At 44.4% G+C, this 288358-nt stretch overlaps 2 protein-coding genes across 18 annotated transcripts; one reads left to right on the top strand and one right to left on the bottom strand.

Moving 5' to 3' along the window:
• Nucleotides 1-50799: 50799 nt before the first annotated feature.
• prss35 (serine protease 35) lies at nt 50800-75053 on the top strand. 3 transcript variants are annotated; one of them, XM_073055769.1, is made up of 2 exons: nt 50800-50894; nt 69661-75053. In XM_073055769.1, exon 2 carries the CDS (start codon nt 69680-69682, stop codon nt 70823-70825), a length of 1146 nt encoding a protein of 381 aa, XP_072911870.1. In that variant the 5' UTR covers nt 50800-50894; nt 69661-69679; the 3' UTR covers nt 70826-75053. The 3 variants fall into 3 exon arrangements, with proteins under 3 accessions (XP_072911870.1, XP_072911869.1, XP_072911871.1); XM_073055768.1 differs by lacking the exon at nt 50800-50894 and adding an exon at nt 51979-52193; XM_073055770.1 differs by lacking the exon at nt 50800-50894 and adding an exon at nt 60495-60962.
• Nucleotides 75054-104588: 29535 nt separating this feature from the next.
• Nucleotides 104589-285131, bottom strand: LOC140733005 (clathrin coat assembly protein AP180-like). Of its 15 annotated transcripts, none has more exons than XM_073055753.1 (29): nt 285008-285131; nt 284052-284299; nt 249910-250052; nt 242590-242665; nt 229570-229672; nt 220093-220186; nt 214572-214683; nt 213656-213762; nt 205900-205941; nt 199553-199629; nt 185783-185813; nt 184807-184919; nt 171226-171326; nt 169502-169516; nt 169180-169338; nt 162531-162647; nt 152754-153035; nt 152449-152532; nt 152201-152272; nt 145749-145829; nt 145158-145241; nt 144575-144700; nt 134366-134515; nt 132418-132448; nt 125739-125853; nt 121456-121515; nt 121200-121292; nt 114667-114765; nt 104589-105991 (listed from the first exon to the last, which is right to left on the bottom strand). In XM_073055753.1, the coding sequence occupies exons 2-28, from the start codon at nt 284179-284181 to the stop codon at nt 114673-114675; spliced, it is 2691 nt and encodes an 896-aa protein (XP_072911854.1). In that variant the 5' UTR covers nt 284182-284299; nt 285008-285131; the 3' UTR covers nt 104589-105991; nt 114667-114672. The 15 variants fall into 15 exon arrangements, with proteins under 15 accessions (XP_072911854.1, XP_072911855.1, XP_072911853.1 ...); XM_073055754.1 differs by lacking the exon at nt 285008-285131 and adding an exon at nt 284805-284879; XM_073055752.1 differs by lacking the exon at nt 285008-285131 and adding an exon at nt 284630-284850.
• Between the last annotated feature and the right edge of the window lie 3227 nt (nt 285132-288358).

Here is a 288358-nt window from a genome sequence, read left to right as displayed (position 1 = left end):
TCACTCTCGGGGTCTCTGCACACTCACTCTCGGGGTCTCTGCACACTCACTCTCCCGCTCTCTGCGGACACGTCCTCGGGGTCTCGGCACAATCACTCTCGGGGTCTCTGCAGACTCCCTCTCGGGGTCTCTGCACACTCACTCTCGGGGTCTCTGCAGACTCTCTCTCGGGGTCTCTGCAGACTCTCTCTCGGGGTGTCTGCGCACTCACTCTCGGCGTCTCTGCACACTCACTCTCATGGTCTGTTAACACTCACTCTCGGTTTCTCCGCATACTCACTCCCGGTGTCTCCGCACAGTCACTCTCGGGGTCTTTGGAGACTCACTCTCGTTGTCTCTGCACACTCACTCTCGCGGTCTCTTCACACTCACTCTCGGGTTCTCTGCATACTCACTCTCGCGGACTCTGCACACACACTCTCGGGGACTCTGCAGACTCACTCTCGGGGTCTCTGCACACTCACTCTCGGGCCTCTGCACACACACTCTCGGGGTCTCTGCAGACTCACTCTCGAGGTCTCTGCACACGCACTCTCGGGGACTCTGTAGACTCATTCTAGGGGTCTCAGCCCACTCACTCTCGGGGTCTCTGCACACACACTCTCGGGGTCACTGCAGACCCACTCTCGGGGCCTCTGCTCACACACTCTCGGGGTCTCTGCAGACTCACTCTCGGGGTCTCTGCAAACTCACTCTCAGGGTATCTGCACACACACTCTCGTGATCTCTGCACACTCACTCTCGCTGTCTCCGCAGACTCACTCTCGGTGTCTCCGCACAGTCACTCTCGGGGTCTTTGCAGACTCACTCTCGGGGTCTCTGCACACTCACACTCGCGGTCTCTTCACACTCAGTCTTGGGGCCTCCGCACATTCACTATCGGGGTCTCTGCAGACTCTCTCGCGGTCACTGCACACACACTCTCGGGGTCTCTGCACACGCACTCTCGGGGTCTCTGCACACTCACTCTCGGGGACTCTGCAGACTCTCTCTCTCGGGGTCTTTGCACACTCAGCCTCGTGGTCTATGTAGACTTTCTCTCGGTGTCTCTGCACCCTCACTCTCGGGGTCTCTGCACACTCACTCTCGGAGTCTCTGCACACTCACTCTCGGGGCCTCTGCACACACACTCTCGGGGTCTCTGCAGACTCACTCTCGCGGTCTCTGCACACACACTCTCGGGGACTCTGCACACTCACTCTCGGGGTCTCTGCACACTCTCTCTCGGGGTCTCTGCACACTCACTCTCGGGGTCTCTGCAGACTCTCTCTCGGGGTCTCTGCAGACTCTCGGGGTCTCTGCACACTCACTCTCGGGGTCTCTGCACACTCACTCTCGGGGTCTCTGCTGACTCTCTCTCTCTCGGGGTCTCTGCACACTCAGTCACGGGGTCTTTGCATACTCCCTCACGGGGTCTCTGCACACTCACTCTCGTAGTCTCTGCACACTCACTCTCGAGGTATATGCAGACTCACTCTCGGGGTCTCTGATAACTCTCTGTCGGGTTCAATGCACACTCACTCTCTGTTTCTCTGCAGACTCACCCTCGGGGTCTCTTGGGACACTCTCGGGGCCTCTGCAACACACTCTCGGGGACTCTGCACACTCACTCTCGGGGTCTCTGCAGACTCACACGGGGTCTCTGCAGACTCTCTCTCGGGGTCTCTGCACACTCACTCTCGGGGTTTATGCTGACTCACTCTCGGGGTCTCTGCACACTCACTCTCGGGGTCTCTGCACACTCACTCTCGAGGTCTGTGCAGACTCACTCTCGGGGTCTCTGCACACTCACTCTCGGGGTCTCTGCACACTCACTCTCAGTTTCTCTGCACACTCACTCTCGAGGTCTGTGCAGACTCACTCTCGGGGTCTCTGCACACTCACTCTCGGGGTCTCTGCACACTCACTCTCGAGGTCTGTGCAGACTCACTCTCGGGGTCTCTGCACACTCACTCTCGGGGTCTCTGCACACTCACTCTCGAGGTCTGTACTGACTCACTCTCGGGATCTCTGCACACTCACTCTCGGGGTCTCTGCACACTCACTCTCGAGGTCTGTGCAGACTCACTCTCGGGGTCTCTGCACACTCACTCTCGGGGTCTCTGCACACTCACTCTCAGTTTCTCTGCACACTCACTCTCAGGGTCTCTGCGTACTCACCCTCGGGGTCTCTTGGGGCACTCTCGGGGCCTCTGCAACACACTCTCTGGGACTCTGCACACTCACTCTCGGGGCCTCTGCACACACACTCTCGGCGTCTCTGCAGACTCACTCTCGGGGTCTCTGCAGACTCACACTCGGGGTCTCTTCACACTCACTCCCGGTGTCTCCGCACAGTCACTCTCGGGGTCTTTGGAGACTCACTCTCGCTGTCTCTGCACACTCACTCCCGGTGTCTCTGCACACTCACTCTCGGGGTCTCTGCAGACTCACTCTCGGGGTCTCTGCACACTCACTCTCGGGATCTCTGCACACTCACACTCGAGGTCTCTGCACACTCATTCTCGGGGCCTCAGCACACTCGCTCTCGGGGTCTCTGCACTTTCAATCTCTGGGTCTCTGCACACTCACACTCGGGGTCTCTGCACACTCTCTCTCGTGGTCTCTGCACATTCGCTCTCGGGGTCTCTGCACTCTCACACTCGGGGTCTCTGCACACTCACTCTCGGGGCCTCTGCACACACATTCTCGGGGTCTCTGCAGACTCACTCTCGCGGTCTCTGCACACGCACTCTCGGGGACTCTGTAGACTCACTCTCGGGGTCTCAGCCCACTCACTCTCGGGGTCTCTGCACACACACACTCGGGGTCTCTGCAGACCCTCTCTCGGGCCTCTGCACACACACTCTCGGGGTCTCTGCAGACTCACTCTCGGGGTCTCTTCAGACTCACTCTCAGGGTATCTGCACACACACACTCGTGATCTCTGCACACTCACTCTCGGTGTCTCCGCAGACTCACTCTCTGTGTCTCCGCACAGTCACTCTCGGGGTCTTTGCAGACTCACTCTCGGGGTCGCTGCACACTCACACTCGCTGTCTCTTCACACACAGTCTTGGGGCCTCCGCACATTCACTATCGGGGTCTCTGCAGACTCTCTCTCGCGGTTACTGCACACACACACTCGGGGTCTCTGCAGACTCACTCTCGGGGTCTCTGCACACTCACTCTCGGGGTCTTTTCACACTCACTCTCGGGGACTCTGCACACTCAGCCTCTTGGTCTATGTAGACTTTCTCTCGGTGTCTCTGCACCCTCACTCTCGGTGTCTCTGCACACTCACTCTCGGGGTCTCTGCAGACTCTCTCTCTCGGGGTTTCTGCACACTCAGTCACGGGGTCTTTGCATACTCCCTCACGGGGTCTCTGCGCACTCACTCTCCCGCTCTCTGCGGACACGTCCTCGGGGTCTCTGCACAATCACTCTCGGGGTCTCTGCACACTCACTCTCGAGGTCTATGCAGACTCACTCTCGGGGCCTCTGCAACACACTCTCGGGGACTCTGCACACTCACTCTCGGGGTCTCTGCAGACTCTCTCTCGGGGTCTCTGCACACTCACACTCGGGGTCTCTGCAGACTTTCTCTCGGGGTCTCTGCACACTCACTCTCGTGATCTCTGCAGACTCTCTCTCTCGGGGTCTCTGCACAGTCAGTCACGGGGTCTTTGCATACTCCCTCACGGGGTCTCTGCGCACTCACTCTCCCTCTCTCTGCGGACACGTCCTCGGGGTCTCTGCACACTGACTCTCGGGGTTTATGCTGACTCTCTCTCGGGGTCTCTGCACACTCACTCTCGGGGTCTCTGCACACTCACTCTCGAGGTCTGTGCAGACTCACTCTCGGGGTCTCTGCTGACTCTCTCTCTCGGGGTCTCTGCACACTCAGTCACGGGGTCTTTGCATACTCCCTCACGGGGTCTCTGCACACTCATTCTCGGGGCCTCAGCACACTCGCTCTCGGGGTCTCTGCACATTCAATCTCGGGGTCTCTGCACACTCACACTCGGGGTCTCTGCACACTCTCTCTCGGGGTCTCTGCACATTCGCTCTCGGGGTCTCTGCACTCTCACACTCGGGGTCTCTGCACACTCACTCTCGGGGCCTCTGCACACACATTCTCGGGGTCTCTGCAGACTCACTCTCGCGGTCTCTGCACACGCACTCTCGGGGACTCTGTAGACTCACTCTCGGGGTCTCAGCCCACTCACTCTCGGGGTCTCTGCACACACACACTCGGGGTCTCTGCAGACCCTCTCTCGGGGCCTCTGCACACACACTCTCGGGGTCTCTGCAGACTCACTCTCGGGGTCTCTTCAGACTCACTCTCAGGGTATCTGCACACACACACTCGTGATCTCTGCACACTCACTCTCGCTGTCTCCGCAGACTCACTCTGTGTCTCCGCACAGTCACTCTCGGGGTCTTTGCAGACTCACTCTCGGGGTCGCTGCACACTCACACTCGCTGTCTCTTCACACTCAGTCTTGGGGCCTCCGCACATTCACTATCGGGGTCTCTGCAGACTCTCTCTCGCGGTTACTGCACACACACACTCGGGGTCTCTGCAGACTCACTCTCGGGGTCTCTGCACACTCACTCTCGGGGTCTTTTCACACTCACTCTCGGGGACTCTGCACACTCAGCCTCTTGGTCTATGTAGACTTTCTCTCGGTGTCTCTGCACCCTCACTCTCGGGGTCTCTGCACACTCACTCTCGGGGTCTCTGCAGACTCTCTCTCTCGGGGTTTCTGCACACTCAGTCACGGGGTCTTTGCATACTCCTTTACGGGGTCTCTGCACACTCACTCTCGGGGTCTCTGCACACTCACTCTCGAGGTCTATGCAGACTCACTCTCGGGGTCTCTGATAACTCTCTGTCGGGTTCAATGCACACTCACTCTCAGTTTCTCTGCAGAATCACTCTCAGTTTCTCTGCAGACTCACTCTCGGGGCCTCTGCAACACACTCTCGGGGACTCTGCACACTCACTCTCGGGGTCTCTGCAGACTCTCTCTCGGGGTCTCTGCACACTCACTCTCGTGATCTCTGCAGACTCTCTCTCTCGGGGTCTCTGCACACTCAGTCACGGGGTCTTTGCATACTCCCTCACGGGGTCTCTGCGCACTCACTCTCCCTCTCTCTGCGGACACGTCCTCGGGGTCTCTGCACACTGACTCTCGGGGTTTATGCTGACTCTCTCTCGGGGCCTCTGCACACTCACTCTCGGGGTCTCTGCACACTCACTCTCGAGGTCTGTGCAGACTCACTCTCGGGGTCTCTGCACACTCACTCTCGGGGTCTCTGCTGACTCTCTCTCTCGGGGTCTCTGCACACTCAGTCACGGGGTCTTTGCATACTCCCTCACGGGGTCTCTGCACACTCACTCTCAGTTTCTCTGCACACTCACTCTCGGGGTCTCTGCACACTCACTCTCGAGGTATATGCAGACTCACTCTCGGGGTCTCTGATAACTCTCTGTCGGGTTCAATTCACACTCACTCTCTGTTTCTCTGCAGACTCACCCTCGGGGTCTCTTGGGACACTCTCGGGGCCTCTGCACACTCACTCTCGGGGTCTCTGCAGACTCTCTCTCTCGGGGTTTCTGCACACTCAGTCACGGGGTCTTTGCATACTCCCTCACGGGGTCTCTGCACACTCACTCTCGGGGTCTCTGCACACTCACTCTCGAGGTCTATGCAGACTCACTCTCGGGGTCTCTGATAACTCTCTGTCGGGTTCAATGCACACTCACTCTCAGTTTCTCTGCAGAATCTCTCTCGGGGTCTCTGCAGACTCACTCTCGGGGCCTCTGCAACACACTCTCGGGGACTCTGCACACTCACTCTCGGGGTCTCTGCAGACTCTCTCTCGGGGTCTCTGCACACTCACACTCGGGGTCTCTGCAGACTCTCTCTCGGGGTCTCTGCACACTCACTCTCGTGATCTCTGCAGACTCTCTCTCTCTCGGGGCCTCCGCACATTCACTATCGGGGTCTCTGCAAACTCTCTCTCGCGGTTACTGCACACACACACTCGGGGTCTCTGCAGACTCACTCTCGGGGTCTCTGCACACTCACTCTCGCTGTCTCCGCAGACTCACTCTCTGTGTCTCCGCACAGTCACTCTCGGGGTCTTTGCAGACTCACTCTCGGGGACGCTGCACACTCACACTCGCGGTCTCTTCACACTCACTCTCGGGGACTGCACACTCAGCCTCTTGGTCTATGTAGACTTTCTCTCGGTGTCTCTGCACCCTCACTCTCGGGGTCTCTGCACACTCACTCTCGGAGTCTCTGCACACTCACTCTCGGGGCCTCTGCACACACACACTCGGGGTCTCTGCAGACCCTCTCTCGGGGCCTCTGCACACACACTCTCGGGGTCTCTGCAGACTCACTCTCGGGGTCTCTTCAGACTCACTCTCAGGGTATCTGCACACACACACTCGTGATCTCTGCACACTCACTCTCGCTGTCTCCGCAGACTCACTCTCTGTGTCTCCGCACAGTCACTCTCGGGGTCTTTGCAGACTCACTCTCGGGGTCGCTGCACACTCACACTCGCTGTCTCTTCACACTCAGTCTTGGGGCCTCCGCACATTCACTATCGGGGTCTCTGCAGACTCTCTCTCGCGGTTACTGCACACACACACTCGGGGTCTCTGCAGACTCACTCTCGGGGTCTCTGCACACTCACTCTCGGGGTCTTTTCACACTCACTCTCGGGGACTCTGCACACTCAGCCTCTTGGTCTATGTAGACTTTCTCTCGGTGTCTCTCCACCCTCACTCTCGGGGTCTCTGCACACTCACTCTCGGGGTCTCTGCAGACTCTCTCTCTCGGGGTTTCTGCACACTCAGTCACGGGGTCTTTGCATACTCCCTTACGGGGTCTCTGCACACTCACTCTCGGGGTCTCTGCACACTCACTCTCGAGGTCTATGCAGACTCACTCTCGGGGTCTCTGATAACTCTCTGTCGGGTTCAATGCACACTCACTCTCAGTTTCTCTGCAGATTCACTCTCGGGGTCTCTGCAGACTCACCCTCGGGGCCTCTGCAACACACTCTCGGGGACTCTGCACACTCACTCTCGGGGTCTCTGCAGACTCTCTCTCGGGGTCTCTGCACACTCACACTCGGGGTCTCTGCAGACTTTCTCTCGGGGTCTCTGCACACTCACTCTCGTGATCTCTGCAGACTCTCTCTCTCGGGGTCTCTGCACAGTCAGTCACGGGGTCTTTGCATACTCCCTCACGGGGTCTCTGCGCACTCACTCTCCATCTCTCTGCGGACACGTCCTCGGGGTCTCTGCACACTGACTCTCGGGGTTTATGCTGACTCTCTCTCGGGGTCTCTGCACACTCACTCTCGGGGTCTCTGCACACTCACTCTCGAGGTCTGTGCAGACTCACTCTCGGGGTCTCTGCACACTCACTCTCGGGGTCTCTGCTGACTCTCTCTCTCGGGGTCTCTGCACACTCAGTCACGGGGTCTTTGCATACTCCCTCACGGGGTCTCTGCACACTCACTCTCAGTTTCTCTGCACACTCACTCTCGGGGTCTCTGCACACTCACTCTCGAGGTATATGCAGACTCACTCTCGGGGTCTCTGATAACTCTCTGTCGGGTTCAATTCACACTCACTCTCTGTTTCTCTGCAGACTCACCCTCGGGGTCTCTTGGGACACTCTCGGGGCCTCTGCACACTCACTCTCGGGGTCTCTGCAGACTCTCTCTCTCGGGGTTTCTGCACACTCAGTCACGGGGTCTTTGCATACTCCCTCACGGGGTCTCTGCACACTCACTCTCGGGGTCTCTGCACACTCACTCTCGAGGTCTATGCAGACTCACTCTCGGGGTCTCTGATAACTCTCTGTCGGGTTCAATGCACACTCACTCTCAGTTTCTCTGCAGAATCTCTCTCGGGGTCTCTGCAGACTCACTCTCGGGGCCTCTGCAACACACTCTCGGGGACTCTGCACACTCACTCTCGGGGTCTCTGCAGACTCTCTCTCGGGGTCTCTGCACACTCACACTCGGGGTCTCTGCAGACTCTCTCTCGGGGTCTCTGCACACTCACTCTCGCTGTCTCCGCAGACTCACTCTCGGGGACTGCACACTCAGCCTCTTGGTCTATGTAGACTTTCTCTCGGTGTCTCTGCACCCTCACTCTCGGGGTCTCTGCACGCTCACTCTCGGAGTCTCTGCACACTCACTCTCGGGGCCTCTGCACACACACTCTCGGGGTCTCTGTAGACTCTCTCTCGGGGTCTCTTCACACTCACTCTCGGGGACTGCACACTCAGCCTCTTGGTCTATGTAGACTTTCTCTCGGTGTCTCTGCACCCTCACTCTCGGGGTCTCTGCACGCTCACTCTCGGAGTCTCTGCACACTCACTCTCGGGGCCTCTGCACACACACTCTCGGGGTCTCTGTAGACTCTCTCTCGGGGTCTCTGCAGACTCTCTCTCGGGGTCTCTGCACACTCACTCTCGGGATCTCTGCAGACTCTCTCTCTCGGGGTCTCTGCACAGTCAGTCACGGGGTCTTTGCATACTCCCTCACGGGGTCTCTGCGCACTCACTGTCCCTCTCTCTGCGGACACGTCCTCGGGGTCTCTGCACACTGACTCTCGGGGTTTATGCTGACTCACTCTCGGGGTTTCTGCACACTCACTCTCGGGGTCTCTGCACACTCACTCTCGAGGTCTGTGCACACTCACTCTCGGGGTCTCTGCACACTCACTCTCGGGGTCTCTGCTGACTCTCTCTCTCGGGGTCTCTGCACACTCAGTCACGGGGTCTTTGCATACTCCCTCACGGGGTCTCTGCACACTCACTCTCAGTTTCTCTGCACACTCACTCTCGAGGTATATGCAGACTCACTCTCGGGGTCTCTGATAACTCTCTGTCGGGTTCAATTCACACTCACTCTCTGTTTCTCTGCAGACTCACCCTCGGGGTCTCTTGGGACACTCTCGGGGCCTCTGCACACTCACTCTCGGGGTCTCTGCAGACTCTCTCTCTCGGGGTTTCTGCACACTCAGTCACGGGGTCTTTGCATACTCCCTCACGGGGTCTCTGCACACTCACTCTCGGGGTCTCTGCACACTCACTCTCGAGGTCTATGCAGACTCACTCTCGGGGTCTCTGATAACTCTCTGTCGGGTTCAATGCACACTCACTCTCAGTTTCTCTGCAGAATCTCTCTCGGGGTCTCTGCAGACTCACTCTCGGGGCCTCTGCAACACACTCTCGGGGACTCTGCACACTCACTCTCGGGGTCTCTGCAGACTCTCTCTCGGGGTCTCTGCACACTCACACTCGGGGTCTCTGCAGACTCTCTCTCGGGGTCTCTGCACACTCACTCTCGCTGTCTCCGCAGACTCACTCTCTGTGTCTCCGCACAGTCACTCTCGGGGTCTTTGCAGACTCACTCTCGGGGACGCTGCACACTCACACTCGCGGTCTCTTCACACTCACTCTCGGGGACTGCACACTCAGCCTCTTGGTCTATGTAGACTTTCTCTCGGTGTCTCTGCACCCTCACTCTCGGGGTCTCTGCACACTCACTCTCGGAGTCTCTGCACACTCACTCTCGGGGCCTCTGCACACACACTCTCGGGGTCTCTGCAGACTCTCTCTCGGGGTCTCTGCAGACTCTCTCTCGGGGTCTCTGCACACTCACTCTCGGGATCTCTGCAGACTCTCTCTCTCGGGGTCTCTGCACAGTCAGTCACGGGGTCTTTGCATACTCCCTCACGGGGTCTCTGCGCACTCACTGTCCCTCTCTCTGCGGACACGTCCTCGGGGTCTCTGCACACTGACTCTCGGGGTTTATGCTGACTCACTCTCGGGGTTTCTGCACACTCACTCTCGGGGTCTCTGCACACTCACTCTCGAGGTCTGTGCACACTCACTCTCGGGGTCTCTGCACACTCACTCTCGAGGTCTATGCAGACTCACTCTCGGGGTCTCTGATAACTCTCTGTCGGGTTCAATGCACACTCACTCTCAGTTTCTCTGCAGAATCACTCTCGGGGTCTCTGCAGACTCACTCTCGGGGCCTCTGCAACACACTCTCGGGGACTCTGCACACTCACTCTCGGGGTCTCTGCAGACTCTCTCTCGGGGTCTCTGCACACTCACTCTCGTGATCTCTGCAGACTCTCTCTCTCGGAGTCTCTGCACACTCAGTCACGGGGTCTTTGCATACTCCCTCACGGGGTCTCTGCGCACTCACTCTCCCTCTCTCTGCGGACACGTCCTCGGGGTCTCTGCACACTGACTCTCGGGGTTTATGCTGACTCTCTCTCGGGGTCTCTGCACACTCACTCTCGGGGTCTCTGCACACTCACTCTCGAGGTCTGTGCAGACTCACTCTCGGGGTCTCTGCACACTCACTCTCGGGGTCTCTGCTGACTCTCTCTCTCGGGGTCTCTGCACACTCAGTCACGGGGTCTTTGCATACTCCCTCACGGGGTCTCTGCACACTCACTCTCAGTTTCTCTGCACACTCACTCTCGGGGTCTCTGCACACTCACTCTCGAGGTATATGCAGACTCACTCTCGGGGTCTCTGATAACTCTCTGTCGGGTTCAATTCACACTCACTCTCTGTTTCTCTGCAGACTCACCCTCGGGGTCTCTTGGGACACTCTCGGGGCCTCTGCACACTCACTCTCGGGGTCTCTGCAGACTCTCTCTCTCGGGGTTTCTGCACACTCAGTCACGGGGTCTTTGCATACTCCCTCACGGGGTCTCTGCACACTCACTCTCGGGGTCTCTGCACACTCACTCTCGAGGTCTATGCAGACTCACTCTCGGGGTCTCTGATAACTCTCTGTCGGGTTCAATGCACACTCACTCTCAGTTTCTCTGCAGAATCTCTCTCGGGGTCTCTGCAGACTCACTCTCGGGGCCTCTGCAACACACTCTCGGGGACTCTGCACACTCACTCTCGGGGTCTCTGCAGACTCTCTCTCGGGGTCTCTGCACACTCACACTCGGGGTCTCTGCAGACTCACTCTCGGGGTCTCTGCACACTCACTCTCGTGATCTCTGCAGACTCTCTCTCTCTCGGGGCCTCCGCACATTCACTATCGGGGTCTCTGCAAACTCTCTCTCGCGGTTACTGCACACACACACTCGGGGTCTCTGCAGACTCACTCTCGGGGACGCTGCACACTCACACTCGCGGTCTCTTCACACTCACTCTCGGGGACTGCACACTCAGCCTCTTGGTCTATGTAGACTTTCTCTCGGTGTCTCTGCACCCTCACTCTCGGGGTCTCTGCACACTCACTCTCGGAGTCTCTGCACACTCACTCTCGGGGCCTCTGCACACACACTCTCGGGGTCTCTGCAGACTCTCTCTCGGGGTCTCTGCAGACTCTCTCTCGGGGTCTCTGCAGACTCACCCTCGGGGTCTCTGCAGACTTTCTCTCGGGGTCTCTGCACACTCACTCTCGTGATCTCTGCAGACTCTCTCTCTCGGGGTCTCTGCACAGTCAGTCACGGGGTCTTTGCATACTCCCTCACGGGGTCTCTGCGCACTCACTCTCCCTCTCTCTGCGGACACGTCCTCGGGGTCTCTGCACACTGACTCTCGGGGTTTATGCTGACTCTCTCTCGGGGTCTCTGCACACTCACTCTCGGGGTCTCTGCACACTCACTCTCGAGGTCTGTGCAGACTCACTCTCGGGGTCTCTGCTGACTCTCTCTCTCGGGGTCTCTGCACACTCAGTCACGGGGTCTTTGCATACTCCCTCACGGGGTCTCTGCACACTCATTCTCGGGGCCTCAGCACACTCGCTCTCGGGGTCTCTGCACATTCAATCTCGGGGTCTCTGCACACTCACACTCGGGGTCTCTGCACACTCTCTCTCGGGGTCTCTGCACATTCGCTCTCGGGGTCTCTGCACTCTCACACTCGGGGTCTCTGCACACTCACTCTCGGGGCCTCTGCACACACATTCTCGGGGTCTCTGCAGACTCACTCTCGCGGTCTCTGCACACGCACTCTCGGGGACTCTGTAGACTCACTCTCGGGGTCTCAGCCCACTCACTCTCGGGGTCTCTGCACACACACACTCGGGGTCTCTGCAGACCCTCTCTCGGGGCCTCTGCACACACACTCTCGGGGTCTCTGCAGACTCACTCTCGGGGTCTCTTCAGACTCACTCTCAGGGTATCTGCACACACACACTCGTGATCTCTGCACACTCACTCTCGCTGTCTCCGCAGACTCACTCTGTGTCTCCGCACAGTCACTCTCGGGGTCTTTGCAGACTCACTCTCGGGGTCGCTGCACACTCACACTCGCTGTCTCTTCACACTCAGTCTTGGGGCCTCCGCACATTCACTATCGGGGTCTCTGCAGACTCTCTCTCGCGGTTACTGCACACACACACTCGGGGTCTCTGCAGACTCACTCTCGGGGTCTCTGCACACTCACTCTCGGGGTCTTTTCACACTCACTCTCGGGGACTCTGCACACTCAGCCTCTTGGTCTATGTAGACTTTCTCTCGGTGTCTCTGCACCCTCACTCTCGGGGTCTCTGCACACTCACTCTCGGGGTCTCTGCAGACTCTCTCTCTCGGGGTTTCTGCACACTCAGTCACGGGGTCTTTGCATACTCCCTTACGGGGTCTCTGCACACTCACTCTCGGGGTCTCTGCACACTCACTCTCGAGGTCTATGCAGACTCACTCTCGGGGTCTCTGATAACTCTCTGTCGGGTTCAATGCACACTCACTCTCAGTTTCTCTGCAGAATCACTCTCGGGGTCTCTGCAGACTCACTCTCGGGGCCTCTGCAACACACTCTCGGGGACTCTGCACACTCACTCTCGGGGTCTCTGCAGACTCTCTCTCGGGGTCTCTGCACACTCACTCTCGTGATCTCTGCAGACTCTCTCTCTCGGGGTCTCTGCACACTCAGTCACGGGGTCTTTGCATACTCCCTCACGGGGTCTCTGCGCACTCACTCTCCCTCTCTCTGCGGACACGTCCTCGGGGTCTCTGCACACTGACTCTCGGGGTTTATGCTGACTCTCTCTCGGGGCCTCTGCACACTCACTCTCGGGGTCTCTGCACACTCACTCTCGAGGTCTGTGCAGACTCACTCTCGGGGTCTCTGCACACTCACTCTCGGGGTCTCTGCTGACTCTCTCTCTCGGGGTCTCTGCACACTCAGTCACGGGGTCTTTGCATACTCCCTCACGGGGTCTCTGCACACTCACTCTCAGTTTCTCTGCACACTCACTCTCGGGGTCTCTGCACACTCACTCTCGAGGTATATGCAGACTCACTCTCGGGGTCTCTGATAACTCTCTGTCGGGTTCAATTCACACTCACTCTCTGTTTCTCTGCAGACTCACCCTCGGGGTCTCTTGGGACACTCTCGGGGCCTCTGCACACTCACTCTCGGGGTCTCTGCAGACTCTCTCTCTCGGGGTTTCTGCACACTCAGTCACGGGGTCTTTGCATACTCCCTCACGGGGTCTCTGCACACTCACTCTCGGGGTCTCTGCACACTCACTCTCGAGGTCTATGCAGACTCACTCTCGGGGTCTCTGATAACTCTCTGTCGGGTTCAATGCACACTCACTCTCAGTTTCTCTGCAGAATCTCTCTCGGGGTCTCTGCAGACTCACTCTCGGGGCCTCTGCAACACACTCTCGGGGACTCTGCACACTCACTCTCGGGGTCTCTGCAGACTCTCTCTCGGGGTCTCTGCACACTCACACTCGGGGTCTCTGCAGACTCTCTCTCGGGGTCTCTGCACACTCACTCTCGTGATCTCTGCAGACTCTCTCTCTCTCGGGGCCTCCGCACATTCACTATCGGGGTCTCTGCAAACTCTCTCTCGCGGTTACTGCACACACACACTCGGGGTCTCTGCAGACTCACTCTCGGGGTCTCTGCACACTCACTCTCGCTGTCTCCGCAGACTCACTCTCTGTGTCTCCGCACAGTCACTCTCGGGGTCTTTGCAGACTCACTCTCGGGGACGCTGCACACTCACACTCGCGGTCTCTTCACACTCACTCTCGGGGACTGCACACTCAGCCTCTTGGTCTATGTAGACTTTCTCTCGGTGTCTCTGCACCCTCACTCTCGGGGTCTCTGCACACTCACTCTCGGAGTCTCTGCACACTCACTCTCGGGGCCTCTGCACACACACACTCGGGGTCTCTGCAGACCCTCTCTCGGGGCCTCTGCACACACACTCTCGGGGTCTCTGCAGACTCACTCTCGGGGTCTCTTCAGACTCACTCTCAGGGTATCTGCACACACACACTCGTGATCTCTGCACACTCACTCTCGCTGTCTCCGCAGACTCACTCTCTGTGTCTCCGCACAGTCACTCTCGGGGTCTTTGCAGACTCACTCTCGGGGTCGCTGCACACTCACACTCGCTGTCTCTTCACACTCAGTCTTGGGGCCTCCGCACATTCACTATCGGGGTCTCTGCAGACTCTCTCTCGCGGTTACTGCACACACACACTCGGGGTCTCTGCAGACTCACTCTCGGGGTCTCTGCACACTCACTCTCGGGGTCTTTTGACACTCACTCTCGGGGACTCTGCACACTCAGCCTCTTGGTCTATGTAGACTTTCTCTCGGTGTCTCTCCACCCTCACTCTCGGGGTCTCTGCACACTCACTCTCGGGGTCTCTGCAGACTCTCTCTCTCGGGGTTTCTGCACACTCAGTCACGGGGTCTTTGCATACTCCCTTACGGGGTCTCTGCACACTCACTCTCGGGGTCTCTGCACACTCACTCTCGAGGTCTATGCAGACTCACTCTCGGGGTCTCTGATAACTCTCTGTCGGGTTCAATGCACACTCACTCTCAGTTTCTCTGCAGATTCACTCTCGGGGTCTCTGCAGACTCACCCTCGGGGCCTCTGCAACACACTCTCGGGGACTCTGCACACTCACTCTCGGGGTCTCTGCAGACTCTCTCTCGGGGTCTCTGCACACTCACACTCGGGGTCTCTGCAGACTTTCTCTCGGGGTCTCTGCACACTCACTCTCGTGATCTCTGCAGACTCTCTCTCTCGGGGTCTCTGCACAGTCAGTCACGGGGTCTTTGCATACTCCCTCACGGGGTCTCTGCGCACTCACTCTCCATCTCTCTGCGGACACGTCCTCGGGGTCTCTGCACACTGACTCTCGGGGTTTATGCTGACTCTCTCTCGGGGTCTCTGCACACTCACTCTCGGGGTCTCTGCACACTCACTCTCGAGGTCTGTGCAGACTCACTCTCGGGGTCTCTGCACACTCACTCTCGGGGTCTCTGCTGACTCTCTCTCTCGGGGTCTCTGCACACTCAGTCACGGGGTCTTTGCATACTCCCTCACGGGGTCTCTGCACACTCACTCTCAGTTTCTCTGCACACTCACTCTCGGGGTCTCTGCACACTCACTCTCGAGGTATATGCAGACTCACTCTCGGGGTCTCTGATAACTCTCTGTCGGGTTCAATTCACACTCACTCTCTGTTTCTCTGCAGACTCACCCTCGGGGTCTCTTGGGACACTCTCGGGGCCTCTGCACACTCACTCTCGGGGTCTCTGCAGACTCTCTCTCTCGGGGTTTCTGCACACTCAGTCACGGGGTCTTTGCATACTCCCTCACGGGGTCTCTGCACACTCACTCTCGGGGTCTCTGCACACTCACTCTCGAGGTCTATGCAGACTCACTCTCGGGGTCTCTGATAACTCTCTGTCGGGTTCAATGCACACTCACTCTCAGTTTCTCTGCAGAATCTCTCTCGGGGTCTCTGCAGACTCACTCTCGGGGCCTCTGCAACACACTCTCGGGGACTCTGCACACTCACTCTCGGGGTCTCTGCAGACTCTCTCTCGGGGTCTCTGCACACTCACACTCGGGGTCTCTGCAGACTCTCTCTCGGGGTCTCTGCACACTCACTCTCGCTGTCTCCGCAGACTCACTCTCGGGGACTGCACACTCAGCCTCTTGGTCTATGTAGACTTTCTCTCGGTGTCTCTGCACCCTCACTCTCGGGGTCTCTGCACGCTCACTCTCGGAGTCTCTGCACACTCACTCTCGGGGCCTCTGCACACACACTCTCGGGGTCTCTGTAGACTCTCTCTCGGGGTCTCTTCACACTCACTCTCGGGGACTGCACACTCAGCCTCTTGGTCTATGTAGACTTTCTCTCGGTGTCTCTGCACCCTCACTCTCGGGGTCTCTGCACGCTCACTCTCGGAGTCTCTGCACACTCACTCTCGGGGCCTCTGCACACACACTCTCGGGGTCTCTGTAGACTCTCTCTCGGGGTCTCTGCAGACTCTCTCTCGGGGTCTCTGCACACTCACTCTCGGGATCTCTGCAGACTCTCTCTCTCGGGGTCTCTGCACAGTCAGTCACGGGGTCTTTGCATACTCCCTCACGGGGTCTCTGCGCACTCACTGTCCCTCTCTCTGCGGACACGTCCTCGGGGTCTCTGCACACTGACTCTCGGGGTTTATGCTGACTCACTCTCGGGGTTTCTGCACACTCACTCTCGGGGTCTCTGCACACTCACTCTCGAGGTCTGTGCACACTCACTCTCGGGGTCTCTGCACACTCACTCTCGGGGTCTCTGCTGACTCTCTCTCTCGGGGTCTCTGCACACTCAGTCACGGGGTCTTTGCATACTCCCTCACGGGGTCTCTGCACACTCACTCTCAGTTTCTCTGCACACTCACTCTCGAGGTATATGCAGACTCACTCTCGGGGTCTCTGATAACTCTCTGTCGGGTTCAATTCACACTCACTCTCTGTTTCTCTGCAGACTCACCCTCGGGGTCTCTTGGGACACTCTCGGGGCCTCTGCACACTCACTCTCGGGGTCTCTGCAGACTCTCTCTCTCGGGGTTTCTGCACACTCAGTCACGGGGTCTTTGCATACTCCCTCACGGGGTCTCTGCACACTCACTCTCCGGGTCTCTGCACACTCACTCTCGAGGTCTATGCAGACTCACTCTCGGGGTCTCTGATAACTCTCTGTCGGGTTCAATGCACACTCACTCTCAGTTTCTCTGCAGAATCTCTCTCGGGGTCTCTGCAGACTCACTCTCGGGGCCTCTGCAACACACTCTCGGGGACTCTGCACACTCACTCTCGGGGTCTCTGCAGACTCTCTCTCGGGGTCTCTGCACACTCACACTCGGGGTCTCTGCAGACTCTCTCTCGGGGTCTCTGCACACTCACTCTCGCTGTCTCCGCAGACTCACTCTCTGTGTCTCCGCACAGTCACTCTCGGGGTCTTTGCAGACTCACTCTCGGGGACGCTGCACACTCACACTCGCGGTCTCTTCACACTCACTCTCGGGGACTGCACACTCAGCCTCTTGGTCTATGTAGACTTTCTCTCGGTGTCTCTGCACCCTCACTCTCGGGGTCTCTGCACACTCACTCTCGGAGTCTCTGCACACTCACTCTCGGGGCCTCTGCACACACACTCTCGGGGTCTCTGCAGACTCTCTCTCGGGGTCTCTGCAGACTCTCTCTCGGGGTCTCTGCACACTCACTCTCGGGATCTCTGCAGACTCTCTCTCTCGGGGTCTCTGCACAGTCAGTCACGGGGTCTTTGCATACTCCCTCACGGGGTCTCTGCGCACTCACTGTCCCTCTCTCTGCGGACACGTCCTCGGGGTCTCTGCACACTGACTCTCGGGGTTTATGCTGACTCACTCTCGGGGTTTCTGCACACTCACTCTCGGGGTCTCTGCACACTCACTCTCGAGGTCTGTGCACACTCACTCTCGGGGTCTCTGCACACTCACTCTCGAGGTCTATGCAGACTCACTCTCGGGGTCTCTGATAACTCTCTGTCGGGTTCAATGCACACTCACTCTCAGTTTCTCTGCAGAATCACTCTCGGGGTCTCTGCAGACTCACTCTCGGGGCCTCTGCAACACACTCTCGGGGACTCTGCACACTCACTCTCGGGGTCTCTGCAGACTCTCTCTCGGGGTCTCTGCACACTCACTCTCGTGATCTCTGCAGACTCTCTCTCTCGGAGTCTCTGCACACTCAGTCACGGGGTCTTTGCATACTCCCTCACGGGGTCTCTGCGCACTCACTCTCCCTCTCTCTGCGGACACGTCCTCGGGGTCTCTGCACACTGACTCTCGGGGTTTATGCTGACTCTCTCTCGGGGTCTCTGCACACTCACTCTCGGGGTCTCTGCACACTCACTCTCGAGGTCTGTGCAGACTCACTCTCGGGGTCTCTGCACACTCACTCTCGGGGTCTCTGCTGACTCTCTCTCTCGGGGTCTCTGCACACTCAGTCACGGGGTCTTTGCATACTCCCTCACGGGGTCTCTGCACACTCACTCTCAGTTTCTCTGCACACTCACTCTCGGGGTCTCTGCACACTCACTCTCGAGGTATATGCAGACTCACTCTCGGGGTCTCTGATAACTCTCTGTCGGGTTCAATTCACACTCACTCTCTGTTTCTCTGCAGACTCACCCTCGGGGTCTCTTGGGACACTCTCGGGGCCTCTGCACACTCACTCTCGGGGTCTCTGCAGACTCTCTCTCTCGGGGTTTCTGCACACTCAGTCACGGGGTCTTTGCATACTCCCTCACGGGGTCTCTGCACACTCACTCTCGGGGTCTCTGCACACTCACTCTCGAGGTCTATGCAGACTCACTCTCGGGGTCTCTGATAACTCTCTGTCGGGTTCAATGCACACTCACTCTCAGTTTCTCTGCAGAATCTCTCTCGGGGTCTCTGCAGACTCACTCTCGGGGCCTCTGCAACACACTCTCGGGGACTCTGCACACTCACTCTCGGGGTCTCTGCAGACTCTCTCTCGGGGTCTCTGCACACTCACACTCGGGGTCTCTGCAGACTCTCTCTCGGGGTCTCTGCACACTCACTCTCGTGATCTCTGCAGACTCTCTCTCTCTCGGGGCCTCCGCACATTCACTATCGGGGTCTCTGCAAACTCTCTCTCGCGGTTACTGCACACACACACTCGGGGTCTCTGCAGACTCACTCTCGGGGACGCTGCACACTCACACTCGCGGTCTCTTCACACTCACTCTCGGGGACTGCACACTCAGCCTCTTGGTCTATGTAGACTTTCTCTCGGTGTCTCTGCACCCTCACTCTCGGGGTCTCTGCACACTCACTCTCGGAGTCTCTGCACACTCACTCTCGGGGCCTCTGCACACACACTCTCGGGGTCTCTGCAGACTCTCTCTCGGGGTCTCTGCAGACTCTCTCTCGGGGTCTCTGCAGACTCACCCTCGGGGTCTCTTGGGACACTCTCGGGGCCTCTGCACACTCACTCTCGGGGTCTCTGCAGACTCTCTCTCTCGGGGTTTCTGCACACTCAGTCACGGGGTCTTTGCATACTCCCTCACGGGGTCTCTGCACACTCACTCTCGGGGTCTCTGCACACTCACTCTCGAGGTCTATGCAGACTCACTCTCGGGGTCTCTGATAACTCTCTGTCGGGTTCAATGCACACTCACTCTCAGTTTCTCTGCAGAATCTCTCTCGGGGTCTCTGCAGACTCACTCTCGGGGCCTCTGCAACACACTCTCGGGGACTCTGCACACTCACTCTCGGGGTCTCTGCAGACTCTCTCTCGGGGTCTCTGCACACTCACACTCGGGGTCTCTGCAGACTCTCTCTCGGGGTCTCTGCACACTCACTCTCGCTGTCTCCGCAGACTCCCTCTCTGTGTCTCCGCACAGTCACTCTCGGGGTCTTTGCAGACTGACTCTCGGGTACGCTGCACACTCACACTCGCGGTCTCTTCACACTCACTCTCGGGGACTGCACACTCAGCCTCTTGGTCTATGTAGACTTTCTCTCGGTGTCTCTGCACCCTCACTCTCGGGGTCTCTGCACGCTCACTCTCGGAGTCTCTGCACACTCACTCTCGGGGCCTCTGCACACACACTCTCGGGGTCTCTGTAGACTCTCTCTCGGGGTCTCTGCAGACTCTCTCTCGGGGTCTCTGCACACTCACTCTCGGGATCTCTGCAGACTCACTCTCGGGGTCTCTGCACACTCACTCTCGAGGTCTGTGCACACTCACTCTCGGGGTCTCTGCACACTCACTCTCGAGGTCTATGCAGACTCACTCTCGGGGTCTCTGATAACTCTCTGTCGGGTTCAATGCACACTCACTCTCAGTTTCTCTGCAGAATCACTCTCGGGGTCTCTGCAGACTCACTCTCGGGGCCTCTGCAACACACTCTCGGGGACTCTGCACACTCACTCTCGGGGTCTCTGCAGACTCTCTCTCGGGGTCTCTGCACACTCACTCTCGTGATCTCTGCAGACTCTCTCTCTCGGAGTCTCTGCACACTCAGTCACGGGGTCTTTGCATACTCCCTCACGGGGTCTCTGCGCACTCACTCTCCCTCTCTCTGCGGACACGTCCTCGGGGTCTCTGCACACTGACTCTCGGGGTTTATGCTGACTCTCTCTCGGGGTCTCTGCACACTCACTCTCGGGGTCTCTGCACACTCACTCTCGAGGTCTGTGCAGACTCACTCTCGGGGTCTCTGCACACTCACTCTCGGGGTCTCTGCTGACTCTCTCTCTCGGGGTCTCTGCACACTCAGTCACGGGGTCTTTGCATACTCCCTCACGGGGTCTCTGCACACTCACTCTCAGTTTCTCTGCACACTCACTCTCGGGGTCTCTGCACACTCACTCTCGAGGTATATGCAGACTCACTCTCGGGGTCTCTGATAACTCTCTGTCGGGTTCAATTCACACTCACTCTCTGTTTCTCTGCAGACTCACCCTCGGGGTCTCTTGGGACACTCTCGGGGCCTCTGCACACTCACTCTCGGGGTCTCTGCAGACTCTCTCTCTCGGGGTTTCTGCACACTCAGTCACGGGGTCTTTGCATACTCCCTCACGGGGTCTCTGCACACTCACTCTCGGGGTCTCTGCACACTCACTCTCGAGGTCTATGCAGACTCACTCTCGGGGTCTCTGATAACTTTCTGTCGGGTTCAATGCACACTCACTCTCAGTTTCTCTGCAGAATCTCTCTCGGGGTCTCTGCAGACTCACTCTCGGGGCCTCTGCAACACACTCTCGGGGACTCTGCTCACTCACTCTCGGGGTCTCTGCAGACTCTCTCTCGGGGTCTCTGCACACTCACACTCGGGGTCTCTGCAGACTCTCTCTCGGGGTCTCTGCACACTCACTCTCGTGATCTCTGCAGACTCTCTCTCTCTCGGGGCCTCCGCACATTCACTATCGGGGTCTCTGCAAACTCTTTCTCGCGGTTACTGCACACACACACTCGGGGTCTCTGCAGACTCACTCTCGGGGACGCTGCACACTCACACTCGCGGTCTCTTCACACTCACTCTCGGGGACTGCACACTCAGCCTCTTGGTCTATGTAGACTTTCTCTCGGTGTCTCTGCACCCTCACTCTCGGGGTCTCTGCACACTCACTCTCGGAGTCTCTGCACACTCACTCTCGGGGCCTCTGCACACACACTCTCGGGGTCTCTGCAGACTCTCTCTCGGGGTCTCTGCAGACTCTCTCTCGGGGTCTCTGCAGACTCACCCTCGGGGTCTCTTGGGACACTCTCGGGGCCTCTGCACACTCACTCTCGGGGTCTCTGCAGACTCTCTCTCTCGGGGTTTCTGCACACTCAGTCACGGGGTCTTTGCATACTCCCTCACGGGGTCTCTGCACACTCACTCTCGGGGTCTCTGCACACTCACTCTCGAGGTCTATGCAGACTCACTCTCGGGGTCTCTGATAACTCTCTGTCGGGTTCAATGCACACTCACTCTCAGTTTCTCTGCAGAATCTCTCTCGGGGTCTCTGCAGACTCACTCTCGGGGCCTCTGCAACACACTCTCGGGGACTCTGCACACTCACTCTCGGGGTCTCTGCAGACTCTCTCTCGGGGTCTCTGCACACTCACACTCGGGGTCTCTGCAGACTCTCTCTCGGGGTCTCTGCACACTCACTCTCGCTGTCTCCGCAGACTCCCTCTCTGTGTCTCCGCACAGTCACTCTCGGGGTCTTTGCAGACTGACTCTCGGGTACGCTGCACACTCACACTCGCGGTCTCTTCACACTCACTCTCGGGGACTGCACACTCAGCCTCTTGGTCTATGTAGACTTTCTCTCGGTGTCTCTGCACCCTCACTCTCGGGGTCTCTGCACGCTCACTCTCGGAGTCTCTGCACACTCACTCTCGGGGCCTCTGCACACACACTCTCGGGGTCTCTGTAGACTCTCTCTCGGGGTCTCTGCAGACTCTCTCTCGGGGTCTCTGCACACTCACTCTCGGGATCTCTGCAGACTCTCTCTCTCGGGGTCTCTGCACAGTCAGTCACGGGGTCTTTGCATACTCCCTCACGGGGTCTCTGCGCACTCACTGTCCCTCTCTCTGCGGACACGTCCTCGGGGTCTCTGCACACTGACTCTCGGGGTTTATGCTGACTCACTCTCGGGGTTTCTGCACACTCACTCTCGGGGTCTCTGCACACTCACTCTCGAGGTCTGTGCACACTCACTCTCGGGGTCTCTGCACACTCACTCTCGGGGTCTCTGCTGACTCTCTCTCTCGGGGTCTCTGCACACTCAGTCACGGGGTCTTTGCATACTCCCTCACGGGGTCTCTGCACACTCACTTTCAGTTTCTCTGCACACTCACTCTCGGGGTCTCTGCACACTCACTCTCGAGGTATATGCAGACTCACTCTCGGGGTCTCTGATAACTCTCTGTCGGGTTCAATTCACACTCACTCTCTGTTTCTCTGCAGACTCACCCTCGGGGTCTCTTGGGACACTCTCGGGGCCTCTGCACACTCACTCTCGGGGTCTCTGCAGACTCTCTCTCTCGGGGTTTCTGCACACTCAGTCACGGGGTCTTTGCATACTCCCTCACGGGGTCTCTGCACACTCACTCTCGGGGTCTCTGCACACTCACTCTCGAGGTCTATGCAGACTCACTCTCGGGGTCTCTGATAACTCTCTGTCGGGTTCAATGCACACTCACTCTCAGTTTCTCTGCAGAATCTCTCTCGGGGTCTCTGCAGACTCACTCTCGGCGCCTCTGCAACACACTCTCGGGGACTCTGCACACTCACTCTCGGGGTCTCTGCAGACTCTCTCTCGGGGTCTCTGCACACTCACACTCGGGGTCTCTGCAGACTCTCTCTCGGGGTCTCTGCACACTCACTCTCGCTGTCTCCGCAGACTCACTCTCTGTGTCTCCGCACAGTCACTCTCGGGGTCTTTGCAGACTCACTCTCGGGGACGCTGCACACTCACACTCGCGGTCTCTTCACACTCACTCTCGGGGACTGCACACTCAGCCTCTTGGTCTATGTAGACTTTCTCTCGGTGTCTCTGCACCCTCACTCTCGGGGTCTCTGCACACTCACTCTCGGAGTCTCTGCACACTCACTCTCGGGGCCTCTGCACACACACTCTCGGGGTCTCTGCAGACTCTCTCTCGGGGTCTCTGCAGACTCTCTCTCGGGGTCTCTGCACACTCACTCTCGGGATCTCTGCAGACTCTCTCTCTCGGGGTCTCTGCACAGTCAGTCACGGGGTCTTTGCATACTCCCTCACGGGGTCTCTGCGCACTCACTGTCCCTCTCTCTGCGGACACGTCCTCGGGGTCTCTGCACACTGACTCTCGGGGTTTATGCTGACTCACTCTCGGGGTTTCTGCACACTCACTCTCGGGGTCTCTGCACACTCACTCTCGAGGTCTGTGCACACTCACTCTCGGGGTCTCTGCACACTCACTCTCGAGGTCTATGCAGACTCACTCTCGGGGTCTCTGATAACTCTCTGTCGGGTTCAATGCACACTCACTCTCAGTTTCTCTGCAGAATCACTCTCGGGGTCTCTGCAGACTCACTCTCGGGGCCTCTGCAACACACTCTCGGGGACTCTGCACACTCACTCTCGGGGTCTCTGCAGACTCTCTCTCGGGGTCTCTGCACACTCACTCTCGTGATCTCTGCAGACTCTCTCTCTCGGAGTCTCTGCACACTCAGTCACGGGGTCTTTGCATACTCCCTCACGGGGTCTCTGCGCACTCACTCTCCCTCTCTCTGCGGACACGTCCTCGGGGTCTCTGCACACTGACTCTCGGGGTTTATGCTGACTCTCTCTCGGGGTCTCTGCACACTCACTCTCGGGGTCTCTGCACACTCACTCTCGAGGTCTGTGCAGACTCACTCTCGGGGTCTCTGCACACTCACTCTCGGGGTCTCTGCTGACTCTCTCTCTCGGGGTCTCTGCACACTCAGTCACGGGGTCTTTGCATACTCCCTCACGGGGTCTCTGCACACTCACTCTCAGTTTCTCTGCACACTCACTCTCGGGGTCTCTGCACACTCACTCTCGAGGTATATGCAGACTCACTCTCGGGGTCTCTGATAACTCTCTGTCGGGTTCAATTCACACTCACTCTCTGTTTCTCTGCAGACTCACCCTCGGGGTCTCTTGGGACACTCTCGGGGCCTCTGCACACTCACTCTCGGGGTCTCTGCAGACTCTCTCTCTCGGGGTTTCTGCACACTCAGTCACGGGGTCTTTGCATACTCCCTCACGGGGTCTCTGCACACTCACTCTCGGGGTCTCTGCACACTCACTCTCGAGGTCTATGCAGACTCACTCTCGGGGTCTCTGATAACTCTCTGTCGGGTTCAATGCACACTCACTCTCAGTTTCTCTGCAGAATCTCTCTCGGGGTCTCTGCAGACTCACTCTCGGGGCCTCTGCAACACACTCTCGGGGACTCTGCACACTCACTCTCGGGGTCTCTGCAGACTCTCTCTCGGGGTCTCTGCACACTCACACTCGGGGTCTCTGCAGACTCTCTCTCGGGGTCTCTGCACACTCACTCTCGTGATCTCTGCAGACTCTCTCTCTCTCGGGGCCTCCGCACATTCACTATCGGGGTCTCTGCAAACTCTCTCTCGCGGTTACTGCACACACACACTCGGGGTCTCTGCAGACTCACTCTCGGGGACGCTGCACACTCACACTCGCGGTCTCTTCACACTCACTCTCGGGGACTGCACACTCAGCCTCTTGGTCTATGTAGACTTTCTCTCGGTGTCTCTGCACCCTCACTCTCGGGGTCTCTGCACACTCACTCTCGGAGTCTCTGCACACTCACTCTCGGGGCCTCTGCACACACACTCTCGGGGTCTCTGCAGACTCTCTCTCGGGGTCTCTGCAGACTCTCTCTCGGGGTCTCTGCACACTCACTCTCGGGATCTCTGCAGACTCTCTCTCTCGGGGTCTCTGCACAGTCAGTCACGGGGTCTTTGCATACTCCCTCACGGGGTCTCTGCGCACTCACTGTCCCTCTCTCTGCGGACACGTCCTCGGGGTCTCTGCACACTGACTCTCGGGGTTTATGCTGACTCACTCTCGGGGTTTCTGCACACTCACTCTCGGGGTCTCTGCACACTCACTCTCGAGGTCTGTGCACACTCACTCTCGGGGTCTCTGCACACTCACTCTCGAGGTCTATGCAGACTCACTCTCGGGGTCTCTGATAACTCTCTGTCGGGTTCAATGCACACTCACTCTCAGTTTCTCTGCAGAATCACTCTCGGGGTCTCTGCAGACTCACTCTCGGGGCCTCTGCAACACACTCTCGGGGACTCTGCACACTCACTCTCGGGGTCTCTGCAGACTCTCTCTCGGGGTCTCTGCACACTCACTCTCGTGATCTCTGCAGACTCTCTCTCTCGGAGTCTCTGCACACTCAGTCACGGGGTCTTTGCATACTCCCTCACGGGGTCTCTGCGCACTCACTCTCCCTCTCTCTGCGGACACGTCCTCGGGGTCTCTGCACACTGACTCTCGGGGTTTATGCTGACTCTCTCTCGGGGTCTCTGCACACTCACTCTCGGGGTCTCTGCACACTCACTCTCGAGGTCTGTGCAGACTCACTCTCGGGGTCTCTGCACACTCACTCTCGGGGTCTCTGCTGACTCTCTCTCTCGGGGTCTCTGCACACTCAGTCACGGGGTCTTTGCATACTCCCTCACGGGGTCTCTGCACACTCACTCTCAGTTTCTCTGCACACTCACTCTCGGGGTCTCTGCACACTCACTCTCGAGGTATATGCAGACTCACTCTCGGGGTCTCTGATAACTCTCTGTCGGGTTCAATTCACACTCACTCTCTGTTTCTCTGCAGACTCACCCTCGGGGTCTCTTGGGACACTCTCGGGGCCTCTGCACACTCACTCTCGGGGTCTCTGCAGACTCTCTCTCTCGGGGTTTCTGCACACTCAGTCACGGGGTCTTTGCATACTCCCTCACGGGGTCTCTGCACACTCACTCTCGGGGTCTCTGCACACTCACTCTCGAGGTCTATGCAGACTCACTCTCGGGGTCTCTGATAACTCTCTGTCGGGTTCAATGCACACTCACTCTCAGTTTCTCTGCAGAATCTCTCTCGGGGTCTCTGCAGACTCACTCTCGGGGCCTCTGCAACACACTCTCGGGGACTCTGCACACTCACTCTCGGGGTCTCTGCAGACTCTCTCTCGGGGTCTCTGCACACTCACACTCGGGGTCTCTGCAGACTCTCTCTCGGGGTCTCTGCACACTCACTCTCGTGATCTCTGCAGACTCTCTCTCTCTCGGGGCCTCCGCACATTCACTATCGGGGTCTCTGCAAACTCTCTCTCGCGGTTACTGCACACACACACTCGGGGTCTCTGCAGACTCACTCTCGGGGTCTCTGCACACTCACTCTCGCTGTCTCCGCAGACTCACTCTCTGTGTCTCCGCACAGTCACTCTCGGGGTCTTTGCAGACTCACTCTCGGGGACGCTGCACACTCACACTCGCGGTCTCTTCACACTCACTCTCGGGGACTGCACACTCAGCCTCTTGGTCTATGTAGACTTTCTCTCGGTGTCTCTGCACCCTCACTCTCGGGGTCTCTGCACACTCACTCTCGGAGTCTCTGCACACTCACTCTCGGGGCCTCTGCACACACACACTCGGGGTCTCTGCAGACCCTCTCTCGGGGCCTCTGCACACACACTCTCGGGGTCTCTGCAGACTCACTCTCGGGGTCTCTTCAGACTCACTCTCAGGGTATCTGCACACACACACTCGTGATCTCTGCACACTCACTCTCGCTGTCTCCGCAGACTCACTCTCTGTGTCTCCGCACAGTCACTCTCGGGGTCTTTGCAGACTCACTCTCGGGGTCGCTGCACACTCACACTCGCTGTCTCTTCACACTCAGTCTTGGGGCCTCCGCACATTCACTATCGGGGTCTCTGCAGACTCTCTCTCGCGGTTACTGCACACACACACTCGGGGTCTCTGCAGACTCACTCTCGGGGTCTCTGCACACTCACTCTCGGGGTCTTTTCACACTCACTCTCGGGGACTCTGCACACTCAGCCTCTTGGTCTATGTAGACTTTCTCTCGGTGTCTCTGCACCCTCACTCTCGGGGTCTCTGCACACTCACTCTCGGGGTCTCTGCAGACTCTCTCTCTCGGGGTTTCTGCACACTCAGTCACGGGGTCTTTGCATACTCCCTTACGGGGTCTCTGCACACTCACTCTCGGGGTCTCTGCACACTCACTCTCGAGGTCTATGCAGACTCACTCTCGGGGTCTCTGATAACTCTCTGTCGGGTTCAATGCACACTCACTCTCAGTTTCTCTGCAGAATCACTCTCGGGGTCTCTGCAGACTCACCCTCGGGGCCTCTGCAACACACTCTCGGGGACTCTGCACACTCACTCTCGGGGTCTCTGCAGACTCTCTCTCGGGGTCTCTGCACACTCACACTCGGGGTCTCTGCAGACTTTCTCTCGGGGTCTCTGCACACTCACTCTCGTGATCTCTGCAGACTCTCTCTCTCGGGGTCTCTGCACAGTCAGTCACGGGGTCTTTGCATACTCCCTCACGGGGTCTCTGCGCACTCACTCTCCCTCTCTCTGCGGACACGTCCTCGGGGTCTCTGCACACTGACTCTCGGGGTTTATGCTGACTCTCTCTCGGGGTCTCTGCACACTCACTCTCGGGGTCTCTGCACACTCACTCTCGAGGTCTGTGCAGACTCACTCTCGGGGTCTCTGCACACTCACTCTCGGGGTCTCTGCTGACTCTCTCTCTCGGGGTCTCTGCACACTCAGTCACGGGGTCTTTGCATACTCCCTCACGGGGTCTCTGCACACTCACTCTCAGTTTCTCTGCACACTCACTCTCGGGGTCTCTGCACACTCACTCTCGAGGTATATGCAGACTCACTCTCGGGGTCTCTGATAACTCTCTGTCGGGTTCAATTCACACTCACTCTCTGTTTCTCTGCAGACTCACCCTCGGGGTCTCTTGGGACACTCTCGGGGCCTCTGCACACTCACTCTCGGGGTCTCTGCAGACTCTCTCTCTCGGGGTTTCTGCACACTCAGTCACGGGGTCTTTGCATACTCCCTCACGGGGTCTCTGCACACTCACTCTCGGGGTCTCTGCACACTCACTCTCGAGGTCTATGCAGACTCACTCTCGGGGTCTCTGATAACTCTCTGTCGGGTTCAATGCACACTCACTCTCAGTTTCTCTGCAGAATCTCTCTCGGGGTCTCTGCAGACTCACTCTCGGGGCCTCTGCAACACACTCTCGGGGACTCTGCACACTCACTCTCGGGGTCTCTGCAGACTCTCTCTCGGGGTCTCTGCACACTCACACTCGGGGTCTCTGCAGACTCTCTCTCGGGGTCTCTGCACACTCACTCTCGTGATCTCTGCAGACTCTCTCTCTCTCGGGGCCTCCGCACATTCACTATCGGTGTCTCTGCAGACTCTCTCTCGCGGTTACTGCACACACACACTCGGGGTCTCTGCAGACTCACTCTCGGGGTCTCTGCACACTCACTCTCGCTGTCTCCGCAGACTCACTCTCTGTGTCTCCGCACAGTCACTCTCGGGGTCTTTGCAGACTCACTCTCGGGGACGCTGCACACTCACACTCGCTGTCTCTTCACACTCACTCTCGGGGACTGCACACTCAGCCTCTTGGTCTATGTAGACTTTCTCTCGGTGTCTCTGCACCCTCACTCTCGGGGTCTCTGCACACTCACTCTCGGAGTCTCTGCACACTCACTCTCGGGGCCTCTGCACACACACTCTCGGGGTCTCTGCAGACTCTCTCTCGGGGTCTCTGCAGACTCTCTCTCGGGGTCTCTGCACACTCACTCTCGGGATCTCTGCCGACTCTCTCTCTCGGGGTCTCTGCACAGTCAGTCACGGGGTCTTTGCATACTCCCTCACGGGGTCTCTGCGCACTCACTGTCCCTCTCTCTGCGGACACGTCCTCGGGGTCTCTGCACACTGACTCTCGGGGTTTATGCTGACTCTCTCTCGGGGTCTCTGCACACTCACTCTCGGGGTCTCTGCACACTCACTCTCGAGGTCTGTGCAGACTCACTCTCGGGGTCTCTGCACACTCACTCTCGGGGTCTCTGCTGACTCTCTCTCTCGGGGTCTCTGCACACTCAGTCACGGGGTCTTTGCATACTCCCTCACGGGGTCTCTGCACACTCACTCTCAGTTTCTCTGCACACTCACTCTCGGGGTCTCTGCACACTCACTCTCGAGGTATATGCAGACTCACTCTCGGGGTCTCTGATAACTCTCTGTCGGGTTCAATTCACACTCACTCTCTGTTTCTCTGCAGACTCACCCTCGGGGTCTCTTGGGACACTCTCGGGGCCTCTGCACACTCACTCTCGGGGTCTCTGCAGACTCTCTCTCTCGGGGTTTCTGCACACTCAGTCACGGGGTCTTTGCATACTCCCTCACGGGGTCTCTGCACACTCACTCTCGGGGTCTCTGCACACTCACTCTCGAGGTCTATGCAGACTCACTCTCGGGGTCTCTGATAACTCTCTGTCGGGTTCAATGCACACTCACTCTCAGTTTCTCTGCAGAATCTCTCTCGGGGTCTCTGCAGACTCACTCTCGGGGCCTCTGCAACACACTCTCGGGGACTCTGCACACTCACTCTCGGGGTCTCTGCAGACTCTCTCTCGGGGTCTCTGCACACTCACACTCGGGGTCTCTGCAGACTCTCTCTCGGGGTCTCTGCACACTCACTCTCGTGATCTCTGCAGACTCTCTCTCTCTCGGGGCCTCCGCACATTCACTATCGGGGTCTCTGCAAACTCTCTCTCGCGGTTACTGCACACACACACTCGGGGTCTCTGCAGACTCACTCTCGGGGTCTCTGCACACTCACTCTCGCTGTCTCCGCAGACTCACTCTCTGTGTCTCCGCACAGTCACTCTCGGGGTCTTTGCAGACTCACTCTCGGGGACGCTGCACACTCACACTCGCGGTCTCTTCACACTCACTCTCGGGGACTGCACACTCAGCCTCTTGGTCTATGTAGACTTTCTCTCGGTGTCTCTGCACCCTCACTCTCGGGGTCTCTGCACACTCACTCTCGGAGTCTCTGCACACTCACTCTCGGGGCCTCTGCACACACACACTCGGGGTCTCTGCAGACCCTCTCTCGGGGCCTCTGCACACACACTCTCGGGGTCTCTGCAGACTCACTCTCGGGGTCTCTTCAGACTCACTCTCAGGGTATCTGCACACACACACTCGTGATCTCTGCACACTCACTCTCGCTGTCTCCGCAGACTCACTCTCTGTGTCTCCGCACAGTCACTCTCGGGGTCTTTGCAGACTCACTCTCGGGGTCGCTGCACACTCACACTCGCTGTCTCTTCACACTCAGTCTTGGGGCCTCCGCACATTCACTATCGGGGTCTCTGCAGACTCTCTCTCGCGGTTACTGCACACACACACTCGGGGTCTCTGCAGACTCACTCTCGGGGTCTCTGCACACTCACTCTCGGGGTCTTTTCACACTCACTCTCGGGGACTCTGCACACTCAGCCTCTTGGTCTATGTAGACTTTCTCTCGGTGTCTCTGCACCCTCACTCTCGGGGTCTCTGCACACTCACTCTCGGGGTCTCTGCAGACTCTCTCTCTCGGGGTTTCTGCACACTCAGTCACGGGGTCTTTGCATACTCCCTTACGGGGTCTCTGCACACTCACTCTCGGGGTCTCTGCACACTCACTCTCGAGGTCTATGCAGACTCACTCTCGGGGTCTCTGATAACTCTCTGTCGGGTTCAATGCACACTCACTCTCAGTTTCTCTGCAGAATCACTCTCGGGGTCTCTGCAGACTCACCCTCGGGGCCTCTGCAACACACTCTCGGGGACTCTGCACACTCACTCTCGGGGTCTCTGCAGACTCTCTCTCGGGGTCTCTGCACACTCACACTCGGGGTCTCTGCAGACTTTCTCTCGGGGTCTCTGCACACTCACTCTCGTGATCTCTGCAGACTCTCTCTCTCGGGGTCTCTGCACAGTCAGTCACGGGGTCTTTGCATACTCCCTCACGGGGTCTCTGCGCACTCACTCTCCCTCTCTCTGCGGACACGTCCTCGGGGTCTCTGCACACTGACTCTCGGGGTTTATGCTGACTCTCTCTCGGGGTCTCTGCACACTCACTCTCGGGGTCTCTGCACACTCACTCTCGAGGTCTGTGCAGACTCACTCTCGGGGTCTCTGCACACTCACTCTCGGGGTCTCTGCTGACTCTCTCTCTCGGGGTCTCTGCACACTCAGTCACGGGGTCTTTGCATACTCCCTCACGGGGTCTCTGCACACTCACTCTCAGTTTCTCTGCACACTCACTCTCGGGGTCTCTGCACACTCACTCTCGAGGTATATGCAGACTCACTCTCGGGGTCTCTGATAACTCTCTGTCGGGTTCAATTCACACTCACTCTCTGTTTCTCTGCAGACTCACCCTCGGGGTCTCTTGGGACACTCTCGGGGCCTCTGCACACTCACTCTCGGGGTCTCTGCAGACTCTCTCTCTCGGGGTTTCTGCACACTCAGTCACGGGGTCTTTGCATACTCCCTCACGGGGTCTCTGCACACTCACTCTCGGGGTCTCTGCACACTCACTCTCGAGGTCTATGCAGACTCACTCTCGGGGTCTCTGATAACTCTCTGTCGGGTTCAATGCACACTCACTCTCAGTTTCTCTGCAGAATCTCTCTCGGGGTCTCTGCAGACTCACTCTCGGGGCCTCTGCAACACACTCTCGGGGACTCTGCACACTCACTCTCGGGGTCTCTGCAGACTCTCTCTCGGGGTCTCTGCACACTCACACTCGGGGTCTCTGCAGACTCTCTCTCGGGGTCTCTGCACACTCACTCTCGTGATCTCTGCAGACTCTCTCTCTCTCGGGGCCTCCGCACATTCACTATCGGTGTCTCTGCAGACTCTCTCTCGCGGTTACTGCACACACACACTCGGGGTCTCTGCAGACTCACTCTCGGGGTCTCTGCACACTCACTCTCGCTGTCTCCGCAGACTCACTCTCTGTGTCTCCGCACAGTCACTCTCGGGGTCTTTGCAGACTCACTCTCGGGGACGCTGCACACTCACACTCGCTGTCTCTTCACACTCACTCTCGGGGACTGCACACTCAGCCTCTTGGTCTATGTAGACTTTCTCTCGGTGTCTCTGCACCCTCACTCTCGGGGTCTCTGCACACTCACTCTCGGAGTCTCTGCACACTCACTCTCGGGGCCTCTGCACACACACTCTCGGGGTCTCTGCAGACTCTCTCTCGGGGTCTCTGCAGACTCTCTCTCGGGGTCTCTGCACACTCACTCTCGGGATCTCTGCCGACTCTCTCTCTCGGGGTCTCTGCACAGTCAGTCACGGGGTCTTTGCATACTCCCTCACGGGGTCTCTGCGCACTCACTGTCCCTCTCTCTGCGGACACGTCCTCGGGGTCTCTGCACACTGACTCTCGGGGTTTATGCTGACTCACTCTCGGGGTTTCTGCACACTCACTCTCGGGGTCTCTGCACACTCACTCTCGAGGTCTGTGCAGACTCACTCTCGGGGTCTCTGATAACTCTCTGTCGGGGTCAATGCACATTCACTCTCAGTTTCTCTGCAGACTCACTCTAGGGGTCTCTGCGCACTCACCCTCGGGGTCTCTTGGGACACTCTCGGGGCCTCTGCAACACACTCTCGGGGACTCTGCACACTCACTCTCGGGGTCTTTTCACACTCACTCTCGGGGACTGCACACTCAGCCTCTTGGTCTATGTAGACTTTCTCTCGGTGTCTCTGCACACTCACTCTCGCTGTCTCCGCAGACTCACTCTCTGTGTCTCCGCACAGTCACTCTCGGGTTCTCTGCACACACACTCTCGGGGTCTCTGCAGACTCTCTCTCGGGGTCTCTGCAGACTCTCTCTCGGGGTCTCTGCACACTCACTCTCGGGATCTCTGCAGACTCTCTCTCTCTCGGGGTCTCTGCACAGTCAGTCACGGGGTCTTTGCATACTCCCTCACGGGGTCTCTGCGCACTCACTCTCCCACTCTCTGCGGACACGTCCTCGGGGTCTCTGCACACTGACTCTCGGGGTTTATGCTGACTCACTCTCGGGGTCTCTGCACACTCACTCTCGGGGTCTCTGCACACTCACTCTCGAGGTCTGTGCAGACTCACTCTCGGGGTCTCTGATAACTCTCTGTCGGGGTCAATGCACACTCACTCTCAGGGTCTCTGCACACTCACTCTCGGGGCCTCTGCAACACACTCTCGGGGACTCTGCACACTCACTCTCAGTGCCTCTGCACACACACTCTCGGCGTCTCTGCAGACTCACTCTCGGGGTCTCTGCAGACTCACACTCGGGGTCTCTTCACACTCACTCCCGGTGTCTCCGCACAGTCACTCTCGGGGTCTTTGGAGACTCACTCTCGTTGTCTCTGCACACTCACTCTCGCGGTCTCTTCACACTCACTCTCGGGGTCTCTGCATTCTGACTCTCGCGGTCTCTGCACACACACTCTCGGGGACTCTGCAGACTCACTCTCGGGGTCTCTGCACACTCACTCTCGGGGCCTCTGCACACACATTCTCGGGGTCTCTGCAGACTCACTCTTGGGGCCTCTGCACACACACTCTCGGGGTCTTCAGACTCACTCTCAGGGTCTCTGCACACACACACTCGTGATCTCTGCACACTCACTCTCGCTGTCTCCGCAGACTCACTCTCTGTGTCTCCGCACAGTCACTCTCGGGGTCTTTGCAGACTCACTCTCGGTGTCTCTGCACACTCACTCTCGCGGTCTCTTCACACTCAGTCTTGGGGCCTCCGCACATTCACTATCGGGGTCTCTGCAGACTCTCTCTCGCGGTCACTGCACACACACACTCGGGGTCTCTGCAGACTCACTCTCGGTGTCTCGGCACACTCACTCTCGGGGTCTCTTCACACTCACTCTCGGGGACTGCACACTCAGCCTCTTGGTCTATGTAGACTTTCTCTCGGGGTCTCTGCACACTCACTCTCGGGATCTCTGCAGACTCTCTCTCTCGGGGTCTCTGCACAGTCAGTCACGGGGTCTTTGCATACTCCCTCACGGGGTCTCTGCGCACTCACTCTCCCTCTCTCTGCGGACACGTCCTCGGGGTCTCTGCACACTGACTCTCGGGGTTTATGCTGACTCACTCTCGGGGTCTCTGCACACTCACTCTCGGGGTCTCTGCACACTCACTCTCGAGGTCTGTGCAGACTCACTCTCGGGGTCTCTGATAACTCTCTGTCGGGGTCAATGCACACTCACTCTCAGGGTCTCTGCACACTCACTCTCGGGGCCTCTGCAACACACTCTCGGGGACTCTGCACACTCACTCTCAGTGCCTCTGCACACACACTCTCGGCGTCTCTGCAGACTCACTCTCGGGGTCTCTGCAGACTCACACTCGGGGTCTCTTCACACTCACTCCCGGTGTCTCCGCACAGTCACTCTCGGGGTCTTTGGAGACTCACTCTCGTTGTCTCTGCACACTCACTCTCGCGGTCTCTTCACACTCACTCTCGGGGTCTCTGCATTCTCACTCTCGCGGTCTCTGCACACACACTCTCGGGGACTCTGCAGACTCACTCTCGAGGTCTCTGCACACTCACTCTCGCTGTCTCCGCAGACTCACTCTCTGTGTCTCCGCACAGTCACTCTCGGGGTCTTTGCAGACTCACTCTCGGTGTCTCTGCACATTCACTCTCGCGGTCTCTTCACGCTCAGTCTTGGGGCCTCCGCACATTCACTATCGGGGTCTCTGCAGACTCTCTCTCGCGGTCACTGCACACACACACTCGGGGTCTCTGCAGACTCACTCTCGGGGTCTCGGCACACTCACTCTCGGGGTCTCTTCACACTCACTCTCGGGGACTGCACACTCAGCCTCTTGGTCTATGTAGACTTTCACTCGGTGTCTCTGCACCCTCACTCTCGGGGTCTCTGCACACTCACTCTCGGAGTCTCTGCACACTCACTCTCGGGGCCTCTGCACACACACTCTCGGGGTCTCTGCAGACTCACTCTCGCTGTCTCCGCAGACTCACTCTCTGTGTCTCCGCACAGTCACTCTCGCGGTCTCGGCACACACACTCTCGGGGACTCTGCAGACTCACTCTCGGGGTCTCTGCACACTCACTCTCGCTGTCTCCGCAGACTCACTCTCTGTGTCTCCGCACAGTCACTCTCGGGGTCTTAGCAGACTCACTCTCGGTGTCTCTGCACACTCACTCTCGCGGTCTCTTCACACTCAGTCTTGGGGCCTCCGCACATTCACTATCGGGGTCTCTGCAGACTCTCTCTCGCGGTCACTGCACACACACACTCGGGGTCTCTGCAGACTCACTCTCGGGGTCTCGGCACACTCACTCTCGGGGTCTCTTCACACTCACTCTCGGGGACTGCACACTCAGCCTCTTGGTCTATGTAGACTTTCTCTCGGTGTCTCTGCACCCTCACTCTCGGGGTCTCTGCACACTCACTCTCGGAGTCTCTGCACACTCACTCTCGGGGCCTCTGCACACACACTCTCGGGGTCTCTGCAGACTCACTCTCGCGGTCTCTGCACACACACTCTCGGGGACTCTGCACACTCACTCTCGGGGTCTCTGCAGACTCTCTCTCGGGGTCTGCACACTCACTCTCGGGGTCTCTGCCGACTCTCTCTCGGGGTCTCTACAGACTCTCTCTCGGGGTCTCTGCACACTCCCTCTCGGGGTCTCTGCACACTCACTCTCGGGGTCTCTGCAGACTCTCTCTCTCGGGGTCTCTGCACACTCAGTCACGGGGCCTTTGCATACTCCCTCACGGGGTCTCTGCACACTCACTCTCATGGTCTGTAAACACTCACTCTCGGTTTCTCCGCATACTCACTCCCGGTGTCTCCGCACAGTCACTCTCGGGGTCTTTGGAGACTCACTCTCGTTGTCTCTGCACACTCACTCTCGCGGTCTCTTCACACTCACTCTCGGGTTCTCTGCATACTCACTCTCGCGGTCTCTGCACACACACTCTCGGGGACTCTGCAGACTCACTCTCGGGGTCTCTGCGCACTCACTCTCGGGGCCTCTGCACACACACTCTCGGGGTCTCTGCAGACTCACTCTCGAGGTCTCTGCACACGCACTCTCGGGGACTCTGTAGACTCACTCTCGGGGTCTCAGCCCACTCACTCTCGGGGACTCTGCACACACACTCTCGGGGTCTCTGCAGACCCACTCTCGGGGCCTCTGCTCACACACTCTCGGGGTCTCTGCAGACTCACTCTCGGGGTCTCTGCAAACTCACTCTCAGGGTCTCTGCACACACACTCTCGTGATCTCTGCACACTCACTCTCGCTGTCTCCGCAGACTCACTCTCGGTGTCTCCGCACAGTCACTCTCGGGGTCTTTGCAGACTCACTCTCGGGGTCTCTGCACACTCACACTCGCGGTCTCTTCACACTCAGTCTTGGGGCCTCCGCACATTCACTATCGGGGTCTCTGCAGACTCTCTCGCGGTCACTGCACACACACTCTCGGGGTCTCGGCACACTCACTCTCGGGGTCTCTGCACACTCACTCTCGGGTTCTCTTCACACTCACTCTCGGGGACTCTACACACTCAGCCTCGTGGTCTATGTAGACTTTCTCTCGGTGTCTCTGCACCCTCACTCTCGGGGTCTCTGCACACTCTCTCTCGGGGTCTCTGCACACTCACTCTCGGGGTCTCTGCACACTCACTCTCGGGGACTCTGCAGACTCTCTCTCTCGGGGTCTCTGCACACTCAGTCACGGGGTCTTTGCATATTCCCTCACGGGGTCTCTGCACACTCACACTCGGGGTCTCTGCACACTCACTCTCGAGGTCTATGCAGACTCACTCTCGGGGTCTCTGATAACTCTCTGTCGGGTTCAATGCACACTCACTCTCAGTTTCTCTGCAGACTCACCCTCGGGGTCTCTTGGGACACTCTCGGGGCCTCTGCAACACACTCTCGGGGTCTCTGCAGACTCTCTCTCGGGGTCTCTGCACACTCACACTCGGGGTCTCTGCAGACTCTCTCTCGGGGTCTCTGCAGACTCTCTCTCGGGGTCTCTGCACACTCACTCTCGGGATCTCTGCAGACTCTCTCTCTCGGGGTCTCTGCACAGTCAGTCACGGGGTCTTTGCATACTCCCTCACGGGGTCTCTGCGCACTCACTCTCCCTCTCTCTGCGGACACGTCCTCGGGGTCTCTGCACACTGACTCTCGGGGTTTATGCTGACTCACTCTCGGGGTCTCTGCACACTCACTCTCGGGGTCTCTGCACACTCACTCTCGAGGTCTGTGCAGACTCACTCTCGGGGTCTCTGATAACTCTCTGTCGGGGTCAATGCACACTCACTCTCATTTTCTCTGCAGACTCACTCTAGGGGTCTCTGCGCACTCACCCTCGCGGTCTCTTGGGACACTCTCGGCGTCTCTGCAGACTCACTCTCGGGGTCTCTGCAGACTCACACTCGGGGTCTCTTCACACTCACTCCCGGTGTCTCCGCACAGTCACTCTCGGGGTCTTTGGAGACTCACTCTCGCTGTCTCTGCACACACACTCTCGGGGACTCTGCAGACTCACTCTCGGGGTCTCTGCACACTCACTCTCGGGGCCTCTGCACACACACTCTCGGGGTCTCTGCAGACTCACTCTCGCGGTCTCTGCACACGCACTCTCGGGGACTCTGTAGACTCACTCTCGGGGTCTCAGCTCACTCACTCTCGGGGTCTCTGCACACACACACTCGGGGTCTCTGCAGACCCTCTCTCGGGGCCTCTGCACACACACTCTCGGGGTCTCTGCAGACTCACTCTCAGGGTCTCTGCACACACACAGTCGTGATCTCTGCACACTCACTCTCGCTGTCTCCGCAGACTCACTCTCTGTGTCTCCGCACAGTCACTCTCGGGGTCTTTGCAGACTCACTCTCGGGGTCTCTGCACACTCACACTCGCGGTCTCTTCACACTCAGTCTTGGGGCCTCCGCACATTCACTATCGGGGTCTCTGCAGACTCTCTCTCGCGGTCACTGCACACACACTCTCGGGGTCTCTGCAGACTCACTCTCGGGGTCTCTGCACACTCATTCTCGGGGTCTCTGCACACTCACACTCGCGGTCTCTTCACACTCAGTCTTGGGGCCTCCGCACATTCACTATCGGGGTCTCTGCAGACTCTCTCTCGCGGTCACTGCACACACACTCTCGGGGTCTCTGCAGACTCACTCTCGGGGTCTCTGCACACTCACTCCCGGGGTCTCTTCACACTCACTCTCGGGGACTCTGCACACTCACTCTCGGGGCCTCTGCACACACACTCTCGGCGTCTCTGCAGACTCACTCTCGGGGTCTCTGCAGACTCACACTCGGGGTCTCTTCACACTCACTCCCGGTGTCTCCGCACAGTCACTCTCGGGGTCTTTGGAGACTCACTCTCGCGGACTCTGCACACACACTCTCGGGGTCTCTGCAGACTCACTCTCGGGGTCTCTGCACACTCATTCTCGGGGTCTCTGCACACTCACTCTCGGAGTCTCTGCACACTCACTCTCGGGGCCTCTGCACACACACTCTCGGGGTCTCTGCAGACTCACTCTCGCGGTCTCTGCACACACACTCTCGGGGACTCTGCACACTCACTCTCGGGGTCTCTGCAGACTCTCTCTCGGGGTCTGCACACTCACTCTCGGGGTCTCTGCCGACTCTCTCTCGGGGTCTCTACAGACTCTCTCTCGGGGTCTCTGCACACTCACTCTCGGGATCTCTGCAGACTCTCTCTCTCGGGGTCTCTGCACAGTCAGTCACGGGGTCTTTGCATACTCCCTCACGGGGTCTCTGCGCACTCACTCTCCCTCTCTCTGCGGACACGTCCTCGGGGTCTCTGCACACTGACTCTCGGGGTTTATGCTGACTCACTCTCGGGGTCTCTGCACACTCACTCTCGGGGTCTCTGCACACTCACTCTCGAGGTCTGTGCAGACTCACTCTCGGGGTCTCTGATAACTCTCTGTCGGGATCAATGCACACTCACTCTCATTTTCTCTGCAGACTCACTCTAGGGGTCTCTGCGCACTCACCCTCGCGGTCTCTTGGGACACTCTCGGCGTCTCTGCAGACTCACTCTCGGGGTCTCTGCAGACTCACACTCGGGGTCTCTTCACACTCACTCCCGGTGTCTCCGCACAGTCACTCTCGGGGTCTTTGGAGACTCACTCTCGCTGTCTCTGCACACACACTCTCGGGGACTCTGCAGACTCACTCTCGGGGTCTCTGCACACTCACTCTCGGGGCCTCTGCACACACACTCTCGGGGTCTCTGCAGACTCACTCTCGCGGTCTCTGCACACGCACTCTCGGGGACTCTGTAGACTCACTCTCGGGGTCTCAGCTCACTCACTCTCGGGGTCTCTGCACACACACACTCGGGGTCTCTGCAGACCCTCTCTCGGGGCCTCTGCACACACACTCTCGGGGTCTCTGCAGACTCACTCTCAGGGTCTCTGCACACACACAGTCGTGATCTCTGCACACTCACTCTCGCTGTCTCCGCAGACTCACTCTCTGTGTCTCCGCACAGTCACTCTCGGGGTCTTTGCAGACTCACTCTCGGGGTCTCTGCACACTCACACTCGCGGTCTCTTCACACTCAGTCTTGGGGCCTCCGCACATTCACTATCGGGGTCTCTGCAGACTCTCTCTCGCGGTCACTGCACACACACTCTCGGGGTCTCTGCAGACTCACTCTCGGGGTCTCTGCACACTCATTCTCGGGGTCTCTGCACACTCACACTCGCGGTCTCTTCACACTCAGTCTTGGGGCCTCCGCACATTCACTATCGGGGTCTCTGCAGACTCTCTCTCGCGGTCACTGCACACACACTCTCGGGGTCTCTGCAGACTCACTCTCGGGGTCTCTGCACACTCACTCCCGGGGTCTCTTCACACTCACTCTCGGGGACTCTGCACACTCACTCTCGGGGCCTCTGCACACACACTCTCGGCGTCTCTGCAGACTCACTCTCGGGGTCTCTGCAGACTCACACTCGGGGTCTCTTCACACTCACTCCCGGTGTCTCCGCACAGTCACTCTCGGGGTCTTTGGAGACTCACTCTCGCGGACTCTGCACACACACTCTCGGGGTCTCTGCAGACTCACTCTCGGGGTCTCTGCACACTCATTCTCGGGGTCTCTGCACACTCACTCTCGGAGTCTCTGCACACTCACTCTCGGGGCCTCTGCACACACACTCTCGGGGTCTCTGCAGACTCACTCTCGCGGTCTCTGCACACACACTCTCGGGGACTCTGCACACTCACTCTCGGGGTCTCTGCAGACTCTCTCTCGGGGTCTGCACACTCACTCTCGGGGTCTCTGCCGACTCTCTCTCGGGGTCTCTACAGACTCTCTCTCGGGGTCTCTGCACACTCCCTCTCGGGGTCTCTGCACACTCACTCTCGGGGTCTCTGCAGACTCTCTCTCTCGGGGTCTCTGCACACTCAGTCACGGGGCCTTTGCATACTCCCTCACGGGGTCTCTGCACACTCACTCTCATGGTCTGTAAACACTCACTCTCGGTTTCTCCGCATACTCACTCCCGGTGTCTCCGCACAGTCACTCTCGGGGTCTTTGGAGACTCACTCTCGTTGTCTCTGCACACTCACTCTCGCGGTCTCTTCACACTCACTCTCGGGTTCTCTGCATACTCACTCTCGCGGTCTCTGCACACACACTCTCGGGGACTCTGCAGACTCACTCTCGGGGTCTCTGCGCACTCACTCTCGGGGCCTCTGCACACACACTCTCGGGGTCTCTGCAGACTCACTCTCGAGGTCTCTGCACACGCACTCTCGGGGACTCTGTAGACTCACTCTCGGGGTCTCAGCCCACTCACTCTCGGGGACTCTGCACACACACTCTCGGGGTCTCTGCAGACCCACTCTCGGGGCCTCTGCTCACACACTCTCGGGGTCTCTGCAGACTCACTCTCGGGGTCTCTGCAAACTCACTCTCAGGGTCTCTGCACACACACTCTCGTGATCTCTGCACACTCACTCTCGCTGTCTCCGCAGACTCACTCTCGGTGTCTCCGCACAGTCACTCTCGGGGTCTTTGCAGACTCACTCTCGGGGTCTCTGCACACTCACACTCGCGGTCTCTTCACACTCAGTCTTGGGGCCTCCGCACATTCACTATCGGGGTCTCTGCAGACTCTCTCGCGGTCACTGCACACACACTCTCGGGGTCTCGGCACACTCACTCTCGGGGTCTCTGCACACTCACTCTCGGGTTCTCTTCACACTCACTCTCGGGGACTCTACACACTCAGCCTCGTGGTCTATGTAGACTTTCTCTCGGTGTCTCTGCACCCTCACTCTCGGGGTCTCTGCACACTCTCTCTCGGGGTCTCTGCACACTCACTCTCGGGGTCTCTGCACACTCACTCTCGGGGACTCTGCAGACTCTCTCTCTCGGGGTCTCTGCACACTCAGTCACGGGGTCTTTGCATATTCCCTCACGGGGTCTCTGCACACTCACACTCGGGGTCTCTGCACACTCACTCTCGAGGTCTATGCAGACTCACTCTCGGGGTCTCTGATAACTCTCTGTCGGGTTCAATGCACACTCACTCTCAGTTTCTCTGCAGACTCACCCTCGGGGTCTCTTGGGACACTCTCGGGGCCTCTGCAACACACTCTCGGGGTCTCTGCAGACTCTCTCTCGGGGTCTCTGCACACTCACACTCGGGGTCTCTGCAGACTCTCTCTCGGGGTCTCTGCAGACTCTCTCTCGGGGTCTCTGCACACTCACTCTCGGGATCTCTGCAGACTCTCTCTCTCGGGGTCTCTGCACAGTCAGTCACGGGGTCTTTGCATACTCCCTCACGGGGTCTCTGCGCACTCACTCTCCCTCTCTCTGCGGACACGTCCTCGGGGTCTCTGCACACTGACTCTCGGGGTTTATGCTGACTCACTCTCGGGGTCTCTGCACACTCACTCTCGGGGTCTCTGCACACTCACTCTCGAGGTCTGTGCAGACTCACTCTCGGGGTCTCTGATAACTCTCTGTCGGGGTCAATGCACACTCACTCTCATTTTCTCTGCAGACTCACTCTAGGGGTCTCTGCGCACTCACCCTCGCGGTCTCTTGGGACACTCTCGGCGTCTCTGCAGACTCACTCTCGGGGTCTCTGCAGACTCACACTCGGGGTCTCTTCACACTCACTCCCGGTGTCTCCGCACAGTCACTCTCGGGGTCTTTGGAGACTCACTCTCGCTGTCTCTGCACACACACTCTCGGGGACTCTGCAGACTCACTCTCGGGGTCTCTGCACACTCACTCTCGGGGCCTCTGCACACACACTCTCGGGGTCTCTGCAGACTCACTCTCGCGGTCTCTGCACACGCACTCTCGGGGACTCTGTAGACTCACTCTCGGGGTCTCAGCTCACTCACTCTCGGGGTCTCTGCACACACACACTCGGGGTCTCTGCAGACCCTCTCTCGGGGCCTCTGCACACACACTCTCGGGGTCTCTGCAGACTCACTCTCAGGGTCTCTGCACACACACAGTCGTGATCTCTGCACACTCACTCTCGCTGTCTCCGCAGACTCACTCTCTGTGTCTCCGCACAGTCACTCTCGGGGTCTTTGCAGACTCACTCTCGGGGTCTCTGCACACTCACACTCGCGGTCTCTTCACACTCAGTCTTGGGGCCTCCGCACATTCACTATCGGGGTCTCTGCAGACTCTCTCTCGCGGTCACTGCACACACACTCTCGGGGTCTCTGCAGACTCACTCTCGGGGTCTCTGCACACTCACTCTCGGGGTCTCTTCACACTCACTCTCGGGGACTCTGCACACTCACTCTCGGGGCCTCTGCACACACACTCTCGGCGTCTCTGCAGACTCACTCTCGGGGTCTCTGCAGACTCACACTCGGGGTCTCTTCACACTCACTCCCGGTGTATCCGCACAGTCACTCTCGGGGTCTTTGGAGACTCACTCTCGCGGACTCTGCACACACACACTCGGGGACTCTGCACACTCACTCTCGGGGTCTCTGCAGACTCTCTCTCGGGGTCTCTGCACACTCACTCTCGGGGTCTCTGCAGACTCTCTCTCGGGGTCTCTGCAGACTCTCTCTCGGGGTCTCTGCACACTCACTCTCGGAGTCTCTGCAGACTCTCTCTCGGGGTCTCTGCACACTCACTCTCGGGGTCTCTGCAGACTCTCTCTCGGGGTCTCTACAGACTCTCTCTCGGGGTCTCTGCACACTCAGTCACGGGGTCTTTGCATACTCCCTCACGGGGTCTCTGCAGACTCTCTCTCGGGGTCTCTGCACACTCACTCTCCCTCTCTCTGCGGACACGTCCTCGGGGTCTCTGCACACTCACTCTCGGGGTTTCTGCTGACTCACTCTCGGGGTCTCTGCACACTCACTCTCGGGGTCTCTGCACACTCACTCTCGAGGTCTGTGCAGACTCACTCTCGGGGTCTCTGATAACTCTCTGTCGGGGTCAATGCACACTCACTCTCAGTTTCTCTGCAGACTCACTCTCAGGGTTTCTGCGCACTCACCCTCGGGGTCTCTGCAACACACTCTCGGGGACTCTGCACACTCACTCTCGGGGCCTCTGCACACACACACTCGGCGTCTCTGCAGACTCACTCTCGGGGTCTCTGCAGACTCACATTCGGGGTCTCTGCACACTCACTCTCGGGGTCTCTGCACCCTCACACTCGGGGTCTCTGCACACTCACTCTCGGGGTCTCTGCACACTCTCTATCGGGGTCAATGCACAATCACTCTCGGGGTCTCTGCACACTCACTCTCCCGGTCACTGCAGACTCTCTCTCGGGGTCAATGCACACTCACTCTCGGGGTCTCTGCACACTCACCCTCCCGGTCTCTGCAGACTCTCTCTCGGGGTCTCTGCACACTCACTTTCTGGGTCTCTGCACACTCACACTCGGGGTCTCTGCACACTCACTCTCGGAGTTTCAGCATACTCACTCTCGGGGTCTCTGCACACTCACACTCGGGGTCTCTGCACACTCACTCTCGGGGTCTCTGCACATTCACTCTCGGGGTCTCTGCACACTCACTCTCGGGGTCTCTGCACACTCACCCTCCCGGTCTCTGCAGACTCTCTCTCGGGGTCTCTGCACACTCACTTTCTGGGTCGCTGCACACTCACACTCGGGGTCTCTGCACACTCACTCTCGGGGTTTCAGCATACTCACTCTCGGGGTCTCTGCACACTCACACTCGGGGTCTCTGCACACTCACTCTCGGGGTCTCTGCACATTCACTCTCGGGGTCTCTGCACACTCACACTCGGGGTCTCTGCACACTCACTCTCGGGGTCTCTGCAGACTCACTCTCGGGGTCGCTGCACATTCACTCTCGGGGTCTCTGCACACTCACACTCGGGGTCTCTGCACACTCACTCTCGGGGCCTCTGCACACTCACTCTCGGGGTCTCTGCACACTCACTCTCGGGGTCTCTGCACACTCACACTCGGGGTCTCTGCACACTCACTCTCGGGGTCTCTGCAGACTCACTCTCCGGGTCTCTGCAGACTCTCTCTCGCGGTCAATGCACAATCACTCTCGGGGTCTCTGCACACTCACTCTCCCGGTCACTGCAGACTCTCTCTCGGGGTCAATGCACAATCACTCTCGGTGTCTCTGCGCACTCTCTCTCTCCCGCTCTCTGCAGACTCTCCCTGGGGATCTCTGCACACTCACTCTCGGGGTCTCTGCACACTCACTCTCCGGGTCTCTGCACATTCACTCTTGGGGTCTATGCACACTCACACTCGGGGTCTCTGCACACTCACTCTCGGGGTCTCTGCAGACTCACTCACGAGGTCTCTGCACACTCACTCTCGGGGTCTCTACACACTCACACTCGGGGACTCTGCACACTCACTCTCGGGGTCTCTGCACACTCTCTCTCTCGGGGTCTCTGCACATTCACTCTCGGGGTCTCTGCACACTCACACTCGGGGTCTCTGCAGACTCACTCTCGGGGTCTCTGCACACTCACACTCGGGGTCTCTGCACACTCACTCTCGGGGTCTCTGCACACTCACTCTCGGGGTCTCTGCAGACTCTCTCTCGGGGTCTCTACACACTCACTCTCGGGGTCTCTGCACACTCACTCTCGGGGTCTCTGCAGACTCTCTCTCGGGGTCTCTGCACAGTCAGTCACGGGGTCTTTGCATACTCCCTCACGGGGTCTCTGCGCACTCACTCTCCCCCTCTCTCTGCGGACACGTCCTCGGGGTCTCTGCACACACACTCTCGGGGTTTATGCTGACTCACTCTCGGGGTCTCTGCACACTCACTCTCGGGGTCTCTGCACATTCACTCACGGGGTCTCTGCACACTCACACTCGGGGTCTCTGCACACTCACTCTCGGGGTCTCTGCACACTCACTCACGGGGTCTCTGCACACACTCTCAGTGTCTCTGCACATTCACTCTCGGCGTCTCTGCACACTCACACTCGGGGTCTCTGCACACTCTCTCTCGGGGACTCTGCACACTCACTCTCGGGGTCTCTGCACACACACTCTCGGGGACTCTGCACATTCACTCTCGGCGTCTCTGCACACTCACACTCGGGGTCTCTGCACACTCTCTCTCGGGGCCTCTGCACACTCACCCTCGGGGTCTCTACACACTCACACTCGGGGTCTCTGCACACTCACTCTCGGGGTCTCTGCACACTCACACTCGGGGTCTCTGCACACTCTCTCTCGGGGCCTCTGCACACTCACCCTCGGGGTCTCTACACACTCACTCTCGGGGTCTCTGCACACTCACACTCGGGGACTCTGCACACTCACTCTCGGGGTCTCTGCACACTCTCTCTCTCGGGGTCTCTGCACTCTCACACTCGGGGTCTCTGCAGACTCACTCTCGGGGTCTCTGCAACACACTCTCGGGGACTCTGCAACACACTCTCGGGGTCTCTGCAGACTCTCTCTCGGGGTCTCTGCACACTCACTCTCGGGGTCTCTGCACACTCACTCTCGATGTCTGTGCAGACTCACTCTCGGGGTCTCTGATAACTCTCTGTCGGGGTCAATGCACACTCACCCTCGGGGTCTCTTGGGGCACTCTCGGGGCCTCTGCAACACACTCTCGGGGACTCTGCACACTCACTCTCGGGGCCTCTGCACACACACTCTCGGCGTCTCTGCAGACTCACTCTCGGGGTCTCTGCAGACTCACACTCGGGGTCTCTGCACCCTCACACTCGGGGTCTCTGCACACTCACTCTCGGGGTCTCTGCACACTCACTCTCCGGGTCTCTGCAGACTCTCTCTCGGGGTCAATGCACAATCACTCTCGGGGTCTCTGCACACTCACTCTCCCGGTCACTGCAGACTCTCTCTCGGGGTCAATGCACACTCACTCTCGGGGTCTCTGCACACTCACTCTCCGGGTCTCTGCAGACTCTCTCTCGGGGTCAATGCACAATCACTCTCGGGGACTCTGCACACTCACTCTCCCGGTCACTGCAGACTCTCTCTCGGGGCAATGCACAATCACTCTCGGGGTCTCTGCGCACTCTCTCTCTCCCGCTCTCTGCAGACTCTCCCTGGGGATCTCTGCACATTCACTCTCGGGGTCTCTGCACACTCACTCTCGGGGTCTCTGCAGACTCACTCACGGGGTCTCTGCACACTCACTCTCTGGGTCTCTGCACACTCACACTCGGGGTCTCTGCACACTCACTCTCGGGGTCTCTGCAGACTCTCTCTCATGGTCTGCACACTCACTCTCTGGGTCTCTGCACACTCACACTCGGGGTCTCTGCACACTCACTCTCGGGGTCTCTGCATACTCTCGGGGTCTCTGCACACACACTCGGGTTCTCTGCACACTCACTCTCGGGGTCTCTGCATATTCACTCTCGGGGTCTCTGCACACTCTCTCTCGGGGTCTCTGCACATTCACTCTCGGGGTCTCTGCACACTCACACTCGGGGTCTCTGCACACTCACTCTCGGGGTCTCTGCACACTCACACTCGGGGTCTCTGCAGACTCACTCTCGGGGTCTCTGCACACTCACACTCGGGGTCTCTGCACACTCACTCTCGGGGTCTCTGCACACTCACACTCGGGGTCTCTGCACACTCTCTCTCGGGGTCTCTGCACACTCACTCTCAGTGTCTCTGCACATTCACTCTCGGGGTCTCTGCACACTCACTCTCGGGGTCTCTGCACACTCACTCTCGGGGTCTCTGCAGCGTGTGCCCTCAATTTTATTTCTTTATTTTTTGATTATGAGCATGATGTTTCCTCTTTTGAAAATTGCATGTTTGTCGTTTTTTGTTATGTGTGGTTTCTTGTGTTTTGCATTTCCTTGTTTTCTTGTGGATTCTCACAAGAAAAGGAATCTCTGGGTTGATTATGGTATATGTACTTTGATAATTAATTTACTTTAACTTTGAAAGCTGGCCGATGAGAAGGTAGGACTACTGGGAGTGTTAAAACTGATTTGTGAATTTGATTCGAAGTCCTCTCTGTGTAACGTCAATGTGATCAAATGTGGGATTGTTAAGATCCCAGAGCTACCAGGACCAGTGACATCTCCTGTGGTTACATTGGTTCCAGAGACCCTGCTGAAGAGAGGAAAAACCACCACCCAATAGTGTCTCCCAAATGGACAGTCCGTCCCTATGATCAGTCTCCCATCTGGGGAGTATTTTCCAGATGACTTGTTCTGTGCTCTATTTTCACAGATCGGAACAGCCTCAATATTAAAAGTTCAGCGAAGCACTGTCCTGATAAAGCCAGTAATGAATCTCGCACTATTATAAAACTTCTAGTGTAAACATGAGAGAAAGGGCAATCAAGTAAAAGATAACTTGCAAAAACAAAACAAAGAACATTGTACATTACACCAAGTGCAGGCCCTTCGGCCTACAATGTTGTGCTGGCCCTTTAACCTATTCCACGATCAATCTAACCCTTCCCTCCCACACAGCCCCCCATTTGTCCCAGAGCCTTCCTGAGAGTCTCTTCAATATCCCCCCGAGATGCCCCGAGAGTGCATCTGCCTCTACCAGCATCCGAGGCTATGCATTCCATGCACCCACCGCTCTCTGGTGAAAAACATAGCTCTGAATTTTCCCCTATACTTTCCTCTGATCACCTTAATATTATGCCCCAGGAAAAAGTCTCTGGCTATCCACTCTGTCTGTGCCTTTTATAATCTTGTACCCCTTTATGAAATCACATCTCACCCTCCTGTGCTCCAAAGAGAAAAGCCCTAGCTTGCTCAGCTTTTCCTCAAAAGGCACACTCTCAAATCCAGGCAGCATCCTGGTAAATCTCCTCCGCACCCTCTCTAATCCAGGCAGCATCCTGGTAAATCTCCTCCGCACCCTCTCAAATCCAGGCAGCATCCTGGTAAATCTCCTCCGCACCCTCTCGAAAGCTTCCACTTCCTTCCTATCATGATGCAACCAGGACTGAATACAACAATCCAATTCATTCCAATTTGCTTCCGGTAGTCACAGCAGATGCCATCTCACTGGCTCTTCACTCGGCTCTGGAACATCTGGACAATGAAGATGCATGCATCAGGATGCTCTTTATTGACTACAGCTCACCATTCAACATGATAATCCCCTCAAAACTAATCACTAACCTCCAAGACCTAGTACTCAATACCTCCCTGCTATTGGATCCTTGATTTCCTCGCTTGCAGACCCAAGTCAGATTGGATTGGCAACATCATCTCCTCGGCAATCCCCATCAGCACAAGGTGCACCACAAGGCTGTGTGCTTGGCACCCCTGCTCTACTCAACTTTATATTTATGACCACAAGTACAGCTCCAATGCCATATCTACGCTTGCTGATCACATCACTGTTGTTGGCCGAATCAAAGGAGGCATATAGGAGGGAGCTTGAAAATCTGGCCGAGTGTCAGGCAATATCAGCAAAACTATCTTTGGTTTGTTGACTACAGGAGGAGGAAACTGGAGGTCCATGAAGCAGGGGAAGGTATGTAACTTCACTTGCTTGCCATAAGAGGATCTGTCCTCGGACCAGCACATAAGTGGCATGCCAGTGTCTCTACTTTCTTAGAAGTTTGCGCATATTTGACATGTCACCTAAAACTTTGAAAAAACTTTTACAGACGCACAGTGGAGATTATCTTAGCTGGTTGCATCACGGCCTGGTATGGAAACACCAACGCCCAGGAACAGAAAAGCCTACAGAGAGTAGTGAGTGCAGCCCAATCTATCACAGACAAAGCACTCCCCACCAGTGTGTACACCTACAAGCAGCTCTGCCACAAGAAAGTAGCACCCACGATCGAGACCCTCACCATCCAGGCTGTGCTCTCTTCTCATTGCTGCCATCAGGTAGGAGGTGCACACACCACCAGGTTCAGGAAGATTTATTCCCCTACAACCACCGGGCTCCTGAATCAGCATGGATAACTTTACTCACCTCAGCACTGAACTCCCCCACCACCGACAGACCCACTTTCAAGGACTCTCCAAGTCATGTTCTCGGTATTATCTCTTTCTTTATTTCCACAATTCATCTTCTTTTGCACATCAGTTGTTTATCAGTATTTGTGTGTGTACGGTTCTTCATAAATTCTATTGTATTTCTGTATTTGCCTGCAAGTAACCAAATCTCAAAGTGACATAGGTAGTTTGATAATATAGGTACTTTGTCTTCAAGATTGTTTAACATCATTTCCAGTACAAAGGAGTGTAAAGGAGAACAAAATAATTGCTATATAGGGTCTGAAACAGCAGAATAAACACATTAAGATAACAGACATAATAATAATTAAAAACGCAATAAATAGAAATACACAAGTTACCTTATGTACATAGACTGATTGTATGCTGGGCACAGGAGTGTCTGTACGTAAAGTGACTCTGACAGAAAATTGTCACAATATATGCTGGCAATAGCAGAACCCAAGTGCAGAGGAAGTACAGATTCTGATGTAAAGACGGCAATGGAAGTTTATTCATAATAATTACAAGAGAATTTTGATGGCTCGGCTGAACGACACTGCGAGAGGTAACAGTCTCCAAACTCGGACCCCGCAATTAGCGCTAATCAGTCGTCCTCTTAAATAATGCAAGTAACACGGAACCCCCTAAGCCTATCAAAATAAACTTAACGAGCTTAATCAGAAGTCACCAGGAGACTGCATTACAAAGAAAAAACACAAGCAACTCTAAATGATTAATTACTCTCATTACACATCAATTAACCAGTCCAGGTGCTTTAAAAACCTTGACGTCGCATGCTCTCTGGTGCCCCCTACGAACAAAGTGGAGGTATTGATCAGCCTGGGAAGAAACTGTTTCTGCATCTGCTGTAGATGCTACACAGCCTCCTCCCTGATCGGATTGGAGAAATAGTCCATGAGCAGGGTGAGCGGTGTTACTGGCACCTTTCTGTATACGCACGTCCTTGATGGCGGCCAGGTTGGAGCTGGTGATGCGATGTGCAAGTTTGCCTACCGGTTGTCGAGCCTTCCTGTCGGCCACAGCGCAGTGATGCGGTTTGTCAAGATGCTCTCTACAGCGTAGAATAACGTTAGCATGAATGCGCATAGCCCCGCTTTCTTCGGCCTCCTCGCGAAGTACAAGCGTTGGTGAGCTTTCCTGATTGTGTTCTGGGACCGTGAGAGGTTGTGTGTGATGCGCTTTCCTAGGAGTTTAGAACTGCTGGCGCTTTCCACTGCTGTGTTGCAGATGAAAAGACAGGGTAGACTGTGAGGTCCAGAGTCCATCTTGTAATTCCAGAGGTTGCTCAGCGTCTCCTAGCAGTGACGGAAGAAGCTGTTCTCGAATCTGTCCTGATTCAAAAATCACAGGCAGCGTCTATGGAGAGAAGTAAACAATAGACGCTTCGGGTCTTCATGGGCACTGGAAAGGAAGCGTCTCGGCCCGAAACGCCGACTGTTTATTCCTCTCTATAGACGCTGCCTGACCTGCTGAGTTCCTCCAGCACTTTGTGATTTTTACCATTAACTGGTGCGCAATAGTCGGTTACGATACTAACAGTGCTGACTAATGGATTTCCAGCATCTGCAGAATCCCTTGTGTGTATACGGTGGCAGTAATTCTATAGGCACTGATTAATACCTACAATTTAAAAAAAGAGTTTGCTTAGGTAAACTGCGATTGGATGTTTCGTTCGCTGAAGTTCAGCAAGGAAATTTGAACGCCCTTCCTACCATTACCATTTACCCTGCGCGCTCATTCATTGCAGGTGCGACGGTTCTTTAAAACTTCACGCTCGACTTCATCCTCACCTCGACGTGTCGGAACAGACTTCGTAAATTTTCAGCACTAACAAGCAGATAAGTTAGTGGGTGGGGTGGGAAGTCCTTGGTACTTCACAACGGGGGTTTTGTTTCCAGTCTGGTCTGACGAACAAAACCCCGCCGGAGATGCGTTTGTAAACAGTCCCTTGGAAACGAAACGGCAGAGAGGGAGGCGAGCGGGCTCTTATTGGACACTCCCCTGTCGACTTCCCCCCGGCGCTGGGAAGAAACGCCAAGACGTGGACTTTACTCGCAGGCATCAGGGACGCGGTGCAGACGGGGAGGTGCTCGGACGCGGGCACCGGGAGGACTCTGTGGGGAAGTGAGACACTTCATGAGCCGCAAAGGAGCCGGGGCCGGACCGTGGGGGAGAGGGTCGCGCAGCACAGCCTGCTAACAGGTAAGGAGAGGTCGGCGTCGTACACACCAAATGCTGGAGGAACCCAGCAGGTCAGACAACATCCATAGACAGGAATAAACAGCCGAGACCCTTCAGCGGGTTAGAGTCAGCCTGGGTTCAGGGAGGGAGGAGGACGAGCTCGGCGAGGAATTGCCCCTGCTCCGGCACAGAGCGGGGACGGCTTTGTTGGAAAAGCCACGCAAACGGCTGCCGGGTCGGGAGCACCGACCCGCCGGATCGCGAAGGGCAGTGCGCTCCCGTGACAAACGCGGTGGACTCGTTCACACCTTCCCCATAAAACACAGGAGCTCTTTCACCTTTGAAGTAGCATTCTGTCAAACACCGGCCGATTCCACTCACTTTTCAGAACTTCACTTACTGCTCTAGGACTTAACTCACGAATTCCACAAGTATACTGTTGCTATGTGATTTTTTTTTTGTATCGCCTTTCTGATTTTTTTTTAAAAAAGAACAATCTACTAAAAATGCTCCTTTTTCATTCGTAAATTTATTTGCCGGGAGTGTAAGCTATTCTAAATGACAGTGAATTAAGAAAAAGAACACACCTTTAAACTCCATGTTTACCCGCAAAGTTTTCCCCAAGAGTCCTCTTTTAGGACTCTCCAGCTCGTGTCCTCTTATCTATCTTTAAATTTTTTTGTATTTACAGTTTATTTTCTTTTGCACATTGGTTGTCTGTCTTTGTGTGTAATTTTCCCATCGTGTTTCTTTGTACCTACTGTGAACGTCTGCACGGAAACGAATCTCAGGGTAGTCTTTAGCGATATGAAGGCACTTTGATAATAAATTTACTTCGGACTTTTTTCCTGGAGGTGGCCCTCAAGATCAGCGGAATAAAACGACAAATGGTTGAAAGGTAGGGCTTTCAAAACGGTAAAGGTGACTGCGTCTGCTCTTTGTGGAGGTTCCTGCACGCAGGGGCGAGCCCCTGTGGGCGGGGGAACGGCGGGGAGGGAGCAGGGCGCTCTCCGTGCGCGGCCCGGGCTCCCCGGGGACGTGAGTGGGCCGGCGGAGTTGCCGGGCCATCTGCTGTTCATTTGTGCGAACCGCGGTCAGCCGGGACACGACCTATCAGACTAAAGCGATCCACGTCTCTCCCCGGGGGTGACCCAGCACCGCAAAGTCAAAATAAATTTCAAAGTACACGTACAACCCTGAGATTCACTTTCCCGCGGGCATTCACAAAGAAACAAAACATAATAAGAATAAATAAATATCGAGAACATGAGGCGAAGAGTCCTTGAAGAGAGCCCCCTGTGTTGAAGGAAGAGTTCAGTGATGGGGCGAGTGAAGTTGAGCGGATTGGCTTGCTTCCTTATAAAAGCCGCGGTGGGAGTCTAGGATTCACTCTGCGTTTTTCGATGCTGCCACTAACTCGGGGAGATTCCCCCTGTTTCTCCCAAGCTTCGCCTTAAGAGACGAAATTATATGTATGCGATTATTTACTTAGAGAATGGGCCCTTCCAGGCGCACCGCCCAGCATCCCCCCCGCCAACCCCGATTTAACCCTGGGCTAATCACCGGACAATTTACAATGGCCAATTAACCTGCCCAGTTCGTCTTTGGACCGTGGGAGGAAACCGACGGAGCCGGCGGAATCCCTGGCGTTCCGGGGGCCAGGACGTATGGAGACTCCTCACAGGGGACGCGGGGATTCGCCCCGAGCTGTAGTAGAGTACGCAACGAGGACGGGAGCTGGAGAGAATCCGTCTGAACATCGTGTCTAAATACCTCGAGTTATTAAGGATCTATAAAAATGTAAAGTTTCATGAGATGCCAGAAGAGCAGGAACGCGAAAAATGCATCGAATTAACAGGAGCTGCCTCACGGCGCCGAGATTCAGGATAGTTTAATGTCATTTCTAGTGCACAGGTGTGAGGGAGAATGAAATGATTGTTACTCCGGATCTGATGCAGCACAAAAAATCAAATTAGATAAAGAACACAGATAATAGTAATAAAAACAAAACGTGTATAAGGCAGCCTGTATTCATAGGTGGGTGGCGGGGCCTCTGCCAAAGGCACTGTTCCTCTCCGCCAGCGTGCAGGTTATCCCTGGGCAAGGGGTATCTCCTGCTTCGCTCTCCTCCACCCCCCCCCACCCCACCAATCGATCAGGGTAAGGCAAATCCAGGGGGGGGGGTGGTCGTATGAGTAGCTATCTCAAGTCCTGGTTATGCGACCAGTGGACAATCTCTGAAGTGTATCGATGATGATTGGGATCACCCGTCTTGTGACGACACTGCCCAGAAGAAGGCAATGGCAAACCACTTCTGTGGGGGGGGGGAGGGGGGAGGGGGTGATGGCCAAAAGTAATCATGGTCATGGATAGAAAATGATCATACCACACAGCAGATAATAATGATGATAGATTGTATGTCCATAAAGTGACAGGAGGCAGAAGGTGACTGACAGGAACTGATGAAGTAGTGGTGGGTGGGCGAGTGGGTGGAGGTGTTGATTGGCCTTGCTTTTTGGGGAAAGTGACTCGTTTTGATTCTGGTGGCCCGAGCATGGATGCCGCCAGACACGGGCTTAATGTTGACCTCAAGTGCTGTTGCTGTGGAGTCTGCACGCTCTGCCTGTGACAGCGCTGGCTTTCCTCTCCTGGGCTCCAGCTTCCCCCCACGTCACAAAGATGTGCAGACTGGTAGATCAGTAGTTGATCAGCCATGATCTCAAAATGGCGGTGCAGGCTCGAAGGGCCGAATGGTCTACTTCTGCACCTATTGTCTATTGTCTATAAACAGGGGATTCTGCAGATGCCGGAAATCCAGAATAACACACAAAGCTGGAGGAACTCGGCAGGTCAGGCAGCATCTGTGGAAAGGAATGAGTGTTTCGAGGCATCTGGCTTCTGCCCCCTTCCTTTCCAATCCTGAGGAAGGGTTTTGAGCCAAAATGTTGATTCTGTATACCTCTCCAAGGATCCTGCAGAGTTCCTCTGGGGGGGGGGGGGGGGGGGGGGTGGTGTGTGTGTGTGTGTGTGTGTGTGTGTGTGTGTGTGTGTGTGTGTGTGTGTGTGTGTGTGTGTGTGTGTGTGTGTGTGTGTGTGTGTGTGTGTGTGTGTGTGTGTGTGTGTGTGTGTGTGAGACGTTACTCTGGACTCTCAGCATCTGCAGAACCTCTTGTGTTTATCATGTAATGCTGAGACTTTATAAGGCTTTGGTCTGTCTACATTTGGAATATTGTGAGCAGTTTTGGGTTCCTTATCTAAGAAAGGATGTGCTGAGGGTCCAAAGGAGATTTACGAGAAGCATCCTGGCAATGAAGGAGTTAACGTATGAGGAGTGCTTCATCTCTCCGGGCCTGTTCTCACTGGAGTTTAGAAGAATGGGGGGGGGGGGGGGGGTCTCATTGAAAAGCCTAGACAGAGTGGATGTTTCCAATAGTGTGTGTGTCCACGACCAGGGGCACAGCCTCAGAATATAAGGATGTCTCTTTAGGACAGAGATGAGGAATTACTTTAGCCAACTGGTGGAAAATCTGTGGCATTCATTGCCACAGGCGGCTTTGGAGGCCATATCATCAGGTATATTTAAAGTGGAGTTTGATAGGTTCTTGATTCATAAAGGTGTCTGTGATTACGAGGAGAAGCCAGAAGAATAGGCAGACTCCATGGGCCAGATGACCTTAACCCTGCTCCTATGTCTTATGATCTTATGGCAACAAACCCTGTTCTGTTCTTCCTCCTGATAACCTGCCATGTTGGTTTGTCCAATCGGTAAGTGGATTCAAATCTCCCACGACAATTGCATCTCTCTTCAGAAATGCCATGGATATTTCCCCGTTCATTTTCAGCCTACTCTGGTAGCTCAAACCCCATTCCCGTCCACGTCGTCTTTCTCGACCTCGGCAGAAACTGGCACGACACAGTTGCATAGCGGTGAGTGTAACGCTACAGCGGCCCGGGTTCAATTCCCACCACTGCCTGTGAGGAGTTTGCACGTTCTCCCCGAGACTGCATAGGTTTCCTCCCACATTCCAAAGACGGATGGGTTAGTGGGCTGACTGGTCGCATGGGTGCAATCGGGCAGCGGTGACTTGTTGGGCCAGAAAGACCTGTTACTGTGCTGTATCTCTGTAAGTAATTAAAGGGTTAAACTGATTCTACACTGCCTCTGCATCACGACTCAACATTACGCAGGTAGTTTCCTTAGCTAACAAGACTATTTCACTTCCCTTCCCTTCCTAGCCTAAACACGGGCAGAAATGATGGCCTGGGGGAGAATCAGGATCAGTGTTTCAGGTCTCCGCATCCGAAGCGTCATTTTAACTTCTGCAGGCTGAACACAGCTCGAGCACTTTGCACTGGTGACCTAGCTACCCGTGACAGCAACCAGAAATTGTTGTCACTGTCTTGTATGTTGTGAAATCTCTTGTTCTGTGGCAGAGGTTCTGTGCAAAGACATAAAGTCACTATAACTTACAAAGTAAATGAGAAGTGCAAAGAAGAAGAATGTGGGAGTGTTCATGGACCATTCAGAGATTGGATGGTGGAGGGAAAGAAGCTGCTCCTGAGTCAGAGTGTGGGTTTGCAGGCTCCTGTACCACCTCCTCGGTGGTAGTAATGAGCAGAGGGCTTATTCCAGGTGGTAAGGTTCCCTAATGATGGATGCTGCTTTCTTGAAGCATAGTCTCTTGAAGATGTTCTTGATGGTGGGAGGGTTGTGCCGTGGTCGAGTCTATAGCCCTCTTGCATCTTGTGCATTGCAGCCAGTCGGAATGATCTCCACCTGTACATCTGCAGAAAATTTAAAGAGTCTTTGGCGACCTACCACATCTCCTCAAACTCCCAACGAGGTAGAGCTGCCAGAATGCCTCCCTCAGGATTGCATCGCTATGTTGGGCCCAGGATCGATCCTCTGAGGTGCTGACACTTGGGGACTTGGAAGCTGCTCACCCCTCAGTGAGGACTGTTGTGGGTTCTTCCAAATTCACCTCCCTCAAGAGCACAGTCAGTTCACCATTAGTTCACTAGAGAGGTACAGTAGCCTCTGTGACCTGGGTGTTGGCCTTGGTGAGGGTGGTGAGACATTCTCAGACCTAATGCCATGATGGAAAAGGAAACGGCCAGGGACAACTCTCTGCACACAGCTGGTGTCACATCAGACCAGATGGTATCAGATACTATTGGGCAGGACGCAAGCAGAAGAGATTCTGTCTTTTTGTCTGTCTGTCTCTCACACAGCAGGTCAGGCAGCATCTATGGAAGGAATAAAGAGTTGATGTTTTGGGCTGAGACCTTCAGCCAGATGCTGCCTGACCTGCTGAGTTCCTCCAGCAAGAGAAAATCTGCAGATGCTGGAAATCAAAGTAATACACACTAAATGCCGGAGGAACTCAACAGGCCCCAGGCAGAAACTATGGAAGTTGACATTTCAAGCCGAGACCCTTCATCAGGACTGGTTCCTCGCACATTTAGTGAGTGTAACTGACAGGACACTGGCTAGCCTTCCCCACTGTTACCTCTCACACATAGAAGTAGGTGTGATTAGTGTGCGGGTTCATTTAAAAAGCTTTGCAGAAATTAACACTTAAAAAGTTTCTCATTTCTACTGCTCTTGCGTAACTTCCAAAACCTGTGTTGCAAATAACATCATAAAATAATTAAAATGTGATCTAAAACTGGAATGTGGATGCCTCGTAGTGCCAAATTTCAGAGAAGTAGTTTGATGGGAAATGGAAACCTCACTAACAAACAGTTCAAACTGAAAATTAATGTCCAATGCAAGAACTTGTGGGAGTTCTCCTGCTTTCTTCTGCCACCTAGTGGTGAGTTAACAATAACACTGCAGTCACCTTAACTGGCAAGTTAAGTTCAATGTCGGAATTAAATTTATTATCAAAGTACCTACAGTAAATGTCACCATATACAAACCCTGGGATTCATTTTCTTCCAGGCATTCAAAATAAAATCAAAGGAACACAATAGAGTCAATGAAAAGCTACGCACAAAGACAAACAACCAATGTGAAAAAGATGACAAATTGTGCAAATACAAAAAGACAAAAATAATGATAATAGATAATATTGATTTGCAGAGTCCCTGGAAGTAAGTTATAAGGCTGTGGGGACCTCAGCGTTGGGGTGAGTGAAGTTATCCATGCTAGTTCAAGAGTCTGAAGATTGAGGGGTGATAACTGTGACCTCAGGGCCCCTGTACCTCCTTCTCAATTGCAACAGTGAGGAGAGAAGTCTTGTCCTAGAGCCTGATGGTCGCGGGGTAATAACTGTCGCTGAACCTGGTGGTGTGGGTCCTGAGGCTCCTGTACCACCTTCCTGATGGCGGCAGTGAGAAGACCCGGATTGGTGTCGGGGAAGACGGGTGGGTTCCTTGATGATAGATGCTGCTTTCCTACAACAGCACTCCTTGTAGATGTGCTCAAAGGTGGGGAGGGCTTCTCCTATGAAGGAGATTATAGATTAAAAATTAAGATTAGATTTATTTGTAACATGTACATTGAAACACAGAGTGAAATGTTTACCCTAATGCTCTGCTGTCTATTCTCTCCATACTAATCCTAACCTACCATCAAACCTGCAGATAAGGGGGGTGCTGTAGCTGTTTGGCAGACTGACTGCTACCTTGGTGAGGCCAGACCACACTCTTAGACACTTCCTCTTACTTACCCCTCAAACGGTACCCCACTAAGGAGCATCAGGCTATTGACTCCCGAACCATGACTAGGACCTTATTAACTCAGGATCTCCACCCACCACCACCAACCCCATAGTTTCCTCACCCCACTCCTCCCGTTTCTACCTCAAACTTGCCTGTCCTGGTAGGCCCGTTGTTACTGCTTGTTCCAGCCCCTCATAACGTACCTCGACTCAGCTTTACCCACACCCGCTCCGGTTCAGTCCCTTCCTACCTACGTCTGTGATGCTTCACATGCTCTGGAACTTTTCAATTACCTCAAGTTCCCTGGTCACAGTTGTCCAATTTTCACCATCGACGTCCAGTCCTTGTACACCTCCGTCTCCTAACAGGAGGGTCTTAAAGTTCTTCGTTTCTTTCTAGATAACTTACCCAACCATTTCCCCTCCCCCACCACTCTCCTCCATTTGGCAGAACTGATCCTCGCTCTCAATAATTTATCCTTGAGCTCCTCCACTTCAAAAGGTGTAGCCATTGGTCGCTCACACGGGTTCCAGTTATGCCTGCCTTTTTGTCAGCTACGTGGAACAGTCCATGTTCCAAGCCTATCACTACCCAACTTTTCCTACGCTACATTGACGTCTGCATTGGTGCTGCTTCCTGCACCCGTGCTGAGCTCGTCAACCTCATCCACGTCGCCTCCAACTTCTACTCAGCCCTCAAATTTACCCGGTCCATTTCTGACACTTCCCTCCCCTTTCTCAATCTCTGTCTTTGGAACCCCTGCCATTTCTCATGGGATCCCACCGCCAAGCACATCCCCCACCCTGCCCCCCCCCCCCAACTTTCTGCTTTATACAGGGATCCCATTCTATGCAACTCTCTTCTCCATTCATCCCTCCCCACTGATCTCCCTCCTGGTACTTACCCTTGCAAGCGGAACAAGTGCTACACCTGCCCCTACATCTCACTACCATTCAGGGCCCCAAACAGTCCTTCCAGGTGAGGTGACACTTCACCTGCGAGTCGGTTGGGGTCATCTACTGTATGCGGTGCCCCTGGTCTCTTGTATATCGGTGAGACCCGACGTAGATTGGGAGACTGCCTTGCCGAGCCCCTACCAGGAAAAAGCAGGATCTCCCGGTGGCCACCCATTTCAGTTCTACTTCCCATTCCCATTCCAACGTGTCAATCCATGGACTCCTCTACCGTTGTGATGAGGCCACACTCAGGTTGGAGGAACTAAACCTTATTTTCCATCCAGGTAGCCTCCAACCTGATGTCATGAACATCAATTCCTCGAACGTCTGGTAAATTCCCCCCCCCCCCACCACCATTCCTGTTTCCCTCACTCGCCTTTTATCTTCTTATGTGCCCATCACTTCCTTCTGGTGCTCCTCCCCCGTCCTTCATGATCTTCTACCCTCTCCTATCGGATTCCTCCTTCTCCAGCCCTGTATTTCTTTTATCTATCAGCTTGCCAGCCCTTTACTTCACCCCTCCCACTCCTGGTTTCACCTCTCACTTGCCACCTTGTACTTCCTCCTCCCCTCCCTCCACCTTGCTCTGACTTCTCATCTTTCTTCCAGTCCCGGCGAAAGGTCTCAGCGCGAAACGTCAACTGTTTGCTCTATCCCATCGATGCTGCCTGGCCTGCTGGGTTCCTCCAGGCATTTTGTGTCTGTTGAGGGAAATGCATCGTTTGCGTCAATAACTAATTCAGTCTGAGGAGGTGCTGGGGGCAGCCCGCGGGTATCACCGTGCTTCTGGCACCAACACAGCATGCTCTGACCGTAACTCTCATGTCTTTGGAAACCGGAGTACCTGGAGGGAGCTCTCACAGTCAAGGGCGAACGTACAAACTCTTTGCGGACAGCCGTGGGAATTGAACTCTGATCGCTGACACCGCACCGATAATGGGGAAATTCCTGCTTAATACAAAAGATCAGGAGACGGAAGGATAAATGGTACGTTTGCAAAGATCTCCCACACTGCAGCTGCATTTTACTTACCGTTATTGGAGCTGCAGCATCAACCCGAGCAAGATTATCTTGAAAAAAACTTTGAAAACCAAGCAAAAAAAGAAAAGCCTGCCTTCCTTTTGGTGGATCCCAGCACATGAAGACTGGAGCCCCCTGCACCCACAACGTAGGTTTGATATTTCAGTAATGGAAGGGCAAAGAACACCTGTAGAAGTGTGTCAACGTTTTAGATGACGTGCCCAGCCTACACAAACCTCTCAGGAGGTTGTTGGGCCTTGTTTGTGATGGTACTTATGTGCTGGTCCTGGGACAGATCCCCTGATATGATGACACCAAGGAATTTAAAGTTACCGACCCTCTCCACCTCCCATTTCCTAATGAGGACTGGCTCACTGGCCTCCGGCCTCCTCCGAAGACCAGAAGACATAGAGGCAGAATTGGCCTATCCATCGAGGCTGCTCCGTCATTTCATCATGGCTGATCCATTTTCCTCTCAGCCCAGTTCTCTGCCTTCTCCCTGTAATCTGTCACTCCCTAACTAATCAAGAACCTAGCAACCTCTGTCTCAAATATACCCTCTATAGCCATCCCTGGCAAAGAATTTCACAGATGCATTACCCTCTGGCCAAAGAAATTCCTTCTCATCTCTGTTCTCAGTGAGTGTCCCTCTATTCTGCGGCTGTGCCCTCTGGTCCTAGACTCACCCATAATACGAAACATCCTCTCCACATCCACTCTATCAAGGCCTTTCAGCATTTGATAGGTTTCAATGAGATCCCCCCCCCCCCCCTCATTCTTAAAAATTTAATGAGTACAGGCCCGTAACCATCAGTCACTCCTCATACAATAAGCCTTTCATTCCTGGAATCATTCTTGTGAAATTCTTCTGAACCCTTTCCAATGTCAGCACATCCTTTCTTAGGTAAGGGGCCCAAAACTGCTCACAATACTCCAAGTGAGGCCTCACCAGTGCTTTATAAAGTCTGAACATTACATCCTTGCTTTTATATTTGAGTCCTCTCAAAATTGCATTTGCCTTCCTCACCACCAACTCCACCTGCAAATTAACCTTTAGTGAATCCTGCGCAAGGACTCCCCAGTCCCTTTGCACCTCAGTTTTTTGAATTTTCTCTCCATTTAGAAAATGGTCAACCCTTCCATTTCTTCTACCAAAGTGCATGACCAAACACATCCTGACACTATATTCCATCTGCCACTTCTTTGCCCATTCTCCTAATCTGTCTAAGTCCTTCTCTATCCTCCCTTCCTCAATGCTACCTCTCCCCCCCACCGCCCCATTCACCTATCTTCATATTGTCTGCAAACTTGGCTACAAAGCCATCATTCTGTCATCCGACTCATTGACATATAATGTGAAAAGAATTGGTCCCAACACAGACACCTGGTCACTGGCACCCAACCAGAAAAGGCCCCCTTTATTCCCACTCTGCCTCCTACCAATCAGCCACTGCTGTATCCATGCTGGAATCTTCCCTGTCAGTCTTGTTGAGCAAAGGCCTTGCTCCTGTAGTCAGTCAGTTCTTTGGTTTTTGTGATGTTGAGTGGGAAGCTGATGTTGCAGCACCATTCAGCCAGATTTTTGATCTGGCGCATCAGATTTCCTGCCTTTCTTCAAAAGGCTAAAAGATGTTTCCATTTATTAAAGGACAGATTTAAGTACAGCTTTAGCTTGCACTTCAATAACCGATTAGGTATGTTAATTTTTTCCCCAAAAATGGATATGCAAAGAAATAACATGAATGTAGCCTTGTTCATTTGTACTGTTTATACATCAGCACAGGGGCGTGCTAGCGTATTAGCTGGTGTAATGCTCTATGGCACCACCGATCAGGGTTCATTTCCTGCCACTATCAGTAAGGAGTTTTCATCTTCTCCCTGTGAGCACGTGGGTTTCCTCCGGGTGCTCCGGTTTCCTCCCACATTCCAAAGATGTACAGGTTACGGTGAGTGAGTTGTGGGCACGCTACGTTGGCACTGGAAGCATGGCAGCACTTGAGGATTGCCCCAGAAAGGGTGTTGGCCATCGACACAAATGATGCATGTCTCGATTTCCGACGTGCCGTGTATGTGGCAAATGCGCGGCGGCAGCGTTCAGACCCGGCGTGGCGGCCGCTCCTCACGGAGGGGCTGCGTTTGTGTGGCCGCTCTCCATCGGTGCTGATGGGAGGATGGTTTTGAAACTCTGAGATTCGTGTGGTTATTGGACTGTGTGGTTTACGTTGGCCTCCTTCAGTTGTCGGTCTTCTCTCTCGTTGCTGGTTGGCGATGTGTTGGTTTGTGTACGAGGTAGGAGTTGGGATCTGGGGTCTGACCTTGGTGTTTTTCTATGTGGGCGATATGTGAGTTTTTTTTGTGATTGTGTGAGAGACAGGTTGGGAGTTTGATGTTTTCTGTGAGGAAGGGGTTTGGGGGGTTTGAAGTTGTTATCGCTGTTTCTTTCGTGATGGAGGGGTTTGGGGTTTTTGATATTCCACCTGTATAACGGAAACTGGGAATCTATTAGTTTTTTTTGCAAGGGGGGGCAATTTGGGGATTGCAGTTCTGTTTTCCGTGTGAGCCATCTGTTAGTTTCTGTGTGAAGGAGTGGGTGCGGCGGGGGGGGGGGGTTTGGGGTTTGTGAGTTTCCTTTTTTCTTTCATGCAGGTGGGGGTGGCGTTGACGTCTTTCAACGTTGTCCATGGTTTTTTATTTTGTGGCTATCTTGAGATACCAGAGTCGTATTGTACATGCATACTTCGACAATAAAATGCACCTTTAAAAAGTTTGAGCCTTTAAAGCTCTTCTTTAGCAGAAACATACCAGCCATTTTAAGAGGATAGAAACAATTATTTTTAACTCAGAGTAGTTAGTTAAAAGTAGTTGGATGTGTTTAAAAATACAGGGAACATTTCAAGTAAGAAACTGTTTACCTTTATGATAATTATGTATTTTCTTCTCAACTAATTTCACGTTGTAATTTTCCCTTAGATTTGTGACCTTTGTAATTCACCAAAGGAGACAACAACTTCAAAGGGTATACAACCACGAATTAAACACAGTCAGATCCATATGCAGACTATCGCAGCAAACAGGGTTCGGAAACCTGCTGAGGTTATAAACAAAGCAAAGAGGTTTCTGAGGCTGTGTCCGTCAGTCAGTCTATTGCAGTCATTCCCAATCCCATTGGGGGGGGGGGGGGGGCGGCTACGTAGCATCAACGCCAGGACCAGTAGACTCAAAAACAGTTACTTTCCCCAAGCAGTAAGACTGGTCAAGTTTATTTGGGTCGTCATGGGCAGGGTGGGGTAGAGGGGGTAGTGGGGATAAGCTCCTGTGACTTATTTAAATGCTCCTAGTAGCTTCTGACAACCAAGTCCAGCTCCTGGCCTTCACGTGTGGCTTTGTTGCTAAGCCCGGCAGAACTGTTTTTACTGACTGGAAAAGGGTCAAAGGCGGGCTACTGGTGCCTTAAAATCAGTTGCTTCAGTGTGATTGGCGTCTCCTCCAGGAGAAGGAAACCTCTGCTGTCACGGTGAAGGCTTCAGGAGTGAACCCTGAGGGAAAATCCAGAGCTGGAGGCCCTAAGGCAGCCCGATGTTGCGTTCACCGCTGACTGGCTATTCCTTGCTCTCCCCATCGTACTGCCCTGGCTTGTGTATCACGCAGACAGCTGGGATGCAAAGTCCATGGTCGACCCTGAGCAATGGAGGGCCTCAATTACTGATGAACACCTCCACCCTCTAACTCCACCACACCTTTGTGATTTCTTGTCAGTCACCTTATGTACCCGCTGGCATCACTTCATGGACATACAATCAACTAATCTTATGTCTTTTATTATTGTGTTCTTTATCTTTTGTGATTATCTTTGTGCTGCATTGGAGCTGGAGTAATAATTATTTCTTTCTCGTGACACTCGCCTACTGGAAATGGAATTAAACAATCTTGCATCTTGCAGTTGTATGTGATCCGATATCACAGGACTTCACTAATATCCCACTCAATCGCCTGCCTGCATTGGCCTCAACAACTGTTGCTCTGGCTCACCGCCAGCGGATGTAATGTGACTTGCTGTGCTTAGCACGTCACCCTGGTACAAAACTTATCGGCGTGGTCGGTCACTCCACAGGGCTTGTGGGGAATCTGGTCTGTGATTTTATGCAGATTCAGATTTGCTTATCTCATGTATTCCAAAACATACAGTGAAATGTGTCATTTGTGTTAGCACCTGGTGTCAACATAGCATGCCCACTGTATTTAGCAGAACCACACAATCAGCAACAACAGCAACAAAACAAGTCCCTTTCCCACACTCCCCACCCAGGCCTCTGAGCTCTAGTCCCAGGCCCAGATTCTCAGGCATCAGGGCTCCGGGCTCTCGGGCACCAGGGCTCCGCGCTCCAGTCCCAGGCCCGGGCTCTCGGGCACCAGGGCTCCGCGCTCCAGTCCCAGGCCCGAACTCTCGGGCATCAAGGCTCCGCACTCCAGTCCCAGGCCCGGGCTCTTGGGCATCAGGGCTCTGAGCTCTAGGCAAGCCGACTTTGGTCTTTGACCTTCAGGCAAGTGATTTCACTTAGATTTCAGCACTCCTTCAAGGCAAATGTTGGCTAAGTTTTATCCCTGAGGGTGGAGGAGGCCCTGACTGGAACTGAGAGACCTGATGAGAGTTCTGGCCAAGGACTGGAGGAGGCCTAGTTCTGTGAAACAAACACATTCAGTAAAAACTATATTTGGAAATATCACTTCTTGGCAATTCTAAGTAAAAATTGCTTGACTGGATGTCATAAATGTAGGCATGGATAGATAAGAAAGGGTTTTGCATTTATGAAGGATCTTGGCCTGAAATGTTTACTGTCTATTTTCCTCCATACACTGAGTACAGAGTTAAGGAGCACCACAGTGCAGAAGCAGACCCTTCAGCCCATCTAATCCTTGCCTAGTTCCATTGACCTGCACTCCGTCCATAGCCATCTATACCCCTCCCATCCATGTACCTATCCAAATTTCTCCGAAAATTTGATCTTTAATCCACACCCACCATTTCCACTGGCAGCTTGTTCCACACTTTCACCACCTCTGCTTTCCATTGAGTTGGAAAACTACATATTATTCTCTTCTCAAGAAAGAAAGCTAAAGTTAACTAGGAAGTTGGTGAAGACATAATTGTTGTGTGCAGTTCTGGTCACCTACCTTCAGGAAAGATAGCAATGAGATTGAAAGAGTGCAGAGAAACTTTACAAGGACGTTGCCAGGGCACTGAATTATAGGGAAAGGTTGAATAGGACTTTATTCCCTAGAATGTAGCAGAATGAGGAGAGATTTGATCGTGGTATACAAAATTATCAGGGGTATAGATAGGATAAATGCAAGCAGGCTTTTTCAACTGAGCTTGGATGAGACTAGAACTAGAGGTCATGGGTTAATAATAAAATGTTTATAGAGCACTTTTCATACAGATGGTGTAGTTCAAAGTGTTTTACAATGGGATAAAGGGCAAACATGAAAATAATAGACAAAAAGCTGTTGTTAAAAGCTAGGTTAAATAAATAGGTTTTGAGCTTGTGTTTAGAACAGTCTGCATGCCTTACAGTTTTTAAGCACACAGTCCGCAGGTTGGGAGCGTAGTTCAAAAAAGCTGAATGGCCAATTGTCTTTTGAGGGAGGTAGTTTAAATTTAAGAGGCTGGCAGAAGAAGACGCGAGAGCTCGAGCAGGGTTATAAACTGAAATGATGCTGTGTTGTACTCTGATCCCAGACTATGGAGTGCTTTATAAACAAATAAAAGAACTCTTAAAAATCAAATCTGAAAGACACAAGGAACTAGGTGGGAATGGTATGCTCTCTTATCCTTGTTTTAGTCAAAGGTCTAGCAGCTACATTCTGAACGAGTTAAAGTTTGTCAGTAGATTGCTTTGGAAGGCCAGTAAAAAATACATGGCAGTAAACTAATCTATTCAATATAAAGGCATGAATTAGTCTCTCAGCACCATTACGTGACAAACAAATGTGCCTTAGCAGTATTTCTTAAGTGTAGAAATGCTGTTCTGATTAATTTCCTTATGTGGGATTTAAAATTCAATACTGAATCAAGGATAGCATCCAGGCTTGTTCAAGGGGAGCCAAGTTCTCAAATTTATCAGGAAGTTTATCTCTTTTGGCTTTGGGACCAACCAAAATAATTTTAGTTTTATCTTTATTTAGTTTTAGGAAGTTATTGCTTAAACATTTGTTTATTGCAGCCATACCAGAAGTTGGAGAGAAGAGGCTGTTATCGTCATCGGGCTCACCCGAGATGTACAGTCGTGTGCCATCTACATAACCGTGGAAATCGAGTTTGTTCTCCATTGCTGACTCCTAAGGGGAGTAGGTTAAGGGTGAAAAGTGAAACCTTTACGGGGAACTTTTTCACTCGGAGGGCTGTGAGAGCATCAGAATGGTGGATGCGGGTTTGATTTCGACATTTAACAGAAATTTGGATTAGAAAATTTATTGGGTTTGTATGGTCTGAGTGCAGGTCGATGGGACTAGCGAGAATAATAGTTCAGCATGTCTAGATGGGCTGAACGGCCTGTTTCTATGCTGGGTTACTCTATAAACTATAGGCCAATTATAGTTATTATACCGACAGACATTCTTCCCCAGTTCCTCCCGCTCCTTTGTGTCTTGCTCCAGATTTCCAGGACCTGTAACCTCCTGGGTCCGTCTTGCATTTGTACTGCTTTCTTTGACCTGAGGTCAATGAAATATTTTTTGAAATATGATGACAAGTGTGACCCCCAGGTTTATAGTAAACAACACACCACGATTGCATTTCTCTGCTCAAAGGGTCTGGATTCAGTCCCAGATGCCATCACTGAAGACATGTGCCCCCTAGTGGCAGACACCAAATCACCAGCTGGAGCAGCGTACAGGATCACAGCAGCAACCTTGCACTCAAAGGCTGGAAGCTGATTAACCTTTCCCACTCTTGCATATTCAACAATACCAAAATATAATATCTCTACAATAGTAAGCAACTATGGAAGCCTTTTTGACATACCTATAAAGGGTGAGAAATATATCATTCTACATCTATCCAAGATCTGAGCAGAAATTACACATTTTGTTATTGTCTCACAGATCTTGGAAATTTATTTTTGTTGTTTTTATTATCTCCCTGTTTCCCCTACCCTTCAACCATTTCCTTTTGCCTCCCACTTTTCTTCCCCGTCCTCCTCCCTTCCTTGCAACCTTGTACTCAATGTCAGTAAGACCAAGAAATTGATTGTGGACTTGAAGAAAAGGGTGAACTCCTGAATTGGGTGACATGCACCAGTCCTCATCGAAGGGTCAGCCGTGGAAAGGGTGGGCAGTTTCAAGTTTCTGAGGATCTATCCAGGGCCCAACATACTGACGCAATTACAAAGAAGGCACGACAGCAGCTATACTTCATGAAGGAGCCTTGGGTCCAACACCACCAGGTTCAGGAACAGTTATCAGGCTCCTGAACCAGTGTGGGTAACTACACTCACCTCAGCTCTGAACTGATTCCACAACCTGGAGACTCTTTACAACTACTGCCTCAGTATTATTTTTTTTTTACACAGTTTGTCTTCTTTTGCACATTGATTATTTGTCAGTCCTTGTTTATGTATAGTTTTTCATAAATACTATTTTATTTCTTTTCTGTATTGCTTGTAAGAAATTAAATATCAAGGTAACACATGAACAAATATGTACTTTGATAGTAAATTTTGCTTTGACTTTGGTTCTGTCATGATACTACCTTCAGTTCATCACACAATGTTAGGCCTCTCTATTGGATGGGGTTGATCTTAGATGTTGCGTCCCAACTGTCTATATGATGCACAATCCAGGGCAGTAGGATATGGAGAGCTCTCCACGCAGCTGATGAATCCAAAGGAATGGAAAAGACCGATACAGTTTGGCACCTGAAAAGTTGCAGGAGGTGCCAGTCAGCATTGAACTCAATGTAAGACAGTCTTAGGGGGTCTAGCTCTGGACTTTTCCTTGGGGTTCACTCCCAAAGCCTTCCCCGTGAGTGGGTATAATCGCAAGGCAGCGGAGGTTTGAGATCAGAGTTTTCTTTCTCTTTGAAGAGCTGCTAACCATGGCTGACCAGCCCTATCTCTTTTGAAGACAACTGGTTTTAAGGTGTTTGTAGCCCACCTTTGCTCCTTCTCCTCTGGTAGAATTGGTTCTGCTGGGCTTGGTAGCCAAGCTGCATGTGAAGGCCATAGAGTAAGTATTGGTCCAAAATTATATTAGAGATTTATGTTTTATTATGTAAGGGAAGCAATTTAAAATTTCTGATATGAGTAGTTGACACACAGGTTCCTCCCAGTCTCCGCTCAAATAGCAGGAAGCTCCTGCCAGTCGCTTCCAACTCGTCACCGGCAGCCTACTGAAACCCAGCTCTCACCCACAATCCTTGTTCCCTTGTCGAACCAGCCAGCCTCAACCACTTGCTCCTAGCCTTCACTCTCCCTGCCTAAGGTTTATGTCGTTGCTTGTTGTGTTCAGTTTCTGCTCACGCTTGACTTGTGGCCCCTCCTGTCTTGTTATTAAAGTTATTGCTCACTGCTAAACCATCTCCGCTGGTCTACATTTGGGTCAATTCTTCACAAGTTTATTTAATTTAGAGATACAGTGCCTTCTGGCCCAATGAGCCGACCACCCAGCAGCCCTCGACAACCCAGCTTTAACCCTAACCTAATCTCGGGACAATTTACAATGACCAATCAAGCTACCCGGTGAATCTTTGGACTGTAGGAGGATCTGGAGGACCTGGTGAAAACCACACACAAGCAGTTGATCTGAAAGTATATCTTGTATTAAATTTTTTTCTCTGCTTTTCTTCACAGAGGAAAATCTGGTTTCACAATGGGAACTCTACCAATTATATTATTCCTTTCCACAAGTACATTGATACTTGCCTTTGAGATTGGCACTGAGAATGACTACACCTGGCATTTACAGAGGGCACCTCAAGTGTTGGACAAAAGAACCATGACCATTAAACCTCCAAGGTTTGCAGCTAAAACCAAATTGTTGCTTAACTCGACCTGTGGGATCGCTTGCCAAAAGAAACTACCATCACCAACTGTGTCTGACCTCCAGGATTACCTTTCATATGAGACGGTGTACAGTAATGGGACACGCACAGTGACTGAGGTAAACATCAGAGAATTTGATCTGAAACACGAACTTGAGTACACCAAGAGTAGCAGTTCCTCGAGGAGGCGGAGGAAGAGGCAGGTCTTCGGGTTGGATAGCAGGTTCAGCATCAGCCAGAAGCAGTTCGTTACTAATTATCCCTTCAACACGGCGGTGAAAATCTCCACAGGATGCACTGGCATTCTGGTATCCCGGAAACACGTGCTGACAGCGGCTCACTGCATCCACGACGGCAAAGACTACGTGAAAGGCGCCAAGAGGCTCCGAGTTGGATTCCTAAAGATGAGATCCAAGGGAGGCGGTCGAAGAAGAGGGTCCAAGCGGATTAAACGATCAACGAAGGATAAGCCTTCCTTCCAGTGGTCCAGGGTCGTACGCACTCAAGTACCAAAGGGCTGGTTCAAAGGCGTCGGTGAAGATATTGCAATTGATTATGACTACGCCATTCTGGAGCTGAAAAGGGCTCAGAAGCACAAGTACATGGATATCGGCATTAGTCCCCCCGTGCAGAACATGCCGAGCAGCCGGATTCACTTCTCGGGCTTCGATAACGACCGGCCGGGCAAGTTGGTTTATCGCTTTTGCACCGTGTCTGATGAGTCCAATGACCTGCTCTACCAGTACTGCGACGCCCAGCCCGGATCGAGCGGCTCGGGCGTCTACGTTCGGCTTCGGGAGCCCGAGCAGCGTGTCTGGAAACGGAAAATCATCGGAGTCTTTTCCGGTCACCAGTGGGTGAATATCAACGGCGGGCAACAGGATTACAATGTGGCCGTGCGCATCACGCCTCTTAAATACGCACAGATCTGCTTCTGGATACATGGAAACTATGCTGATTGCAGAGATGGTTGATGGGTTCTGCTACTCACTTTTGCGTCTGCGTACTTCTGTACAGACATTGGCTGAACTGGATGATAGTTTTCCTCTGAGAGTCATTGAAAAGACAAGTGCAATTTCATCTTGATTATAATAATCTGTTCAGGGTGCTCTAATTTATGAAAATGTAAACTTAACAGCAGCCTTTCAGAGCATATCAATAACTGGGGTGCATTGCTGTCAGATATTCGACTTACTTAGTTAATTATTAATCTGCACGATTGAGATATTCAAAGCCGGTACAAACCCAATAAGTATTTAGTTAATGGTGTTGAAAGTTCCATGTATTAAAATGTCTCCTTGTTCTCATTTCTAATGTTATTTTTAAAGTGTTGACGGATTCACTGCCACAGTTTCTAGATGGTTAGAATCAGAATCAGGTCTGTTATCACTGGCATACAGTATGTTGTGAAATTTGTTGTTTTGTGGCAACAGTACTTTGCAATACATAGTTATAAAACATAAATTACAATAAGAAATGAAAAATTGAATTAAATATGTAGTGCAAAAAGAGGGGAAAAAATTTAAAAACTAAAAATATTGAGGTTGTGTCCATGGGTCCATTGTCCATTCAGAAATCTGATGGTGGAGCAGAAGAAGCTGTTCCTGAAATGGTGAGTGTGTGTCTTCAGGCTCCTGTGCCTCCTTCCTGATGGTACTAATGAGAAGATGGCATGTCTTGGGTGATGGGGGTCCTAAATGATAGATTTTTTTTTGTGGCATCTCCTTTTGAAGATGTCCCCGAAAGCTAGGGAGGCCAGTGCCCATGATGGAGCTGGCTGAGTTTACAACTTGCTGCAGCTTTTTCTGATCAGACCAGATGGTGAAGCAACCAGTTAGAATGCTCTCCATGGTACATCTGTAGAAACTTGCAATTGTCTGGTGACGTACTAGTTCTCCTCAAAGCCCTAATGAAATATAGCCACTATTGTGCCTTCTTGTATTGTAAACGAAACACTATTCATTCAAATTTTAAGCCATTTCTTGTATAAAGCTACATCAACATGTCACTTGCATCGAATTTAAAATGCCTTGTAATCTAGGGGAAGTGATTCTTTCCCTTGTACTGACTCTGCATTACATCACTTGCTGTTGAAGATATATGGTAGCTGATCTTCATAGCTTTTTTTCTCCATGTAGGGAATACGTTATTGTCAATTTTTTAATGACTTTAGCACAAATATGCCACTTAGTAAATGAACTGCCAAAATGGAATGCATTCTACAAATAGATATAGTCCAGGTCCTCCTCATGTTCAAAGTACGTACGTGTTTTTAAAAAATTTTTATTTAGAGATACAGCACGGGTGGACCTGTTCAGCCCCTTGAGCCGCAGCAACCCCCGTTTTAACCCTAGCCTAATCACGGGGCAGTTTGCAGTGACCAATTAACCGACGTCGTTGGACTGTGGGAGGAAACTGGAGCACCCAGAAGAAACCCCGGCATTCCACAGCATGGACTCCTTGGAGAAGATGCCGAATTCCAAACTCCGAAGCCCCAAGCTGCAGTAGTGTGGCACTAACTGCTGCACCACTGTGAAGTATTTGTACATCTATACTACTCAGATTCATTTTCTTGCAGGCATCTGCAGTAGTACAATAGGGTCAATGGAAAACTACACACAGACTGATGTCTTCCACAGGGCTCCCTTGCTGCCATCTGGTGGTAGTCCAGACAATGTGCAAGTGGGAAAGGTGACCATGAACCAAATTCACACACAGCCCAGGATGTCAGTAACCCTGCTGCAAATTCACCTCGCCCATCTCCAAAGCACCTGTTTGTGGGTGCAGGCTGTACCTAAACCAGGCATTCATACACAAGGGAGGGCCTGAAGTTACAAAGCTTAGTAAAATCACAGTATAGAGAAAACTGCAGCTTGTAACTTGACAAAAGGAATTGAATTCACACAACAAATGTTCACACAGTCGAAGTGTAATTAAATGGATGCAGTGAATGAAAATGTAAATGGGATTTGTTAGTTAAATTTATTTAAATTTTAACCATCATTTCATTTTTTTCATGACCTCTGCTCTCCTCCGAACCCATAAAAAGTATTGAGGTAGTGATAGGTCAAAAGTACTAATAGAATCCAGTACATTTGTAGCCATCCACTAAGAATGCCTTATTCAAGGTTCAAGATTGTTTAACATCATTTCCAGTACATGGTGTAAATGCAAACAAAATAATTGTTATTCTGGATCCGATGCAGCACCAAAGTAAAGCAGTAAAATAAAGAACACAATAATTTTAAAAAACAATAAATATTGATACCTAAGATAGCTTATAAACATAATTGATTGTATGTCTGTAAAGTGATGCTGAGCACAGGAGCGTCTGTACATAAAGTGACTGACAGGAAATGATAAAGTGGTGGTTGTGAGTGCAGAAGGGTGGGTTAGTGGGTCAAGGTGTTGATCAGCCTATGGAGTTACAGGAGTGAATGATATTTCAATGGGATTTGTCATTCTGTATGGCAAATCAAATCAATCTCTCTAAAAATGTGTTGTCAGAAGCTTTTATTTTTCAATTGCATCTAGCTAACAGTGCAGATTAGAAACTAACGCTTCAGGTATCAAACTGATCATTTGATTGCTAACAGCACATCATTCTTATTTATACAGAGAACAATGGCAAAGATCTATCGGTTTGTATTCATGAAGAAGGTAGACAAAATGACAAATGTTTCAGAACTTGTAACTGGGCAGAGTGGTAAAGGTCTAAACATTTCCTGACAAATTCAGTGCTTTGAAATCAGATTCAGAATTCTGTCCTAAACAAAAACTCAAATAATATTAGCTTGCTCCTATTGCAGGAGGACAAGAATATTGAGAGAGGCAGAGAATACTGCGGGCGTATGGTCAGGTGCCATGGTGGCAGAGTGTTAGTGCAATGCTCGGGGTGTTGGAGTTCAATTCCAGCATCCACTGTAGGCAAGTTTATACGTCCCTTCACGTGCATCCCAGCCCCCCCCCCCCCCCCCCCCCATGCTCCGGGTTTCCTCTCACAGTCCAAAGACTTACTGGTTAGTGGATTAATTGGTCATTGTTAATTGTCCTGTGATAAGGCTAGGGTTAAATCAATGGGTTACTAGGTGCCATAGCCTGAAGGGCTGGAAGGGCCAGTTCCACACTGTATCTCTAAATAAATAAATAGATATACAAATAATAATGTCTGTGAAAAGTTTGAGGAAAGTTCTACCACTTTATAAGGGCTGGAGCCTCCCTGTCTGTTACATTCACTGTCATTGCATGTTAGGTGACAGTAAAGATTGAATAAGGGGAGAAAAAGGGATTTAGCTAAGAATTGTAAAATGGTGCACGCTGTTAACTAAAAATAAATACAGCTATACTCAAAGCACAACACCGTTGAGGGAATTCTGCACAACACTTCAAGGAAATATTTAAATAATGATGGTCATCAACAAATAGAACTTGAAGTCATTTATTTTGAATTAATAACAAGCACACAAAATTTTTTATTTATTTGTTAGAACTAGATTTTGATTAACTATATTCAAGAAAATCACTGATTTTTCTATTTGAAATCTATAATGAGAATATGTTCACCTAAGATAATTAGTAATTAAATTCATTCCTTTAGAAAAATAATCTAGCTGGGTAATAGCTGATGATGGCCATTAAATAAAATAAAGTTTAGCTTTATTTGTCACCAGTACATCGAAAAATTGAAACATTCTCTGAAATGTGTGTGTCAAATCATATCAGTGAGGATGTGCTGGGGGCAGCCACAAGCGTCACCAGGCTGCTGGTACCAACGTGACATGCCCGCAACTTACCAGCCCTTATCAGTAAGTCTTTGGAACGTGGGAGGAAACCAGAGCACGTGGCGGAAACCCTCATGGTCACAGGGAGAACGTACAAACTCCTTACAGACTGCAGCAGGAACTGAACCCTGATCTTCCAGCTGGCACTGTGAAGCGGTTGCTGCTCTACCGTGCCACTCTAAATTCATTAAGGGAAAAAAAAATAACTGAACCCAGGTAATTTTGTTTTTTTTTGCTTTGGGCAAAATATAAGTTGCTTTGCATATTTGCTCTTAAGTGTCATTTTAAAATAAAACTCTGAAATGCATGGTTAGACAGTGGCACTTTCGATAGATTCACTGTTTTGATGTACAGTATATTGTAAGACATGATCTATGAATCTCACTGTATGTTGAGCAGAAAAATACAGATTTTCACTGTTCTTGGTTATCTGTTGTGTTTATTTATTGTTGGAAATAGTTAGACATTTAATATACAAAATACTCTCTGTGGCCACTTTATTAGATTCAGGAATCGAACCCTTGAGGTCTGCTTCTGCTGTAGCCCATCCTCTTCATGGTTTGATGTGTTGTGCATTCAGGGGAGCTTTTCTCCACACCACTGTCATAACACATGGTTATCTGAGTAGGAACATGGAAGTCTACAGCACAGGAACAGGCCATTCAGCCCACAATGGTGCAGCCCATCCACTTTGAGGTTCAATGTGTCTTCAGAGATGTTCTTCTGCACACCCGCTATTTAACGCATGGTTACTTGAGTTACTGTTACCTTGAATCGGACTGGCCATTCTCCTCTTACCCCTCTCTTTGACAAAGAATTTTTGCCCAACAGGTGTTATTCTTTTGCTTTTGGCACCATTTTCTGTTAAGACTGCTGTGCATGAAAATCGCAGGAGATCAGAAGATTACGAGAAACCAAAACCACCCTGTCTGGCACCAACCATCATTCCACAAAGTCACTTAGATCATATCTTCCCTAATCTGATGGTTGGTCTGAACAACAACTGAACCTCTTGACCATGTCTACATGCATTGAGTTGCTGATTAGATATTTACATTAATGAGCAAGTGTAAAGTGGCTACTGAGTATCATTACACGTTTTATTATCTGAGTTCATTCATGCATTGAATTGTCTGTAAATCTAGGAACCAGTTAATTCAATTATTTATTAAATAGTCCTGCAAGGTCACTAAATATCACTACGATTCATTCACTCATTATGTGCTGTATCATATGACATGGGTGATTATGGTCTTTCCATGACCATGACTGTTCTTGGCAAATTTTTCTACAGAAGTGGTTTGCCATTGCCTTCTTCTTGACAATGTCTTTACAAGACGGGTGATGTTAGTCATGATCAATACCCTTCGGAGATTGTCTGCCTGGTGTCGGTGGTCACATAACCAGGACTTGTGATATGCACCGTCTGCTCATACGACCATCCACTTCCCGCTCCCATGGCTTCACGTGATCCTGATCGGGGGGCTAAGCAGGTGCTACACCTTACCCGAGGGGGTCCTGCAGGCTAGCAGAGGGAAGAAGCGCCTTACCCCTTCTTTTTGTAGAGACATATCCCCATTCTGCCACCCAAATAATGATAATGAAAGTAATTACTATGATTACATTGTTCAATTAAAACAGAAAATGCTTAGCAGGTTAGGCAGCATCTGTGAAGGCAGAAATATTTCAGAACAATAAGCCTTCATCAGAGCTGACCATTTTTGGCATAGGCTGGAAGGGCTGCATGTAAGAAATTGCTGAATTAGAGTCATAGAGAAGTACAGCACAGAAACAGCCCCTTTGGCCCATTGAGCCCATGGCAAAACCATTTAAACTGCCTACTCTCATCGACCTGCACCAGGACCACAGTCCTCCACACCCTTACCATCCATGTACCTATCCAAACTTGTCTTAAACATTGAAATTGAGCTCACATGCACCACTTGTGCTGGCAGCTCATTCCACACTCTCACGACCCTCTGCATGAAGAAGTTTCACCTCATGTTCCCCTTAAACTTCTCACCTTTCAACCTTAACCCATGACCTCTGGTTGTAGTCCCACCCAACCTCAGTGGAAAAAGCCTGCTTGCATTTACCCTATCTATACCCCTCATAACTTTGTATAGCTTTATCAAATCTCATCTCACTCTTCTATGTTCTAAAGAATACAGTCCTAACCTATTCAATATTTCCTTATAACTTAGGTCCTCCAGACACAGCAACATCCTTGTAAACTTTCTCTGCACTCTTTCAACCTTGTTTACATCTTTCCTGTAGATAGGTGACCAAAACTGCACACAATACTCCAAATTAGACCCCACCAACATCTTCTATAACTTCAATACAGAGTCTTTTTTTAAACAGTGGAAGAATATTGGCTATCACCCAATCCTCGAGTTCCTCCCCAGTCCCCAGTCCTTTTGCTCTTAACATATCTCTAGAATCCATAGCATTCTCCTTCACTTTGTCTTTACACCTTCTTTTAGCCTTCCTGATTTCTTTCTTAAGTGTTCTCCTGCATTTCTTGTACTCCATAAGCACCTCATTTGTTCCTAAAACCTGAGGACAAGTCTGGAGCTGGAGTCCCTAAGGCAGTCTGACGTTGCCTTCAATCTCATTCTGGCAAGTCTTGCGACGACACCGGTGCCAAGCTGTACCAGCCCTTGCCCTTCCCTTGGACAACATCGGTGGTGTGGAGAGGGGAGACTTGCAGCGTGGGCAACTGCCGGTCTTCCATACAACCCTGCCCAGGTCTGCACCCTGGAGAGGATGCTCCAAGACTTTCCAGGTGCAGATCCATGGTCTCGCGAGACTAATGGATGCCATACACCTGTTATGCACTTCCCTTTTATCTTAACCAAGACCTCAATATCTCTTGAAAACCAAGGTTCCCTGCGCTTGTTATCTTTAACTTTTATTCTGACAGGTACATACAAGATTTGTACTCTCAAAATTTCATCTTTGAAAGCCTCCCACTTACCAAGTACACCTTTGCCAGAAAACAGCCCGTCCCAAGCCACACATGCTAGATCATTTCTGGTTCCATCAAAATTGGCCTTTCTCCAATTTAGAATCTCAACCCACAGACCAGACCTGTATTTACATATTTACTTTGAAACTAATGCACTGTAGTCATTGGATGCAAAGTGTTCCCCTACACAAACTTCTGTCACCTGTCCTGTCTCATTCCCTAATAGCAGTTCCAGCATCGCACACTCTCGCATTGGGACTTCTGTGCACTGAAGGAAACTTCTCTGAACACATTTGATAAACTCTATCTCATCTAGTCCATATAGTATGGGATTCCCAGTCAATATGCAGAAAGTTAACATCACCTATTATAACAAACTCATGTTTCTTGAAACAGTCTGCGATCTCTTTACAAATTTGATCCTCTAAATCCCTCGGACTGTTGGGTGGTCTGTGATATAGCCCCATGTTAAATTCAGTATTAAATCCCAAGGCTTCTAATGTGACAGAAACTATTCCTTGAGTTTTCATTGGACTTCATGAGAACAGTGAAGTCAAACATGGAGAACTGAAGCAGAGTGCGATGGAAAATTAAAATGACAGCAAACGCTATGTACTCCGCAGATGCTGGGGTCAAAGCAATACGTACAACAAGCTAGAGGAACTCAGCAGGTCGGGCAGCATCCGTGGAAATGAGCAGTCAACTTTTCGGGCCGAGACCCTTCGTCAGGACTGAAGAGGGAGGGGGCAGGGGCCCTATAAAGAAGGTGGGGGGAGGGTGGGAAGGAGAAGGCTGAAAAACCAGTAAGGGAAAAGATCAAGGGGTGGGGGAGGGGAAGCAGGGAGGGGATAGGCAGGAGAGGTGAAGGAGGAATGTAAGGGGAAAACACTGTGTAGTAGAAGAAAGCAGAATCATGAGAGGGGAGGCAGAGTGAAACTGGGGTAGGGGAAGGGAGAGGGAGGGAATTACCAGAAATTGGAGAATTCAACGTTCATGCCAAGGGGCTGGAGGGTTGATCCTGAAAGTGGCATCACAGGTAGATAGGGTCTTAAAGAGATCTTTTGGCACATTGGCCTTCATAAATCAACGTACTGAGCACAGGAGTTATGATGCTGTGTTGAAGTTTTATAAGCCATTGCTGAGGTCTAATTTGGAGTATTGTGTCCCGTTCTGGTCACCTGCCTACAGGATAAGATTGAAAGCCAAGGTAGTGCAGCCGGTAGTGTGATGCTATTACAGCCCGGGGCTTTGGAGATTGGAGTTCAGTTCTGGCATCATCTGTAAAAAAGTTCATAGCTTCTTCCCATGTACATATGCATTTCCTCTGGCTGCACTCGTTTATCCCTCACAGGCCAAAGACATTCTGTTTAGTAAGTTATTGGTCATTGTAAATTATCTGTGGTTAGGCTAGGGTTAAATAGTTGGCTGCTGGGCAGCCTGTTCCATGTGGTATCTCATAAATAAACATAAATAAATAAATAAAGTACAGAGAAAGTTTACGAGGATGTTGCCGAGACTGAGTTATAGGGAAAGACTTACAGGTGAGAACTTTATTTCCTGGGAGAGGAAAGGAATCGGAGAAAATAATCTCTGCGGGAGAGGAGAGAATTTGGAGGGAATAATCTCTGCAGGAGAGGAGGGGAATTGGAGGGAATAATCTCTGCGGGAGAGGAGAGGAATCGGAGGGAATAATCTCTGCGGGAGAGGAGAGGAATCTGTGGGAATAATCTCTGTGGGAGAGGAGAGGAATTGGAAGAAATAATCTCTGCTGGAGGAAAGAGGAATTGGAGGAATAATCTCTGTGGGAGAGGAATTGGATGAATATTCTCAGCGGGAGAGGAATCAGAGGGAATAATCTCTGCCGGAGGAGAGGAATCGGAGGGAATAATCTCCGTGCGGGAGGAGAAGAATCAGAGGAATAATCTCCGCGGGAGGAGAGGAATCGGAGGGAATAATCTCCGCGGGAGGAGAGGAATCGGAGGGAATAATCTCCGTGGGAGGAGAGGAATCGGAGGGAATAATCTCCACGGGAGAGGAGAGGAATCGGAGGGAATAATCTCCGTGTGGGAGGAGAGGAATCGGAGGGAATAATCTCTGCCGGAGGAGAGGAATCGGAGGGAATAATCTCCGTGCAGGAGGAGAGGAATCGGAGGGAATAACCTCCGCGGGAGAGGAGAGGAATCGGGGGAATAATCTCCGTGGTAGGAGAGGAATCGGAGGAATAATCTCCGCGGGAGGAGAGGAATCGGAGGAATAATCTCCGCGGGAGGAGAGGAATCGGAGGGAATAATCTCTGCGGGAGAGGAGAGGAATCGGAGGGAATAATCTCTGTGGGAGAGGAATCAGAGGGAATAATCTCTGTGGGAGAGGAATCAGAGGGAATAATCTCTGTGGGAGGAAAGGAATCGGAGGGAATAATCTCTGCAGGAGAGGAGAGGAATCGGGGGAATAATCTCCGCGGGAGGAGAGGAATCGGAGGAATAATCTCCGCGGGAGGAGAGGAATCGGAGGGAATAATCTCTGCGGGAGAGGAGAGGAATCGGAGGGAATAATCTCTGTGGGAGAGGAATCAGAGGGAATAATCTCTGTGGGGGAGGAATCAGAGGGAATAATCTCTGTGGGAGGAAAGGAATCGGAGGGAATAATCTCTGCAGGAGAGGAGAGGAATCGGGGGAATAATCTCCGCGGGAGGAGAGGAATCGGAGGAATAATCTCCGCGGGAGGAGAGGAATCGGAGGGAATAATCTCTGCGGGAGAGGAGAGGAATCGGAGGGAATAATCTCTGTGGGAGAGGAGAGGAATCGGGGGAATAATCTCTGTGGGAGAGGAGAGGAATTGGAGGGAATAATCTCTGGGAGAGGAGAAGAATCAGAGGGAATAATCTCCATGGGAGAGGAATCAGAGGGAATAATCTCCATGGGAGAGGAGAGGAAGATACAGCTGCTTGTGCCATCATGTTGAGTGAAAAATTATCTACAGACCCTGCAGCAGACAAGCTGAAAGGAGATAAAACAAACACAAAACATAATTGCTATTCTACTGTTTTCTATAAATTTTACAATCTTTTAACAAGTAACCATGCAGCAACTGCAAATGATCTCAGATAAATCCACTGACCACCGAGAAATGGCAGATTGTTTCTCAACGGGGGGTACTGATTTAATATTGAAAGCTCTAGACAGAGTGTATGTGGAGAGGATGTTTCCTATAGTGGGGGAATCAGAGGACACAACAACAGCAGAGACGAGGAGGAATTTATTTCACCAGAGAGTGGTGAATCTATGGAGTTTATTGTCGGTGATGGCTCTGGAAATCAAGTCACAGAGTATATTTCAATCTGAGCCTTAAAGGGCATTATAGGCATTATGGGGAGAAGGCAGAATTGTGTTGGGAGGGATAATAAATAAGCCAAGATGGACTAGCAGAGCAGATTCTATAGGCCGAATGGCCTAATTCTTCTCCTGTGTCTTATGGTCTATGGTTAATTTTCTAAAGTATATCTGTTACACAATTGTTGCAAATAACAAGTAAGGTAATCATATCCTTTGGTATTACTGGAGCAAGTCTTCAACCTGTCACAAGCTAATTGATTCTTTTCCGTTTATTTATTCAGAAGCTTCCTATTTGCAATATTAATATTTGTTCAAAAACAGCTCCAGGATTTATACCTTTTCCGTTGCATTTGATATCCAAAAAGAAAAACAGTCAAAGCAGTTAGTTGTTCAATTTAAAAACAACACGAGATTCTGCAGATGCTGAAAATCCAGAGCAACACACACAAAATGCTGAGGAACTCAGCAGGTCAGGCAGCATCTGTGGAGGGGAATAAACCGTCAACAAATTGGACCAAGGCCCTGCAGATTGACTGTTCATGCCCCTCCACAGATGCTGCCTGACCTGCTGAGTTCCTCCAGCATTTTGTGCCTGTGATTTAAATAAGATATATAGTTTCGGGGCTGGTTGATTACACCCCTGGGCAGAGGCTAAATGTTCTAACATTTCTCTTCCATTTGATAGTTCTTTATGCCAAAACATTGTGAGTGCCCGATATTTAAAATAACAATTGCTTCTTAACTTTCTGAGACCTTTCCCGTCAACACTTCAGAACAAAGAAAATTAAATACACGTTTCAGCAAGAATATAGGAATTGAAACGACCACAAGGCACAAGAGCAGAATCGGGCCGCTCAGCTCATCGTGTCTGCTCGGCATTCTATTTCAGCTGAATTATTTTCCCTCCCAACCCTATTCTCCTGCCTTCCCTCTGTAATCTTTGACGCCCTTATTAATCAAAAACCTGTCAACCTCTGCTTTAAATATACTCAGTAACCTAGCATGTACAGGCATCTTTAGCAATGAGTTCCACACCCACTCCTCATCTCTGTTCCAAATGGACACCCCACAATTCTGAGGCTGTGCCCTCTGGCCCTGGACTCTCCAATTATTGAAAACATCCTCTCCATTCCCATTCTATCCAAGCCTTTCAGTATTTTTTAGATTTCACTTCTATTCCTCTAAACTCAAGTGAGTACACGCCCAGAATCATCAAACACAACGGTGGCGTTCAGTCATATAGAGATTTGGTTCCTAACGCTCAAATCCACATCAATTTCTTCTGGGTTAATCTTTGTTCGAAAACGAGCATGAAATTATTATAAAATAGCTCACTTGGGCGTGATGTAAAATGCAGGGATGAAAGAGGACGAAGAATTATTTCGAACCAGGATTGGCAGCTGCCAGTCGTGAAGATGTTGCTGATTCCAGTTCTATACACTGCTGGAGAGGAGCTTCTGTGGCGACCTTGGCCACCATTCATTTGAATAAAACCAGCAGAAGCATGGATTTAAAGAGGTGCGAGGTTTTCAGGAAACGGTTTGGCATTTCAGAAAGATGACTCACGTACTGTGCGAACAGATGGTCTCGCAGGCAGACTCTACAGTGTGATTATGTTGGAGCAAATTTTAACCCACATATCAGTCTGTGCTTCATTTACTCTGAAAACTTGTATCTGCCTTTTCCTTTCTTACGTGAAGTTTGTTATAAATAGAATCAATGAGCAAGAGTCATGAGCAATGGTGGGATGTGGGCAGGGTGTCACTTCATTAAACTGAACCAGCACGTAATTTTCTCACCTACACCCAGTGCAAATCAGAAATTCGGGCACATTTTGTAATTATTATTGTTAACCATTCCTTTTAATTTTCGTATTTGTTACCTTCAAACTCTGATGTAGCAGGAGACTTGCTCAACTCAGCTGACAGATTATTCAGTCTCTATTATTATTTCATTTTGCCCATAATAAAATAATAATTCATTCTTGCTTGAGTCATAGGACACCGCAGCACAGAAAGAGGCACTTTGGCCCATCTAGTCCATGCTGAACTGGTCCCATCGACCTGCACCAAAACCGTAACTCTCCATACCCTCCCATCCACATACAGCACCTATCCTAGTTTCTCTTAAGTGTGGAAAATGAACCTGCATTTCACCACTTCCGCTGGTAGCTCATTCCACACTCTGGATGAAGAAGTTCCCTCTTTAAACATTTCACTTTTCACCTCTAGTCTCACCCAACTTTCATTCATTTTGGTTGAACTACTGAGGTAGTGTCACTGCCAGAAAGGCATTATGGCAGACTAAACTGTTTCATTATGAACCTTTTGTGGGTGAACACAGTTTACGATTTGAATACAAAACTTACTTTCAGGTATCATTGCATATTTTATCTACAATTACGACAAAATTATATGCTATGGGTTGTCAAGATGCAGGAGTGCTTAATGTCATTTCCTGTACTTAAGTGCAATGGAGAACAAAATAATTATCACTCCGGACCTGATGCTACTCTTCTGCCTAGTCCCATCTACCTAATCTCATCCAGTTGTTACTCAGTTAAATTGCTCTTCAATAAGGGCTTGGGCTTCCCTGGTACTCTGCCCTTTATGGAAGTAGTACACCCTCTGTACTCACTGCATTAGGTTTTAAGGTGATAAAGTGCCCAGAGTCCACTTTACAGTGTAAAGCATTAGACAACTGAACACAGAAACTTCAAGCCAATTAAAACCAACCATGCATTGATTTGTAGCCTTTGGCCACCTACTATTCCAGTGATTTCAAGCAGTAGATAGAAATAAAGAAGGAAAATGGATGATTTTACTAAATGATCCTATATTCACTAAATGACAGGTGAACCACGGGGATGTGTGCTTAGCCCCCCGCTCTACTCACTTTACACTTATGACTGTGTGGCTAAGCACAGCTCCAATGCCACACTCAAGTTTGCTGATGACACACTGGCATTGGCTGAATCAAAGGAGGGAGATTGAAAGTCTGGCTGAGTGGTGCCATAGCAGCAACCCCTTAATGTCAGCAAGCACAAGGAGCTGATTATTGACTTCAGGAGGAGGAAACCAGAGGTCCATGAGCTGGTTCTCTGGAGGATCCGAGGTGGAGAGGGTCTGCAACTTCAAATTCCTAGGGTGTTATTATTTTGGAGCAAGTGACCTGGACCCAGGACGTACACCAAGTGCAATTATGAGGAAAGCGCAGCAGCGCCTCTAATTGTGAAGATTCGGCATGACCATCTAAAACTTTGACAAACTTCTATAGATGTGCAGTAGAGAATATATACAATGCTTTTGAATGGAAATCCCACAAAAGGTAGTGGATACAGCCCAGTCCATCACGGGGATAGCCCCCTCCCCACCACTGAACACACGTACATGAAACAGGAGAGCGATGGATGAAAGCAGCATCCATCATCAGAGGCCCCCACCACCCAGGCCAGGCGCTTGTCTTGCTGCTACGGTCAGGAAAAAGGAACAGGAGCCACAGGACTCACACCGCCAGGTTCAGGAAGTTATTGCCCCTCAACCATCAGGCTCTTGAACCAAAGGCAATAACTTCATTCAACTTTATTTGCTCCATCTTGAAATGTTCCCTCATCTCATGTTCTCAACATTATTACTTATTAATTATTATTTCCTTCTTTTGTATTTGCACAGCTGGTTGTCTTTTGCACACTCGAGTTGGTACAGACTTCCACTGATTCTATTATTCTATGGATGTATTGAGTACGCCCACAAGAAAATGGATCTCAAGGCTGTATATGGTAACATATACATACTTTGATAATAAATTTACTTTGAGTTGGTCTATTTGTGTTGTGTGTTCATTACCACACATGTCTTCTTTTCACTGCTACTGTAGGGTAATGTAATTTGTGGAAACCTACATAATTCACAACCGCTGACATTGAGTTTGGGTTCACTTTAGAGGCTGGTCTGATGTGATGACGTAATTACTGAAGGATTTTTAGAGCCCTCGTGTTCAGGTTTTGGAGTTCAATAAATGTGTTGTCATGGCTTCTCTTAAACTTAAAGCGCTTCAATGTCATTTTATTTGCAAAAACCTACATTGGTGACTCCATGCTCTAGGACAATTCCAGAGTTATTGGACATGCCTGCCAGCCCAGTCACTTTGCAACTGCCAGAGTTTTCCAAGCAAAATCCCGTTGCTTGGCTTGTGCAACCGGAGGCCCAACTTGCGCTGCAAGAAATCACTGCCGACAACACTAAGTTCTACTATGTGGTACTGTCACTAGGAATCTCCACAGCTGCAAGAGTGGTGAGTCTACTAGAACACACGCCTAAACAGAATAAATACTGATCGCTGAAAACTCATCTTTTACAGACTTCTGGACTAGCAGAGTCTGAGCGCGCCAAACAGTTGCTCTCCTTGCCAGCCTCAGTGATGCTAGGCCTTCGGAGCTAATGGACCGCATGCCATCTCTCCTGGGAAATCATCCTCATTTTATTTTTAAAACTCCTCATGCAGCAAATGCCTGATCAAGTTTGCAGAGTCCTCACTAATGCATCAGTGAAGGACTACAGGGAGCTGGCTAAAATGGCTGTAAGTCTACACTCAGCCAGGCAGGAGTGCATCATTCCTCCTCCTTTCTCTACCTCAATAAGCTCGGTCAGCAACACACCCAACGTAAGTACACCCATGGCTGCTAAACAGATGACACCGGGTCTGTGTTCTTTATCAAGTTTGCTTTGGTACGAATGCTAGGAAGACCCGATTGTTTTTGCAGCTTTGACACTGTCAGTGCATTGGGACGTCAGAGGTCTGTGAACACCGTGAGTTCTAGCTGCCAGTGACGTCCACTGTTCATTACGGACACCCTTTCAAGATGACGCTTCCTGTGAGTGTGCTGCCAGCATTGCCTATAGATGAGAAGGCAAAGAGTGATGAAGCCTTACTGGAGGTTGCCAGTGGCAGCAGGATGCAGACCTAAAGGACACGATGGGTGACGCTATTCTCCAGTGGGCGACGTTACACATGGGACTTCATCCTGGCTAAAGTGGTTAGACCTCTGCTCAGTGCAGATTTCCTGTGTGCCCAAAGGAATATCAGCTGATCTTAAGAACTGCCAGCTTGTGGATGTCAAGGACTCACCCACCGCCACACGTGAGTTTACTCGACTGCTGGGAGAACTCCCAAACCTCGCCAAGCCCACATTCTCCACTACAGTAACAAAACATTAGTTCGAGCACCACATTTCTATAATTTGTCTGCCAGTCCATGCCCACATGCATAGACTGGACCCAGAAAAGCTGGCAACTGTGAAGGCTGAGTTTGCCAATATGAAAGGACTTGGCATTGTACGCTGGTTTAATGGCCCCCGGGCTTCACCCCTCTGTATGGTCCCCTATGTGCTATGGTGGTTGCCGCCCACTTGGTGATTACCGACACCTCAACGAGGCCTCCAACCCCCAATTGTTACCCCGTCCCACACTTCAGCACGTTTAGCAGGGAAGTTAATTTTTTCCAATGTCACTCAAGTTAGGGGCATCTGTGCGCTCAGAAGAGATTCCCAGAATAGCTGCGATAACCGTGTTTGGCCTCTTTGAGATTCTGCACATGCTATTTGGGCTGAAAAATGCAGCACACACTTCCCAGCGGCTGATGGACTCTGGAGTAAAAGAGTGAGATTTTCTTTTTGTTTGCCTGGATGACATACTTGTTGCCAATGTATCCAAATCTGAACATGTATCGTATCTCTGCATTCTTTTGAAGTGGTTAAGCCAACCCAAGTTTATTACTAACCCTGCTAAGTGTCAGTATGGGTTGGCAGCCATTGATTTTCTCCGCCATCGCATCTCCACAGAAGGTGCGAAACCCCTCCCATCAAAAGTCGCCACTATTATGGATTTCCCACTGCCCTGCATTACTAAAAATTTACAGGAGTTTTTAGGAATGGTGAATTTCTGATTCATTCCATGAGCTGTTGAAAATATGCTCCCCCTGTATAGTGAGCTTAACAACAATACCCCTTATCAAGTGCTTGACAGGTCAGCGGACATAACCAGGGCATTTGATGATACCTAACAAGTACTTTCCAACACAACCCTGCTGGTGCACCTGCTCCCCAACACACCCATAACATTTACTACTGACACTTCAGACTGTGCTGTGGGTGCTGTGCTCGGAGGTGCGTAGCAGCCATTTGCCTTCTTCAGATGGCAACTTGTCCCCTCGGAGGGAAATGCAGCATGTTTGACCGTGAGCTTCTCGGTCTCTATCTGGCTGTCCACCATTTTCATTTTCTTCTAGAGGGTCACCATTTCACAGCGTTCATTCACCACGAACCTCCTGTGCACGCAATGGCCAAAATATCAGACCCTTGTTCTGCATGGCAGCGATACCACCTGGCCTGCATATCCGAGTTCACAACTGGTACAGAGCACGTCAAGGGGAAAATTAATGCTGTGGCTGATTGCCTCTCACAGCCAGCTGTTGAGGTCATACACATAAGGTTTGACGGTGCTGGCATGGCTGCCAACCAAGCTACTGACTCAGAGGTCCAGGCTTTCCAAACAGCAGTCACAGGCCTGCGGTCGGCTACATTAATTTTTGGGGAAGCTGGTATTTTTCTCCTGTGCGATGTATGAACCTGTCATCCCTGCCCCGTAATGCCCGCGAACTGGAGTCAGACTGTTTTTGACTCCATATGTGGCCTCTCACATCTGGGCTGGAAGACCTCAGAGAAAGCGGTTGCACTAAAGTTTGTTTGGCGCGGCTTTAGAAAGGACGTTTGTGAGTGAGATTTTCTTTTTGTTTACCTTGATGACATATTTTTGCCACTGCTTCATTCCGTGAGCTGCTGAACTTATGCTCCCCCTGTATAGGGTGCTTAAAGACAATATCCCAAACAAGTGCTTGACTGGTCAGTGGACATGACCAGGGCATTTGATAATACCAAACGTGTTCTTTCCAACACAACCCTACTGACGCACCCGCTCCCCAACACATCCACAGCCATTACTACTGATGCCTCAGACTATGCTGTGGGTGCTGTACACAGACAGCTGGTCGAAGGCATGTGGCGGCTGCTAGAAAGGAATTACAGCATGTTTGATTGTGAACTTCTTGGTCTCTATCTTACTGTCTGTCATTTTAGTTTTCTTCTAGAGGGTCGCCACTTCACAGTGTTCGTTGACCACAAACCCCTCTTGCACAGATTGGACAAAATATCGGACCCTCGATCTGCAAGGCAGCAACGCCCCCTGGCCTACATATCAGAGTTCACAACCGATACACAGCATATCACAGGGGAAAATTAATGCTGTGGCTGATCGCTTCTCACAGGCAGAAAAATGCACATAGAAGTTGACTGTGCCAGCATGGCAATGATCAAGCTACTTGACCCAGAGGTCCAGGCTTAGCGAACAGCAGTCACGGGCCTGTGGTTGGCTGACGTTAAGTTTAGGGAGGCTGGGTTTCTCTCCTGTGCGGACTGTTTTTAATTCTGTACACATCCTGGCCAGAAGGCCTCACAGAAACTGATTGCTCTAAAGTTTGTTCACCACAGCCTTAGACTGCAGCTTGTGGGGAGTGCCAAGGGGCAAAAATTCCTGACTGACGGTTTGACCCTGTCAATGTGGACTTCGTTGGCCCTCTTTCCCTTCCTGCAGTTTCACGTATCTCCTTACCGTGGTGGACCGTACCACCAGGTGGCCAGAGGTCTCCCTTCGAGCATCGATGACAGCCGTAGCCACAACTCGGATGCTCATGAGCAGCTGGGTTACTCGACTTGGCACCCCATCTGATATTTCCTCTGATCACGTTCCCCAGTTTATATTTGACCTGTGGGCTGTGATGGCCTAGGACCTCAGTGTTAGGCTACATCACACCATGGCATATTAATGGCCTATGTGAGCAGTTTCACCGCTCCTTGAAGGCTGCTCTGAGGGATTCCCTGACTGATGTGTGTTGGCATGATCGTCTCCCCGGGTCCCATTGGGGCTCAGAACAGCTCCAAAAGAGGGCCTGGAGTCATCCACGGTTGAGCTGGTATATGGGCAGCCGTTTGAATGTCAGGTTTTCTCAGCAGCGTTCTCTGCTAGGACCAACTGGGCGAAATGTTTCAGACTCTTAGTGGGCCAGTGGCAGTTTGACTCCCTGCCGGAGGAGAATGGAGCTTTTGATTGGAGCACCAGGCATCTCCTGTATCTGGGAGTCTACCCGAGTCCTCCTGAGGTCCTGGAGGTGAAAGTCATGGCCCAGCTGGGGCGCTGGTCAGGCCTGCTCAGAGTGCTTTCCTACTGAGGTAGGGTGGTGGGCTTAAATCAGCTGGTGGCCTCCATGTCATGGGTACTGGATGGTCACCTTGGCCCCACCTGCCCCCTTTGTCACCAGAATGCAGAGGGAGTTAGTGGACTTCTTCTGGGGTAACAGGAAACACTGGGTCTCCATGACAGTCTTGAGTCTCCCAACGGGAGAGCGCGGAATGTCGCTGCTTTGTGACCGTACGCTGCTGAGCCTCAGGACGCTGCAAAGATTCCTGAGCACCCTCCCAGGTGGCACGTGTCGATGACGTATTTTCTCCGGAGGGGCTGCTGTTCTCACGAAGAGATGCAGCTTCCACCATCGGGCGTGAGCCGTGCTGCTTTGTGGAATCTACTGAGCTACTGAGAGTCTGGAATATGAATGCCTCAGGCCAGGAATCCCTCATCTGGCAGAGGACGGAGTCCTGGCCAACCCCTGCCCTTACCTCAATGGACGTCAGTGTGGCTCAGACGTGTGGAACAACTCAAGCTGGGCTCCCCTCTGCACCACCAGAGCTGCTTGTCGGGCCCAGATAAGGTTGTCTGGATAAGATGCCAATCTTACCCAGAAGCCGAGCCCACGCTGCTTGAGCCGTCTCCCACAAACCCATTCAGGGATGCAAGTAGGAGGTACCAGTGAAGGTACCACCCTCCCTTGCATCCTGAAATGCCACGGTAGGCTATCTTACCACTTGAAGGTGAGGGGTGTCACCAACTGAAGTCCCTTTACGAGGGAGTTCTTCCCATTCACCCTGGGGATCTGAGGTGGAGGCTGCTGCATAGAGCGGTGCCTTGTAACAAGTCCCTTAGTTTGCACACAGACCGCCCAGCCACATGTCACTCCTGCGGGCTGGAGGAGACTGTGTACCATATGTACATGGAGTGTGCGAGGCAGCAGCCCCTCTTTGCGTATCTGCATGGGCTGCTCCTCACCTTCTAGTTACGTTTTAGCTCAACCCTTTTGATATACGGTCATCCAGTAAGGATGAGGGCACGGAGGGATGAGGATGTCCTGGAAACGGGTGGCGGAGGTATCTGCCCGGGCAGAATGCCTGGCAATGTTCTGGGGGTATGTCCACATCCGGATAACCACTGAGACGGAACACACACTGTCCACTGCGATCATTAGAGAAGTTCCAGGACCATTGGGCTCTGTGGGGGATTAGCGCCATCGTTGAAGGAGATGGAAGCATTTTAGTTTAATGTCGTTTGTCTAGTAATTGTGTAGTAATTATGTTAGTCCAGGAGTGCCATGTGATTACTCCTGATTCCAAGACCACCTGATCAGACCCTCAACAGCATTCCACCCTCCTCAGTGAATTCAATTCCTTTTCACCTACTCCTACCTACCATCGTGGGGTACAGCACCCTAGGGTCCCTGTAGACCTGCATTCCACCTCATTCATTTTCGTCCACCATCTCCTTAGGCCCCCATATGATGGCCCATTCTGCATTTGGGAATAGGAGAGAAAAAAACTTTTATTTATAGATAAAAGATAACCTGAATGTATTTTAGTAGATCGCCTTAAGCCAGCCCACCAAGACTCGAAGGATTCTGCTACCACGTCCCTGCTGTCATGACGTGACCATGAGTGTGTCAACCCACCTCTGGATATACAGAAGCACCTGCTTTCCCTCCATCCTTGGGACACAGGACCCGAGCCGGGTGGCTCGTCCAAGATCCGACAGGCTCACAATGCCGGTTTTTGTGAATTCTGGGGGGTGGCCAGTGTAGGGTAATGTATCAGTGGAAGTGTTCATAATTCACAACCACCAACATTAAGCTGGTGTTCACTTTAAGAGGCTGGTGGACATGATGATATCATTGCATACAGCATTTTTAGCGTGCTTTTGTGTTCAGGTTTTGGAGTTCAATAAATGTGTTGTTATTGTTTTCTTTAAAGTTAAAAAGCTTTAAAAAGCCTCAAAGCCGTTTTATTTGTGAAAACCTGCAATACCATCAAGGAGGTGGTGGTACAGGAATCTGAAGACCAACACTCAATGTTTTAGGAACATTGTCATCAGATTTCTGAATTTTCCATGACCGATGAACACTGACTTACTTTTTGCACTATTTATGTTTATTTTAAGAGGATTAGTCTGCACCAGAAACACACCTGCCAAGACTGAGATTAATCCTGGAGATGGTGTTCGAAGGTTTGCATTCTTTATACAGTAGTTGCTTTGTCTACTGACCATTCACAGATAACCTGCAGTTTCCATTTGCACCTCATCAGTTTCCTAACTCTGATACTGAGCAGGAAAGTCTCTTTCTACACATTAGTCCTGTCACGATCTTCTTGATAAACCATGGTATGCCATTTCAAAAATAGAGAGTATTCCTGTGCTTTTAATGGGTGATGATTCATGTTGACTCCCCACTGTCGAGGACAACTTCGAAAGCTAGCATCTATCATTAAGAACCTACACTACCCAGGACACGCTCTCATTATATGGATGAGAGGGGTTTGGAGGGATATGGCCCAGGTGTGGGTCAGTGGGACTAGGCAGAAAAATGGTTCCACACAGCCAAGAAGGGCCAATAGGCCTGTTTCTGTGCTGTAATGTTCTATGCTACCATCAGACAAGAGGTACAGGAGCCTGAAGACACACACTCAACATTATTAGGAATGGCTTCTTCCCTTCCCACCATCAGATTTCTGAACAGTCCATGAAACCATGAACATTACTTCACTTTTTGCTTTCTTTTTGCACTGTCAATTTATTTTTTGAAATATTTCTTATTGTAACTTACAGTAATGTATTACTCTGTACCCCGGCCACAAGACCATAAATTGCGCGACATGCGCCAGTGTTAGTAAATCTGATTCTGGGCTTTTTTTTACATAGTTGTCCTAGTCCCATAAGAAACCACAAGGTAAAACTACTAAATAACCTGCTTACACACTTATGTACAGTCAGAGATATTTTTTAAGTTCAGTAACTTAACTATCATGTCAAAATACAAAATACATAAAACACAGTATGTGAGTTACCTGTACTCTTCTGTTCTCGAGTTACACCAGTTGTTCACATCCTGTGAGGCCCTCTGTTGGTCAGAGTTGACCATGGATGTTGCGTCCTAGCTGCCTGCGTGATACATATGTCAGTACACCAGTCAGGGCAGTACGATACAGAGAGTAAGCTGTTGTCCACGTAGCAACCTCCCTCTCTCCACGCAGCTGATGAACCCAAAGGAACGGCAAGGACCGACACAGCCCGGCACCAGCGGCGTTGCAGGAGTTGCCAGTCAGCGTTCAGCTCAATGTAGGACTGCCACAGGGACTCCAGCTCCGGGTTTTTCCCCCCCGGGATTTACTCCTGACGCCTTCCCCGTGACTGGGTATATCCGCAAGGCAGCGGAGGTTTGAGATCAGAGCAGTCCTTCTGCTGAATGAGTTGGAACCACAGCTGACGAGTTCCATCTGCCCAAAGCGACTGGTTTTAGAGCACCAGTAAACCACCTCTGCCCCTTCTCCTGGCCGTAGAAATGATTCTGCTGGGCTTAGTAGCTAAGTCACACGTGAAGGCCCAGAGCTGGACTTGGTTGTCAGAGGCTACTTAAGATGCATACCATTGGGAGCATTTGATACACAGTGGGACTTTCTCCCTACTACCACCAACCCACCCACCACCCGGCTCTACCAAGCTTAAGGTACCTTGTATATCTATTGTAAACCCAGGATTTGGAAGGAACCTCTGTCCAGTGCAGGAAAGTATACCACCTGACCCTCCCTTGCACCTGCTGTCATTTTTGTCCTTGGCTAGTAGTACTGTTGAAGTGCTAGTAGTACTGTTGAGGAAGTTTTTAAATAATTATTGTGCTACTGGAGTATATGTCTGAATTGATGAATGAGGTGCGAACCAAGCCAGAGAGAATTACAGCATTAAAAAAAACTTCCTTGAAATTCAAAATCTCAAACGTATAGTTTAAGAAATTGCTCAAACCAAATATGGGAATCCCTCACTTTTTCTACGCATCCTGAGAGAAGAAATCCTGCTTTGAATATTTTGGACGGTGTGGCGTGACTGCATAGTGGTTAGTGTAACACTTAGTGTAATGCCATCACAGTACCAGAGACCCGGTTTCGGTTCCACCGCTGTCTGTAAGGAGTTTACACATTCCCCCCCCCCCCCCCGCCCCCCGTGACCGAGTGACCTGCCTCAGTTTCCTCCCACAGTCCAAAGATGTTAGTTGGTTAATTGGTCACAAAGGTGCAAATGGGGGACACAGGGTCTTTGAACCAGAAGGGCCTGCTACCGTGCTGTATCTCTAAAAAATTAAGAAAAAAAGCAATAGAAACTCCCTTCTCTACAGTAGCTCCTAAGCCTTTAGGACACTTCAAAATGTTTTACAGCAAATTAAGTATTTGACAATCTGGAGAGAGTTGTAATTCAGGAAGATATGTCAAATAATTCTGTACACAGGCAATAGAATACAATCGGATACTGTAATTTGAGCTTTCTTAGGAATAAATGTTTAAAGGGTGCCACAGTAGCGCAGCAGTTAGCATGTTGCTGTTACAGCTCAGGGTTGTCGGAATTCGGAGTTTAATGCTAGCGACCTCTGTGAGGAGTCTCTATGTTCTCCCCGTGACCGCGTGGGTTTCCTCCGGGTGCTCCCGTTTCTTCCCCCAATCAGATTCAGTTTACTGTCATTTAGAAACCACAAATGCAATGCAGTTAAAAAATGAGACAACGTTCCCCCAGAATGATATCACAAAAGCATATGACAAAACAGACTACACCAGAAAATCCACGTAACCTTTGGCAATCCCCAATCCAGAGTCCGGAGAGGCTGCTGCGTATTAATATCGCGCTACCATCTAGCGCGTTCCCCGGAAAGGAGCTCCAAATCCACCAGACAAAAACAAGACCAAAAACTAAAGCTACAAGACCTGCACAAAACCACATAATTATAACATATAGTTACAACAGTGCAAACAATAGCATAATTGATAAAAAAAAAAGACTATGGGCACAGTAAAAATAGTCCAAGATGTTAAAGGACTGTAAGTTCAAAAGAAATCACCACAGTTTCCACAAGTCCCCATGGTCGCAACAGACTCGCCATCCCACGCTGGCGGCAGAAGGGAAGACCCCTGCTATGGACTTCCAAGGCGCCGCCCGACTCAGCCTCGCAGACGCAGCACACAATGGAAACTCCATCGGACCCAGCCTCGCAGACGCAGCACACACTGAAAGCGACCCGAGTCCGTCGAAAGGACTCCAAGTCCATCGAACCTCCAAGCCGACGACCATCCCCTCCAGCACAGCTTCTCCGAGCACCATCCTCTGCCGAGCGTATTAAGACGGCCCCGCCAACAGTCATCGGCAACGCGGCCCCGAGGACTGGGGGCCTGTTCTTCCCAGCAGAGTCCCGGACCTCACAGCAGCAGCAGCAACAAAGAAGGTCTTCCTGGAATTTCCTGATGTTTCTCCGTGTTTCCACGTCCATTTTTAATCGATTATGATTGTGCACGGCACCCCTCTTCACAAATAACAGATAATCAGTTCCGGAGTGGCCGCTGCAAGCTGCATCGCGCCGCCATCTTGGATATTCTTGGATAGTCCAAAGACATACCGGTTAGTAGGTTAATTGGTCAATGTAAATTGTCCCGTGATTAAGCTAGGGTTAATCTGGGGTTATCAAGGATCGCTGGTGGCAAGGCTTGGAGGGCCTGTTCCACACTGTATCTCTAAATGGAATAAAATGAACTGAGATCAATGGATTGGGCCCTGTATGGTCCCACAAGATATTCTACAACATTTGAAAGGGCTGTCACAGTCAATTTCATTCAAGATACCATCACAGACAATAAACAACACAGACACTGAAGGCTCCAGTCTCTGGAACAACTGATGAGAACTGAACCACAGGAAGTTTCACAGAAAATCAAGGCTAAAACGTTAAATGTTGAAAAATGTCATAGGAAACTACCCACTTTTTATTCAAAAAAGAGGTGCAGGTTATATTCTCTTTCCATTGTATCTAAATCAGTGAACAGTGGGTCAGTAATTTTCCTTCTAGACCAGCTATCAATACCATCCAAAGGACCGAGCATTTATTATCATGAATGTATTTTCTCACTGGCTTTTTAACGGAACATAAGAGCCATTGCAATAAACCCTAAGCAGCAAGGCATTAGGTCACAAAATACCATACTGAATAAAAGCCTCAATGCCATTTGGCCACATTGTCATTATTAGACGCTTGTGGTGCCAACAGGGAACAGGGAACCTTTTGTAAGTGCTATTAGAGCCCGGGGTGTTCCGGAGTGCAGTCTTTAATTCCACCTCTGTCTGGAAGGGGTTTGCATGTTCTCCCTGCTAATGCATGGGTTTCCTGTGGGTGCCCTGGTTTTTTCCCACATTCCAAAGATTTACTGGTCAGTGGGCCAATTGGTCATAGAAACATAGAAAATAGGTGCAGGAGTAGGCCATTCAGCCCTTCAAGCCTGCACCGCCATTCAGTATGATCATCCAACTCAGAACCCTGTACCTGCTTTCTCTCCATACCCCCTAATCCCTTTAGCCACAAGAGCCATATCTAACTTCCTCTTAAATATAGCCAATGAACCGGCCTCAACTGTTTCCTGTGGCAGAGAATTCCACAGATTCACCACTCTCTGTGTGAAGAAGTTTTTCTTCATCTCGGTCCTAAAAGGCTTCCCCTTTATCCTTAAACTGTGACGCCTCATTCTGGACTTCCCCAACATCGGAAACAATCTTCCTGCATCTAGCCTGTCCAATCCCTTTAGAATTTTATACGTTTCAATAAGATCCCCCCCTCAATCTTCTAAATTATAGTGAGTATAAGCCTAGTCGATCCAGTCTTTAAATACTTCCCTGTGATTATGCCAGGGTTAAATAGATGGGTTTCTGCACAGCGCAGCTCGTTGGGCTCGCAGGGCCCGTTCCATGCTGTATCTCTAAATAAAAGTTACAAATAATCTATTACTATTTTTGAAAGGAAAATTCTTGCAACAATCTCACCAAACTGAAGTAGGACAACAGCCTATCAATCCCAATGATAAACATGCAGTTCAAAATGTTTTCTGCTGCCAATAAAATGTTTCTGTGAAGATGAAGACAATTTTGCATTCATACAGTGGCATGCAAAAGTTTGGGCACCCCTGATCAAAATTTCTATTACAATGAGTAGTTAAGTGAGTAGAAAATGAACTGATCTCCTAAAGTCATAAAGTTAAAGATGAAACATTCTTTTCAACATTTTAAGCAAGATTAGTTATTATTTTTGTTTTATACAATTCTAGAGTGAAACGAAAGGAAAGGAACACCATGCAAAAGTTTGGGCACCCCAAGAGATTTAAGCTCTCAGATAACTTTTACCAAGGTCTCAGATCTTAATTAGCTTGTTAGGGCTATGGCTTGTTCACAGTCATTGTTAGGAAAGGCCAGGTGATGCAAATTTCAAAGCTTTATAAATACCCTGACTCCTCAAACCTTGTCCCAACAATCAGCAGCCATGGGTTCCGCTAAGTAGCTGCCTAGCACTGTGAAAATTAAACTAAATGATGCCCACGAAGCAGGAGAAGGCTATAAGAAGATAGCAAAGCGTTTTCAGGTAGCCGTTTCCTCAGTTCGTAATGTAATTCAGAAATGGCCGTTAACAGGAACAGTGGAGGTCAAGTTGAAGTCTGGAAGCCCGAGAAAACTTTCCAAGAGAACTGCTCGTAGGATTGCTAGAAAGGCAAATCAAAACCCCCGTTTGACTGCGAAAGACCTTCAGGACGATTTAGCAGTCTCTGGAGTGGTGGTGCACTGTTCTACTGTGCAGCGACACCTGCACAAATACAACCTTCATGGAAGAGTCATCATAAGAAAACCTTTCATGTGACCTCACCACAAAATTCAGCATCAGAAATTTGCAAAGGAACATCTAAACAAGCCTGATGCATTCTGGAAACAAGTCCTGTGGACTGATGAAGATAAAATAAAATATTTTGGTCGCAATGAGCAAAGGTATGTTTGGAGAAAAAAGGGTGCAAAACTTCATGAAAAGAACACCTCTCCAACTGTTAAGCACGGGGGTGGATCGATCATGCTTTGGGCTTGTGTTACAGCCAGTGGCATGGGGAACATTTCACTGGTAGAGGGAAGAATGAATTCAATTAAATACCAGCAAGTTCTGGAAGCAAACATCACACCATCTGTAAAAAAGCTGAAGATGAAAAGAGGATGGCTTCTGCAACAGGATAATGATCCTAAACACACCTCAAAATCCACAATGGACTACCTCACAGTCCCCCAACCTAAATATCATCAAAAATCTGTGGATAGACCTCAAAAGAACAGTGCATGCAAGACGGCCCAAGAATCTCACAGAACTAGAAGCCTTTTGCAAGGAAGAATGGGCAAAAATCCCCCAAACAATAATTGAAAGCCTCTTAACCGGCTACAGAAAGCATTTACAAGCTGCGATACTTGCCAAAGGGGGTGTTTCTAAGTACTGACCATGCAGGGTGCCCAAACTTTTGCTTTGGGCCCTTATCCTTTTTTGTTATTTTGAAACTGTAAAAGATGGAACAAAAAAAGTAATCTTGCTTAAAATATTAAAGAAATGTGTCATCTTTAACTTTATGCCTTTTGGAAATCAGGTCATCTTTTACTCGCTTAGCTATTCACAGTAACAGAAATTTTGACCGGGGAGCCCAAACATTTGCATGTCACTCTGTGTGATTCAGATATTTTATTGACAGTACAAGCATAATTCTTTTTGCATTATCTCCACATGGAGCATTTTAAAGAGATGGAGAAATATTTTCCGCTGTATTGAAACTCAGTTAATTAGCAAGAAAGGAAAGCTTTCTTCAAGGGGAACCAAGCTGTGAAGCACTACATTGAAATGTCCAAATGGACAGCCCTGGGCCTAAAGGCGACTTTTAATTCCAGGTTTAATTAATAAACTAGAATTTAAGCCACCCAGCTGCCATGGTACATTTCAGTTCGTATCTCTGGTTCAACAGTCCTGGTACCAGCTACTAACAATATACTGTACACACAAACCCATATGGCAGCATTGTTTTATTTATTTAGAGATACAGTGCAGAACTGGCCCTTCCAACCTAATGAGTTGTACTGCCAACAACTATTTAACCCTAGCCTTATCACAGGACAACTTACAATGACTAATTAACGTATTAACCAGTACGTCTTTGGACCATGGGTGGAAACCGGAGCATCCAGAGGAAATCCAGGCATCCATGGGGTGGATGGACGGTCTCTTTATGGAGGTCACTGGAATTGATCTCTGAACTTCAACACCCCGAGCACTGCACTACCACAGCGCTCCATTGTGCTTCTGCCTCTGTTTTAGCATTGCACCCCAACCCTCCCCCATATTATTCACTTTTTATTTATTTAGAGGAACAGCACAGAACCCACCCTTCCAGCCTAACAAGCCACAGCACCCAGCAACCCACCTACTTAACCCCAGCCTTATCACAGTACAACTCCCCCATACACTGTCCCAAGCTGGGCTGCAAAAGGAGGAGGGTTGGGCATAGGGCTAGCAACCCCATCCCATTAAAAAACAGCTACAGAAACACCAACAGAATCTCTGTCTCTGGGATGAAGGCAAGAAGATGGACTAGACCAGGGACAACTTGAAAGCCTGGCCCAGGACAGAGGACTCTGTTGAACTGCTGTCTGCATCCTATGCCACAGTAGGGGTGGGAGCTTCAGTAAGTAAACACAGGACAGTTTGTTTTTTGGATGTGGGAGGGCACCAGAAGTTCTCATCCTTGAGTGTTCTTATCCATCTCCCTCTAGTTGCACTTCCTCTAGATAAGCTTAAGCTGCAGTCAACAAATCTGCATGGCCCGCTTGCAAACAGCAGCCTCACATCATCAAATCGCTCAGTTTCTCTTGAGCTCCACATCATCTTTGACATACTCTGTATTCTTCTTCCTTCCCCTTTCCACAACTTAAAAAAGATCCAGGGTCAGCTTTATTCACCATGCACACTGACATGTATTGGCGTATTAGTGTGACATGCACCAAGAGCAACATTCAACAATTATAAAGAATGTATCTGTAATGAACTGCTGGAAGAAGAGGTTGTGGCAGGCAAGTTAACATCTAAAAAGACACTTGGACCGCTGCTCTTTGTGATTTCTATAAACGGATGTGGAAGTAGAGGCGAGGATTGAGTTCAAAAGGTAATGTTGTGGCACTGTAAAACTCTAGCTAGTCCACACTTAGAGTGGTGTGTTCAGTTCTGGCTGCCTCATATGCTTTAGAAAGTGTGCAAGAGAGAGTTAGTAGGACGCTGCCAGGATCAGAGTGCATGTCTTATGAGGATAGGTTGAGCAAATTGGGGCTTTTCTCTTTAGAGCAGAGGAGAATGAGAGGTGACTTAACAGGGGTGTGCAAATTGATTGAGAGGACAGCCAGAGACTACATCAGATACATTAGATTGGAGCAGATGGATGAATTCCTCTCCAGCCCTTTACCCTCACTACCCACCTGGATTCACCTGTCACCTTCTAGCTATATGACCATAAGACATAGGAGCAGAATTAGGCCATTCAGCCCATCGTGTCCACTCCGCCATTCCATCATGGCTGATCCCGGATCCCACCCAACCCCATACATCTGCCTTCTCGCCATATCCTTTGATGCCCCATGACCAATCAAACGATCAACTTCCACCTTAAATATACCCATGGACTTGAAATCCACTGCAGTCTGTGGCAGAGCATTCCTTAGATTCACCATGGTCTGGCTAAAAAAATTCCTCCTTACCTCTGTTCTAAAAGGTCACCCCTCAATTTTGAGGCTGTGCCCTCTAGTTCTGGATAACCCCACCATAGGACACATCCTCTTCACACCCACCCTATATAGTCCTTTCAACATTTGGTAGGTTTCAAAGAGATCCTCGCATATTTTTCTAAGTTCCAGTGAGTACAGGCCCAAAACTGACCAACGCTTTTCGTATGTTAATCCCTTCATTCCTGGAATCATCCTTGCGAACCTCCTCAAGACTTTCTCCAAGGACAACACGTCCTTTCTGAGATATGGGGCCCAAAACTGTTGACAATACTCCAAGTGCAGCCTGACTAGTGTCTTATAAAGTCTCAGCACTATCTCCTCACTTTTATATCCTTGTCCCCTTGAAATAAATGCCAACATTGCATTTGCCTTCTTTACTACAGACTCAACCTGTAAAGTAATCTTCTAGGACTCTTGCACAATGATTCCTATGTCCCTCTGAACCTCTGATGTTTGAACTTTCTCCCCATTTAGATAATAGTCTGCACAATTGTTCCTTTTAATAAAATACGTTATCATACATTTCCCAACGCTGTATTCCATCTGCCACATTTTTGCCCATTCTTCCAATTTGGATAAGTCCTGTTGCAATCACGTTGCTTCCTGGCACCACCTACCCCTTCACCTATCTTCGGATCATCTGAAACTTTGCCACAAAGCCATCAATTCCATTATCTAAATCTAAATGTAAAAATTAGTGGTCGCAACACTGACCCGAGGAACACTAGTCACTGACAGCCAACTAGAAAAGGCCTCCTTTATTCCCACTTGCTGCATCCTGCCTGTCAGCCATTCCTCTATCCTCTACAGGTGTTATCTTTCCTGTAACACCATAGGATTTTATCTTGTTAAGCAACCTCATGTGTGGCACCTTATCAAAAGTCTCTGAAAATCTAAGTAAATGACATCCACTTCTTCTCCTTTGTTCACCCTGCTTGTTACTTCCTTGAAGAATTCTAACAGATTTGTCAGGCAAGATTTCCATTTACAGAAACCATGCTGACTTTGACTTACTTTGTCATTAGTCTCCAAGCACCACAAAACCTCATCCTTGATAATAGACTTCAACACTTTCCCAACCACTGAGGTTATGCTAACTGGCCTATAATTTCCTTTCTTTTTGCCTTCCTCCCTTCTTAAAGAGTGGAGTAACATTTGCAACCTTCCAGTCCTCCGGGACCCTGCAAGAATTAAGTGATTCTTGAAAGATCATGACCAATGCATCCATTATTTCTTCAACAACCTCTCTCAGGACTCTGGGATGTAGTCCATCTGGACCAGGTGACTTATCCACCTTAAGACCTTTGAATCTGCCTAGCATTTTATCCTTTGTAATAGCAATGGCCCTCACTCCTGCTCCCTGACACTCACTGACTTCTGGCACATTGTTAGTGACTTCCACAGTGAAGATAGATGCAAAGTACCCATTAAGTTCATCTGCCATTTCTTTGTCCCCCATTACTACCTCACCAGCATCAATTTCCAGTGGTCCAATATCAAATCTTACCTCCCTTTTACTCTTTATGTAACTGAAAAAACTTCTAGTATCCTGCTTTTTATTATTGGCTCTCTGATTTAGATTCCTTTTGTACAGGTCCCACCTGCCCCAGAAGAGTTCCTAATTATCCAGAAATCTGAATCCCTGCTCCCTGCTCCAATTCTTCAGCCACACATTTATTTGCCACCTCATTCTATTCCTATCCTGTCGCGTGGCACAGGCAGTAATTCCGATTACTACGCTTGAGGTCCTGCTTTTCAGCTTCCTTCCTAACTCCCTGTATTTTTTTTCCAGGATCTCCTCTCTTTTTCTACTCATGTCATTGGTACCAATACGTACTATGGCTACTGGCTGCTCACTCTCCCTTTCCAGGAGATTGTGGATGTATCCAGAAACACCACCAACCCTGGCACCTGGGAGGCATACTACCATCTGTGTTTCCTTTTTGCATCCAGAGTCGCCTATCTGTCCCCCTGACTATAGAGTCCCCTATCACTGCTGCCATTCTCTTCAGTTCCCTACCCTTCTGAGCCACAGCCGCTGTTGCTTCCCCCAGTGATGTTGTCCCCCTCCAACAGTACTAAAAATGGTGTACTTATTGTTGAGCAGGACAGCCACAGGGGGTGCTCTCTACTACCTAACGTTCTCCCTCACCTCTCCTGACAGTGACCGATTTGTATGTCTCCTGTAGCCTTGGGGTGACTACCTCCCTGTAACTCCTATCTATCACTGCTTCACTTTCCCTAACAAGGCAAAGATCATTGAGCTGTAGCTCCAGTTCCCTAACGTGGTTTCCTAAGAGCTGCATCTTGATGCACCTGGTGCCAATGTGGCCATCAGGAATCTGGGAGTCTCCTGGAAATCCCACATCTGACACTGAGAACAGAACACTGGCGCTGTAGACATAACCCCCTATTCTTTCTAGAGTTAATTCAGAATAAGAAATAAGGAATGAACTTACCTACTTATCCTCCTTCTCCACGCCCCACCTTTTTATTGTCTTCCTTCTCCATTCCTGTCCAGTCTGGATGAAGGGTCTTAATCCAAAACATCAACTGTTCAGTCATTTCCATAGATGCTGCATGACCTGCTGCGATCCTCCAGCATTTTGTGTGTGTTGCGTTATCAGAACTGGTTAGCTCAATTAAAAACAGTTAACTTGACTTTTGTCAAGATGTGCTTGGTGATGGGATCCCGTTGGAGGTGGCCCCTCCCTTCCCGTTCTCGATCTCACCGTCTCTATCTCTGGAGACAGCTTATCCACTGATGTCTATGACAAACCCACAGACTCTCACAGCTACCTGGACTATACCTCGTTCCACCTTACTTGTAAAAACACCATCCCCTTCTCCCAATTCCTCCGTCTCTGCCGCATCTGCTCTCAGGAGATGGTTTTTTCATTCTAGAACGAAGGAGATGTCATCCTTTTTCAAAGAAAGGGGCTTCCCCTCCTCCACCATCAATGCTGCCCTCAACCACATCTCTACCATTTTACGCACATCTGCTCTTACCCCATCCTCCCACTACTCTACCAGGGATAGGGGTCCTCTTGTCCACACCTACCACCCCACCTGCCTCCAATATCCAGCACATAATTCTCTGAAACTTCTGCCACCTTCAATGGGTTCCCACCACCAAGCACATCTTTCCCTACCACCCCCCACTTTCTGTGGGATCACTTCCTATGCGACTCCCTTGTCCATTCATCCCTCCCCACTAATCTCCCTCGTGGCACTTACCCATACAAGTGCTATACCTACCCCTACACCTCCTCTCTCACTACCATTCAGGGCCTCAAACAGTCCTTCTGGGTGTGGTGACACTTCACCTGTGAGTCTGTTGGGATCATTTACCGTGTTCAATGCTCCCGGTGTGGCCTCCTGTATATCAGTAAAACTTGACGTTGATTGGGAGACCATTTTGCTGAGCATCTACACTCTGTCAGTCAGAACAAGCGGGATCTCCTAGTGGCCACCCATTTTAATTCCACGTCCCATTCCAATATGTCCATCCTCCACTGTCAGGATAAGGCCACACTTAGATTGGAGGAACAACACCTTATATTCCGTTTGGGTAGCTTCCAATCTGATGGCATGAACATTGATTTCTCAGTCTACCGGTAATGGCCCCCACCCACCCCCTTCATTATTTCCCATCCCCTTTTCCCTCTCTCACCTAATCTCCTTGCCTGCCACTCGCCTCCCTCTGGTGCTCTTCCATGGCCTTCTGTCTCTTTCAATCAACTTCCCAGATCTTTACTTCATCCCTCTCACTCCAAGCCTCACCTATCACCTGGTGTCTCTTCCCCCTCCCCCACCTTTTAAATCTACTCCTCAGCTTTTTCTCTCCAGTCCTGCTGAAGGGTTTCAGCCCAAAACATCGACTGTACTTTTTTCCATAGATGCTGCCTGGCCTACTGAGTTCCTCCAGCATTTTGTGTTCTGTGGCCTGTTCAAATGCTGTAACATAGTATTAATTCAATACTTAAGGTTGTTTAATGTAATTTCCTGTACACAAGTGTAGAGGAGATTTAAATAGTTGTTACTCCAACTCCAAAAAACGATAAAGGACACAATAATAATAAAAAAAACACACAATAAATATCACTACATATGATAGCTTATATACATAGATTGATTGTATGTATGTTTATCTAGGCTGTACATAAGGTGACTGACAATAAGTAATAAAGCAGTGATGAGGCTAGTGGGTGGAGGTGTTTGATCAGCCTCACTGCTCGGGGAGAGTAATTGTTTGAGAGTCTGGTGGTCCTGGCGTTACCATGCTCAGATAATAGTTGTAGAGAATGAATCTACAAAAGTAAAGTTGTAACATAATTCTCTCCTCTCTTCAGTCTAATTTGAATTAAATGGCCCTGTGATACCAAAGGCAAATCGTCAGAATATGCTATTTCAGAAAAGCACATGAAACCTCACTGTAGTGGAAAAAAAGATCTGATATAACCCACGAGGACCAGTATTTCAGCTTGTTACAAATTACATTTTCAACAGTTCAAAAGAGTTCACAGTTAAAAATTGCACACCAAATCTGTGTTACAGCAAACCGAACTTTACCAAAGTTACTTTGATCAACGCATTTATTGCATCTCAAAGGGGATACATGCACTGGATCAAGGAGAAAAATCAAACAAGTTTAAATAAAAAGAGTAATATTTTAAATATATGTATTTTTCCCCACATTAATTCCAGATACAGTTACTTGGAACGGTACACTATATAGATATTGACAGATCTAAAGAGACATAAAGGAAACACTTTCAAACTGCATAGCATTTTTACAAAATAATTGTCATGCCTGAGAACACTAATCCCACTGATCAACAGTGACCTCCTTCGTTGATAGCTACACCTTTTGCCAAGCAGTTTGCACAAACGATATGACATTTCCCTGGGATCCGCACAGTACATAAAATTTCTTTAAAAGGTGCAGGTGTGTAAAAGAGATGATGGGCAATGTTTGAGTCTACTCATTTGCATACAAAAAATTAAGGACAACAGCTTAATGACAAAAATACATCAACAAAACCTCAGATATGATTTTCTGATGGAGAAAGCTATGAAAGCTGGTTATGGGCAGCAAAAAAGTGCATTAAATGGTTTGTGATCCCCAACTGAAAGACATCCGAGAATATCAACCTATTATCATCTTTTCTAAAGTAAACATTCCCAGTGTCTGATACTTCACTGCTGGTCCATTAAACAAAGAATACATAATGTAACTTAAAAGAAATTAAATACAACAATTTTTGCATACTGATAGATATAAATATGACATTTAGATAACATTTTCTGTCTTGGTATGCAGCATATTTCTGCCCAGTAATACTTTTATGCCAAGATCAGTGCAAGACTATGGAAGTTTAACATCAAATTTTATATTACTTTTAAAAGGAATTATAAATAATTTTGAAAATAATGCACAAATGCTTCTTTTAAAAACTGATTGCGTGTTTTATCCAATTTTTTGTAGTTGTGAATTGTTTCCGACAAAACTTCAGACTTGGAAGATTGGGAGGGTGTAAGCACATTAATTTATATGCAAATTGCTACTAGAATCATGACTATAAGCTAATAGGTATACAGAACGGACATGTCATCCTAGGCTCTGCAGTGAAATTATATACATTAGCACTTTCAAGAATACGAATACATTACTCCAAGTGGCTCATACACAACAGCTGCGATTCTGCAACCCAAGTTATCATTAGGTACAGAGAAGCACTAAAAGGCATCAGATACACCCATCTTTCAAGTTGCAAAACACAATCCAAAATGGACAATTTTTGATAAATTAGGGCATAACATCAAAAAGTACATTCCTAAGGGTTACTTTCACAGTTGTGCTACACCTTTTACGATATGGACGTCTGAATAAGCATTGAAACATGACTGGTGAATTGCTTGGAGTAGTGAATATCCACTGTTGTCACCTTCAGCGTTCCCATCATTGCATGAACGGCAGCTGCAAGACAAACCATACAATGAGATCTGACATATCACTGTTTTAAATTAAACACTGCTTTTATCCAAGCCTGGAGTAAGGATGTAGTTGCAAAATTTTAATATTTTTCACATTTCAAGTTCAAGTTTGTCATCTGACTGTACATAAGTACAATCAAATGAAACAATGGTCTGGAGAAACACCCACTAAACATAGATCACAAACAACACAAAATGAACAATATATTGCCATAAATTAAGAAAATATAATTCAAAATGCATGTAGTGCACAGCACAGGTAAACAGCAAACAGCTTGCTGTCCTTGAGACAAGACCTTGCCAGTGGCAGGGTATCACAGTGTATCATTAGTCTCACAGTTAGAGGGAAAAAGCTGTTACATAGTCTGGCAGTCTAAGTTCTGATACTTCCTGATGGTAGTGGGTCAAAGAGATTGTGGGGTGGGTGGTAAGGATCCTCAACAATACTTTGGGCAGTTTATCTACAACACTCCTAGTAAATTTCACAAATCTGGGGGAGGGAGCACATTTCAAGCTCATCCACTTCTGTACTTCAAGTTATATATAGTGCCACAATTTCTTATTTCAAATGCAAAAGCCACTGATAAGGATAGTTTGGTTGGATCACTTGAAGATACACGATATTACTTCAAATAACCAAACAATTACCAAGTACGTTTCTATTATTTATTTTTTTATTTAGAGATACAGAAAGGAACAGAACCTTCCAGCCCTGTAGCCCACCTACTTAACTCTAACTTTATCACAGGACAATTTACAATGACCAATTAATCTACTAACCTTTGGTCTTAGGAATGTGGGAGGAAACCGAAGCACCTGGAGGAAACCCCTGTGCTTCACGGGAGGGACATACAAACCTCTTACAGACGACGTTGGAACAGAACTCCAATGCCCTGAGCTGTAATAGTTCAGAAAATTTTTTAAAAATGGACTTCTCTTCAGGATTACCAAGGTCCATTTTTCAAATTTAAGAAATTAATTATATCGGGGTACTCTGAAATATAAGGTCAGATCCAACATGGAGAATAAGTCTTGAGGGATAAAAGCCGGCCACAATATTGATAGAACTCAGCACCGCATTTATGGAAATTAATAAATAGCCAATGTTTTGAGCTGACACCTTTCATCAGAAGTGGAAAGGAAGGGGGAAGAAGCTAGAAAAATGTAGGAGGAAGGACTTCCTTTTCATTTCTCATGAAACATCAACTGTTTATTCATTTTCATAGATGCTGCCTAAACACACACAACTTTGTGTGTGTTGCTCTGGATTCCCAGCATCATTTCATATCTCCATTCTCATGCATCCAATTGGACAGATGGGAACACCACTATCTTGCATGAAAGTCCAGTAACTTATTACCTTGATTATGCACTCATCCGTGAAGAAGAGCTTTGACTCTTATCATTTTGATTCATAGGCTAAGATGTTAGGTTAAGACTGTCCAAGTACTAGATGAAAGTATGCAAGATAATAGACTGAATTTGTCAGAAGAATTGCAAGGTCAATGATATTGTCTACCTTTTATGAACAAATGGTACAGCAATTTCAGGCACGAACAGATGTTGCAATGAACTTTGCCACTGTTTATTTTTAGAAAAACTGCATCTCACTGCCTTACTCAACAAGGCATGTATCTAGTTGCTGTACCTGCACAGTACATACATACTAAACATCACAAATTTAAATCTTACTCATATCAGGGCAAGCTTTCTCACGAATATGGCTATAAACTGCTTTCAGGTAAATGTATCTCAGCACATAATATCATCAGCATATCATCAGTCACTGAAGGTGAATGAGCAAGTGCAAGGTTAGAGAGACTGGGCTTGTACACGCTGGAATTAAGGAGATTGAGAGGGGATCTGATTGAAACATATAAGATTATTAAGGGATTGGACAAGATAGAGGCAGGAAATATGTTCCAGATGCTGGGAGAGTCCAGTACCAGAGGGCATAGTTTGAGAATAAGGGGTAGGTCATTTAGGACAGAGTTAAGGAAGAACTTCTTCTCCCAGAGAGTTGTGGGGGTCTGGAATGCACTGCCTCGGAAGGTAGTGGAGGCCAATTCTCTGGATGCTTTCAAGAAGGAGCTAGATAGGTATCTTATGGATAGGGGAATCAAGGGATATGGGGACAAGGCAGGAACCGGGTATTGATAGTAGATGATCAGCCAAGATCTCAAAATGGCGGTGCAGGCTCGAAGGGCCGAATGGTCTACTTCTGCACCTATTGTCTATTGTCACATAAGAAAAAAAATAAGCATTAAATTTGCTTTTTTTTTGTTAGGAATTTCGGATCATTTCTTCCCCATACTAATTTCCCTTAATCTCTTTTCTGTCCTGCTCAATTCCAATCATTATTACTTTACTTACATTAGTAGTCACTGAACTGATTTGTTTTGACTTATTTATTCTAAAAGAATCACGGATAGAGTGTGGACTTGAGACAAAGGATCAGTAACGATCTGTTTGGGTGACAGACGGGTTCATGGAGGTGTATATAGCTTACTGTTCAGTTTGCCAATACATTTTTAAATTTACACCTTCCCATCAGCCCCTACACTCAGTCTCACTACAGGTAAGGAAATACACTACTTCAACCTACGAGCCAGGGCACTCAGGGAATTTGGCTACATGATTACTTTTTAAATTCTTTCTTGTAACTGCATGTTTTTCTGCTATCGTAACTATATGTGCTATAAATGCTGTGTTGTGTGTAACTGTTGGTTCTGTGTTTTGCACTTTGGTCCCAGAGGAATGCTGTTTTGTTTGACTGTATTCACGTGTAGGGTCAAATGATGATTACACTTGAACTTGAATTCACTTGTAACCAAGGTGCCGTTTCTTTTGCCATCTCATTGCAACAAGCTACCAAGCATAAAAATTTAACTCGTGTATGTGCATGACTATGTATGCCATTCTCTACTCTCTGAGAGAAATGTGTGGCCCATTACATTCAGTGACCCTTTGGTTAAATTTAAGAACAGTATAGGTTTGATGTGAATGCATGTTGTTTCGATACATGCTGGAGAAATGCATTCTTTTTCAGCTCTGGGTAGCCTCAATAAGTTCCTGTCCTTTTGAGGAAGCAGTCTGCATGAAATGATATCTATGATTGTAATACCCACTTCTGGATTGTAACGCCCACTTCTGCTACTTACTGTGTCGTAAGTAGGGTTCAAAAGAGGTTGACCAGGATGTTGCCTGGATTTGCATGTGCTATAAGGAAAGGTTGTTTTTTTTCCTGGAGTGGTGGAAGCTGAGGGGAGAACTGATGGAGGTTTATAAGATTATGTGAAAGAGACAACTGGATGATATATTGCCTTCCGGGTGCCAGGGCCAAGGATGTCTTGGATCAGGTCCGCATCATTCTAAAGGGGGAGGCCAGAAGTACATATTGGTACCAACAACAAATTTAAGAGACTACTAGACAGGTATATGGAGGAATTTAAGGTGGAGGGTTATATGGGAGGCAGGGTTTAAGGGTCAGCACAACATTGTGGGCTGAACGGCATGTACTGTGCTGTATTGTTCTATGTTCTAACATAGGTAGGAAAAGGGAGGAGGTCCTGAAGAGAGAATATAGGGTGTTAGGGAGAAAGCTGGACCTCCAAAGTAGTAATCTCTGGATTGTTGCCTGTTCCATATGCCAGTGAGGGCAAGAATAGGATGATTTGGTAGAAGAATGCATGGCTGAAGAAATGGTGCGGGGGCAGGGTTTCAGATTTCTGGATCATTGGGATCTCTTCTGGGGAAGGTTTGACCTGGACAAAAATGACATGTTGCACCTTAACCTGAGGGGAACCAATATCCTTGTGGTCAGGTTTGCTGTGGAGTGTTTAAACTCATTTGTCAGGGGAATGGGAACCAGAATGATAGGGCAAGGATGGGGCAATTGGTATACATCTAGATGCAGTGTGTTGTGAAACCTTGAGGAAGGACAGGTAGATGATATGGAAAAATTGCAGTCAGTGTAACAGTGTAAGTTAAAGTGTAACAAGGGCCAAAAATCAAAAAGGAGTAATGAATACAGGACTAAAGATGTTTTTTTAAAAAAATGCACACAGTATACGGAATATGGTAGGTGATCTTGTAGTGCAGTTAGAGATAAGGAATATGATGTTGTGTGTATCTCTGAGTCATGGCTGAAAGAAGACCATAGTTGAGGGTTTAATATACTAGGATACACACTATTGAAAGGATTGGAAGGATAGGCAGTATTGAAAGGATAGGCAGTTAGGGAGAAGGAGTGGTGTAGCTCTGTTGGTAAAAAAAAAAGAAATGAAATCCTTAGAGAGAAGTGACACATGATCAGAAGATGTAAAAATCATGTGAGTAGAGTTAAGAAACTGCAACAGTAAAAAGACCCTGAGTTACATATAGGCCTCTGAACAGTAACCTGGGTGAGGACTACAAATTACAATGGCAGATAGAAAATGCATGTCAAAAGGGCAATGTTGCAATAATCATGGGGGATTTCAATATGTAGATAGATTTAGAAAATCAGGTTAGTGCTGAATCCCAAGAGAGGGAATTTGTAGAACGCCTATTTTTTTTTAAGAGTAACTTGTGGTTGAGCCCACTTAGGGGCACAGCAATTCTAGAATGGGTGTTAAAGTGAGGACTCAGATTTGATAAGGGAGCTTAAGGTAAAGGAATCCTTTGGAGAGAATGATCACAATATCATAGAATTCACCCTGCAGTTTGGGAAGAAGCTAAAATCAGATGTATAAGTATTACAGTGGATTAAAGGAAACTACAGAGGCATGAGGGAAGAGCTAGCCAAAGTTGACTGGAAGGAGACATTAGCAGGGATGACGGCAGAATAGCTATGATTGGGGGAAATTCCGAAGGCATAGGAAAGATACATCCCAGAATTAAAGAAGTTTAATAAAGGGAGGATGATGCAACCCTGACAAAAAAAGGAAGTCAACGATAGCACAAAAGCTATAGAGAAGGCGTATAATATTACAAATATTGGTAAGAAGGTAGATTGGGAAGATTTTAAAAACCAACAGAAGGCAACAAAAAAAAACCATAACAAGTGAAAAGATGAAATATGAAGTTAAGCTAGCCAATAAAATTTTTAAAAAAGATACAAAAAGTGTTTTCAGGTACATAAAGAGTAAAAGAGAGATGAGAGTGGATATCGGACTGTTGGAAAATGACGCTGGAGAGGTCATAGTAGGGGACAAAGAAATGGCAGATGAAAAGAGGAAAAGAGTAAGTATTTTGCATCAGTCTTCACTGTGGAAGACATGAGCAGAATGCCAGAAATGAGAGAGTGTCAGACAGAATTGAGTGTCGTTGCTATTACTAAGGAGAAGCTGCCTGGGAAGCTGAAAAGTCTGAAGGTAGTTAAGTCACTTGGACCAGATGGACCACACCCCATTGTTCTGAAAGAGGTAGCTGCAGAGATTGCGGAGGCATTAGTAATTACCTTTCAAGAATTGCTAGATTCTAGAATGGTTCTTGAAGACTGGAAAATTTCAAATATCACTCTACTCTTTGAGAAGGGAGGGGAGGGAGGCAGAATAAAGGAAATTATAGGCCAGTTAGCCTGATTTCAGTGGTTGGAAAGAAGCTGGTCTAATATTTAGGATGAAGTTTCAGAGTTTTGGAGGCACATGATAAAATAGGCCAAAGTCAGTTTTCTGAAGGGAAAATCTTGCCTGACAATTCTGTTGGTATTCTTTGAGGAAATAACAGGCAGGATAGACAAAGGAGTCAGCTGATGTTGTTTACTTGGATTTTCAGAAGGCCTTTGACAATGTGCTGCACATAAGGCTGCTTAATAAGAGCCAATGGTATGACATGAATGGTATTAGCATGGATAGAAAACTGGCTGACTGGCAGGAAGCAAAGAGTGGGCATAAAGGGGAACTTTTCTGATTGGTTGCTGGTGATTAGTGGTGCGCCACAAGGGTCGGAGTTAGGACCGCTTCTTTTCATGTTATATGTCAATGATTTGCATGAAGGAATTGATGGCCTTGTGGCCAGGTTTGTGGATGATATGAAGACAGGTAGAGTGGCAGATAATGTTGAGGAAGCAGGGAGTCTGCAGGAAGGCTTAGACAGATTGGGGGGAATGGGGAATCTATTTTCTAAATGAGGAGAAAATTCAAAAATCATAGTTGTGAAGGGACCTGTGTCCTTGTGGAGGATTCCCTAAAGGTTAACTTGCAGGTTGAGTCAGTGGTAAGGAAGGCAAGTGCAATGTCAGCATTCATTTTGAGAGGACTAGAACATAAGAGCAAGGAAGTAATGCCGAGGTTTTATAAGGCATTGATCAGACTGCACTTGGAGCATTGAGCACATTTAGGCCCCTTAGCTAAGAAAAGATGTGCTGGCGTTGGAGAGGGTCCAGAGTACGTTCATGAGAATGATCCCAGGAACGAAAGGGTTAACAAATGAGGAGTGATCTATGACTCTGGGCCTGTACTCACTGGAGTTTAGAAGAATGGGGGGGGGAGGGGGATAATCTCATTAAAACCTATTAAATATTGAAAGGTCTAGAAAGAGTGGGTATGGAGAGTTTGTTTCCCCATAATGGGGTAGTCTAGAACCAAAGGGCATAGCCTCAGAATTGTGGAATATCCATTTAGAACAGAAACGAGGAACTATTTCTCGAGTGAGAGAGTGACGAATCTGTGGAACCCATTGCCACAGATGGCTGTGCAGGCAAAGTCATTAGGTATACTTAAGGCGGAGGTTGATAGGTTCTTGATTAGTCAGGGTATGAAAGGTTATGGGGAGAAGGCAGGACAATGGGGTTGAGAGGGATAATAAATCAGCCATGATGAAATGGCAGAGGAGACTCAATAGGCCAAATGGTCTAATACTGCTCCTATGTCTCATGGTTTTATTATGAGAGGCAAAGATAGAGTTGACTGACAGTATCTTTTCCACTGGTCTAAAATGTCTAATATCAACATGCATGCAGTTCAGATGAGAGGGGGTAATTTCAAGTTTTTTTGCGCCACCTGGGGTTGGGGTAGAGGCAGATGCATTGAAGACTTTTAGAAGATGTTTAGATAGGGACATAAATGTGAGGAAAATGTAAGGATATGAACATTGTGCAGGCAAAGGAATTAGTTTAGTTGCCCACCTGATCACTGATTTGATTGGTTCGGTACAACATTGTGGGCCAAAGGGGCTGTTCCTGTGCTGTACTCTTCTATGTTCTATGTAAGGCTCACCTTAAGCATTTTATCTCCCTCTTCTATACTCACTCATTCTTTGTCTCATGCAAACCCATTCCCATAGTTTTGTTTTGCAGTTTAAATGTCATGAATTTGTCTTTCTAAAAGGTTGGATTAAAAACAAAACAAATGGAAAATATTTAGTTTCTGTTCAAAAGACCAAAGAAACATTAGATTCAGTTCTCCAGTTTGCATCTCAAAAGTGACTTCAACCAAGGTTATGGAAAGTTATGAGGTTATGGATAGTGGTTAGCATAACACTTCACAGTACCAGTGGCACACATTCAACTTCTGCCACTGTCTGCATGTTTTTACATTCTCCCTGGGGTTACCATGTGGGTTCCCTCCCAGTAGTCCAGTTTCCTCCCACACTCCAAAGATGTACCCAGTTGGTAGGTTAACTGGTCTTTGAAAACTATCCCACGATTAGGCTAGGGTTAAATCAGAGGTTGCTGGGCAGCGCAGCTTGAAGGGCCAGAAGGGCTTATCCTGTGTTGCATCTCAATAAATTAAAAAAGTGTTACTCATAGCAAATTAAGTTTTGGAATATCAGCATGAATGAATCTGATTTGGCCTTAAACCAACTTTAAGGATCTCAGTTATAGGGAAAGGTTGAATAGGTTAGGACTGTATTCCGTAGAGCTTAGAAGAATGAGGAGAGACTTGATGGAGATGTACAAAATTATGAGGGGTATAGATAGGGTAAATGCAAGTAGGCTTTTTCCACTGAGGTTGGGTGAGACTAGAACTAGAAGTCATGGGTTAAGGGTGAAAGGTGAAACAAGAGTGGGGAACTTCTTCGGTCGGAGGGTGATGAGAGTGTGAAACGAGCTGCCAGCATAAGTGGTGGATGCAGGCTTGGTTTCAACATTTAAGAAAAATTTGGATAGGTACATAGATGGGAGGGTATGGAGGGCTATGGTCCAAGCACAGGTCAGTGGAACTAGGCAGAATAATAGTTTAGCACAGACTAGACCAGCTGAGGGGGCTGTTCTGTCCTGTATTCTCCTATGACTCTATACACTCCAATTACATTGTTCTCTTATACACTGAACTAAAGTATTGGACAATTAATCTCCATTCTTGCTAGGTACCATACTACAGGATTTATCATACTCTAATAATGATAGCAAGACAATTACAAAGGGGATAGGGAAATTAAAAAGAAATTAAAAACACCAATGCATAAAATTGTATTACTGCATTTTGCCATCAACAATCAGCCTGCTAATATTCAAATAAGCAGTTAGAAATTAACTGCAAATACTTTCATTTCAGTGTGCTTGTGAGGATTTATTCAATGTTTATGGCATCCTTCAACATGCTGGAAAATGTCACCAGTAGGAAATTGGTCAATGCACTAAAATATTTTTGAAATCACTCAAACTCTCACACTTCTCATGCAATTCTAACTTTTAGCACACAAAATGATACTCAGGTAGAACCTGGAGTGTACCTTTGTTTACAAGAAATCCTTGATGTTTAGATCTGCTAGAGGATCCTTGGTTGCAGGTTTCTTGGGGCTCTGAGTAGCAGGCGTTGGGCTTGGGGAAAGCTATCAAAGCAGATACCAAAGGAGGCAGAAAAAGCAGCAACACAGTGAGGCCAAGAGATTAGAAAGGGTTATATCATCACATGCACAATCTGCTCAAACATGTTAATATAGAAAATGCATCTATAATTTTCTTCTTGAAAATATTAATGAAGACAAGAAATGCAAGCAGTGTTAAGCACAGAGTTTGGCAAGAAACAGCAATTCCTATATATTTATCACAAATATGCATCTGACAAAAAAAAGAGTCAACTAATATCCAGACAGTTAGATCTTGGGGTACTATCTGTATTCTAAGATATAATCATGTCTAACACATTCACTGTATGATTGTTATGAGTGATGAACAGACCTGATGGAAATGGGGTGCAGAGTTAACCATTCCCCCCCTCCCGAGAACTATGAACTATTGCTGTTGCTATGCTGCTAATGAGAGAGAGAGAGATGAAGCACAGAGGCAGGAACATCTGCTACAGATAAGAGGGAGAGAAAGACTGTAGATTTATTGTATTTTGACTCTTCCTGGATTATTTGCCTTTCACTACAAGGACTTCACTTTGCTCGTTAACATTCCTCAGGAGACAGCAGGAGTGGCCTGATTTGATGGTCACAGTCATTCAGAGTTGATAGATAGCTGAGACCCCGTTAGTAGGGATAAAAGACAGGTCTGAGGAGACACCCCTCAGACACACCAGCGGACACTAACCAAGTTTTGTGCACCTACAGGAAGGTGGGGGCTTCGAGGACCGAATCAGTAGATCGGTCAATAAAGCTCACAGTGTGACAGCAGGGCCAGTGGGGACTTGTGTGTGTGTCCACTCAAGCCAGAGTGACAAGTCCACCACAGAAGAATGGTCTAGCCGGAGAACTGAGGGGACATAGCTGAATGGCCACAACGATACGACAGAATAAGAAAGCAACAGAAGGTTTGCCTGCTGCAGCTGCCTAATCTCTTGCTCGCTCTCTCTCCAACAATTACAACACAACAACCATAACTACCTCCGCACGCATGAACTGAATTGAACTTTATACCCTTCTATGACAAGTCATTTACCCCTAGACCTTGACAGAGCTTGTTTATTATTGCTTATTATTATTCCTACACTTCTATGTTTATTATTGCTAACCTGTTTTATATGTATATTTGCATTTTTGATACTGTATTGTGTAGTTTACTAATAAACATCTTTAGTTTTTGGTACCACCAGACTCCAGCGGATACTTCTATCTTTGCTGGTCTGTAAACCCAGTTACGGGGTACGTAACATGATTAAACACTTTATTGTCATGGAATGGCTTCTATCCTAATTATAGCCAACTTAAAGTTAATGTTTTGACAGCTTTCTCTGTGTAGAAACAGAACACTGATAGCTTTTAATCCTGATAACTTCAACTCTTAACACAGATAGAATAATGCTCCTCAAAATATAAAACAAATTTCTGAATAAAAGTGTCAATATTGAATAAATATTTGTACTTTAACAGTCCTTTGTTCCCAGGTTCTTCAAGGTTATCATAGTCAGGGTGGGGGGGGGGGGGGTATTGGGGATAAGGTCCCACTACCTATTAAATACTCCCAGTGGCATGCATCTCAAATAGCCTCTGACAACCAAGTCCAACTCCTGGCCTTCTGCCTGGTGGAACTATTTCTACTAACAGGAGAAGGGGCAAAGGAGGTTTAGAAGCACCTTAAAACCAGTCACTTCGGGCAGATGGGTGCTCATCAGCCGTGGTAGGCAGCTAATCTAGAAGGAAAACTCTGATTTCAAACCTTCGTTGCCTTGTGGTTATACCCACCTATGCGGGAGGCTTCGGGAATAAACGCCATTGAAAAATCTAGATTTGGAGTCCCTACATTGAGTTCCACACTGACTAGCAGCTCTTGTGACACCACTGGTGCCAAACTGTATTGGTCTTTGCTGTTTCTTTGGATTGCGATAAGAGGGTTTGGAGGGGCTGCAGGATGGGTACCAGTTTGGTCTTCATATTGAACTGCCCTGGCTTGCGTATGTGTAGACAACTAGGAGGCCATATCCATGGTCAACCCCAACCAACCAAGGGCCTTTCTTTGTTCCCATATCACGCACTTAAAAACTAAAATGGGAAAATATTTTTCTGATTTGTAAAGCAAAACAGCTCAGAATAATAGATCTTTAAGGGATATTAGGACAGTGTTAGAAAATGATACCAAGATAGACCAGCTGTGATTGTGATAAATACTGGCACAGGCTCAGAGGCTGGATGGCTTGCTCTCACTCTGTGTTCTGTGCTCTTTCTGTGCCCTGTGAAAGTAATACACTTTCACAACGGATGTTCAAGGCCTCTATACATTTCAAACACATCGCTACAGAGTTGAAATCCTGTTCAGAAGCTAAATATTTTTTTAAAAATACTAATCTGGATAAACAATTATTTCAATATTGAAAATGATGTTTTCAATTTTTATAAAGATTAAAAGCTATGTAGGTTGTGCTTGAAAACCAGGCAGAATATTCAGCCTCTTCAATACTTTGAGAAGTTAACTGTACACATTTATAATTATTATAATCTCCTGTGAAAAGTATTGATAAGTGTTAATAATTATTAATAACCCGCTGACTAAAATGTAGAGAACATAGTGGGAATGTGCCTAATTAAATTCATCTGTTTTTCTTCTGTTCATAAAGTGTACTTAATACAAAAAATTAACCTAGGTGATTGCAGCTATAATTTCAAGTCACTTCAGCTGACTTAGAGGAGAGAAGCAAGCAAAAGTCTCAAGGGTGAAATGTTAGTTGGCTCCAATGGTGAAACATTAAAGTGCATTGGTTACAAGCAATGAAACAGATGAGATAGTTATGTTAAAAGTAGGGGAGCAACCTCAGGATAGTGACAACACTCCAGCTGAAATTAGTTTGCAGAATAGCACTGAGGCCCATGATGTTGTGTCTAACGTTGGGTGCCAAGGTAGTGTGTCAATCAACTTGACACTGTTACAGCTTGAGGTGCCAGAGTTTGGAAGTTCAACTCCAATGTCGTCTGTAAGGAGTATGCCCGTTCCTCCCCGTGAACACGTGGATTTCCTCAAAGATTTTCGGTTTTTTCCCCATAGTCCAAAGACGTACTGGTTAGTAGGTTAATTAGTCATTGTAAGTTGTCTTGTGATTAGGCTAGGGTTAAATAAGTGGGTTGCTGGGTGGTGGAATTTTATAAACTTTTGTCTCCCCTCCGACTTCACCACTCCAGAAAAAACAACCTAGCTTTATCTAACCTCTCATTATAGCACTTGCCCTTTAATAAAGCTAGCATCCTGTAAACCTCTTCTGCACACTCTTCAAAGCATACACAACCTCCTATAATTAGTCAACCAGAAATGAATGCAATATTCATGAAATACAGCTTAACCAGAGGTTTATACAGCTGCAACATACAGTAACTCAATGCCTCAACCAATAATGGCAGGCATGCCATATGCCTTCTACACCACCCTATTAGCTGTGCAGCCACTTTGAGAGAACCATGGACTTAAACCGTAAGTTGTCTCTGTACCTCAACACTATTTAGATATTTGCCATTACTTGTTTAACTTTCCTTTTCATTTGATCTTCCAAAGTGTAAACATTTCACACCAGCCCAGACCAAACTGCCAATTCTCTGCCCAGATCTGTAACTGGTCTATAGCCTGCCGTAGTCTTTGGCAATCATCTATACAATCTGTAATGCCATCAAATTTTCTGTAGTCGGCAAACTTACTCACCCACCCAGTCAGGTTTTCATCCAAGCTAGTCATATATAATCACAGATGTCCCAGGATGGATCCTGGAAGAATGCCACTAGTTATGGCACTGGTGCGAATATCCCATCAACTACTATCCCCAACTTCCAATGCCAACCCGTTTTGAATCCAAGTGGCTAAGTCACCACGATTTACATGCATCTCAATCTTCTGGATGAGCCATCCATGAGGGGTCTTGTTAAATACCTTACTAAAATCCATATATTTTAAGACATGACTTGCCCCACATAAAACCATGCTAACTGCTCCTAATTAAGCCATTCTTTCCTAAATACTCATAAATCCTATCCATAACAATTGAGAACAGGGGAAATATTTCTTTGAAGATTGGGATGACCACCCTCTCGAAGTGGCTACACAAGTTGATAGGATGATATATGGTACGATATATGGCATGCTTGCCTTTATTCATCAAGGCACTAAGTTCAAAAGTTAGGACAATGCAGTTTTATAAAACTCTTGTTAGGTTGCATATAGTGTATTGCATGCAGTTTTTGTGGCTCCAATATTGTCGAGGATTTCGAGAGAGTGCAGAAAAGGCTTACCAGGAAGTTGCCTGGATTAGAGGGCATGTGCTATAACACAAGGTTAGACAAACTTGGGTAGTTTTCTCTGGAGCAGCAGAGGCTAAAGGGAGATCTGATAGAGGGCCATGAGATTATGCAAAGCAGAGTAGACAGAGAGCATCTTTTCCCCAGGGCCAATACCAGAGGGCATACATTTAAGGTGAGAGGGGATAAGTTCAAGAAAGATGTGACAGGCACATTTTATTTTACTCTGTCTGGGGTGGTGGTAGAGGCAGATACTTGAGGGACTTTTAAAGGACATTTAGATAAGACCATAAGATATAGGAGTAAAAGTAGGCCATTCAGCCCATCAAGTCTGCTCCACCATTCAATCATGGCCTGATCCAATTCTTTCAGTCGTTCCCACTCCCCTGCTTTCACCCCATACCCTTTTCATGCCCTGGCTAATCAAGAACCTATCTATCTCTGCCTTAAATACACCCAATGACTTGGCCTCTACAGCTGCTCGTGGCAGCAAGTTCCACAGATTTACCATCCTCTGACTAAAGTAGTTTCTCTGCATCTCTGTTCTAAAGTTGTGCCCTCTTGTTCTAGAATCCCCTACCATGGGAAGTAAACTTTGCCATATCTAATCTGTTCAGGCCTTTTAACATTCGGAATGTTTCTATGAGATTCCCCCTCATTCTCCTGAACTCCAGAGAATACAGCCCAAGAGCTGCCAAACATTCCTCATACAGTAACCCTTTTATTCCTGGAATCATTCTTGTGAATCTTCTCTGAACCCTCTCCACATAATAGGCATGTGAATGTGAGGAAAATGGAAGGACGTGCACATTGCGTACACAGAAGAGATTAGCTTAGCTGGCCATCTGATTACCAATTTAAGTGGTTTGGCACAATATTGTGGGAAGAAGGGCCTGTTCCTGTGCTGTGCTGTGCTATGTTCTATTTCAGTGGTACTGAAATAAGTATATTCTATTGAAAAGGTAAATATTCTGGGATGTCATAGATCACTAAAATGTGATTAAAATCCAAATGCTCCTTCAGTATCACAATAAATTTAAGAATTATTGTACTTTCAAGTGCCTGGAATTGAGTTTTGCTAATATAAAGTCCAAAATGAGAATACAAAAAAAACAGCAGTTATTTGGTAATTTTACCTTCAGAGTTTTGGATAGGCAGGGAATGTGTTGGAAATTTAATGCATACACAGTACCATCATCATGGCACACAGAACTGAAAATAATAGTAAGTTCAACTTCCTTGTGTTCCTAACACACACATCTCCAAACTTATTCTACTTGCAACGAAGTTCTGGGTAAGTTATCCTATTGGTAGTTCTCCTTTACTCAGCAGGAATATGTTGTTCTGTGTTTAAGGTACAAACAATACAATCAGCAGTGGATCAGGCAGCATCTATGGAAATGGATAAATAGTTGATGTTTTGAGCCAAGACCTTTCATCAGTACTCATGAAGGATCTCAATGAAGATCCTGATGAAGGGTCTCACCCCGAAACGTTGACTGTTTATTTATTTCCACAAATGCTGCCTGACCTGCTGAGTTCTTCCAGCATTTTGTGTGCGTTACTCTGGATTTTCAGCATCCGCAGAATCTCGTGGCTACAATTACAATTAACAATTAACTCCCAAAATATCAAAAATAACATGAAAATGTATACTTCTGTTCTATCAAATATTGCTTATATTAGCCCTTTGATAGAAATAAAGGCATTGTTGACCGACCATGAAACATTCTGATATCAAAATATTGTTCATGCTAGTTGTTTGATAGTTAGTTGGACATGGGGCTAGCTTCCCCATACTGTAAAAGCCCAGAGCCACAGAAATGCCAACAGAAGCTCCAAAGACCTTATTCTTCGGAGAGAAAAAAAATCTTCAAAGATGGGCTACACCTGGGGAAAACTTGAAAAATTGGCCCAGGTCAGAGGATTCTGGTGAGCTGCTGTCAGCAGCTTATGCCCCAACTGAATGATAAGTAGCTGTTTTATAGAAATAAAGACCTTGCTGAGCAAATGTGAAACATTCTGACATAAAAATACTGTTTGTGCTGGTCGTCTGATAGATATAAAGACCTTATTGACCAACTATGACATGTTCCAAACTCAAAGCTTACCGGTGGTCCAGCTCCGAATGCTGGTCTCATCATAGGCTGAGGGTACATCATTGGCTGCTGAGGCATCATGGGTACATTTGCACCTGTAGGTGGCTTAGATGGAAATAATATTGTATTTAATTGCATATGACTTAGCAAACATTACGAAGACATGAACAACTTTTTCTTAATCTGACAGAAGTCAATACTAGCAAAAATAAACTATGAAATAAAGTAAGTTTTAAGATCAAGACTCCACAAAGGTTCTTCCACTTACCATCCCAAATCCAGGGACTGGTTGAGCACTAGGTGCTGGCCCAACTGGAGGAACAACTCCCTACAATGTACAGAACAGTAGGTGTGAAATAGGTGGAAGGATATTATTTAAATTTTGTTTAATTTTTCCAAATAATGCAGGATAACAAATTAACTCTGGCGTGGTCTCATTTTATAAGATTACTACAGCATAGCACAAATCCTCTGATTATCCATAATACATAGAAAGATACAGCACAGTATATGTCCAACTTTTTAAAACATGACCTGAATTCGTGGATGATAGGGATCCTTGCTGGCAAGCTGCACCTGCATTTTCTCAATGCTTCACCTGCAAAGGCTGATGAATCACTGAACGGTCACAGCACCGGAGGAAGTTGTTTGACCCATGCTTCTTGCTGGCTCCCTAACAGAGCCAAGTTCTATCTCTAGTACTATCTGCCTCCTTTTTGGCATTGAATCACAATATTTTCTCCACCACACACTTAGCCAGATCCTTGTTTTAAGCCAATAAGACTCATGTCTGTTATTTTTGTTTTAAATATGTATCCAACATCTCCTTCTCTATTAATTTAGAAGCATCCACTTCCCTGGTGAAGGTGGGTGAAAATACACATTTAGTACCTTAACAGTGTCCTCAACATCCATATGCAGTTTTCCTATTTTTGTCCTCGTCTCATTTCTCTATGAATTACCTATAAATGCCTTTTGAACACCTGAACTTGTAGCTAATCTTTTCTCACATGTCCTCTGCCATTTGACTTTTCACTTCCATTCTGACTTTACAATCAGGCATGACTTTTGCTGATTTTTACAATTTGACACTTATCATATGCAGCCTCTTTTGCATTATCTTTCTCTTGTGTCATCCAGAAAACTCTGGATCTGTTTCTCATTTGGACCATAGAAATATGCCTCAAGTGCACCTGAACCTTCACCTAAAAGACCATTGTTCTGTTTAAATGCTTGAGTGTCAATCTTTGGCTCTGAGTGCCGCTGGCCACATCTACTCTTATTGCATGGAAACTGGACTTCTATTTATTTATTTTTTACTTGAGATTGCTCCTTTTTCTACAAAAAACCTAAATCTAGTGATCATAAAGTCCTAATTGCTCTTCTAACGAAATGTGTGCACTTGACCCACATTGTTCCCTACTCAGAATCAGTAGTATCTCCCACCTTGTTTAAACCTGAAATATACCACCATAGAAGATTGAAGTTGGTTTTAATCTCTGAGGGAAGATGAACCTATCGAATATTAAAAGGCTACATAAGGTGGATGCAGAGAGGATATTTCCTATGGTGGGGATATCCAGAACTAGAGGGCGTGGCCTCAAAATTGAGGGGCAACCTTTTAGAACAGAGGTAAGGAAGAATTTATTTGGCCAGAGAATCGTGAATCTGTGGAATGCTCTGCCACAGACTGCAGTGGAGGCAAAGTATGTGGGTTTATTTAAAGTGCAGGTTGATAGTTCCCTGATTGGTCAGGGCATCAAAGGATATGGCAAGAAGGCAGGTGTATGGGTTTGAGTGGGATCTGGGATCAGCCATGATGGAATGCAGAGCAGATTCGATGGGCTGAATGACCTAATTCTGCTCCTATGTCTTATGATCTTATGAATATTGAAAGGCCTTAATAGAGTGGAATTGGAGAGGATGTTTCCTATAGTGGTGGAGTCTAGGACCAGAGGGCACAGCCTAGATTACAAGGACATCCCTTTAGAACAGAGATGTGGAGCAATTTCTTTAGCCAGAGAGTGGTGAATCTGTGGAATTCATTCCCATAGTCAGCTATAGAGACCAAGTCATTGGGTATATTTAAAGTGGAGGTTCCTAGGTTCTTGATTAGCCAGGGCTTCAAAGGTTACAGAGAGAAGGCAGATGAATGGGGTTGAGAGAATAATAAATCAGTCGTGATGGAATCTACAGTAATGAAGTGCTTTGAGAGGTTGGTTATGGCTAGAATTAACTCCCATTTCAGCAAGGACCTGATTCACTGCAATCTGCCTATCGCCACAATGGGTCTATGGCAGATGCAATCTCATTGGCTCTTCACGTGGCTTTGGATCACCTAGACAATACATTTCTTATGTCAGGATGCTGTTTATTGATTTTAACTCAGCTGTTAACACAATTATTCCTATCAGTTCTGATTGAAAAGCTCCAGAACCTGGGCCTCCGTACCTCCTGCAACCGGATCCTCGACTTTCTAACCGGTAGACCATAATCTGAGCGGATCAGAAACAGCATCTCCACCTCACTGACAATCAACACTGGAGTACCTCAGGGATGTGTGCTTAGCCCACTGCTCCACTCTCTCTACACCCATGACTGTGTGCTAGGCATAGCTCAAATACTTTTTACAAGTTTGCAGATGATACAACCCTTGTTGGCAGAATTTCAGACTGTGACAAGAGGGCGCTTAAGGAGTGAGATATATCAGCTAGTTGAGTGGTGTCATAGCAACAACCTTGCAGTCAACATCCAAAAGACAAAAGAAAAGGTAAGATAAGGGAACATGCACCAGTCCTCATAAAGGGATCAGAAGTGAAAAGAGTGAGTAATTTCAAATTCCTGGGTGTTAATATCTCTGAGAATCAATGCAGTTACAAAGAAGGCATGACATTTGATTAGGAGTTTGAGAAGATTTGGTATGACTCCTAAAACACCTGAAAATATTTCTACAGATGTACAGTGGAGTGCATTCTAACTGGTACAGGGGTTGGGGGGGGGGGGGGGTGCTACTGCACAGGATCGAAATAAGCTGCAGAGAGTTGTAAACTTAGTCAGATCCATCATGAGCACTAGACTCTGTAGTATTCAGGACACCTTCAAGAAGTGGTGCCTATCACCAAGACCATGCCTTATTCTCATTGCTACCATCAAAAAGAAGGTAGAAAAGCATGAAGGCACACACTTAACGATTCAGGAACAACTTCTTCCCCTCTGCCATCTGATTTCTGAATGGACAGTGAAACCATGAGCACTATCTCACTCTTTTTTTCATTTCTATACTACTTTAACTATTTTATATACACACACACATATGCATACAAATATACATATATGCACTGTAGTTCACAGATTTTTTCTATATTATGCATTGCATTGTACTACTGCCATAAAGTCAACAAATTTCATGATATATGCCGATGATATTAAACCTGATTCTGATGAAAATGGCAAGATACAGACACTGTGTAAGAAGAGATTACTAATTTAATTGGATCAACACAACAATGTGGGCCAGAGAGCCTATTCCTGTACTGTACTGGCCTGTAAACACTCACAGACCTATTAGGAAATGTTTACTGCATTGTATAGCTGATCGCACAGTTTCTACAACTTCCTCTACCTCAATTGCAACAAACCTGGGACTTCCCTCAATATTCAGGCAGTTAGATGTCAATTATACATCTAGAAACATTCTAGTTAAATATATCTCACAAATGTCTGTAATAACTGATATGCAATATGAATGTAGCAAAGGCTGCATTTGATTAAACAACATAACTTGTTAAATTACAGAATGCCGCACAACTCTTTCATCAAGCAAGTGAATTCTGAGCAATATCAGAGAGGCTGGAAAATGTAAGCATGTAGTTATAACAAAAATAACAAGCCACCAATCATCTCAATAAACATCCATCTTATTGGGTCCACACATTAACCATCTGCCAGTTTTGACTAAATAATGAATTTGCTTCCCCTACCCTGCCACGCCCAGCCTGGGAAAAGGATTACACACAAAATGCTGGAGGAACTCAGCAGGTCAGGCTCATTTGGGGATAGTTAACGTGTTGGGCCAAGACCCAAGTCTAACCGTTGCCTGACTTGTTGAGTTGCTCCAGCATTTTCTGTGTGTTGGTCAAGATTTCAGCATCTGCAGAATCTTGTGTTTATTCCCAAATCCCATTAAACATTTAATAGCATATTTCAGCATGTTTCCATCAAATCAATGGATTTTTATGTGAGCTTGCTCTAAAGTCACTTCAGGCCATTATGCAAATGAATTCTTCCAGGTTGGATCAATAGGTTCATGCAAGTTCTGCAAACTGGTGATTGAGTAGAGACGAAAACTTAAGGTCCTGTCAACTGTGATGACTGGAAAATAGAAAGTCAGTAAAATGTGCTTTTAATTTTGAACTGTGGTAAAACAGGGAATTTTAAATCTTGCTGAATACATTTATTATTTTGATTATAGCAAATGACATACTTAGTTTGATCAAACATTATTTAGTTACATTTTTAACAAGAAACTGTGTTGCAAAAATTAAAGAATACCATTTGATTGCTGGGTGGAACACCTGCTGACCAAGCTGTTGTTGGAGCAACTTTCGGTTGCCAGTTCGCTCCTCCAGTCAACTTCTTTTCAGAAGCATTCCACTGAAGGTCACTCCTATAATGACAGCACATTTACAGTTAAAATTAGTTTGGCTATATATAGCCCAATCGTGGAACTATGTAGATTAATCACATGCAATAATTTACATTTGTTTTTAAGATGTGATACAAACACAGAACTACATATACACTCATGTGACAAAAGGAACAATAAAATTCAATTCTAATTGCAACTGAGTATCAGTCCTTTAAACTGTAACTTTATTAGTTTTTATTATACCATTCTTTATATAGCATTGAATGTTGAATGTTGCTTTTTTGTTGAATGTCGCGTCCTGACTAACACACCACAGCAAATTCCTAAAACAGGTAGAGTACCCCTTATCCGAAGTGCATGGGGCCAGAGCTGTTTCAGGTTGTGGAATATTTCATGAGATAGCTTGGGATCGCCATCATTTATGTGCTACCGGTAAGCAGTCTTTGTCTTACACATGCTCATCACATACATGTAGAAACATAGAAAAACTACAGCACAATACAGGCCCTTCAGCCCACAATGCTGTGCCAAACATGTTCTTACTTTAGAAATTACCTAGGTTTACCCATAGCCCTCTATTTTTCTACGTTCCATGTACCTAACCAAGAGTCTCTTAAAAGACTCTATCATATCAGCCTCCACCACCGTCACCGGCAGCCCATTCAATGCACTCACCACTCTCCGCATAAAAAACTTACCCCTGACATCTCCTCCGTATCTACTTTCAAGCACCTTAAAACTGTGTCCTCTCTTGATAGCCATTTCAGCCCTGGGGAAAAAGCCTCTGACTATCCACACGATCAATGTCCCTCATCATCTTATACACCTCTATCAGGTCACCTCTCATCCTCCATCGCTTCAAGGAGAAAATGCCAAGTTCACTCAACCTGTTCTCGTAAGGCATGCTTCCCAATCCAGGCAACATCCTTGTAAATCTCCTCTGCACCCTTTCTATAGTTTCCACATCCTTCCTGTAGTGAGGCAACCAGAACTGAGCACAGTAGTCCAAGTGGGGTCTGCCTAGGGTCTTATAGCTGACCAGAGTCCTTACAGCTATATCTATTTAACAGTAAAAATGATTATATACCATTAATATAAAACATAATGTGTGCAGGGTAACAAAAGCCACACAGGAGCATCAGGAGAACACCTGAATTGAACAATGGCAGGCTTTCAGTCTCCACCTACGATGCCGTGTTTTGATTAAAAGGTTACAGTACACTATATTTGTATTTTAATTTTTTTAGGCTCTATGTAATGTATATAAACAATCAGTGTTGGACTTGTTTAATGTCAGATTTTCATTAGTGACTCTTTAAAAATTTAATTCCATTATTCAAGTTATAAAAACAATCAGCATCATAGACTTGTTCTGGTGCTAGATTTTCATGATTAGCAGATGCTTTAAAATTTTAATGCCGTGCCTTTTCTTAAATCTCTGCAACCAGCCTGCTGAATATTCACAATTACCTTCAATTTCAGTTTGTTGTGATAGGTTGCTTGTTTCATGGCCAGCATGCCATTAAGTGGCATATGTTCACTCCTATGCTGACAATACATGATTGAGACCTACATCTTTCGCTTTATGTTTTTCTATTTTTCATTACTTCTGTTCATTACACATGTAAGATCACTTTTCAGAACTGTCTGTGGTGCACAGAGACCTGCACGTCACCTGGGAACCTTCCCAGCACTTTCAAAAGAAACAATTCAGATTTTGAAGGTTTGCAGATTCTGGAATGTCAGATAAGGGGTGTTCAACCTGTACGTGCACATAAATGTATATGGAAACTACATGGGATTTATGGGCCGAATTCAGACAGTGGGCCTGGGCCTGAAAGCAAGGAACAAGCCAACGTATGGCTATTGCTGGTGTAGACTTCCAGCAGATTTGAAGATGCGAATCCCAAGTGAGTCAGAGTCGAGGCGGTGGAGCCTGTGCCTGAGATGAGAAACGAGCCAATGTTTGGCCAATTCAGGCGCCGGGCCAGAGTGAAAAGGTCAGGTGTTGGGGCCAGAAGCCAGGGACAGGCCAGTCTTCAGTTCACTGCTCAAAGAGGTTTACTTGTCTCTGCACTGAACTGAAACTGTGGCCTGCAACTAATGGACTCCTGGATTGGCTGTGACTGTCTTTGTGGCTGTGGACTCACTTTTGTGAATGTTAGTTCTTAATGTTATTTGTTACTTTTTATTGTTTGCACGACTTGTTCTTTTTTGTACACTGGGTGTTTGATAGTCTTTTTTAATTGGTTCTATTTGATTTCTTTGTTCTGTGGCTGCTTGTAAGGAGATGAATCTCAAGGATGTACATACAGTGCCTATCAAAAGTATTCACCCCCCCCCCCCCGGAAGTTTTCATGCTTTACTGTTTTACAACATTGATTCATAATGGATTTAATTTGGCTTTTCTTTTGCACTGATCAACAGAAAAAGACTGTTTTCAAAGTGAAAACAGATCTCTACAAAGTGATCTAAATTAATTACAAATATGTAATACAAAATAATTGATTGCATAAGTATTCACCCCTTTTAATATAAACACACAAAATCATCACTAGTGCAGCCAATTGGTTTTAGAAGTCACATAATTAGTTAAATGGAGATCACCGTGTGCAGTCAAGGTGTTTCAATTGACTGTAGTAAAAATATATCTGTATCTGGAAGGTCCAACTGTTTATGAGTCAGTACCCTGGCAAAAACTACACCATGAAGACAAAAGAATACTCCAAACAACTCCGCAAAAAAGGTTACTGAAAAGCACAAGTCAGAAGATAGATACAAAAAAAAAATCCTAGTCACTGAATATCCTTTGGAGTACAGTTAAGTCAATCATCAGGAAGCGGAAAGAATATGGCACAGCTGAAAATCTGTCCTCAAAAACTGACGGTGCAAGAAGGGGACTAGTGAGGGAGGCCACCAAGAAACCTATGACATTTCTGGAGGAGTTACAAGCTTCAGTGGCTGAGATGGGAGAGACTGTGCATATAACAACTGGTGCCTAGGTGCTTCACTAGTCGCAGCTTTATGAGAGAGTGGCCACTGTTGAAAAAACTCACATAAAATCTCAGCTATAGTTTGTAGAAAGCATGTGGGAGACTGTCAACTGGAAGGAGGTTTTATAAGTCTGATGAAACCAAAATTGAGCTTTGTAGCCATCAGACTATACACTACATTTTGTGTAAGCCAAATATTGCACATCATCAAAAACACACCATTCCTACCATGAAGAATGGTGGCGGCTGCATCATGCTGTGGGGATGCTTCTCTGCAGGAGGCTCTGGAAGGCTTGTGAAGGTAGAGGGTAAAATGAGAACTGCGACTTGGGAGAAGATTTGTTTTCCAGCAAGACAATGACCCCAAGCATAAAGCCAAAGCCGCACAGGAATGGCTTAAAAACAACTAAGTTAATGTCCTGGAGTGGCAAAGTCAGAGTCCAGGCCTCAATCCAATGGAGAATTTGTGGCTGGACTTGAAAAGGGCTGTTCACTCACGATCCCCATGCAATCTGTCACAGCTTGAGCAGTTTTGTAAAAAGGAATGGGGAAAAATTGCAGTGTCCAGATGTGTAAAGCTGATAGAGACCTTTCTACACAGACTCAAAGCTGTTATTACTGCCAAAGGTGCATCTACTAAATACCAACTTAAAGGGAATGAATAGTTGTGCAATCAATTATTTTGTGTTTTACACTTGCAATAAGTTTAGATCACTTTGTAGAGATCAGTTTTTACTTTGACACAAAAGAATCTTTTTCTGTTGATCAGTGTCAAAAAAGCCAAATTAAATCCACTGTGATTCAATGTTTTAAAACAATAAAACATGAAAACTTCCAAGGGGTGTGAATACTTTTTAATAGGCACTGTAGCATACATATTTTGATAATAAATGTACTTTGAAGTTTGAAATAAAGTTGATCATTAATTTAAAAAAAAAACACCAGCCCATTTCATTGGCTTTGACTTTCAATTTGTCTAATCGGATCCAATATAACAGTTCTTCATCTCATCATGGATAGCAGATCTTTTAAGGAAGACTGGCCTTCCCACTTCTAAACTGATGCCCTTTCCCCACAACACCCCTCCCCTCAGGAGATCTGACAATTCTGAAGAAACAAGAAGTCATCCAGCAGCCTCACGTATGCTGTTCTGCTCAATTTACCAGAGGATAAAATTTTCGCTTGTTTAGATTGCAAGATGACTGAAGATATGGTACAACTTTCTAGATTTCCAACAACTACAGTTTCAAACCTTTCTATAAATGAAGACATGAAAAAGGATCTCACTCGCTCTGCTCAGGAACTGTCTGTCCCACTCCCATCAGAAGCATCCATGCCAGAACACAAGTCTCAAAAACAGTTACTTTCCCTAAGCAGTAAGGCTGATCAACACCTCCACTCACTAACCCACCCCTACACACACCCAACCACCACTACTTCATCATTCCCTGTCAGTCACCTTATGTGCAGACACTCATGTACCCAGCATTACTTTGTGTACAACAATGTATAAGCTATCTTATGTAATTATATTGTGTTTTTTATTATTGTGTTTACTTGTGTGCTGCATCGGATATGAAGTAACAATTATTTCATTTTCCTTTACACTTGTGTACTGGAAATGATATTAAATAATCTTGAATGATGTTTGTTCTCTTCCACCTCCACTCCCGTTTTATCAGATGAAACAATACCACACACCTTGCATCCTAGGATAGTAACTAGAACGTGCCATAATAGCAAGAATCCACACTTAATAATTTACCCTTGGCCACTTCCCATTCCGTTATCTGCTTTTTGCCCTTTTGTACTATTTGACTTTCAGTCAGGTTATATAAACACTAAAGATATTACCCCTCTTGATCCCCAACTGTATTTGTTCAATATTCTCATTTCTTCGAGCTAAGCATTAGAAAGACCAAAATGAAATGACCAAATCTGACTGGCTTAGTTTGTCTGTCAAAGATCACCACCTTCATTCTTCAAACTCCTGTAATTAGTGTGCATGTGGGGAAGGCCTACCTTACTGACATAGATTATCCTTACATTTAGCATTTAGCCATATGGCCCAAGCAGAGTCCTAGGAAGCTCATTGTTGCTGGATGCAAAAACTGTGGGATTATTTCCTAAGGTTTAAATATCTTAGCTATTCAGTGATATTTAAAAACAAAAACACTACAATGAAAAAGAAAACTTTTTAAAACATACAAAACATAAATCACAAACATTAAGACAGTATAAATTTAGGAAGTAGCTTAATTGCTCCTTTGATTTATATTCACAGCTTTACAACTCCTATTTGCTGACCCTGCAACTAACTCCATCCTACCACAGGCACAGGGTCTCAGAGTTCAATAGTTCAAGTAAATTTATTATCGAAGTACACATACAGTATGTCACACTACACTAGATTCATTTTTTATTCTTTACTTATTTAGAAATACAATACAGAACGGGCCCTTCCAGCCCAATGTGCTGCACTGCCCAGCAACTTATCTATTTAACTCTAGCCTAATCACAAGACAATTCAATATACCAGTAAGTTGTAAACTTAGGCTGCTCCATCATGGGCACTAGCCTCCCCAGCATCAAGGGCACCTTCGAAAGGCGATGCCTCAAAAAGGTAGTATCAATCAATAAGGACCCCCATCACATGCCTCTTCTTATTGCCACTGTCAAGGAGGAAGTACAAGGAGCCTGAAGACACACACACACACAATGTTTCAGGAAGTTTCTTCCCCTCCACTATCAAATTTCTGTATGGATAATGAACCCACAAATAATTCCTCAGTGCTTTTTCCTCTGTTTCTGCACTACTTATTTAGTTTTTATATTGTAATTTATAGTTTTTATTTTTATACATTGAAATCTATTGCTGCCACAAAACAACAAATTTCATGACATATGGCAGTGATATCAAACCTGATTCTGATTCCATTTAACCTACTGACTGCTATCTCTTTGAACTGTGGCAGGAAACAGGAGCACCCAGGGGAACCCACAAACTCATGAAAAGGACTTACAGAGATTGCTTGAATTGAACACTGAACTCCCAACGCCCCAAGCTGTAATAGTGTCATGCTTACCACTATGCTACCGTGGCGCCCATGCTACGCTACCATTTCTTGCAGGCTTTCACAGCAGAACAAACAAATGCAACAGAATCAATGAAAAACTATACAAAAACTAAGGCAAACAAGTGCTCCGTGTGTTATTTCACCATTATGAGAACCATGAAATGTCAGCAAGATGGAACTCTGCTGCAGGCCTCCATGTAAACATTCTGAACCTAAATGTCAGACAACAAGCACAACGTGGCATCTTCTACAACCATTGTGCCCATGTTGCAAATTTCATCAGTTAGGCTCCCTTGTTATCTTCTTCGATTGAACAAACCCATTCATTAACAGTTCTTCAACATATCCAAGTGAAAATACTTCTGCACAAGTCCCTTCAAGACCTTACTCACCCCGCCCTCTGTACCTTCTCTAGTATTATAATACTCAGAACTTCCATTTGCTTGTTAAAGTCAATGCATTTTTCACAGAAGTAAGTATATTACTAAGGTTCTAAATAGAACTTTACTTACTTCTTTCCTGGAGTTGGAGAAATGCCAAGGTCTGCCATCACAAAGAAAAATCAAAACAAAAATTAACTGGACTTTATACAGCCATCATTTTATTTAATGTGTTATATTTAAACACAAACTACATGCTTATGGACACAGCAATTATTATATAATTATTACATCATATCAAAGAACTTACGAAAAAATTTTGTATTATATTTCTTATTGTAATTAAGTTTTTTTATGTACTGCATTGCTATGGCAAAATAACAAATTTCATGATGTCAGTGATATTAAATCCGATTCTGAATAAATCTATCACTTATTTTTTCTTAAGTCACAACACTATCCCTTCGCTATCTCCAAAAGAACTCCCAACTTCAAGATACTTGGAAAAAAACACACAGCTCTGAAGCGGACTGAATAAGCCCATGGTATCTGTGTCAGCTCTTCCAAATAATTAGAGCCAAATCATTCGTCCACCTCTTTCCTTTCTCTTGGCCCTTTTGCATCTTGTCCCCTTTCCAAAAGTAATGCAGACTTAGTTTAGATCAGGGGTCACCAACCTCTTTTGCAGCACGGACTGGTTTAATATTGACAATATTCTTGCGGACCGGCCGCAAATTTATCACAAATGATAACCCAAGCACTTTTTGCTGCCAAATAATTTCTTTTGGCAAACCCAAATCTGTCCCCAATAATTACTGATCCTTCATCCATTTGGAAGTTTTCTTTTTCTCACAACTTATGTGATTTTAAATATCCATCTCAAGTTTCTTTTCCAGACTTAATTGCTGGAAGGGAGAAAAGCACAGACTTGATGGGCCAAATGACAACCTTCCATGTCATAAGAAAATATGGGAAGATGAATGTAATACAACAAGAACCACAAAGATACTTACTGCACCACAAGTTTTCTCATCTACACAATTGGAATAATAATTAGTTGAGACTTGAATTACATTATTTTAACTAACACCAACTTAACTAAATACCTTAAGGGTTTCCCCTGTATTTTACGTTTTAGTTAATTAGACATAATTACTTCATATTGTGGTTTAATTTAGATTTATGACTGTAATCTGTATACTATTAAGTAGTAATTTTGGTCTTTTCATTTGGCCACCACTAAGCTAACACAGTGCAGTTACTGACCTGTTGTCAAATGCCTTCTATATCATTTAGCAGCTTCACAATGATTCCTCAATAGATTTATAAGGAAAAACCAGGTCTTAACACTCATCGCCTCTTTTATGTCTTTGGTAATCATCTCAAGCCTGGATCCAAAGGCTATCAATTTTCCTACCAGTGGAAAGTTTCCTTCTAGGGGCACAATTAATGTCCTTTAATATCCTCTCTTTACCTCCGTGTTCAATAAGGAGAAAATTTCTACTTTACATTACTATTGAAAACTATCAAATAACGAAAGGCCTAGATAGTGTGGATGATGAAAGGATGTTTCCAATAATGTGGGAGTCTAGGATCTGTTCTGATGAATGGCCTTGGCCCAAAATGTTGGCTGTTTATACATTTCCATAGATGCTTCCTGACCTGCTGAGTTCCTCCAACATTTTGTATGTGTTACTCCAGCACCTGCAGAATCTCTTCTATTGATAATCTAACTCAAAATATTCTTCAGTTATCTCATACTAGTCACTGCACTCAAATCAATGTTACCTAGAAACTTAAAACACTTGTATTCAATCAATTGGATAACATCTGATAACTTTAATTTTTTTTGTATTTTCTGTCAAATCCTGGTTGCTTTTGGTCAGCCATTTTTTTAGTGAACTATGTGGAAGAGTTCAAACATATCCAGCTTCTTGCAACTTCAGTACCACTGACAGGAAGGTTAATCGCAGCTGGCTGCAGATAAAATTTTGCAACTTTATACAACTTCAGAAATTATCAATACTTTTTGTACTTTAGAAATGAAAACAGAAGCTTGTTATAAAACAGATCAACGTACTTCCTACAAGGTTTGCAAGAGAAGAATCAAGATCACTCCCCAAGCCTTTTGTCAGCTGTGTTGTTACACCTGCTGTTGGCATTGTTGCGAGCGTTGCTTGATTCTGGGATGCCACTGTTGGCATTAGAAGATCACCTAATCCATCAAAACCTGACAAATAAAAAGGATTAATACATAGGAATGAAGAATGCAGCAAACAATATTAAAAGATAATTGCTCTCTTGCTCCACCCTTTCTTACATAAAGATGTGTAAGTTTATCCAAAACTGCATTTAGGGTACACAACAAACCAGAAGTGTAGTGAATATAATCCTATAATTCTGCTTGAACATCTCTTGGAAATAATTACTCTTTCACTGCACACTATATCCAAACATAACATACACTCAATGGCCACTTTATTAGGTACACCTGCTTGTTAATGCAAATATCTAATCAACCAATCACGTGGCAGCAACTCAATGCATACAAACATGCAAACATTCAAGAGTTTCAGTTGTGGTTCAGACTAAATACCAGAATGGGGAGGAAATACGATCTAAGTTACTTAGAATGTGGAATGATTGTTGGTGCCGAAAGGGGTGGTTTGCTATCTCAGAAACTACTAATTTCCTAGAATTTTCACAGATAACTGTCTCTAGAGTTTACAGAGAATGGTGCAAAAAACAAACTAAAAAATCCAGTAAGCAGCAGTTCTGTGGGCGAATGACCAGAATGGTTTAAACTGACAAGAAGACGACAGTAACTCAAACAACAGTGGTGTGCTGAGAAGCATCTCTGAATGCACAATGTGTCGAACACTGGGCTCCATTCCTGTATCTAATAAATTGGCCAGAGTGTAGATAGAATAATCAAAGCATCTCTGCTGAAACTTATGATGAATGCATTGACTTATTATAAATGTGAGAAAGAAAACAGTTTGGTGTCAATCTGATAACAGTGCAAGGAAGTGCTCAGGCATTGATGTAATTTAGCTTTAATTTGAAAATGCACCTTAGGGAATAGCATTTGTAACTTGTCAGTCAATTAGAAACAAAAGGCACACAGCAACAAGCTTATATCATTGAATAAATGAAGCCAAGTCACAATTAAGGCAAAAACTCACCAATAATGAAATTGTATCAAACAAGGAGCCAACGTTGATGGCATGAAATGGAAGAGAAATAAAATATGACAGCATTGTTAAGAACAGAAAGCTTTGGCTCAATATTGAACAGCAGTAGTTGCATTTCTATTTATTCCTTATAGCAGAAGCCAGCCATGCAGTTTTTAATGCTAGTTATACAACAATGGAGTCTGGTATATAATACACAATAAAAAAAGCTTTCAATATGTAACTAATTGTCATAACTAGAATCTCCAAGAAGCCACCCAAACATTCAGAGCTTTGCATCCAAAGGCAATTCATCTTTTTATTTAGAAAGACAGCATGGTAACAGGGCCTTCCAGCCCAACAAGTCTGCGCTTCCTAATTACACCCACATAATCAATTAACCTACTAACCTAGACAAGAAAACAAAAAGTTACTTTCCCCAAGCAGTAAGGCTAATCAACACCTCCACCCACTAGTCTACTCCACCACATCTATTTTACCATTTCCTGTAGCTTACCTTATGTACAGACACTCCTGAGCCTAGCGTCACTTTATGGGCATAGAATCAAACTATGTAGAAAAGCCATTTTATGTATTTATATATATTGTGTTATTTATTATTTTGTTCTTGATCTTCTTGTGCTGCATTGGATCCAGAGTAACAATTAAATTCTCCTTTACTCTTGTGTACTAGAAAGGACACTAAACAACCTGGAGTATGTCTTTGGAACGTGGGAGGAAACCCATGCTGTCACAGTGGGCTTCCTCCCACATTCTGACAGACAGCAGGTTGCTGACACTGTAACAGGGCTAAGCTAACCAGTACACTACTGTGCTGTCCCAAGACAATGTAAGGAGTTTCAATCATCATTTATTACCAAACCAGATTTTATTAAGTTGCAGGGATTCATAGTCAATCAAATTATCTTTTGAACTGTCAGGCTATATTAAAAAGGCAGTGTTTCGCAGCACTTTTTCAGAGCTGTAATGCGACCAATCACTAAGTGGGATTCATTAGAAAGGGCAAATAAAATTAAGGCAAGCACAAGCAGACTGGTCATTTTATGAGTGGGCTAGTGTTGACAGTGGCTTTAACTCATCATGCCTCGTGAGGTAAGTATCTGTGAGTTTCTCTTTTTTCTTTTTTGTTCTTCTTGGTCTGTTAGGGCATGGGTAGTACAGTGAGAATGTCTCCGGGGCAGTGTTTTGTTCTGTGTGTGAGATGTGGGAATTCTCGGAGACCTCCAGACTCCCATGTAACCACATCTGCAGCTCCTCAGAGAATGTATTAGGAAACTGGAGTGCAGCACCATGACCTACAGGGAGGTAGTCATGCCTAGGCTGCAGGTAACTGGGTGAATGACAGGAGAAGGAAGGGAAAAAGAAAGCCAGTACAGAGTACTCCTGTGGCTGTTCACTCAAAGTTTACCACTTTGGATACTGTTGAAGGGGATGACCTAACAAGGGGAAACTGCAGCAACCGGGTCTCTGTGGCTCAGAAGAGAAGAGAGGTGAAGAGGACTGCAGTGATGATAGGAGATTCCACACAGAGGAACAGAGACAAGATTCTGTGGGTGCAATAGAGGCAGCCAGATAGTATGTTAGCTCCCAGGAATCAGGATCAGGGATGTTTCAGATCGGGTCCAAGGCATTCTAAAGGGGGAGGGTGAGCAGCCAGAAGGCTTGATACACATTGGCACCAATGACATTGGTAGGAAAGGTGAGGAGGTCCTGAAGTAAAAAGCTGAAAAACTGGACCCTAGGGTAGTAATCCCTGAATTGCTGCCGGTGAGGGTAAGAATAGAATGTGTTGGCTGATGAATGGGAGGCTTGAGGAACTGGTGCAGGGGAGGGGCTCAGATTTATGAATCATTGGGATCTCTTCTGTGGAAGGTACAACCTGTACAAAGGGATGGGTCACACCTGAACCTGAGGGGGACCAATATCCATGCGGGCAAGTGAGTTAGAGCTGTTCATGAGGGTTTAAACTAATTTGGCAGGGGAATGGCGACTAGAGTGATAGTGCTGAGGAAGAGGCAATTGGTTTACAGACAGAGGCACTGTGTAGTGAGACTGCTAACAAGGAGAAGCCAATGATAGAGCAAAACTGCCATTAGCAGAATGAGTTGGAATGTAAAAGGCAGTCAAATTCAAAAAAGGTGAATACAGGATTGAAGGTGTTATAATATTTCAATGTGCACAGTATACGGAATAAGGTAAATGAACTTGTGGCGGAAAGATTATTATAGTTTGGAGATTAATGTCCAAGGATACACACTGCATTGAAAGGACAGGCAGAGAGGCAGAGGAGGTGGCGAGGCTCTGTTGGTTAAAAAAAAATTAAATCAAATCTTTAGAAAGAGGTGACATAGGACTGGAAGGTGTTGAATTGTTGTGGGTAGAGCCAAGGAACTGAAAAGGTGATGGAAGTTATATACAGAACCCAACAACAGTGAAAATGTGGTCGACAAATTACAATGGGAGATAGAAAACGCATGTCGAAGGGTCCATATTACAAAAATCATGAAGGATTTCAATATTCAGGTAGATAGGGAAAATCAGGTTGGTGCTGCATCCCAAGAGGGGGTATTTCTAGAATGCCTACAAGATGGCTTTTTAGGGCAACTCATGGTTGAGCCCATTAAGGGATCAGCTACTCTGGATTGAGTGTTGTAAAATGAAAGGGAATTGATTAGAAAGTTAAAGAAACCCTTAGGGTCCAGTGATCATAATATGATGGAATTCACCCCGCAATTTGAGAAGGAGAAGCTAAAGTCAGATGTATCAGTATTACAGTGGAGTAAAGGGAATTAGAGGCATGAAAGAGGAGCTAGCCAAAATTGATTGGAAAAAAATGTTGTCAGGGATGACAGCAGAACAGCAATAGCTGTGATTTCTGGGGACAATTTGGAAGGTGCAGGACATATACATCCCAAAGAGACAGAAGTATTCCCAAGGCAGAATAGCAACCTTGGTTAACGTGAGAAGTCAAAGCCAATATAAAAGCAAAAGAGAGGGTATACAATAGAGCAAAAATTATTGGGAATTTAGAAGATTGGGAAGTTTTTAAAAACTAACAGAAGGCAACTTAAATGTCATAAAGAAGGAAAAGATGGAATGAGAAGGTAAGCTACTGAATAATATTAAAGAGGATACCAAAAGTTTCTTCAGATACATAAAGTGTAAAACAGGTGAGAGTAGATATTGGACTGCTGGAAAATGATATTGGAGAGGTAGTTTTGGGGACAAGAAAATAGTGGACTAAGTAAATATTTTATATCAGTCAACACACACAAAATGCTGGTGGAACACAGCAAGCCAGGCAGCATCTATAAGGAGAAGCACTGTCGACGTTTCGGGCCAAAACCCTGCGTCAGGATTAACGACTCGGCCCAAAACAGCGACAGTGTTTCTCCTTACAGATGCTGCCTGGCCTGCTGCGTTTCACCTGCATTTTGTGTGTGTTGTTTGAATTTCCAGCATCTGCAGATTACCTCGTGTTTTCATTTTCTATCAGTCTTCACCGTGGAATTCACTAGCATTATGCTAGAAGTTTGAGAGTGTAAGTGGGCTGAAGTTTATGAAGTTGCCATTGTTAGGGAGAAGGTTCTTAGAAAACTGAAAGATCCGAAGGTAGACAAGTCACCTGAACCGGACAGCATACACCTCCAGGGTTCCAAAAGAAATGGCTGAAGAGATTGTGGAGGCATTAATAATGATCTTTAAAGTTCCGGAGGATTGGAAACTTGCAAATGTCATTCCACTCTTCAAGAAGGGAGAGAGGTGGAAGAAAGTACGGTAAGTTATATGCCAGTTAGTCTGACCTCAGTAGCTGGGAAGATGTTGGAGTCGAGCTTTAAGGATGTGGTTTCAGGGTATTTGGATGCACATGATAAAATAGGCAATAGTCAGCATGGTTTCATTAAGGAAAAATCTTCCCTGACAAATCTGATGGAAGTCTTTGAAGAAATAACAAGCAGGATAGACAAAGGAGAATCGGTTGATGTTGTATACTTGGATTTTCAGAAGGCCTTTGACAAGGTGCCACACGAGGCTGCTTAACAAACTACGAGCCCATGGTTTTACATTAAATATTCTAGCAAGGGTAAAGCAGTGGCTGATTGGCAAGAGGCAAAGAGTGTCAATAAAAGGAGCCTTTTCTGGTTAGCTGTTGGCGGCTAGTGGTGTTCCATGGTGGTCTATGTTGGTACCATTTCTTTTTACGTTATATGTCAATGATTTGCATGACAAAATTTATGGCTTTTTGACCAAGTTTATGGATGATATGAAGACAGGTGGAGGGGCAGGTAGTTTTGAAGAAGTAGCAAAGCTACAGAAAGGCTTAGACAGATTAGGAAAATGGGCAAAGAAGTGGCAGATGGATTGCAGCGTTGGGAAGTATATGGCCATGCACTTCAGTAGAAGAAATAATAAGAGAGAAAATTAAAAAATCTGAGGTGCAAAGGGACTTGGGAGTCTCTGTGTAGGATTTCCTAAAGGTTAATTTGCAGGTTGAGTCAGTGGAGAGGAAGGCAAATGCAATGTTTGTGTTCATTTCGAGAATACTAGACCATAAATGCAAGGATGTAATGTTGAGGCTTTATAAAACACTGGTGAGGCCTCATTTGGAATATTGTCAACCGTTTTGGGCCCCATATCTAAGAAAAGATGTGCTGATATTGGAGAAGGTTCAAAGGAGGTTCACAAATCTCTTGCCATATGAGGAGCTTTTGATGGTTCTGGGCTAACTGCATTTCAGAAGAATGAGGGATGACCTCATTGAAATGTATTGAATGTTGAAAGGCCTCGATAAGAGTGGATGTGGAGAGAATGTTTCCTATGGTGGGGGAATCTGAGGCCAGAGGACACGGCCTTAGAATAGAGGGCTGTCCTCTTAGAACGGAGATAAGGATGATTTTCTTTAGAGAGAGAGTGGTGAATCTGTGGAATTTATTGCCATAGGCAGCTGTGGCCAAGTCATTGAGTATATTTAAGGCACAGATTGATGGATTCTTGATTCATCAGGGAATGAAGGGATATGGGGAGAAGGCAGGGGCTGAGAAAGAAAATGATTCAGCCACGATGAAATAGCAGAACAAACTTGAAGGGCCAAATGGCCTCATTCTCCTCCAATATCGTATAGTCTTATGGTATTTTATAAAGTACTAAAAATACATAAACTACCATAGGAATGAAGAATTACGTAAAATGCAATAAGGGTAAGGGAGTCACCACGCTTACTTTCTAGACATCATTAAAAGCAATTGCTCTAATTGTGAACTAATTTTAGAGTCCTGTACTGTGGTGTAAAAGGCTCCCCAGGGAATGTTCAGGTTTATACCACCTGCCACCGTCAACTACAGGAAAAACAGAATATCTGGTAAACACTCAGATCAGGCCATATCTATGGAAAAAGAAACTGTTGATATTCTAGATTGAAGCTCTTATAACAATGGAAGAGCAGAAACAAGGCAGTTTTAAGTTGCAGAGAGGTGGGAAGAAGAATTAATGCAATCACTGCTACATCACTGGGAGGACAAGATCAAGGTTGTGGTGGGCATAAGTTGTAGACAAGTAAATCTTTTGATAACAGCAGGTAGATAGCAAACCTAAACAAGAGGTATTAAGAGCCATCAGAGCATAAGACATAGGACAAAGAATTAGGTCATTCAGCCCATCGAATCTGCTCCACTACTCCATCACGGCTGATTTATTATCCCTCTCAACCCCATTCCACTGCTTTCTCCCCATAACCTTTTCATGCCCTTACTAATCAAGAACCCATCAACCTCTGCTTTACATATACCCAGTGACTTGGCCTCCACAACCATCTGTGGCAATGAACTCCAAGTATTCACTACGCTCTGGCTAAAGAAATCAATGCCAATCCTTGTTGTAAAGAGATGCGCTTGTATTCAGAGGCTGTGCCCTCTGATCCCAGACTCCCCCCACTATTGGGAACATCCTCACGTCATCTACTCTATCTAGGCCTTTCAATATTTGGTAGGTTTCAACGCGATACACCATCAAACACTCCTCACACTTAACCCTTCCATTCCTGGGAGCATTCTTGTGAACCTTATCTAATGCCAATGTATTGTTTTTTAGATAAGGATAATAGATAATAAGTGGTTTATTATTGTCATGTGCTGAGGTACAGTGGAAAACTTTGTTTTGTATGCCATCCTTGCTAACCATTTCATTTCATCACACCGGTATTATGAAAGCTGAATATAGTGTTAGTTATAGAGAAAGTGCAGTGCAGGTAAGCAGTAAAGTGCTAGGCCATGACAAAGTAGATAGTGAGGTCACTTTATCATACCGTGGGACTGTTCAATAATCTTACTGTATGTCAGCAGGAAAGAAGCTATCCTTGTGGTACCTGCTTTCAGGACTTGATGCCTTCCGCACTTCGTGAGGGGGGAGAAGAGAGGATGCCTGTGGTGTGCGTGGGGTCTTTGATTACGTTGGCTGCTTAGTAAAAGCAGCAAGATAAAATCTGTGCTCACCCCACCTTCCCGCCATCTTAACAGGGAGAGTTCCTCTCGTCTTCACCTATCACCCCATGAATCTCCGCGTTAAACAAATCATTCTTCAACAGGATCCTACCACCAAACAGATCTTTATCTTCCACCCCCCCCCCCCCCCACACTCTCTGCTTTCCACAGGGATTGCTTCTCTTTACCCATTCGTCCTTCCCCTAATCTCGCTCATGGCACATACCCTGCAAGTGACAGATATGCTACACTTGCTCATTTACCTCCATTCAGGGCCCACAACTGTCCTTCCAGGTGAGGCATCACTTCAGCTGCGAACCTATAGTCAATATTTTCCAGTGCTCCAGAAGTGGACTCCTCTACATTGGTGAGACCCAAAGTAAACTGGGGCTGCTTTATTCGAGCACCTCTGTCAAAGATAGAATTTCCTGATAGCAAACCTTTTTAATTCCTATCCTGATTCCCATTCCAACATGTTGGCCCATGGATATCTCTTTCACTGAAATGAGGCCACTCTCAGGGTGGAGGGGCAACATCTCATATTCCATCAAGATAGCCTCCAACCTCATGGAATGAACATTGTTTTTTCCTTCCAGTAATTTTCCTTTCCCACTCCTCTTCGATTCCTCACTCTGTCCTTTTACCTCTTCTACTCGTCTGCCATCACCATCCCTTGGGTGCCCTTCCTTCATCCCTTTCTCCCACGGTCCACTCTCCTCTCCTGTCAGATCCGTCTTCTCCAGCCCTTTACTTTTCCTACTCACCTGGCTTCTAGTTGGCTCTCCTTCCCCTTCCCCCACCTTTTTATTTTTGGCATCATCCGCCTTTCCTTTCCAATCCCGACGTAGAGTCTCAGCCCGAAAGGTCGACTGCTTATTTTTTCCCATTGATGTTGTCTGACCTGCTAAGTTCCTCCAGCATTTTGTGTTTATTTCCTCTGGATTTCAGGCATCTGTAGAATTTTGTGTTTATCTGAGAACTATTAAGTCTTATTCATCCTTCTCACTATACAACATAAAACTAACTATGATTTTTCATTTCAGACAGAAAGTCTTTGATCTGAAAGATTAAGTGTTTCTTTCCGGAAATCCTGCTCAACCAATGCTTCCAGCTTTTCATATTTTTATAGATGTCTGATGGAGAATATATTGGCTGGTTGCATCACAATGTGGTATGTAAACTCCAATGCTTTTGAACAGAAAATGTTACAAAAAATAGTGGAAACCACAGGTAAACCCCCCCCCCCCACCATTAAGCTCATCTACACGAAGTATTGTCATAGGAGAGCAGAATTCTTATCAGTGATCCCCACCACCCGAGACATGTTCTCTTCTCACAGCTGCCTTCAGGAAGAAGGTACAGGAGCCTCAAAATACACATCAGTAGTTTCAGGAACAGTTATTACCCCTCTGCTTCACTTGTCCCGTCATTGAAATGTTCCCACAACCTCTGGACTAATTGCCAAGGACTCTTCATCTCATGTTCTTGATGCTTGTTGCTTGTTTATTATTATTTCTTTCCTTCTTTTTGTATTTGCAGTTTGTTGTCATTTGCACACTGGTCCAGCGCTCAAGTTGGTGCGGTCTTTCATTGATTTTGTTAGTTATTTGATTATGGATTTATTGAGTATGCCCACAAGAAAATGAACCACAGGGATATATATGGTGACATACATGTAATTTGATAATAAACTTACTTTGAACTTTTCTACCATCTGCAGATTTTCTTTTAGATTTTCATCCACTGCCAATCTAAGAATACTGCTAGAAAATAACATAAATAATAACTCAAGGATTTTTTTGGCCTTCTTCTGAAGCTGAATGCATCGAGTTATAGAACAATACAGCACAGAAGCAGATCCTTCAGCCGACTTAGTCCATGCCAAACTATTAATCTGCATAGTCCCATCAAAATGCACCTGGACCATAGCATTCCATACTTCTCCTATCCACGTACCTATCCAAATTTCTCTTAAATGTTGAAATCGAGCCTGAATTCACCACTTCCACTGGCACTCTCACCATCCTCTGAGTGAAGATGTTCCCTTTAAACATTTCACCTTTCACCCTCAACCCATGACTTTTAGTTCTAGTCTCACCAAACCCCAGTGGAAAAAAGCCCACTTTCATGTACCCTATCTATACCCCTTATAAATTTGTATACCTCTGTCAAATCTCCCCTCAATCTTCTATGTTCTAGGGAATAAAGTCCTGACCTATTCTATCCTTCCTTATAAACTCAGGTCCTCAAGCCCCAGCAACTTTTTCTCTGCACTCTTTCAATCTTATTGATAATCATCCTGTAGGGAGGTGACCAGAACTGCAGACAACATTGCAAATTGGACCTCGCCGATGTCTGATACAACTTCAAGATAACATCCCAACTCCTGTACTTGACAGTTTCATTTATGAAGGCCAATGTGCCAAATGCTTTCTTTCCACCTCTATCTATTTGTGACTTTCAAGGAATTATGAACATGTATCCCAGATGCCTCTATTCTACCATCTCTATTCTAAAATATTTAAATACCTTTACATTTTAAAATTATTCAAGTGATAAAGGGCTCAAACAATTTTATTCCTTCCAACTATTGAAAATAAGATATTTTACTTCCTTTACCTGATGAGTCGAGTGTACTGCTTGCAGTCGTCATACCAAAAGCAGCTTCAAAGTCAGGTTGCAAAATATTATTTGAAACTGGAGGCACTGTCACATTTGTAGTTGCCATAAATGCATTTCCAAAGCCTTGAAGAAACAAAAATATATATACTGTATACTTTTTTTAAAAAAAAGGCTATGTCACATAAATTACACTCTTTGGATTACAGCTAACCTCAAGAGCAAATCACCTCCTCTTGGAAAGTTCTTCAAACTGGTTAAATCAAATGCAATTCCAGACAACGTAAATACAGTGGTGTGGATATAGGACAGTGCATGGAATTACATTTACAATTACATAATGTTGAAAACTCGATCCTGCACTAGAAATACGCTGAATGAAAACAGTAGATTTTAAACAGTTTTGATATTTAACAGAACTGCAACAACTTCAAGCTACAAGGAAAGGATATTACAAAATAAAATTAGTAGTACACACACATTCTGCAAAACGAATGACTACTTTAAATCTCACACCCCAACCCATCACCACTACCCTCCAAGTACATCCTTTGCCCTCCCCATCACAATGAAAGTCAGTTACCAGCTAGCAAGTCGGACGATGCAGATGAAGTGGAAAGGGCCTGATTGGCAGGCTGAGACTCAGGAACAGAACTGCCAAAGGCATCTAATATTGGAATCCAGAGGAGCAGCACAAAAAAGAGCGAAGAAAGCACCAAACTTAGATCAACTGATTTCTGCAACCATCAGAAACAATTAGCCACTTAAGCGCAAGCGAACAGATTTCAGATTTCTACTTGTTTAGCAAAGGATGCAACATATTCAGAATGTCAAACGTTTCTACGTCACATGCTATCCTAAAAATCACACAATTTATCCACTTTAGATGCATTTGAAAACTAGTTTAATATCTTGGTGCAGAATGGTATTTCAGTGAAAAATTCAGTATTTGTACAAGATAACATTTACACAACTGAATTTAAGATCATACATGCGGTGCTACTGAGAAACATTAATAATGATGATTGCAAAAGTGTTGGAAGATCTGTTTATTTTAATGAACATTTTAAACAGCACTCAGTCTGTTTTGCTGCCACATTAATTTTAAATACCAGTGCCAATGAAATGCTGAACATCTGCTCAACTTGGGGAGATATCTGAAAAGTATACCCACCACCAAACAGATCAAGTACGGCTGAAGGTTCTGATTTAGCAGGAGAGGCACTGACTGTGGGTGGTGCTACAAATGCTTCAACTGTTGCAGGCAAATAAAGGAAAATAATATAAGTAACAACAGAAATACCAGAGATTTCTCATAATAAGATTAGCAGTTGTTCCTAAACCATAATTTGAAAGTTAGTTGTCTTCTTGTTAGGTCATTTCAAAATAATTCCAGCAGCAAGAACAATTTTCAACATCTCAGACTCATTTTCTACCAATTGTCAGAGGTGATATAACGGTAAGTATCCTTAAAAATTTGTGGAAGCCCAGTCTACAAACAAACATTTCCATTTGTATTTATTGGTGGCTTACTATTTAAATTACATGAATTTCAAGGTTTAAAAGGAATTCGTTTTCAGTGTTACTGTCTCATTTATCGAGTAATCCTTAAAATTTGAGCATTTATGTTCATTATCTCCTGCATCTTGAAATGAAAGGTTGAAATGAAATGAAAGGCCTTGCAGAGGGTGGTTAGGGGAGCAGAGAAGGTTATTGGGGTCTCCCTACCTTCTGTCCAAGACCTCTTTCAGAGTCGATGCCTTCAGAAGACACAGTACATCATTAGAGACCCCTCACACCCTCTCCATGAACTGTTTGTTCTTCTGCCATCAGGTAAACGTTACAGGAGCATCAAAACTAAAACCACAAGGCTACTAAACAGCTTCCTCCCACAGGGAGTCAGACTGCTAAATAGCTGCTCTAACTGACTCTGCTTTGGACACTTATAACTTGTTTTTAACTGACATGTGGCTGTTGTGTTTTACTGTTTATTGCTATGTTTATTATTTAGTGTTGCATTTGTTATGTTATGATTGCACTGCTCCTGGGAAACGCTGTCTCATTCTGCCCTGCAGGGCTGATATACAGTTAGAATGACAATAAAGTTTTTGAATCTTGATTAATTAATTAAAGATAGAGTGCAGAACAGGCCTTTCTGGCCCAACGAGCTGTAACCTGCAGCAACCCACCTATTTAACCCAATGCTAATCACAGGACAATTTACAATGACCAACTAACCTACTAACCGGCACGTCTTCAGACTGTGGGAGGAAGCCCACATATACAAGGGAAGAGCATACAACTTTCTTAAAGAGGACACAGGAATTGACCTCCGATACCCCAAGCTGTGATAGTGTTGCGCTAACTACTACATTACCATGGCACCCTAAATGTTCTTCCCATTAAATATCTATGGCCCATGATGTTCAATTATATGACAACCTTGAATATTCCCCCATTGCTTTAGCTTTAACACAAATTTTATAAAAATAATTAACAACAAACAACTGAAGACAACACTTTTTCCCAGAGGTCCTTAAATCAAAATCGGAAGTTCATTATTCATTGTACGATGGCATTTCAAATGTTTTTAATTAAAATGATTACAAATAGAAATGAAATCAACATATTGGAAATCCCTCAAAAAGCCAGGTCTGACATTTGGGTTCCTGGTGAAATTTGTGTATTTATACTTCAGACCAGAATTTGAAAGCAATAGTCAGGAGTGCTCTACATTCTTAACAGAAAAGGATAAAGGCCTAGGTGTGAAAGGGAAGGGATAAATGAAGTAAAGAAGAGGTTAAGAACATAAGACATAGCAGAATTAGGCCATTTGCTCCATCAAGTCTGCTCAGACATTCCATAATGGCTGGATCTAGTATCCATCTCAAACCCAATCTCCTGCTTCTCCCTGTAACTTTTGACACCTCAACTAATTAAGAACCTATCAAACTCTGCTTTAAATATGCACAATGATGTGGCCTCCACAGGCTTCGGTGGCAATGAATTCCACACAAATTACATGACCTTTCTCTGTGGAAAAATGCTTTTGGCAAACTGGAAAGGAAATATCTGACTGGTTAATTTAGAAGATCCTGTTATGGCATTCAAAAGGCAATAAAAGAAACATCCTGAAAGTTGTCAAAGAAATGAAATGGGATGTCAAAAAAAGCTTCCACTCTTCAAAATTAGCGAAATCTAACTGTCCCAACATTTATCCAGTACATTCAGTTTCAGAAATAGTTATACCAGTTATAGCTGTCCGCAGCTTTGATAATGGTGTTGAGTTAGTAATGAGCCAAATTATGCACATGAATACATTTGGAAGCTCAAATTAAGTGAAAATGCCAAAGGGTTGTAAAGAATCTGTAAGCAGTGGACAAAATAGAGGGGATATATACAGGTAGGGATTGAGTAGGTGTAATAGAATTTTCCCAATGTGCACTCACAGGTGATGAGCCTTCCTGCTAAAATTGCAATTCCATTGTGTCCCACCAATCAATGCAGTCTGTCACTGACCAAATTAAATTTTCATTTTGACTGACTGCATCACAACCTGGTAGTCTGCCCAAACTCCAATGAGTCACCTACCCAAATCCACTTACTTTTTACAAAATTCTGTTAACTGAATTCAAGTTCTTAAAAGCCTGATTATCACCATGACCCATTTAAGCATGCCATTTCCTCTTTGGCTTTGGCAACCGCCAATTCCACTCGCTTGAGGGCACTGAAAACGAACCAGATTATTCACAACTTCAAAGTCAGAGTTACAAAGCAGGAAAGAGCCCATCAGACCAACTCATCCATGCCAATTAAGATGTCATTCCAAGCTAGTCTCTTGTTGGCCAATATCCCTCTAAACCTTTTCTGTCCATGTACCCATCTGAACATTGCAATTGTGCCAGGCTTGCTCCATACAAAAAATGTTACCCCTCGGGTCCTTTTTAAAATCTTCTCCCTCTCATTTAAAAATCTATTTTGACTAGTTTATTTATTTTGGGATACAGTGCAGAATAGGCCCTTCCGCCCTTTGAGCCTAACTAGCATGTCTTTGGACTGTGGGAGGATGTGCAGACTCATTACACAGTACACGAGAATTGAACTTCGAACTCAATTGCCCATACCACGATGTTATCATGGTGCCCTAGTTTTAGGTTCCTCTACCCTAAGGACAGATTATCCACCTTTAACCACACTCATGTGGATAAATCTTTACAAGGTCACACTTCAGCTTCCTGTAGTCTAGGGAAAACCAAAAGTCCCATCTTCTCCTTATAAGCTTTCCACACCCAGTAACTTCCTCACAACTCTTTTTCTAAACTTCCAGTTCATTCTGTTTTGACTGAGATGCTAGTGACCATAAATCCACGCCATCACCAAAGTGCTTAACGACATTGTCCGAAGCTATCCTTGGCATAGCTCACCTGCTGCTGCAAAGTTCATCTATGCATGTTACCTACAGATTTGTAATTTCAACATACTCTTGTAAGACAATCCTCTCCTATACAGTGGATTCCGGTGAATTCGGCCATCAGTTAATCAGGCCAGCGGCTTATTTGTGGCAACTCTTAACGAACTAAAACTAGTCCAGAAAATGGTCGGAGTTTCCTTTGTTTATTTTGGGTACTAAGCTACTTAACTGGGACACGAGACTGATGCCAAAGAGTTTGTAGGTAGTGTCAGTCACATGTACTTGTATGGTTGTTAAACACTACACCATGGTTAGAGTGAACAGTTTTTAAATACTGTCGGTTGTGTCTATATGCCTTCACAAAGCAGTGATTTCTGTCACTGATAGTTGGCAAGAAATAAGCAGTAAGACAATTCAATACTGTTTTGCTCACTGTGGTTTGAAGTATTCAGGCTTGGAGATGCCAGAAACAAGCAGGAGTGAAAGTGAAAATGAAAATGAAACAATTTCATTACTTCAGCAAGTTAGGAATTACGAAGAATTAAGGCATTGACAATTATCTTGAATGTTACAATGAAAATGAAGATCTAGGGGATGCAATCATCAAAACATTGTGAGGTCCATGTACCATTCCTCATCGGGGGATCAGAAGAGTAGTCAGCAACTTCAAATTCCTTAGTGATATCACTTCAGAGGATCAGTCCTGGCCCAGCACGTAAGTGCAATTACAAAGAAAGCACATTAGTGCCTCTATTTCCTTATGTTTGCAAAGATTCAGCATGACATCCAAAACTTTGATGTGTGGTAGGGAGTATATTGACTGGTTGCATCATAGCCTGGTATGGAAACACTAATGTCCTTGAACAGAAAATCCCACAAAAAGTCATGGATATGGTCAAGTCCATCATGGGTAAAGCCCTCCCCACTACTGACCACATCTACATGAAGTGCTGTCACAGAAAAGCAGCATCCATCATCAAGGACCCCCACCACTCAGGCCATTGATATGCTCTCATCAGGAAGGTGGTACAGGAGTCTCAGAATCCACACCACCAGGTTCAGGAACAGTTACTACCCCTTAACCATCAGACTCTTAAACGAGAGGGGATGACTTCACACCCGCCAGCACTGAACTGTCCCCACAACCTATGGACGCACTTTTAAGGACTCCTTATATAATGTTCTCAATATTTATTGCTTAATTATTTTTTTCTCTCTCTCTCTTTTGTATTTACACAGTTTGTTGTCTTTTGCATATTGGTTGTTCGCCCATCCTGTTGGGTGTGGCTTTTCACTGACTATTGTATTTCTTTGATTTACTGTACATGCCAGAAAGAAAATGAATCTCAGCATTGTATATTGTGACATACTGTATACATACTTTAATAATAAATTTACTTTGAACTTTGAAAGCAGTTCATTATCTGTATTGATTTTGTTCACTTACAGTCTAGCAAAAGAACATGGCAGCATACATTAGATAAATTCCTCTGTTGCTAATTATTAGGAATTAATAGTTTTACAGTGCTGTAATAGTATTGGTAGTGTCCTAATTTGTTTTGTATTTTAAGTGCATAATTTGTTACTCAGTTAAATGGTAGTTTGCCCTTTTTTTTAATGCCTTTTTTAACTATTTCCATAAAACTTCGACTAAGCTGACACCAAAATGAGCTGAAATGTACTGGTTCTGATGTGTCCCAGTTAACTGGAATCCACTGCACTATACTTAAAATGAGCCGAAATGTACTGGTTCTGATGTGTCCCAGTTAACTGGAATCCACTGCACTATACTTAAAATGAGCCGAAATGTACTGGTTCTGATGTGTCCCAGTTAACTGGAATCCACTGCACTATACTTAAAATGAGCCGAAATGTACTGGTTCTGATGTGTCCCAGTTAACCGGAATCCACTGCACTAAAAATGAGCCAAAATGTACTAGTTCTGATGTGCCCCAATTAACCAGAATCCACTGCACTATACTTAATCTCAACTCCACCATCTGTATCCTAAATTATTCAAAATTCAGTTAATCTGTGGATTCTTGACCTTCATCAACTAAAATCAGTCACCCTCATAATTAATGTCCAACTGTCCTCAAACAATTTAAGGAATCCAAGCATCCAGCTTAATTACACTCCCCTTTTTTCCCATTTCCATCTTTTTACTACATTTTCCAGCTTGAAACTTAGTTCTATTATGACTTTCCATTACTTAGCCTACTGACAGTGCAGCTTAAGGGCAATTTATGGGTAATTATACTCCTACAAAGAAACTTGGAAGTTAGACCATAAGACATGGAAGCAGAATTATGCCATTCAGCCCCATCAAGTCTGCTCAACCTTTTGATCATGGCTGATTTATTTCCCCATCAACACCAAGTTCTGCTTTATTACAACCACTATATGCAAAACAAGGTATTATCTTTCCAATTTTGGGGCCATTGGTTCTGCTTTTGTCTGATCTCTTTCTTTAGCCATCTTCCTGGAAAACTTGTGAAGCTTCTCATCCATCCAGTGCCTTTAATTCCCTTCCCCAACAATCCAGGGCCACACATCTCTACTATCTTGATGTTACTCCAAGCCTGTTTATCGCCAAGCCTTCAACCTTCCTCCAAGCCACTTAATGTCCAAAACTTCTGTGGTACTTGTATTATCTCCTTAGAACATTGAACAGTACAAATTAGTAATCAAATGACCAACTAAACTAACCCCCTTTGCCTATACAAAACCTATACTATTCCACTTTACTCACATTCATGTGTCTATCGAAATATCTCTTAAAAGTACCTAATGTATCTGTCTCTACCACCACCCAAGGCAGCACCTTCCAGACACCATTCACTTTTGTGCAAAAAAAAACTTGACCCTCACATCGCCTTTGGACTTAACCCCTCTCAACTTAAATGCATGGCCTCTAGTCTTAGACATTCCAACCTTTGGAAAAAGATACTGTCTGTCTACTCTATCTATGCCTCTCACAATCTTATAAACCTCTAACCACATGGATCATAATTATGCCAAGTTTCTATACTCATACACATTATTTGGAATTATGTCTACGTTAGTACATCTGGTTATTAATTTGCATTTCTTAACCAAGCTGCATCTGTCCCAGAGGACATAAAAATTAAATGATTTCTTCATATAACTGCCACAATCCATTTTAGCTTTCACAATTACCAATTTTTATGTTCAAAGAGTATAGGAAGACTCACCAGATAACAGATCAGCAGTAAGACTACTTTCTGGCAAAGGGGAAGCCCCACGTGAAGGGGTTGAAAAAGCATCTTTGAAAGCGAAAGTGAAAGCAAGTAAACAGTTAAACAGTGAATTATTCCTACTTCCGAAATGCATTATTTTATAAATTAAAACGGGTTCCAAATGATTACACAATGTTGTCAAATTTTTTGTCTGTGTTTGGGAATTTCAGATGGGAAATGAGATGTTCTCTTTTTTTGAGTACCTGATGCAAATAGGTCTATACTAGGACCCGCTTCAGGTTTAGGAGCTGTAGATGCATTTGGCTCAGGAACAGAATCAAATAAATCTAAGAACAAAGACAAGATACATTAATTCCAAATCTCCTTTAACAAAAGTGGAGCAGTTAAAAAGTTTTAACATAAATTGATTACACAAGCTGACTGCTAACTAGAAGTTAAGCAAATCTGTACTAAAGAAATTAGAATGCTTGCTATACTTGACATTAAGATTTATTTAGCTCAATTATCAGTCTTAGTTCACAAATCCCAAGATAAAGAATAAAGTTACCACCAAAAATATCAAGAGCAGGTGCAGTGGTAGTGGTGGCAGTAGTATCTGCTGTTGTGGTGGTAGCAGTAGTAGCAGTCGCAGTAACAGTCGCGGTTACAGTAACAGTCTCAGTCGTAGTCACACTAGCAGTTGTGCTGGTAATGGCAACGGTAGCTGTACTGGCAGTTGCAACGGTAGTGGTGGGGGTAGTTGCTGGAACGCTGGCCTCAGCAGGCTTCATAGCAAAAAGGTCCAGTTCAGCAGCAGCCTCTGCACTACCTTCTGATGGTGCAAAAGGGTCTTTGGAAATGGACAGAGGTGGGAAGAAAGAGGATCAGAGGATGGAAAAATCAGGGTTTACAATCAAGATGCTAGGGTTAACATCTACATTTCAGTAGATTGGCTTACATTTCCACAAAACAATTTTATTACATTTTCATTAACCCTAGTCACATACTTTTGCATCAATACAAAAGTTGCATGAAAAGAAGGGTTAGTTAATGCAAAGAAACCAATATTTTATACATTCTCCTCACAGCCAACAGTTTACCCTATTACAACCATCCCAAATTAGAAAAGTGCACAACATATTACCGATTAGAAAACGAGTTCTTTTAAAAAAAGGTATAAAGCCAATCTTCATTTTAAAAAAATTATATTTCCAATTATAAAATATAAACTATGCAAATGTTTAAAACGTGATGTGACGGCAACAGGTTAAGAAGTGCTTTGAGTTGAAGTAATGGATAAAAACAGAGTTAATATGGTACTGTTGAAGATGTATGAATTGAGAGTTGGCTTCCTGTTTCATTCACAGTTAAGACCATAAGACAGAGGAGCAGAATTATGGCATTCAGCCCATTGAGTCTGCTCCACTATCCGACCACGCCTGATTTACTATCCCACCCAACCACACTCTCTTGCCTTCTTCCGTACCCTGACACCCTTAACAATCAAGAACCTATTAACCCCCATTTCAAATATACTTAGTGACTTGACCTCCACAGCCATCCATGGCAATGAATTCACCATCCTGACTAAAGAAATTCCTCCTCATCTCTGTTCTAAAGAGGCATTCTTCTATTATGAGGCTATGCCCTCTAGTCCGAGACTCTCCCACTATTTGGAACATCTTCTCCATGTTCATAACTATCTAGACCTTTCAATTAAGTTTTAAACAGGTAGTAGCAATGGGATGGTGCAGCAAGTATTGACTGCTTAGTCTTCCAAAATAAAAATAAAAAAAGTGGCCTTTGCACACCAAAAGATGGGAGCCTTTGCAAATGGGCCTCATCTGAATTCCAACAACCAAACTTCAAGTGCCAAACAGGTATTTGGAATTGGTTTAATTTTGTAAATAACAACAACAAAAGAAAGAATAAACTGGCTTATATTCATGGCCAAGAGGAAATTGCAGTAAGGTGGAAGAAACAGTTTGCAACAATAAGGGAAAAGCTGATGGACTGACTGAACAGCATTAAAACAGAATAAATACATTTTGAAGAAACAGATGTTTATCAAGATGTAGGGAGAGGAATGAAAAATTAGCAGTGAGGTGTAAAAATTGGGGGAGTAAATACAGGGGTAGAAGGATGGAGAATTTCATGAGATATGCAGGAGAACCATAATAACAATATTAAAATGTTTTTTTTATGAATATTACTTGGAGCACAGGCTCCAGTCACTTGAATTCTACTGTGAACCATTTCTTATTGTATCCATTTCTATCTACTGGACCTGGGACTTCAATTAAATAGTCTGCCATTCAAAAAATTTTAGGTGGATTTCTGAGCACAAAAAAAAACTACCATAAAATAGATTAAGATGGGCAAATAAGTGTCAAAGATACATGCCAAATATTCCTTAATCAATTACTGATTTTTCAAATTGGAAGCAGTTTGCCAACAGTGAAGAATAACCACCCATACCTTCTTATCATAAAGACCATCTGTGACTTACACAGTCTCTTTACTTGAACAGTAGTCAGGATGTGGGCAACAAATATAGACAAGGCATAAAAAGAACAATGTTGTAATAGTCATGGGGATTTCAATAAGCAGTTAGATTTGGAAAATCAGGATGGTGCTGCATCCCAAGAGAGGAAATTTATAGAATGCCTATGAGTGTTTTTTTTTGAGCAGCTTGTGATTGAGCCCACTCGGGGAATGGCAATTCTGGATTGGTTTATATAATGACCCAGATTTGATAAGGGACCTTAAGATCAAGGAACCCTTAGGAGCCAGTGATCGTTATGTGATAGAATTCACTCTGCAGTTTGAGAGGGAGAAGCTAAAATAGGATGTGTCCGTATTACAGTGGAGTAAGGGGAATTACAGAGGCATGAGAGAGTAGCTGGCTAAAGTTTATTGGAAGTGAACACTAGTGTGGATGATGGCAGAACAGCAGTGGTTGGAGTTTCTGGGAGCAATTTGGAAGGCACAGGAAACATACATCCCAAAGTATTCTCAAGGAAGGATGAGGCAACTGTGACTGAAAAGGAGAGTCAGAGACAGCATAAAAGCAAAAGAGAGGGCATATAATATAGCAAAAATTAGTGGGAAGGTAGAGGATTGGAAAGCTTTTAAAAACCAACAACTAAAGATACCATAAAGAAAGAAAAGATTAAATATGAAGCAATACACACAAAATGCTGGAGGAACTCAGCAGGCCAGGCAGCATCAATGGAAAAGAGTACAGTCGACGTTTCAGCCCAAAATGCTCACTGTACTCTTTTCCAAAGATGCTGCCTGGCCTGCTGAGTTCCTCCAGCATTTTGTGTGTGTTGCTCAGATTTCCAGCATCTGCAGATTTTCTCTTGTTTGTAATTAAATATAAAGGTAAGCTAGCCAATAGTTAAAAAAAATACAAAAAGTCTTTTCGGATATATAAAAAGAGAGACACAATTGGAAACAACTGGAAAATGATGCTGGTTAGTACGGTTTCCTTAATTGAAAATCTTGCCTGGCATATATATTGGAATTTTTTGAGGAAATAACAGGTAGGATAGACAAAGTAGAGTAACTGGATTTTATTTATTGATATTTTCAGAGGGTCTTTAATAAGGTGCCACACATGGTATTACAGGAGAGATACTAACATGGATGGAAGATTGTTTGATTGGCAGGAGGCAAAGAGTATGACTTTCTGGTTGGCTGCCGGGACCAGTGGTGTGACGCAAAGGTTGGTGTCGGGATGGACCACTTCTTTTCATGTTGTATTTTACATTTATATCCAAATCAATGATATGAATGATGGAAATAATGGCTTTGTGATCAAGTTTGTGGATATTAGGAAGATAGATGGAGGGGCTGGTAGAGTTGAGGAAGCAGGGTGTCTTCCTCAACTCTGCAGGAGGACTTAAATTGGGAGAATGGGCAAAGAAGTGGCAGATGGAATATAGTGTAGGGAAGTGCACGGCCATGCACTTTGATAGAAAGAATAAAGATGCGGACTACTTTTTAAATGGGGAGAAAATGGAAAAATCTCCCGATTTGAGGTGCAAAGGGCCTTAGGAGTCCTTGTGCAGAATTCCCAAAAAGTTAACTTGCAGTTTGAGTCAGTGTTAAGGAGGGCAAATGCAATGCTAGCATTCATTTTGGGATGACTAGAATACAAAAGCAAGGATGTAATCCTGGGGCTTTATAAGGCATTGCCCAGACCACACTTATGAGTATTGTGAGCAGTTTTGGGTCACTTATCTAAGAAAAGATGTGCTGGCATTGGAGAGGGTCCAGAGGAGGTATACAAGAATTATCCCAGGAATGAAAGGATTAAAATATGAAGAGCATTTGATGGCTCTGGGCCTGTACTTACTGGAATTCAGAAGAATGGGTAGGGGGATCTAATTGAAACCTATCAAATATTGAAAAGCTTAGTTAAAGTGGATGTGGAGGGGATTTTCTTATAGTGGGACAGTCTACAGCCAGCGGGCACAGCCTCAGAATGAAGGGATATTCATTTAGAACAGAGATGTGGAAAAATTTCTTTAGCCAGAGGGTGGTGAATCTGTGGAATTCATTGCCATAGATGACTGTGAAGGCCAAGGCATTGAGTATACTTAAAGTGAAAGCTGACAGGTTCTTGATTAATCAGGATGTCCTGGGTTACAGGGAGAAGGCAGGAGAATGGGGTTGAAAGGGATAATAAATCAGCCATGATGGAGTGGAGGAGCAGACTAATTCTGCTTCTATGTCTCAAGGTCATTAAACCTACCTTTGCTCCTTCTACAAGGAAGGCTCTCTTCTCCAGACTCAATCAGCCTAAGATGTTTCCCCAATACACTACCATTACCCATTAACTTGAATTTAGCCCAAACTATCGCAGCCTTGTTCAGACCACACATATATTCCTATTGAGCCAAAATTACACTTTCCAATTTCTTCCTGGCCTCACTCCCAACCCCAGCACATCCCATTAATTAACCCTTGCTTGGGTAACCTTCAATTATGTATCAGCTAAATCACACAAAATACTTCTTAAAAACTGGGTGTCATCACTGCTGGCAGACCCTTTTTGCCTTCTGTAACCTTTACAAAGTTGACTCCTCAAAACCTTGAGCATTGAAACAGTTTGCACTGAAATAATTTGAATATATAATAATATCTTTCATTATCATGTATCTTAGTGTTCGGCAGCCAATTAAGTACTTTTGAAGCATGATCACTGCTATAATATTGGACAGTACTTAACAACTGCTAGCTTCCTCAACGTTACAGAGAAGATTTACCTGGATGATGCCTAGATAGAAACATAGAAAATAGGTGCAGGAGTAGGCCATTCGGCCCTTTGAGCCTGCACCACCATTCAGTATGATTATGGCTGATCATCCAACTCAGAACCCTGTACCTGCTTTCTCTCCATACCCCCTGAGCCCTTTAGCCACAAGGGCCATATCTAACTTCCTCTTAAATATAGCCAATGAACTGGCCTCAACTGTTTCCTGTGGCAGAGAATTCCACAGATTCACCACTCTCTGTGTGAAGAAGTTTTTCCTCATCTCGGTCCTAAAAGGCTTCCCCTTTATCCTTAAGCTGTGATTAAAGGGAATATGTTTAGAGAGCTATGGCTTTTCTCCTTGGAGTGAAGGAGGATGGGAAGTGACTTGATGGAGGTGGTCACGATGGTAAGAAGCATGGATCAAGTGGACAGTCAGAGACGTTTTCTCAGGACAGAAATGGCTATTACCCAGCGGCCAGGAGCATAAATGTGAGGTGCTTAGAGGAAAGTATTGGGGGGGGGGGGGGAATGTCACAGGTAAGTTTCTTTTTCTTTTACACAGAGATCCTGTCAGGGGTGGTGACAGAAATACATTATGGGCAGTCTTAGATACATGGATGATAGAAAAACGTAGAGATATTGGAAAGGAAAGATCTTAAAAGTAGGTTAAAAGGTCAGCACAAAATTGCAGGTCAAAAGGTCTGCACTGTGCTGTAATGTTCTATGTCCTGTTACTAATCAGAACACTGGAATTTCCAAGCATAATTATGGTTATCTTGAAGGATCCCAAGTTGAAGAGTATTTAACTCCCTCAAGTGGTTGGATGACAACAAAACAAGCCTGCATTTAAAACACATGGTGTAAATCTGCTGAACTGATTCATTTTTATTTGATATTTCTATAATCTATAATATTCCAGGAGCTGAGTGATTAATTCTTTTCCTCTTATAAAGAACATTTGGAGCCTTATTTAATGGAAGGAATGTTTTAAATTCACAATTTTATCACTGTCAAAGTCTAGAAAATGTTACATTTGTTGCACAAATTCCAAGAGTTTAATGCCAACATAAGCCATAATTACTGCTCAGACAACTCTTACTACTAAAATTCAAGTACAATTTCTTGACAAATATTATTTTGAAATAAAGGAAAAATAAATATATTTTTTCAAAATAAATATTTTAACTTGTGTCTCAATCATGTACAGTATGTATTTGTATATACAAATAAACTTTATAGGTAATAAAAATCTTTAAGAATAAACTGTACAATGCCTTTTTATTCTTACATTCATACTCAATGCTTTCTCTGCTGTTCTATTACATTCCTACATATTAATAGCATTGCCGCCACTCATGTGGTCCCCTGGGTGTGGTGCTATACAGCTACAGTAATTGAGGGGCCTCTTCACCCAACCCTGCCCTTCCCTCTATAGTAGCAGAAAAACCCATAACTGTGGTCCTTCCCCACTGAGCTATTTATCATGCATATAATACTCTAATATTCAACACTGTATAATATTTAATGAAAATCTGCTGCCTTGTGTTAAGTTGACAACAAATACTTCATATTACTGGTCACTCAATCAACTTACTGGAACCGTAGAAATATCTGATGCTAAGAATCTCTCTGAACTGTGTTTAAACTAATGGGTTCCGCAAATAAATTGCTAGATCTGGATGGGAAATTTCCTAGAATAGCAGCAGTAATCCCTTACGGTATCACACTAAATCCAAATTCCAAGCCAATGAAAAATGTACTTAATAAATGCAAGTTAATCTCAAGACAATGCTTGACTGATTGGGCAACTTGCCAATGAACTTTTCATACATTAACAGCCTACTCTTGACTCCATTTCTAGTGCTTTAAATATCTAGCATCAGTGAGATTCATAATGATGAGGTGCACCACAAGGCTGTGTGCATAGCCCTCTGCTCTACTTGCTTTACACTTAAGACTGTGAGGCTAAGCACAGCTCCAATGCCATATTCAATTTTGCTGATGACACCACTGCCGTGGGCCAAGTCAAAAGTGGTGGTGAATCAGCATATAGGAGGGAGATTGAAAATCTGGCTGAGTGATGCCATAACAACAACCTCTCACTCACTCAATGCTAGCAAAATCAAAGAGCGGATTATAGGTTTCAGGAGAAGGAAACCTGAGATCCAGGAGTCTGTCCTCATTGAGGGATCAGAGGTAGAGAGGGTTAGCAACTTTAAATTCCTCGGTAGTATTATTTCAGAGGACCTGTCCTGTTCTAAGTGCAATTACAAAGAAAGCACGGTAGCACCTCTATTTCCTTAGATGTGTAGTGGAGAGTACATTGACTGGCTGCATCACAGCCTGATGTGGAAAAAAGGAAATTTCTACAAAAGGTAGTGGTTTCGGCCCAGCACATCACGGGTAAAGCCCACCCAGCCATTGAACACATCCATATGAAGCACTGTCGTAGGAAGGCTGCATCCATCAACAGGGATACTCACCACTCTGGTCATGCTCTCGTTTCGCAGCTGCCATCAGGTAGAAGGTACAAGAGCCCCAAGACTTGCACCACCAGGTTCAAGAACAGTTACAACCCCTCAGCCATCAGACTCTTGAACAAAAGGGAATCACTTCACTCAACTTCACTTGTCCCCACCATTGAAATGTTTTCACAACCAATGGATTCACTCCCAAGGACCCTTCATCTCATGTTCTCATTATTTATTGCTATTTATTTATATTTGCATTTGCACAGTTTGTTATCTTCTGTGTTCTAGTTGAATGGCCTAGTTGGGTAGTGTTTCATTGATCTCATTATAGTTTCTGTTCTATAGATTTGTTGAATATGCCCATAAAAAAAATGAACTATATGGTGACTATACATATTTCGATAATAAAATTTACTTTGAATTTTGAACTTTTCAACCATAAGTAATAGGGGCAGAATTGGGCCATTAGACCAACTGGAGTTAACACTAGGACTAGGCAGTCTGCTTAGCCCCCTAATCTACTTGCTTTATACGTATTCCTGTGAGGCTAAGTACAACTCCAGTGCCATATTTAAGTTGCTGGCTGAATCACAGGTGGATTCAGGAACAGTTATTACCCTTCAACTATCAGGGCCTTGAATCAGCCTGGATAACTTCACCTCACCTCAACTCTAAGCTGATTCCACATCCTACTGACTCTCTTTGAAGCGCTCTACAATTCATGCTCTTAGTATTAATTAATTATGTATTTGCACATTGTGTTCTTTTGGACATTGGTTGTCTGTGTATTTTTTCATTGATTCTACTGCATTTCTTTGTTCTACTGTGAATATCTGCAAGAAAATGAATTCCAGAGTAGTATATGGTGACATATACATAATTTCATAATAAATTTACTTTCAACACTAGGATGCAAGATGCCAATTCTAAATTCATGCTACACAGTTAATCCAACTGAAAATTCTCAAAAGCAGTATGGTCTTTACTGGGATCAATAACTGTCTAAGAAAGCTCATAGCATTTACTCAAAGTAGCTCAGAAAATGCCATGTATCTGTGTTGTTGAGCTTCAACTTACATTAATTGTTGGTATTATAACTGTACTTAAGTTTGAATGAGAAGAAAACTTCTGAAGTTTCCTATTTCTAATAGCAAAATATCAAGCAACTCTTGAGTGCAGGTTAACTGGATTTTTTTCCCATGAGGTTAACTAGCTCATGATCTGCAGTTGCTATAAATCATGGTTGGGGAAGAAAATAAGGTGCCTTAATTTACACAAGTCTTCCTAACATTGAGAACCGTGAAATTACTGGAGTGGCATAAAAATCTGTTCATGCCATTCCAATGTTTTGCCAAAATCATGCCAGTGATGCAAAACCAGGACAAGCTCACAAATTCAGGACCACGTGCATAACTTAATATAATTTGGCTTGTTTATTAAACAATATGGTGGCATGCTCAGAGATTGTGTATACCAATAGAAATGTGCACATCAAATTTAAAGGAGTTGCTTTCATCAGTTACAGCAAATAAGTGAACCACTTTCAAAAAAGAAACTCGCACTCTATACCAACCTCCCAGTTAGCTGCTGTAAGAGGATGCATGGCAGGAAGCATATGATTGGAGAAATTGGGAAGGGGGGGGGTGTTGCAGAGGAGGATAAGAGGTATGAAATGGGAAGGGAAAAAATACAGTCCAGGAAATACTAATGTCTTAGATATAAAAACACTTCATATTACAGTGGATTCCAGTTAAGCAGGCCATCAGTTAATGGGATAGGCGCTTATTCGGAACAACTCTTAAAGAACAAAATCTAATCAAGAAAATAGCTGGTTTCCCTTCCTTTATTTGGGACACTATGCCACCTAACTGGATCAATAAACTTTTGCCGAACGGTTTCTAAGTAGTATCAGCCGAGAGACACTACACCATGCTAAAAGTGTACAGTTTTAAATAGCATCAGTTGAGCCTGCTTATGTTATGCTACCTATTTAGGCCAATGGACACAAATTCAAAAAGCAGTGATTTTTGATAATTTATTTTCTATTTTAACCTAAAAAATTTCAGACCTTTGCCAAGATGTCATGAAAAGATTTGACACCAGCTGACATTAGTTTTATAGCACTGCATTAGTACTGGTACTGTTCTAATTTGTTGTGTATTTCATTTAAATAAATAATTTTGTACTCAGTTAAATGGCAGCTTGTCTGTTTTATACCTTTTTTAAAAACTAATTCCATAAAACTTCTGGTAAGCAGGCCAGCCTCTTAATTGGGTTAAATTGTACTGGTCCCAATGCATCCCAATTAACTGGAATCCACTGTATTCTGCAATAATATGAAATGTTTTTATATATTCAAGACACTACTAATTGAGTCTGTGAAGTGAAATTGTGCTATGAATTTATGTGATACAAGAACATTGTAGGAACTGTTGAGAACAGTTCAAGGATTTTAAAGACTAAAAGAATGTTCTAGTGAGGTGCATAACACTATACAACTTCCATTAGTTGAAAATATCTTAGTAAATTTTAGATAGGTCTGAGAATTTTGGCACGCAAGAAGAATCGTACACAATTCATGACGTGTTAGTAAGGTAATGAGACCCACCAGTTCCAGCACATGCATCAAGTGCTGCTGCTGCGGCTGCTGTTGTTGCAGGGGCTGCTGCCACTCCCGCCCCTTCAGATGTTGCGGGTTCTTCTGTAGGAGAAGCTGCAAATGCATCTAAGATGCATTACCAACACCATTCACAACAGAAAGTGGAAGGAAAAGCAAAAAGAAAAACAGGGATATGTAGAGCAAGAAACAAGTCACAAGTCTGTAAGCTAAAGGCATTTCAAAAGTCCCCATTACAGTGCATACACATTAAAATTTACAGATCTACTTTTATAAGTCATCATGCAGAAAATCACCTGGGCAGAGGTGAATGTATGATCTGTTCTAAACAACATGGATAAACATAGTAAAATTGTGTACCATCATGCATATTCTATGTAATGGTTCCTTATGCTTGCTTGTGACTTAGATCAACAGAATATTTCACTGAAGTGATCCCCAATAGGGAATGAAGTTATCCAACAGCAGGTGCAAATACAATGAAGATAGCCTTGAAACTGATTAACACTTCAAGCATGTTCATTGATGGAACTAGTACAATCCACACTTCTCACTTTACATTGCATGCTTACATTCAAAAAGGAGAACAATTATTTTCAAATCAAATGTGATTGCAGTCATTCTTGTAAGGAGCAATACAGGTCATATTCAAACGATCATATGGTTTGTTTTATTTATTTATTTAGAGACACCACGTGGAACAGGTCCTTCCGGCCCAATAAGCCACATCACACAGCAACCCACCCTAGCCTAATCACAGGACAGTTTATAATGACTAATTAACCTACTAACCAGTACATCTTTGGACTGTGGGTGGAACCTGGGGCACCTGAAGCAAATGCATGTGCTCATGGGCAGAAGGTACACTTTCTTACAGCTGATGCTAGAATTGAACTCTGAATTCCAGAGCCTCGAGCTGTAATAGCATTGTTACCCACTATGCTACTATGTCCTATAGTATCATGCCCTTGAATCAAAAAGTAATGAGAATGGTGATATCAGTGGAGTAATACGCTGATTCACTGAAACAATTCTTAGCAAAGATACCACAATCTAAGAGATCATTCATTACTTGCCTGCAGCTGCTCACGTTGGGTCACACCTCCTTTGTTGTACAATTGTTGAATTACAACTTTAACAACTTACAGTGGCTTTTCTTCGCTTTTGCCCCCAAAGTTCTCCAAAGCTTAACCTTCACCCATCCTCTATTTCATTGTAATGTACTCTGTGACATCACCCAAAAAGACCAAGATCAATATGAATATAGAAAGATTTACAACTCCTCCACATTGGCTACTTCTTTGAACATTTTACTCCTCAGTTTATCTCACTGGTTGCCAAAGCATTATGACCCTCAAACCAATACTCGCTATCACCACATCTTTTTTTCCACCAGGTGTAATAACTTCGCCGTTCACTTGCTGCTGAAAACCAAAATCATGCCATTATTACCTTTAGGCTTAATGATTCCGATGCTTTCTTTGCTGTTCTTTTCCCATTGACACAGACTGATTTCAAACTACACTGCTTGCATTCCATAAACACAAGATTCTGCAGATGCTGGAAATCCAGAGGAGAACACACAACATGCTGGAGGAACTCAGCAGGTCAAGCAGCATCTATGAAGAGAGTACCACCATAGCACAGTGGTTAGTATGACACTATTGCAGCTCATGGTGTTCCGGAGATCCAAGATCAATTCCGGTGCCATTTGTAAGGAGCAAACACGAGGAAATCTGCAGATGCTGGAAATTCAAACAACAACCACACAAAATGCTGGTGGAACACAGCAGGCCAGGCAGCATCTATAGGGAGAAGCGTTGTCGACGTTTCTGGCCGAGACCCTTCGTCAGGACTAACAGAAAGGAAAGATAGTAAGAGATTTGAAAGTAGTGGGGGAGGGGGAAATGCGAAATTATAGTAGACTGCAGGGGGTGGGATGAAGCTAAGAGCTGGAAAGGTGATTTGCGAAAGTGATACAGAGCTGGAGAAGGGAAAGGATCATGGGACGGGAGGCCTCGGGAGAAAGGGGGGGGGACACCAGAGGGAGATGGAGAACAGGCAAACAACTAAATATGTCAGGGATGGGGTAAGAAGGGGAGGAGGGGCATTACTACTTTCAAATCTCTTACTATCTTTCCTTTCGGTTAGTCCTGACGAAGGGTCTTGGACAGCGCTTCTCCCTATAGATGCTGCCTGGCCTGCTGCGTTCCACCAGCATTTTGTGTGTGTTGCCATTTGTAAGGAGTTTGTTCATTCTCCCTTGAACAGCTGGTGTTTCCTCTGATTGCTTCTGTTTCTTCTCACAGTCCAAAGACAAACCAGTCAGTAGACGAATTGGGACAGTGCAACTCATTGGGACAGAAGTGCTTGTTCCACACTGTACCTCTAAATTTAAATGTAATAAAGTCAACATTTTGCACCAAGACCCTTCATCAGGACTCAGCCTGAAAGGTTAACTGTGGATGCTGCCTGACCTGCAGAGTTCCGCCAGCATTTTGTGTGTATTCCAATGTGCAACAAGTTGTATTTACCCACTGGTCCACACTAGCTTTCAGTCCAGCATTACCTCTAATGTCTTCACCAGTACTACAACCTCAGTCACATACTCACTGAATTACACACCAACCAGCTGGTCTCTTTAATAGGTGATGCCACAAATCATTTCCTCTTCTTTGCCACTATATCCTTCGTTTCGATCAATGTTCAATTTCTGAGATTTACAGTACAGTAACAGGCCCCTTTGGCCCAACAAGCCACACTGCCCAATTATACCTATCTCACCAATTAATCTAGTGAACATAAATCTATAGAATGTGCGAGGAAACTGGAGCACGTGGAAGAAACCCATGTGACCATTGCCAGACCAATACCATCAACACTACTGTTTCTTTAACTGTAATATCAGTCTAATCTAATCTCAGCCCATCTGCAATTGAAACCATTAGCCAGACTTAATTTTCCTTCTAGATTTGAACACAATGATTTACTGCACAGCTTTCACCTGACATCAACTTCAGTTTCTGAGTTGCAGTTTATATTACTTAATTAAAAGGCACATTGTACACAACCAGGTGATCTAATATATAGTACCGTAAGGTGGCAGAGTAGCATACTGGTTAGCACAATGCTTTACAGTACAGGAGACCAGGGTTCAATTCTTGCCACTGCCTGTAAGGAGTTTGCACATTCTTCCTGTGACCGCTCAGGTTTCCTCCAGGTGCTCCGATTTCTTCCCACAGTCTAAAGACGTACAGGTTGGTAGGTAATTGGTCATTGTAAATTGATCTGTAATTAGGCTAGGATTAAATCAGGGGAGTGCTGGGTTGTGTGGAAAGGCTGGAAAAGCCTGTCTTCACGCTGTATCTCAACAAACAAACAAATAAATAGTTCTGCAGTCTTTGCATATCCACTTGTAAATTGTGAACAGTAAAATCAACAAATTTCCCATCCTTACAAATGACAACATAAAAGCTGTAATGCTAAAAATGAAATGAGTGGTCATATCATTTTTGCCTCCTCTTGCAGTCTCTATATTCACAGTTGACAATCTCCAGCCAATTCTGAGATATGAAATAAAAAGTGTGTAATCTACTCAATTAAAGCTCCTAACCACATTACAACAGGAATCAAATTCCATGAGTCAGAGAAGAGTAATCAAGGGATGTGATAGCAAAGAACTCCTATAAAACTGGTCAGTGGGAATTAAGGGAGAAAATTTCAAATAGCTCGGAGTCATCTGGGCATTGGTTAATTGATGTCAACCTTTTCAGGCCCAGGATAAACCTGCAGATTATTCAGGGTTCAAACATCTTTATCAATAATCCTTCTTCCATAATGGTTAGAAGTAAGGAGTACAGCTACACGGTTCCGTGAAAGAGGCATCACAGTAGACAGGGTGGCGAAGAAATCTTATGGTACGGTGGCCTTCATTGGTCAGAACACTGAGTATAGAAAATAAAATCTGGAGTGTTACAAGATGTTGGTGAGGTGTTCAGGTTTGGTCAACCTGCTGTGGGAATGATGGAAAGAGTGCAGAGGAGATTTATGAGGTTGTTGCTGGAACATGAGGGACTAAGCTACGGAGAGAGGTTGAGCAGATTAGGACTTTTCATTGGAGTATGGGAGGATGGGGGGGGGGTGAACTGTACCATTTGAAGAAATGTATAAAATTACGATGGTATAGGTAGAGTGGATGTGCACAGACTTTTTCTCAGTGTTAGAGAATCAAGAACTTCACAATGATGTTTGTGCAATGCACTAATTCACTCAGATCCTCAATTAAAGAAAAGGTATTGCATGCAACAAGATCTAAATGAAATTAAGACACAGACAAATAAGTGGGAAACCACAATGGTGCTACAAGTGTTCTAAACAATGAACATCTTCAACAAGAGCATTTAACTAGTATTTCTTGACAATCAATCAACAATAACACCATCATTAAATCCTCCATCACTAATGACCTATGTCACCAATGACCAGTTAACTAGCTGAGGTCCTAATACCAGTTGGGGGTAGAAGCATGGTCTCCTGCTTGATTCCCCCAAATCTTTCTATAAACCTAGGAACTTAGTAAGATCGCTTTGAAAATACCCTTGACACTCATGACATTTACTATCTAGAAGGACAACAACTAGAATCTTCTAAGTTTTTTTTCCCCAGGTCATACTTGAAAATATATCATTCTTCCTTCATTGTTGCAGTCAACATCCTGGGCCAGTGAAATCATCACCAAGGCAGTAGCTTATCCTAACTATAAAAGCAACTGTGGATATGCACAAAAGTTGACCTTGCTATGAACACTTACATCTTTTGCATAAGCAGGAGAAAAGACAAATATCCAAACTTAAACCAAGACTTGATCCATGACGACATTGGTTCTGAATCCAATGGTGTTACCTTTGGGCTGCGAACTTGTTCAAATCACTCCATGGCCTTGGCATTCCTCTGTTTGGTAATTTAGATAAACTTTACAAACACACCCACATACCTGCCACTGTATTACTCTATTTTGACCAACTGTGCAGCTTAAAGACATGTTTTATTCTCAAAATAGTTCATTAAGCTGCCATTAAATTATACAGTACATTGTTGATTTTTTAAATCTGTTCCCATAATACTGGATTTAAATGAAATCTGTATAATCAGCTTTAACACCGTAACTTGCATTGGTTTTCTTTGGGTAACATTTCTAAATGTTTATCCAGTATGAGAATGGAATAAAATCTACCCTTAAGTAAAACAACAGTTATCTGCTTGGGCAAGCTACTGAACCCATTGAGAATCTACACTTTCTGGAAAACAAGCAACAATTCTAGCTTGGTAAATGAACTAGGTGTTAGTGTTACTGCATTTGCTGCACAATCTGAGGCTATAAGTATGAATACAAATGTCGATAATTATACTATTATACATTTGGATGCAATTTAATGAACAGGAAAAGGCTATTCATCGCTGTTTTCTACCTCCGCTCCACTTTACAGAATACCCAATCTCAATGCTGTGTTTATAAAAATCTACAAATTTGTTTAGAATACAGTCAATGATCAAGTACCCATACTCCTATTAAACAGAGAATTGAACTTTCAGAAATCTTTTAGACATTTCTCATTAGTCTCTTTTTAGATTATATTTCTATTCTCTGTCTTGAGGAAACACTGAACATATTCACCCTCATACTCCTCTAAATAATTCCCTATTTATCATTCTTCAAAACATCTAACCAGTGAGATCAGTCTACCCAATTTTGACTTGTTAAACAAATCCCTGGAATCACGTGAGTGAACCTTTATTCCATTCCCTCCAATGGCAAATATATTCTTAAAAAAGCCTTAAATCATGCTCCAGATGTTGACTTCGCAGATCTAATATAATTTCAGTAAAGTCTCTTCACTCTTCAGCTCCAGTCCTTTTAGTAGGAAGACAAATACAATGACTCTTGACCAAATATCAATTGGAATTAAGTTGCAAAATAAAGCTTAAAGCAGCCCAGAAGTTCAGAAGGGATGGAGTGACCTCAAAGTACCCAAGCAAGGGCACAAGCAATATTGTTAATTTGGTTCATACTTACTTAATGATTAATACTGGAAGTGTATCGGATGACATGACTAGCCTTAGCTGTGATACCTCCCAGAGTAACTAACAGAATTTGTGTTTACTCCCAGTGAACATGAAGCATTGACTCACTTTTCTTCTCTACTTATGCTGCCAGATTAACCCAGTGTTCTCAGTTCACTATATTGGTACAAATTTTATTCAGACAGTTAAGCTTAGCCAGTCCACCAGTTCAACTTCCCTTAAAGCTCTTTCAGTGCACATATCGACATCAAGCTATAGTCAGTTTTAAAAATGTAATCTCTCGAAGAGATCTTCGACTTGACTACCAACATTTAGATCAAAATATACATTTCTACCAAAAAATAATAGCTGTTACATGGACAAAAGATTATGTGAATCATTTTCCACAGTAAATTGTAATACCACATATAATTCTTAGATTTGACTTGTAATGACAACAATATCCCCACATTCTCCATCACTCTCTACTCTGCTGCAGCTAAAAATGCACACAACTCAGAAAATATGTTTCTGGAGGCACCAGTTTTGATGCTAAAAATGTTAGAACACCTGAACTGACCTCCAAAAAGATCCAGATCAGTGGTTGGTGCTGAGGCAGCAACAGTAGGCATGGTAGCATCTGCTGTTGTAGGAGAAGTTTTCAAGGAGGCCTCTGCTGCAAATGGATCAGGTGGTTGTGCTTCAGAGGCATTAGGAAGGGCAGGAGAACCCAAAGAATCTGCATTGCAAGCATCAAGGAAAAGACAGTGGAGGGGAAAGAAATATGTATAAAAACCTCAAAGTGATTTATCCAGTTTAGAAAATGATGCAATTAAATTTTGAGATGCATGCTTTGATTTGTTTAGACAAGTGAATTCTTTAGCACCAGTTAATTTACTTACCTTCCCCTAAAAGATCTGTTTTATCCATTACAAAGATGCGGTGTTTAGAAATAAAAGGAAAACAGTTTAATAAAGGGTACCTGTTAGAATTAAAGAATCTCATTGTACAGTGGAGTAAAGCTCAAGTTACCAAGTGTATATAAAAATGAAACCTTTAATACACTGCTTTTTGCTTTAAACACTCTGAAATGTTCTGCCAGTTGATTGAGAACAGTTTAATATCAAAATGTCACATCTGAGCCATTTCAAAGTGCAAAGAATGCAGACAAGTCCTATTAATCTGTGCTAACATTTCGCCTGACTGAAAGTCGACCTTCAATAGCAATATATAGCAAAATTTGAATTATATACATGATATTCCTACCAGGCTGCATTGACAGGTGCCAAGTTTCAACTTCTAAAATCAACTCAAAATTTGATTTCCAACAAAATGATGTTCCACGCTACTCAACAGCAATTAACACTGCTTTCTCATGCTATTATTTCACTGTTAGAGAAAGGAAGCTTGAAATCATGTAATTTATTTAAAATGTAAATGTATTTGATAAAAGATCAACCTATTTCATCTTGTATGCTTTATAGAAGCCAGTATCTGAAACACTGCCTCATGACATAGCCTTTATCAGCAGACATTAGCAATTATTGCCAAAACCATCTTGCTTCAGTCAAGTGCAAGAGTGATAAATTTATCAGCTTATCCTTGAACACAGTATCAAGTGCTACCCAGTATATTATGCTAAATGTGCAGTCAGTGAGGAACAGAGAGATCAATTATGACATAGTAAGTATAGCTGGTGTGATAATGAACCAGTTTAAGCGTGTAAATTAATTTTAACTGCTTGGTTCCTCATAGTCTTTTGCTAGTAGAATTTTTTTCTTATTGTTATTTCAACTCGTGACATAAAACCAAGCACCAATTTACTCAATATAGGTGATTAAGATGTAGAGCAAGATTAAAAAATATAGGAATTACTCATCATACTAAATACAAGTTGCAAATTAGATTTGACGTTCTAAGACAAAGTGCTCTGATGGTGATGATGTGGTGTAGAGGCTATGACCAGAGGAAAAAATGATTTTCTTCCCCTTCTACTACACAAAGAACCAATAAATAACTCACCAAAATACTCATAAGCAAATAAAATGCCTAGTTTTGTTAATCACCACTTTCATCATGACTTAAACAAAATTCTGCCCTCTGTATTGAGTTTGTATTAGATTTTTAAAAAGCATAATCTGTTTTGAAGAGGATGCCAGAGGAACTCAGCAGGTCAGGTCTCAGCCCGAAACATTAACTGTTTATTCATTTCCATTGACGCTGACTGACCTGCTGTGTTCTTTCAGCATTTTGTGTGTGTTGCTCTGGATTTCCAGCATCTGCAGAATCTCTTGTAGGTATATTACAAACATTTCCAAAAAACTTTATCAATACTCAGTCCAACAGAAGTCGTTCATTAAACAACAATTACTTAAAATCAGCAAGAAAGTAGAAGAAGGGTTCAGTATCATTCAGTCTGTAGACATGTTGTCCGGAATCCACACAGAACTGGTTGAAGTTCATCCTTGGTCATGGTTTAGACATGGTATAATAGGAGACACTCAGTGTAATTTGGTTACAAAATTCAATCACACTGACAATTCTGATGAGCATTTAGCAGAAGCCAGAGAATGAACTTCAGAATAATCTGTTGGTTAGAAACACTCCAGTAATGAAATATTCTCACCTCCCCAAGCACTGGCTGGTGGATTAGCTGCTGCTGTTGACTGAACTGCACATGTAAAATCTGGCTGTAGATCAAGAAGATCATTGGACAGTTTGGATGCACTGTAATTAAAGTATTAGTAATTTCAGTCTTCAATACAGAAAGCAACATGTACATTTCACCATAATAAACATTTGGGCTCTGACTTTTATAGTACAAGCTACAGACATTTAGAATATTGAACTTTGCAGCGCAGTACAGGGTCTTCGGTCCATGATGTTTTGTCAACTTTTTAACCTACCCCAAAATCAATTTAACCCTTCCCTCCTACATATGACTCCAGTTTTCTATCATCCTTGTGCCTATGAGTCTCTTAAACGTCCTTAATATATAGTATTGTAGCGATGTGCTACACACAGCGCTGAAATAACGACACGCAGTCGGTAAGTCGTTTCAAGACTAGTTTATTCAAACTTCGCAGTGCTGGCATTTAATCCCTAGTGCCCGCCCTCTCCAGGTGGAAATGATGTTAGGGGTGCATTACCAAAGTCTCCCTCCGCACGCTGACTATTTGTGAGCCGGTTCACCTGCGCAGAAAGTGGGTTGCCACATAACCCGACTTCAAGTGACGGTGGAAGCGCTCCACTAGTCCGTTCGACTGTGGGTGGTAGGCAGTAGTGTGGTGTAGCTGCGTTCCCAACAGGCTGGCCACAGCCGGCCACAGGCTGGAGGTGAACTGGGCGCCTCTGTCAGAGGTAATGTGGGCTGGTACCCCGAAGCGTGCTACCCAGGTTGCGATCAGTGCTCGGGCGCAGGAATCAGCAGATGTGTCGGTGAGTGGGACCGCCTCTGGCCATCTCGTGAACCGGTCTACCATAGTTAGGAGGTACAGCGCTCCTCGGGACACTGGTAGGGGGGGTCACGATATCCACATGAATGTGGTCGAACCTCCGGTGGGTGGGTTCGAACTGCTGCGGCGAGGATTTAGTGTGCCACTGCACCTTGGCTGTTTGGCACTGCGCGCACGTTCTGGCCCATTCACTGACCTGCACGCAAACTTGCCGGAGACCAGCCGGACGGTTGTCCTGATAGATGGGTGTGCCAAACCGTGTATGGAGGTGAAAACTCGCCGCCTCCAGGCTGCCGGGACGATGGGGCGAGGTTGGCCAGTAGCCACGTCGCACAGGAGGGTCCTATCACCTGGGCCTACGAGAAAGTCCTGCAGCTGCAAACCCAAGACTGCGGTCCTGTAGCTGGGCATCTCGTCGTCTGCCTGCTGCGCCTCCGCCAGTGCTGCATAGTCCACCCCCAGGGACAGGGCCTGGACAGCTGGTCTGGAGAGTGCGTCCGCCATGACTTTGTCCTTTCCCGAGACATGCTGGATGTCCGTAGTGTACTCGGAGATGTAGGACAGATGTCGCTGCTGGCAAGCCGACCAGGAATCGGACACCTTCGTGAATGCGAAGGTCAACGGTTTGTGGTCCGTGAATGCAGCGAACGGCCTGCCTTCTAAGAAGTACCTGAAATGCCGGATTGCCAGATGCAGTGCCAACCGCTCCCGGTCGAAAGCACTGTACTTGAGTTCGGGTGGTCGTAGGTGTTTGCTGAAGAACGCCAAGGGTTGCCAGCGCCCCTCGATGAGCTGCTCCAGCACCCCACTGACTGCTGTGTCGGATGCGTCCATCGTGAGGGCGGTCGGAACGTCCGTTCTGGGGTGCACCAGCATCACGGCATCTGCCAAGGCTTCCTTGGCTTTAATGAAAGCGGCCGTGGCTTCCTCGTCCCAAGCAATGTCCTTGCCTTTACCTGACATCAGGGTATGATACGCATGATACAGGCTGCTGAGGGGAGGAAACGGTGGTAGAAGTTCACCAGACCAACGAACTCCTGCAGGTCTTTGACTGTGTTGGGCCGGGCAAAGTGGCAGATCGCATCTACCTTGGCGGGCAGAGGTGTTGCCCCGTCTTTGGTAATCCTGTAGCCCAGGAAGTCGATGGTATCGAGACCGAACTGGCATTTGGCCGGGTTAATCGTGAGGCCGAAATCACTCAGGCGGGAGTAGAGCAGGCGGAGGTGGGACAGATGCTCCTGGCGACTACTGCTGGCTATAAGGATGTCGTTCAAATAGATGAACGCAAAGTCCAGGTCGCGTCCCACCACATCCATTAGCCGCTGGAACGTCTGTGCGGCATTCTTCAGGCCGAACGGCAGAGGGAGGAACTCGAACAGGCCGAACGGGGTGATGAGTGCTGTTTTGGGGATGTCTTCAGGGTGCACCGGGATTTGATGGTATCCCCGGACGAGGTCTACTATGGAAAAGATTCTTGCCCCGTGCAGGTTTGCTGCAAAGTCCTGTATGTGCGGCACAGGGTAGCGGTCTGGAGTGGTAGCCTCATTCAGTCTGCGGTAGTCGCCGCATGGTCTCCAACCCCCAGCTGCTTTAGGCACCATGTGCAGGGGGGAGGCCCATGGGCTGTCAGACCTCCGTACGATCCCCAATTCCTCCATCCTCTTGAACTCCTCCTTTGCCAGGCGGAGCTTTTCCAAGGGGAGCCTTCGTGCGCGGGCGTGGAGGTCCCTGGGTCGGAATGTGGTGCTGTACGCCGTGTCTGGGCATGGCTGCTGTGAATCGATGGAAAGTCCGCCAGGATTCTGGTGAATTCATTGTCCGACAGCGTGATGGAGTCCAGGTGTGGGGCAACTTGGCTTCACTCAGGGAGAACATCTGGAAAGTCTCTACATGTACCAGTCTTTTCCCTGCAGGCTGTGAGCTCGCAAGAAGTCCGCCCCCAGGAGTGGTTGGGCCACCGCGGCCAGTGTGAAGTCCCACGTGAACCGGCTGGCGCTGAACTGCAGCTGCACTGTGCGGGTGCCGTAGGTCCGTATCGTGCTGCCGTTTGCGACCCTCAGGGTGGGTCCTGGCTTCCTGTTGCGGGTGTCGTACCCCGTCGGGGGCAAGACACTGATCTCCGCTCCGGTGTCGACCAAGAAGCGGCGTCCTGACTGTTTGTCCCAGACGTACAAGAGGCTGTCCTGGTGGCCAGCCGCCATAGTCATTAGCGGCAGCTGGCCCTGGCCCTTGCAGGGCGGACGACAACGGCGGGCTTTTGTGCCCCACCACTGGTGGTAGAAACACCACTGTTCACTGGCCTCCTCACTCCTGCCTCTGTGTTGTGTGTGCCCCCCTGCCAGGCCTGGTCTGGTCTGCTGTTTGGCACGTGGCCTGGTAATCTGACCAACGGACGCCACGCTTTCCCCCTTGGCTTTCCACAGCACGTCTGCCCGGGCCGCCACCTTCCGGGGGTCGCTGAAATCTGCGTCGGCCAGCAGTATATGTATGTCCTCGGGCAGTCGCTCTAGGAACGCTTGTTCGAACATGAGGCAGGGCTTGTGTCCGTCAGCCAGGGACAGCATCTTGTACATCAATGCTGACGGCAGTCTGTCTCCCAAACCGTCCAGGTGAAGCAGGCCGTGAGAGGCCAAAGGTCCCAATGAGCAGCGCTTTGAATGCTTCATATTTGCCTTCTTCCGGGGGCGACTGTATGAAATCCGCAACCAGGGCAGCCGTCTGCTGGTCAAGGGCGCTCACCACATGGTAGTAACGCGTGGAATCAGAAAATATCTCCCGAATCTGGAACTGGGCTTCCGCTTGGCTAAGCCACACGCGTGGTCGCAGCGTCCAGAAAGTCGGCAGTTTTAGCGAAACTGCGTGAACAGATGAAGAGTCGGTCATCTTGGGTCCAAATCCCGTTTGGACTGTCGGGGTCACTAATGTAGCGATGTGCCACACACAGCACTGAAATAACGACACGCAGTCGGTAAGTTGTTTCGAGACTAGTTTATTCAAACTTCGCGGCGCTGGCATTTAATCCCTAGTGCCCGCCCTCTCCGGGCGGAAATGACATCAGAGGTGCATTACCAAAGTCTCCCTCCGCACGCTGACTATTTGTGAGCCGGTTCACCTGCGCAGAAAGTGAGTCGCCACAGTATCTGCCTTTACCACCACCCATCAAGGCGTTCCATGTACCCAACACTCTCTGTGTAAAAAAGCCTTCCTCTGACGTTCCTCCTGATGAAGGATCTTGGCACAAAACGTCACCTAGCATTTTGATAGTATTGCTTTGATTTCCAGCATCTGCAGATTTTCTTTTGTTTCTGATATTCCTCTATATTTTCCTCCAAACACCTTAAAATTATATCCTCTCATATTGTCAGATTTATTATTACTGGCATGTGACGTGAAATTTGTTAACTTTCCACACCAGAAAAAAGTCTCTGGCTGTCAACTCGATCTATGTCTCTTAACTTCTTGTACACCTCTATCAACTCATTTTTATTCTCCTTTGCTCCAGAGAAAAGCCCTAGCTTGCTCTACATTTCCTCACAAGACATGCTCTCTAATCCAGGCAACATCCTGGTAAATCTCCTCTGCACTCTCTCTAAAACTTCCAAGACAATAGTGTAACTCATGACTTCAGGACTTCCAAGCATAATAATTTTAAACAAAAATTCTGAAAGTTGTTAGTGGCAAAATGTCCTCCATGAGATTTACAATCTTTACCAAAAGAATCAAGGGGAGAAAAATCCCATGAAATGAAGCAAATTTAAGGTTGTTATATACTGGTCTCACTGAAAGTTTAGAGCTGTGATATGGAGTTTCCAAAATTGCCCAAGGCATTCAAAATTGTCAACAAATTGCATATTTTTCCTGCAAGAACTCAATAAAAAGTTCAACAAACCAAGTCACTAACCACAGAAACCCAGCTGAAGCAATGACAAAAAGCATCCAATAGTTAGAGAAAAGGGGGCACAGGCTTAGTGCGATAAATTCCTTTCTTTCTTTTTACAATATTTTTATTCAGAAGAAAAAACAAGATTTATAGAGTGCAACACATAGATACATCTCAACATAAATTGTGTACATTCATATACTGTAATAAAATTGATCAAAATGTTATAGCATATCACATAAAGGTATACCACTCTGTAATCAAAAATTTAAAGATAGGTCATACATCATAAAAGAAATTTTTTAATATAAAAAAAGTCAATGCCCTACCAACTACCAAAGAAAAAAGCTGATGGATGATAATGGATAATTAGAAAAAAAACATATTCGCTTAAGAAGAGAAGATAGAAATATACATAAAAGTCTGTGCACTGTTAAACTTTATAAATTGGAAAAGTAATTTAAGAAAGGTCCCCAGATATCATAAAAAGATTGTTTTGAATTTAAGACTGAGCAGTGGATCTTCTCTAAATTTAAATAAGACATAATATCATGTAGCCATTGAAGATGTGTAGGAGGGATAGACTCCTTCCATTTAAGCAAGATTACTCTCCTTGCTAAAAGAGAGGTAAAAACTAACCTGTAGGTTAGGAGTATTTAAAGTTATATCTTCATTTGCAATAATACCAAACAAGGCAGTAAAGGGATTTGGGTCAAATTGGACCCTAAAAAGTTGTGAGAAGGTATGGAATACTTCCCGCCAAAACTTTTCAATTGTAGGGCAAAACCAAAACATATGAATTAAAGAGGCATCAGCAGGGTTGCATTTAATACAAAGTGGAGAAACGTTCAGATAAAAACTGGACAGCTTCGATTTAGAAATGTAAGCTCTATGAACCACTTTAAATTGTAGAAGAGAATGACGAGCACAGAAGGATAATTTACTAACCCATTTAAGAATTTATTCCATCTTTCATCAGAATCTGACAATTTAGGTCATCCTCCCAAGTTTTTTTTATTTTATCTAAAAAGTCTTGTCTAGAATCAATCAACAAGTTATAGATACCGGTAATAGAACCAATAGATACCGGTAATAAATTCCTAAAATAAATCCTCCAAAGCGGTTAGCTACAGCCTTACTGCTCAAAAATTGACTACAGTGTTTGTGATTTAGCTTTCCTTCATGTAGATATCAAGATACAGCTGGTTTTATTGCACTTTTTATATGAAAATGAAAATTACCAACTTAAAGAATCAGCAGAAAAAAGGGAACTGACATTCTTTGAACTCAGCTGTTCAATTATTTAGTCTTGGCACCTTGAATTGGAGGAAGAAAGTATATTTGCTTCCAACGTTTTCTTTAAAATAAAGAGATCGGAGGAGAATTAGAAATTGGGCCAAATAAATAATTGGTCAAAAGTAGGGAAAAGTATTGTGAGCAGTTTTGGGCTCCTTATGTAAGAAAAGGTGTGTTGGCAATGGAAAGAATCACGAGAATGATTCCGGGAATGAAAGGGGTAGGTTACATCCACACTAGACCGGATAATTTTGAAAACGCTGGTTTCGCGTAAAAACGATAGGCGTCCACACTATGCCTTTTTGGAAATATCTCTATCCACACTGAAACTGAGATTTTGGCGAATCTCCTCCTCCTGCGCATGCGCAGGACACATCTACCGAAAACAAGCGACATGTTTGGTGTCGAATCTCGCCGTAAAAGTGCCCGTTTGTGTAGTTACAGACTAGAAAAACTTAAAATGACGGACAGCTGTTGGCTCTCACGAAGGAGAACTTAAAACTAAAAAAAAACAAATAGGGCGGCAACCGACAGAGAGTTCAATGACAGATTGACACGACTGATGACGAACATTGAAAAACTGACTAACTCTGTTGCATTAATAAAGTACCATGTTAAATGTAGAAAACATGTCTGCGTCAGTGTTATCTTGTATTTCCATACAATGTTACATTAGGCTGTTACACATCTATTGTCAGAGAAGTACTTGCATAAATAGGTAAACCACCTTCACACGAGCAAGGACAGAAAACAGGGCAAAGTGAGTACAGTATACTTATTTATTCAGTAAGTTATGGGTCAAAGTATTTGGTGAGTACATTTCTAACTCTTCTGGCTTCAGTCTCTTTGCCGTCTGTTCTGAAATTGTTAGATTGCGTTCAAGAAAACAATGAAATAGTGCACTGCTGTCTGATAACGATTTCAGAAGTCTCCAGTTACGCTGTTCGCACTGATCTGCCCGAGCAGCGTTTTCAAAAATAACCCACCCAAAAGTGTTTCTGAAAAGCTCTGTTTTCAGGGGACGAAAACACCGTTTTAGTGTGGACGGAGGATAAAAACAAAGAGAAAAAGCTTCAGTTACGAATTTATCTGGCGTAGCGTGGATGTAGCCTTAGCCTATGAGGAGCATTTGATGGCTCTGGGCCTGTACTTGCTAGAGTTTATAAGAACAGAGGAGAGGGGTGGGGAAATCTCATTGAAACCTATTGAATATTGAAAGGCCGAGATAGAGTATATGTGGAGAGGATGGTTCCTGTAGTGGAGGAGTCTAGACCCAAAGGGTACAATCTCAGAATAAAGGAACAATTTAGAGGAGGAATTTCTTTAGCCAGAGGGTAGGAATGTGTAGGATTCATTAGCTATCTTTAAAGCAGAGGTTGACAGGTTTTTGATTAGTCAGGGTATGAAAGGGTACATGAAGAAGGCAGGAGAATGGGGTTAGGAGAGAGAATAAATCAGCCGTGATGAAATGATGGAACAGACTCAATTGGCCAAATAACCTAATCCTGCTCCTATGTCTTATGGTTTTATGTTTTACATACAAAATATCAACATTGCTTCCTGGTGAATGGTTAGCACAGGTAAGCCATTTAATAACTTTGCTTATGAATGCTGGTGCAACACCCTTTCTGTACAGTAATGGATTAAACACAGAACACCATAGGATAACTTGTGCTTTAAAAAAAATACCGTCAATGAAAAGGATTCGCTGGGTCGCCCAGCTGACAACCTCTTCTGATAACATGATAATTTAGAACAACTATTTGAAATATAATTATTTTCAAAATCTGTCATTCCATCATTAAATACTTGAAATAAATTATCCTTCATAGATCTTCAAAATTTTTTAAATTTCTCTACAAATAAAACTGTCTCGGCTGAAAAACACTGAAGGAAAGCTTCAGAATATTTACTATATTTTTGCACACATAAAGAATAGATGTATATTATGTGTCAAGAGAAGACCATGACCATCAGAAACAGGAGGAGAATTAGGCCATTCAGCCCATCGAGTCTGCTCCACCATTCCATCATGGCTAATTCATTATCCCTCTCAACCCTATTCTCCTGCCTTCCCTCTGTAACCTTTGACACCCTGACTAACAAAGCAGGTGAACTTAAAGCATGGATCAGTATTTGGAGCTATGATGTTGTGGCCATTACAGAGACTTGGGTGGCTCATCGGCAGGAATTGTTACTTTGAATACCAGCCTTTACATGTTTCAGAAAGGACAGGGTGGGAGGCAAAAGAGGTGTGAATGTGGCACTGTTGATCAGATATAGTGTGACAGCTGCAGAGAAGGAGGAAGTCATGGAGAGGTTGTCTACGGAGTCTCTGTGGGTGGGAGTTAGGACCAGGAAGGGGTCAATAACTCTACTGGGTGCTTTTTTTTTTATAGACCACCCAATAGTAACAGGGACATCGAGGAGCAGATAAGGAGACAGATTCTGGAAAGATGTAATAATACCAGGGTTGTTGTGGTGGGAGATTTTAATTTCCCAAAAATTGATTGGCATGTCCCTAGAGCAAGGGTGGAGTTTGTTAGGTGTGTTCAAGAAGGCTTGACACAGTATGTATATAAGCCTACAAGAGGAGAGGCTGTACTTGATCTGGTATTGGGAAATGAATCTGGTCAGGTGTCAGATCTCTCAGTGGGAGAGCATTTTGAAGATGGTGATCACAATTCTATCTCCTTTACGATAGCATTGGAGAGGGATAGGAACAGACAAATTAGGAAAGCATTTAATTGGAGTAAGGGGAAATATGAGGCTATCAGGCAGGAACTTGGAAGCATAAATTGGGAACGGACATTTTCAGGGAAATGTACGGAAGAAATGTGGCAAACATTCAAGGGATATTTGCGTGGCATTCTGCATAGGTACATTCCAATGAGACAGGGAAAGGATGGTAGGACACACGAACTGTGGTGTACAAAAGGCTGTTGAAATCTAATTAAGAAGAAGAGCTTACAAAAGGTTCAAAAAACTAGGTAATGATAGAGATCTAAAAGATTATACGGCTAGCAGGAACGAGCTTAAGAAAGAAATTAGGAGAGCCAGAAGAGGCCATGCGAAGGCCTTGGCGGACAGGATTAAGAAAAACCCCAAGGCATTCTAGAAGCATGTGAAGAGCAAGAAGATAATACGTGAGAGAATAGGGCCAATCAAGTACGACAGTGGAAAAGTGTGTATGGAATCAGAGGAGATAGCAGAGGAACTTAACAAGTACTTCGCTTCAGTATTCACTATGGAAAAGGATCTTGGTGATTGTAGGGATGACTTACAGTGAATTGAAAAGTTTGACCATGTAGATATTAAGAAAGAGGATGTGCTGGAGCTTTTGGAAAGCATCAAGTTGGATAAGTCACCGGGACTGGATGAGATGTACCCCAGGCTACTGTGGGAAGCGAGGGAAGAGATTACTGAGCTTCTGGCGATGATCTTTGCATCATCAATGAGGACGGGAGAGGTTCCAGCAGATTGGAGGGTTGCGGATGTTGTTTCCTTATTCAAGAAAGGGATTAGAGATAGCCCAGGAAATTATAGGCCAGCGAGTCTTACTTCAGTGGTTGGTAAGTTGATGGAGAAGATCCTGAGAGGCAGGATTTATGAACATTTGGAGAGGCGCAATATGATTATGAGTAGTCAGCATGACTTTGTGAAAGGCAGGTCATGCCTTACAAGCCTGATTGAATTTTTTGAGGATGTGACTAAACACATTGATGAAGGTAGAGCAGTAGATGTAGTGCATATAGATTTCAGCAAGGCATTTGACAAGGTACCCCATGCAAGGCTTATTGAGAAAGTAAGAAGGCATGGGATCCAAGGGGACACTTGCTTTGTGGATCCAGAACTAGCTTGTCCACAGAAAGCAAATAGTGGTTATAGATGGGTCATATTCTGCATGAAGGTTGGTCACCAGTGGTGTGCCTCAGGGATCTGTTCTGGGACCTTTACTCTTCGTGATTTTTATAAATGACCTGGATGAAGAAGTGGAGGGATGGGTTAGTAAATTTGCTGATGACACAAAGGTTGGAGGTGTTGTGGACAGTGTGGAGGGCTGTCAGAGGTTATAACAGGACATTGATAGGATGCAAAACTAGGCTAAGAAGTGGCAGATGGAGTTCAACCCAGATAAGTGTGAGGTGGTTCATTTTGGTAGGTTAAATGAGTTAGGGCAGGTGACGGAAGTGTGTGTAGGGGAACACTTTGGTTCCAGTGATCATAACGTCATTAGTTTCAACTTGATCATGGATAAAGATAGATCTGGTCCTCAGGTTGAAGTTCTAAACTGGAAAAAGGTCAAATTTGAAGAAATGAGAAAGGATCTAAAAAGCGTAGATTGGGACAAGTTGTTCTCTGGCAAGGATATGATTGGTAAGTGGGAAGCCTTCAAAGGAGAAATTTTGAGAGTGCAGAGTTTGTATGTTCCTGTCAGGGTTAAAGACAAAACGAATAAGAATAAGGTGCCTTCGTTCTTGAGGGATATTGGAACTCTGATAAAGAAGAAGAGAGAGATGTATAACATGTATAGGCAACAGGAAGGGAATAAGATGCTTGAGGAGTATAATAAGAGTAAGAAAATACTTAAGAAAGAAATCAGGAGGGCTAAAAGAAGACATGAGGTTGCTTTGGCAGTCAGGGTGAAGGATAATCCTAAGAGCTTCTACAGGTATGTTAAGAGCAAAAGGATAGTAAGGGATAAAATTGGTCCTCTTGAAGATCAGAGCGGTTGGCTATGTATGGAACCAAAAGAAATGGGAGAGATATTAAATGGGCTTTTACATCTGTATTTACTAAGGAAACCGGAATGGAGTCTATGGAAACAAGGCAAACAAGTAGGGAGGTCATGGAACTTATACAGATTAAAGAGGAGGAGGTGATTACTGTCTTGAGGCAAATTAGAGTAGATAAATCCCCATGACCTGACAGGGTATTCCCTAGGACCTTGAGGGAGACTAGTCCCCTCTGTGAAATTCCAGGGGCCCTGGCAGAAATATTTAAAATGTCGATATCCACGGGTCAGGTGCCAGAGGATTGGAGGATAGCTCATGTAGTTCCGTTGTTTAAAAAAGGCTCAAAACATAAGCCGGGAAATTTTAGGCCGGTAAGTTTGATATCGGTAGCAGGTAAATTATTGGAAGGAATACTAAGAGATAGGATCTACAAGTATTTGAATAGACAGGGACTTATTAGAAACAGTCAGCATGTCTTTGTGCGTGGTAGGTCATGTTTAACCAATCTATTAGAGTTTTTCGAGGAAGCTACCAGGAAAATGGATGAAGGGAAGCCAGTGGATATTGTATACACGGACTTCAGTAAGGCCTTTGACAAGGTCCCGCATGGGAGGTTAGATAGGAAGATTCAGTCGCCAGGTATATATGGAGAGGTAGTAAATTGGATTAGACATTGGCTCAATGGAAGAAGCCAGAGAGTCGTAGTGGAGGATTGCTACTCTGAGTGGAGGCCTGTGACTAGTGGTGTGCCACAGGGATCACTGCTGGGTCCATTGTTATTTGTCATCTATATCAACGATCTGGATGATAATGTGGCAAATTGGATCAGCAAATTTGCTGATGATACAAAGATTGGCGGTGTAGTGGACAGTGAGGAAGGTTTTCAAAGTTTGCAGAGGGATTTGGACCAGTTGGAGGAATGGGCAGGAAAATGGCAGATGGAGTTTAATGCGGACAAGTGTGAGGTATTGCACTTCGGAAGGTCAAACCAAGGTAGAACATACAAGGTAAATGGTAGGACACTGAGGAGTGCAGTAGAACAGAGGGATCTGGGAGTACAGATACATAATTACCTAAAAGTGGCATCACAAGTAGATAGGGTTGTAAAGAGAGCTTTTGGTACATTGGCCTTTATAAATCAAAGTATTGAGTATAAGAGTTGGAATGTAATGGTGAGGTTGTATAAGACATTGGTGAGACCGAATTTGGAGTATTGTGTGCAGTTTTGGTCACCTAATTACAGGAAGGATATTAATAAGGTTGAAAGAGTGCAGAGAAGGTTTACAAGGATGTTGCCGGGACTTGAGAAACTGAGTTACAGAGAAAGGTTGAATAGGTTAGGACTTTATTCCCTGGAGCGAAGGAGAATGAGGGGTGATTTGATAGAGGTGTATAAAATTATGATGGGTATAGAAAGAGTGAATGCAAGCAGGCTTTTTCCACTGAGGCCATGGGAGAAAAAAAGAGGTCATGGGTAAAGGGTGAAGGGGGAAAAGTTTAAAGGGAACATTAGGGGTGTGGCTTCTTCACACAGAGAGTGTTGGGAGTGTGGAATGAGCTGCCAGATGAAGTGGTGAATGCGGGCTCACTGTTGACATTCAAGAAAAACTTGGACAGGTACATGGATGAGAGGGGTTTGGAGGGATCTGACCCGGGTCTAGGTCAGTGGGACTAGGCAGAAAAATGGTTCGGCACAGCCAAGAAGGGCCAGAAGGTCTGTTTCTGTACTGTAATGTTCTATGGTTCTAAATATGACAGAATATAGTATTAATGGTAAGACTCTTGGCAGTGTGGAGAATCAGAGGGATCTTGGGGTCCGAGTCCATAGGACACTCAAAGCTGCTGTGCAGGTTGACTCTGTGGTTAAGAAAGCATACGGTGCATTTGACTTCAATTGTGGGATTGAGTTTAGGAGCTGAGAGGTAATGTTGCAGCTCTATAGGACCCTGGTCAGACCCCATTTGGAGTACTGTGCTCAGTTCTGGTAGCCTTACTATACGAAGGATATAGAAATCATAGAAAGGATGCAGAGGAGATTTGCAAGGATGTTGCCTGGATTGCAAAGCATGCCCTATGAGAATAGGTTGAGCGAACTTGGTCTTTTTTCCTTGGAGCAACGGAGGATGAGAGGTGACCTGATAGAGGTGTATATAGAGGTGTATAAGATGATGAGAGGTATCAATTGTGTTGATAGTCAGAGGCTTTTTACCAGGGCTGAAATGGCCAGCACGAGAGGACACAATTTTAAGATGCTTAGAAATAGGTACAGTGGAAATGTCAGGGGTAAGATTTTTTTACACAGAGTGGTGAGTGTGTGGAATAGGCTGCTGGCGACGGTGGTGGAGACGGATACGATAGGGTCTTTTAAGAGACTCTTGGACAGGTACATGGAGCTGAGAAAAACAGAGGGCTATGGGTAACCCTAAGTAATTTCTAAGGTAAGGACATTTTCAGCACAGCTTTGTGGGCCGAAGAGCCTGGCCTGTGTTGTGCCATAGATTTTTTATTTTTCTATGTTTCTAATCAAGAACCATCAACCTCTGCTTTAAATATACCCAAATAGTTATCCACCACAACCGTCTGTGGCAAAGAATTCCACAGATTCACTACACTCTGGCTAAAAAAAATTCTTACCCATCTGTGTTCTAAATGGAAGTCCCTCTGTTCTGTGGCTGTGCCTTCTGGTTCTATACTCGCTCACTATCGGGAACACACTCTCCACATACACTCTGTCTAGGCCTTTAAATATTCATTTTTTGTGTGTTTTCATAAAATGCACAATAAAGAAAATTAATTGCTTAAAATCATCCTGTAATCTGCCAAAACCATTCAAGACTTACTTTACTGGAGCTGCGACAGGGGGTGGCGGTGAAAAGAGATCAACGACTGGAGCCGTGTCAGCCACCTTGGCAGGACTGGTGGTGGGAGAAGACCCTGTGTTTTCCGGAGAGCCCTAGAACGATTTTAAAAAAGTATCTTTGAAGAATATAGTGATATTTATTCATGTTTTGAATGTACTGTTCAGTATAATACTGAAATCATCCAAATTTTAAATCCCTCAGTTTCTTCATAACATAATTTTAACAAAATTTATTTACTGGGAAAAAGTGTCTGAAATAACCTACCAAATAACCAAATGGAGACAAATGTTAGAATCATTCAGGTATATGAAATTTAAGTCTTTTGTGATATGCAAGACATGCATTTCAGGTCCTTACATTTTATTACTGTTCTAGTAAAATGGTTATAATTTCCTCAATTGATAAGAACACAAATGGTTTTATAGTTGGGCCTTTTGGGCAATTAGAAACATATCAAATATGCAAACAATAGCCTAAAATCAGAATCAGATTTATTGTCACTGGCATATGACTTGAAGTTGGTCGTTTAGTGACAGCAGTACAGTGCAAGACACAAAATATTACTACAAGTTTAGAAAATAAATAGTACAAAAGATGAATAACAAAGCAGTGTTCATTGGTTTGTGAAACATTCAGACAACAGGCCTGAGCATTATCATTTGAAATTGGGAAGAAGGGAGAAAACAGGGAAGGGGAAGGAGCAAAGAAGGAAATGGAGGGTTGGGGGGCGGGGAAAGGAGAACGGAAAAAGATTAGTTTCAATAAATGCTCCACAGAGAATTAGGCAATTAGCTTTCCAAACTTCAGAAATACAATTTATCATGCATCTTATAGCTTTTATATAAAACATGCATATTAAGGCAACAAAACAAAATTATCAACCAAGGCATAAACTAAGGATCCTACACAGTACTTTGCAGGGGGGAGGGGTTGAAGAAAAATTAACTTATATTACCGTAGTCCCCTGTAAAGGTGCTCCAGCAGTCCTGAAAGAAAATAAGAGGCAGATGAAAAGAGATTTTCAAAATACAGAAGACATTTATACACTAAAAGCATACGTAACTGTGAATAAAGCTGCATGGTCTGGAGATATTCATGAGTAATTCACAGTTGCAACACTAAAAAAATCATTACTACCATTGTTCCATTGTGTAACCCAACAAAGTACTATGGAGATTAGCACTTAAACTGTGACCCACAAAGTTCAAAGTAAATATGCCACTATATACAACACTGTGATTCATTTTCTTGTGGGAATTCACAGTAAAGACAAAGAAACACAATAGAATCAATGAAAAAGTGCACACAACAAGACAAACAACCCATATGCAAAAGATGACAAACTGCAAATACAAAAGGAAAAAAATTAAGCAATAAGTATTGAGAACATGAGATAAAAAGCCCTGAATGGGAGCCCACAGATTGTGTGAATAGTTTAGTGTTGGGGTGAGTGAAGTTATCTCCTGAATAGGTCCTGAGGCTCCTGTACCTCCTTCCTGATATTAGCACCGAAAAGAGAGAGTGATGTGGATGGTGGGAGTCTGCGGTGATGGATGCTGCTTTCTTGTGGCAGCACTGCTTGTAAGTATGCTCAGTGGTGGGGAGGGCTCTACCTGTGATGGACTGGGCTATATCTGCTACTGTAAGTGTACAGCAAACTAGAGGGGAGTTATCTAAATATTTCTTGCTGTAAATTTCTTGACCCCAGTCCAGTCACATTATCACCACACATTTTTTTAGATGCCTTTCCCATTTGAAACAAAGTATGATTCAGAAGGATTTCCAAGCACAAGTGCACATTCTAAGTACATAAGCTGAATCAAGAAACAAAGGAAATGCAGCAACACACACAAAGCACTGGAGGGCCACAGCAGGTCAGGCAGCATCTATGAAAATACATAAACAGTCAATGCTTTAGGCCGAGACCCTTCAACAGGACCTTGTCTATATTGCTGAAGTAACAGGATAAATAAGACAGAGGAACTATTAAAAACTTGACAAAACTGTAAGGCTTTGAGTTGACAGACAGTGAATAAAAAGATGGATAACCTCTATTTCTATCTCATAACCCCCACCCCAAGCATCATTCAAACTAATTAGTCATTAAATTTGAACAAGTTTCTTGACAGGGAATGAAACAAGCAAATGGGCAGCACATTGACACCTTCCAATATTTCAGGCCTCAACAGTGTAGCGTGTTCTTCAAGAAAAACAGACTTACAAAATATGTGAATTATGGAAAATTACTGTGGTTACCAGAGAATAGATCTTAGTCCTGTTGCTGTCTCTGTTCTCTGGTTTTTCATTCTCAATGACAATGCTGAACGAATGAAGCACAGAAGTTACAATATCCAGCTGTTCCTTCATTAAATTAACTTCAGCTCAATGGCAAAACAATTCTCCTCAGACAATTTATTTTTCTCCCTAAGAAAATTGCTACAATTTTCTCCAAACTATTTAACAAGTAATAATAAATTCAATTGCTATAACAATTATTCCTTTTGCTTTTTTTCCCATCTGTGGCAAACTGGGGTAAATTTAAAAAGCAAATTAGTTCAATTTATACTGCCCATTGGTCCAAAGATCACCTTGTCCTCATTTCCATCCCTTATCTAGAGTACTTTCTTAAAGGAGCAACACATACAAAATGCTGGAATAACTCAGCAAATAGCATCTGTGAAGAGGACATTTCAGGCTAAGACCCTTCATCGGGACTCAGTCCAAAATGCCCACTGTTCATTCCTCTCCATAGATCTTGCCTGATCTGCTATGTTCTTTCAGTATTTTGTCTACATTACTTTGCATTGCCAGCATCTGTGAAATTTCTTGGATTTCTTAAAAGCTTTCAGACAGTATAATGGTTGAAACTTACCCTTCACTAACAATCCAAGACAGCAGGAAAGAACACAAAGTTTTAAAATTAATTTTCCAAAAAGAAGTACATTTTCAAATTTAAAGGTAAATATTTGCTTCTTGGTGACACTAAGATTGTTTGTATTCTTTGAACAGTGATATTACTATTATATAGTGTGCTCAGCTGTAAAAAGTTGGATTTATTAAATTACATATTAATTATGACACGCTATTGATTCAACTCTATTTTAAATCAAAAGGATCTGACATTGTTTGTCATTGCCAAGATTAAATTCAAATATATTTACAGCTCCCCTTGCATATGTAGTAATTCAAAATCACCAGAGGTCCATGTATTTAGCTAGAAGTTTACATCTTCAGATTTTAACAAGTTACATAGATACACTTCATCCTTTGATTCTAAATCCAAAATCTGTTCTGATTCAAAACCCAAGTTATGTGATTTTGACCCACTCATGATAACCTTACCTAGTTTTCATTGCTCCTCCAGAGGGTTAGCTAGGCTCTAACCCAATATGTTAGACAGGGAACTGCAGGGATCAAGTAAAGTGACCCAAATCTCTTTCCATGTTTAATATTACAAGTTGAAACCAACTTGAGTATATTATCTTCACAAGAGATGGACAAAACTCTGACCAACTCTGACAAGCTAGAGTGCACTTCAAATTTTATTACCCCTGCCTATAATAATTTACTTTTTTGTAAATGGTCAATTAATTATAATCATTCACTGCTTTTGCCAAACATTTTCCAAAATTCACATGGCAATAATACAGCCTGTCATGTCCGAGACGTTCTTTTGTGGAGTCAACCGATCAAAGAACCTACTGCTCTTTTCATGTTTCCTTGTGAGCTTTTTTAAAAGTTCTTCCATTCAAGTATTTAATTAATTCTCTTCCAAATGTTGCTGTTTAACTTGTTTCTATCTTCTAACTTCTTTGTCAATTTCAGAGGTCCAGAATTTGAGGCCTGATGGCCAGAGCTCTGAGTCCACTGTGGATCTCAAAGGCCCAATATCTGTGAAACTACAGCCTGTCCTGGGGTTAGAGGACTGTGTATGTGTGTGGGTGAGTTTGCTGGAGGGAAGAACAGAGCTTGTGTTATTGCTTGGTATCTTCTGCATAGAAGTGTTGTTCTGCTGAGCATGGTGTGTATGCTGTGTTGCTGCCAGAATAGTGACACTTACAAGCTACCAGAGTACATCATAGAGTCAAAAAACACTACAGGGCAGAAATGGGCCCTTATGCCCTAGCAGAGTGTGCCAAGCTATTAATCTGCCTAGTCCCTTTGACCAGCATTTGTACCATCCATTGCTCTCAATATCCTTCCATACCCCACCCATCCAGATCTATCCAAATTTCTCTTAAATGTTGAAATCGAATGCACATCCACTACTTGTGCTAGCAGCTCATTCCACAATCTCACCACCTTCTGAGTAAAGAAGTCCCCCCTCATGTTCCCCTTCACACTTCACCTTTCGCCATTAACCCATGACTTCTAGTTGTAGTCTCACCCAATCTTAGTGGAAAAACCCTATTTTTACCCCTCACAATATTGTATACCTCTATCAAATGTCCCCTCAATCTTCTATGATTGAGACTCATCCAGAAAGTCATGAGGCACGGGATAAGTGGAACCTTGGCTGTTTGGATAAAAAATTTGCTTAAAGGAAGAAAGCAAAGGACAGTTGTGGAAGGAAAGTATTCTGCCTAGAGGTCGGTGACTAGTGGAGTGCCGCAGAGATCTGTCCTGGGACCCCTGCTATTTGTGATTTTTATAAATGACCTGGATGTAGAGGCAGAAGTTTGTGGATGACACGAAGGTTGGAGGAGTTGTGGATGGAGCAGTAGGTTGTCGAAGGTTACAAGAGGATATAGACAGGATGCAGAGTTGGGCAGGAAAATGGCAGATGGAGTTCAATCCGGACAAGTGTGAGGTGATGCATTTTGGAAGGACAAACCAGAAGACTTAGTACAGGATTAATGGTCAGTTACTTAAGAGTGTGGATGAACAAAGGGATCTTGGGGTTCAAATCCATACATCCCTTAAGGTCACTGCGCAGGTTGATAAGGTAGTTAAAAAGCTTATGGGATGCTAGGCTTCATTAACAGGGGGATTCAGTTCAAGAGTACAGAGGTCATGTTGCAAATCTACAAATCTCTGGTGAGACCTCACTTAGAGTATTGTATTCAATTCTGGTCACCTCATTATAGGAAGGATGTGGAAGCTATGGAGAGGGTGCAGAGGAGATTTACCAGGATGTTGCCTGGTTTGGAGAACAAGTCATATGAAGCAAGGTTAGCAGAGCTGGGACTTTTCTCTTTGGAGCATAGAAGAATGAGAGGGGACTTGATAGAGGTCTACAAGATTATGAGAGGCAAAGATAGGGCGGATAGTCAGTACCTGTTTCCCAGGGCACCAACAGCAAACACCAGAGGGCATATGTACAAAATTAAGGGAGGGAAGTTTACGGGAGACATCAGGGGTAAGTTTTTCTTTTTTACACAGAGGGTTGTGAGTGCCTGGAATGACTTGCCAGGGATGGTGGTGGAGGCTAAAACATTAGGGGTATTTAAGAGCCTCTTGGACAAGCACATGGATGAAAGAAAAATGGAGGGTTATGGGGTAGTGTGGGTTTAGTACTTTTTTTTAAAGGATTATATGGGTCAGCACAACATGGAGGGCAGAAGGGCCTGTACTGTGCCGTAGTGTTCTATGGTTCTATGATCCAAAGAATAAAGTCTTAACCTATTCAATTTTTCCCTATAACTCAGGTCCTCAAGCCCAAAAACATCCTTGCTAAATTCCTCTGTATCTTTTCAATCTTATTTACATCTTCCCTGTAGGTTTTTGACCAAAACTGGACACAATACTCCAAATTAGGCCTCAGCAATGTCTTATACAACTCCAACATAGCATCCCAACTCCTATACGAAACACTTTGATTTATGAAGGCCAATGTGCCAAAAGCTTTCTTTATGACCCTTTCCACCAGTGACACCACTTTCACAGAATTATGGATCAGTATTCCCAGATCCCTTTGTTCTACCACACTACTCAGTACTCCACTGCTCACCGTGTAAGACCTACCCTGGTTGGCCCACCCAAAGTGCAACACCTCACACGTGTTTGCATTAAATTCTATCTATCAATTTTCAGCCATTTTCCCATCTGTTGCAAGCTTTGATAGTCTTCCTCACTGTTCACTACATCTCCAATCTTGGTGTTATCAGCAAATTTGTAGATCCAGTTTACCTCATTATCATCCAGATCATTAATATAGATGACAGACAACAACGGACACAGCACAGAACCCTGCAGCACACCACTAGTCACAGGCCTCCAAGTCAGACAGACATCCATCCACTACCACTCTTTGGCTTCTCCCATGAGGCCAATCTTTAATCCAATTTACTACCTCATCCTGAATTCCATGCAGGTGAACCTTCATGACTACCATGTTGAACCTTGTCAAAGGCCTTACTAAAGTCCATGTAGACAACATCCACTACCTCACCTTTTTTAACTTTCCCTTTAACTGAGCGAAGTGATGATGGCTCTAAACGGTGACTCCTTTGCTTGCTTCTTTGGAAACAGCTCTATTTCTATCTTTGATACCTCTTGTTTTCCTTTTCAAGGTTCTTTTGAAGACTGTGACGCAGGAGTTACATTCTGAGTTCCGTTCCTTGCGGGAATGGGACCCACTCTCAGGGCCTCACGAATGGCCGCTTTTTGATATTCAAAGGACGTGGCCTCCAAGACTAGAGTGCTTTCAGGGTGCCGGATTATCGTGGCTCTGGAGACGGGCTGATTCAAGGCCAGTGCCCCCGACTGAGGCATCGCAGGGGAACACGGAACATCAGGAGCAACAGGTTAGCTGCCATGGGCTGTGCGTCCAGAGACCTGAGCCTTCCTGGGGCCGACTCTCTGGGTGCAGCGCTCGGAAAAAATGATGCAACAGACTTTTAATATCGTAAATCAACGAGTTGTTTGTTATGTCTCCCGCCTCTCTGTGAAACAGGTACTCCTCTTTTTCCCTTATTAGGGAGGGAGAGAGCCTGTGGAATGTCTAATTACCGAGTGAATGACTAGCCTTTGGGGTACTGCAAGTCGTGTCTTTATTGATGCTTTGCTGCATCACTGAGTGCTCAGTGGAGGGTGCTTATGCTTTTTTGCTGGTAGTAAAAGTAAGTATTTCAATGCAAGAAGTATTGTAGGAAAGGCAGATGAGCTCAGGGCATGGATGAACACATGGAATTACGATATTGTAGTTATGATTGAGACTTGGTTGAAGGAGGGGCAGGACTGGCAGCTCAGTATTCTGGGATTCCGTTGTTTTAGACATGACAGAGCAGAAGGGGAAAATTTCATGGCAGTGCTCAGTCAGGACAGACTGGAGAACTCATTTAGTAAGGAGTTATAAGACCGAAAGACATAGGAGCAGTATTAGGTCATCTGGCCCATCGAGTCTGCTCTCCCATTCAATTATGGCTAATCCTTTTTTCTCCTCCTCAACCCCAGTTCCTACCTTCTCCCCGTAACCTTTGATGCCATGTCCAGTCAAGAACCTATCATTCTCTACCTTCAATACACCCAATGACCTGGCATCCACAGCTGCATGTGGCAACAAATTCCACAAATTTATCACCCTTTGGCTAAAGAAATTTCTGAAAGGGCGCCCCTCTATCCTGAGGCTATGCCCTCCTGTCCTAGACTCTCCCACCATGGGAAACATCCTTTCCACACCTACTCTGTCTAGGCCTTTCAACACTCAAAAGGTTTCAATGAGATCCCCCTTTATCCTTCTGACTTCCAATGAGTATAGACCCAGCACCATCAAACATTCCCTGTATGATAACCCCTTTCATTCCAGGAATCATCCTTGTGAACCTCATCTGGACCCTCTCCAATGCCAGCACATCTTTTCTAAGATGAGGGGCCCAAAACTGTTCACAATACTCAAGGTGAGGCCTCACCAATGCCTTATAAAGCCTTAGCATCACATCCTTGCTCTTGTATTCTAGACATCTTGAAATGAACGCTAACATGGATAGAATTGAGGAATAAGAAAGGTATGACCACGTTAATGAGGCTATATTACAGACCACCAACAGTCTGAGGGATTTAGAGGAACAAATTTGCAGAGAGATCACAGACTGTTACAAGAAACATAAGATTGTTGTAGTAAGTGATTTTAACTTCCAGATATTGATTGAGAATCCCATGCTGTAAAAGGACTGGACGGAATAGAGATTGTCGAAAGAAGGTCAGCAGGAGACGCTCATGGAGTGAGTACTGTTTCAGATTCGCTCCATAACCTTTACTTTTTTTAACCTATGATCACCCTTATTTAACTTACTTTTACCTACACCAAAAGATTCTTGCTACTTTTTTGGACTTATCTTTAAGAGTTTATTGTGAATTTTTGAAGAAATGAATACAGAAATGGCTCTTAGATCTAAAGGGTGAGAACCTGGGAAGGATCCTAACGGGAACAGGAAGAAGAAAAAAACTGATCCTAAGCGCACTGAATTGACTTATGAAATATTATTGGAGGTTTTAAATGAAAAATTTGAAGAACGACGACAAATTTTTAAACAAGATATAAAGGCTTTTCAAGATTATATGCATAAGACGGATTCAGTAGTTAACCAGCAGCAAGTTCTAATCGCAACTTTGCAAGAGGACGCTCGGAAGCGAGACTTGATAATTGGAAAACTGGAGCAGAAATTACTTTCGACGATTAAACAGGTGGAAACACTTAAAGCCAAGAGTGTCGACTTTGAGAATCAGTCCAGAAGACAGAACTTACGCATACTTGGTCTCCCGGAAGGTATTGAACAAGGGGACCCCTCGAAGTACTTTGCTCAACTTTTAAAGGATGCGTTCCCTTCTGTATTCCCAGACAGTCCTCCGTTACTTGATTGCGCTCACAGAATTATGCGTCGATCACCAAGTGCTTCAGCTAAACCACCGGTTGTAATTGTCCGATTTCACTATGTGCATGTTAAAGAGCAACTTATTCGTGTGGCTTGGCGTGTAGGGATGGTCAAATTTCAAGATCACAATTTTCGATTAGTGGAAGATTTTAGTTCAGAAGTAATGAAGGCAAGGCTTCTTTTTAAACCTCTGATGTCAGAATGTTATGAGAAAAATCTAAAACCTGCGCTCTTATACCCTGCGAAGCTCAGAACCTCGCCTCCGAATGCACCACGGCGTGTTTTTCTTTCTACATCTGAAGCTACTGCAATGGACTCTCATCTCTAATAAAAGAGTGATTTTGATCATGCAAGATGGTTTTTGTTTCCAAAACCAGATTTTGTTTCTGGCTATTGGTGTAGGTTTACTCTATATTTTATACTCTAGTTAAAGTTTCTTTTTCGACATACTAATCTTTTTATTTTACTTACTTCAACCACTGTACTTTATCTTTGGTTATTATTATTAATCCTTCGAAGGTGAACTTTTTTTTACTAAGATGGCGGTTTCTTCTCTGAAATATTTTTGGCTTTTTTTTGATTTCGCCATTTTTTTTTCTCTCGTCTTCTTCCTATAATGCATTTATCACGGTTTAAATTCTTTTTGGTTTGTTTGGGTTTTAACCTGATTTATAAGTTACTAGTGATTATATTCTTTTTGGTTTTTTTTACTACCAATTATATTAAGAAGTTTGGTTTTAGTATAGTGATTATTATTTCTTTAGAGTTTGGGTGGATCTTTTTTTAATCCTTTATATACAGAGTTGTCTTCTGCTGTTATGGGGGTAGATTTAGTTTCACCTTTCCTTTTTCCCAGCCTATCCCTGGCTGGGGTGGTCTTTTTTCCTCTTGGGTGGGGGGGGTGGGGTTTTTTTTTCTAAATCTTATGTTCCTTACATCAGTTTTTTTTAGTTTCTTCATTTGGGCTGATTTTAAACTACTAAAATGCCTGCGATGTCGTCACTTCCGGGTCCGCCCCTTATTTTTGTTCCTCTTCCGGGTGCATGAGTTCATAATTTGGTTAACCCTTTATATACCAAAGGGTTGATTTCAGAAATATGGCTCAGACCATTAATTTTGTCTCTTGGAATACTAATGGCTTAAACCATCCAATTAAGCGGAAAAAGATTTTCAAAGTATTCCAAAGACTTAATGCTCATATTATTTTTGTACAAGAAACTCATGTGAGGAAAGAGGACAATTATAGCTTTTTTAGGTTTTGGAGGGGTCAACAGTATCATTCGAATTCAAATGCTAAAGTAAAGGGAGTTTCAATTTTTATTGACTCCTCTATTGCATTTGTCCAACACGATATCTTTTCGGATCCGAATGGTAGATTTTTGTTAATTACTGGCTTACTTTTTAACAAAAAGGTTGCTATGGTTAATGTTTATGCTCCAAATGTGGATTGTCCCGATTTTTTTAAGTCCTTATTTACTTCTCTACCTAATCTAAATGAATATAAGTTAATAATGGGTGGTGACTTTAATTGTTGTCTAAATCCTTTGATGGACAAATCTATATCTACTCAGACTTTACCTAATAAGTCGGCCACTTGTATTAACTCTTTTTTGACTGATAATGGAATTTTTGATATTTGGAGATTTCGGCATTCTAAGGACAAAGAGTTTTCATTTTTCTTACATGTTTATCATTCCTACTCGAGAATTGATTATTTTTTTATTGACTCTTGTTTTATTGGTTGTAATTATGATATTATAGCCATCTCTGACCATGCTCCATTAAAACTTTCTATTAAATTTACGGATACAGCTTCTAGTGCTAGACAATGGCGATTTGATTCTACCTTACTGCAAGATCCGGATTTTATTAAATTTATGAAGGAACAGATCGATTTCTTCTTTTCAACTAATTCCATGGATGATATTTCTTGCGGAACACTTTGGGACACTTTAAAAGCATATATACGTGGACAGATTATCTCCTACTCTGTTGGTCTGAGAAAACACATTAAGAAGGAAACTCTTTTATTGGTTGATAAAATTAGAGAGATTGACAAGAAATATTCGATTACTCCTAGTAAGCAGCTTTACAAACAAAGGGTTGAACTTCAAACGGAACATAGTTTATTACTTACATCTTCGATTGAAAATCAATTAATGAAAACCAGATCTGATTTTTATATACATAGTGATAAATCGGGTAAACTGTTAGCTAGTCAATTGAAGAATGTTTTGGTTAAACGTCAAATTACTAAGATCCGTCAGCAGAATGGGGATCTGACAGTTAACCATGACGAGATAAACAAATCATTTCAAGATTTTTATACCTCCCTGTATCATTCCGAATTCCCTCATGATCATAATACCATGTGTGATTTTCTTGGGAAATTGAATTTTCCAAAATTATCATCAGATGATCTTTCAATATTAGAAACTCCTATTACGGATGCAGAAATTAAAGGGGTTATTTCCTCTATGAATTCTGGGAAAGCACCAGGTCCAGATGGGTATACAGTAGAATTTTTAAAATGTTTTTCCGCTACTCTTTCTCCTTGGTTATGCAGGGTTTTTGAAGAAGCAATTAGATTGGGCAATCTGCCACAATCTTTTTATAGAGCTTCCATTTCTTTAATATTGAAGAAAGATAAAGACCCTACTGACTGTGCATCCTATAGACCAATATCTTTATTGAATGTAGATTCCAAGATCTTTTCCAAGTTACTGGCATCCTGGCTGGAGAAGGTATTACCCCAAATTATTTCGGAAGATAAAACTGGTTTTATTAAAAATCGCTATTCTTTTTTCAATGTTAGGAGATTATTGAATATTGTTTATACTCCTTCACATAGCACTTCAGAATGTGTCATTTCATTAGATGCGGAGAAAGCATTTGATAGAGTTGAATGGCCATACTTATTTAATGTGCTTGAGAAGTTTAATTTTAGTCCGACATTCATTTCCTGGATTAAACTGATATATCATACTCCAGTAGCCTTGGTGCTTACTAACAATCAAAAGATCTCCATTTTTTCGTTTATTTCGGGGTACTAGACAAGGCTGTCCTCTTAGTCCATTATTATTTGATATTGCTTTAGAACCCTTGGCAATTGCTATCAGAGAATCACAGAACATTTTTGGCATAAATCATGGGACAGATATACATAAGTTATCATTATATGCAGATGATTTATTATTATTTATTTCTGATCCTGAGAAATCCATTCCTGCAGTTATATCATTGTTGGCTCAATTTAGTGATTTTTCCGGGTATAAATTAAATCTTAATAAGAGTGAATTGTTTCCTTTAAATAGACAGGTTCCAATTTATGGAAATTTACCTTTTAAATTAGTTAATGACTCTTTTATTTACTTAGGGATTAAAATCACAAAAAACTATAAGGACTTATTTAAGGTTAATTTTTTACCCTTAATCGATCAGATTAAATGTTTGTTTACTAAATGGTCACCACTATCTTTATCTCTGATAGGTCGGATTAATGCTATTAAGATGGTTATTTTACCTAAGTTTTTATATATATTTCAAGCGGTACCAATTTTTATTCTGAAATCTTTTTTTGCTAATGTTGATTTAAAAATTTCCTCATATATATCTGGCAGAATAAAAATCCTAGATTAGGTAAAATATATTTACAGAAGGCAAGGAAGGAAGGTGGATTGGCATTGCCTAATTTTAGATTTTATTATTGGGCAGTTAATATCCGATATTTGATATGTTGGTTAAAGGATTGGGATATATCTTTTAGCCCTCATTGGGTGAACCTGGAAATTAAATCTGTACAAGGATTTGCATTGGGTTTTATTTTAGGAACTTCTCTTCCCTTTGCTCTTTCTAAATTGCCAAAACGAATTGACAACCCGATAGTTAAACATACTTTACGTATATGGTTTCAATTTCGGAAATTTTTTGGGTTGACTCAGTTTGTTTTAAATATTCCTATTGTATCCAATTGCTTTTTTTAATCCTTCTATTATAGACCAAGCTTATTCAGCTTGAAAGACTAAAGGATTACTACGATTTTCCGATTTATTTTTGGATAATTGTTTTATGTCTTTTGAGCAATTATCTAATAAATATAATTTGCCTAGATTTCATTTTTTTTTAGATATTTACAGATTAGGAATTTCTTAAATACTGTACTTCCTACTTTTCCAAATTTTGTGCCTTCAGGTATTTTGGAGAATTTGTTTGAACTAAATCCTTCTCAGAAAGGGCTAATATCAAAACTTTACAATATAATTATGAAGATACGTTCAGAGCCCTTCTATAAGATTAAAAATGATTGGGAAAGAGAACTTAACCTTACTATCCCTATTGAGAATTGGGATAAAATTCTTCAATTAGTTAATACATCATCTATATGTGCTAAACATTCATTAATACAGTTTAAGGTTGTGCATAGGGCTCATACGTCCAAGGATAAATTGGCTCATTTTTATTCCTATATAAATCCTATTTGTGACAGATGTCATTCTGAGATAGCGTCTTTAACTCATACGTTCTGGTCGTGTCCGCTTTTGAAAAAATATTGGAAAGACATTTTTGATATTATTTCTGCGGTATTGAACATTGATTTACAACCTCATCCTATTACTGCAATTTTTGGTTTACCAATGATGGACTCACTCCATTCATCCTCTTCCGCTTGTCGAATGATTGCATTTCTTACATTAATGGCTAGAAGATCTATTTTGTTGAATTGGAAAGAAATTAATCCTCCTACCGTATTTCACTGGTTTTCTCAATCAATGTTATGTCTAAATTTAGAAAAAATTAGAAGTGTTGTATTTGATACTTCTATTAAATTTGAAAAGATATGGAGACCATTTATCCAATATTTTCATATGATGTAATATGACCCTGTTCCAAGCCTATTTGTTTTTCCAGTTTTGATTTTATATATGTTGAGAGGATCAGAGTTGACGACACTGATGATTTTGTATTTTTGTGAGATATTATAAACAGCCCTTTTTTTCATTTTTTTCTTTTTCTCTTCTTTCTTTTTTTTCCTTATTAGTTATTAGATTATTAGATTAGTTTTTTTGCATAATTTTTTTTATTTTTCTTTTTTGTTTTTTTTTAATATATATTATGATATACCTAGGTTTGCCTTGTTTATTTGTGAATTGTATCGTCCATGATTTGGGAATACTCATTTATACTGTAATCATTGCTTATGTATTCTTTCATGTTCAGTTGAAATGTGTATGTTTGTAATCCCATTATCTATGTATCATTTTATTTTGTTGATATTAATAATAATAATAAAAAGACTGAAAAAGAAAGGAATAGAGATTGTCAAATGTGTTCAGGGTTGTTTCCTTAATCAGTACGTAGAAGTCCCAAAGGGAGAGTGTGCAAAACTTGATCTGTTACTAGATCTATAATCTTTGGAGCAAGGGTTCCCAATCTTTTTTATGCCATGGACTCTACAATTAACGGAGGGGTCCATGGACGTCATGTTGGGAACCCTGCTCTAGAGTTTAGAGAATTGTTTGAAAACCAAAAATCATCCAGTGAGTGGCAGTTCTGTGTGCAAAAACGCCTTGTTAATGAGAGAGGTTGGAGGAGAATGGCTAGACTGGTTCAAGCTGACAGGAAGGCAACAATAACAAATAACCATGTATTACAATAGTGGTGTGCAGAAGAGCATCTCTGTATGTACAACACGTCAAATCTTGAAGTGGATGGGCCATCAGCAGAAGGCAACGATTATAAAAGGGGGTACCCTAATAAAGTGGTCACTGAGTGAGAAAGAGAAACAAGTATATGTAAAATGTAAAACCAGAGCATCATATTACAGCTGCATATCAGTTTACACAAGCTGTATTTACCAAATGCAGAAAGGCATTTTTTTCATTAAAATGTGATCTAAATAAGTTCAAGCGTACCTACTGCCAGCTGCATTTTTCTTCCCTTCCAGTGTATTCAAATGCTGCTCAAGTGCTTCCAGAAGACTGCTGGGTGCCTAAAAAACATAATACAATACAGCAATCACAATTTGCTGCTAATTTACAAGCCCGCTTCATATAGCACTCGAAAGAAAATTTCCACACATCATGGAAAGCAGTGATGTTCAATTGTGCTTTTATGTTCTTCATAAAAGCAACACGTGACAAGCTCATGCTTCCAAGTCAAGGAAAATTTTCAGTTGAACACAAACTACTAATGTGTACTCTCAAACTACCCTAAAATTGAGAACCAAAAAACAAACACATTGAAAAGCAATCACATTTAAGTTCTCATATGTTTTAGACACCAGAAATGAACAAACTCAAGCGCACACACCATGCACAACCACTTCCAGAATTAATTACTCATTGGACATTAAGCTTATGAATAATGTACCTAACATACCTAACATTATATGGATTTATGGGCATGACATTTGACAAAGAGCATTATGTATGAGACTTTAATTACAAGTAATAATTAGGCTGAAAATACAATTTTAATTTTCTTATAAATAGGCTACATGCCTTTATGATCCTGCTCCAGAATTCAATAAAATCAATACTAATCCTCAGTCTTGGTTCCACTTTTGTGCAAATCCCAGTTCCTTGCATATCTGAAATTTCTTGCATACAAATTCAAAAGTCCTTGCATACCGAAAAATCTACTGATTTCTGAATCCTGAGCACAAAAAAGCCCTTTGGGAAAAAAATTTAAAGATTCACAACACTGAGGTAGAAAATTTCTTACCTTTGCCAAAATAGCAAATTCCCTGAAACCACTAAATTCTAAACTTTTTACCCAGAGTAATAAACACTTGGTCCATAACCTATCAAACCCTTCAGATTAAGGAACTGAAATGTTAACTCATTCTTTATAGAGCAATACAGACAAAATGCTGGACGAATTCAGCAGGTCAGGCAGCTATGGAATGGAATAAACTGTCAACACTTTGAGCTAAGACCCTTCATCAGGACTATTCTCATTTGCACTCCTCCCTCCCTCACCTTCTTATTCTGGCTTCTTCCCCCTTCCTTTCCAGTCCTGATGAAAATTCTTGGCCTGAAATGTCAACTGCTTAATCCTTTCCATAGATGCCGCCTGACCAACTGAATTCCTCCAGCACTTTGTGTGTGTTGCTTTGGATTTCCACCAGCTGCAGAATCCCTGCAGCTAGGTGAGGAGGAGGCGACAGAGGCTGGAAGAAGGGTGATGAGCAAAGACACAAAATGGTTACACAGAAGTAAAAAACCTAATGTTCATTCCATTGGGTTGTAGACTACTCTGGTGGAATATGAGGTTTTGATCTTCTAAATTGCAATTGTCCTCTGCTTGAGGAGAGACAGGTGGGTATGGGAGGAAATTCCCAGTCCTGATGCATGGTCTCAACACAAAACTTCGACAATTCCTTTCCCTCAATATATGCTGTTCAACTTGCTGAGTTCTTCCAGCAATTTATTTTACGGTTTTAGATTATGGCATCTACAGCATAGTATGCACCTTCCTTACTCTTTGATGACTGAAATAACAGTGAATGCTAATCTAAAACTTGAACAAGAGGCAGGAAACTTTGCACGCGTTTATAGCAACTTCTGCTTCAGTATCACCTATTCAGAACTCTTTGCGATCACAGTCAACCACTGTATAGTTCAGCTTTAAAATGCACTTAACACAATATTGTTGATGTTAACAAAATAGCCTGGAGAGTGGACATGGAGAAAGTGTTTCCAGTAGTGGACCAGGGGACACAGCCTCAGAATAGAAGGCTGTATCCCCATTAGAATAGAGATAAGGTATTTCTTTCTCCAGAGGGGGTGAATCTGAATTTCATTGCCATAGAACACTTGACTTGTCAAGAATTTCTTGCAATTTTTGTTTTATTTCAAGATCTGCAGTATTCTGCTCTTATAAAAGAAAACCTCAATTCTCTGGACACATCTTTTGAGCAGAGGAGAAAAAAAGCTTCAAAGATATCCTCTTGCTCTAAAACAGGTAACGGGCAAAATTAAAACAAACTTGGTACTAACAGAGCAACAATAGAAAGCTCTTAAAAATGTTCTATAAAATCAAGTTGAAAGAAGTGATTACATTTTAGGAACTTATGTAAAACTCATTAAAAGCACAAGTCAACCCAAGCAAGAAATGCTTAAAAAATAACGTGCTTAATCTTGAGTTAATAGGGAAAAGTGAAACAAGATAGATAGGCTTTGAAATTGTTCAGAAACAGAATGCAAAGAGCCAAAAGCCACCTGGACCCCAGCTACACCTGCATCCACTGGATATCTTGGTGGGGAGGGGGGTGGCGGAGAGTAAGAGAATGAAAGAATTGGCACGTGACATAACTTCAATAATGCTGAGATCTCAACAGCCACCTATTTTTCCAACATATTCACAGCTGTCTTAATTCTGTTGGCAAATTTCATCAACAAGATACAAAACCCACCAGCACGAAAGAATTGCTAAATGAATTGTCATTGAAAACAACTTAAGTAAATAAAGTACTACACAGTGGTATCATGGTGCAGAGGAGATTCACTGGGATGTTGTCTGGCATGGAGCTTTTCACTTAGAGACTAGAGAAGCTGGGTCTGTTTTCCCAGGAATGGAGGAGGATCAATCACGGGACTGAAGTATAAAAAATTATGAAGGCTTATATAAGGGAGAGTGCAAACAATTTCTCCCCTTGGAGGTGACTGAAACCAGAGTACATAATAGATAAGCCTACTGCACCCAATGCAGCCTCCTCTACATTGGTGAGATCTGATGTAAATTGGGGGACCTGATGTAAATCTGATGAACCACATAGGCCATCAAATTGAGATGTTAAACACTCTGGAGAAGCAAAACAGATTCTGCCTAACCTGAAGATTCACAACACCTTATGTTTTTTTTTCTGATACTTTAGCACTTGCCAACACATAGATAACGCTGGAGGAACTCAGGTCTTGCAGCATCTATGGAAATAAATAGCTGACATTTCAGTCTGAGATCCTTCTTTAGGACTAGAAAGGAAGGGGGAAGATGTCAGAATAAGAAGGTGGGGGTGGAGGAGAATGACAAGTTAGAAGGTGAGAGGTTTTGCCAGGTGAATGGCTGGAGAAGAAGGCACCTGATAGGAGAGAAGAAGGAGAAGCACCAACGTTTTTAGCATTTGCCGCATTTTGTTATACCATCAAATGTCTTCACTCCTGTTCATCCATCACATTCCTCTCACCACACCTACCTATTTCTCTACTAATCTCCAAATGAAAGCAAACCCAAATCTGGGGAAAACATTTATTTGCTCAAATTATATCTTATTGCTTGAAGTATTTCTAACAACTTATGTTAGTTTCAGATTTAATTCATTTAAGTCATTCAGTTATTTGAATAAACTACTTCAAGGACTCTACAATTCATGTTGTCCATATTATTTGTTTATTTATTGTATTTGCATAGTTTGCCTTCTTTTGCACATTGGTTGTTTGTCAGTCTTTGAGTGCAGGTTTTCATTAATTTTATTGGTTTTTTTTCTATTGTGAATGCCTGCAAGAAACTGAATCTCAGAGTTGTATATGGTGATATATATGTACTTTGATAATAAATTTATTCTGAACTATTTAACTGAGTGCAAAATTAAATTAGATATATAAAATGAAAGATAAACAACTAGGAAGTTGGGTACATCATTTTAGAATGCTGAGTTCAATGTTTCAAAACAGAAAGACCTGGATGTAAAGCATCAAAAGATCAATTTTTTCATGCTTTTGGAAAGATGCAAGGCATCTGCTTTCCAGTGAACAGCATGCTAAAACACCAGCATCAGTTATTTACCAGATGCTCCCAGCATCAAATTGGATTTTGAAAGGTGTAACTGCACAAGGTCAGCTATCAGATTCTGAACTATTCTTACTATTTAAGTACACAATTCAGCAATCTAATCCGTAACCTTAGATCCCATTAACAGAAAGGCCAGCACACGAGAAGTAGAGTAGATAACATAAGGAGGGTTACCGGATTATCAATGGTACAATCTTTTAAAGGTGTATTTTCAGTGTCAGAATTTTTAAGGTCGACAAGAATTCTCCGATGTATTACCTGCATTTTCAGAAGTTATTATCATATAAAAATGAACAACTATACATATTTATCTCATGTATCATTGTTGACAAGCCGTGATGAGATTAACCATGGATACATTTTATGCAAAATATTTCAGAGAAGTAGGAAATCCAATAACCTTTCTTGGTTTTCAATTAATATTAAAGTATTACCATCAGACAAACAAAGACGTACTTCACTTTTCTATAAATTTTGAATGTTTTTATTCAATACATTTTAAGTGCAAGTTTTCTTAAGCTATTTATTTAGATCTAAGAATGTACATATTATTTCAGAAGAAATAAACCAATTAAATTGTGCAAATATAACGAGGTCTGCTCCGGCAAAGTAAAAAGCTGCTCCTCCATTTGACACATTCCTCCTTCAGTATGCCTGAAAGTGATATCCATACAGGTTCAACATTCAACAGGATATCATTTATCCAGGTAGAAACTCCAAAAAAATTGGGTAACACATTTAATCAGACCAACATAGCTGATTGTTGTTTTTTTTTGTTTAAAGCCTCCATAAATCTTCATAAATACTACATGCAATTAGTGTTTGATTATTTAACAAAACTGAAGTTAATATGATTAGTTAATGTAATAAAAATAATGAAGATTTTAACTCCTAGCTTATATAGCTGAGTATTAATAATAAATGGTGCACTCAAATCAGTAGTCAACGTCTAAACATTTTAAACTCAAAAACATCCAGCTCATCTAAAATTCACAATCATAATCATCATTGTATGCCATGTTATAAGACATAGGTGTACACAATTCTATGATCATCTTGGCAAATTTGTCTGCAGAAGTGGTTTGCCCCATTGCCTTCTTCTGGGGTAACCCTAGCCATTATCAATATTCTTCAAAGATTGTCTGTCTAGTGCCAGTGGTTGCATAACCAGGACTTGTGATATGCATCAGCTGCTCATATGACTATCCTCCACCTGCTCCAATAGCTTCATGTGACCTTGATCGGAGGGTGTGGGGGACTAAGCAGGTGTTGCACCTTGCCCAAGAGTAACCTGCAAGCTAGCGGAGGGAAGGAGTGCCTTACATCTCCTTTGGTAGAGAAGTATCTCCACCCCGTTAAATATTTGATTTGGGATTTTATTATACAGAATTTCACAAACGAACACCTGCAGATGTAAAGTCCATTAAAAAGCAGAGGGAAAAGTTAATTTCTGATTGAGGATAAACCAAATCTAATTAATTGTGACCACTCATGTAATTTATGAACAAAAATATGTTGTCCACATTGCAGGTTGATAGTGCACAGAAACAAGCATTTAACACGTTTAGTTGGTACTACCTTGCAGTAATTGAAATTTAAAGAACATTATGGGAACAGGGCCTTCTGGTCCAATGAGCCCACACCACCCAATTACACATGAACTAGACTACTAACCCCGCAGGTCTTTGGTATGTGGGAAGAAACCAGAGCACCCAGAAGAAACCCACGCAGTCATGGGTAGAACGTATAAACCCCTTATAGACAGTGGTAGAAATTGAACCCCAATCACTGGCACAGTAAAGTGATGTGCTGTTATGCTACTGTGCCGTTCCTGCCTGCACAGAGGTATTGCTGCATCAAAATAATACTGTGTTTGTTTTACAAGAACCAAATTTTAAATATGACAGAAATCACAATCAAAGGAGGATCAATTCTGAAAAGCAAATTGGAATCAGATTTATCAGGTTCTTTTGATGCTGCTGAAACGATAAAGTTTGCCATCTCACATTCTCAGGGGAAAAAAAACCGCATTGCAAATCAAGATGGAACAGAAGGAGCACATTGAGTTTGAGATTAAAACACAAGACCTTGTCAATGATCTTTATAATCTGGGTAGTAGATATTCTGTGGTGGTACTTCATGGCCAGATGCTGTTTTCCTGTTCTCCCTATATAGACAATATGTTCACAGGATGCAGCATGTATTACCAACTGCTTCTTGCACAAAGTTGCCCACCATTTCAGAGTGAAATTAATCAAGCAGACTGGTGTTCCTAGAGACACACATCAATCAGACCTGATAAGGGCAGCACCCCTTCCCAACGACATTAATCAACTGGATGCGTTCTTATGAATAAGCAACTTGGTTGAATGGATATAACTTTGGTTATTATACGACTAGTATTAGTCCATCTAGGAATTATGAAAATCATTCTAACATGAAATTAAAAGGAATAGAAAAGTCCTACCTGTGAAAGATCGGGAATGTCACCTTTATCAATACCTACTTGCTGTAAAAAAAAAACAAAAACAATGAATTATTTTTCACCTCATAACTGTGGTATTCTCAAATGTGAATTTAATTATCCTGGCATTATAAATCATGATCTGAATGAATATTACAGCAAAATTTCAAAGGATCATTTTCATTTGTGATATAGCAAATCACTGCTGCTCACTGGTACTTTGTGTAGAGTATGGCTGTAATACCCTGCACAAGATGCTTTTACCATAAGCACAAAACAATAGGGGGTAGAAACACGTAGCAAATGAACAAAGTTTAAATTAGCTAAAATGCAGATTATAGAGTTTTAAAAGAACTGAAAATTCAGCTGAACAAATATGGACATTTTCTATACTCCAAATCTACATGGTGCCATCACAACATCCTTCTTTTCAGTGAGGAAACTGAGCACAGATTGGGGTGATTATTTGAACATACATCTCTTCATCTGAAAGAGTAACTTCGAGTTTCAAAAGACTTCTCACTAATTCTCCTATCCAGGAGAAATCTCATCTTGAGTGTATGACCAGAATGCATCCCACCAAGTTCTTCCTCTTCTCTCAAAGTCAAGATCTCAGGCTGAGTGGAAGATTCAAAGAACCCTCATCCAGTCATACACTTATGTTGAAAGGGAGGAAAATTTCGTTCAATTTTGTTCTGCAGTTCTTCCAGGTGGTTTTCATTAAGATGAGACTTTCTTATCCTTCCTCACTGTGAAGCCCAGCAATGGAAACATATCAGTATTTCCTTTTGCAACATGATTTTTCCAAAAATTCAGTTTCCTTTTAAATCCAAAAGTTTTATCACTTAAAGTCAAAACATTATCTCCAGGACCTTGCAGAAACTTGTTCAACTGGTTCATATGATGAAAAATGTTAAGCAGCTATTCTTCATCTTCAAAGCACTCAGCAAAATCTGGCCTACTATTTTCTTGAAAGAACTTCTGCAATTCACCTTTCAGATCAAACACCCTGTTGAGAACTCTTGCTCTGCTAAGTCACCGAACTTCTATAAGTAGCAGCAGATTGGTGTGTTCCTTGTCCAGGTTTTTACACAGTTTTTTTTTTAAAACATTCTCAAGCGAACTAGTCTTTGTTTAACAAAGTTAACCATTTTTGTAACATCATCCTGAACTTTTTAAATTTCATCTTTAAGAGTTTTTGACATCAGCATCTCTCAGTGAAGAAAGCAGTGTGTTGTGACAACATCAGGATTCTTTAAAAGAGAAAGGAAACCTCTCACGGAGCTAACCATTGATGGGCCACCATCAGTACAGATGCCGACAGAATTCCTCCAAGACAGACCTTTTGTTTCCAGATATGAAGACAAAACATTAAATATATCTTGGCCTTTGCTTGTTTAGGGCAGCGCTTGACAACAGAAAAGGTTTTCTTGAATTTCACCATCATTTACAGAACTTGCTAATGCTACTGCATGACATTAATTGGTGAAATCTGTTGACTTATCAACCTAGATAGAGAAGCTGCTGTTTTTCAGTTTATCACAGCTCTTCAGCACCATGTGACATGTCATCAATACATCAACATTGTACTGTTTGAGTGTGGCCATCTTCTTGCCCTGACAAAAAACATGCAAGAGCCCATTCGCGAGCTACTACATGCAAATGACTGTGCTCTTCTCACACACAAAGAGTACAGCCTACAGGCTGCAGTTACTCAGTTCACCAAGGCTACAAGGGCTTTTGGGTTAACAGTCAGTCTGAAGAAAACAATAATCCTCCATCAGAAACCCCCTCATGGCATTTACCACCCACCTCGGATCACCATTGACGACCACCCCATCACCATGATTGAACAGTTCACCTACCCGGGCAGAGTCATCTCCAAAAATGCTACAGCAGTAAGGGACATAGACAATCGACTCGCCAAAGGTATCAGTGCCTTCAGGCACCTCCAGAAACGTGTGTGGAAGAACCACCAGCTGTGTAAGTCCACAAAAATCCATGTATACAGTGCTGCCCTCATCACAACACTGCTATACAGCTCCAAAGCCTGGGTTTTGTACTACAAGCAAATCTGGTTGTTCGAGTGCTTCCATTGGCACTACCTCCACTCCATCATGGGCATCAGATGGCAGGATCGGGTCTCCAACAACGAGGCCCTGGAGAAGGCTCAACATTCAAGCACTGAAACCACTTTGCCGCTCAGGCAGCTCAGCTGGTCAGGCCATGTGTCTCACATGGACAATTGCAGGTTACTGAGATCAGTACTCTACGAAGAATTCCTCAGGGCAAGAGAGATTGTGGAGTCCCATGCAAGAGGTACAAAGACCAACTTAAGCAGCAGCTCTCTCAGGCAAATATTGAGGTCAATGAGTGGCAGAAGCTGGCTTGTGACAGAGGACGCCAGTCCAAGCCAAGAATTTTGAGGAATCCAGAAGAGCGACTGCTGAAGAGAGGAGGAGACGTAGGAAGAATCCTACTGGCCAAAGTCCCTACTGCTCCAGAGTCTACAGATCCAGAAATGGCCTCTATAGTCACCAACAATCGTGCCATTGCTCCTGGGGACTCTTCTTCCCTCCTGATCTGATCTTCGCAAGTGAAGAACCAGCCATCATTATCATTCAGCATGAAGCCTTTTAAGTTTCTCATATTGCATCTTGTCGTAGCATTTTACCCACTATAATTTGACATGTTTGCATTATTAAGTTCTTACCAACTGTGTCTGACTTTCCTTTTCTGGGTAAAAAGTTCTTCTATTAAATAACCTAGATGGGGTCAGTGGTGCTGTGAGGATTACATTCCTGGACTTCTCTAGTGCCTTTAACACCATCCAGCCCAAGATCTTAAGGCACAAACTAACGGAGATGGGAGTAGACTCTCACATGGTGGATTGGATAGTGGACTACTTGACAGATAGACCTCAGTATGTGCGGTTGGGAGACTGTAGGTCTGACACGGTGGTCAGCAGCACAGGAGCGTCGCAGGGGACCGTGCTCTCTCCGGTCCTGTTCACCCTGTACACAGCAGACTTCCAATATAACTCGGAGTCCTGCCATGTGCAGAGGTTCGCTGACGACACGGCCATAGTGGGGTGTGTCAGGAATGGACAGGAGGAGGAGTATAGGAAACTGATACAGGACTTTGTGATATGGTGCAACTCAAACTACCTGCGTCTCAATATCACCAAGACCAAGGAGATGGTGGTGGACTTTAGGAGATCTAGGCCTCATATGGAGCCAGTGATCATTAATGGAGAATGTGTGGAGCAGGTTAAGACCTACAAGTATCTGGGAGTACAGTTAGACGAGAAGCTAGACTGGACTGCCAACACAGATGCCTTGTGCAGGAAGGCACAGAGTCGACTGTACTTCCTTAGAAGGTTGGCATCATTCAATGTCTGTAGTGAGATGCTGAAGATGTTCTATAGGTCAGTTGTGGAGAGCGCCCTCTTCTTTGTGGTGGCGTGTTGGGGAGGCAGCATTAAGAAGAGGGACGCCTCACGTCTTAATAAGCTGGTAAGGAAGGCAGGCTCTGTCGTGGGCAAAGGACTGGAGAGTATAACATCGGTAGCTGAGCGAAGGGCGCTGAGTAGGCTATGGTCAATTATGGAAAACCCTGAACATCCTCTACATAGCACCATCCAGAGACAGAGAAGCAGTTTCAGCGACAGGTTGCTATCGATGCAATGCTCCTCAGACAGGATGAAGAGGTCAATACTCCCCAATGCCATTAGGCTTTACAATTCAACCGCCAGGACTTAAGAACTTTTTAAAAGCTATTATTAATGCTTTTTGAGAGAGTGATTTAGATGCATATCATATTTTTTACTGAGTTAAGTATTGTATGTAATTAGTTTTGCTACAACAAGTGTACGGGACATTGGAAAAAATGTTGAATTTCCCCATGGGGATGAATAAAGTATCTATCTATCTATCTATCTATCTAACTTGCTTCTGGTTCATTTTACTCACTGTGATTATATTCACAAAAGCTTTACACTGTTTTGAGATTCCAATAGTTATTTAAAATAATCAGCACTTTTATGAGTCATATGGCTGAGATTTATAGTTAAGTGTCTTTTCAATTTTGCTGAAGCCATTGCTACATTTGTAAGTTGGTTGCCACAGACGAGGCACAATGTAAAGATGGACGTTTTAATGTCCATTGTTGTACTAGTGAAGTGAAATGACTAAGAAGATTGTGATTCAAAAATCACCACATTGAACTTTCAAACACAGGGGTTAACAAAATATTAAAAAATGGACAAGTCCATTCAATGCTCAGAAAACGCATTTCATGCTCATCAGCCTAGCATCCTCCTCTCCGTGCAATACAGTGCTTGTCGATTATCAACAGTCTCCCCTATCTCACATCAAAAACTGAGAATTAACTCAACCAAATAAACATGGTCCTACTGCACACTGCCATACTGGGCTGAAAGACCTCTAACAACATTGTTAATGGGTCTGCTCAGTCACTGCACATCACTGCGAGTGCTAGCATCATACATTGTGCATTCAAAAAAGTTGTTTTTTTTTTAAATCACCATCTCTTGTCGAACCCTGAGTGACCTCGCATGGAACTCTAGGGTTCCACGAAACCCCAGCTGAGAAACCCATAGGTCTTGGGAATGTGGGAGGAAAGCAGAGCACCTGGAGGAATCCCAATGATCATGAGAAGAACGCACACTCTCTTCACAGTCAGTGATGGGAGTTGAATCCTGATCAGTGGTTGCGAGCACTACACTACTGTGATGCCGTTGTATAAATCACACATAATATTTGACCATAAGACATAAGATATAGGAGGAGAATTAGGCCATTTGGCCCATCGAGTCTGCTCCAACATTTGATCACGGCTGATTGAATTTTCCTCTCAGCCCCAGTCTCCTGCCTTCTCCCTGGATCCCTTCATGCCCTGACCGATCAAGAATCTATCAATCTCTATCTTAAATATACATATAGACATGGCTTCCACAGCTGTGGGAAGGTGACCAAAACTGCAAGCAGTACTCCAAATTAGGCCTCACCAATGTCTTATACATCATCACATCTCCTATACTCAATGCTTTGATTTATGAAGGCCAAAGTTCCAAAAGCTTTCTTTACAACCCTATCCACCTGTGACACCACTTTCAATAAATTATGGACCTGTATTCCCAGATCTCTTTGTTCCACCACCCTCCTCAGAGCCCTACCTTTCACTGCGTAAGACCGACTCTGGTTGGTGCTACCAAAGAGCAACACCTCACACTTGTCTGCATTAAAATCCATCTGCCATTTTTCAACCCATTTTTCCAACTGGTCCAGATCCCTCTCCAAACTCTGATAATCTTCCCCATTGTCACTAAATCTTTAATTCACACATGCTGTAGCTTTTGAGACTCAATGTCAAATTCAATTATACAATCTGTACATTATTCCATTCGAGTCACTGACTGGGGAAATCAGTAATCTTATTTTATTCTCTAAGAAATGTGATACAGAATCTTGAACAACATTTGATTGTCTGAAAATCCATTTATAAAATCTCACTTTTAAACTTCTATATTTCTTTCTTCCTGTGTATGGCTGCTAGAAAATAAATCTCAAGGTAACATATGGTAATATATACAAACGTTGATCAGAAATTTACCTTGAACAGTGAGGCAGTGGCACTGAAGCCAAAGATAGAAAATCCATAATATACACTCCACACTCGCTATCAGCACAGGTGCACCACAGGGCTGTGACCTTAGCCCCCTGCTCTACTCTCAAGGTAGTATATGGTAGCACATTGAATAGCATATGGCAGTACTTTGATAATAATTTACTTTGAACTTCTGACTCCATGGTAGACAACAGGGACGGTACTCTGCAGTTATACAGTAAATCTGATGTGGTTACAAAAGTTTCTCTCTGCCAAGTTTATAACTTTAGCAGGGATACCATCTATTCTGAATTTTGTTTTTCCACTTGGTCAGCAATGGATATATTAGAGTGTGACTTGCAGTGTAATAGAATCACACAGTATTTCAAAGCACATAGGCCCAGCAGCAAGTATTTCTGTCAACAATCACTCTATACATTTGTCTCACTATGGGATGGTCCCATGGTAGCTTGGGCTGTAGCTGCTGAGATTCCATGAATATCATGATCAACAAATTACTTCAACTTCTACTCTTTGCAACTTTATATTAAAAAAAATGCCTTAGGCATTTTAGGGATCTCCTGTTTCTTTTTCACATACCAAACCATAGCAGAAATATTACACAATGTAGGAGTTATAACACTTTAACAACATCTTAAAATAAGTTTAATAATGTGTTGTTTTACTAATCATAATAATAAACACTTTTTTGATCCCGAGTGGTAAATTATTTTGTTACAGCAACCTTTAAAACACACTTAGCAGTGTGCAGACTTAACTAATAATGTACAGAATAATAATATACACAACAATAATTTACCGATGTGCGATGATTTGCAATAATAATGTATGAAATAAAAGAGACCATTGTATTATGATGTGCGTTCTCCTATCATACAGAGATAAGCTGTTGTATATGGTTACTGCATTTGGTAGGGAAGATTTTCTGTAATGATCCTTGTGACAGCAGAGCTGAATGCGTCAGTTCGAAAGGGTGTTCTATTGCTGATTTAGTAGGCATGGGGAGGATGTGCCAGATTGTCCATAATGGCTAACAATTTAACCTTCTCTACACCGCTAACTCAAAACATTCCGGGTTGTAGCCAAGGACAGATCCAGTCTTTTTGATGAGTTTATTTAGTCTTTTTTATCACCAACACCAATGCTACTCCCCCAACCTAAAGCCGCAAAGACTGAACTTGCTACAACAGACTGATAAAAGATCTCCAACATCCTGCTGCACACATCGAAGGATCTCAGCTTCTTTAGAAAATAGAACCTCTCATCCTCTTCTTCTAAACAGCCTTTATGTTGGTTTTCCAGTCAAGTCAGTTATCGAGGTGAACACCCAAGTATTTGTACTCCTCCACCACTGCAACTTCCTCTCACAGAATGTATACAGGATTCATCACAGTTTTAAGCAAGATAGTAAGTGTAATCTCAAAACTAGAATTGATAACTGAAGATGACACACTAAATGCATGCAGCTCAACAAACTGCATTTGTATCTGTAGGACTATAAACATAGCTTAACATGCTTATGCTCCAAGAAAACCACAATCTTGTCATGGTTCGTAGGCTTGTGTGCTTCAATGATCTGGAAGCTATCCTGGCTGAAGTACTGGGTTATGCTTTGGTTTTTAATAGGGTCACACATACCTAACAGATCAAAGGGTAGAGGCCAGACTAAGAATGGTCAACCGTGACTGGTAAAACAAAACTGTTATGGAAACAGCAATTAAGTATCCTTCTACATCTGAGTATGACTGCATTCCTGAGTCTTCACTTGGGACTTGCATAGCTGACAGTAGCAGAAACTAAGGAAAAGCTATTGGCACGATGAAGGAAGTCCTGAACACTGCCAAAGATGGAGGTCCTTCATTGCTGCCTTAAACACCAGCAGTATAATGGGCAGTTAATAAGTTAAAATGCTTATATAGTAAACAGTAAAGAATTAAGGTCAAAATAGAAAAACTAGTTTCAAACAGATATTTAAGACTGCTAGGCTGATCAGATTTTATTTGCAAGTTTTGTATGCCAGAAGCCATATCACCAGACTTTAAAAATCAGTAGTCACATAAGACTTTATCAAAGTGCTCCAGAGACTGCAAACGTCATTACTGTTACTTACTTCAGCAACTTTAAGAAATTCTGAAACTCTTGTCATTCTAGTGAGGAATTTTTTGTAAATTTCTAGTGCTTCTTTACAGTGTCCTTTCTTCATTTCAAAGTATTTTTCTAAAATTCAGAAACAATTAATTAGATTAAATACAATCAATACCTTCTCATAAATAGTGTCCAAAGATTGAATCCTATAATGCTGCATTAACAGACAGCAAGAATTCTGTGCCATCTTGAATGCAAAATTGCATTTTTTTGATTAAATTTGACTGCTATGCTCTTAACTATTTTAGGCTAATTGTGTCCATCTCTAGTCAAGACCGTGGAAGCTTTCAGGCTAAATTCAGGCAGAGTGCAGGGTAAGAATAGAGATCCTCCAATTTCTCCTCCCTTCTCAGTTTGTAAAAACATGTAGAGAAATATTCAGAATTATGTGTGAACTTATGATTGAACACGAAATCTTTTATTTTATGAACAGGTACTTAACTATAACATACTTGTCTGTAACATTTGTAGGCAACCAACCCCACTGATAATTTCAATTATTAAAGGTGCAAGCATGCGTGCAAATTAATATGCAATTAATATTTAAGCTTATAAAACAAAACAGGTATTACTGTACCTTATTATGCCTCACACTATTTGGTACAACCATCAATTTTAACTGGACACCTTACAGAATCTTCACTCCAAGGGAAACTAAAGCAACTAATTAAATCTTGGGCACCAACTTTTTTTTTGCACATCTGATTGTTCAAAGCTTTCAAGAGAGTAATTTGTTCCCATGCGATATAGTGCATTACTTTCCAAACAAAAACGTGATGAAATGTTATTAGGAAAGGAGATCAAACTGAAGCAATTGCTCTATAGGTCTGCACATGGATAATTTACACTGCAGTGAACATGACATGATAAATATTACTTACCTAACAAATTAATGATTCCATCATTGTAACATGCAAATAATTTGATTAGGTCTTTGAAAAGTAGCAAGAAAGCAGCATTTATTACTCCGTTTGACAATTCACCAGGGCTCACCTGTAATGTAATTTTTAAACATTTAACCTGTGCATTTGAACCAGAACTTTAACAAGTTTAATTAATCAGTTTCGAGCAAATTCAAGCATATAATGTGATGCATGCACTTTCTCCATGCAGCTGACAGAAAAAAAATCATACAGAATATTGAATAACCAAGAAAAATCGCTACAAGTAGTCTGGTCACAACCTACAGAATGCTACCTTAAGAACAAAGAAGCAACTCTGACTGAAGTTAGAGCCGAAATCAGATGCAGGTCAGCTATGGCAGGGTTTGCACACTATTACTTCCTGCAAGGAAAAACCTAACATAAATGGCTATGAAGCTTCACTCCCAAATGAGTCAACATCTTATATGCACGCATCAAAAGAGAAAATAAAACTACTTATAAAAATCCTTGCAGCATCTGGCAACCCTATGATTGCTGTCTCAGAGGCCAACATCAGAACATCTTTCAAGAGGGTAAACACTCTCGCAAGGTGCCAATGGTGTACCTGGTAGGGCTCTGAAAACCTGTGCTAACCAACTGATGGGAGTGTTCACGGACATCTTCAAACTCTCACTGCTGCAGTCGGAGATTCCCACCTGTTTCAAAAAGGCATCGATCATACCAGTGCTCAAGAAGAGCGGTGTGAGCTATTGCCCAGCTGCACTCACATCTGCAGTGATGAAGTACTTTGAGAGGTTAATTATAGCTAGAATTAACTCCTGCCTAAGCAAGAACCTGAACCTGTGGCAGATTGCATCTACAGTAGATGCATTCTCATTGATTCTCCATTCAGACTTGGACCACCTGAACAATAGCAATAACTACATAATGCTGCTGTTTATGGCTTACAGAAAGTTCAGCACCATCATCCACTTGTATTAATCAATAAGCTTCAAAACTTAGGTCTCGGTGTCTCCGTTTACAACTGGATCTTTGACTTCCTCCTCAGGAGACTATGACAACCTTGCACTCAACGTTAGTAAGTCCAAGGAATTGATTGTGGACTTCCAGAAAGGGAAGTTAAAGGAACACACACATCAGTCCTCATTGTGAGATCAGAAGTAGAAGTCAGCAATTTCAAGTTCCTGGACATCAATATCTTTGAGGATCTATCCTGGGAGCAATACAGTGATGTAATTACAAAGAAGGCACGACAGCAACTATATTTCATTAGAAGTTTGAGGAGAATTGGTATGTTACCAAAGACACTGCATATTTCTACAGATGGACTGTGAGGGCATTCTACCTGGTTACATCACTGTCTGCTATGGAGGGGCCACGAAACCAGATTGGGAAATGCTTCAAAGAATTGTAAACTCAGCCAGGTCCATCATGGGCAATAGCCTTGCATCATCAAGGACACCTTCAAAAGGCGATGCTTCAAAAAGGCTGCATCCATCATTAAGGATCCCCATCACCTAGGACATGCACGCTTCTCATTGTGACCACCAAGGCGATACAGGAGCCTAAATACACACTCAGCAGTTCAGGAACAGCTCTTGCCCTCCACCATCAGATTTCTGAATGGACAATAACCCATGAACACTACCTCAGTTCTTAGTTTTTTTTCATATATTATACGGAAAACACACACGTATACACATACACATTTCTTGCTGCAAACTATAGTTTTTAATTATGTATTGCAATGTACTGCTGTTGCAAAACAACAAATTTTATGACATATGCCAGTGATATTAAACCTGATTCTGATTCTATCAGCACTGATTGGAAGTAACATCTTTTCCTTTCTGACGATCAACATGGACACACCTCAAGAATGTGTGCGTAGATCACTGCTCTGCTCTCTCTGCACCTATGACCGTGTGGCTAGGTATAGTGCAAATGCCATCTATAAATTCGCCAAGAACACAACTGCTGTCAGCAGAATCTCAGATGATGACAAGGAGGTGTACAGAATCAGAATCAGGTTTAATATCACTGGCGTACATAGCCAAATTTGTTGTTATGCAGCAACAGTATATTAGAATATATAACAATAAAAACTAAATTACAGTAAGTATATATTTTAATAGTTAAATAAGTAGTGCAAAAAGAGGAAAAAAAGATAGTGTTCTTGGATTCAATGTCAATTTAGACATCTGATGGCAGAGGGGAAGAAGTATTCCTGAATCGCTGAGTGTGTGCCTTCAGACTCCCTGATGGTAGCAATGAGAAGTGGGTATGTCCTAGGTGATGGGAGTCCTTAATGATGGATGCCACCTTTTTAAGGCATCAGTACTTGAAGATGTCCTGGATGCTAGGGAGGGTTAGTGCCCATGATTGTGTTTACAACTTTCTGCAGCTGATTTTGATCTTGTGCAGTGGCCCCTCCGTACCAGATGGTGATACAACCAGTTAGAATGCCCTCCATGGTAGATTTGAAGAAATTTGCAGTGCCCTTGGTGACATACCAAATCTCCTCAAACTCCCAATAAAATATAGCCACTGTCCTGCTTACTTTGTAGCTGCATCAATATGTTGGGCCCAGGATAGATCCTCAGAGATGTTGACCCAGGAATTTAAAATTGCTCACCCTTTCGACTTCTGTTCCCTCATGTGGTATGTGTTCTCTCATCCTTCCATTTCAGAACTGATGATGAGTGCAAGGTTGTTGCTGCAACACCACTCAACTAGCTGATCACCATCTGAAATTCTGCCAACAATTTTTGTTGTCACAAATTTGTAGATGGCATTTTAGCTGTGCCAATCCACAGTCATGAATGTAGAGAGAGTAGAGCAGTGGGCTAAGCATACATCCTTGAGTTGTGTCAATGTTGATTATCAGAGAGGTGGAAATGTTATTTCCGATCCCAGAGACTGTGGTCTTCTGGTAAGGAAGTCCAGTGTAAAGGGAGGCAGAGGTCCAGATTTTGGAGCTTTTTGATCAAAGTATTAACCATGATTGTGTTAAACACTTAGCTGTAGTCAATGAACAACAGCCTGATGCAAGTATTAATATTGTCCAAGTGATCCAAGGATGCATGAAGAACTAATAAGATCACATCCGCTATAGACCTATTGTGGCAATAGGCAAACTGCAGTGGGTCCAGCTCCTTGCATAGGCAGAAGTTTGATTCTAGCCATAACCAACCTCTCAAAACACTTCATCATAGATAAGAGTGCTACTGGACAATAGTCATTAAGGCAGCTCACCCTAATCTTCTTGAGCATTGGTATGACTGTTGCCCTTTTGATGCTGGTGGGAACTTCCATCTGTAGTAATGAGAAATTGAAAATGTCTTTGAACACACCTACCAGTTGGTCGGCACAGATTTCAGAGCCAAGTACACCATTGGCACCTGTGACCTTGCGAGGGTTCACCCTCTTGAAAGCTGTTCTGATGTTAGCCTCCAAGACAGTGGTCACAGGGTCACCAGATGCTGCAGGGATCCTCGTAACTGTAGTTTTATTCTTCCTTTCAAAGCGTGCATAAAAGGCACTGAGCTCATCTGGGAGTGAAGCATCACTGCCATTCATGATGTTAGGTTTCATTTTGTAGGAAGTAATGGTCTACAAACCCTACCAGAGTTGACGGGCACCCTCAACCAGACCTGCTCTTTTGCTTTTGAGATAGCCTTCCATAAGTTGTATCTGGCTTTCTTGTATTGTTCTGGGTCACCAGACTTGAATGCCACAGATCTAGCCCCCAGCAGACTCTGAATCTCTTGGTTCATCCACGGCTTTTGATTCAGGTGTGTATGGTATGTTCTTGTAGGCACACACTCATCCACACAGGTTTTTATGAAGTCAGTGACAACTTTGGCATGCTCATTCAGACTCAAAAATGAATCCCCAAATACAGTGCAGTCCACTGACTCAAAGCAGTCCTACAAGTGCTCTTCCGCCTCCCTTGTCCATACTTTCTTGGTCCTCTTCAGTCTCTGCCTATACTTGTAGTAGAAGAACAGCCAGATGATCAGACTTTCCAAAGTGTGGACGTGGGATGGCACGATAAGCACTTGTGATTGTAGTATAACAGTGGTCCAGTGTGTTGGCTCCTCTGGTTCCTCAAGTGATAATTTGGTGATAATTATTTTGAGACTTTTTCAAGCTGGCCTGGTTAAAGTTTCCCAAAATTAAGGGTAAGGCATCAAGGTTCACAGTTTCATGCCTGTTAATTATGTTGCTCAATTCATCTAGACTAGAGCCTGTCTGACACAGGCCTAAGGTGGAATGTTCACTGCTACCGAGATGATGGCCGAGAACTCCCACAGCAGATAAAATGGATGACACTTGATTGTGAGATGTTCTAGGATGGGTGAGCAGGTGTGAGATAGATATGCTGGTTGAATGGTGTCACAAAAACAACCTTGTCCTCAGCATCAGTAAGACCAAGGATTTGATTGATACTTGCTGGAACTTAGAAGATTGAGGGGGGATCTTATTGAAACGTATAAAATTCTAAAGAGATTGGACAGGCTAGATGCAGGAAAATTGTTTCCGATGTTGGGGGAGTCCAGAACAAGAGGTCATAGTTTAAGGATAAAGGGGAAGTCTTTTAGGATGAAGATGAGGAAAAACTTCTTCACACAGAGAGTGGTGAATCTGTGGAATTCTCTGTCACAGGAAACAGTTGAGGCCAGTTCATTGGCTATATTTAAGAGAGAGTTAGATATGGCCCTTGTGGCTAAAGGGATCAGGGGGTATGGAGAGAAAGCAGATACAGGGTTCTGAGTTGGATGATCAGCCATGATCATATTCAATGGCAGTACAGGCTCGAAGGGCCGAAAGGCCTACTCCTGCACCTATTTTCTATGAATCTATGATTCTGAACTTCAGGAAGGGGAAGTTGAGGGAACACATACCAGTACTCATTGAGGGGTCAACAGTGGAAAGGGTGAGCAGGTTCAATTTCCTGGGTGGCAACATCTCTGAAGATCTATTCTGGGCTTAACATATAGATGCAATTATGAAGGTGGCATGCCAGCAGCCATATTTTATTAGGAGGTTGAAGGGAATTTTGTATCTTCAAAGTAAATTTATTATCAAAGTACATATATGTCACCTGAGATTCATTTATAAAATATTTCTGAAGTAACTTTTGCTTTAAAAATTGAAGCAATCAACATTGGAATTTGTGTGGACAACATTAAAATTCCATTATTTTAATGAGAGCAATTATGAATTATGGCATGATATAATTATGTACTACAAAGATTCAAACAACAATTATATATGGGAAGAGATGTGGAAGTGCTCTGGGCAAATATGCAAGAGTACAAATTGGAAATTCTAGTAAAGCCATGCAATTCTATGAATAAAGTATATCTGTGGATCAAAATGCTCAACAGATGCAATCACATGCATATGGGAGTTGTTAAAATATGCAGGAAAATCTGAGATGATTTGCATTTACTGTTGCAATGAATTGTTCACCTGCAGCAATGACTCAAAGACATGCTGTTGGACTACTCACATCGAACTCCAGCAATGCATCCAACTGCCCTTGCAGTATTGGCATGCCTTTCAACAACTTCTCTGGAGCCATAGTTCGCATTGCACCATCAGCCCTGTTTAAAGAGACAAAATGTGAGCTAAATATATTTTACACACATGTAGATACTTACATCGAGCATACAGATGTCCTTGAAATATCTACATGTTTTTGAACAATTTATCTGATGGCATCTTTCTCATGACACTGTATAACCATATAACAATTACAGCACGGAAACAGGCCATCTCGGCCCTTCTAGTCCGTGCCGAACGCTTACTCCCACCTAGTCCCACCTACCTGCACTCAGCCCATAACCCTCCATTCCTTTCCTGACCATATACCTATCCAATTTTTTTTTAAATGACAAAAATCAAACCTGTCTCTACCACTTCTACTGGAAGCTCGTTCCACACAGCTACCACTCTCTGAGTAAAGAAGTTCCCCCTCGTGTTACCCCTAAACTTTTGCCCCTTAACTCTCAACTCAAGTCCTCTTGTTTGAATCTCCCCTACTCTCAATGGAAAAAGCCTATCCACGTCAACTCTATCTATCCCCCTCATAATTTTAAATACCTCTATCAAGTCCCCCCTCAACCTTCTACGCTCCAAAGAATAAAGACCTAACTTGTTCAGCCTTTCTCTGTAACTTAGGTGCTGAAACCCAGGTAATATTCTAGTAAATCTCCTCTGTACTCTCTCTATTTTGTTGACATCTTTCCTATAATTCGGTGACCAGAACTGTACATAATACTCCAAATTTGGCCTCACCAATGCCTTGTACAATTTTAACATTACATCCCAACTCCTATACTCAATGCTCTGATTTATAAAGGCCAGCATACCTAAAGCTTTTTTTACCACCCTATCCACATGAGATTCCACCTTCAGGGAACTATGCACCATTATTCCTAGATCACTGTTCTACTGCATTCCTCAATGCCCTACCTGTATGTCCTATTTTGATTAGTCCTACCAAAATGTAACACCTCACACTTATCGGCATTAAACTCCATCTGCCAGCTTTCAGCCCACTCTTCTAACTGGCCTAAATCTCTCTGCAAGCTTTGAAAACCTACTTCATTATCCACAACGCCACCTATCTTAATTTTGTCACGTACCCTGTGACCGGGTTAAAGAACCAGCAGAAATGGAAAACACTTTGGAGTCTGGTATTACTAATAACTAATAGTGTTTATCAGTAAACTATGTAATACAGTAGTATAAAATGCAAATATATGAAACAGGTTAGCAATAATATATACATAAGTGTGGAAATAGGAAGCAAAACCAGGCTCTTTCAAACCTAGGGGTAAATGGAGAGAGTCTTACGATATGATGAAGAGAGTTCAGTTCAGGTCGAGGTAGTTATTTGAGGGGGGGGGGGAGGGGAGAGAGAGAGAGAGAGAGAACGAGAGAGATGATGAGAGGCGATGCCATTGCCGTCGATCTTCCCGTTGTCTTCCACAGTCCTGTTGTGGTCACCGACTATGATCATAATACATACGACCGTTCTTCAGTGGTGGAACTATCACCCAGGCAAGGGAGGACACACAAATAATTCCCCACCGGTCACACCTTTTCACACTGTGAGCCACTGATCAATTTCCCTGAATCGATCCTCCAAAACCCCTCCTTCACGTGGGTGCACAAAGCTTGTTCAGTGTCCCATGGTGTGTCTGTCTGTGTCCCAGCAGACCTGCTTTTTATCACCATATGCTGGATACCAGCTGTCCATCAACCAGCTCAGCCTTGCTCTCTCTGCAGGAATCTTAACAAGCAAGCAAAGTGTCCTTGGAGAAAGGTAAACAATCAGCAGAGGAACCATAACATTAAATCTTGTCTCTCTCGCTCTCTCTCATTTGCGCTGGATGCCTCCCCCTCTTTCTCTCTCAATAGCAGCACAGTTCATACGGTCAATTTTGGACCCAGTTTCAAACTCGGTTTGCCCATCACAGTATCATCTGCATACTTACTAATCCAATTTACCACCCCATCATCCACAGCAATGCTGAAAAAGAAAATCTCAGGTTTGAACACTACTTTTGTCTCGTTACACATTCAAAATGTTGGAGGAACTCAGCAGGTCAGGGAGCATCTATGGAAATGAATAAATAGTCAACATTTCAGGTCAACACATTTCATCGGGACTGAAATGGAAGGGGTAGGTCTCAGAATCAAAAGGTGAAGGGAGGGAAAGAAGAGTAGTAAGATAGTGATAGGTGAAGTCAGATGGGTGGGAAAGGTAAAGGGCTGGAGAAAAAGGAAACTGATAGGAGAGGAGAGTGGACCACAGGAGAAAGGGAATGAGGAGCGGAAAGAGGGGGAAGTTTCAAGCAGGTAAGAAGAACTAAGAAGCCAGTGTAGGGATAGAAGAAGAGAGGAGAAAGGAATGAGAAATTGATATTCATGTCATCTGGTTGGATGCTACCCCGACAGAATATAAGATGTTGCATCTTGATACAAGAGGAGGCCATGGACCAACATGTCGGAATGGGAATCAGAATTAAACTGTTTGGCCACTGGGAAGTTCCTTTTGGGGGACAGAATGGAGGTGCTCGGCAAGCCGTCCCACAATTTACATTGCGTCTCACCAATACTGTATAGAGGAAGCTGCATCAAGCGACTGGACACAATAGACGACCCCAGCAGATTTGCAGGTGGAGCACTGCCTCGTGTGGAAGGACTATTTAGGGCCCTGATTGGATGTGAGGGAGGAAGTGAATGGACAGATGTAAAACTTGGGCCACTTGAAGGGATAAGTGCTGGGTGGGAAATTAGTGGAGAGGGATGAATGAACAAGATAATCACCGAGGAAGCGATCCCTGCAGAAACCGGAGAAGGGGGTGGAGGTAAAGATACGTTTAGTGGTAGGATCCCTTTGGAGATGGCATAAGTTGCAGAGGATGATGTGCTGAATCAGAGGGGCATTAGGACCACGCGTGTCCTTTGTTTCTTCGAATCTTGGTTAATCCCTTCTGTACCAGATGCAGTGATTCAGATCAATGTGTTTACTATAGACCGTCAAGATAGATCTATAGAGTCTCTCAAAAGCAGAGGTGGAGGAGTATACCTCATGAGCAGCTCCTCTTGATGCACAAATATATCAGTGCTGTCCCAATTCTGCTCACTAGACCTGGAATATATCACAGTTAAGTACCTTCCATTGTACCTACCACGGGAGATTTCCGTGATCATTTTGGTAGCGGTATACATTCCACCTCAGGCCAATGTCAATCAGGCTTTAGATGAGCTGAGCACTGGGATCAACATGCAGAAACAGCGCACCCTAACGCCTTCACCACCTTTTTGGGGGATTTTAACCAGGCCAGTTGGAAAAAAAATAAATCACTAAACAATTACAATCAACAGATCACCTGCAATACCAGAGGAAACAGCACACTGGACCATTGTTAAACCACCAGCAAGAATGCCTACCATGCTATTCCACGCCCTCACTTCGGGAAGTCTTATCGCCCAGCTGTACCTCTACTCCCTGAGTATAGGCAGACACTGAAGACTGCAGCACCAGCAGTGAGGACCAAGATGGTATGGACAAGGGAAGCACAAGAGCGCTTACAGGATTGCTTTGAATTAGTGGTCTGAACCATATTCAGGGATTCATCTTGAATCTGGATGAGTATGCTGCAGCTGTCACGGACTTCATTAAAACCTGTGTGGATGAGTGTGTGCCTACAAAGACTTGCTGTACATTTCCAAACTAAAAAGCCGAGGATGAACCAGGAGGTATGTTGTCTGCTGAAGGCTAGATCTGTGGCATTCAAGGCTGGTGAACCAGGTCTGTACCAGAAAACTGGGTATGACTTGCGGAGGGCTATTTCAAGGGTGAAGAGACAATTTTGAATGAGGTTGAAGGCGACATCAGATGTACGACAACTCTGGCAGGGTTTGCAAGACATTACTTCCTACAAAGTGAAACCCAATAGCATGAATAGTAGTGATGCCTCACTACCAGATGAACGCAATGCCTTCTACGCCCACTTTGAAAGGGAGAACACAACTACAGCTGCAAAGATCCCTGCTGCAGCCGGAGGCCCTGTGATCTCCGTCTCAGAGGCCAATGTTAGGCTGCCTTTAAAGAGGGCAAATCCTTGCAAGGCAGAAGGTCCTGATGGAGTACCTGGTAAGGCTCTGAAAACTTGTGCCAACCAACTGGCAGGAGTATTCAAAGACATTTTCAACCTCCCACTACTACAGGCGGAAGTTCCCACTTGCTTCAAAAAGGCAACAATTATACCAATGTCAGAATAATCTGAGCTGCCTTAATGGCTATCGCCCAGTAGCACTCACATCTACAGTGATGAAATACTTTGAGAGGTTGGTCATAACTAGACCTGGACCCGCTGCAATTTGCCTATCGCCATAATAGGTCAACAGCAGATGCAATCTCAATGGCTCTTCATAAAGTCTTAGACCACCTGGACAATGCAAACACCCATGTCAGGATGCTGTTCATCGACTATAGCTCAGCATTTAACACCATCATTCCCACAATCCTGATTGAGAAGCTATAGAAACTGGTCCTCTGTACTTCTCTCTGCAATTGGATCCTCGACTTCTTAACCGGAAGACCACAATCTGTGTGGATTGGTAATAATATCTCTTCCTCGCTGACAATCAACACTGGTGCACCTCAGGGGTGTGTGCTTAGCCCACTGCTCTACTCTCTCTATACTCGTGACTGTGTGGCTAGGCATAGCTCAAATACCACCTATAAATTTGCTGATGATACAACCATTGTTGGTAGAATCTCAGATGGAGACAAACCAATTTTCATAGAGGGATCAGAAGTGGCAAGCTCTTGAGTGTCAAGATCTCTGAGGACCTAACCCGGTCTCCATATAATCGATGCAACTATAATGGCTACAAGACAGCGACTATACTTCATTAGGAGTTGAAGAGATTTGGTACGTCAACAAAAACACTCAAAAACTTCTACAGATGTACTGTGGAGAGCATTCTGACAGGCTGCATCACTGTCTGGTATGGGGGGGGGGCTACTGCACAGAACCGAAAGTAGTTGCAGAGCGCCTTAAATTTAGTCGGCTCCATCTTGGGTACTAGCCTACAAAGTTCTCAGCACATCTTCAATGAGCAGTGTCTTGGAAAGGCAGCTTCCATTATTAAGGACCCCCAGCACCCAGGTCAAGCCCTTTTCTCACTGTTACCAGCTGGTAGGAGGTACAGAAGTCTGAAGGCACACACTCAGCGATTCAAGAACAGCTTCTTCCCTTCTACCATCCAATTCCTAAATGGATACTGAACCTGTGAACACTACCTCACTGTCTTAAATTATTCCAGTCTTTGCACAAATTTTTATTCAATATACATATACTGTAATTGATTTACCATTTATTTATTTATTTCCCCCCCCCTTCTATATTATGTATTGCATTGAACTGCTGCTGCTAAGTTAACAAATTTCAAGATACATGCCAGTGATAATAAAACTGATTCTGATCTGATCTGGATGCAGAGGCTCATGGGGTGGTAGGTAAAAACTCTATCACTGTTAAGGTGACAGGAAGATGGGGTGACTGCAGATGTTTGGGAAGTGGAAGAAATACAGCATTAATAGTGGAGGAAGGGAAGATATCTCTGATGTCCTGGAAATGTACTGATGAAGGTCTCTGCCCGAAACATCAACTTTTTATTCCTCTCCATAGATGATGCCTGAACTGCTGAGTTCCTCCAGCATTTTGTATGTGTTACTCTGGATTTCTAGCACCTGCAGAATCTCTTGCATCCATGTTTTGTCTCTTATAGTTGTCCAATTTGATGTAGTACTTGTTAATTGGATGGTACAAGCTTGAAACTATGACAAGACATGGATCAAGACATAAAATTTAGATCTGTTCAAATTATGAAGATGAAAGGTAAACTGAGAAATACAGTCGGACACGGGACAAATGGGCCTCCTCCTGTGATACAACTTTGACTCTACTTCATTTAGTCAGATGTTATTAATATGGGTGTATAGAATTACAGCAACAGATAAAACATTGAGGAATACATTTACGGCAGGTTGTTGAGATATTGATTACACTTTTAGAAATCATCTTGAAGAATAATCTCTAACACCTGATTAAAAGGAAATGGTTAATTTTAGAATAGGAAAGTTATAAGGAGGGAGAGTTAGAGCAGGTTAGAAAGGCTTAAAAACAAGAGGGAACAAGAAATTAAGCCGCAATGCAGAAGAGCTACCACAAGCATAATTGTCAAATAAGGTTTGCCACTGTGCCATTAAATTAGCTTGTCTGTATGGAAAGAATAGGCAAATAAATTTCAAAAGTTCCTGCAGCCTGCAGTGTTCCGATGTACACTGGCACCATCTTGGCCAGTATTTTATCAATTCATAATTTGAATGTCAATTCATCACTTAATTAATGGAGTTGGGGGTGGGGATGAACAATTCATAGCTTAAGCAAACATGAAGCAAGAGGTTTGAGATCTCACATGTCCCAGTTCTGCTATGTTTGTTATTAACAAAAAACTGTGTTCCTATTTAACTCGTTTCCTCATAACTTCAAGTACATCAGTCAAAGCACCTTATAATCTGACACCAGAGATTCTGCAGATGCAGGAAATATTGAACAATACACTGGAGGAATTGAGCAGGTCAGGCAGCATTTACAGAAGGAAATAAGGTCAGTTTTGTGCCAAGACTTTTCATCAGGACTTTTCGGAAGGGGACAGAAGCTAGAATAAGATGGTGGAAAGAGGTATGAAGTATTCTAAGCTGCCAAATAGTAGGTAAGAACAGGTGAGGGAGAAAGTGATGGATGGGTGTGGGAGGGGGATAATGAAAGAAGCTAGGAGGTGATAGGTGGAAGATAGGTGTGCTGTGAGGATTACATTCCTTGACTTCTCTAGTGCCTTTAACACCATCCAGCCCAAGATCTTAAGGCACAAACTAACGGAGATGGGAGTAGACTCTCACATGGTGGATTGGATAGTGGACTACTTGACAGATAGACCTCAGTATGTGCGGTTGGGAGACTGTAGGTCTGACACGGTGGTCAGCAGCACAGGAGCGCCGCAGGGAACCATACTCTCTCCGGTCCTGTTCACCCTGTACACATCAGACTTCCAATATAACTCGGAGTCCTGCCATGTGCAGAAGTTCGCTGATGACACGGCCATAGTGGGGTGTGTCAGGAATGGACAGGAGGAGGAGTATAGGAAACTGATACAGGACTTTGTGATATGGTGCAACTCAAACTACCTGCGTCTCAATATCACCAAGACCAAGGAGATGGTGGTGGACTTTAGGAGATCTAGGCCTCATATGGAGCCAGTGATCATTAATGGAGAATGTGTGGAGCAGGTTAAGACCTACAAGTATCTGGGAGTACAGTTAGACGAGAAGCTAGACTGGACTGCCAACACAGATGCCTTGTGCAGGAAGGCACAGAGTCGACTGTACTTCCTTAGAAGGTTGGCGTCATTCAATGTCTGTAGTGAGATGCTGAAGATGTTCTATAGGTCAGTTGTGGAGAGTGCCCTCTTCTTTGTGGTGGCGTGTTGGGGAGGAAGCATTAAGAAGAGGGACGCCTCACGTCTTAATAAGCTGGTAAGGAAGGCGGGCTCTGTCGTGGGCAAAGTACTGGAGAGTTTAACATCGGTAGCTGAGCGAAGGGCGCTGAGTAGGCTACGGTCAATTATGGAAAACTCTGAACATCCTCTACATAGCACCATCCAGAGACAGAGAAGCAGTTTCAGCGACAGGTTACTATCGATGCAATGCTCCTCAGACAGGATGAAGAGGTCAATACTCCCCAATGCCATTAGGCTTTACAATTCAACCGCCAGGACTTAAGAACTTTTTAAAAGCTATTATTAATGCTTTTTGAGATAGTGATTTAGATGCATATCATATTTTTTACTGAGTTAAGTATTGTATGTAATTAGTTTTGCTACAACAAGTGTATGGGACATTGGAAAAAAAAGTTGAATTTCCCCATGGGGATGAATAAAGTATCTATCTATCTAAAGGGCTGTATAAGGAGGAATCTAATAAGACAGGACAGTGAACCATTGAATAAAGGGAAAGAGATGGCAAACCAGAGGGAGGTGATGGGTAGGTCATGAAGATGGAGAAGGGGTGAGAGGGTAAACAGAATGGGTATTTAAAAAGAAAGAAAGGGGCATGGAAACAAAGGGGACTAATTACTCTAAGTTAGAGACATCAATGTTTATGCAATGAGGTTGGAGGCTCCAAAGATTATGTCCCTCCTTAGATGCTGCTTAACCTGCTAAATTCCTCCAATTATGTACGTTGCCCTACAAACTGAGTTGTTCTTAAGAACAGCCCTAATATTTTATCATTTTGCACCAATATCCTAAATGCGCAATGTAAAGAAAAATGAAGAGGCAACCACAGCTTAGGCAAAAGGACACTTGAGGAACAACACTCATCTTTCAAGAGTGCATTATATTGAACAGCTAACCCTCCTTTTATTTCTGTTTCTCTATGAATATTTTTAAATCCATTTTTCAATTTGTTTCATTTTTCAATTACATATTCGAATGCTAATTTTTGAAGTTATTTTTACTTTAACAACTTTGATCTGCACCCTATCAAAGACAGTGCCTCTGTTCTCTGCACCCTGCAACCCCCTCCACAACTTAAAAAGCTAATTTTCTCACTTTTCCAGTTTTGATGAAGGGTTCTTGAATTGAAAGCGGAACTGTTTTCCCTCCCCATTGCCGGGCAATTTAAATATTTTGTTTGCTTTGAATTTCCAGTACCTGTGTTTTATTTACACTACTGTCAGCATTTGCTCTTTGCATTGACGTACCATCCAAATTCAGTGGTCACTGTCAGAACATTTGCTGGATACAATGGAAACCAGCATCTCCTCTTCTACTTGGCTGCACAGCTCTCTATGGCAAAGATTCCATTGTAAGGACCAACTCCTCTTAACAGGAAGTTGTCATAACTTTAACTGTAACAGTCAAATTCAGATTCATTTATCACATGTATATCAAATCATACAGTGAAATGTGTCGGTTGCGTTAACAACCTAAGGATGTGCTGAGGACAGCCCAGATGTTGCACACAGATTGCGATGCCAACAGCATGCCCACCACGTTCAGAACATTAAAAGTAACAACAACAACCTGTTTATAATTTCAGATCCACTGAAATAAGTCTCTTTCAGATCCACTGTATAACAACTGTGTGTTTACCTTTCATTTAAAAAAATGTAATATGTGGTATAAAATTAAATAAATCAAGAGTGATTGCAATTGTAAATGTTTATCGATAGAGCTGTTTGATATTCAATTATACACTACACGCTTCAACAAATTGCTGTGAAATCTTCACAAAAATCTAACACCAGGAAAATAACTAAGGTACGGTTAATTGAGATATAATTTTTAGTCTGATACATTACCTATAATCAACTTCCATACAAGAAGAAATCCAACTTACCCTTTCTTCACTCTTGCAAAGTCAAATGCCATCTGTCTATAGGAATATGCTTTCTCGTTTAAGTATCTGCTGTACCGCCTAATAAACGTAGACATATCATAACCTGTAAGAATTAAAGTGCACATTTGTTGGAACAGCACATACAAAATTCCAGAACCTTCTGCTTCCTCATAATTACAAGCACTGAGATTATTTCTGAACCTGACCGCTTATCCCACAGAAAAATGCTTTAGGGTAGTCCAGAGCAACACACACAAAATGCTGGAGGAAATCAACAGGTCAGGCATCATCTATGGAAATAAATAAACAGTCGACGCTTTGGGCTGAGACCCTTCATCAGGATCTAAGTATTCCATTTTATTCTTGCAACAACTAGGTTTCAATGTTCAGGAACAGTTTTACACAGGATTGTGCAAATGAAGTTAGGATGACCTAACAGTGTAAAGTCACAGTGGTCAGGTCTTTGGCACAGAGTCCGACTCTGTGACTCAGAAGGGGAGTGAGGGAGAAGAGACAAGCTCTGGTGAAAGGGAATCCATTAGTTAGGGGAACTAAAAGGAGGTTCTGTGGATGAGAACAAGATTCTTGGATGGTATGATGCCGCCCAGGTGCCAGGATCAAGTACTCGGCATTAAGTGGGAGGGTGAGCAACCAGAGGTCATGGTCCATGTAGGGTCCAATAGCATAGGAAGGAAGAGTAATGAGGTTCTGCAAAGTGATCTCAGGGAGTTAGGTGCTAAATTAAAGGACAGGATCTCCAGGGTTGTGATCTCAGGATTGCTACCCACAGCATGTGCTAGTGAGGCCAGAATGGGCAAGATCATACAGTTTAAAATGTGGCTAGGGAGTTGGTGCAGAAGGGAGGGCAGAAGATTTTTTGGATGATTGGGCTCTTCCAGGGAAGGTGGGACCTGTAGAGAAGAGATTGTTTGCATCTGAACTAGAGGGGGACTAATATCCTAGCAGGAAGGTTTGCTGGTGTTGAATTGGGGGGGGGGGTTTAAAATAAAGCGGCAGGGGGATGGGAACCACAGCATCAGAACAGATCGTGGAGTTGTGGAGACAAAGTCAGTAAGCAAAAGGTTGAGTGTGGTGCGACTAATGTCCTGAGCTGTGTATATTTCAATGCAATAAGTATTGTAGGAAAGGCATGGTACAACACATGGAATTATGATATTGCAGCCATTAGTGAAATTTGATTGCAGAAGGGGCAGGAATGGCAGCTCAATATTCCAGGGTTCCACTGTTTTAGATGTTACAGAGCAGGAGGGATTAAAGGGGGAGGGGTGGGCCTTACTAGTCAGGGAAAATGTCACAGTAGTGCTCAGTCAGGACAGACTGGAGAACTCATCTAGAGAGGCTTTATGGGTGGAATTGAGGAATAAGAAGATATGACCACATTAATGGGGCTATATTATAAACCACCCAACAGTCCTTGGGATTTAGAGGAACAAATTTGTGGAGAAATTGCAGACTGTTGCAAGAAACAAAATTACGATAGTAGGTGATTTTAACTTCCCACATATTGATTGGAGCTCCCAGACTGTAAAAGGACTAGATGGGATAGAGTTTTCAAATGAGCTCAGGAAGGTTTCCTTAATCAGTACATAGAAGCCCAAATAGGAGAGTGTGCTATTCTCGGTCTGCTACTTGGGAATAAGACAGGGCAGGTGACAGAAGATTGTGTAGGGGAACACTTTGCATCTTGTGATCACAATGCCATTAGCTTCAAAGTAAATACACCCTATTGTATCAGAAATGATCTGGCAAGTGTGGATTGGGACAGGCTGTTTTCTGGCAAAGGTGTACTTGGTCAATGGGAGGCCTTCAAAAGTGAAATTTTGAGAGTAAAAAGCTTGTATGTGCCTGTCAGAATAAAAGGAAAAGATAACGGGTTTTCAAGAAATATAGTGGCCCTGGTTAAGAAAAAAAGGTGGTGCTCAGCAGGTATTGGCAAGAAAGAACAAATGAGGTACCTATTGGGTTAGGGGGGAGGGGGGAAGGGTTATATACATTTTTTTCTATACTTTACTCTGTAATCACTTAAAAACGCAATAAAAAAAATTTTAAAAAAAGAAATGCAAGAAAACACTTAAAGAAATCAGACAAGCTAAAAGAAGGCATGAGGTTGCCTTAGCAGACAAGATAAAAGAGAATCTTAAGGGATTCTACAGATATGCTAAGAGCAACAGAATTATACGGGACAAAATTGGTCCTCTGAAAGATCAGAATGGTAATCTATACATGGAGTCAAAATTCTGTTTGAATGAAGAATTTGTTAAAACTCCACCAAAATCAGATTAGATTCCATATATAGCACTGGGTGTAATATATTCAATTTCATTTCAGGACTTTATTCCTTGGAGTACAGGAGAATGAGGGAAGTTTTGATAGAGGTATACAAAATTATGAGGGGTATAGATAGGGTTAATGTAAGCAGGCTCTTTCCACTGAGGTTGGCTGCAACTAGAACTAGAGGTCATGGGTTAAGGTGAAATACTTAAGGAGTACATGAGGGGGAACTTCTTCACTCAGTACGTGGTGAGAATGTAGAATGACCTGCCAGTTGAAGTGGTGAATGCAGATTCAACTTCAACACTTAAGAGAAATTTGTATAGGTACATGGATGAGAGGGGTATGGAAGGCTATGGTCCAGATGTAGATCAATAGGACTTGGTAGAATAATGGTCCAGCGTGGACTAGTTGGGCCAAAGGGCCTATTTCTGTGCTGTAGTACTCTATGATTCTATTTCATTATGTATGCACGAAACCTTGCATTACTTTAAATCTTTCATAAAGGAAATTACACCAAATGAAAACACCTTATTGCAATAGTGTATTTCGCATACTGACATGCTTTCATTTACGTTAATAACAGACAGCAATGAAATCTGTTGTTTGCTCTGTTCTCAGGTACTTATTACGTACGTTTTCCCCATTTATTCTGTAGTTTCATGTATACACAGAATTTGAAACTAAGTGTAGCCAAGGTGGCATGCTTTAAATTAGCATTATTTGTCACATGTATATCAAAACATACAGTAAACTGCGTCGTTCTTTGGCATCAACAATCGACGCAGTCCGAGGATGTGCCGGGGGTGGCCCATAAGTGCTGACATGCCTCCGGCACCATCATAGCATGCTCTCAACTCGCTAAACCCAACACATACATCTTTGGAATGTGAGAGGAAACCAGAGCACCCAGTCATGGGGAAATTGTACAAACTTCTTAAAGACAGTGGAGAGAATTGAAGCTTATTCAGTTATTACTGATGCTGTAAAGCAATGCGCTAACAGCTACCTTACCGTGCTTGTGTGTTACTACCCCAATATAATCAACTGTACATTAGAAATTCTACAGTCAATGACTAATATCATATTTTCATTCTCCCCCAAGGAATGATATCCTGGTATTTCTAACTCCAGCATGTAACTATTAACATCATCATCGCCTCAACACTGAGTGGATTCCAGTTAATCAGGGCAGCTGCCTATTTGGGACAACTCTTAAAGAACAAAAATTAATTGAGAAAATAGCCAGGACTCCCTTCATTTATTTGGGACTCTATACTGCCTAATTGGGACAAGAGACTGCTGCTGCATAGTTTCTAACTAGCCTTAGTCATCTGCACTTCTGTGGTTGATGGATAAGACGTCGTGCTGAAAGCATACAGTTTTTAAATAGCATTAGTTACATGTGTTTGTGTTCAAAAAGCAGTGATTTTAGTCACTGATAGTTGGCAAGAAATAAGCAGTAGGGCAATTCAGAATGGTTTCACTCACTGCGGTTTCAAGCACTCAGGCTTGGAGATGCCAGAAACAGCCAGGAGAGGAAATGAAACAATTTCACTATTTCAGCAAGTTAGGGACAATGAAGAATTTGAAGCTACTGACAATAATTTTGAAATGCTACAATCAAAATGAAGATTTGAAGCATGCAATCATCTAAAACACTGTTTAAAGGCAGTCCACTATCTGCACAATGTCTATGTTGATTTTGTTCATTTACAGTCAAAAGAACACTGAATGAATTCCTCCAGCAATTAATTATTAGGAACGAATACAGTTTTATAGTACTGTAATAGTACTGTTAGAGATCTAATTTCTTCTGTATTTCATTTAAATACATAATTTGTTACTCAGTTAAATGGCAGTTTGTCTTTTTTTATACTTTGCTGGTTAAAACTATTTCCATGAAACTTCAGCTAATTGGGGCAGCAACATGTACTTGGCCCAATGTCTCCCAATTAACCATAATCACTGCATTTTCAGTTAATATCTCTAAACAAATTCTACCTTAACATTTACCAACTCACATGGAAAAGTAAAAAAAAACAAATACATTGCACTTCAAACTTTAGAGTATATGGACAGATCTTAAAAGTTTCCTGAAAGATCAATTCCATTGCAAATTTGTGATGGTAATAGAAATGTGGGGATCAAATCCCCAATGTAACTTTCTTCCAGTTTGTTAACTTTAAGACAAGTCCTTTCCCTCTAAAGTAAATCCCAACAATTGCTTTATATGGAATTTCCTTCACCTTATGACATTCAAATTACTTTAAATTCACTACAATAAAAATAAAATTCCAGTCAAGATGGCACCTGTGTACAATACTCCCATAGTCAACTCTTCTGGATTGACCATGAAACAGTTTATTTCACATTTATGTATCTTACATCTGATCTTGATTTTGATGGACCAGTGATATGCAATTTGGAGATCATTTGGGCGTTTCAGCACTCTGCAGTCTCCGAGAGGATTTGGGGAGACACAGGCAGCACGCGCAAACCTTGTAGCAAGGAGACTGTGAACCGATGTTCGACTTCATTTCGCCGATTAAAACTTCCATTGTTCATCGACTAAAGCGACAAAGGAGACTGAAACATTCAGGCAAATCTGGAGAGTGAGCACCGGCTGCCTGCCTGTAGATCGTTGGTGGGATCACTCTGCCGCCGGAGAAAGGAGACTGCCTTTTCATCACTGGTGGGATCGCTCTGCTGCTGGAACTGGGAGAAACTGCCACTGTGCCTGGAGATGTTACTCAGGTTTACTGTGTTTTGGATATTGATAGAACATGAATATGGGCTTGGACTATGGACTTTTCTCAGTCCTATAGTATTTTTTTAATATGCTGTGTTTCTCACCCAATTTTTCTAATTTTTCTTGTGTGCGGGGGAGGGGGATGGGTGGGGGTCAATGTACCTGTTCCATTTTCATGTGTTTTTTTGGGCAGGGAGAGGGATTTGGGGGTTGATAATCATACTGCCATTCTTTTCTTTTTGGGTTTCAAGGCTATCTGGAGAAGAAGAATTTCAGAGTTGTATACTTTAATAACAAATGAATCTTTGAAAATTCAATGCTGCAAGCTCCCCCCTATAGCTTGTGCATTCAAGCTAGTTCTTTATTGCTTTTCCCCAAGACACATAAACCATTGAGCTAAAAATTAACCAGCAGGGCAAGTAAACTTTAACTTGGTACTAAATATGGATGAACTGAGCAAATTTGATTAAATCCACATTATGCACACAGTACCTCGGGCAAAGCACTGGGACTGAGCTGAGTGCAGCTACTTTTTAAATCCATCAGCAGTGCACATCACCGCTTCCATACTGACCAAGACAGATTTAATGAAACTAATTCAGCATCAATCAGTTACAAATTATCACTGATAGTATGGACACCTCCACTCAACAGACCTCACAAAATACCTGATACACACCATGTCCAGCTGGTCAATTCAGCAGTGTTGGGTTAATTTCTAGAGAAATAATGGGTAAGAACATTTGATACTAGCATTTATCAAGATTTGAATCATAACTCCAAATGTCCTCAGACTAGCCAAAGTTGCCTTCATGAAAAAGTACAGAATTTTTGGAGAGAACTTTTTACACGTCTAAAGGTTATTTGATAAACTTTCTACAGAAAAGCTAGCTTTCACTCTCTCCACCAATGCTATCTGATCTGCTATTTCAGCAATTTGTCTTCATTCCAAGTTTCCAGCACTGATTGTTAATAGTTTTTTTGATTACTCAAGCTTGAGATAATGGGACCACATTAAAACCCACATACCTTTAAACCGATAAAGGTTGAGTGCTTGTCTGAGATGTAATGAGGAATGAAAAGTGATGTCTAGTGTTTATCTGAGTAATGCAGCGAATATCCAGTATCTATGCTGAGTAACAATGCCTTTATCCTGTAACAATCCATTGATTTTGTGCACAAACCTTGAGTTCCTGTTGGTAAACACTGTCCAACAACAAAATATCTGATCATTCTAATGTTCAATCCATGCAAAAACCTGACATAATACAAATAATGCTGCCAAACTTGGTTTTTGATTACTTAAGATTGAGATAATGAGGACAAGTTAAATCCCACAGGTCATTAAAACAGATAAAAGTTAAGTGTCTGTATGAGATGCAATGAGGGGAATGGAAAGTCAAGGGGCAATTGCTTCTTCTAAAGTGCAACAAGTGTTCTCCAGGTCCTGCATTGCATTTGTTGCAATGAACACTACCATTAAAACAGGAATGAGAACACACTGCACACCTAGATATGTTATTGCAAAGATCATGACACACAGCCAATTTAAGAGCTCAAAACTCTTGCTCTCCCCTCTCCTAACTTACATCCATAGTGATGAAGTGTTTTGAGAAGTTGGTGACGAAACATATCAATTCCTGCCTAAGAATCGATTTGGATTCACACCTATTCGCTTATCAGCACAACAGGTCCACGGCAGGTGCCATTTCACTGGCTCTTCACTCAACCCTGGAATATCTGGACAGCACAGATGCACACATCAGGATGCTGTATATGGACTGCAGCTTAGTGTTCAATACTAACATCTCCTCAAAACTAATCAATAAGCTTCCTTGTACAATTGGATCCTCGATTTCCTCACTTTCAGACCTCAGTCAATTCGGAATTGCAAAAACACCCCTTCCACAATCTCCATCAGCACAGGTACACCATAAGGCTGTGCACTTAGCCCTCTACTCTACTGGCTTTACACTTATGACTGTGTGGTTTAAGTTCCTTTGTGTTATTATTTCAGAGTATCTGCCCTGGGCCCAGCATGTAGGTGCAATTACGGAAAAAAAAAGTAAGGCAACACCTCTACTTTCTTAGAGGATTGTTAAGATTCAGCATGACATATAAAACTTTGACAAACTTCTATAGATGTGTTTAGAACTCCGTTCTAAGGGGATATTGATTGGTTGTATCATTACCTGGTACGGAAACACCAATGCCCTTGAATTGCAGTGGATACAGCCCAGTTCATCACAGGTAAAGCCCTCCCCACCATTGACCACATCTAGAGCACTGTCACAGGAAAGCAGCATCATTATCAAGGACCCCACCATCCAGGTCAAGCTCTCTTCTCACTGCTGCCATCAGGAAGAAAGTACAGGAGCCTCGGGACCTACACCACCAGGTTCAGGAACAATTATTACTCCTCAACCATCAAGCTCTTGAACCAGAGTGGATAACTTCACTCAACTTATCTTGCCCAATCACTGAACTGTTCCCCAACCTACCAACTGGTCGGACCAACAGTGGATGGTTTTAACTATGGCCGCCTCTTGTTTCAGCTTCTGCCTGTATGTCGGCAAAAGCAGGATTGAAGAGTGATCCGATTTTCTAAAAGCTGGACAAAGGAGAGCTTTGTAAGCGTTGCAGAAAGGATACAATGATGTAGAGAGTATGTATGTGTGTGTGCACACGTGTGCAGGCGTGTTTTTAATAGGTGCACTGAAAATAGTATGATTACAGGCAAACTAGAAGACAGCCACATTCTAGATTAATTGGGCAGGGTCCTAGGTGGACCCAAGCTTTGGCTCAGTGTTTACCTGCTTCCTGAATAAAATGTGCAAATATGTGCTTACTTATGGAATGGAGACAGACTAGCCCCTATTGACATCAATGAATCTGGGGTTGAGAAGGTGAACAGCTTTAAGTTCCTTACTATAAACATCACCGAGGATCTCACATGCTCGTACATACCGGCTATGGTGAAAAAAAGCACAACAGCACCTCTTTCACCTCTGACAGTTAAAGAAGTTTGGTATGGGTCCCCAAATCCTAAGAACTTTCTACAGAGGTATAATTGAGAGCATCCAGACTGGCTACATCACTGCCTGGTATGGGAACGGTACTTCCTTTAATCGCAGGACTCTGCAGAGAGTGGTGCGGACAGCCCAGTGCATCTGTAGATGTGAACTTCTCACTATTCAGAGCATTTACAAAGACAGGTGTGTGAAAAGGGCCCGAAGGATCATTGGGGACCCGAGTCACCCCAATCACAAACTGTTCCAGCTGTTATCTGGGAAACAGTACCGCAGCACAAAAGTCAGGATCAAAAGTCTCCGGGACAGCTTCTTCCACTAGGCTACCAGACTAATTAATTCATGTTGATACAATTGTATTTCTATGTTATATTGGCTGTCCTGTTGTACATACTATTTATTATAAATTACTATAAATTGCACATTTAGATCGAGATGTAACATAAAGAATTTTAGTCCTCATGTGTATGAAGGATGTAAGTAATAAAGTCAATTGCACAGATTCATCATTCTCTGGCTCAGGAAATTCCTTTTCATCTCCGTTCTAAGGGGCTATTCCTCTATTCTGAGGCTGTGCCCTCTGGTCCCAGACTCTCTCCACATGCAGTCAATACACTTGTAGATGTCCAGTTTCAGAGTGACATTGTCTGTACATCTTTACTTTGGAAACATGGCACAAGCTCTAACCTATACCAGAATTAAGGGACTCCAAAATGAGTAATGAAGGCCAGTATCCAGCATCTTTTCTGAGTAACAATGCCTTTATTTGTAACAATCTGCTGATTCTGTGCACAAACCTGAAGTACCTGCTGATAAACGCTATCCACCAACAATATGGCTGATCATCCTAATGCCCAATCACACAAAGCCCTGACATAATACAAATAATGGAAACCAAGCTGCCAAATGATAACTTGGCATTAGATCACTAGCATGCTAAAATAAAACTACTACTTCCTGTACAGCAGAATAAGCAAAGATTTATTTTATTTTTATTTTACTTAAAGTTACAACATCCAGCCCACCCGGCCCTTCAAGTCATTCTATCAGCAACCTCTAATTTAATCCTAGCCTAATCACAGAACAATTCACAATGAACAATTAACCTGCTAACTAGTACGTCTTTGGACTGTGGGAGGAAACTGGAGCACCCGGAGAAAACCCACACATTCCTCGTACAAACTTCTTGCAAAGGACGCTGCGATTGAACTCCGAACTCTGAAACCCCGAACTGCAAGCGCTAGGTTATTTTGTCATTTGTTTGGATAAGACTCATATTTATTCACCACAAGTGTATGGAAAAATTGGTAAAACGCGTTGTTTGTGTCAACAACTAACACACCCAAGTACTGTGTGTGCTGGGGGCAGCCAACAAGTGTCGTCACACTTTCTGGTACCAACATAGCATGCCCATAATGGTCAGCAGAACAACATAAGCAGCAACAAGAGCCACAAACTGAAACTCAGAACAAAAACAACAACAAAACAAGCTTCCCTGCCACCCTCTCACACAGACAGGTCTCCAACCCAGGACAGGCCACTGGACATGCTACACAGCCTTCATCACCCCCTATACAGGAAAACAGCTGAGGAGCACAAGGTAACAAAAAAAACTTTATACTCTCTACCTGCAGGGTATTAATCAGTTCTCTGTAATCTCAGTTCAGCAAAGGAATGTTAGATGAAAATGACTTACAATATTCAATACAGTAACCCTTAATTTGTACAAATCCCAGGCATCAAAGGTTGAATAAATGTCAATGAAAGCAAACAATGGGAAGCCAATCATGCAAAATAAAAATGGCTAAAGTAATTTCTGAATACGACATTACCAGCAACCAATTAATACTAGCAGAAACACAAATAGATAGATAGATAGATACTTTATTCATCCCCATGGGGAAATTCAACTTTTTTCCAATGTCCCATACACTTGTTGTAGCAAAACTAATTACATACAATACTTAACTCAGTAAAAAAATATGATATGCATCTAAATCACTATCTCAAAAAGCATTAATAATAGCTTTTAAAAAGTTCTTAAGTCCTGGCGGTAGAATTGTAAAGCCTAATGGCATTGGGGAGTATTGACCTCTTCATCCTGTCTGAGGAGCATTGCATCGATAGTAACCTGTAGCTGAAACTGCTTCTCTGTGTCGAGGACATCTTCAAAAGGCAATGCCACAAAAAGGCAGCACCCATCATTAAGGAACCCCATTACCCAGGACATGCCCCCTTCTTATTGCTACCATCAAGGAAGAGATACAGGAAGACACACACACACACACACACAATCTTTCAGTTATAGCTTCTTCGCCTCTGCCATCAGATTTGAGCGGTCAATGAATCCATGTACACTACCTCTTTTTTCTCTCTTTTTTCACTACTTATTCAATTTCAAAACTATACAAATCTTTGAAACATAAAACAACAAATTTCACGCGATATGGTAGTAATATTAAAACTGATTCTGAAATGCAGATAATATTTGCTGGGCTACTACATTTTAGGATGTGCATGTCTAAAATTATTTAGTATAATTGCTCCAAAATTAGGTGCAAGGTTACAACTGAAGCTGGGATTTTTTAATTTTTTAAAATTTATTTAGAGATATATTGTGGAATAGACCCCTCTGGCCCGATGAACTGCACCGCCCAGCAACTCCCAATTTAACCCTAGCCTAATCATGGAACAATTTACAATGACCAGTTAACCTACTAATCAATACATCTTTGGACTGTGGGAGGAAACTGGAGCACCCAGAGAAAACCCACACATTCCACAGGGGTGGACTTACAGTCAAACCGCTTACAGAGGACGCCAGGACAGAACTCCAAACTCCAATACCCAAACTGTAGCAACATCGCATTAACCCAACACTACCGTGGCACCCCACGGTAGAAGTTGGCAGATATATCTATGTACAAGGTCACAGCAGATTTAGTTACAAGAATAAGATGGATTCTGCTCCCATGAGCAAATTGTTCAAGGATCAAGGACTTCGGGTTAAAAGATACAAGAGGAATGTGGATAAGATTTCAGAACTCACTGAGGCATGCACAATCAATTTTCAGGCCATGCCACTTCTACTATTTTTTTTTTGTTACTGAATGTGCAATTATAACTATATATGCTATGTGTTGTGGGTGACTGTATGTACCGTGCCTTGTACCTTGGCTCCAGTGGAACGCTGTTTGTATAGTGGTTTACATGTGTGTGGTTGAATGACAATTAAATGTGAACGTGAACTACCTGCAAGGGTACTGGAAATAGAATCAGTACTTACGGAAAAATTTGATGGGCATTCGAGAATAATTAACAAGGTTATGAGGAACACCAGGGAAATGGTACTTGTCAAGCTCAAAGCAATCTTGTTATAATTCCAATGCTCTGGGTTAGGAGATGGTTGTAAGGTCCAGAAGATTCATTCACAGGTGGTTTAGCAGGCCCATGGAAGGACGTAGGTGATTTATTTGGAAAGTTCAGTGATCCTGCTGTTACACTTGCTTGAACTTTATGTGCTCCTGAATACATTCACAATGCCTAGAGACTTCCAGGACAATTTTTAAAGCATATCCTATCTCCTAATTATAGCATACTTTAGGAGTTTGGTCTCAAGCTGAGAGCCTTACAGCTGGAGCTGTCGACAATAGAGAGGATGCTAAAGTAGGCTCAAAGTTCAAAGTAAATCAAAGTACATATACTGCGTGTCTCCATATTCTACCCTGATATTCATCTTCACTTATGCAGCAACTGAATGAGGGGATTTTAGGATGTTGCTGAAAGCATTAGTAGTGCCTTCCAGTGCTGAGGTCAGTATGCTTTGGGCTGAAATGCTAGAAGGCAAGTAGCTAATATTATTTGCAATTAATTTAATTTTGGAGTACAAGATTATCTTTACTTTATTCATGGAAAGTCTTCAGAATCCTTGTGTATTTTATCAGATATCACATCACTGCAAATTCAATATCAAGATTCCAAGATTTTTTAATGTCATTTCCAGTACACGAGTGTAAAGGAGAACAAAATCATAATTATTCATGATCTGATACAGTACCGAAAAAAAATCAAAAAAGATAAAGAACACAATAGTAATAAAAACACAATAAATATAAATTCATAAGATAGCTTTTATACATTGATTGATTGAATGTCCATAAAGTGATGTTAGGCTGTACATAAGGTGACTGATGGGAAATAATAAAGTAGTGGAGGAGTTAGTGGGTGGAGGTGTTGATCAGTCTTACTGCTTGGGAAAGTAACTGGTTTTGAGTCTGGTGGTAAATACAATTGACCAAAGAAATTCAAATCTATACACATGAAAGTCATCCATTCATAATATCAACATGGAGAGAAACCTAAACTATTTCTCAATACTTCCAATATATACTCAGTGGCCATTTAATTAGGTACCCCTGCTTGTTAATGCAAAGATCTAATCAGCCAATCATGTGGCAAAACTTCAATGCATAAAGGGATGCAGACATGGTCAAGTGGTTCAGTTGTTCAAACCAAACATCAGAATGGGTAGGAAATATGATCAAAGTGACTTTGACCATGGAATGATTATTGCTGCCAGACAAGGTGGTTTGAGTATCTCAGAAACTGCTGATCTCCTTGGATTTTCATGCACAACAGTCTCTAGCCTTTACAGAGAATGGTGTGTAAAACAAAACAAACATCCAATGAGTGGCAGCTCTATAAGCGAAAGTGCCTCAATAATGAGAGGTTCAAATTGACAGGAAGGCAACTGTAAACTCAAGTAACCATTACAATAGTCGTGTACAGAAAAGCATCTCTGAATACACACACATTGAACCATGGGCTACAGTGGCAGACGACTACACCAGGTTTCCTCCTGTACCTAATAAAGTGGCCACTGAATGTATTCTAAATATTGAACTTGAAACAGTAATTCCTGTTTAAATATAAAAGTGATTATCTTACCATGTGTCCCACTTTTGTCCAAAAAATTGCTGAGGTTGAACAAAGTATTTCTAGATGCCAGATACTGAATAAATCTCTGCAAGATATAATATTGTACATAATATAATTATATGTGTATACATATTGAGCAAGAACCCAATGTGATTCCAGATAGTTGATGTAATGTATCTTCTAATTTCTTCATATTCATTTTTTAAATTCAGAATGATACTATTTACTATATTGAGTGTTCCGAAGTGTCTGCATTATTGACTTTGTTTCTTAGCTGTAGAGGCCAAGTCACTGGGAATACTTAAAACAGAGATTATAAAATTCATAATTAGTAAGGACAGCAAGGGTTATGGGGAGAAGGCAGAAGAATGGGGTTGAAAGGGAAAATAAATCAGCCATGATCAAAAGGCAGAGAAGACTTGATGGGATGAATGGCCTAATTCTGTTCCTCAGTCTTATGGCTTCAGTATTTTAATCATCTTTTGAAGCTTATCATACCTTCCATAACAGGATGCTTCATTTTATTTTAATTCTCTATTGAGATTCAAAGGTTACTTTCCTAGTCGATGCGCAAAGCACATTTATGGATTGCTCCTACAATTACTGGAGTTGCATTCTTGGCTGTGACCCAGGAATTAGCTTAAAGTTCTTAAATCACTTCATGACCACTAAATAATTTCAAGAATTTAACCTTGATAATTAGCCCATAATTATGAAAATGCTCTTTTCTTTCACTGAAGACCTAGAGTGGGGAAGAGTGCCAAGAACAAACAACATTATCAGCAAGTTGGAAAGAAGCTTTTTCAGAGTTTCTTTCAGCAATGGCTCCCAGCTGATCTGGTGTGGCAGGAGCCAGTGAGGAGGAAGGCACAAGGTGAAGCAGTCAAGCATGCACCCAGGAGTAAGAGCAAGCTTGAAGGTCTGCACTTAAATTGAGTGAGACTCATAAGTAGAGTCATACAGCAAAGAAGCAAGCCTTCAGCTCACCATGTCCATAATAATGAACCATAACAATACACCCTCTAAATTCCTTAGCTCTTCATCCCAAAATTATGCCATCCAGACACCATTGAGGAGAGGTTCCCCACTATTAATAATATCAAAGTTCTTCATAAATTCAGCTCTTAAAGTCATCTTTCGTAGGTTTTCCTCATAATGGAATCTTCAATGCACGCTCCTGTGCAATAACGCCCATTCTATAGTGTGGTGACCTGAATGGCACAGGGTACATCAGATGTAACAACCACCATGCTCTTACATTCTGCATCTTGTCCAATGAAGGCAAATATGTTATATGCCTTCTTTAACTCTTTATCTTGTTGTGCTGCCATCTTCAGGGAACTTTGACTTGTGCACTAAAGTCCCTTTATTCCTCCATACATTCCTGGACCCTGTATTTCATAGAAACATGTCACATTTTATTTATTTATTTAGATTTAGCATGGAATAGGCCCTTCCAGCCCTTCGAGTCATGCCACCCAGCAATTCTAGCCTACAAACTCCTTAAAGGCTGTGGCAGGAATTGAACACAGGTCACCTGCACTGTAAAGTGTTCTGCTAACCACTATACAATCTCGCCGCCCCAAAGTGTATCACATTGCTCTGATCAGGACAAAATTCCACCCACTTTGAGTATCTTGCCAACTGATCAATATCATCCTCCTATTCCCAAAATTCAAGACCTTAACTTCTAGACAACTCATCTCTTTCCATAACTACCTGAGAATTATGGACAGTATCACCAAAAAGCTCTCCTACTGACACTTCAGCCACTTGTCTAGCTACATTCCCCAAGATCTTATAGGTCTAGCTACATACTGACTCATAAGGTATGCACGTTAAATATTCTATTCTCTCAACAACATAAACACAACAGATTGTACAGATGCTGGAAATCCAGAGCAAAATACACAAAACGCTGCACAAACTCAGCAGGTCAGGCAGCATCTCTGGAGGGGAATACACAGCCAACTGCTTATTCCATTTTCTCTGAATCTTGAACACCAACATTCAAGATTCAAGACTGATTATTGTCATTCAGTACACAAGTGTAAAGGAGTACAAAATGCTGTAAGATGATCCCACTTAATACTGGAGAAGTTGAAATTCCATACAAATATAGTTATTTTACTCTTATAGCATTCTAACTGGTTGCATCACCATCTGGTATAGAGGGGCCACTGCAAAGGATCGGAAACAGCTGCAGAAAGTTGTAAACTCAGTTAGCTCCATCATGGACACTAGCCTACCGACGAGCGAGGACATCTACCAAAGGTGATGCCTCAGAAAGGGTGCACCAATCATTAAGGATCCCTAACATTCAGGACATGTCCTCTATTTATGGCTACCATCAAACAGGTGGTACAGGAGCCTGAAGACATACACTCAACTTTTCAGGAACAGGTTCTTCCTCTCCGCCATCAGATTTCTGAAGGGACAATGATTCCATGAACACTACCTGACCATTTTTTACTACAGAGGTCTGTGCATGGCTGAGGTATTGCGATGCTGCCTTTAGATCGGGGGATGCAACATCTGTGCAATCCATCAGAAAGACAAAATGGGAGTATTCTCAAGAGTATTTACAGCCACTTCTGCAATACCAGGGACATGAGGCACATGTGGCAGGAAATTCAAAGGATTACAGACTACAAATGTACCCTGCATGTCAGTGACCAGAATGCTTCATTCCCTGAGAGGCTGAATGTCTTCTACACACGGTTTAACGCACAGAACAAAGTGCTGGCGAGGAAGGCTCCCCACCCCCACAGGGGAGCAGACACACCATCTGGCTGAAGCTGAAATGAGGAAGACCCTGGCCAGAGTCAACCCACGCAAAGCTGTCAGGTTGGATTCTGAAAGACTGCACAGCCCAGCTAACGGAGGTACTGACGGATATATTCAACATCCCTCTGGAACAGTCCATTGTCCCCTTGGTTTTCAAGGTGGCAATCATCACTCCAGTGCCAAAGAAAGTGACAGTAACCTGCCTAAATGACTATCGTCCAGTGGCATTAACATTAGCCATTATGAAATGCTTTGAGTGGCTGGTCATGGAACACTTTAAAGCCTTTCTCTCAGCTACACTGGACCCTTTCCAGTTCACTTATCACTCCAATCAATTCACTGACGATCCAATAGCCTCTGCCCTCCACCCTGTCCCACCTGGAAAATGGGGTCTTGTGCTAGACTGCTGTTTATGAACCCCAATTCAACACTTAATACCATCATACACCAGGAACTGGTGAGGAAACTGTCCTCGCTGGGTCTTGACACCACTTTCTGAAAATGGATATTGGACTTCTAACAGTAAGGCCAGTCAGTCCGTGTGGGCAGCAATGTCTCTATCCCATTATGCTAAGCACTGGCGCTCCCCGGGGCTATGTGCTCAGCCCACTGCTGTTCACACTGCTGCTGACACGACTGTGTTGCAGAATCCAGCTCAAACTGTAACAAGCAACACACACAAAATGCTGGTGGAATGCAGCAGGCCAGGCAGCATCTATAGGAAAAAGTGCAGTTGACGTTTTGGGTCGAGACCCTTCACCAGGACTAACTGAAAGAAGAGATAGTAAGAGCTTTGAAAGTGGGAGGGGGAGAGGGAAATCCAAAATGATAGGAGAAAACAGGAGGGGAAGGGATGAAGCTAAGAGCTGAGAAATTGATTGGCAAAAGGGATACAAGGCTGGAGAAGGGGAGTATCATAGGACAGAAGGCCTTGAAAGAAAGAAAGGGGTAGGGGAGCAGAAGAGAAAGATGGAGAACAGGCAAGGACTTATTGTGAGAAGGAAAGAGAGAGAAAAATTATTAAAATTAAAATATAGGGGATGGGGTAAGAAGGTGAGGAGGGGCATTAACGGAAGTTAGAGAAATCAATGTTTATGCCATCAGGTTGGAGGCTACCCAGATGGAATACAAGGTGTTGTTCCTCCAACCTGAGTGTGGCTTCATCTCGACAGTAGAGGAGGCCATAAATTGACATAACGGAATGGGAATGGGACGTGGAATTAAAATGTGTGGCCATTGGGAGATCCTGCCTCCTCTGGCAAACAGAGCGTAGGTGTTCAGTGGGTCTCACGCAGGACTGAGTGGAGGGCAGAGGCTATTGGATCGTCAGTGAATTGATTTGAGTGATAAGTGAACTGGAAAGGGTCCAGTGTAGCTGAGAGAAAGGCTTTAAAGTGTTCCATGACCAGCCACTCAAAGCATTTCATAACGGCTGATGTTATTGCCACTGGACGATAGAAGGGCACACCTGGAGCACCAGATACAGTATATCACACCAGCCGACTCACAGGTGAAGTGTCGCCTCACCTGGAAGGACTGTCTGGGGCCCTGACTGGTGGTGAGGGAAGAAGTGTAAGGACAGGTGTAGCACTTGTTCCACTTACAAGGATAAGTGCCAGGAGGGAGATCGGTGGGAAGGGATAGGGGATGAATGGACAAGGGAGTCACGTAGGGAGCGTCCCTGCAGAAAGCAGAAAGTGGGGAGGGGGGGGGGGGGAGAGGGAAAGATGCGCTTGGTGGTGGGATCCCGTTGGAGATGGTGGAAGTTACGGAGAATTATATGTTGGACACGGAGGCTGGTGGGGTGGTAGGTGAGGACAAGAGGAACTCTATCCCTAGTGGGGTGGCAGCAGGATGGGGTGAGAGCAGATGTGCATGAAATGGAAGAGATGCATTTAAGAGCAGAGTTGATGGTGGAGGAAGGGAAGCCCCTTTGTTTAAAAAAGGAAGACATCTCCTTTGTCCTAGAATGAAAAGCCTCATTCTGAGTGCAGATGCGGTGGAGATGGAGGAATTGAGAGAAGGGGATGGCATTTTACAAGTAACAGGGTAGGAAGAGGAATAGTCCAGGTAGCTGTGAGAGTCCATGGGCTTATAGTAAACATCAGTAGATAAACTGTCTCCAGCAAAAGAGACAGAGAGATCAAGGAAGGGGAGGGAGGTGTCAGAAATGGACCAGGTACATTTGAGGGCAGGGTGGAAGTTGGAAGCAAAGTTGATGAAGTCAACCAGCTCAGCATGCGTGCAAGAAGCAGCGCCAATGCAGTCGTGGAGGACGGATACCTGTATAGGCTTGAAACATGGACTGTTCCACATAGCCAACAAAAAGGCAGGCATAGCTGGGACCCATACGGGTGCCCATGGCTACACCTTTAGTTTGAAGAAAGTGGGAGGAGCCAAAGGAGAAATTATTAAGAGTAACTAGACAGACAGTGGTGGTAGAGGTGAACTGGTTGGGTCTGGAATCCAAAAAGAAACGGAGAGCTTTGAGACCTTCTTGGTGGGGGATGGAGGTATATAGAGACTGGACATCCATGGTGAAAATAAGATGATGGGGGCCAGGGAACTTGAAATCACTGAAAAAATCCAGAGCATAAGAAGTGTCACGAACATAGGTGGGAAGGGATTTAACGGGGGGGTGGGGGGGGGAGATAAAACAGTGTTGAGGTATGCAGAAATGAGTTCGGTGGGCAGGAGCAAGCTGAAACAATTGGTCTACCTGGATAGGCAGGTTTGGGGATCTTGGGTAGGAGGTAGAAACGGGAAGTGCGGGGTGTGGGAACTATGAGGTTGGTAGCAGTGGATGGGAGATCCCCAGAGCTGATAAGGTTGGTGATGGTATGGGAGACAATGGCCTGGTGCTCCTTAGTGGGGTCATGTTCAAGGGTAAATAAGAGGAGGTATCAGCGAGTTCTCGCTGTGCCTCGGCAAGGTAGTGGTCAGTACGCCAGACTACTACAGCGCGCCCCCCCCCCCCCTTATCAATGGGTTTTATGGTAAGGTTAGGACTGGTGCGGAGGGAGTGGAGAGCAGAGTGTTCGGAAAGAGTGAGGTTGGAATTGGAACAAAGTGTGGTGAAGTCGAGACAGTTGATGTTCCATCGGCAGTTAGCAATAAAAAGACGCAGAGCAGGCAGAAGACCAGAGAGGGGTGTCCACGAAAAGGGGGCACCCTCTTTGACCTTCTACCACCAGGCAGAAGACTCCGATGCATAAAAACAAGAATAGTCAAGATGGGGAACAGTTTCTTCCCTTGGGCCATTAGACCCCTGAACTCCTAGCCACCTCGTATTCGAAGTGTCACTGGTTAATCTGTTCTGTACCTTGTAATATTTAATATTAATGCACTTTAGTTTGTTATTTATGCATGATTCATCTGCAGATTTTATCCTTACCTTCATAAGTTATCGTATGTTATATGTACTACTGTGCTTTACACCCTGCTTCAGAGAAACCCTGTCTCATTTCTACATACATTATATGGTTATATATGCTATATACATGTATATAAATAAATGACAATAAATTTGACTTGACTGTATTGCTGCCACAAAACAACACATTTCACGAGATATTCTGATTCAGATCGTACCTGCTCCTCTATACACTGCCACCTTTAAGGAGATCTGTAGTATACCAGCAAAGAGGCTGCCCATTGTGTTTCTGAGCTCCACCCAAATGGCCCAATTTGTAGGACCTTCTCTCTGATTGCTGCTCTGAGACATTGGGATCAACAACAAAGCCATTATTTATTGCCCATTACCAATTTTTCTCAAGAAAACAATGGTGAGCCACTTTCTTGAACAGTTGCAGCCCTACTTGTGGAAGTACAATGTTGCTAGAGAGGAAGTTTTATAATTTAGATCCAGCAATGAAGAGCGACTGCTTCTTCATTTGTCACCCTTCCCACCCATAATCTCTGAATATTGTTTCCAATGGGAACCAGTGTTCAGTTCACTACTTCATGACAGCCAGGATCTCCCACCTGAGCCTGTTCTGCCTGCCTGCAGTTGACTCGATCGGCCAAATGGCCTAATTCTGCTCCCGGTTCTTATGGCCTTATGGACCCATCTGTGTCTTCTCGCTGCTACCATCGAGCTGGTGATGCAGGAGTCTTGAGTCCATGCCATTAGGTTCAAGAGCAGTTGTTGCCCTGCCACATCGGACTCCTGGATCAGCTTCACTCGCCTCAGAGCCCAACTGATTCTGCAGCTGTGGCCTGTGGCCATTCAGGCTCCTGAACCAGCTGCACTTGCCTCAGCGCTAAACTGGCTTCAAGGCTGTGGACTCACTTTCAGCGACTGCGATTTTGGTCTATATAGTACTTGTTTACTTTTTAATTGTTTGAACAATTTGCTCTTTTTTCACACATGTTTGATTGTCTTTGCTATATGGGTTTTTGGTGGATTCTATTGTGTTTCTTTGTTTTGTGGCTGCCTGCAAGAAGATGAATCTCAAGGTTGCTTATTCTATTCATACTTTGATAATAAATCTACTTAGAAATTACTCAGTTCTCAGTGGCATTAAATTAATTTAACTGTACCTCATTGCCATGGACCATCAAATGATGCGTGGTAACCAAAGCCTTAAATACTACTACCCAGCTACTGTTTGTTGCTCGCTCGAATAGAGTGTCAGCCATCTGAGGTATGTTAACGTTGGTCTCATTCGTAGCTTGTATAAGATCTGAAAAGCAAAGAGATGAAATTCAGATATATCCAGCAAAACGAACTTTCTGAATTAGATTTTGCAACTTAAAACATAGTGAGTAGTTTATTGTGTGAAAAACACTGGAGTACAAGGTAAGAATTTGAAAACACAACATAAAGAAACACGTTTATAACCTTATTTCTATAATATACAAATTTAAAATAAAATCACCCTCTCTCATCTCTCTCCTTTCCCCATAATGCAGGTGGGTATATCTAGAGGCTGTGGGAAACAGTAAAATTAGAAGCTCCCTCATTTCATTGTGAGTTAAGGGAGAAGATGCAGAGGAGATTTATCAAGATGTTGCCTGGACTAGAGAGCAAATCTTTTGAGGACAGATTGAGCAAGCTAGGGCTTTTTTCTTTGGAGCAAAGGAGGAGAGATGTGAATTAATAGAGATGTACAAGATGAAAAGAGGTATGATTGAGTGGACAGCCAGAGACTTTTCCCCAGAGTGAAAATGGCTAATATGAGGGAGCATAATTTTAAGGTGATTAGTGGAAAGTATCAGGGCGATGTCTGAGGCAAGTTCTTTACGAAGAGTGGTGAGTGCATGGAATGCATTGCCAGTGGTGGTAGCAGAGACAAATACATCAGAGGCATTTAAAAAATCTTACATGGGCATATGGATAATAGAAAAATGGAGGACTATGCAGGAGAGAAGGGTGAAATTGATTTTAAAGCTGGTTAAAACGTCAGCACAACATTGTGGGCTGAAGGGCCTGAAGAGGGATTGTGGGATCCACAGCCATAGATCACTCAAAGTTGTCGCACAAGTTAGTAAGGTTGCTGCGAAGGCCAAATGGTGTGTTGGTCTTCATTAGTCAGGGGATTGAGTTCAAGAGCCATGAAATAATGTTACAACTCTATAAAACCCTGGTTAGACCACACTTAGAACATTGTGATCAATTCTGGTCACCTCATTGTAGAAAGGATGTGGAAGGTTCAGAGAGGTGCAGAGGAGATTTAATAGGATACTCTCTGGCCTAGATAGCATATCTTTTGAAGATAGGTTGAGTGAGCTTGGGGATTTTGCTTTGGAGTAAAGGAGGATGAGATGTAACTTGAAAGAGTTGGACAAGATGATTTGTTTTTAAAAATGTATTCATTTACAGGATGTGGGTTTTGCTAGCTAAGCCAGCATTTATTGCTCATCCCTAGTTCCCCTTGAGAAGGTGGTGACAAGCTGCCTTCATGAACCACTGCAGTCCCTGAGATGCAGGTACACCCACAGTGCTGTAAGGGAGGGAATTCCCAGCGACAATGAAGGAATTGCGACATGTTTCCAAGTCAGGATGAGCGACATGGAGGGGAATTTCCAACTGGTGGTGTTCCCAGGTATCTGCTGTTCTCATCCTTAGGAACTCTGGTGTGTTGTTGCAGTGCATCTTGTAGATAGTACACACTGCTGCAACTGTTCATTGATGGTGGAGGCACTGGATGTTTATGGAAGGGGTACCAATCAACTGGGTTGCCTTGTACTGGATTGTGTCAAGCTTCTTGAGTGTTGATGGAGCCACACTCATCCAGACAAGTGGCAAGTATTCCATTACACTCCTGACCTGAGCCTTGTAGATGGTGGACAGGCTTTGGGGAGTAAGGAGGTGAGTTACACGCCGCAGGATTCCCAGCCTTTGACCTGCTCTGGTAGCCACTGTTTTTAAATGGCTGGACCAGTTCAGTTTCCTGTCAATAGTAACCCCCAGGATGTTGATAGTGGGGGATTCAGTGATGGTGATGCCACTGAATGTCAAGGGACAATGGCTAGAGATGGTCATTGCCTGGCACTTGCGTGGCTCAAGTGTTACTTGCCACTTGAGAGGCATAGATAAACTGGCTAGCCAGAGACTTTTACTCTGGGCAAAAATGGCTAATACAAGAGGGTATAATTTGAAGGTAACTGGAGGAAAGTATGGAGGAGGGTATCAGAGTTAAGTTCTTAACACAGAGAGTGGTAAAAGCATGAAATGCCCTGCCAGGGATGATGGCAGAGGCAGATAGATTAGGGACATTTAAGAAACACTCAGATGGATCCATGGATGATAGAAAAATGAAGGGCTATGTAGAATGAAAGGGTTAAACTGATCTTGGAGTTGGTTAAAGGTCAGCATAACATTGTGGGCCAAAGGGCCTGTACTGCGCTGCAAACGTCCCTCTATTCTGAGGCCTCACACTCAAAATCAACAACACCACTGCAGACTTCAGGAAGAATAAGTCATAATATAGTCGGTCCTCCTTATCCACGGATTCCGCATGCACGGATTCAACCAACTGCGGATCGGGAAAACACGGAAGTTCTCTCTCCAGCACTCATTGCTTGAGCATTGTTCGCCTCGTGCCTCGTGTGCACTTTTTTTCTTGTCATTATTCCCTAGACAATACAGTATAACAACTACTAACATAGCATTTACATTGTATTAGGTATTATAAGTAATCTGGAGATGATTTAAAGTATACGGGAGGATGTGAGTAGGTTATATGCAAATACTACGCCATTTTATACAAGGGACATGAGCGTCTGTGTTTTTTGGTATACGCGGGGGGTTCCGGAACCAATCCCCCACGGATAAGGAGGGCTGACTGTATACATCAGTCCTTATTGAGGGGTCAGTGGAATAAAGCAGCTTTAGGTTCCTGGCATCGACATCTCAGAGGATCTGTGTTGGGCAAAACATACTAATAGATTCATAAAGGAGCCATGCCACTGGCTCAATTTCATTCAGATATTTTTCACCCCGAGGGTTGTCAGAATATGGAACAGATTGAACGAGTCTTTGAGGCAGGCACTCTCACTTTTTAGTACCTATAAGTCACCATAAATCACCTTGAGATTCATTTTTTTGCAGGCATACAAAGTAGAACAAACATACAACAGAATAATGAAAACTGCACATAAAGAATGACAAAGAACCAATGTGCAAAAGATAAACTGTGCAAATACAAAAATAAAAATAAATTTAAAAAGTAAATAAATAACACTGAGAACATGAGGTGTAGAATCCTTAAAAGTGAGTCAATAGCTTGTGGAATCAGTTTAGAGTTGAGGTGATGCTCGTTCAAGCGCCTGATGGTTGAGGGGTAATAACTGTTCTGGAACCTGGTGGTGTGGGACCTAAGATGACTGGACCTCCTTCCCAACAGCAGCTGCAAGAAGAGTATGGTCTGGATGGCAGGGCCCTTGATGATGGATATGGACAAATCCTTGGAATTAAAAAAAAATTATTTCCAAGTTACTCACTGATTTTGTAGGAGCAACCAATAAACTTCTTAATTTACCAATTCAACAGATTCGCAAAACTCTGAGGAAACCTGCTGATTTTTATCTAATATGACCCAAATGCAACTCCAGCCTCACGCCAATATCAATGACTGAAGACAATGACTTCCAAGGCAGCTATTCAGCATCATTCCCAGTGTTGCTTCAAACCACAGACAACCATTCTTATAAACAAGAAATCTAATTCTGCTGATATGGACACAAAATTCACTACAAAATACCTATACAACCACCCATATTCCCAATGTCAAATATTCTAATAAAATCTCTGAAGGCTCATTGCCAAAAAAATGTAACAGAATTAACATCTTCTGTTAATTTGAACAGAATTAACCTGAATTAACCAAAATTAACCAGAATTCATCCTTTAAAATGAACATTACAGAAGTCAATGCACTAAACAACCTATTAAATTATTTCCTTTGAAAATTTGTAACTTAATTACAAAATTATCTTTGATTCCAATACTTAATTGGAACAATTTTAACTTTTGAAGGTGGCTAAGTTTAAAAAGTGTGATGCTCTTTTCAGGTTCATGCCTACCGCAGCGATCAGCACAAGTTCTTTAAAATTTGGTTATTTAGACAGGCTATTAGTGCACTTAAGCAATACTTTGAAACTGTTACTAATTAGTTGGGAGCAAGGCAGTAAGTAACATTAGAAGCAGCATAGTCTAAAATGTGACAAGAGACATTCACCAGGGATGTGCAGGGGCCTCAGACTTATGCCACGTAAATGTTTGAATTACAATTAATAAATCAGTTTGCAGACTACTTTGATGTATTTATTTATTTATTGAAAGAGCGCAGAATAGGCCATTCAAGCCACACCACCCTCCAGGCAACCCTCAACAACGCCGATTTAACACTAACCTAGTCGCAGGACAAATTACAATCACCAATTAACCTATCATTAGACTGTGGGAGGAAACTGGAGGACCCAGAGGAAACCCACACATTCCATGGGGAGGATGTACAAAGATTCCTTACAGAGGATGCCAGAATTTAACTCTGAACTCCGACGCCTCGAGCTGAAACAGTGTTGCGCTAACCACTACACTACCGTGGCACCTGTTAGCAATTAGGAGGAATTTCTAGCGGTTCATATGGGAACAGGAAGTTTCTCATAAGCACTTTGTAGATTTCATTTGGCAAATTAAATCATTTCACCTGAATCATGAAACAAATACTTTATAGAATCCTGCTGTAAAGGAAATGTGCAAAAGATTTGGGTAACTAGATATAATCATTAGCAGCTCATATACAGAGACCATCAGAATCAGCATCCATGGATCAGTCAGGCCATTTTGCCCATCAAATCTACCTTTACACTCATCCCTAAAACTAGCTTCCATTAAAGTATATATCCAAATCTACTCATTCCATTTTGGGAAAAGGTGCGACATACAAGAACTTTCTATCCAAAAAGATTCGTCTCACATCTGACTTTCATACAAAAAATGTAAAGTGTCCAATAAATTCTAAGGCTGCTTATCAAGAGCCTTCACGCCAATGGAAGTTACATCTACTCTAGCAAAATCCTACATGAAACAGAGTACATCTAGCCCCCATTAATGTCTTCTCTGGTCCAAGAACAGTCTAATTTTCTTTGCTGTCTATACTACTTGTGTTGATATCACACAAACCTCTGGATTCTGCCCTTGGCTTTAACAACTTACCTCAACAGCTAGTGGCTGGAATTATTTAGATGTAAGCCTAACCAGTAATTTAAGTTGAAAAGTTTTTTTTTTATTATTTAGTATAGAACAGGCCTTTCCCGTACAATTAGCTGCGCTGTCCAGTAACCTACCTATTTAACACTAGCCTAATCACAGGACAATTTACAATGACCAATTAACCTACTAACCGGCATGTCTTTGGACCGTTGGAGGAAACCCACATGGTGACATGGAAAACATACTATCTCCTTGCAGATGGTGCTGGAATTGAACTCCAAACTCTGGTGTCCATAACTGTAATAGTGTTGCAATAACCACTGTGCTACCACGGCATCCTTGCATTTGTACTGCATGTTTCTAAGCATCCAAATAATTTTGATTTCTAATTGAGTTTAATTGATCCAGCAACTTTCAAAAATTTCCTTACATACTTGCCCTGCACCCTTAAGTGCAGAAGAGACAAAACAACAGTCTTAAACTGCACCCTCTTTCCCAAACTACAAAGGAACTTGCATTATCTGATCTTCGATAGTAGGTTTCCCTTGCTCCAATACTACTTCATGCATGGGTAGCCAGCTTGCTGTGATAAACCCATCAACTAATTAATTTATAGAAAATTTTGCATTAGATTTCGCAAGATACTAAATAAAAAGATCTGCATTCACAAAAAGATGTGGCATAAAAGGAAAGCACCAATTCCCTTTATGTGGAACAACCTGGGCAAAGGGTGAAACAGTTCTCTCAATCCAGCAAAGGCAACATCTGCTCATGACAGCAGAAGAAAATTGCAGTCAATTGTCAGAATCAGAATCCAGTTTAATAGCACTGGCATATGATGTGAAATCTGTTGGATTCTGGTTAATCGGGACACATCAGGACCAGTACATTTTGGCCCAATTAAGCAGCTATCTTAAGCAGCCAAAATTTCATGGAAATAGTTAAAAAGGTATATTAAAAAAAGACAAATTGAGTAACAAATTATTTAAATGAAATACAGAACCAATTAGAACACTGCCAATATTACTGCAATACTATAAAACTGTATATTAGTTCATAGTACTTATCAATGGAGGAACTCATCCACGTCACATTCTTTTGACTGTAAATGAACAAAATCATTGCAAACAACTAGTGCGGATAATGGACTGCCTTCATACAATGCTGTTGACAATTGCATCCACCAAATCTTCATTTCCATTGTAGCACTGAAGATGATTGTCAACACCTTCAAATCCTTCAGTTTCTAACTTAAAGCAGAAAAATAATTTCATTTTTACTCCCAACTGTTTCTGGCATCTCTAAGCCTGAATGCTTGAAACTGCAATGAGTAAAACAGTTCTGAATTGGCTAACTGTTTATTTCTTGCCAACTATCAGTGACAAAGAAATCACTAATTTTTTTAAAAACACAAATGCACGCAACTGACAATATTTAGAAGCTGTTCACTCAAAACATAGCGTTGTGTCTAACAGCCACGCAAGTGCACACAACTGAAGCTAGCTGGAAAATGTTCTGCAATGGTCTCCTGCCCCAATTAAGTAGCATAGCAGCCTAAATAAACAAAGGGAATCTTGAACAAGAGAGAATCCGCAGATGCTGGAAATTCGAGCAACACACATACAAAATGCTGGAGGAACTCAGCAGGCCAGGCAGCATCTGTGGGAAAAAGTATCGTCAACATTTCGGGCTGAGAACCTTCGGCAGGACCTCTGAGTTCCTCCGGCACTTTGTATGTGTTGAAAGGGAATCTCAGCTATTTTTCCATTTCATTCTTGTTCTTTAGGAGTTTTCCCAAATAAGCAGCTGCCTTGATTAACCAATAGTTCAATTAACTGTGCACTATGATTTTATATATGCCTACTACCTTTTATGTACTAACAATTGATAATGGTTAATACACTTAAATTTGTGAGCTGGAATGTAAAGGGATTGAATCATCCTGTTAAAAGAAGGAAGGTCTTCTCCCATATTAAGCAACTCAAAGCTGACATTGCTTTCTTTCAAGAAACTCATATTCGTAGTTTTGATCATTCTCGGCTTTTGTCAAAGTGGGCGGGTCAGCATTTTCATTCATCCTTTGCCGCCAAAGCTAGGGGGGTTTCCACCCTTATTAATTCAAATATTCCTTTTGAACTCCATAATAAGATATCTGACACAAATGGCTGTTTTATTATCGTTTCTGGTCAATTATATAATACTAAAGTTGTACTAGTAAACCTGTATGCTCCCAATTTTGATGATGTTAATTTTTTTGAACATTTTTTCTCCTCACTACCAGATTTAAATTCATATTCTCTTATACTGGGTGGCGACTTTAATTGTTGGTTAGATCCCAATTTGGATTGATCATCCTCTGTTACTAGATCACCTACTAAATCTGCTTTAGCTATTCACTCTTTTCTTTCTAATTATGGTATCTCTGATATATGGCGTTTCCTTCATCCTACTGAGAGAGATTATTCCTTTTTTTCACATGTTCACCATACCTTTACTAGAATTGACTATTTTTTAATTGATAATCAACTTATTTCATTTGTCCATTCTTGTGATTATCAGAGTATACTGATTTTTGATCATGCTCCAATTACTTTGTCTCTAAATTTTCCTGGTCTCCCTCAGAGGAATAAACATTGGCATTTTAACCCGACTTTATTAATGGACGATGATTTTCTAAAATTTATTAAGGATCAGATAACTTTTTATTTTAACACTAATACATCATCTGAAATGTCATCCCAGATTGTCTGGGATGCCATGAAAGCATATTTGAGGGGTCAAATAATCTCATATACAGCAAATCTTAATAGAAAGTCCCATATAGATCGATTAGACCTAATTAATCAGATTAAGGAATTAGATCAATTGTATGCTCAAACTAATAACCCTGAATTATATAAGAAGCGTGTAGAACTTCAAACTAAATTTGACCTTCTTTCTACTCAACCTGTTGAACGCCAACTTCTTGAAAGTAAGAGTCGCTTTTATATTCACGGTGACAAATCTGGTAAATTTCTAGTTAATCAGTTGAGACGTTCTAAAGCTAAACAACATATCACAAAGATCCGGAAGGAGAACGGGGATATTACATCGCATCACTTAGAAATCAATGACGTATTTAAAAATTTTTACTCTTGGCTTTATTCCTCTGAATCTCTGAATGAGAATATTTCTGTTGATCTTTTCTTAAATAATCTGAATATTCCTTCGCTTTCATCCGATTTTAAAGCAAAACTTAATGAGCCTACATCATCAGAAGAAATATCTTTTGCAATTTCTGCACTGTCTTCAGGCAAATCACCTGGACCTGATGGGTTCCCCGTAGAATTTTATAAATCATTCTCTTCACTCCTTTCTCCTCAGTTACTCTCAGTACTATCTGACTCGTTTAACTATGGTAAATTGCCACCCTCATTTAATGAGGCATGTATTATTCTTTTATTAAAAAAGGGTAAAGACCCAACAGAGGGTTCCTCGTACAGGCCGATCTCTTTGCTTAATGTTGATGTTAAAATCTTGGCCAAAGTCTTGGCTCATAGATTAGAAACTGTTATTCCTTCTATTATTTCTGATGATCAAACTGGTTTTATTAAAAACCATCTTCCTTTTTTTAAACATAGGGCGTTTATTTAATATTTTATATTCACCTTCAACTGGGATTCCTGAATGCATTATTTCTCTCGATGCGGAGAAAGCATTTGATCGTATAAAGTGGAACTACCTCTTTGCTGCTTTAGAAAAATTTGACTTTGGTCAAAGTTTTATCTCTTGGATCAAATTGCTGTATCTATGTCCTACCGCCTCTGTTTTGACTAATTCTCAGCAATCCCAGTTATTTAACCTCAAACGTGGCACCCGTCAAGGTTGCCCTTTAAGTCCCTTTCTTTTTGATTTGACTGTAGAACCTCTGGCGATAGCATTCTGAAGCTGTCCTGATTTGACTGGGATTTGGAGGGGGGGTGTTGAGCATAAAGTTTCTCTTTATGCTAATGATCTATTACTTTTTCTTTCAAATCCGTCCACATCCTTACCTCCAATGTTTTCACTTTTTGATCAATTTAGCCAGTTTTCTGGCTATAAACTTAATTTACATAAGAGTGAACTTTCCCCAATTAATAAAGAAGCACAAGTATTAGCATTTCGTGACCTCCCCTTTAAAGTAGTTCATAATCAATTTACTTACCTTGGGATTACAGTTACAAGGAAGTTTAAAGATCTTTTTCGTGAAAATTTTGCCAATCTTTTATACACTACAAAACAGAGTCTGTCACAATGGTCACCTCTATCTATATCCTTGGTAGGTCGTATTAATGTTGTTAAAATGTATGTTCTCCCTAAATTTTTATATTTACTTCACTCTATCCCAATTTTTATTTCTAAAACCTTTTTTGATTCCTTAGACTCTATTATTTTGTCCTATCTGTGGAAGAATAAGTATTCTAGAATTAATAAAGTTTATCTTCAAAAATCTAAAAAAGAGGGTGGCATGGCCTTACCTAATTTTCATTTATGCTACTTCTGGGCAGCTAACATACGTTGCACTACCTTCTGGTTTTTTTTTCGTAGTCAATCTGAGTGCCCTAATTGGGTAACAATGGAGCTGAATTCCACTAAAGATCTATCTATTTCTGCACTTCTTGGTTCTGTACTACCTAGTAGTTTGTCGAGACTAATTGTTAATCCTCTTGTTAGACATACTTTGCGAATATGGGCCCAGTTTAGGAAATTTTATGGTTTTTCCCTTTCTAGTCCTATCTTACATAATCATCTTTTTTTACCTACTATGTATGACTCAACATTCTATGATTGGTATAGGAAGGGCTTTAGAAATTTCGAAGATCTTTTTATCGATAATCGCTTCGCATCTTTTCAACAGCTCTCTGCTAAGTTCAATCTGCCCAATGCCCATTTTTTTTAAGATGTCTCCAAATCAGACATTTTATCAATACTTTAATTTCTAACTTTGCTGAAATGCCCGAGAAAAATGCTATGGATTTCTTTCTTTCTATTAATCCACTGGGTAAAGGTTTAATATCATTCATTCGTGATAAATTAGTATCTTTACGGCGTGCCCCTGTGGATAAAATTAGAATGGCTTGGGAGCATGATTTAAATATCTCTTTATCTGATGAGATTTGGGACTCGATTCTCAAATCGGTTAGATAGATAGATAGATAGATAGATACTTTATTCATCCCCGTGGGGAAATTCAACTTTTTTCCAATGTCCCATACACTTGTTGTAGCAAAACTAACCACATACAATACATAACTCAGCAAAAAAATATGATATGCATCCAAATCACTATCTCAAAAAGCACTAATAATAGCTTTTAAAAAGTTCTTAAGTCCTGGCGGTAGAATTGTAAAGCCTAATGGCATTGGGGAGTATTGACCTCTTCATCCTGTCTGAGGAGCATTGCATCGACAGTAACCTGTCGCTGAAACTGCTTCTCTGTCTCTGGATGGTGCTATGTAGAGGATGTTCAGAGTTTTCCATAATTGACCGTAGCCTACTCAGCGCCCTTCGCTCAGCAACCGATGTTAAACTCTCCAGTACTTTGCCCACGACAGAGCCCGCCTTCTTTACCAGCTTATTAAGACGTGAGGCATCCCTCTTCTTAATGCTTCCTCCCCAACACGCCACCACAAAGAAGAGGGCGCTCTCCACAACTGACCTATAGAACATCTTCAGCATCTCACTACAGACATTGAATGACGCCAACCTTCTAAGGAAGTACAGTCGACTCTGTGCCTTCCTGCACAAGGCATCTGTTAATTCAACCTCTCTTTGTGCTGGCCATTGCCTTTTACAGTTTAAGATTGTTCATAGAGCCCATATGTCCAAATCTAAATTATCTCGATTTTACCCTAATATTAGTCTCCTTTGTGATAAATGCAAAAGTGGCGAGGCTTCTCTTATTCATACGTACTGGACCTGTCCTAGCTTAGAGAAATTTTGGAAAGATGTTTTTATAACTTTATCCTGTATTCTGAATCACCACTTAGAACCTAACCCTTTAATTGCTCTGTTTGGTTTCTTGGGTGAGACAGATATACGCTTGAGTTCAACTAAATGTCGAATATTATCTTTTGCTTCTCTCCTGGCTAGACATCTAATCCTCCTTAGATGGAGAGATGTTGCCCCACCCACACATGCTCAATGGCTTAACGATACCATGTCCTGCTTAGACCTTGAAAAAATCCATTATTCAATTCTTAATTCAGATATAAAGTTTCATAAGGTCTGGGGACCTTTTATTGAGTATTTTCATAATTTTCCTCTTAATTAAGTTTTTTTTTCAGTCCCTTGCTTTTAGCTCTTTTTTTTTGGTAGTAGGCATTATTATCTTCTGTTTTCAAGTGTATTTACAGTTTTGGGGGTTTGAATGTCCTGATTTATATTCTCTACATTTTGTCTTGGTTGGTCTGGAGTTTTTTTTGTTGTGGGGCTTGGGGAGGATACTAACTTTACATGACTTCAATTTGGGTGCTTTCTCAATTATCTTTTTTTGTATATATTACTATTGTATGTTTATCTTGCACTGTACTAATTTTCTACTTTGTTTTGGGGGATTTTTTATTTGTAGTGTTGTAGAAAATGCATTAAAAAAATCAATTATAAAAAAAACTGTGCACTACATTTAAAATTAAATTAAATATGTAGTGCAAAAAGAGAGCAAAACAAACAGTGAGGTAGTGTCTATGAGTTCATTATCCATTCAGAAATATGATGGCAGAAGGGAAGCAGCTGTTCCTCAAACGTTCACTGTGTGTCTTCAGGCTTCTGCTTCTCTTCCTTGATGGTAATGAGAAGAGTGCATGCCCTGGTTCCTCATGATGGATACTTCCTTCTTGAGGCATCGCCTTTTGAAGATGCCCTCGATGCTGGGGAGGCTGATGCCCATGATGAAGCTGGCTGAGTGTGCAACCTTCTGCAGCTTTTTCTTATCATGTGCAGTGGCCCCTCTGTACCAAATGGCGATGCAACCAGTTGCCATTGTTTCAGTTGGAGTTCTCCAATCCTGAACACGGCAACCACTATGGAAATATTGTTGCTGACATTCATACTTTTTCAACTTATGAAATGTTAAATACTTGTACTGCCAGTGGTTCCTTTCAAGGCCCCTGTGAAGGATATCTTGAGCAAACAAAAAAAAAAATTAGCCAAGGTGAAGAACATCATAAAAGCAATACAGGCTTCTGGGTGCTCTGGATACAAGGACTCAAGGTTCTCAGTTTCTTGTCCACGTTGAATGGTCGTGGATTCCTAAGAGTCCCCTCCCCCACAAAAAAAGCATTTGATTACAGTATCACAAGTAGCTAGAATGGTAAAAGTGGCATATGGCATGTCTGCCTTCATCACAAAGGGTCTGCAGTAAAGGAAGTCATTTTGTTGTTGCATAAAACCTTTGGTTAAGGTGCTCTTGAAGAATTGTGTGCAATTCCGGTTACCCGGTTACAGGAAGGAACATGGAGGTTCAGATGAGTTACCAGATTTCCTGGATTAGAGGATATTAGCTATAAAAGCATAAGACATCTGAGTAGAATTAGGCCACTTGGTCCATCTAGTCGGCTCTTCCATTCCATCATGACTGATTTATTATTCCACTCAACTCCCTCATCTTGCCTTCCCCCCATAACCTTTAACACCCAAACTAAACAAGAATCTATCAACCTCCACTTTAAATATACTCAATGACTTGGATTCTACAGCCATCTGTGTCAACCAATTCCACAGATTCACCACCCTCTCTGCCTAAAGAAATTCATTCTCACCTCTGTTCTGATGCAGTGCTCTCTGGTTCTAGACTCACTCATGATAAGAAACACCCTCTCCACATCCACCCTGTCTAAACATTTCAAAATTCAATAGGCTTCCATGAGATCCCACCCCCTTCCCACTCTTCTGAACTCCAGCGGATACAGACATACAGCCATCAAACACTCCTCATACGCTGACCCTTTCATCCCTGGGATCACTCCTGTGAACCTCCTCAGGACCCTCTTCAATGGCAGCACATCATTTCTTAGGATAAGGGACTCAAAATTGCTCACAATACTCCAACAACGATCTGACCAATGCATTATAAAGCCTCAGCTTCATATCCTTGCTCTTGTATTCTAGTCCTTCTAAAATGAATGCTAATATTGCATTTGTCTTCCTTACCACCGACTCAACAAGCAACTTAACCTTTAGGGAATCTTGCCCAAGGATTCTCGTCCCTTTGCACCTCTGGTTGTTGAATATTTTCCTGTTTAGAAATCTAGATCCTAGATTTCCTCACTTCAGACCCCAGTCAGTTCAGATTGGCAACAACATCTCTTCCACAATCTTCATCAGCACAGATGCACTACACGGTTGTGCACTTAGCCCCTTGCTCTATTCACTTTACCTATGTGGCTAAGCACAGCTCCAATGCTACATTCAAGTTTGCTGACAACACAATTGTTATAGGCCAAATCAAAGCTGGTGATAAATCAGCATATAGGAGGGAAAATGAAAATCTGGCTGAGTGGTGCCACAACAACAACTGCTTACTCAATGTTAGTAAGACCAAGGAGCTGATTATTAATCTCTTGAGGAGGGAACAGGAGGTCCATGTGCCTGTCCTCATCAGAAGATCAGAGGTGGAGAGGGTCAGCAGCTTTAAATTCCTTGATCTAGATGATATGTGGTAAATTGGATCAGCAAGTTTGCTGATGACTCTAAGATTGGAGGCATTGTGGACAGTGAGGAAAGCTTTCAAAGCTTGCAGAGGGATCTGGACCAAATGGAAAAATGGGCCAGAAAATGTCAGATGGAATTTAGATATCAGCAAGATTGAAAGAGTGCAGAGAAGATTTACTAAGATGTTGCCAGGTCTTCAGGAGTTGAGTTACAGGGAAAGATTGAACAGGTTAGGACTTCATTCCTTAGAGCATAGAAGACTGAGGGCGAATTTGATAAAGATTTACAAAATTATGAGGGGTATAGACAGAGTAAATGCGAGTAGGCTCTTTCCACTTAGATTAGGAGAGATAAATACAAGAGGATATGGCTTTAGGGTGAAAGGGGAAAGGTTTGGGGGGGGAGCACTGGGGGGAACTTCTTCACTCAGAGTGGTGGGAGTGTGGAACAAGCAGCCATCTGACGTGGTAAATGCTGGTTCACTCAAGAATAAATTGGATAGATACTGTACATGGATGAGAGACGTCTAGAGGATTGTGGACTGGGGGCAGGTCAATGGGACTAGTGGAATAAAGTTTCAGCACAGACTGGAGGGGTCGAATGGCCTGCTTTCTGTGTTGCAGTGTTCTATAGCTCAATGGTTCTATGGTGTTATCATTTCAGAGGACATGGTCTGGGCCCAGCACGCAAGTGCAATTATGAAACAAGCAAGGCAACACCTCTACTTCCTTAGAACTTTGCAAAGATTCAGCATTACATAGAAAACTTTGACAAACTTAGAATAGAAGTATGATGCAGAGTATATTGACTGGCTGTATCACAGCCTGGTTTGGAAACACCAATGCCCTTGAATAAAAAATCCTACAAAAAGTAGAGGATACAGCCCAGTCCGTCATAAGTAAAGCCGTCCCCATCATTGAGCATAAATACAGAGAACTTTGTCACAGGAAGGCAGCATCCATCTTAAGAGACCCCCACCTCCCAGGTCATGCTCTCTCCTCACTACTGCCATCAGGAAGAAGGTACAGGAGACTTAGGACTCACATCAGGTTCAGGAACTGCTATTAACTCTCAAACATCAGGCTCTTAAACCATAGGGGATAACATCACTTGCTCATCACTAAAATGTTCCCACAACCTATGGACTCTTCATCTCATATTTTCAATATTCATTGCTTACTTTTCCCCCCCATTTCTTTTTATATTTGCAAGTTTGTTGTCTTTTTCATGCAGATTGTTTACCCTATTGATGTGGTCGTTCATTGATTCTATTATGGCTATTCGATTTATTGAGCATGGCTACAAGAAAACGAATCTCAGGGATGTAAATGGTGTCATACATGTATGCTGATAATAAATTTACTTTGAAGTTTGAAAAAGCAAGTCAAGAAACTAGCCAGGATTCCCTTTGTTTATTTGGGACACAATGCCACTTAATTGGAGCAGGAGACGTTGCTAAAGAGTTTCAAACTAGCATCAGTTATGTGCACTTGTGTGGCTATTAGGCACGAAACCATGCTTAGCGCGATCAGTTTCTAAATAGCGTCAGTTGCATGTGTTTGTATTCAAAAAGCAGTAAAATTTATTACTGATAGTTGACGAGAAATTAGCAGCAAGACAATTTGGAAATGTTTTACTCACCGTGGTTCCAAGCATTCAGGCTTGGTGATGCCAGAAATGGCCAGGAGTGAAAATGAAATGATTTCACAACTTCAATCAAAAGAACACAGCAGATGAATTCCTTTATCGATAATCAGTAGGAATCAATACGCAGTTATAGTACTGGTGTTCTATTTGTTCTGTATTTCATTTAAATACGCAAATTGTTACTCAGTTAAACAGCAGTTTGTCTTTTTTATACCTTTTAATTATTTCCATGAAACTCCGGCTAATTGGTGCAGCTGCTTAAATTTTACAGGTCCCTCCGTGTCCCAATTAACTGTGTTAGAAGTACCTGGAATCACTCTGATTGAATGATATTACTTATCAGAGCAACGGAGTAGTCTATTCCAATTAATATATCCTTATGTTCTTCCACAGACTTCCAGCAACATCACCCAGGATGTTCTCAAATCGGTGTCTATGTGATAAAGAGCGTGAAATTATGCAAGATCACTTTTAGTTAAAAGCATTTCTAAACATTTCATTTGTTCCAGCCATAACCAAGTTAACTTTGTTCCAGAACATGATGCTAGCCGCATGTCCTTCTATTGGTTTATGTATTTGTCATTCTGAGCTGATTTTCTATTATCAGGAGCAGTGGTGCATAAACATAGTTTTTACAAAGAGTGTTAAATTCATAAGTTGATTTTTTTTTATTGTCACATGTACTGACGTTTGGTTTGCATGTCATTCACACAGATAATTTCATTACAGCAGTACGTTGAGATAGTACAATGGAAAACAATAGCAGAGTGCAGAGGGTTAGACTGTTAATTCCCATCCCATATGTGTAGCATCTGCATGAATTTCCAGAGAATTCTTCCTAGTCATTCTCTATCTCCAATGTTGAGATACTTCCTGCAATTACCAAGTCTTTACACTGAAAATATACCCTATGCCAGATTTAATGACTCCATTCATTTTACCGTAAGGGACAAGTTGATATATCTAACATCACAGGGCACGTAAAGTGAGATTGGGTAATTCCAAATGAGACGTGAGCGGCAAGTTTTCTTTCCTTTTACGCAGAGAGTGGTGCATGTCTGTAATGCGCTGCTTGGTTTGGTGGTAAGAGGCAGAAACATTAGAGACTTTTTAGAGATGTTTAGATAGGCACAGGAATCTCTGGGAGCAAGAGTGGCTTCAAGGTTTAAAGTTGAAAGTCAATTTATTATCAAAATACATATGTCACCATATACAATCCTGAGATTCACTTACTTGCAGCATTCAGAGTAAATACAAAGAACCACAACAGAATCAATGAAAAACCACACACAAAGGCAGACAACAAACAATGTGCAAAAGGCAACAAACTACAAATATAAAATGGAAAAGAAAAAATATGCAATAGAATTGAGAGCATACTTTGAAGAGCTTTTGAAAGTGATTCCACAGGTTGTGGGATCAGTGTTGGGGTCAGTGAAGTATGCCTTCTGGTTCAAGAGCCAGATGGTTGAGGGGTAATAACTATTCCTGAACCTGCTGGTGTAGGTGCTGAGGCTCCCATACCTCCTTTTTGATGGAAAGTTAAACTATAAGATATAAGGGCAGAATTAGGCCATTTGGCCCATCAAGTCTGCTCCGCCATTTCATCATGGCTGATCCAATTTTCCTATCAGCCTCAATATCCTGCCTACTTCCTGAATCTCTTCATGCCCTGACCAATCAAGAACCTATCAACCTCTGCCTTGGAGACTTGGCCTCCACAGCTGCCTGTGGCAAAGAGTTACGCAGATTCACTACCCTCCGGCTAAAGAAATTCCTCATTTCCATTCTAAAAGGACACCCCACTTTTATGTAACCTCCACCGATCTAGCGAATACAGGCCCAGAGCTATCAGACACTTTTCAATCCTGGATACATTTTCATGAAGCTCCTTCAAACCCTCTCCAGCTTCAGCACATCCTTTTTAAGATAAGGGGCCCAAAACTGCTCACAATACTCCAAGTGAAGCCTCACCAGTGCTTTATGATGTCTCAGTATTACATCCTTACTTTTATATTCTAATCCCCTTGAAATGAATGCTAACATTACATTTGCCTTCCTCACCACAGACTCATTCTGCAAATTAACCTTTAGGAAATCCTGCACAAGAACTCCTAAGTCCCTTTGCATCTCAGTTTTTTGTATTTTCTCTCCATTCAGAAAATAATCAACCCTTTCATTTCTTCTAACAATGTGCATAACTATACACTTCCTGACATTGTATTCCATCTGCCATTTCTCTGCCCATTCTCCTAATCTGTTTAAATCCTTCTGTAGCCTCTCTACTTCCTCAGAACTACCTGGCCCTCCAGCTATCTTCATATCGCCTGCAAATTTTGCAACAAATCCATCAATTTCAACATCCACATCATTCAAAGTTCTACAAAGCATGCAGGGCACCAGGGGTCTCTGCCCATGCCCCAAAATTTCAACCCTTTGCTATTGAGCATTATACTGGGACAAACACCTGGTTACAAAAGAAAAAGGATTTCTTCCGGCAAAAAATAATAATTGAGACTTAACTACACTGACAATGAATAATCCTGATTGGCATTTCAATCTCTAAGCTCTCTATGGGATTTATCCAAGTCCCCACAATCAACAATGCAAACTGATCAAAAGGAAAGTAGCACTGAAATCTCTTCTGTAAGTTAATAATTTAATTATCTGGCAAAAGACTGCAAAAACATTAACAACTTACAATTTAAGTAGTACCAGGCCCTCTTGATTATCTGCATCAATATTAGAATTACCAAGAATGCTACCTTTATAACACATTTTAAGAACATGTTTTATGTATCAATGTTTTCTTACTATAAATTCTCACCAAAAGTCCTTGTCTAGTTACAAGCGGATTGTTCAAGTCTCTGATCAGATTTCACCTTGAATACTGTATTTTTATCATACAGCGATAGAACAGTAGATCTGTGGCATAGAAATATATTCAACATTACTTTGGGAAGAGATTCAATAGTCAGAACTCTATTAAAAATTTTAAAGACTACTCGACCAACTAGATAAGACTATAAGACCATAGACATAGAAGCAGAATTAGGCCATTCAGACCACTGAGTCTGCTCCAGCATTCCATCGTAGCTGATTTATTATTCCTCTCAACCCCATTCATCTGCTTTCTCCCAGTAACCTTTGATGCCTTTACAAACCACAGACCTATCAACCTCTGTTTTTAACATACCCAATGAATTGGCCTCCACAACCATCTGTGGTAATAAATTCTATGGCTTCCTCCTCATCTCTGTTGTAAAGGGACGTCCTCTGGTCCTAGTCTACTCCACTATGGGAAACATCCTCTCCATATCCACTCTATCTAGGCATTTCAATATTTGATCAATGCCTTTCAATACTCAGGTGGTTAAACAGAAAATAACTGCACAATTTGGAAATCTGAAACAGAGAATGCAGGACATACTCAGCAGAACAAGTGTTTAAGGAGAGCTAATGTTTGAGATTGATGATCATTGAACAGAGTGGTATTTTCTCCTCAATTCACAGTTCAGCATTTTGCTTCCCTTAAATTCAAAAATCTGCAGATTCTTTCAATCTGAACTCTGTGTTTCCAGCATTTTTTTGTAATATTTCCTTTGTCTACTCATTGTATAAATTAACAAGTTCATTGAGGGACTCCTTATGACTTCTGTGAATCTCAACCTTCTCCACAACTAACAGAGAAAAAAAATCTCTCAGCTTTAAGTTCTCTTCTGAAGTTCAATAAAATTAATAGCTTTGCACTTCCAGAACTTAAACATTAGAATCTAAATTTTCAATCTTTATAGCACCACTGTGGGTCTACTGAACATGCCAACACTAGCAGGTAACTTTTAAAAGCAGTTTAAATTTGTTCAAATGGGAGATAACTCGGAGTCCTGCCATGTGCAGAAGTTCGCTGATGACACGGCCATAGTGGGGTGTGTCAGGAATGGACAGGAGGAAGAGTATAGGAAACTGATACAGGACTTTGTGATATGGTGCAACTCAAACTACCTGCGTCTCAATATCACCAAGACCAAGGAGATGGTGGTGGACTTTAGGAGACCTAGGCCTCATATGGAGCCAGTGATCATTAATGGAGAATGTATGGAGCAGGTTAAGACCTACAAGTATCTGGGAGTACAGTTAGACGAGAAGCTAGACTGGACTGCCAACACAGATGCCTTGTGCAGGAAGGCACAGAGTCGACTGTACTTCCTTAGAAGGTTGGCGTCATTCAATGTTTGTAGTGAGATGCTGAAGATGTTCTATAGGTCAGTTGTGGAGAGCGCCCTCTTCTTTGTGGTGGCGTGTTGGGGAGGCAGCATTAAGAAGAGGGACGCCTCACGTCTTAATAAGCTGGTAAGGAAGGCGGGCTCTGTCGTGGGCAAAGTACTGGAGAGTATAACATCGGTAGCAGAGCGAAGGGCGCTGAGTAGGCTACGGTCAATTATGGAAAACCCTGAACATCCTCTGCATAGCACCATCCAGAGACAGAGAAGCAGCTTCAGTGACAGGTTGCTATCGATGCAATGCTCCTCAGACAGGATGAAGAGATCAATACTCCCCAATGCCATTCGGCTTTACAATTCAACCGCCAGGAGTAAGATATGTTAAAGTGCCGGGGTTAGGACTCAATGTATTTAAGTAAACTACTTAAGAACTTTTTAAAAGCTATTATTAATGCTTTTTGAGAGGGTGATTTTAGATGCATATCATATTTTTACTGAGTTAAGTATTGTATGTAATTAGTTTTGCTACAATAAGTGTATGGGACATTGGAAAAAATGTTGAATTTCCCCATGGGGATGAATAAAGTATCTATCTATCTATCGTAAGTGGAACTACAGTCAATGAAGAACACTGAACACATTAGTTGGAAATAACAGTGTAAAAACTCATTGCGTCTACTCCACCATTTTTCAAGATTGTTTCACAGTATTTCCAGTACACAAGGGTAAAGGAGAACAAAATAATTGTTACTCGAGAGCTGATGCAGCACAAATAAAACACAATAAGATAAAGAACACAATAATAAAAAATGATAAATATGAAATCATAAGACAGCTTATATGCATAGATTGATTGTATGTCTACAAAGTGATGACAGGTCCAGGAATGTCTTTACTTAAGCTGACAGACAGGAGATGATAAAGTAGTGGTTGGTGTGTGGCTTAACACCCATTCTCCATCAGTTACAGTCTGCACATGGAGCTCCTTCAGTTCAGCACAGAGGTGCAGCCAGTAGAGTTTCTGCCTCACAATGCCAGAGATCAAGATCTATTCCTGATCCTCCAGCACTCCACAAGATGCCTGCACACTCTCTTCATTTCCCCCAGCTGCTACTGCCTGACCCTACATCCCAAGATATGCATGCTGTCAGGACAATTGCCCCTAGATTATGGGTGGCAGGTAGAATCTGCTGAGGGAGTTGCTGGGAATGTGGGAGAATAAAACTGGGATTAATGTAGGATGAGTATGAAAATAAGTGGTTGATAATTCAATGGTCTAAAGGGTCTGTGTCCATGCTGCATCTCTCTGTGACCAGATTTCATAAGAAAGAAGTGATGAGTTTTATTTTGCACAGGTCTGGTCACTCCATTACAGGAAGGACACTGAGGTGTTGGAGAAGGTTCAGAGGAAATTTTTTTTATTTAAAGATACAACATGCTAACAGACCACTCCATGCCAACAAGCCCGTGATGCCCAGTTATACCTGTGCAACCAATTAACCTACTAGCTGATGCATCTTTGGAATGTGGAACATTACAGCACAGGCCCTTCAGCCCATGATGCTTTGCTGACCCTTCAACCCAGCCTAAGATTAGTCCAGCCTCTTCCTCCCACTTAGTTCCATTAAGTGTTGATCTATGAGGCATCATGCGACCAAGTCCATAGCTCCCTGAAAGTGGCTGCTGAGGTTGATAGGCTGGTAGCAAAGGTATATGAAATGTTTTCCTTCAGTAGTTGAGGAACTGATCCCAAGAGTCAAGAAGTTCTGTTGTAGCTTACAGAACTCTGGTTAGGCTGCATTTGGAGTATTGCATTCAGTTCAGGCTGCCATATTATGGGATCAATGTGGAGGCTTCAGAGGATGCAGAAGAAGTTTACCAGGATCTGCTCAGATTAAAGAGCATGTGCTATAAGGAGTAGTTGGACAAACTGAGGTTGATTGTTCTGGAGTAGCAGAGGCTGAGGGGGAGGCCTGATAGGAGATTAAGAGGAGGACAAAGTAGACAGCTGGTACCTTTCTCCCCCGGACAGTAATGTCTGATATCGGAGGGCAGGCATTTAAGGAAAGTGGAGCAAGTTCAAAGGAGATGTGTGGGATAAGCTTTTCCTTCAAGAGAAACAGCGCTGGGTAGCAGGGGTAGTAGTGGAGGCAAATATAATAGAGGTGTTTAGAAGGGCCTTAGACAGGCATATTAACATGCACAAAATAGACAATGTATAGGCAGAAGGGATTAGCTTAGTGAGGCACTTCAAATTTTCAGCACAACATCATGGAATGAATGGCCTGTTTCTGTACTGTATTGTTTTATGTTCCACAAAGTATTCTCTCAGCATACAATATCAATGTGTGCGCATCTCACTCTTCTACACTATGATTACAGGTGGTTGCGTTTCATTGGGAGTTTGAGGAGCCTCAGTATGTCACCAGGGACTTTTGCAGGTTTCTACAGATGTGCCTTGGAGAGCATTCTGGCTGGTTACGTCACCATCTGGTGTGCACAATATTGGAAAAAACTAGACAGCCAGCTCCAGCATGAGCGCTATCCTCCCCAGCATCAAGGACATCTTCAAAAGGCAATGCCTCAGGCGAGTGGCATCCATCATTGGAGCTCCCCATCACCTAAGTTGTGCCCTCTTCTCATGGCTACCATCAAGGTGGTGGTTTAGGAGCCTGAGGACACATAATCAACATTTCAGGAACAGCTTCTTCCCCTCTGCCATCGGATTTGTGAATGAATACTGTGCACTACCTTAATACTTTCTGCTCTCTTTTTACACAACATATTTAATATTTTATATATATTTCTTGTTGTACTTTAGCAACACACACAAAATGCTGGAGGAACTCAGCAAGTCAGACAGCATCTATGGAGGGAAATAAACAGTTGACCCTTCAGGCCAAGACCCTCCTTAGTACTGTAAAGAAAGCAGGAAAGACACCAGAATAAAAAGGTGGGGAAAAGGGAAGGGGGACAAGCTAGAAGATAGATGAACCTAGGTGGGTGGGAAAAATCAGCAGATGGTAGAAATCCAAAGCAACACACACAAAATGCTGGAAGAACTCAGCAGGCTAGGTAGCATCTATGGGAATGAATAAACAGTCGACATTTCAGGCTAAGACTCTTCATGAGGACTCAATGATGAAAGGTCTCTGCCCAAAACTTTGACTATTTACTCTTTTCCATAGATGCTGAGTTCCTTCAACATTTTGTGTGGGTTGCAAAAGAAGGAATCTGATATAAGAGAGGAGTGGACTATAGGAAAAAGGGAAGGAGAGGCAGCACAGGGAGGTGATAGGCAGGTGAGAAGAGGTAAGAAGGCAGTGTAGGAAAGAGATGAAGAGGGAAAAGGGGAGGAAAAAAATTTACAATAAGGGTAAATCGATATTCATGCCATCAGATTGGAGACTACCTAGACAGAATATGGTGCGGTGCTCTTCCACCCTTGAGAGATGGGTACAGAGTCTATATAAGTGAGGCAAAGCAGCATCAACTTCATGGACACTGTACAGATTACAAAGGAGGAGGTATTTGCTACCGTGAGGCAAATCAGGGTGGATAAATCCCTAGGCCCTTACAAGGTGCTTCCTCGAACCCAAAAGGAGGCAAGTGCAGAAATTGCCAGGGCCCTAGCAGAGATATTTAAACCATCCATAGCAACGGGAGAGGTACCAGAGAATTGGAGAACAACCAATGTTGTTCTGCTATTTAAAAAAGGCTCTAAACATAAACCAGGAAATGATAGGCTGGTGATTCCAACATCCGTTATGGGAAAGTTATTGGAAGGTAATCTAAGGGATTATATAAGCATTTGGATAGACATCGACTGGCATTGTGTGTGTGGTAGGTCATGTCTAACCAATCTTATGGAGTTTTTTGAGGAAGTTACCAGGAAAGTGGACGACGGCAAGGCAATGGATGTTGCCTACATGGACTTTAGTAAGGCAATCAACAAGATCTTGCAGGGAGGCTGGTCAAGAAGGTTCAGTCACTTGGCATTCAGGAAGAAGTAGTAAATTGGATTAGACATTGGCTTTGTGGGAGAAGCCAGAGAGTGGTAGTAAAGAGTTACCTCTCTGACTGGAGGCCTGTGACTAGTGGTGTGCCACAGGAATCGGTGTGGGTCTATTGTTGCTTGTCATCTATATCAATGATCTGGATGATAATGTGGTTAACTGGATCACCAAATTTGTGGATAACGTCAGGATTGGGGGTGCAGAGAGTGAGAAAGGCTATCATGGCTTGTAGGGGGATCTGCACCAGCTGAAAAAATAGGCTGAAAAATGGCACATGGAATTTAATGCAGACAAGTGTGAGGTTTTGCACTTCAGTAGGACCAACCAGAATAGGTCTTACACAGTGAACAGTGTGGTGAAACAAAGGGATTTGAGAACAGGTACACAATTCATTGAAAGTGGCGTCATAGGTAGATAGGGTCGTAAAGAAAGCTTTTGGCACACTGGCCTTCATAAACCAATATATTGAGTACAGAAGATGGGATGCTATGTTGAAGTTGTATAAGACATTGGTAAGGCCTAACTTGCAGCATTGTGTGTAGTTTTGGTCACCTATCTACAGGAAAGAAGCAAACAAGGTTGAAAGAGTTCAGAGAAAATGTACAACAAAGTTGCTGGGTCTGGGGGACCCGAGTTTAAGAAAAGATGGAATAGGTTAGGACTTAATTCTTTAGAATGTAGAAGCTTGAGAGGAGATTTGATAGAGGTGCACAAAATTATGAGGGGTATAGATAGGCAGACTTTTTCCACTGAGGTTGGGTCGGGCTACAGAGGTTATGGGTTAAGGGTAAAATGTGAAAAGCTTACGGGGAACATGAGGGGAAAAGTTCTTCACTCAGAGGGTCATGTTAAGAGACATTTGGATAAATACATGGATAGTACTGATATGGAGGGCCTGGTGCAGATTGATGAGAGTAGGTAGTGTAAATAGTTTCGGCATGCACTAGATGGACCAAAGGGGTTGTTTCTGTGCTATAGTTCTCTATGACTCTATGACCCTGAGAGTGGCCTCACCGGGACAAAAGAGGCCATGGACCTACATGTCAGAACAGGAATGGGGATAGGAATTAAAACGTTTGGCACCAGGTATTTCTGCTTTAAGCAGATGGAGCACAACTGCTTGACAAAACTGTACCTCTATTTATGTAGATGAGGCCTCAGTGGGAGCACCAGATACAACAGATGACCTCAGCAGATTCATAGATAAAGTGCTGCCTCACCTGGAAGGACTGTTTGGACCCTGAATGGAGGTGAGGGATAGTGAATTAGCAGCTGTAGCATTTCTGTCACTTGCAGGCATGTGCCGGGTGGGAAATTAGTGGGCAGGAACAAATGGACAAGAGAATCATGGAGGGAGTGATCCCTGTGGAAAGCAGAGAGGGAGATAAAGATGTGTTTGACAGCAGAATTCTGCTTATGATGGCAGAAATTGTGGAGAATGATATGTTAGAAGTGGAGGATCATGGAGTGATAGGTGAATCAAGAGGAACTATCTCGGTGGGAAGATGGGGTGAGTGCAGATGTCCAGGAAATGGAGCAGATACAGGTGAGGGCAGCGTCAATGGTGGAGGAAGGGAAATCTCATTCTTTCAAGGAGGAGACATCTCTGATGTTCTAGAATGGAAAGCCACATCCTGGGAAAAGGTGCAGCAAAGACAAAGGAACTGAGAAAAGGGAATAGCATTTTTTTTAAAAAAAACAGGAGACAGGGTGGGAAGAGGTATAGTCAAGATAGCCGTGGCAATTGGTAGGTTTATAAAAGACATATAGGGATAGTTTATCTCCAGAGATGGAGACTGAGAGGTTGAGAAAGTGGAGAAAAGTGTCAGAAATGCACCCATGCTATTCTTGTCAATTTCATCAACTTTGCCTCCCACTTCCACCCTGCCCTTAAATTAATTCACTTGGTCCAATTCTGACACCTCCAGTGTAGAAGGTCATCAACGCTTGCAAAGGGACATTGACAGGATGCAGAGCTGGGCAGAGAAGTGGCACATGGACCACAAAAGTATGAAGTAATTCACTTTGGAAAGTCGCACCTGAGGACAAAGTACAAAGTTAACAGTAAGGTTTTTAGCAAAGTGGAAAGAAAGGAGGGATTGAATTGAATTGAATTTCGGTTTATTGTCATTAGAAACCACAACTGCAATGCAGTTAAAAAATGAAACAATGTTTCTCCAGAATGATATCACAAAAGCACACGACAAAACAGACTACACCAGAAAATCCACATAACGTTTGGCAATCCCCAATTCCAGAGTTCGGAGAGGCTGCTGCGTATTAATATCACGCTACCATCTTAGCGCGTTCCCCGGAAAGGAGCTTCAAATCCACCAGACAAAACAAGACTACCCAGACACACCAAGTCAGGAGATCAACTCTACCACCCAACAAACCAAAAACTAAAGCTACAAGACCTACACAAAACCACATGGTTACAACATATAGTTACAACAGTGCAAACAATACCATAATTGATTAAAAAAAAGACCATGGGCACAGTAAAAATAGTCCAAAGATGTTAAAAGACTGTAAGTTCGAAAGAAACCGCCACACAGTTTCCACAAGTCCTCAGGGTCCCTATAGACTCGTCATCCCACGTAGGAGGCAGAAGGGAATGCCCCCGCTATGGACTTCCACAGCGCCACCAGACTCAGCCCTGCAGGCGCAGCATACAGTGAAAGTGGACTCCGAGTCCGTCGAACCTCCGAGCCTCCAACCATCCCCTCCGGCAGAGCCTCTCTGAGCACTATTCTCTGCCGAGCGCACTACGACACCCCCGCCACTGGCAACACGACCCCGAGGACTGGAGACCTGTTCTTCCCAGCAGAGACCCGGACCTCACAACAGCAGCAACAATGAAGAAGGCCTTCCTGGAGATTTTCAGATGTTCCTCTGTGCTCCCATGTCTGTTTTTCATCAGATTAGGATTGTGCACGGCACCCCACTTGACAAAGTGCATAGGTCCCTTAAAGTTACCACACAAATTGTTAGGGTGGCTAAGAAGGAGTATAGTTGTTTTGTTAGCCAGGAGACTGAGTTTTAGAGTTGCAAGGTAATTTTGCAGCTCCATAAAACTCAGGTCAGACCCCACTTAGAATATTGTGTTCAATTGTGTTTAACTCATTATAGAAGCTTTAGAACTCATTATAGAAGGGTGTAGAAGCTTTAAAGAGGGTGCAGAGGAGATTTATCAGGCTGCTGCTTGGAACAGAGGGCATGTCTTATGAGGAAAGGTTGAGCAAGCTAGTTTCTAGCTTAGGCTTCAAGCTAGGAGGATGAGAGGAAACTTGATTGAGGCATAGATAAAATGGATAGCCAATGCCTTTCTTCACATGGTGGTGATGGTTAAAATCAAAGGGCATACCTTTGTCAGAGGCATTTTTTTATATACAGAGTGGTGGGTGTGTAGAACACCCTACCAAGGGTGGTGGTAGAGGCAGATCCATTCAGGACATTTCAGGGACTCTTAAATAGGCACTAACAAAAGACTAAAACACCTTCTTAACCACCTCAATGGATGAAAGAAAAATGGAGGGCTATGTGTGAGGGAAGGGTTAGATTGATCTTGTGATAGATTAAAAGGTCAGCACAACATTATGAGCCAAAGGGCCTGTAGTGTTTTAAGTAATTCCAAGACTAAACAGTACAACCAAAATACTGAACATGTACTATCCACAATAGAATATCAAGTGAATTGTTTTAGCTTCCAAATCTGTTACTCATTCATGCTAAAAAGTGACAAAATGGAATTGTGGAAGTTATTGGAAAAAGTGACACCAAATGCAGTTGGCTCTGTGATGCAATGACCAGTATGTTGACCTTGCAAGAGAAGTTAAAGGCTGTGAGCTTCAGCCTACCAATGCTGTGTTTACTGAGTCTTGGGTAACGACTCCAGCTTTGCAAACGTTGTATTAGGTCAGGATTGTGTAAAGGATACAGAATTTAATCAGTGAAGTAAAATGCTTTCACCCATTTTGCCATACTAGATAAATGTACCATGCTAAAATATTTATCACATTTCAAAAAGGTTGCTGCCTTCCTGAACAAATAATTCTGAGCTTTGCATTGAGGACAAAGATAAAAAAGAAAAAACAATTGTTTAGCCTTGTCAGCAACAGTCCAGCTATATTTCTTGCAAATAATAGCAAATATAGACCAATGACCTGGTATTTGCATTTGAAGGTTAAAAGACTGCACGGCCATTCACTGGAGAAGAGTGCCAACAAAGATGCATTCTTCCCAGACATCGGTTTCTGCCAATCATCTTTTAAGAGTCATAGAACACTACATTACAGAAACAGGCCCTTTGGCCCATCTAATCCCTGCCACATGATTAATCTGCCTAGTCCCATCAACCTACACCTTCAATGGAATACCTGGTATTTAGAAACAGTAAAACTAAACTATTAAGCAGCTAATCAATAGCATTAAATGTGCTTCATAAATTGAGTTTCTACGTAATATTGTAAATCATGGAATAAAAATCAAGAACTTAAATAGAACATTTTAGAGATCATTACATACAAGTGTACACAAGTAAAGCTAGAATATAATGTATCAAAGGTGAAACATAACATCTATTACAATTACATCAAATATTTCAAGATCAGGGTTTGTGAAGTTATAATTATAGCTTAAACCTTTGAAATGTTTTCACTGCATGGAACATTTCGCATTCAAAGTGTATCAATCCAGTCACTTCTGGGAATGTCAATGAGAACTGCTGATAAACATATCATGTTTGGAAAGTCCTCAAGGGAAGTTTCACAAAATTAACTTCTAATATAGTGAAAGTTCATCCTTGCTTAAGAATGACCTAAGTACATTACCCCAGATGGGGTCTCACCCCAGGCCTTTGCAATTACAGTAAGACATACTGATTTTCTAGTATTTATTCTTAAATGCTTCTGCAAAAAACATACAACAATTTGCCTTCCTACTTGCCAGCCACTTTCAATTATCTGCATTACAGGGATTCCCATGTCCTACTAAACTGTTGTTTTGATTTTCATGGGCAAGTGAGAAGTGAAGGAATGAGTGGGTGCCCCAGATGAAATGATTCACAATCATTTTCATGTCATCCTCGTTCATTCGCTCTGCTTGTCCTTGGCACCAGGTAATCCCAATGTATTAGCTCACACGACCTCTCAACTTCACATCAACAGAAAGCTTGAGTATTACACTTTGTCCCCTTGTGCACATTAACACAAACACTTTCAATTCCCAACACTAGTCACAAGCTCGCAACAAAAATTAACTCATATAGGTCTTCCATTTTCCATTGGTTAACTAATCCCAGTCCACAGGAGTATATTACCCTAAAGTCTGTTTAAAAATCCAAGATTAGAGGTTGAATGAGAAAAACTAATAAAGACAGAAAAATTAGTTGGAAGCTATTGGTGGTAGAGAGGTCACTTTTAACTCCAGGTGTGACCCAGACAGAACTCACCATTAGTTTTTAAGATTGTACATACATGGGGGGAAAAAATCAATTGAGTGATGATGTCATTACGTTACTTCCAGCTAACTCTAAATTCCTTAATGGTGTACTAAGAGAGCGAGAGTCCACATAAATCTAGGTCCAATACACTGGCTTCTTAGTTGTTCCTAGAATTAAATTTTAATACTAAATGTAAGGCTGCTTCATTCTCTCTGGAGTACCAAACCACAAATTAATTCTTTTGCCACAATAGTTTGAGGTATTTTTTTTTCACCCCCAACATGGAAGACTCATTTAAGTTCCACCAAATTGACAGGACTGAGAAGTTCATGAAGTTCAATGACATTTAAAGTTTGTTTGTACTGTTAAAAGTATTTCAGATTATAGATTTTTACCTGAACAAATAATAACCTGCATATGCAAACTTCCCCGAAACTAATCTGTTTTATCTACATTACAAGACCTTGCAGAATCCTCTCTCAGCGAAAAAAAATACTTATTGGGATACAAGCAAAAGGACAATTATTGTGGCTGCTTAAACATTCGTCCTTGTTGACATGTTTTAAAAGTGCTGCAAAACCACAAAATGCAAAAATACCAGTCATAATGTGAATAATAGTCATAACAACAATTGGTTATAATTGTCTTTAAGGTACAAATGCAAACTTCATTTTGGGATGGCCTTTAACATAAAAATTCACAGTTTTCAGCTTGCTAAATTAAAGCAACACTTTAAAAATAGTCAAATTACAAATTCATAAATCTCTGATCATGTATAAAAAGCACTTCCAAACCCAGAAAGCTGTTGTTAGTGTTTTAACTGAACATTACTCAATATATTTTAAAATATCATCTTTCCTCTAGGCCCTCATTGTAAAAGATAGTATCAATAAAAATATTAAATCAAAGATTTGCAGAATTTCTCTATAACAAAGCATACAAAGTGAAAAAATAATCAACTTGCAATGTCAGAAAGCTGCTACTTAATAGTCAATTACATGCATCATTATTGCAGAATAGTTCACAATGGATTTGAATCAAGGGGCCATATTTTGCGCACTTTTGAAAAAAGATATTTAAAATTTTTGCAGGACTTGAAAGAACCAACTTTTCCAATATAGTTGTGCATCTTCTATTAGAGGGTCTGGCAGCCAGCAACAGAACTGGCACCCACAATTCTCAGACAACCAATGTATGTAAAACTAAACAGAAAAGAGATCAGTTAAATCATTACAGAGAGCAAAACATTTTGGGAAAAGGAACACAGAAGACTAAAGCCAGTAAAAAAAAAGAAACATCTGACTGATTTGTCCCCTAGCATTGTCTCCCCACACCCGTCCTTACCTTGTTCAGGTAGGAGGCAAGGATGAGAATGAACAAGGCATGGTTAGAAAATCTGTAGATGAATAAAGTAGGTGAAATCATAGACCATAAAAGTTAACAAGATTTAAAGTGGGATCTTGTTCAGTTGGGTAAGTGAGTCGAGGAATGCCAAATGGAGTATAATCCAGATAGGCTGATGATGAAACATATCAGCTCCTGCCTGAGAAGTGACTTGGATCTGCTCCAAATTGCCTACCAGCACAACAGGTCACAGCAAATACCATCTCATTGGCTCTTCACTCAACCCTGGAACATCTAGACAGCAAACATTACGATGTTCTTTACAGCTCAGTATTCAATATTATCATCCCCTCAAAACTAATCAATAAGCTTCAAGACCCTGGCCTCAATGCCTCCTTGTGCAATTGGATCCTTGATTTCTTCACTTGCAGACCCAGTCTGTTCAGATTGGCAACATCTCTTCCACAGTCTCCATCAGTACAGGCGCACCACAAGGCTGTGCACTTAGCCCTCTGCTCTACTCATTTTACACTTATTAATGTGTGGCTAAACACAGCTCCAATGCCATATTTAAATTTGCTGACGACACTACTGCCGTTGGCTGCATCAAAGGTGGTGATGAATCAGCATATTGGAGGGAAATTGAAAATCTGGCTGAGTGGCGCCAGAACACCAAACTCTCACTCAATGTCAGCAAGACCAAGGAGCTGATTATTGACTTCAGGAGGAGGAAACTAGAGGTCTATGATCCAATCCTCGTTGGGGGATCAAAGTTGGACAGGGTCAGCAACTTTAAATTCCCTGGTTTCATCATTTTAGAGGACGTTTTCTGGGCCCAGCATGCAAGAGCAATTACAAAGAAACCACAGCAACATCTCTACTTTCTCAGGAGTTTGCAAAGATTTGGCATGGCATCTAAAACTTTAACAAACTTCTATAGCTGTGTGGTGGAGAGTATATTGACTAGCTTTGTCTCAGGAAGCAGCATCCATCATCAGAGACCACCACCACCACCCACATCATGCTCTCTTCTTATCGCTGCAATCAGGAAGAAGGTGCAGGAGCCTCAAGACGGATACCACCAGGTTCAGGAACAGTTATTACCCCTCAAGCATCAGCTCTTGAACCAAAAACAATAACTTCATGCCCCATCACTAAAGTACTCCCGAAGGGAATGGGATGGAGAAGCATAATAAATCAGCCATGATGGAATGTTGAAATTGACTTGATGGGCCAAATGGCCTAATTCTGCTCCTATGTCTTATGGATGTAGATGTTGCCAAGTTGAGGGACTCAGTTTACTGAGAAAAGTCAAAAAAGCTAGGATTTTTATCCTTGGAGCATAGGAGACAGAGGTTAATCTTACTGAGGTATATAAGATCATGAAAGACAAAGATAGGATAGAATTCACTCTTTTTCCTAGGGTTGGAGAAATCAAGGACTAGGGGACATGAGTTTAAGCAGAGATGAAGAAGATTTAATAGGAACTTAAAGACAATTTTATTTTTAAAAATAAAATATATGGAATGAGCTGCCAGAGAAAGTGCTTGCAGTAGGTGCAGTAACATTTAAAAGACAGATACCAGGATAGTAAAGGTTTGGAAGGAAATAGACCAAATGCAAGCAAATGAGACGAGCCTGAATGGCATCCTAGTTAGCTGGACCAATTGGAGTAAAAGAACCATTTATTTCCAAGTTGCATGACTCTCTATATACAGGACCTCTCTCACTGGTGGACCCTAGGATGAAAAAGAACAACTTGGTCTCAGGCTCAAACACCAAAATGTTCCAAACTGCTGCTGGTTTTTCTCTAGCAATCAAGGGATTGCAAAAACTATTAAAATTGATGGAAACAAGTGACAATTAAAGATTAAAATAATAAAATGAATTTAAAACAAAATTAAAAGCAGTAAGTTTAAAATTATTGATTTCTACCTTTCCCTTAGTGTCCCTAGAAATCAAGGGCATATCATTGACCGGGCCACTGAACCCTCCTCAACTTTGAGTTTCACTTCAATTTTGATGGGTCAGCTTTGACAGATTCACCAGCCTCTGGCTAAAGAAATTCCTCTTCATCTCTGTTCTACAGGGATGCCTTTCTGTTCTGAAGCTGTGCCCTCTGATCGTAGATCCTCCAACCGTAAGAAACATCCTCTCCACGTCGATAGGTTTCAATGAGATCTCTTCCCCCCCCCCCCCCCCCCCACTTCATTCTTCTTAACCCAGCGAGTGCAGGCCCAACGCCATTAAAGACTCCTCATACTTTAACCCTTTCATTCCTGGGATCATTTCCGTGAACCTCCTCTGGAGCCTCTCCAACGCCAACACATCTTTTCTTAAGTAAGGGGCCCAAAACTGATCCTATACTCCCAAGTGCGGTCTGACCAATAACTTCTAAAGCTTTAGCTTTACATCCTTGCCTCGCATTGCTGTACGCCTATATTGCACAATTATTTCAAAATAAACAATTGTTTGAAGTTCAACATCACTCCTTCAGCCAGTCACATGCAGCTACTGATTATTCTTTCGCGTTAGAAAATTGTAATAACTCAGAACTATTATATAAGGTTTGTTGTTTCAATGCGAGCTTCATAGTCTTCGTCAGTGGAATAATTTAACACTAATAATAGTCAGAAAGTGTTTAAATAGCAATGTTCAGAAGGATTAGCGATGCAGAAAGAAGAATGGGGGCAGGGTAGAAAGGTTCACTGCCACATCAGAATCACTGATGCTTAGTAAACTGCACCATTCAGACCCCAGCCTATAGCTGCAGCTTTTAAGAAATCATTTTGAATCCGCCCCTAATCTACCCCTCCAAAAACTGCTGATACGTCTAAATATTTATAACGCTCTTTAGCATACAACCCGAACTAAATCGGGTATTTAAAGCTTTTTCAATGCTATTCTCGGAGAAACTAGAGAAATTTCAATTCTCTACAATATGTAGGCTTCGTTCGCTCCCAAAATACGCGGATCAACGACAGGGCTGCAGGCCAAATTCTGCTTTCTTAAACATGACGAACGTATTTTCCTGCAATAGCATCCTTTGCACGGCATATCAAATTTTTTAAACCGCATTCTTTCATTTGCAATGTTTAAAAAATTAAACAAGAGTCCCTTAACAATCCCTGCTAGTAAAATATTTATTACTCTTCTGGCAGCGGCGCTACATTATCGCCGCCGTTTCATTCCGTTTCGAGAGTAATGAATACAAGCCTTTTTACCCCCACCCCAAGCAATAGGCTCCATTGCAACCCACAGCAATACCGTAATGGAAAGGGGGAAGAGAACTGAGTAATGGCAAAGAATCAATAGTACTTAGGATAATCCAGAAAATAATATCCATAGAGGCGATATTTGGTCAACGGAATTAACTGCACAAGAGATTCTGCAGATGCTGGAAATCCAGACCATCACACACAAAATGATGAAGGGTCTCGGCCAGAAACGTCGACTGCTTATTCCCTCCATTGATGCTGCCTGACCTACTGAGTTCCTCCAGCATTTTGTGTGTGTGTTTAACTGCACAAAAACCTAAATGCTGTCATTTTTTTTCAATTAAAAAATAATAAAAACAATCTGAATACATTGACATACATCGCCTGCGAGTAAGGTGGATGTGCAAGGAAGGATAGCTGCTAGCTTAAAGACGGTGGGCGATTAGAACAAGATAAGTCTCTTACAGTCCAGGTGCTTCTTCTTGGGTCCCATCACCTCGTGGGTCGTGGCTTTGCAGACGGCCCTGGCCACGGCCGAGCCGGTCACACTATACTGGGCCGCCGCGATGCGGTCCGTAATGGTCTGGCCCGACATTTTCTCCGCCGTTTCCAATCTCCTTCTTCCTTTCTTCTTCCCCCCTCCCTCCCCTCTCTCTCTCCGAGATTAATTATTTACGTGCGTGTGTAAAATGGAAAGGGGGAGGCGGGTATCACTGGAGAACCAAAGAGAGAGAGGGAAAGGGGAGAGAGATGGGGAGACAAATGAGCCGCTTGTCGCCTGTCAGAGAAACGCCAACGGGAGGGGAGGGCGGGAGAGCGGCGTCGGGTCGTCGACCGGCGGGCGGGCGGGCGCTGCCGCACACACACACACCTGGGGGCGGCGGCGGCACCGGCGAGCGGGCGGCTGAGGAGGCGGGTTGAGAGCGCTTGGCGTCCGGCCCAGACCGGCGGCGGGCCAGGGGGAGGGGGGGGGGAGTCGTCGGTCATCGGACGGGAGAAAGCGGCATCGGGGTCGGCCGTCAGGCGGGCGCCGCTGCACACACCTGAGGGGAAGGGGTGGGGGCAGCGTCCTGACAGACTTGCGAGTGGCAGCGGGTCGCCAGTCGGTGGACGGACGGCGGAATGACAGCGCTCTGGAGCTCGGCCGTCGCCGTCAGACGGGGGTCAGGAGAGGGGAGAGCGGCGTCAGGTCGTCGGTCGGCAGGCGGCGGCACACACCTGGTGATGGCTGACGGCCCACACGCGGTCATGGGAGCGGGGCGGAGGATCGTCGGTCAGTGGACGGGAGGGGAACCGCGGCACACACACACCTGGGGCGGTTGAACCCGGGGGCGGGGGGGAAGAGCGCCCTGACGACGCGGTCAGACCGGCGGCGGGCCGTCGGTCAACGGGCGGGAGAGTGACGGAGTGTTGTCGCTCACCGGAGACGGTTGAGCTGGGGCAGTTACCGTTCCGCGGTTCGGCCCAGACCGGCACGCGGCGGTCAATTGCTGGGCGGGGGACGGTGCTTCAGACCGGCGGGCAGGATAACGGCGCCGGCTTGTCAGTCGGCGGGCGGGCGCTGCCGCGCAAACTTGGGGACGGCTCAGGAAAAGGGGGTGAGGGCGGTCAGCGCTCTGGCTCTCTGCCCACGCTGTCGGATCGGCCGTGGTGGAAGGACACCCGGCGGGTGAGTCCGGTTACCGGTCACCCCCTCCCGTCGGCGGTGAATCTAACGGCCGCACCGGCGGCGCTCCTGGCCCTCACGCCTAATTGCCCTCACGCCTAATTGTCCCCTCCCCAGAATTAAACCACACCCTTCTCCTCTCCACCTCTCCCGGAGTAAAAGCTGGTCCTCACCGCCGTAACCCCTCCCCGGAGTAAAACCCGGACTCCTCCCTGGGTAAACCCCCCAACCTTCCCCTTCCTGGGATAAAAATCCGGCCTCCCCCCTTTACCGCGGTAAAACCCGCCCCTCGCACCCCCTTCTCCCCCTCCCAGGGTAAAACTCGGCCACATACTGCCTTTCTCCTTCCACCGTTGGGGTAAAGCCCTCCTCACTGCCACTCCTTAAGGTAAATCCTGTGCTTCACAGCCCCCCTGGTAAAACCCAGCCCTCATGCACCCCATTTCTCCCCTCTCCAGGGTAAAACCATCCTCCTCACCTCCATCCCTCGGGGTAAAACCCCTCCTGATCTGATTTCCCTACTCTGCTGATGTGTCATATTACCCATCCCCACAAACTCAAGAGTTTAAAGGAGAGGGTACCCCTCCACCATGGCCACCCATTCAGCTGGTTTGCCAAAATAAATTGCACCTGTGGGAGGGATTGGCGAAGAGGGGTGAACTGTGCCTTTATGGTGTTAATATTGATCCTGCCATCCCTCCAGTGATCAAACTGTACACCGGTAATAAGACCATAAGACAGGAACGGAATTAGTCCATACAGCCCATCGAGTTTGTTCCGCCATTCCATCATGCTGATTTATTTTCCCTCGCAACCCCATTCACCTGCCTTCTCCCCATGGTAACGTAGACAATGCTTTATAGTACCAGCAACCAGGGTTTAATTCCTGTAAGAAGTTCTCCCTTTGTGTGAGTTTCCTCCGGGTGTTCCGGTTTTCTCCCGCAGTCCAAAGATGTACTGTTTGGTAGGTTAATTGGTCATTGTAAATTGTTCCATGATTAGACGCGTTAAATTAGGGGATTGATGTGCAGCACAGATCAAAGGGCTGGAAGGGCCTATTCTGTGCTGTATCTTAATAAATAAGTGACCTTTGATGCCCATACCTATCAACTTCCACTTTAAATATACCCAATAACTTGTCCTCCACAGCTGTCTGGAGCAATGAATTCTGCAGATTCAACACTGGCTAAAGAAATTCCTCATCATCTCTGTTCTGAAAAAGGGATGTCCATGAAATAACTACAAGCTCTTCTTCTCTCCACAGCACATGAGACTTCCTTCCCAGTTTGATAGTTACAGTGTCCCCTCTCGTTCTTTTTTCACTGATGTTTCAACATATGTTTGCACTTGGCAATCTGAAATGATTGCTTTCAGGTTAGTTTGTGTTTTTTTGCTACTGATTATTTATTTAACATTGTTAATATGCTTGTGCTACACTGCATGCTTGCAAAGTTTTTGCGGTATGTGCAAAAGTCACAAGTCTTAGCTAGGGTGCCTAGGATATTTGCATAGTACTGTATTTGTCAACGTGAAATCTGGTAGGAGCAAAAGCATTTGGGAATAGTGAGGGTGGTGTGCCACAGGAATAAGAATCAGGTTTATTATCACTGGCATATGTCGTGAAATTTGTTAACATAGCAGCAGCAGTTTAATGCAATACATAATGTAGAAGAAAATAATAAGTAAATCAATTATAGTATACATTTATTGAATAGATTAAAAATCATGCAAAATACAGAAATAATATATATTTTAAAAAGTGAGGTAGTATTCAAGGGTCCAAAGTCCATTTAGGAATCGGATGGCAGAGGGGAAGAAGCTGTTCCTGAATTATTGAGTATGTGCCTTCGGGCTTCCGTACCTCCTACCTGATGGTCACAGTGAGAAAAGGGTATACCCTGGGTGCTGGAGGTCCTTAATAATGGACACTGCCTTTCTGAGACACTGCTCCTTAAAGATGTCCTGGGTACTTTGTAGGCTAGTACCCAAGATAGAGTCGACTAAATTTACAACCCTCTGCAGCAGCTTTCAGTCCTGTGCACTAGCCACCCCATACCAGGGGTGTGGGACAGGTGGCAGAGAAGGAATGCCTGGTGAGAGGGGTGGTGCAGGTGCAGACACACCCAGCCTTGAGACACAAGGCAAAGTTATTTGATTCCAAACAATTGGTTTATTGATAATTACAGAATGTCTCTCTGGAGCTTTCTGCTCCCTTCCCCCTTCCCACTCTCAGTTCACGTAGAGACCCATATCAGAATCAGGTTTATCATCACTCAAATGTGTCATGGAATTTCTTTTTGTAGCAGCAGTTCAGTGCAATACCTAAAATTATTACAATACTATGCAAAAGTCTTAGGTATCTTATAGTACCTAAGACTTTTGCACAGTACTGTGTATAAGCTGAAATGAATAAATGCATGGTTTACAGATATCTATACTTGTTTATGTTTGGTGCGCTAGTGCACAATATGTACAGTATATATAGCTGAGAAAATTGATAGTTGCTTTTTTAAGCCACTGAACTCCTGGTGAAGATATCCCTGTGATATCGATAAATAAATGGGATAATATTCCTTAATCAGTATGATCTTTCACTTGAAAGGAATCTTGTAGCTAGTGGGGGACTCTCGTATGGGAAGGTGTGTACCCATACACGTTTTGGCCTAGCCCTTCTGTAAGATGGAGGTTGCAAGTTTAGAATACTGTTGGTCAATGACTATAGTGCGTTTGTATTTGTTACAAACTGCAGCTATCGTGTGCCACTATTAGATGGAATGAGTATTTAGGAAGTAGGGTAAAATATTTCCATGGGTGCCATGATAGCACAATGCTATTACAGCCTGTAGCATTCAATCCCTGCATCCTCTGTAAGGAGTCTCTGTATGTCCTTCCTCTGAGGGGAGTGGGGTTTTCTTGGGGTCCCCTGGTTTCCTGCCACAGTCCAAAGTAAATTGTCCTGTGATTAGGTTAGGGTTAAATCAGCGTTGCTGGGCAGTGCAGCTCGAGGGGCCAGAAGGCCCAATTCCATGCTGTATTGCTCAATAACTAAAAATATAAAATAATTGTCTTATCATTTCATTCACATTGTAGGTTTGACTTGTCAACC

The sequence above is a fragment of the Hemitrygon akajei genome, chromosome 9, assembly GCF_048418815.1.
Source record: "Hemitrygon akajei chromosome 9, sHemAka1.3, whole genome shotgun sequence".
Lineage (NCBI taxonomy): Eukaryota > Metazoa > Chordata > Chondrichthyes > Myliobatiformes > Dasyatidae > Hemitrygon > Hemitrygon akajei.
Note: the sequence above shows the minus strand (reverse complement) of the source record. Positions and strands in the feature narration are given on the sequence as shown.

What these genes read in the sequence shown, in the direction of transcription:
- prss35 (XM_073055769.1), top strand. Translation starts at nt 69,680, where the DNA reads ATGGGAACTCTACCAATTATATTATTCCTTTCCACAAGTACATTGATA.
- LOC140733005 (XM_073055753.1), bottom strand. Translation starts at nt 284,181, where the DNA reads ATGTCGGGCCAGACCATTACGGACCGCATCGCGGCGGCCCAGTATAGT. An exon ending in TGATGCATGTGCTGGAACTG is followed by an intron (nt 153,036 to 162,530) that starts GTGGGTCTCATT and finishes CCATTTCCAAAG; the next exon opens with ACCCTTTTGCACCATCAGAA. An exon ending in TACTGCTGATCTGTTATCTG is followed by an intron (nt 145,830 to 152,200) that starts GTGAGTCTTCCT and finishes TGCCTGCAACAG; the next exon opens with TTGAAGCATTTGTAGCACCA.